Source organism: Labrus bergylta, chromosome 11, assembly GCF_963930695.1.
Source record: "Labrus bergylta chromosome 11, fLabBer1.1, whole genome shotgun sequence".
Classification (NCBI taxonomy): Eukaryota; Metazoa; Chordata; class Actinopteri; order Labriformes; family Labridae; genus Labrus; species Labrus bergylta.
Genome location: NC_089205.1, coordinates 19697347 through 19980359, shown reverse-complemented (window position 1 = coordinate 19980359; position 283013 = coordinate 19697347). Strand labels below are relative to the sequence as shown.

Sequence of the window (283013 nt, the reverse complement as noted above, 5' to 3'; positions counted from 1 at the left end):
TCCACTGGCACCGTCCCACTATCCCAAAAACTTGCTGTCACAGCCATTTTGAAAAAACCTGGACTTGATCCCGACATCCCAAACCACTACAAACCCATCTTCAACCTCCCATTTCTTTCAAAACTACTGGAAGATGCTGTCGCTTCTCAACTCAAAATTCAGCTCTCTGCCTATAACCTTTATGAATCATCCTCAAACCTCAACATCCTCATCCTACTTGACCAAAGCGCAACATTCAACACCATCAACCATTCCATAATTCTCTCCTGCTTTGAAACCACTTTTAACATCACCAGCACTGCTCTCTCCTGGCTCAAGTCATAGCTCTCTGACAGATATCAGTTCATCAGCATAAACCAATGCAAATCTCCCACTGCTCCTCTCTCCCAAGATCTTCCCCAAGGTTCAGTTCTTGGACCCCTGCTCTTCATCATGTACATGCTCCCCCTGGGTCACATAATCCACCGCCATGGACTTCAGTTTGACCGCTTTGCCAAATCCATAACTCCTGTCACTCACTCACTCAATCCTCACTGACTGCATCATAGAAATAAAATCCTGTCTTCAAACCAACTTTCTCAAACTCAACTGCGACCAAATCAGAAGTCATCATCATCTGCACCAAATGCATCACCAAATCCACCAACAACTTATCCCTTTCCAACGGTGGATCCACAGTGCTCCCTTCCCCCCACATCTGTAACCTCGGTGTCATCTTTGATCAAACCCTGTCCTTAGACCAACACATCAAACACATCACCAAAACAGCCTTTTTCCATCTCAGAAACATCTTATTTATAAAAGCGCTATAAATAAAAGTCTTAATTATTATTATTATTAATTTGTATTTAAAAAATGTGCAATGAAGAATTCATTTTGTAACTCATCTGTTTTGTTTTATCAAGGCTAAGAGTTAAACATACATTAGTATAATTCATTATTTGTGGCTGAGTTGACTGAGATGGGGGGGGTGTTTTAGTTGTTTGCCAGGTGGTTTTAGGCCCTCCTCAATTCTACCTGTTTGCCACAGCACACAATTTGTTATGTGTTTTAATGTCCTGCCCCCATATCCAACACCCAGATGACTGGTGTTATAAAGAATTGAACAATAAAGGATAGTGTGCATTGGGATTAAATGCCCTGCATATAAAGATAACTCTGTATGAAGATGGGAACCAGTTGTAAAAGGAGGAGGGCAGATATGGGAGCTTTTCTTAACACATATTATTTTATCTTGGTTTATTTGTCCCTCTTCTCCTTCCACTCTGTATCTAACTCTTTTTCTTTATCTTGTAAATTACAGAGAAAGTTTCAACTTAATGAAATGCACAAGCCTGGAGATGTGGTTCTTGGTGGGCTATTTGAGGTGCACTATTCCTCTGTTTTCCCTGAGTGGACTTACACCTCAGAGCCACAATGGCCCATCTGCAAAGGGTAGGTTTCACTAACATAGCAGACGGAAAGCATCTGTGTTAATTGTGTTGTTTGATTATTGCATCAGTATAAGGACAGTGCTGTAAAACATGTTTAAAGTATAACATTGAAATTGAAATATGTTATCATCATAGTGCTTTTTGATAAATATCCAGCTAGTTTTTGCAATATTTACTTTGAATACTCTGGTTACTATTATTCATTTATTTTCGTTTTTAATCTTTATACTGTGTGTGTTAGGTTTAAAACTCTAGGGTTCAGGCATGCAATGACCATGGCCTTTGCTATTGATGAGATCAACAGGAGCTCCGATCTGTTACCTAATGTGACTCTAGGATACAGTCTGTATGACAACTGTGGTGCACTTATCATTGGATTCAGTGGTGGATTATCACTTGCCAGTGGCAGAGAAAAGCACTATGTGTTTGAGGAGAACTGTTTAGGGACCCCTCCAGTCATGGGGATAGTTGGTGATTCTGCCTCTACATTTTCCATTGCCACTTCCAATGTGCTGGGTTTATACAAAATGCCTATTGTAAGTTTCTCTGTCTTTTTTTTTGTTGGTATTTAAGTATGTTTATTTAATGTCTAAAATCACTGCATTATTTTGAAGTGAGGTATTCTTAATATATGATTATCTTAAAAGGGTGTCAAAAATTGTATGTTCCTTTATAGGTGAGTTATTTTTCCACTTGTTCCTGCCTTAGTCATCGGCAACGGTTCCCATCCTTCTTTAGAACAATCCCAAGTGATGCTTTCCAGGTGAATCCTTTTTACCGCAATGAGAATTGCAATATTTGTCAGTTTCATTCACAGTAAGCTTGAAGAAACTGACATGACAAATAACACGAGACAATTTTTACTCAATCTTTTTTTCACATGTATGATTTTAGTGTGAAGGATATATATTCAGTTATATTAAATTGAAAATTTACTGTATGTGTATCACCAAAATTTCTGTTTATTGTGTATGTCATTTAAATGAGTTTACTGGTCTAATACAATATGTTGTATTAGGTGCGTGCAGTGATACAGATTCTGCAACACTTCAGCTGGACTTGGGTCGGCCTGCTAGTCAGTGATGGTGACTATGGACTCCATGTTGCTCGATCCTTCCAATCTGATCTGACTCAATCCAGTGGAGCTTGTCTGGCCTACTTAGAAGTTTTGCCCTGGGACAGTGACCCAGCTAAACTTAGTAGGATTGTTGATGTGATGAAGACATCCACAGCCCGTGTGGTTATGGTTTTTGCACAGGAGTTTCACATGATACATCTTATGGCAGAGGTTAGAATAAAAATACTTTATATACTATTTAAAATGCTAAGTGTTCGAAAAAATAAAAGGATTAAAAAATTTGTTTAACATTTTTGTGCAATTATGAGAGGACTAATTTCATGCAGTTGAAAGAATTATAAAAAAAACTTGAACAATTAGAATAAATGAAATCAGGTTATATAGGAAAGTTACAAAAAACTATGGAAGCCAGTTGTGAATTTCACAACGTTGAGCACTTTTAGAAAGCAAAAAAACAAAACGTTACGCATGAAAAGTAAGATATGATATGACATGTTTGATAAGTGACTGCTCCTTTACATTTCAATAGACTCTTTTAATATCTGTGCTAATGTCTCTAAACTCTAAATAATGCTACACACAGGTGCTTAGGCAGAATGTGACAGGCCTACAGTGGATAGCAAGTGAAGCCTGGACAGCATCTACTGTGCTTCAGACACCCGAACTCATGCCGTACCTGAAGGGCACGCTCGGCATTGCCATCCGTCGAGGGGAAATACCAGGACTGAAGGAGTTTTTAATACAAATACATCCTGACAAAGTAAACAATGACAGCTCTGGAACAAGCATGGTGGGAGTTCACGAACAATTTGTTTTAAAATGAATAGTTACTGATTGACTTTTATTTGCGTTATATCTGTTAATACCAATTAATTTTATGATATACTGCATTTCAGGTGAGGCAGTTTTGGGAATCCACATTTCGGTGTAAATTTGCTTCACCGGGTTGGCTGAAAGCTGGGGAAACACTCTGCAATGGAGAAGAAGACATACAAAATGTTGAGAGCGATTTTTTAGATGTTTCAAACCTCAGGCCTGAGTACAATATTTACAAAGCTGTGTATTCTCTAGCGTATGCCCTTGATGATGTGATGAAGTGTGAGCCAGGGAGAGGGCCTTTCAGTGGGCACAGCTGTGCCAATTTTCAAACTTTGGAGCCATGGCAGGTGTGATATCACTTTAAACTCTACCTTTGTTTTCATTGATAGATGCTCAATCATTTGTTACTATGTTTTGTGTTTTGTTTTATTTATTTATTTTGTATACAAATATAGAGATAGAATAAAAGGATAAAAATAAATGACAAGTTGTACATCACTGAATAGTGGGATAAACCTTGGTTTAGTTTGAGTCCTTAATACTCCCTTTGTTTCTGTTTTTCATTTGTAGCTTGTTCATTATTTACAAAAGGTTAACTTCACCACATCATTTGGTGATCAAGTTTCATTTGATGAGAATGGAGATGTGCTACCAATCTATGATGTCATCAACTGGCTGTGGCTCCCCGATGGAAAAATTAAAGTTCAAAATGTGGGTGATGTTAAGAGGTCTGATTTCAAAGGTGAAGTTCTTAAAATTGATGAAGACAAAATCTTCTGGAACTTTATTACTAAAAAGGTAATTTCTGATTATACAGATAACATTGACTGCAAATATAAGCCAGATTGAGTAATATATATTTACAAATGTATTTTTTCCACACAGCCACCTCAGTCAGTATGTAGTGAGAGCTGTCCTCCAGGTACCCGCATGGCCAGAAAGAAAGGGGAACCTGAATGCTGTTTCGACTGTGTCCCTTGTTCTGAGGGGAAAATCAGCAATACAACTGGTGGGTTTTCATGCTTAATATATTTCTGTATTGTCTTTTAGAAAATTGTTCTTTTTACAAAACAATAAGCCTCACTAACTTCACCTTTTTTCAGACTCCATAGAGTGCACAAGTTGTCCAGAGGACTTCTGGTCCAGCCCAAAGCATGACATCTGTGTGCCTAAGAAGACCGAGTTTCTCTCTTTTCATGAGCCGTTGGGTATCTGCTTGACAACTGCCTCATTGCTGGGCACATTTCTCTGTTCTGTCGTCCTGGTAATCTTCATCCATCATCGCAGCACACCCATGGTACGAGCCAACAATGCAGAACTGAGTTTCCTCCTCCTAGTGTCACTTAAACTATGTTTCCTGTGTTCACTTCTGTTTATCGGCCACCCCAGATTATGGACGTGCAAGTTGAGACATGCAGCATTTGGTATAATCTTTGTGCTTTGTGTCTCATGTATTCTGGTGAAAACTATGGTGGTTCTTGCTGTGTTCAAAGCCTCTAAGCCAGGAGGTGGAGCTGTTCTCAAGTGGTTTGGTGCCATGCAACAGAGAGGGACAGTCCTGGTTCTTACTTCTATTCAGGCAGTAATTTGCACCATCTGGATTGTCATCTCCTCACCATCTCCACATAAGAACACCAAATACTACAATGACAAGATAGTGTATGAATGTGTTGTTGGGTCCACCATTGGCTTTGTTGTCTTATTGGGTTACATTGGCTTTCTGGCAATCCTCAGCTTCCTACTTGCATTTCTGGCAAGGAATCTTCCTGACAACTTCAATGAGGCCAAACTCATCACTTTCAGTATGCTTATTTTCTGTGCTGTGTGGGTGGCCTTTGTCCCTGCTTATGTCAACTCACCAGGCAAATATGCAGATGCAGTGGAAATATTTGCCATCCTAGCCTCCAGTTTTGGCCTGTTGGTGGCACTGTTTGGACCCAAATGTTACATAATCCTGCTGAGACCAGAGAGGAACACAAAAAAAGCAATAATCGGGAGAGGAACCACCAATTTGTCAAAGTAGCAACTGTTAAACTTTCATGTGGTCTTAACCAGTTTGTATGTTGCATTTGTTCAGTAGAAATCTCCCTGAAGTCAGTTTTGCTGCTTACAACTGTGTCCTTTGTCTAATCAGAAATAAAGCATATTTGTGTGTTATTCAGATCTATGACTTGTAAATATATGCATGAAAGAAAGATCATCACGAGTTCCTTGTAGAAAGCTTACATTTTTACATTTTTCACTCATGCACTCTTGAAAATTTCCTGAAAATTTCCAGACAGCCTGAAAACAAACAAGACTTAGTTACAGTAATAATGTTACTCACCCACTCTGCTTCTTGGTTCACTTTAATTGGATAGACTACACAACAAAACAGCACCCACCATACACCCCCAAGCCTACAAAGACCACCTCCAACAACACAAAGATGCCCTCTTCCACACCTGATCCATCTACTACTCTCAACTCATACAGTCTGGCTCCAGAAGACCCAAAGCATTATTCTCCACAATGAACAAACTCCTCAACCATCTGGACTGTTCCTATTCCTTCACAGCAACAAATACACCTCCTTCCTGTCATTCTTCCAAACAGCAAAATAGACCATCTACAACAACCTGGCCCCTCCTTTCAGCTTCCCCCCCTTAACCTCTAAGGCCCTGTCTCAGTTGTCCCCTGTCTCCCCTACAGAGCTTTCAGACCTCATGGTGGGATTGAAAACTTCCACCTGCCTTCTGGACCCTGTCCCCTTGTCAAGGCCTGCCTTCCCAGCCTATCCCCACTCATTATCTCAACAGTAAACTCATCCTTTTCCACTGGCACCGTCCCACTATCCCAAAAACTTGCTGTCACAGCCATTTTGAAAAAACCTGGACTTGATCCCGACATCCCAAACCACTACAAACCCATCTTCAACCTCCCATTTCTTTCAAAACTACTGGAAGATGCTGTCGCTTCTCAACTCAAAATTCAGCTCTCTGCCTATAACCTTTATGAATCATCCTCAAACCTCAACATCCTCATCCTACTTGACCAAAGCGCAACATTCAACACCATCAACCATTCCATAATTCTCTCCTGCTTTGAAACCACTTTTAACATCACCAGCACTGCTCTCTCCTGGCTCAAGTCATAGCTCTCTGACAGATATCAGTTCATCAGCATAAACCAATGCAAATCTCCCACTGCTCCTCTCTCCCAAGATCTTCCCCAAGGTTCAGTTCTTGGACCCCTGCTCTTCATCATGTACATGCTCCCCCTGGGTCACATAATCCACCGCCATGGACTTCAGTTTGACCGCTTTGCCAAATCCATAACTCCTGTCACTCACTCACTCAATCCTCACTGACTGCATCATAGAAATAAAATCCTGTCTTCAAACCAACTTTCTCAAACTCAACTGCGACCAAATCAGAAGTCATCATCATCTGCACCAAATGCATCACCAAATCCACCAACAACTTATCCCTTTCCAACGGTGGATCCACAGTGCTCCCTTCCCCCCACATCTGTAACCTCGGTGTCATCTTTGATCAAACCCTGTCCTTAGACCAACACATCAAACACATCACCAAAACAGCCTTTTTCCATCTCAGAAACATCTTATTTATAAAAGCGCTATAAATAAAAGTCTTAATTATTATTATTATTAATTTGTATTTAAAAAATGTGCAATGAAGAATTCATTTTGTAACTCATCTGTTTTGTTTTATCAAGGCTAAGAGTTAAACATACATTAGCATAATTCATTATTTGTGGCTGAGTTGACTGAGATGGGGGGGGTGTTTTAGTTGTTTGCCAGGTGGTTTTAGGCCCTCCTCAATTCTACCTGTTTGCCACAGCACACAATTTGTTATGTGTTTTAATGTCCTGCCCCCATATCCAACACCCAGATGACTGGTGTTATAAAGAATTGAACAATAAAGGATAGTGTGCATTGGGATTAAATGCCCTGCATATAAAGATAACTCTGTATGAAGATGGGAACCAGTTGTAAAAGGAGGAGGGCAGATATGGGAGCTTTTCTTAACACATATTATTTTATCTTGGTTTATTTGTCCCTCTTCTCCTTCCACTCTGTATCTAACTCTTTTTCTTTATCTTGTAAATTACAGAGAAAGTTTCAACTTAATGAAATGCACAAGCCTGGAGATGTGGTTCTTGGTGGGCTATTTGAGGTGCACTATTCCTCTGTTTTCCCTGAGTGGACTTACACCTCAGAGCCACAATGGCCCATCTGCAAAGGGTAGGTTTCACTAACATAGCAGACGGAAAGCATCTGTGTTAATTGTGTTGTTTGATTATTGCATCAGTATAAGGACAGTGCTGTAAAACATGTTTAAAGTATAACATTGAAATTGAAATATGTTATCATCATAGTGCTTTTTGATAAATATCCAGCTAGTTTTTGCAATATTTACTTTGAATACTCTGGTTACTATTATTCATTTATTTTCGTTTTTAATCTTTATACTGTGTGTGTTAGGTTTAAAACTCTAGGGTTCAGGCATGCAATGACCATGGCCTTTGCTATTGATGAGATCAACAGGAGCTCCGATCTGTTACCTAATGTGACTCTAGGATACAGTCTGTATGACAACTGTGGTGCACTTATCATTGGATTCAGTGGTGGATTATCACTTGCCAGTGGCAGAGAAAAGCACTATGTGTTTGAGGAGAACTGTTTAGGGACCCCTCCAGTCATGGGGATAGTTGGTGATTCTGCCTCTACATTTTCCATTGCCACTTCCAATGTGCTGGGTTTATACAAAATGCCTATTGTAAGTTTCTCTGTCTTTTTTTTTGTTGGTATTTAAGTATGTTTATTTAATGTCTAAAATCACTGCATTATTTTGAAGTGAGGTATTCTTAATATATGATTATCTTAAAAGGGTGTCAAAAATTGTATGTTCCTTTATAGGTGAGTTATTTTTCCACTTGTTCCTGCCTTAGTCATCGGCAACGGTTCCCATCCTTCTTTAGAACAATCCCAAGTGATGCTTTCCAGGTGAATCCTTTTTACCGCAATGAGAATTGCAATATTTGTCAGTTTCATTCACAGTAAGCTTGAAGAAACTGACATGACAAATAACACGAGACAATTTTTACTCAATCTTTTTTTCACATGTATGATTTTAGTGTGAAGGATATATATTCAGTTATATTAAATTGAAAATTTACTGTATGTGTATCACCAAAATTACTGTTTATTGTGTATGTCATTTAAATGAGTTTACTGGTCTAATACAATATGTTGTATTAGGTGCGTGCAGTGATACAGATTCTGCAACACTTCAGCTGGACTTGGGTCGGCCTGCTAGTCAGTGATGGTGACTATGGACTCCATGTTGCTCGATCCTTCCAATCTGATCTGACTCAATCCAGTGGAGCTTGTCTGGCCTACTTAGAAGTTTTGCCCTGGGACAGTGACCCAGCTAAACTTAGTAGGATTGTTGATGTGATGAAGACATCCACAGCCCGTGTGGTTATGGTTTTTGCACAGGAGTTTCACATGATACATCTTATGGCAGAGGTTAGAATAAAAATACTTTATATACTATTTAAAATGCTAAGTGTTCGAAAAAATAAAAGGATTAAAAAATTTGTTTAACATTTTTGTGCAATTATGAGAGGACTAATTTCATGCAGTTGAAAGAATTATAAAAAAACTTGAACAATTAGAATAAATGAAATCAGGTTATATAGGAAAGTTACAAAAAACTATGGAAGCCAGTTGTGAATTTCACAACGTTGAGCACTTTTAGAAAGCAAAAAAACAAAACGTTACGCATGAAAAGTAAGATATGATATGACATGTTTGATAAGTGACTGCTCCTTTACATTTCAATAGACTCTTTTAATATCTGTGCTAATGTCTCTAAACTCTAAATAATGCTACACACAGGTGCTTAGGCAGAATGTGACAGGCCTACAGTGGATAGCAAGTGAAGCCTGGACAGCATCTACTGTGCTTCAGACACCCGAACTCATGCCGTACCTGAAGGGCACGCTCGGCATTGCCATCCGTCGAGGGGAAATACCAGGACTGAAGGAGTTTTTAATACAAATACATCCTGACAAAGTAAACAATGACAGCTCTGGAACAAGCATGGTGGGAGTTCACGAACAATTTGTTTTAAAATGAATAGTTACTGATTGACTTTTATTTGCGTTATATCTGTTAATACCAATTAATTTTATGATATACTGCATTTCAGGTGAGGCAGTTTTGGGAATCCACATTTCGGTGTAAATTTGCTTCACCGAGTTGGCTGAAAGCTGGGGAAACACTCTGCAATGGAGAAGAAGACATACAAAATGTTGAGAGCGATTTTTTAGATGTTTCAAACCTCAGGCCTGAGTACAATATTTACAAAGCTGTGTATTCTCTAGCGTATGCCCTTGATGATGTGATGAAGTGTGAGCCAGGGAGAGGGCCTTTCAGTGGGCACAGCTGTGCCAATTTTCAAACTTTGGAGCCATGGCAGGTGTGATATCACTTTAAACTCTACCTTTGTTTTCATTGATAGATGCTCAATCATTTGTTACTATGTTTTGTGTTTTGTTTTATTTATTTATTTTGTATACAAATATAGAGATAGAATAAAAGGATAAAAATAAATGACAAGTTGTACATCACTGAATAGTGGGATAAACCTTGGTTTAGTTTGAGTCCTTAATACTCCCTTTGTTTCTGTTTTTCATTTGTAGCTTGTTCATTATTTACAAAAGGTTAACTTCACCACATCATTTGGTGATCAAGTTTCATTTGATGAGAATGGAGATGTGCTACCAATCTATGATGTCATCAACTGGCTGTGGCTCCCCGATGGAAAAATTAAAGTTCAAAATGTGGGTGATGTTAAGAGGTCTGATTTCAAAGGTGAAGTTCTTAAAATTGATGAAGACAAAATCTTCTGGAACTTTATTACTAAAAAGGTAATTTCTGATTATACAGATAACATTGACTGCAAATATAAGCCAGATTGAGTAATATATATTTACAAATGTATTTTTTCCACACAGCCACCTCAGTCAGTATGTAGTGAGAGCTGTCCTCCAGGTACCCGCATGGCCAGAAAGAAAGGGGAACCTGAATGCTGTTTCGACTGTGTCCCTTGTTCTGAGGGGAAAATCAGCAATACAACTGGTGGGTTTTCATGCTTAATATATTTCTGTATTGTCTTTTAGAAAATTGTTCTTTTTACAAAACAATAAGCCTCACTAACTTCCCCTTTTTTCAGACTCCATAGAGTGCACAAGTTGTCCAGAGGACTTCTGGTCCAGCCCAAAGCATGACATCTGTGTGCCTAAGAAGACCGAGTTTCTCTCTTTTCATGAGCCGTTGGGTATCTGCTTGACAACTGCCTCATTGCTGGGCACATTTCTCTGTTCTGTCGTCCTGGTAATCTTCATCCATCATCGCAGCACACCCATGGTACGAGCCAACAATGCAGAACTGAGTTTCCTCCTCCTAGTGTCACTTAAACTATGTTTCCTGTGTTCACTTCTGTTTATCGGCCACCCCAGATTATGGACGTGCAAGTTGAGACATGCAGCATTTGGTATAATCTTTGTGCTTTGTGTCTCATGTATTCTGGTGAAAACTATGGTGGTTCTTGCTGTGTTCAAAGCCTCTAAGCCAGGAGGTGGAGCTGTTCTCAAGTGGTTTGGTGCCATGCAACAGAGAGGGACAGTCCTGGTTCTTACTTCTATTCAGGCAGTAATTTGCACCATCTGGATTGTCATCTCCTCACCATCTCCACATAAGAACACCAAATACTACAATGACAAGATAGTGTATGAATGTGTTGTTGGGTCCACCATTGGCTTTGTTGTCTTATTGGGTTACATTGGCTTTCTGGCAATCCTCAGCTTCCTACTTGCATTTCTGGCAAGGAATCTTCCTGACAACTTCAATGAGGCCAAACTCATCACTTTCAGTATGCTTATTTTCTGTGCTGTGTGGGTGGCCTTTGTCCCTGCTTATGTCAACTCACCAGGCAAATATGCAGATGCAGTGGAAATATTTGCCATCCTAGCCTCCAGTTTTGGCCTGTTGGTGGCACTGTTTGGACCCAAATGTTACATAATCCTGCTGAGACCAGAGAGGAACACAAAAAAAGCAATAATCGGGAGAGGAACCACCAATTTGTCAAAGTAGCAACTGTTAAACTTTCATGTGGTCTTAACCAGTTTGTATGTTGCATTTGTTCAGTAGAAATCTCCCTGAAGTCAGTTTTGCTGCTTACAACTGTGTCCTTTGTCTAATCAGAAATAAAGCATATTTGTGTGTTATTCAGATCTATGACTTGTAAATATATGCATGAAAGAAAGATCATCACGAGTTCCTTGTAGAAAGCTTACATTTTTACATTTTTCACTCATGCACTCTTGAAAATTTCCTGAAAATTTCCAGACAGCCTGAAAACAAACAAGACTTAGTTACAGTAATAATGTTACTCACCCACTCTGCTTCTTGGTTCACTTTAATTGGATAGACTACACAACAAAACAGCACCCACCATACACCCCCAAGCCTACAAAGACCACCTCCAACAACACAAAGATGCCCTCTTCCACACCTGATCCATCTACTACTCTCAACTCATACAGTCTGGCTCCAGAAGACCCAAAGCATTATTCTCCACAATGAACAAACTCCTCAACCATCTGGACTGTTCCTATTCCTTCACAGCAACAAATACACCTCCTTCCTGTCATTCTTCCAAACAGCAAAATAGACCATCTACAACAACCTGGCCCCTCCTTTCAGCTTCCCCCCCTTAACCTCTAAGGCCCTGTCTCAGTTGTCCCCTGTCTCCCCTACAGAGCTTTCAGACCTCATGGTGGGATTGAAAACTTCCACCTGCCTTCTGGACCCTGTCCCCTTGTCAAGGCCTGCCTTCCCAGCCTATCCCCACTCATTATCTCAACAGTAAACTCATCCTTTTCCACTGGCACCGTCCCACTATCCCAAAAACTTGCTGTCACAGCCATTTTGAAAAAACCTGGACTTGATCCCGACATCCCAAACCACTACAAACCCATCTTCAACCTCCCATTTCTTTCAAAACTACTGGAAGATGCTGTCGCTTCTCAACTCAAAATTCAGCTCTCTGCCTATAACCTTTATGAATCATCCTCAAACCTCAACATCCTCATCCTACTTGACCAAAGCGCAACATTCAACACCATCAACCATTCCATAATTCTCTCCTGCTTTGAAACCACTTTTAACATCACCAGCACTGCTCTCTCCTGGCTCAAGTCATAGCTCTCTGACAGATATCAGTTCATCAGCATAAACCAATGCAAATCTCCCACTGCTCCTCTCTCCCAAGATCTTCCCCAAGGTTCAGTTCTTGGACCCCTGCTCTTCATCATGTACATGCTCCCCCTGGGTCACATAATCCACCGCCATGGACTTCAGTTTGACCGCTTTGCCAAATCCATAACTCCTGTCACTCACTCACTCAATCCTCACTGACTGCATCATAGAAATAAAATCCTGTCTTCAAACCAACTTTCTCAAACTCAACTGCGACCAAATCAGAAGTCATCATCATCTGCACCAAATGCATCACCAAATCCACCAACAACTTATCCCTTTCCAACGGTGGATCCACAGTGCTCCCTTCCCCCCACATCTGTAACCTCGGTGTCATCTTTGATCAAACCCTGTCCTTAGACCAACACATCAAACACATCACCAAAACAGCCTTTTTCCATCTCAGAAACATCTTATTTATAAAAGCGCTATAAATAAAAGTCTTAATTATTATTATTATTAATTTGTATTTAAAAAATGTGCAATGAAGAATTCATTTTGTAACTCATCTGTTTTGTTTTATCAAGGCTAAGAGTTAAACATACATTAGCATAATTCATTATTTGTGGCTGAGTTGACTGAGATGGGGGGGGTGTTTTAGTTGTTTGCCAGGTGGTTTTAGGCCCTCCTCAATTCTACCTGTTTGCCACAGCACACAATTTGTTATGTGTTTTAATGTCCTGCCCCCATATCCAACACCCAGATGACTGGTGTTATAAAGAATTGAACAATAAAGGATAGTGTGCATTGGGATTAAATGCCCTGCATATAAAGATAACTCTGTATGAAGATGGGAACCAGTTGTAAAAGGAGGAGGGCAGATATGGGAGCTTTTCTTAACACATATTATTTTATCTTGGTTTATTTGTCCCTCTTCTCCTTCCACTCTGTATCTAACTCTTTTTCTTTATCTTGTAAATTACAGAGAAAGTTTCAACTTAATGAAATGCACAAGCCTGGAGATGTGGTTCTTGGTGGGCTATTTGAGGTGCACTATTCCTCTGTTTTCCCTGAGTGGACTTACACCTCAGAGCCACAATGGCCCATCTGCAAAGGGTAGGTTTCACTAACATAGCAGACGGAAAGCATCTGTGTTAATTGTGTTGTTTGATTATTGCATCAGTATAAGGACAGTGCTGTAAAACATGTTTAAAGTATAACATTGAAATTGAAATATGTTATCATCATAGTGCTTTTTGATAAATATCCAGCTAGTTTTTGCAATATTTACTTTGAATACTCTGGTTACTATTATTCATTTATTTTCGTTTTTAATCTTTATACTGTGTGTGTTAGGTTTAAAACTCTAGGGTTCAGGCATGCAATGACCATGGCCTTTGCTATTGATGAGATCAACAGGAGCTCCGATCTGTTACCTAATGTGACTCTAGGATACAGTCTGTATGACAACTGTGGTGCACTTATCATTGGATTCAGTGGTGGATTATCACTTGCCAGTGGCAGAGAAAAGCACTATGTGTTTGAGGAGAACTGTTTAGGGACCCCTCCAGTCATGGGGATAGTTGGTGATTCTGCCTCTACATTTTCCATTGCCACTTCCAATGTGCTGGGTTTATACAAAATGCCTATTGTAAGTTTCTCTGTCTTTTTTTTTGTTGGTATTTAAGTATGTTTATTTAATGTCTAAAATCACTGCATTATTTTGAAGTGAGGTATTCTTAATATATGATTATCTTAAAAGGGTGTCAAAAATTGTATGTTCCTTTATAGGTGAGTTATTTTTCCACTTGTTCCTGCCTTAGTCATCGGCAACGGTTCCCATCCTTCTTTAGAACAATCCCAAGTGATGCTTTCCAGGTGAATCCTTTTTACCGCAATGAGAATTGCAATATTTGTCAGTTTCATTCACAGTAAGCTTGAAGAAACTGACATGACAAATAACACGAGACAATTTTTACTCAATCTTTTTTTCACATGTATGATTTTAGTGTGAAGGATATATATTCAGTTATATTAAATTGAAAATTTACTGTATGTGTATCACCAAAATTACTGTTTATTGTGTATGTCATTTAAATGAGTTTACTGGTCTAATACAATATGTTGTATTAGGTGCGTGCAGTGATACAGATTCTGCAACACTTCAGCTGGACTTGGGTCGGCCTGCTAGTCAGTGATGGTGACTATGGACTCCATGTTGCTCGATCCTTCCAATCTGATCTGACTCAATCCAGTGGAGCTTGTCTGGCCTACTTAGAAGTTTTGCCCTGGGACAGTGACCCAGCTAAACTTAGTAGGATTGTTGATGTGATGAAGACATCCACAGCCCGTGTGGTTATGGTTTTTGCACAGGAGTTTCACATGATACATCTTATGGCAGAGGTTAGAATAAAAATACTTTATATACTATTTAAAATGCTAAGTGTTCGAAAAAATAAAAGGATTAAAAAATTTGTTTAACATTTTTGTGCAATTATGAGAGGACTAATTTCATGCAGTTGAAAGAATTATAAAAAAACTTGAACAATTAGAATAAATGAAATCAGGTTATATAGGAAAGTTACAAAAAACTATGGAAGCCAGTTGTGAATTTCACAACGTTGAGCACTTTTAGAAAGCAAAAAAACAAAACGTTACGCATGAAAAGTAAGATATGATATGACATGTTTGATAAGTGACTGCTCCTTTACATTTCAATAGACTCTTTTAATATCTGTGCTAATGTCTCTAAACTCTAAATAATGCTACACACAGGTGCTTAGGCAGAATGTGACAGGCCTACAGTGGATAGCAAGTGAAGCCTGGACAGCATCTACTGTGCTTCAGACACCCGAACTCATGCCGTACCTGAAGGGCACGCTCGGCATTGCCATCCGTCGAGGGGAAATACCAGGACTGAAGGAGTTTTTAATACAAATACATCCTGACAAAGTAAACAATGACAGCTCTGGAACAAGCATGGTGGGAGTTCACGAACAATTTGTTTTAAAATGAATAGTTACTGATTGACTTTTATTTGCGTTATATCTGTTAATACCAATTAATTTTATGATATACTGCATTTCAGGTGAGGCAGTTTTGGGAATCCACATTTCGGTGTAAATTTGCTTCACCGAGTTGGCTGAAAGCTGGGGAAACACTCTGCAATGGAGAAGAAGACATACAAAATGTTGAGAGCGATTTTTTAGATGTTTCAAACCTCAGGCCTGAGTACAATATTTACAAAGCTGTGTATTCTCTAGCGTATGCCCTTGATGATGTGATGAAGTGTGAGCCAGGGAGAGGGCCTTTCAGTGGGCACAGCTGTGCCAATTTTCAAACTTTGGAGCCATGGCAGGTGTGATATCACTTTAAACTCTACCTTTGTTTTCATTGATAGATGCTCAATCATTTGTTACTATGTTTTGTGTTTTGTTTTATTTATTTATTTTGTATACAAATATAGAGATAGAATAAAAGGATAAAAATAAATGACAAGTTGTACATCACTGAATAGTGGGATAAACCTTGGTTTAGTTTGAGTCCTTAATACTCCCTTTGTTTCTGTTTTTCATTTGTAGCTTGTTCATTATTTACAAAAGGTTAACTTCACCACATCATTTGGTGATCAAGTTTCATTTGATGAGAATGGAGATGTGCTACCAATCTATGATGTCATCAACTGGCTGTGGCTCCCCGATGGAAAAATTAAAGTTCAAAATGTGGGTGATGTTAAGAGGTCTGATTTCAAAGGTGAAGTTCTTAAAATTGATGAAGACAAAATCTTCTGGAACTTTATTACTAAAAAGGTAATTTCTGATTATACAGATAACATTGACTGCAAATATAAGCCAGATTGAGTAATATATATTTACAAATGTATTTTTTCCACACAGCCACCTCAGTCAGTATGTAGTGAGAGCTGTCCTCCAGGTACCCGCATGGCCAGAAAGAAAGGGGAACCTGAATGCTGTTTCGACTGTGTCCCTTGTTCTGAGGGGAAAATCAGCAATACAACTGGTGGGTTTTCATGCTTAATATATTTCTGTATTGTCTTTTAGAAAATTGTTCTTTTTACAAAACAATAAGCCTCACTAACTTCCCCTTTTTTCAGACTCCATAGAGTGCACAAGTTGTCCAGAGGACTTCTGGTCCAGCCCAAAGCATGACATCTGTGTGCCTAAGAAGACCGAGTTTCTCTCTTTTCATGAGCCGTTGGGTATCTGCTTGACAACTGCCTCATTGCTGGGCACATTTCTCTGTTCTGTCGTCCTGGTAATCTTCATCCATCATCGCAGCACACCCATGGTACGAGCCAACAATGCAGAACTGAGTTTCCTCCTCCTAGTGTCACTTAAACTATGTTTCCTGTGTTCACTTCTGTTTATCGGCCACCCCAGATTATGGACGTGCAAGTTGAGACATGCAGCATTTGGTATAATCTTTGTGCTTTGTGTCTCATGTATTCTGGTGAAAACTATGGTGGTTCTTGCTGTGTTCAAAGCCTCTAAGCCAGGAGGTGGAGCTGTTCTCAAGTGGTTTGGTGCCATGCAACAGAGAGGGACAGTCCTGGTTCTTACTTCTATTCAGGCAGTAATTTGCACCATCTGGATTGTCATCTCCTCACCATCTCCACATAAGAACACCAAATACTACAATGACAAGATAGTGTATGAATGTGTTGTTGGGTCCACCATTGGCTTTGTTGTCTTATTGGGTTACATTGGCTTTCTGGCAATCCTCAGCTTCCTGCTTGCATTTCTGGCAAGGAATCTTCCTGACAACTTCAATGAGGCCAAACTCATCACTTTCAGTATGCTTATTTTCTGTGCTGTGTGGGTGGCCTTTGTCCCTGCTTATGTCAACTCACCAGGCAAATATGCAGATGCAGTGGAAATATTTGCCATCCTAGCCTCCAGTTTTGGCCTGTTGGTGGCACTGTTTGGACCCAAATGTTACATAATCCTGCTGAGACCAGAGAGGAACACAAAAAAAGCAATAATCGGGAGAGGAACCACCAATTTGTCAAAGTAGCAACTGTTAAACTTTCATGTGGTCTTAACCAGTTTGTATGTTGCATTTGTTCAGTAGAAATCTCCCTGAAGTCAGTTTTGCTGCTTACAACTGTGTCCTTTGTCTAATCAGAAATAAAGCATATTTGTGTGTTATTCAGATCTATGATTTGTAAATATATGCATGAAAGAAAGATCATCACGAGTTCCTTGTAGAAAGCTTACATTTTTACATTTTTCACTCATGCACTCTTGAAAATTTCCTGAAAATTTCCAGACAGCCTGAAAACAAACAAGACTTAGTTACAGTAATAATGTTACTCACCCACTCTGCTTCTTGGTTCACTTTAATTGGATAGACTACACAACAAAACAGCACCCACCATACACCCCCAAGCCTACAAAGACCACCTCCAACAACACAAAGATGCCCTCTTCCACACCTGATCCATCTACTACTCTCAACTCATACAGTCTGGCTCCAGAAGACCCAAAGCATTATTCTCCACAATGAACAAACTCCTCAACCATCTGGACTGTTCCTATTCCTTCACAGCAACAAATACACCTCCTTCCTGTCATTCTTCCAAACAGCAAAATAGACCATCTACAACAACCTGGCCCCTCCTTTCAGCTTCCCCCCCTTAACCTCTAAGGCCCTGTCTCAGTTGTCCCCTGTCTCCCCTACAGAGCTTTCAGACCTCATGGTGGGATTGAAAACTTCCACCTGCCTTCTGGACCCTGTCCCCTTGTCAAGGCCTGCCTTCCCAGCCTATCCCCACTCATTATCTCAACAGTAAACTCATCCTTTTCCACTGGCACCGTCCCACTATCCCAAAAACTTGCTGTCACAGCCATTTTGAAAAAACCTGGACTTGATCCCGACATCCCAAACCACTACAAACCCATCTTCAACCTCCCATTTCTTTCAAAACTACTGGAAGATGCTGTCGCTTCTCAACTCAAAATTCAGCTCTCTGCCTATAACCTTTATGAATCATCCTCAAACCTCAACATCCTCATCCTACTTGACCAAAGCGCAACATTCAACACCATCAACCATTCCATAATTCTCTCCTGCTTTGAAACCACTTTTAACATCACCAGCACTGCTCTCTCCTGGCTCAAGTCATAGCTCTCTGACAGATATCAGTTCATCAGCATAAACCAATGCAAATCTCCCACTGCTGCTCTCTCCCAAGATCTTCCCCAAGGTTCAGTTCTTGGACCCCTGCTCTTCATCATGTACATGCTCCCCCTGGGTCACATAATCCACCGCCATGGACTTCAGTTTGACCGCTTTGCCAAATCCATAACTCCTGTCACTCACTCACTCAATCCTCACTGACTGCATCATAGAAATAAAATCCTGTCTTCAAACCAACTTTCTCAAACTCAACTGCGACCAAATCAGAAGTCATCATCATCTGCACCAAATGCATCACCAAATCCACCAACAACTTATCCCTTTCCAACGGTGGATCCACAGTGCTCCCTTCCCCCCACATCTGTAACCTCGGTGTCATCTTTGATCAAACCCTGTCCTTAGACCAACACATCAAACACATCACCAAAACAGCCTTTTTCCATCTCAGAAACATCTTATTTATAAAAGCGCTATAAATAAAAGTCTTAATTATTATTATTATTAATTTGTATTTAAAAAATGTGCAATGAAGAATTCATTTTGTAACTCATCTGTTTTGTTTTATCAAGGCTAAGAGTTAAACATACATTAGCATAATTCATTATTTGTGGCTGAGTTGACTGAGATGGGGGGGGTGTTTTAGTTGTTTGCCAGGTGGTTTTAGGCCCTCCTCAATTCTACCTGTTTGCCACAGCACACAATTTGTTATGTGTTTTAATGTCCTGCCCCCATATCCAACACCCAGATGACTGGTGTTATAAAGAATTGAACAATAAAGGATAGTGTGCATTGGGATTAAATGCCCTGCATATAAAGATAACTCTGTATGAAGATGGGAACCAGTTGTAAAAGGAGGAGGGCAGATATGGGAGCTTTTCTTAACACATATTATTTTATCTTGGTTTATTTGTCCCTCTTCTCCTTCCACTCTGTATCTAACTCTTTTTCTTTATCTTGTAAATTACAGAGAAAGTTTCAACTTAATGAAATGCACAAGCCTGGAGATGTGGTTCTTGGTGGGCTATTTGAGGTGCACTATTCCTCTGTTTTCCCTGAGTGGACTTACACCTCAGAGCCACAATGGCCCATCTGCAAAGGGTAGGTTTCACTAACATAGCAGACGGAAAGCATCTGTGTTAATTGTGTTGTTTGATTATTGCATCAGTATAAGGACAGTGCTGTAAAACATGTTTAAAGTATAACATTGAAATTGAAATATGTTATCATCATAGTGCTTTTTGATAAATATCCAGCTAGTTTTTGCAATATTTACTTTGAATACTCTGGTTACTATTATTCATTTATTTTCGTTTTTAATCTTTATACTGTGTGTGTTAGGTTTAAAACTCTAGGGTTCAGGCATGCAATGACCATGGCCTTTGCTATTGATGAGATCAACAGGAGCTCCGATCTGTTACCTAATGTGACTCTAGGATACAGTCTGTATGACAACTGTGGTGCACTTATCATTGGATTCAGTGGTGGATTATCACTTGCCAGTGGCAGAGAAAAGCACTATGTGTTTGAGGAGAACTGTTTAGGGACCCCTCCAGTCATGGGGATAGTTGGTGATTCTGCCTCTACATTTTCCATTGCCACTTCCAATGTGCTGGGTTTATACAAAATGCCTATTGTAAGTTTCTCTGTCTTTTTTTTTGTTGGTATTTAAGTATGTTTATTTAATGTCTAAAATCACTGCATTATTTTGAAGTGAGGTATTCTTAATATATGATTATCTTAAAAGGGTGTCAAAAATTGTATGTTCCTTTATAGGTGAGTTATTTTTCCACTTGTTCCTGCCTTAGTCATCGGCAACGGTTCCCATCCTTCTTTAGAACAATCCCAAGTGATGCTTTCCAGGTGAATCCTTTTTACCGCAATGAGAATTGCAATATTTGTCAGTTTCATTCACAGTAAGCTTGAAGAAACTGACATGACAAATAACACGAGACAATTTTTACTCAATCTTTTTTTCACATGTATGATTTTAGTGTGAAGGATATATATTCAGTTATATTAAATTGAAAATTTACTGTATGTGTATCACCAAAATTTCTGTTTATTGTGTATGTCATTTAAATGAGTTTACTGGTCTAATACAATATGTTGTATTAGGTGCGTGCAGTGATACAGATTCTGCAACACTTCAGCTGGACTTGGGTCGGCCTGCTAGTCAGTGATGGTGACTATGGACTCCATGTTGCTCGATCCTTCCAATCTGATCTGACTCAATCCAGTGGAGCTTGTCTGGCCTACTTAGAAGTTTTGCCCTGGGACAGTGACCCAGCTAAACTTAGTAGGATTGTTGATGTGATGAAGACATCCACAGCCCGTGTGGTTATGGTTTTTGCACAGGAGTTTCACATGATACATCTTATGGCAGAGGTTAGAATAAAAATACTTTATATACTATTTAAAATGCTAAGTGTTCGAAAAATAAAAGGATTAAAAAATTTGTTTAACATTTTTGTGCAATTATGAGAGGACTAATTTCATGCAGTTGAAAGAATTATAAAAAAAACTTGAACAATTAGAATAAATGAAATCAGATTATATAGGAAAGTTACAAAAAACTATGGAAGCCAGTTGTGAATTTCACAACGTTGAGCACTTTTAGAAAGCAAAAAAACAAAACGTTACGCATGAAAAGTAAGATATGATATGACATGTTTGATAAGTGACTGCTCCTTTACATTTCAATAGACTCTTTTAATATCTGTGCTAATGTCTCTAAACTCTAAATAATGCTACACACAGGTGCTTAGGCAGAATGTGACAGGCTTACAGTGGATAGCAAGTGAAGCCTGGACAGCATCTACTGTGCTTCAGACACCCGAACTCATGCCGTACCTGAAGGGCACGCTCGGCATTGCCATCCGTCGAGGGGAAATACCAGGACTGAAGGAGTTTTTAATACAAATACATCCTGACAAAGTAAACAATGACAGCTCTGGAACAAGCATGGTGGGAGTTCACGAACAATTTGTTTTAAAATGAATAGTTACTGATTGACTTTTATTTGCGTTATATCTGTTAATACAAATTAATTTTATGATATACTGCATTTCAGGTGAGGCAGTTTTGGGAATCCACATTTCGGTGTAAATTTGCTTCACCGGGTTGGCTGAAAGCTGGGGAAACACTCTGCAATGGAGAAGAAGACATACAAAATGTTGAGAGCGATTTTTTAGATGTTTCAAACCTCAGGCCTGAGTACAATATTTACAAAGCTGTGTATTCTCTAGCGTATGCCCTTGATGATGTGATGAAGTGTGAGCCAGGGAGAGGGCCTTTCAGTGGGCACAGCTGTGCCAATTTTCAAACTTTGGAGCCATGGCAGGTGTGATATCACTTTAAACTCTACCTTTGTTTTCATTGATAGATGCTCAATCATTTGTTACTATGTTTTGTGTTTTGTTTTATTTATTTATTTTGTATACAAATATAGAGATAGAATAAAAGGATAAAAATAAATGACAAGTTGTACATCACTGAATAGTGGGATAAACCTTTGTTTAGTTTGAGTCCTTAATACTCCCTTTGTTTCTGTTTTTCATTTGTAGCTTGTTCATTATTTACAAAAGGTTAACTTCACCACATCATTTGGTGATCAAGTTTCATTTGATGAGAATGGAGATGTGCTACCAATCTATGATGTCATCAACTGGCTGTGGCTCCCCGATGGAAAAATTAAAGTTCAAAATGTGGGTGATGTTAAGAGGTCTGATTTCAAAGGTGAAGTTCTTAAAATTGATGAAGACAAAATCTTCTGGAACTTTATTACTAAAAAGGTAATTTCTGATTATACAGATAACATTGACTGCAAATATAAGCCAGATTGAGTAATATATATTCACAAATGTATTTTTTCCACACAGCCACCTCAGTCAGTATGTAGTGAGAGCTGTCCTCCAGGTACCCGCATGGCCAGAAAGAAAGGGGAACCTGAATGCTGTTTCGACTGTGTCCCTTGTTCTGAGGGGAAAATCAGCAATACAACTGGTGGGTTTTCATGCTTAATATATTTCTGTATTGTCTTTTAGAAAATTGTTCTTTTTACAAAACAATAAGCCTCACTAACTTCCCCTTTTTTCAGACTCCATAGAGTGCACAAGTTGTCCAGAGGACTTCTGGTCCAGCCCAAAGCATGACATCTGTGTGCCTAAGAAGACCGAGTTTCTCTCTTTTCATGAGCCGTTGGGTATCTGCTTGACAACTGCCTCATTGCTGGGCACATTTCTCTGTTCTGTCGTCCTGGTAATCTTCATCCATCATCGCAGCACACCCATGGTACGAGCCAACAATGCAGAACTGAGTTTCCTCCTCCTAGTGTCACTTAAACTATGTTTCCTGTGTTCACTTCTGTTTATCGGCCACCCCAGATTATGGACGTGCAAGTTGAGACATGCAGCATTTGGTATAATCTTTGTGCTTTGTGTCTCATGTATTCTGGTGAAAACTATGGTGGTTCTTGCTGTGTTCAAAGCCTCTAAGCCAGGAGGTGGAGCTGTTCTCAAGTGGTTTGGTGCCATGCAACAGAGAGGGACAGTCCTGGTTCTTACTTCTATTCAGGCAGTAATTTGCACCATCTGGATTGTCATCTCCTCACCATCTCCACATAAGAACACCAAATACTACAATGACAAGATAGTGTATGAATGTGTTGTTGGGTCCACCATTGGCTTTGTTGTCTTATTGGGTTACATTGGCTTTCTGGCAATCCTCAGCTTCCTGCTTGCATTTCTGGCAAGGAATCTTCCTGACAACTTCAATGAGGCCAAACTCATCACTTTCAGTATGCTTATTTTCTGTGCTGTGTGGGTGGCCTTTGTCCCTGCTTATGTCAACTCACCAGGCAAATATGCAGATGCAGTGGAAATATTTGCCATCCTAGCCTCCAGTTTTGGCCTGTTGGTGGCACTGTTTGGACCCAAATGTTACATAATCCTGCTGAGACCAGAGAGGAACACAAAAAAAGCAATAATCGGGAGAGGAACCACCAATTTGTCAAAGTAGCAACTGTTAAACTTTCATGTGGTCTTAACCAGTTTGTATGTTGCGTTTGTTCAGTAGAAATCTCCCTGAAGTCAGTTTTCCTGCTTACAACTGTGTGCTTTGTCTAATCAGAAATAAAGCATATTCGTGTGTTATTCAGATTAATGACTTGTAAATATATGCATGAAAGAAAGATCATCACATGAGTTCCTTGTGGAGGGCTCACTTTTTTTTTTTTTTTTACATTTTTCTCCTGAAATAACAAAACAAATAGTGACACAAAGGACAAAACGGGGAGGACAATTTTACAGGCACACAGAGAGAAAAAATAAATGAAAACAAAACAACAACAACAACAACAACAACAACAAAAAACTGGGGGAAAAAACAAACAAACAAAGAAAAGAAAAGGGGGGGGGCACAAAAAATAATTAAATAAATAAAAACCTAAAACTCAAGTTTATATTAATGAGGGAAGAAACAAAAACAGAAAAGAACACTCGAGAAGTTGTTTAAAAATTAACAGATACAAAGTAGTAGTGGTAACAGATATGGTGTTTATTGTTATGATGGTAGTGAGAACAGAAGTTTTTTGTAGTTGATTGATTAATTGGGTTGAGAGCTCTGGCTTACAGGTGGAGGTGTTTGTAAATGTAATGCCCAAATAAGAGGGGTCCAGGTTGCTTCAAAGTAATGAGTTTGGTCTTGGAGCGAGGCTGAGAGCTTTTCCATTGATATGTATTGTGATAGGATGTTTAACCAGTGTGATATGTTAAGTTTGTGTCTAGTTTTCCAGTTCATCAATATGGTATTTTTGGCAGTGCTAAGGGCAATGAGTATAGGTCTGGGGCTATTGGTTGCTGGGTTGATTACTGACAAGTCTCCCAGTAAGCACAGTAAAGGTGATAATGGAAGGCTGCACCCCAAAAGATTGGACAATCTGTCAATGACCCCCTCCCAGAAGGTACGTACAGGGGGGCAATCCCACATCGCATGATAATAGTTGTCTGTTGAGTTGAGTGTGCAGGATGATCAAATGTCTGAACCTATAAGTCCCATTTTGTATATTTTATGTTGGGTGAGATGAGCTCTTTGTAATACCTTGTATTAAATTAATTGTAAGTTAGTATTTTTGGACATTGTGAAAGTGTTCTGACAGATATGAGACCAGTATTCGGCATTAGGGTTGATCAACAGGTCGTTCTCCCATTTTTGAATAGGAAGTGATGTTGTTGTATCCAATTTTAATAAAAGTTTATATAGTTTAGATAATACTTTTTTGTGCCTTTGATCTTGTGTATTTCTTCTACCAGTGCTGGAGGTCGTAGGTAATTGCTTGTGGTATTGATTTTGGATTTGAGAACAGATTTTAACTGTAGATATTGAAGGTACTGGTCAGTACTAATGCCATAATTTCTTACAAGGTTTTCAAATGAGATGAGGTTGTTATCATAAAAGATGTGATCTAGGTTCTTTTCTTTTCTTTCCAAGTGACAAAGTTGAGAGGTGAATTGTTTAATGTAAAATCAGAGTTGGGCTGGGGTTACATTTACAGGGAGCCAGTGTAGATTTGGTAATTTTGATGATTCTCTACCAAGCTGTCAAAGTTGTAGAAATGGCATTCATTTTGAAGCAATTGTGACGTTTAAGGCTTGTGTTCAGGAATGGTAAGTCTGATAATGATATAGTATCTTTACATTGGGTTTGTTCTATTTCTGTCCATGAATAGTTTTGTGTTTTATAGTTAATCCATTTGGTGATGTACTGTAATTGGTTTGCGAGGAAGTAGAACTGAAAATTAGGTGCCTCTAGTCCTCCTGTGTCTTTACTTTTTTGCAGTGTATTGAGTTTAATCCTTGTTTTTTTTATTTTTCCAATAGAACTTGTTGGGATCATTGAAAAGAGATAATTTATTTTTGGTAATATTATCATTTTGACTGCAGCTATTCTACCTGTAACAGAGAGTGGCAGCTTCATCCAGCGGGTTAGGTCTTCCTTTATGTTTTTAAGCAGAGGGGTGAAATTTAATTTGAACTACTCTGACAGGTTAGCTGATATGTGTATGCCTAAATATTTAATGGTATCAACAGATAATGGAGTTGGTATATTTTGGATTAAAGCCATCCAGTCTTGTCCACATAGTGGGAGAATTGCAGATTTTGTCCAATTTATTGCATAGTCTGATATCTTTGCAAACTTGTTAATGAGCTTGTTGGATTCTTGTAGTGAGTTGGATGTGGATTGGAGGTACAGTAGAATATCATCTGCATAAAGACTTATCTTGTGATGGGTGTTGGAGATGTGGATACTTTGGATATTATCATTCTGGCGGATAGCTGCAGCAAGAGGTTCAATGAATATAACGAAGAGTGATGGGGAAAGTGGGCATCCCTGTCTTGTTCCCCTATGCAAAGCAAATGGAGCTGAGGTTATGCCATTGGTTATGACTGTAGCCATGGCTGAAGTGTATAGTGTCTTGATCCAGTTGATAAACAGTTCTTCAAAACCAAATTTTTTAAGTGTTGCGAATAAGAATGTGCGGTTTACTCTGTCAAATTCTTTTTCAGCATCAAGTGAGGCAATGATGGTCTTTAAATTGTTTAATTTTGAGATATTTATTAGATTAAAAAGTCTGCACATGTTGTCAGAGGAATGCCTACCTTTAATGAAATCAGTTTGATCAGGGTGTATTATGAGAGGGATTTTATTTTCAATGTGAATGGATAGAGCTTTACTTATTATTTTAATATCTGTGTTAATAAGTGATATTGGACGATAGTTAGAGCATTGTGTTGGGTCTTTATCTGGCTTTGGTAACAATGAGAGGATGGCTGTGTTCATGTTTTGCAGAATTTTAGATGTATGCTGAGTTTCTTGACACACTTTAATGAATAGTGTCGAGATTGTGCTCCAAAAATGTTTATAAAATTCAGCAGGGAAGCCATCTGGACCTGGTGATTTATTGTTTGGCATTTGATTTAGTGCTATAAAATATTCATTTTGTGTGAATGGTTTTTCTAAGTCATTTGCTTGATCCTTTGTTAATTTGGGAAGGTTAAGGCTTTCTAGAAAGGAGTCAATGTCTGATGGTTACAGTTCCTTGTCACAGGAGTATCATTTGCCATAGAATTATCTGAAAATATTGTTAATGTCTTCAGTTGTTAACATTGGCCTCCCTTCTAAATCCATTACTGTAGAGATTAATGATTTGTCTTTATTGTGCTTGCGTTGGTTTTCTAAGTATTTCCTGGATTTATTGTTGCGTTTGAATTTCTCACATTTTTACACTTTTCACTCATGCACTCTTGAAAATTTCCTGAAAATTTCCAGTCAGCCTGAAAACAAACTTCAAAAGACTTAGTTACAGTAATAATGTTACTCGCCCACTCTGCTTCTTGGTTAACTTTAATTGGATAGACTACAAAACAAAAGCCCCAAAGCATTATTCTCCACAATGAACAAACTCCTCAACCATCTGGACTGTTCCTATTCCTTCACAGCAACAAATACACCTCCTTTCTGTCATTCTTCCAAACAGAAATATAGACCATCTACAACAACCTGGCCCCTTCCTTTCAGCTGCCCCCCTTAACCTGTAAGGCCCTGAAACCACTTTCAACATCACCGGCACTGCTCTCTCCTGGCTCAAGTCATAGCTCTCTGACAGATATCAGTTCATCAGCATAAACCAATGCAAATCTCCCACTGCTCCTCTCTCCCAAGATCTTCCCCAAGGTTCAGTTCTTGGACCCCTCCTCTTCATCATGTACATGCTCCCCCTGGGTCACATAATCCACCGCCATGGACTTCAGTTTAACCGCTTTGCCAAATCCATAACTCCTGTCACTCACTCAATCCTCACTGACTGCATCATAGAAATAAAATCCTGTCTTCAAACCAACTTTCTCAAACTCAACTGTGACCAAATCAGAAGTCATCATCATCTGCACCAAATGCATCACCAAATCCACCAACAACTTATCCCTCTCCATCGATGGATCCACAGTGCTCCCTTCCCCCCACATCTGTAACCTCGGTGTCATCTTTGATCAAACCCTGTCCTGAGGCCAACACATCAAACACATCACCAAAACAACTTTGTTCCATCTCAGAAACATCGTATTTATAAAAGCGCTATAAATAAAAGTCTAAATTATTATTATTATTAATTTGTATTAAAAAGAAAGGTGCAATAAACTTTAGCATCATCCAGGGCGCTCTGGTGGCGCAATGGTTAGGGCGCGCGTCCCATGTATTGAGGCTGTTGTCTCAAGTGGGCGGCCCAGGTTCTGCCCGTGGCCCTCTCCCCGCATTTCAGTCCCCACTCTCTCTCCCTGGCCTCCAACTCTATCCACTGTCCTATCTCTCTACATAAAGGCACAAAAGCCCAAAAACAAATCTTTAAAAAAAAAAAAACATTAGCATAATTCAATATTTGTGGGTGAGTTGACTGAGATGGGGGGTGTGTTTTAGTTGTTTGCCAGGTGGTTTTAGGCCCTCCTCAATTCTACCTGTTTGCCACAGCACACAATTTGTTATGTGTTTTAATGTCCTGCCCCCATATCCAAAACCCAGATGGCTGGTGTTATAAAGAATTGAACAATAAAGGATAGTGTGCATTGGGATTAAATGCCCTGCATATAAAGATAACTCTGTATGAAGAAGGGAACCAGTTGTAAAGGGAGGAGGGCAGATATGGGAGCTTTTCTTAACACATATTTTTTTATCTTGGTTTATTTGTACCTCTTCTCCTTCCACTCTGTATCTAACTCTTTTTCTTTATCTTGTAAATTACAGAGAAAGTTTCAACTTAATGAAATGCACATGCCTGGAGATGTGGTTCTTGGTGGGCTGTTTGAGGTGCACTATTCCTCTGTTTTCCCTGAGTGGACTTACACCTCAGAGCCACAATGGCCCATCTGCAAAAGGTAGGTTTCACAAATGTAGCAGACAGAAAGCATCTGTGTTAATTGTTTTGTTTGATTATTGTATCAATATAAGGACAGTGCTGTAAAACATGTTTAAAGTATAACATTGAAATTGTAATATGTTATCATCATAGTGCTTTTTGATAAATATCCAGCTAGTTCTTGCAATATTTACTTTGAATACTCTGCTTATTATTTATTATTTTCGTTTTTTAATCTTTATACTGTGTGTGTTAGGTTTGACACTATAGGGTTCAGGTATGCAATGACCATGGCCTTTGCTATTGATGAGATCAACAGGAGCTCCGATCTGTTACCTAATGTGACTCTAGGATACAGTCTGTATGACAACTGTGGTGCACTTATCATTGGATTCAGTGGTGGATTATCACTTGCCAGTGGCAGAGAAAAGCACTATGTGTTTGAGGAGAACTGCTTAGGGACCCCTCCAGTCATGGGGATAGTTGGTGATTCTGCCTCTACATTTTCCATTGCCACTTCCAATGTGCTGGGTTTATACAAAATGCCTATTGTAAGTTTCTCTGTCTTTTTTTTTTTGGTTTTTAAGTATGTTTATTTAATGTTTATTAATGTAATGTCTGAAGTGAGGTATTCTTAATATATGATTATCTTAAAAGGGTGTCAAAAACTGTATGTTCCTTTATAGGTGAGTTATTTTTCCACTTGTTCCTGCCTTAGTCATCGGCAACGGTTCCCATCCTTCTTTAGAACAATCCCAAGTGATGCTTTCCAGGTGAATCCTTTTTATCGCAATGAGAATAGCAATATTTGTCAGTTTCATTCACAGTAAGCTTGAAGAAACTGACATGACAAATAACACAAGACAATTTTTACTCAATCTTTTTTTCACATGTATGATTTTAGTGTGAAGGATATGTATTCAGTTATATTAAATTGAAAATTTACTGTATGTGTATCACCAAAATTTCTGTTTATTGTGTATGTCATTTAAATGAGTTTACTGGTCTAATACAATATGTTGTATTAGGTGCGTGCAATGATACAGATTCTGCAACACTTCAGCTGGACTTGGGTCGGCCTGCTAGTCAGTGATGATGACTATGGTCTCCATGTTGCTCGATCCTTCCAATCTGATCTGACTCAATCCAGTGGAGGTTGTCTGGCCTACTTAGAAGTTTTGCCCTGGGACAGTGACCCAACTAAACTTAGTAGGATTGTTGATGTGATGAAGACATCCACAGCCCGTGTGGTTATGGTTTTTGCACAGGAGTTTCACATGATACATCTTATGGCAGAGGTTAGAATAAAAATACTTTATATACTATTTAAAATGCTAAGTGTTCGAAAAATAAAAGGATTAACAATTTAGTTTAACATTTTTCTGCAATTATGACAGGACTAATCTCATGCAGTTGAAATAATTATAACAAACTCGAATAATTAGAATAAATGAAATCAGGTTATCAAGGAAAGTTACAAAAAAACTATGGAAGCCAGTTGTGAATTTCACAATGTTGAGCACTTTTAGAAAGCAAAACAAAAACCAATACGCATGAAAAGTAAGATATGATATGACATGTATTATCAGTGACTGCTCCTTTACATTTCAATAGACTCTTTTAATATCTGTGCTAATGTCGCTAAACTCTAAATAATGCTACACACAGGTGCTTAGGCAGAATGTGACAGGCCTACAGTGGATAGCAAGTGAAGCCTGGACAGCATCTACTGTGCTTCAAACACCCGAACTCATGCCGTACCTGAAGGGCACGCTCGGCATTGGCATCCGTCGAGGGGAAATACCAGGACTGAAGGAGTTTTTAATACAAATACATCCTGACAAAGTTAACAATGACAGCTCTGGAACAAGCATGGTGGGAGTTCACGAACAATTTGTTTTAAAATAAATAGTTATTGATTGACTTTTATTTGCGTTATATCTGTTAATACAAATTAATTTTATGATATACTGCATTTCAGGTGAGGCAGTTTTGGGAATCCACATTTCGGTGTAAATTTGCTTCACCGGGTTGGCTGAAAGCTGGGGAAACACTCTGCAATGGAGAAGAAGACATACAAAATGTTGAGAGCGATTTTTTAGATGTGTCAAACCTCAGGCCTGAGTACAATATTTACAAAGCTGTGTATTCTCTAGCGTATGCCCTTGATGATGTGATGAAGTGTGAGCCAGGGAGAGGGCCTTTCAGTGGGCACAGCTGTGCCAATTTTCAAACTTTGGAGCCATGGCAGGTGTGATATCACTTTAAACTCTACCTTTGTTTTCATTGATAGATGCTCAATCATTAGTTACTATATTTTGTGTTTTGTTTTAATTATTTATTTTGTATAGAAATATAGAGATAGAATGAAAAGATAAAAATGAATGACAAGTTGAACATCACTGAATAGTGGGATAAACCTTTGTTTAGTTTGAGTCCTTAATACTCCCTTTGTTTCTGTTTTTCATTTGTAGCTTGTTCATTATTTACAAAAGGTTAACTTCACCACATCATTTGGTGATCAAGTTTCATTTGATGAGAATGGAGATGTGCTACCAATCTATGATGTCATCAACTGGCTGTGGCTCCCTGATGGAAAAGTTAAAGTTCAAAATGTGGGTGATGTTAAGAGGTCTGATTTCAAAGGTGAAGTTCTTAAAATTGATGAAGAAAAAATCTTTTGGAACTTTATTACAAAAAAGGTAATTTCTGATTATACAGATAACATTGACTGCAAATATAAGCCAGATTGAGTAATATATATTCACAAATGTATTTTTTCCACACAGCCACCTCAGTCAGTATGTACTGAGAGCTGTCCTCCAGGTACCCGCATGGCCAGAAAGAAAGGGGAACCTGAATGCTGTTTCGACTGTGTCCCTTGTTCTGAGGGGAAAATCAGCAATACAACTGGTGGGTTTTCATGCTTAATATATTTCTGTATTGTCTTTTAGAAAATTGTTCTTTTTACAAAACAATTAACCTCACTTACTTCCCCTTTTTTCAGACTCCATAGAGTGCACAAGTTGTCCAGAGGACTTCTGGTCCAGCCCAAAGCATGACATCTGTGTGCCTAAGAAGACCGAGTTTCTCTCTTTTCATGAGCCGTTGGGTATCTGCTTGACAACTGCCTCATTGCTGGGCACATTTCTCTGTTCTGTCGTCCTGGTAATCTTCATCCATCATCGCAGCACACCCATGGTACGAGCCAACAATACAGAACTGAGTTTCCTCCTCCTAGTGTCACTTAAACTATGTTTCCTGTGTTCACTTCTGTTTATCGGCCACCCCAGATTATGGACGTGCAAGTTCAGACATGCAGCATTTGGCATAATCTTTGTGCTTTGTGTCTCATGTATTCTGGTGAAAACTATGGTGGTTCTTGCTGTGTTCAAGGCCTCCAAGCCAGGAGGTGGAGCTGTTCTCAAGTGGTTTGGTGCCATGCAACAGAGAGGGACAGTCCTGGTTCTTACTTTTATTCAGGCAGTAATTTGCACTGTCTGGATTGTCATCTCCTCACCATCTCCACATAAGAACACCAAATACTATAATGACAAGATAGTGTATGAATGTGTTGTTGGGTCCACCATTGGCTTTGTTGTCTTATTGGGTTACATTGGCTTTCTGGCAATCCTCAGCTTCCTGCTTGCATTTCTGGCAAGGAATCTTCCTGACAACTTCAATGAGGCCAAACTCATCACTTTCAGTATGCTTATTTTCTGTGCTGTGTGGGTGGCCTTTGTCCCTGCTTATGTCAACTCACCAGGAAAATATGCAGATGCAGTGGAAATATTTGCCATTCTAGCCTCCAGTTTTGGCCTGTTGGTGGCACTGTTTGGACCCAAATGTTACATAATCCTGCTGAGACCAGAGAGGAACACAAAAAAAGCCATCATGGGGAGAGGAAACACCAATTCGTAAAAGTAATAAATACTGAAATGTTATATTAGACAAAAACAAGATGTTTTTTTAGAAAGGCACTTCTTTAGACAATCATTCAAGTTAGATCAGGTGAAACTTATGTTTATGTATGGATTTCCAGATGTTTCATGTCATAAATTGGACGAATTCAAACTTTTATTTTCTAATTTGAACCAAACCATTGATTAAAAAAAATGAAAGCAACAATTGGAATGTCATCAATGTGTTGGATATTTTTTTATTTTTTTATTTTTGTTAATGTTCTAGTCGTTTGTGAGGATTACCAACTGGTATGATACCTTCTGGTATCGGGCTGCCTTCATATCAAACACTAATTGTCATCTTACCCATTCATTTGACCACCAACCACTTTTTACTTTGAGATAACACAGTTGTGAAATAATGAAGTAAATCACCCAGTTTAAATGATAATTTTCAAAATGTATTGTGGGTGTTCAGCTGCAACTTGTGATATGAGTGTTCATTTTTGGATCTGTGAAAAACAATAAAATATAATTTGCAGGTAATATGATTCAATATCTTTTCTAGCCACTGTTGGTTTTTAATTTGCATGATCAAACAGTAATGCAGAGATGGATTAACCGTGATGTGTTGAACTTCTCAAATTTGGCAATCACTGCAAATCAGTACCTTCTTGCAGTATTACAACAGATCATTTTCACAGCGTGAAGCCCATGAACTGTGGCTGGACAGCACAGTTCAAACAGACTGTGTGGCTACTTCAACCTGTTAACATGCATACCAAAATTAACAGCAGGAGGTTTTTGCACATGCACTGATCAGGTGTACTCTATTGAGCCAGTGAGTCAGAATCAGAAGAAGAAGCAGAGGCCAAGAATTATTATTTATTTGTGTTGGTTGTTCACTACATGTTGAGTAACAAATTGCTTTGCCAAACATATCATACTGTAGTTACCTATTAGCTTACATGTTTTCAGAGATTCCTTTTTGTTTTACATATATGCAATGCTAAATTCTGGCTATGTGGCATTAGCTAGTGCCATATCATAATAGAACGAAACCACTTCGATCAAAGAAGCTATAACTCTCCTGGAGCTCTTTGGAAAACGCAGACTATCTTTTCAGGATGACAGCAAGCTCACCTGTTGTTATGAAGGTCCTGTTTGAATGATAAGGTAGGCTAGCTTAACAACAGCCACAACCCCGAGATTGATTGACACATGTACAGAAAAATCCGTTTTGGACCTAGACTTGTTGTGCATTAGGGATGTTTCTCTATTGGTTAAAACAGCAACAGCCTTGGCAACGACACTGATTGACATAAAGACAGATCAGTGTAGCAAGCACCATGTATTGTTTTGGTTGGTTAAAACCAGAACAGGGACTGTTCAAAATCAGGACATGCATTTGCCATGCCACTCATTGGTAAAGTGTAGAACTGGGATGGCACCAGTGCATGGGAAGCAGCTAAAACAATCTATATGTACAGTAATGGGCTAAAACAGCACTATAAGGTTTGTACAGGTGTCATCTGAAAAAAAATTCAAAGCAGTGACAATGCAACAAATTGGAAAGCAGTCCAAAGTATTCATCAAGGAAAAGAGTCTTGTGTTTCCTTCAAAATAAGCTAAAAAGTTTGCTTTGAGAGAACAGATAGAGCCTTCTGGCAATTAATAGCAGATATCCTTTTAGCAATTAGTAACTTAGTTATTGTTTATTTCTATAATAATTAATAATTATAATATAATTCTATTAATATTTTTATATTCAATTGAATGACGTATGATCGTTAAATATTCAAAGACGAGGATCACTAATAGGACCCATAAAAGTTACAGTAAAGTGTATTTGTAGCATTTTATTAGCTTAGTTAAGAACATGGATAATGTATATGTGCTACCTGGTCATTAGGTTTTTCTTGGTGTTTTTCTCTGGCCTAAAAACTATGATGAAACACTTTGGAGTAAAAATACATAAAAGTAAACCATAGCTAGAAGCCAAAATTGCAAATATCTCAACAGCAACAGTGTATTTTCCAGAAGAGCTTACATACGCAGGAACAAAAGCTACCCACACGGCACAGAATATCAGCATACTGAAGGTGATCAGTTTGGCCTCATTGAAGTTGTCAGGGAGTTTACGAGCGAGAAAAGCCAAGAGGAGGCAGGTGCAGGCCAGCAGGCCAATGTAGCCAAGAACCAGAGAGAATCCCACCACAGAGGCCATGGCACACTCTAGCGTGACCTTTGATCCTTGGAAACCCAGATCACGTCGAGGCACTGGAGGACTGATGGACAACCATGTGGTACAGATGATAATCTAAATATAAACAGAGAGTAATTTATTTGATGTAACATGTACTATACTGGGCTTAATTTAAAGATTGAATAAACAGTTTAAGTTGAATTACTTGTATACAAGTAAGAAGGCAGACACTGCCTCTTTGTTGGCTCGGACCAAACCACCGAATCAAGGCTCCAGCACCAGGCCGAGCTGAGCGGAATGCAGCCAAAACAACAATGGTCTTGACTTGGAGGCAGGAAACACAAAGAACAAAGCTGATCCCAAATGCTGCCTGCCCGAACCGACAGGACCAGATTGATGGACGACCAATGAACACCAGTGAGCACAGGAAGCAGAGCTTCAGGGACAGAAGAAGCAGGAAGCTGAGTTCTGAATTGTTGGCTCGCACCTAAAAAAGAGAGTTGAGATTAATTTGTAACAACTAAGGATATTGAAAATACAAAGTATTCTCCATTACATGAAGTTGTGATCTTACCATGGGTGTTTTGTGGTAGCAAAGAAATACCACAAACACAGCTGTTGTCACCACAACACCGGATGCAGCTACTGTTGTCAGAGTAATGCCCAATGTTTCATTAAAGGAAAGGAAGTCCAGCTGACGAAGGATGCAGGCAGTTCGTTCGTCATTGGACCAGAACTCAGATGGACATCGCTCACAATGAAGAGAACCTGTAAAAGAAAAAAGAAGAGAGAGGGGACAAGACAGTAGTAACACCAAGAGGGAGAAAGTGCAAGTGAGCTTAAGCAGTTTTACTGCATTTTGGAGGCTATTTGACACAGGTATCTGATATTTGATATTTAAATTTCCTTACCAGTTTCATTGCTTATTTCCCCATCAGCACATGGGATACAGTCAAAGCAGCAGAGAGGCTCACCTTTCCTGTTGGCCTTTCGGGTACCTGGGGGGCAGCTCTCATTGCACACTGAAATAGGCACCTGAACAATATGGCAACTAATGTTCTCAATGAACTAATATACGTTTTCTAAAGCAACAATTTATTGAATTGAAATTTGTAAAAAATCTGAATGGAAATTATTTTCACGTTAAACCTGATTAGATCCTGTGCTCCACTGAATAGCTGAGTCGTCAAGATGGAGGTCAAACCCATCCACACCACCAATTAAGACAAGTTTTTGTGACCCCCCAGTGGTTTTCTGCCAGTTGACAAGGTCATACTTGGGTGGAATATCTGCTCCTTCGAAATAAAATAGTTCACCCTGTGGTGTGGTGAAATTTACATTCTCCAGGTGCTGCAAAACCTAGGAGATGATCAAATTATTATTATACAAATGGTAATACAGTCTTCTTTAAATAATGCATTTACATTTTTAGTCATCATTTTCATGAAAATTGGTCATCTCATTTTAAAAGCATTAATTGTTAAAGGGTAACGACCCTTTCTCAGAGGAAGGCTATAGCGTTGCTTACCTCTATGGATTTAATGGGTTTCATGAGTTTTAAAGAAGAGCAGGTGGAGGTGTTAGTTTTTATTAAGCTGTCCATATCAGGGCATGAGAGAAGGCTATGAAGGGCATGCGCTGCAGCATAAACAGCAAGGTAGACATTATAAGTCACCCTCAGCTGAGAGATGTCAGTAAAAGGATGGCGTATCCTCTCCAGGGACTCTGTACCACTGCAGGGTGGAAGAGAATACTTTACTAGCAACCTGTTTGCTTGAGACTCTGATTGATCTGCTGCTTCAAGACTACAACCAAACTCCTTTTCCCAGAATTCTCTTAAGAAGTCATCCCCAGGACGACTTATTGGGTTCAATCTCGAAAGATATTGTTGAAATCCAGGCATAGTTGAACTTCGAATGGCAACGCCAAGAACACCATTTGCCACTTTTCTTGTGACCATATCTTGAAGAAGATCATTACTGGTGCTCCAAGCTTCACTGGCCAAAAACTGTCTGTCAGTCACCTGGAAATAAAAAAGGAAAGTCACAATCTCTCACGCTCTTTCACTGGCATTATACAGTATATATATTTCCCACTTATGCATTTTTTATTCAGTATACTTTAGTTAATGTCACTCACATTAATCTTGGCTAGTTGCAGGAATAGTTCCCTCACGTCTGTATACCAGGAAAAGACTACAATCACTCTGGCAGTTGAGGCCTGAATCGTGAGTGCTGCTCGTCTGGCATCAATCACAATTTTGTCTCTTTGGAGAGTTTCTACAAATGCCAGACACACCTCTTTCCCCCGAGTCTCCTCCTGAAATACCTGACAGAGACAAGTATAATAAGCATGTAACTTATTCAAATAACTTAAAATAACAAGAAAGTGAATTATTGATGTATACTGTATATATATTTGAAACGCTGACATGCTAAGAATATCTATGAAACAAAACACCTTTACTGCCATGTGTCCGTAATCGTTGTTTGCTACCACTGCCCCAATCCAATTCCAGTTGAAGCGAATGGCAAGCTGTGCTATAGCTCTTGCTTGGTAAATGTCAGAAGGGATGGTCCGGAAGAAATTAGGAAACTGAAGTCTATCACTCAGACAGGGGCAACTTGCCAAGTAGCTTATCTGAAAGTAAAAAAAGTTGAATCATAGTTATATTTAAAGAGCCTGTTAGGAGTTTTTTAGCTGATAAGGAAACAAATCCCAATTGATATTGATGCTGCTTCAAGAGCTAAAAAGAAAATAAACCGATCTGTATAAAGACTGACTATTTCTATAAGCTACAGTTTTGTTAAATGAATGAAACCACAGCTGTATGAGACGAGGCATTTAACAGCAGTCTTGCATGAACTGACTATTTCTCACATTTTCCACAGCTGACAAACATGCTGAGTGATACTTTGACTATTAAAATACAGTCAAAGTAAATAAAAATAAAAATGTTATGCATGTCCAGAACAAGATAAGTAAAGAGATAAGATATACCACCTTGTGCACAGGGGTTGCCAAAGATACACAAATGAAAAGATCCTCAAAGGGCCTTTTATGAAACATTGAATCAAAGATATTCTGATTAGAATTTCCAGTCTGTCATTTTCCTTCATCTCGTAAAGCTGTTGAGTTTATTTCCTGCCTAGGAGGAAACTTTCAATATAGAGTAAATCAAGCTTTCAGAGAGAGAGAGAGTGAGAGAGTGTAACACCAAACAGTGCCTTGTCTCAAGATATTAAAAGAGGGCACAAGTAACCAGAAAATAAAGAGATCAGATAACAGTGTTAATGCAGTATCCAAACCAAAATTTACTAAAGGTGCAGACAGTGGCCCAAGCATTCTGGAGAGTATCTGGCCTGTTACAGATGAAGCACCCCCAATGATCAAGGGAACAGGATGATCACCTGTTGACGTCATTAAAAGGCAAAATTAGAGGTTTGTAAAGCGACAACTAGAGAACCACAATATGTTGCCATTCTTTAAAAAAAGCTTTGTGTTTTCATCATTTGATTTAGTTGTTACAGGAAGAGATATGTAAACACAACAAGCTACCTCTTCTTTCTCCATATCCCTCTCTGTACATTGCAGAGTAATCTGAAGTATCATTTAAAATGCAGCTTGTGCTGTCTCCTCCAGTCTGTGAAAGTGCTGCCTGTAGAGCCCATGGTGGTCTGCCACAGCTATCAAAAATGCTGTATCCCAGCTTTACACCTTGTAGCAGTGTTGTGCTATTATTGATTTCCTCCACTGCAAACACCATAGCATATATGTACTGCAATGGAACATGCTCTAAACTGAGATAACAGACGAGAAGGGGTAACATAAGCATCAGTCATGGAGATTCTTTTTAGTAAGTCACGATTGCTCAGTCAATTTTAAAGACAAATTATGCAAGCATACAGTATATACAGTATACTCTAATAAATCCTCATACCACAGTTTTCACAGTAAATAATACAGTTGAGAGTTTTACCCAGTGCAAGGTCTGTAGTGTGGCAGTTGAGTGAAATCATTTTCTATAGTTGGAGGTTGGTAATGGAGACTGAAGAGCCCACCGATGACTACATCTCCATCCTGGAACAGACCCTGATTGCTGGGTGTACCCCACCGAGAACAAGTCAGTGTCTGAACAACCTGCAGACCAACCCTGAGCCCCAGCTGTCTGCCCCCAAGCCACATAAGCAGCAGGAATGGGGATGAGGAGGGCCACAGAGTAAAGAGGCAAGAGAACCAAGACATGGATGCAGCTGGTCTGGACACTTTGCATAAAGGAAGGAAATATATTGAAAGTTGCTGCAATAAAAAAGTCAAATAAAAAAAAAAACTCAATGTAGCACTTAAAGGTGAAATGTTTTCACCTTTTTTCCACCTGTTGAGAAAAGAAACACATTGAAATTCCAGGCATATATATTCAAACACCAGATAACCAAGACAAATTGCAACAACAGGATGTCTAACCAGTTAAGCAATCCCCTCCTCCTTTGAACAGTTGAACTGTTAATGTGAGTTTTTATAATAAACCTAAGCCGCTGTGCACACGAGTAAACACCATGGCACTGGCACATAAGCCCAAATCACTCCTCTCAAGAGTGAGAGAAAAACATCAACAGCATTATTGCAAATGATTTTGATTTATGTAGGAAGCTAGTATATGTGTGTGAATTAGAAGTTGCTAACCAATATATTATTATTCATTATCATTCATGATCTATAGCATTTGTCCTGTTCAGGTTATATATTACTTCATACTTTTTAATATGTAATTCTTTAATCACTGTTATACAGTTCCTGCTAACTGTAACTGTAGTCTCTACATGTTAGACATCATCAGACAAAAATGTAGCACAAATGCAATCCACAGTTGCAAGACTTACAGTGTACATCAACATTATGTCATTACTTTACTAGAGCAATTAACTATTGCTTTTTCATTGGGATAATACATAGACAGTCAATGTAGAGAACATGAAGAAGTAATGTAGGGGGGGAGGGGGGGAGTTAGTGGTTGTAGGCAGTGATGAATAATGACCTTTAATAAGCAGCTCATCTGTGCTTTTTTGATTAGATGATTATGCCAGTGAAATAATGATGTCAGTTTGCACAAGATTTTTTTTCTTTTTGCTGGGACTTCAGGGGCGTAAATAGCAGCCAGAGGGAAGACCAAAACATCATTTTTATATAAAATATTAATTAGTCAGAAATCAGTAAATACAGTACTGAGCTTCATTATTGTACAACTTATGAAGTTCTGTGCAATCACAGTTGTCTGTGACAGTGATTCTTGGCCCATAAAAACACTCCACTCTGAAGGCATTTCTCTATTTTAACCCTCTGTGGTCGGAGCATGTCGTATATGACACAATGGAGTTGTGTTTACATCTTCAGCTCCAAAAATAGAAACGTACGATTAGCAATTTACTTTACAATCCACTCTCTTTATTAGCTCGGCAGCTTTCCGATGACGAACTCAGTGTGTTTTTGCGACATCCATGGGCTTTTCTATCCCACTGAGAAGATCAGCGTATATTTAGTGACTATATGGATCAAATCCTCCCAAAAATGAATGTCATCTGTGATGATTTATATATTCATTTAAGTAAAATAGCTCACTCAGCTAAAACAGACGCTGCCACCTTGTTTTGGTCTGTCGACCATTCAGAGGCTGTATCTGCGATTAGCTGATATAAGTGCAGCATGAAACAGACTTCCCAGCATGCTCTCAGCACATAAATACAAAAGATAGAACTGATTTGAATTGATTCATCCTATTCAGATGATTCTAGGATCAGTAGATCTGTGCTCTTTTTTACAAAACAGCTCAACAATTTTTTTTTTTTTCTTTTTGTTATTTTTTTGGGCCTTTTTTGCCTTTATTGGATGGAATAGCTGAAGAGAGAGAGGAATTGCTGGGAGGAAAGAGTGGGGAACGACATGCAGCAAACGTCCGAGTTTGGACCCGAACCCACAGCCGCTACAAAGAGGACTCTAGCCTCTGCACATGTGGCGCACAACATACCGCTAGGCTATTGGCACACCCACAAAACAGCTCTAAATAATGTGTAGATTCTCCTTTTTCTTGAATAAATGCTTCTTTTTTTTTTGGGGGGGGGGGGGGCTTTTTGTGCCTTTATTGGAGAGATAGGACAGTGGATAGAGTCAGAAATCAGGGAGAGAGAGAGTGGGGAATGACATGTGAGAAAGGAGCCACAGGCTGGATTTGAAGCCAGGCCGCCCGCTTGGAAGACTACAGCCTCCATACATGGGGCGCGCACACTAACCACTGCGCCACCAGCGCCCTGAATAAATGCTTTTTGCACACTTCCTGACTTCCCAGAGGGACTTCACAAGGTCAAGGAGTGTGGCATGACCCTCTGGGTCACTACAGACACTAATCTTCACTAAAAAGATATACTGTACATTATCACGATAGTTTGACAATAAGTGTTTCCTATTTAGTATCATACTACTTCCAAATGTGAATACAAATTGCAACCTCTCTATCTGCCCCTGAGTTTCAGATGGCCAGAACTATATGATGTTACAGTAAATTAGCCTTTTTTGCTATGACCTAAAAAGATCATGACACAGCATCATCAGATCATTCAAAAATGTTTTCCACCTTCCAACTCAGGAAGCCTTCTCTCCCAATACCACTGCCAAAAACATTATTCATGTAAACATTCACAGATTGAGTTTGCTGCTTGAGAGCTGGGTGGCTTTTTCTTTGTCATCATTTCTTGGCCATACAAGTCTGGGGTTTCAGGAGATAATGAAACGCTACTGTTACTGTATCTATACTGCTAACTTTTCCATCCATCCATACCATCCCTACTTCAGCAACAATTTTACTTACTTTTCTTAACATTATTCTCAAATGCAACAAGATATAACCCCCTCTCACATCTCTGGCTCTTTCAAATTGCAAAAGCAACTTTCATGACTGATGAGTTAATGAGAGAAAAAAACCCAACAACTTAAGAAATTCATTTAGAAATATTTATTGTTGCTATTTTTCTAAAGCTGAACATGGTTGCATCAGTAAAAGTTTGACATCTATTTCACTACCTTATGTGTTTAAATATACATATTACATTAAAACTTATCGCAGCTAGCAGATAGTAACAGGAATTTATCCTAACATTTTACACAGTTGAAAAAAGGAACATTAAGACTGATGAGTACATTTTGATAATAACATTATTTTTTTGTATTTATAGTGGCTCTCATACTTTAGGTGAAGCATGTATTACTTTTGTATTTTCTGAGTTATCTGGACATCAAATGTTTCTTTGTGTTTTTCTCTGGCCTCAAAAGAATGATGAAACACTTTGGAGCAAAAATACAGAAAAGTAAACCAAAGCTGGAAGCAAGAATCGCAAATATCTCTACAGCCACAGTGTATTTTCCAGGAGAGCTAACATAAGCAGGAACAAAAGCTATCCATACTACACAGAATATCAACATGCTGAAGGTGATCAGTTTGGCCTCATTGAAGTTGTCAGGAAGTTTCCGAGCAAGAAAAGCCAAGAGGAGGCAGGTGCAGGCTAGAAGACCGATGTAGCCAAGAACCAGAGGGAAGCCCACCACGGAGCCCATGGCACATTTCAGGGTGACAGTTAACCCTGGGCTTTTTAGGTCAGCATAAGGAACTGGAGGGTTGAGGGATAGCCAAAGTATACAGATGATAACCTTGAAGGAAAAGGAGCACAGATACAGATTACAATTTATAAAGTCCATCAGTAAATTATAATTCCATTTTAAAATGCATTCAAACTCTGACCTGTATGCTTGTAAATATGCAGACACTCCCTCTCTGTTGACTGGGACCAAACCACTTCATCAAGGCTCCAGCACCAGGCCGAGCTGAGCGAAATGCAGCCAAAACAACTATGGTCTTGACTTGGAGGCAGGAAACACAAAGTACAAAGCTGATCCCAAAGGCTGCCTGCTGGAACTGACAGGACCAGATTGATGGACGACCAATGAACACCAGTGAGCACAGGAAGCAGAGCTTCAAAGACATAAGAAGCAGGAAGCTAAGTTCTGAATTGTTGGCTCGCACCTGCAAAAGGAGAGTTGGACTTGGTATCAAACAAATTGCACACTATAATATTCCAGATTGCAGTTCCATTTTGTAATAGTAGATATATTATCCCAAACAACTACAAGCAGAAGGATGTGGAAAATAGGAAGTGATCTTACCATGGGTGTTTGACGGTAGCAAAGAAATACCACAAACACAGCTGTTGTCACCACAGCACCTGATGCAGCTACTGTAGTCAGAGTAATGCCCAATGTTTCATTAAAGGAAAGGAAGTCCAGCTGACGAGGAATGCAGGCAGTTCGTTCAACATTGGACCAGAACTCAGATGGACATCGCTCACAATGAAGAGAAGCTGGAGGAAGATGACACAAGAAAGGAAAGTCTGGGAAAAACTTAAAAGGGACAGTTGTTGATGAGGTAAAGCATTGTAGAAAGTCAGGGGCACTGCTTATCAAGGGTTTAGCTGTTACTGCACCGCTGTGTTTTAGGAAAAAATCTGATGAAGTATTTCCCTCACCAGTTGTATTGCTTATCTCCCCATCAGCACATGGGATACAGTCAAAGCAGCAGAGGGGCTCTCCTTTCCTGTTGGCCTTTCGGGTACCTGGGGGGCAGCTCTCACTGCACACTGAAACAGGCACCTAAATGAGCAAAATTAAATAGCAATAATGTTTTGAGAATAAGATCAAACATTTAAAAACAATATAAATATTGTAACTGACCCGATCAAAGTTTTTAAAAATATTTAAATCACCTGTTGTGATCCTGTGCTCCAATGAATAGCTGACTCATCAAGGTGAAGGTTAAATCCATCAACACGGCCAATCAGGACAAGTTTGAGTGCCCCATCAGGGGTTTTCTGCCAGTTGACGAGGTCATACTTTGCTGGAACGTCGCCCCCTTGAAAATATAACAGTTCACCCTGTGGTGTGGTGAAGTTCACTTTGCTCATCTGCTGCATCAGCTGAAAGTAGGTTTACAAGCAGATTAAAAGTAGAAATGCATCTCTTATGCAACATGTGCAATTAAAAAAAATCTTTTTAAAGTGGTGTAATATACATAGCCTGAATCTGTTTACCTCTATGGGTTTGATGTGTTTTGGGAGGAAGCAAGTGGAGCTGTTGTTTTCAGAATGGCTCTTGCTGTTTGGGCACGAGAGAAGGCTATGAAGGGCATGGGCTGTGGCATAAACAGCAAGGTAGACATTATAAGTCACTCTCAGCTGAGAGGTGTCAGTCAAGTGATTCTGCACGTTCTCCAGGGACTCTGTACCACTGCAGGGTGGAAGAGAAGACTTTACAAGCCACCTGTTTGCTCGAGAAGCAGACAGATTAGTGGCTTCGGGACTACAACCAAACTCCTTTTCCCAGAATTCTCTTAAGAACTTATCGTCAGGGCGATAAGATGGGTTTAAACTTTGTAGATAATTTTCAAACCCAGGTATGGATGAACTTTTAATGGCAACACCAAGAACACCACTAGCCACTTTGGAAGTGATAGGATTTTGGAGGAGATTACTACTGGTGCTCCAAGCCTCACTGGCCAGAAACTGTCTGTCAGTCACCTATTCACAGAAATAAGAAAATATAACAATTAAGTTAATAATGATTTTAAAAAGCCATACAACTTAAAAAAAAATGTCTGTGTTGCATTCACAATGCACACTTTAATTTCAGTCTCTTACATTAATCTTGGCTAGTTGCAGGAATAGTTCCCTCACGTCTGTATACCAGGAAAAGACCAGAATCACTCTGGCAGTTGAGGCCTGAATTGTGAGTGCTGCTTGTCTGGCATCACTCACAATTTTGTCTCTTTGGAGAGTTTCCACAAATGCCAAACACACCTCTTTCCCCTTAGTCTCCTCCTGAAATACCTGGTATAACGAGTTGAATAGAGAAAATGTAAAAAAAAAGAAAAGAAACAAAAAAATAAATATTCATATATGGTTTTTAAGAAGCCTTTCTTTTACATATGCCTTAACATTTATCCTACAAAAAATACCTTTACTGCCATGTGTCCATAATCGTTGTTTGCTACCACTGCCCCAATCCAAGTCCAGTTGAAGCGAATGGCAAGCTGTGCCATTGCTCTTGCTTGGTAAATGTCACTGGGCATGGTCCTGAAGAAGTTTGGATACTGAGCTCTTTCACTTAAACAGGAGCAGCTGGCTGTGTAGCTCATCTGAAAGAAAGAAAAACATACAAGCATACATATCCTGAAAACTGATTTTTTGAAATATCATACCCTTTTTAACGTCATTAGCCACTGCATTATGTTATCTACATCACTTAGACTGTGTGACACAGGTTAAAGTAAATTGGTTCATTTTGCCAAGAGGGCAGCAGAAAGGCCCCAATGCTTTCAATAGTAGGAGATATAAAGATTTAAAAAAACATTTTAATGTAAGGATTTTAATAGAACTCACTAAAGGTACAGAAAGTGGCTCCAGGACTTTTGCAAGTGTCTTGGCTGCTACAGATGAAGAACCACCAATGATAAGAGGAACGAGCTGATCACCTTTTCACATTGTGAGGTAAAATAAAAGGAACTTGTTATACTAAAGTAGAGGTTGGCTCTATTTTAAACACAATATTGCAGTTTTACTGTAATGCTGTCACCATTTTAACTGCTTCTTATAAGCAATACATTCACCAAAGCCATATTCACTACCACTACTTGTGCTGATCTCCTCTTTATTCCGAGCAGAATAGTTTGTTGGTGCTGCTGAATTACAGCTGCTGCTGTCTCCTCCAACTAGTGACAGTGCTGCCTGTGTTGCCCAAGGGTGTATGCCACAGCTATCACGAATGTCGTAGCCCAACTTCACCCCTGGAAGCAAGGTTGCACTATGGTTGATTTCATCCAGAGCAAAAACCATAGCATACATGTACTGCAATGGAAGGTTTTCCAAACTGAGACAAAAGAGACAAGCAAAGACAGACAAAAACAGTCATCACTTGAAGTGATTATTGAACTATCATCTGTAGACATAAACATTTAGTAAATAACTAAAATCATCAAAACAATTTATACAACAAATGTACTTGCAAACATAAAAAAACAATAACAAATTGTTAATTGTATAATATGGTAAATGTACAGCTTACAAAGTACACAGTTCAGTATTTTACCCAGTGCAGGATTGGTAGTATGGCAGCTGAGTAAAGTCCTGGTATGTAGCCGAAGGATTATAGCGGAGACTGAAGAGCCCACCAATTACAACATTTCCCTCCTGGAACAGACCTTGGTCGCTTGGTGAACCCCACCGAGAACACGTCAGTGTCTGAACAACCTGCAGACCAACCCTGAGCCCCAGCTGTCTGCCAACAAGCCCCACAAGCAGCAGGAAGGGGGATGGCCACAGAATAAAGAGGCAGGAGAACCAAGACATGGATGCAGCAGCTCTGGACACTTCAACTGTACACAATATACTTGGTCAAGTTCACAAAGCTTAAACAGATGAGGGATGAAATAAACAGTTCCTAAAATAGAAAAGGTCAAGTTAAGTTTATACATTCATATTTTAACATCCACATATAAAGCAAAAGAACTTTGATGACAAAATGCATACTACAACAGACACACTGACATCTCAGATGACATACCCCTCCTGCTCTGCACATGAAACTCTTGTTCAGAGTTTTATAACAGCTGTAAAGCCTGTGACTGAATAATCATAAACAGGGTGACACAGCATAATTTCACAACTCTCAAAGGTGGGGCCAAACAATAAAGAACTGCTATGCAAAACCTAAAAACTTACCTGGAGGGCAGTGATCACTTATATCTAATAGAGTTGGTGTTTCATTTTAATAAATTAACAATTACTAAAAGGTAATTAAAAAGGGGTAATATCTTTTGAATATTATTTTTTTAATGTTGAGGTAAAAGAGAAAGGAAGTTTATCCAAACCCCAAAAAACATTCAAAAAGTGATTCCAATTGAAGTTTTCAACATTATATGCAAAAATCAATGCTGGTACACGTACAAGGCCCTAGTTTGCACAGCAGTGATTACACACTCTTTTCTTGTATACTGTCCTCATAAGAGTCAAAAGGTACGGCACAATAACTGTAATGAGACTCTACCAGACCTAAGGGTTACTGTTTCAGGCCTCAGATTATGAGAAAGGAAGCAGCAGCCCATCTCATGTGCTATGATAAAGTATATAAAATATAAACAATATTTCATATACTAAATTATGTGGTGTCTGATTTATTTCTGCTCAAATAGTTACTGCTGACCTCATTACAGCAGTAATGAGTGATGAGTGATGCCTCCAGCATCAATCCCAATCCAATGATGAAATAGGTGGCTCTCTACAGCAGCAAGTAGCATGAGCCTTGCAACAGGTGAGTAATGAGGTCACAAGATAACTGTAGTTTCCAAATCAGCCCAAAGTACCCAGAGTGCAAAGGCAGGCATATTTGGCCTGCTGGAGTATGTTCCATGCATCTGGCTTATACCTGGCAGCTACCAAGACGGCCTGTAAAGCAAACACACATACAGGCTGTCATGTCCTTAAGCCTGGGACTGGTAATATTAAACATGGCTCCTCTTAAACCAGAAAGAGGCAATGGCCTTGCCAGTCAACAACAACTGCTCTTCTAGATAGAAGCAAGAAAATCACAAGTTTGAACAAAAAATAAATTGGAGACTCCTTGATCCTGCAACTAATGTAGTTCACAAATCAGAGAGTAAGTCTGAATTTATAGCCTGGGACAACCTTGGTTCAAGAGGTCATATGGTCATCTCAGAAGACTTACTTGCAAATATATATATTCATTTATGATTTCTCTTTCTTTTTTATGGGTGGGGGTTGGGGTGGAGGTGTGGCATGAAAAATGTGCACAAGCTTCAGGTGTGCAACTCCTCACCTCAATCATTAAAAAAAAAAAATTAGATACCACTACAGCGCAACTGAGGGGTGGCAAGGAGAGGAAAAGAGAGGTGGCAGTGTAGCAGTGGAGCTGTTTGTTTTCACTTTTGTAGATAGATTGTAGCTGGTACACTGCAATCATTTTAATTAAAATACACTTATAATGTTTATAAGCAATACTGTTATATCCTATTTAAGCCATTGTATGCAATTCACAATAGAGAAAAGCAAACAGGCTAAGAATTGCATAATCCCAGAGCAGTCGTTATTGATCCAGGAAGTGGATCCAGGAATTATCTATTTCATATCTGGAATCAGTCACTGTGTAGAATCCCTCCTCTCATAAAGGAGTATATGTGAATGTACAATTTATTCAGTGTAGAATCACAAGTAATGAAATTGGACATGATATGCGCTTGGGTTAAATAATATTAACATATCTCAAACCTCCAACTGATGGAAAGTGATGGCTTTTAATTGTTTTTCCCAAATACGTATTAATGACAATCTTTCAGAACTACCTTATTCAATCATTCAGATTGAGTGAAAGATTTGGAAGGGAAAGATGAAGTTGTATGGCTTTCTCAGTGAATTCAGTCAGTTTTTTAAAAACAGATAAAGCGTGGTATTGTTACATTGGTAAATGGTTGTACTTATACAGAGCTTTTCTAGTCTTTTGACCACTCAAAGCGCTTACACTTTATTCTATATTCATCCTCTGATGGCATAGGGTGTTATGTAAAGTGACCATCTAAATGTACTAATACTTTCCCCACGCCACTGGCCATATGGCTCGAGAGCAATGTGGAGTTCAGTGCCCCAAGACACTTCAACATGAAGACTGCAGGACTATACCATTGAGGCACAACCACCCAATAAATGTATTAAATTATATCAAGAATGCAGTTGACCAAAATCACTTTTGTGATGCACTTTTTTTTGGAGTGTTGAACATTGTTTGTTGTTATTCTCTGCAGAGTTTAGCTAAGGTCGGATTTTCTTTCTTAAGATTGATGTGAAAAATCTAACCGGAAAGAAGCTCACCTTACTTCTTATCCTCTGAGATGAGACATGTTTTGGCACAATTTAATGGTATAATACTTCCATCTGGTGGTTGTTATTCAGAACACACTCAAATCAAAATTGTCCTTGTCAGCAGTAGGCTTATACTATTTGTTATCTAAAGAGGTATATCATCAAGAAGTAGTTGAAGTAATATGTCATTGATGTGATTTACTTTGATGCTCAATTATTGAAAACATTTCGAAGAACATTTTTTTCTAAGAGCAATAATATTTAATTTAATTGTGTAAAGAGGAACATGTGACTGACATTGCTGTGAAACAAATGGGAGTTTCATGTTTTTTTAATGATGGCGATAAAAAGGCAGTGTTGAACGTTAAATTATAAAATCTGCTTAATTAAACATGTAAACAGGGACAATTTGGGGATGCCCCACAGAGTGCATATGCATTATCTCAACATACATTTATTTCTGATAGAAAACATTGGCAGTGATAGACTTGAACACAAACAATATTACAGCAAACAGTAACAGAAAAATCCAGACTCACCAGTTAAATCTAGAAAACTAATAGACGAAATCTCTTAAATTTGGACCTAACATGCACGGTTTGATTACTAACTATTATTGCATTCTATTCAGTTTGTTACTAATGATACATTTCTGTCTGATCTGTTCTTGGAATCAGGACATTACCGTAGGATTGGAAGACCAATGGACTCTCACCACAGAGAAACATCTAACTTCCAATTAAGGGTCTATGTTTACATTTAAGCCAGATCAACTATCTTGCCATTAGCTGTTTCTTTGTGTTTTTCTCTGGCCTCAAAAGAATAATGAAACATTTGGGGGCAAATATGCAAAGCAGTAAACCATAGCTGGAGGCCAAGATGGAAAATATTTCTACAGCGACAACATATTTTCCAGGAGAGCTAATATAAGCAGGAACAAAAGCTACCCATACTGCACAGAATATCAGCATGCTGAAGGTGATCAGTTTGGCCTCATTGAAGTTGTCAGGAAGATTCCGAGCGAGAAAAGCCAAGAGGAGGCAGGTGCAGGCCAGCAGGCCAATGTAGCCAAGAACCAGAGAGAAGCCCACCAGGGAACCCATGGCACACTCTAGTGTGACCTTTGATCCTTGGAAACCCAGATCACGTCGAGGCACTGGAGGACTGATGGACAACCATGTGGCACAGATAATAACCTGAAAGAAAGGACACACATTTCAGTGTTATACATCTATACTTAAAAAGTAAGTAATTTCTAATGCATATTATTTAAATTGTTATATTCATTTAATTAAGAAAATGCTACCAAACCACACCTGTATACAGGTGAAGAGAAAGACACTCCCTCTCTGTTGAACAGGACCAAACCACTTCATCAAGGTGTCAGCACCAGGCCGAGCTGAGCGGAAAACAGCAAGCACTACGAGCGTTTTTACCAGAAGGCAGGAAACACAAAGTACAAAGCTGATCCCAAAGGCTGCCTGCTGAAACCGACAGGACCAGACTGATGGACGACCAATGAACACCAGTGAGCACAGGAAGCAGAGCTTCAGGGACAGAAGAAGCAGGAAGCTGAGTTCTGAATTGTTGGCTCGTACCTAATAGAAGAGTTGAGATGTATTTGTAACAACTAAGGATGTTGAAAATACAAAGTATTCTCCATTACATGAAACTGTGATTTTACCATGGGTGTTTGGCGATTGCAAAAAAATAGAACAAACACAGCTGTTGTCACCACAACACCGGATGCAGCCACTGTTGTCAGAGTGATGCCCAATGTTTCGTTAAAGGAAAGGAAGTCCAACTGACGAGGGACGCAGGCAGTTTGCATAACATTGGACCAGAACTCAGATGGACATCGCTGACAATTTAGAGAACCTGGAAGAAAAAAAAGCTAATGAAACACAAAGAATCAAAGAAAGTTTACAACACAAGTTTGTGTCAAATTTAGGGCAGATTTCCTCACCAGTTTCATTGCTTACTTCCCCCTCAGTGCATGGGATACAGTCAAAGCAGCAGAGAGGCTCTCCTTTCCTGTTGGCCTTTCGGGTACCTGGAGGGCAGCTCTCACTGCACACTGAAAAAGGAACCTTGACAAAAAAAATAATATTCTCAATGGCACAAATGTATAAACTGACTATTAGATTCATTTCAACAGAAAATTTGAAAGTAGGCTTTAGACCACTTGTTGCTTCGTAACAACCTGACTGGATCCTGAGCTCCACTGCACAGCTGACTCATTAAGATGGAGATTAAACCCATCTACACGACCAACCAAGACAAGTTTGAGTTGCCCCTCTGGTTGTTTCTGCCAATTGACGAGGTCATACATTGCTGGAATGTCAGCACCTTGGAAGTAAAACCTTTCCCCATGTGGTGTGGTGATGTTCACTTTGTTCAATTGCTGTAACAGCTGAAAATATCAAGTGTTGAAGAAACGGTTAAAAACGTTGTGAATTATAAGGTGAATTATAAGATGGTACATTGATAGAAGTTTTCACCTCTATGTGTTTGATGTTTTTCTGAAAGGTGCATGTATGGGTATTACAGGAGAGAAGGCTATGAAGGGCATGGGCAGCAGCATAAATGGCAAGGTAGACATTATATGCCACCCTTAGCTGAGAGGTATCAGTAAAGTGATTTTCCACGTTCTCCAGGGACTCTGTTCCACTGCAGAGTGGTGGTGAAATTTTCTGAGGAGGAACGTTATCAGTTGAGGAAGCAGAAACATTTGAGAGGTAGTCAGACCTTGGAATGAGGGATGAAGAGAAATAGGAAGAAAGAGGACTGCATCCAAATTCCTTTTGCCAGAATTCTCTTAAGAAAACATCATTAGGACGACGAATTGGATGCAAACTTCTGAGATAATTTTCAAATCCAGGTATAGTTGAACTACGAATGGCCACACCAAGAACACCATTTGCTACTTTAGAGATGGTTTGATCTTGGAGAAGATCATCACTGGTACTCCAAGCCTCACTTGCCAGGAACTGTCTGTCAGTCACCTATGAATGACATTATTTTTATATTATATATATGTATATATATACATATATATATTTGTTTTTATAATAAACCTTTTCAAAAAACACATTTCCATGCTGTTTGCCCACATTTCTCTTGGCCAGTTCGTGAAGCAGTTTTTTTACTTCAGTATACCAGCAGAAGATCAGAATCACCCTCGCAGTCGAAGCTTGAATTGTAAGTGCTGCACGTTTTGCATCAGTCACAATAGTTTCTTTCTTGAGGGTCTCAATGAATTCCAAACACACTCCTTTCCCAAAAATCTCTTTCTGGAATACCTGAAATATAAATATTCCAAATATGTTTTTACATACTGTGTATGCCAACTGTGCTTTAAATAACATACATGATATAGTATTTATAGCAATGCATATTGCAATAACACAAAGACATACTGGGCACCTGTATTGCAAGCTGACCATAATCATTGTTTTCCACCACTGCTCCTATCCATGTCCAGTGGAAGCGAATGGCCAATTGTGCCATGGCCCAAGCTTGGTAAATATCACTGGGAATTGTTCTGAAGAAAGTAGGATATTTAAGCCTGTCACTAAGGCAGGGGCAGCTTGCCAGGTAGCTGATCTAAACAAAAAGACACACAAATGTTGATTTTTTTCTTTTTACAAGAAAGATTCCATTTTATTTTTCTATCAGAATCTTTATGTAGATTGTGCAAACATATGATTATGAAGAGGTTTATTTTTGAGGTAATGAAACTTACAACTGGTACATAGAGAGGCCCCAGGGTGCTGGACATCATTATGCCTGTTGTAGAGGATTCAGCACCAATGATCATCGGTACAGGCAGACCACCTTAATGTATTTGGGCTCATGATTACATAGGGAAGCATTTTTTACCACATTTAATCATCTTTTGGTTTTGTGGAGGTAAGATATTTCAACTGAATACTAAATGATATCACGTACCTGCTCTCACTACAGGTTGTTCATTAGATTCAATAGGACCTGCAAAGGCTGTCAAGTTGCAGCTGTGTGTGTCTCCTCCAACCAATGACATTGTACCTTGCAGAGCCCACGGGTACAGGGAACAGCTATCAAGTATTCGGTAACCCAGCTTCACTCCTGGTAGTAGGGTGTTGTTTCGATTGATTTCCTCCACAGCAAACACCATGGCATAAGAGTATTTTAACGGCTCCAGTTCTAAGCTGAGACCATAAGAGAGAGAGTAGAGCAGAATGTATTAACTTCAACAACAATCAGGACACAAGGCTGTCTAAAAACATGAACAAGCAACATGAATTAACTAGGATAAAATCTATTAAAGTAATTGTAAAATAATTAAAGTGAGCTCTTCAACTATTGTAACAGGTGATAAAACTTTTAAAGTATCACAAACATTGCAATAATTCCTGGATCTGCAGAATTAAATTTGTCTGCAGACTAAAATAAGACTCCGGGAAAAAATATAAAGAAAAACAATGTGCAGTCACATGATGAATACTCAGTAACCCGCCAAACATTTAACAAAACTATATGTAGTTATTAAGCTCACCCAGTACAAGGTTCATAATGTGGTTTCTTTGTGTAGTCCTCATCTTTAGTTGAAGGTATGTGATACAGGTTAAAAAGTCCACCTATAATCACATCTCCATCCTGGATTAGACTCTTATCAGTCGGTGCACCCCAGTGGGAGCATACTGTGGCCTGAACCACATTCAGTCCTGTCTGTTGGCCCACTGCACCGAGAAGAAGAAGGCTGGAAAAACAAAAAATTCTGGACATCAAACACATTCAAAGATTTTTAACAAATGTCAAAATATGCATAAACTGGAAATGCAATTAGTGAATCAAACAATCAGTGAATGCAAAAGTACTAACAGCCAACATGGTTCATCAAAAATAAAGATGTAGTGCATTTTAGGGTTTTTTAAATGGCAAGAAATGTCACAGATCCAATTTTACTTCACTGTCATATCATTTTAATTTCAGATTCCTGCACAGAGAAAGGACACTACATACAAAAGCATGTTTTACTAGTCTAAAATCTCATATTAAAAGATTAATAGCCAACTCAAAATTTGATCTCGACTTTAACATACCCCCCCCCCCTCCAAATCTAAACTAGGGATGTCTTGATGTGCATATTTATAATATGTACAACGCCTCTTGCAAGTAAGTAAACTATGACACAAGCAGCACACCACAAAGGAGGATTCCTCTCCAGAGTGGTGGTGAGGGAAAAAACACTGCTAACAAGTGATTAGCAGATATGATGCAGTAGGGAAAAGCCTCCAGGCAGCCCAAACTGTAAATAAATCTGCTTGAACATGTTCAGATAACACACAGCTTGTAGCTACCCAAAAACCTTTCAATCTAGCCTGTTTTTAATTCCTTGAACACTTTGAGTGAAAAAGCATATTAATGCATATTAAGTATATTAATGGCACTATCTCTGTCCATGTTTTGGATCTCCTCAAAACTTCTAGCTAAATGTAAGTAAGTTCGAGTAATTTCAGGATACTTAAAAACAAGTGTGTGCAGTACATGTTTACATTAAAATATACCATGTTCTTCATGTAAAAAATACATTTCTTATTTATTTGATTTGTAACAGGAATTATTTAAGACTCCAAACAACAACAACATTCACACGTTCTGAATTATTGGCTCGCACCTCTTGAGATCAGCCATGTGTTGGACAGACCCAGGCCCGTATCCCCATAAGGATGCCTGAATTGAGTACATTAGGAGGGAAACAAAAAAGGACATGCAAAAACAGTGATTCCCCACATGCCCTGTAGCAACTCACACCTAAGGTGTAAAGTGTGGGGTAACCTGGAACCTGTTAAAATCGGTTGATCAACCTTCAACAAATTGAACAGCAGATTAAACTTTGCATCAATCACCAGGAGAGTGATCCCAAGTAAGAGGCTTTTTTCTTGGCAGAAATAGCTTGAGGAAATATTTCTTCAATAACAGTTGATAATTGTACTTTATCATCTGTTGTAAGCTGCTGCATTTGTTTTATTGTTGCTGAACCATCATGTTCACCTGTGTGTTTATTCAATCTGCTGTCTCAGCTCACTATCAGTAAACTGCCTTCAAAATCAGAAAGACCGCTGTACCTGCTGGTAAATCAAAGTTCGACCACTGCCTTTCTGGTGTTTAAATTATAGTTACTGAACTGATCACAGGGAGTTCAAGCTGCTACAGGCCAAGCCACACGGCTCCCTCTCTCTCTATCTGTCTCTCTTCTTCCCCCAATTTTCTCTCTCTCTCTCTATCACACACACAAGCACTTATGCCACGTATGTTCATTTGTTTGTAGATATACTCTTTTTGCTGTAGTTTAGTTTATAATAGTTATTTTTTTAATTGAGTTTCATTGATTGCAGTTGATGTTGCCTTGTTAAATAAATTATATTATCATTTCTATTTAAAAGGCAGTTGTCTTTGATTACTGGTGTATGTGCATTGTGATAACAGATGGGTGCAAGGGCTAGTATACGGATTCACGCCTTCCATTTATTTGAATACAGATACTTGTTAAATATTAATAATGTAGATTTTTAACTAATTACAATTAAGTATGATTTGTGTTATCTGGCTGTTATTCCCTGATTCCAGGAGGGTGCTCCATTGTTATTAATTGAAAATCATAATTTTATTAAATTATGTTAATATTGGATTAATCCTCATTATTCATATTAATAATTAAATTATGGCCAAAATTACTTCATAATACCCCAACATAATTGGTGCCCCACGTGAGGCCCGCTATAAACCAGCCTCATCGCATTGTTTGTGCTAGGTAAAGTACTTATTTATTTATTTTTGAGAATGTACTTTCAAGCAAAGTATACATTATGTTGTGGTTTAGTTTGTGTTGTGTGTTGTTGATGAGTTGGGTAGTATAATTACTTTGTGTTGTCCTTTTGTTGTTTAAGACAACAATTTAGCCATTTGTACAGTTGAGATAGTAACCAATGCACAGAGTAGCCAGCTGTCTGAGAGGTGCGAGTTTCCCAAATCATCAAAGGTCTTGAGGTGTTTCCAGGATAGAGTGTAGTGACAAGTTTAAAACTTAGACCAGATTTGCTCTCCTGTGGATTTTAGATTTTTTTTTAGCTAAGCAGCTTCACTAAAAGTCATTATGAGCCACTGGGGTTCCATTTCACCAGGTACAATTTGTGCCAAGACCCTAGGTGAGCCAGAAGCTAAGACTCCCTTTGAACAAGACCACGCAGCATTGCAAGAAACAGTTGCTGGTGTGATCCATCTATCCTTAGAGGAGATTAACAACCTTAATAGCTATTCAATTAGCATTTGTGATAAATAAAAATAAAGGAGCCAGTTGATCATATCAACCATCAAACTAGGAAACCCAAAGCATGATCCTGGATGTTGTTGGGAAGCTCCTCCTTCTTGCTCAACACATGTCCTTTCTGCAGCTAAGCCAGCTGCAAGTAGAAAAAGGAACTCTGCAGGAAAAGAACAAAAGCCTGGAGAACGGTTCAAACCCTGCAGGATGAGGTCTGATCCCTACAGACAGAAAATAAAGTTGATCATCAGCACACTTCCAATCTTTGATCTTGAACCAAGCTCCTTTAAAGATATACTGTTATATACTATTTTAGCCATTGTATGCAATTCACAATGAAGAACAGCAAAGAGGCTATAAAATGTAAAATCCCAAAGAAGTTCTTATTGATCCAGTAAGTGATCTATTATCTATTACATATCTGGAATCAGTCACTGTGTAGAATCCCTCCTCTGATAAAGGAAGATGCCTATGCCAATGTACATTTTAATCAGTGTATCACAAGAAATGAAATTGGACATGACAGGCTTGGGTTAAAAAATATTAACCTATCTCAAACTAACATCAATAGGCCTATATTATTTATGATCTAAAGAGGTATATAAACAAGGAGTAGTTAAAGTAATCTGTCATTGATGTGATTTAAATGTTATGCTTTATTATTGAAACAATTCAGAAGAAAACTTTTTCTAAGAGCAATTATATTTAGTGTATTTGTGTAAATAGGAACATGTGACAGTAAATGCTGTGAAACAAATGGGTGTTTCTTGTTACGTTTACAATGATGGGATTGAAAAAAGTCAGTATATAATGTTAGATTATCAAATCTGTTTAATTAAACAAGTAAACAGTGACAATTGGGGGATGCCCTGCAACATACATTTATTTCTGAAATAAAACATTGGCAATGGTATAAGATTTGATCAAATCTAAGACTTGAACACATAAAATATTACAGCAAACAGTAACAGAAAAATCCAGACTCACCAGTTAAATCTAGAAAACTAAAAGAGAGGAAATTACTTAAATTTTGACTGAACATGCATGGGTTGATTACAAACTATTATTGCATTCTATTCAGTTTGTTACTAATGATATATTTCTGTCTGATCTGTTCTTGGAATCAGGACATTACCGTAGGATTGGAAGACCAATGGACTCTCACCACAGAGAATACTTCTAACTTCCAAATAAGGGTCTATGTTTACATTTAAGCCAGATCAACTATCTTGCCATTAGCTTTTTCTTTGTGTTTTTCTCTGGCCTCAAAATAATAATGAAACATTTGGGGGCAAATATGCAAAGCAGTAAACCATAGCTGGAGGCCAAGATGGAAAATATTTCTACAGCAACAACATATTTTCCAGGAGAGCTAACATAAGCAGGAACAAAAGCTACCCATACTGCACAGAATATCAGCATGCTGAAGGTGATCAGTTTGGCCTCATTGAAGTTGTCAGGAAGATTCCGAGCGAGAAAAGCCAAGAGGAGGCAGGTGCAGGCCAGCAGGCCAATGTAGCCAAGAACCAGAGAGAAGCCCACCAGGGAACCCATGGCACACTCTAGTGTGACCTTTGATCCTTGGAAACCTAGATCACGTCGAGGCACTGGAGGACTGATGGACAACCATGTGGCACAGATAATAACCTGAAAGAAAGGACACACATTTCAGTGTTATACATCTATACTTAAAAAGTAAGTAATTTCTAATGCATATTAATTAAATTGTTATATTCATTTAATTAAGAAAATGCTACCAAACCACACCTGTATACAGGTGAAGAGAAAGACACTCCCTCTCTGTTGAACAGGACCAAACCACTTCATCAAGATTTCAGCACCAGGCCGAGCTGAGCGGAAAACAGCAAGCACTACGAGGGTTTTAACCAGAAGGCAGGAAACACAAAGTACAAAGCTGATCCCAAAGGCTGCCTGCTGAAACCGACAGGACCAGACTGATGGACGACCAATGAACACCAGTGAGCAAAGGAAGCAGAGCTTCAGGGACAGAAGAAGCAGGAAGCTGAGTTCTGAATTGTTGGCTCGTACCTAATAAAGAGTTGAGATGTATTTGTAACAACTAAGGATGTTGAAAATACAAAGTATTTTCTATTACATGAAACTGTGATCTTACCATGGGTGTTTGGCGGTTGCAAAAAAATAGAACAAACACAGCTGTTGTCACCACAACACCGGATGCAGCCACTGTTGTCAGAGTGATGCCCAATGTTTCGTTAAAGGAAAGGAAGTCCAACTGACGAGGGACGCAGGCAGTTTGCTCAACATTGGACCAGAACTCAGATGGACATCGCTCACAATTAAGAGAACCTGGAAGAGAAAAAAGCTAATGAAACACAAAGAATCAAAGAAAGTTTGCAACACAAGTTTTTGTCAAATTTAGGGCAGATTTCCTCACCAGTTTCATTGCTTATTTCCCCCTCAGTGCATGGGATACAGTCAAAGCAGCAGAGAGGCTCTCCTTTCCTGTTGGCCTTTCGGGAACCTGGAGGGCAGCTCTCACTGCACACTGAAAAAGGAACCTTGACAAAAAACTTAAATTAAAAAAAATAATATTCTCAATTGTACAAAAGTATAAACTGACTATTAGATTCATTTCAACAGAGAATTTGAAAGTAGACTTTAGACCACTTGCTGCTTCGTAACAACCTGACTGGATCCTGAGCTCCACTGCACAGCTGACTCATTAAGATGGAGATTAAACCCATCCACACGACCAACCAAGACAAGTTTGAGTTGCCCATCTGGCTGTTTACGCCAATTGACGAGGTCATACATTGCTGGAATGTCAGCACCTTGGAAGTAAAACCTTTCCCCATGTGGTGTGGTGATGTTCACTTTGTTCAATTGCTGTAACAGCTGAAAATATCAAGTGTTGAAGAAACGGTTAAAAATGTTGTGAATTATAAGGTGAATTATAAGATGGTACATTGATAGAAGTTTTCACCTCTATGTGTTTGATGTTTTTCTGAAAGGTGCATGTATGGGTATTACAGGAGAGAAGGCTATGAAGGGCATGGGCAGCAGCATAAACGGCAAGGTAGACATTATATGCCACCCTTAGCTGAGAGGTATCAGTAAAGTGATTTTCCACGTTCTCCAGGGACTCTGTTCCACTGCAGAGTGGTGGTGAAATTTTCTGAGGAGGAACATTATCAGTTGAGGAAGCAGAAACATTTGAGAGGTAGTCAGACCTTGGAATGAGGGGTGAAGAGAAATAGGAAGAAAGAGGACTGCATCCAAATTCCTTTTGCCAGAATTCTCTTAAGAAAACATCATTAGGACGACGAATTGGATGCAAACTTCTGAGATAATTTTCAAATCCAGGTATAGTTGAACTACGAATGGCCACACCAAGAACACCATTTGCTACTTTAGAGATGGTTTGATCTTGGAGAAGATCATCACTGGTACTCCAAGCCTCACTTGCCAGGAACTGTCTGTCAGTCACCTACGAATGACATTATTTTTATAATATATATGTATATATATATCGTTGTTTTTATAATAAACCTTTTCAAAAAACACATTTCCATGCTGTTTGCCCACATTTCTCTTGACCAGTTCCAGAAGCAGTTTCTTTACTTCAGTATACCAGCAGAAGATCAGAATCACCCTCGCAGTCGAAGCTTGAATTGTAAGTGCTGCACGTTTCACATCAGTCACAATAGTTTCTGGCATGAGGGTCTCAATGAATTCCAAACACACTCCTTTCCCAAAAATCTCTTTCTTGAATACCTGAAATATAAATATTCCAAATATGTTTTTACATACTGTGTATGCCAACTGTGCTTTAAATAACATACATGATATAGTATTTATAGCAATGTATAGTGCAATAACACAAAGACATACTGGGCACCTGTATTGCAAGCTGACCATAATCATTGTTTTCCACCACTGCTCCTATCCATGTCCAGTGGAAGCGAATGGCCAATTGTGCCATGGCCCAAGCTTGGTAAATATCACTGGGAATTGTTCTGAAGAAAGTAGGATATTTAAGCCTGTCACTAAGGCAGGGGCAGCTTGCCAGGTAGCTGATCTAAACAAAAAGACACACAAATGTTGATTTTTTTCTTTTTACAAGAAAGATTCCATTTTATTTTTCTATCAGAATCTTTATGTAGATTGTGCAAACATACGATTATGAAGAGGTTTATTTTTGAGGTAATGAAACTTACAACTGGTACATAGAGAGGCCCCAGGGTGCTGGACATCATTATGCCTGTTGTAGAGGATTCAGCACCAATGATCATCGGTACAGGCAGACCACCTTAATGTATTTGGGCTCATGATTACATAGGGAAGCATTTTTTACCACATTTAATCATCTTTTGGTTTTGTGGAGGTAAGATATTTCAACTGAATACTAAATGATATCACGTACCTGCTCTCACTACAGGTTGTTCATTAGATTCAATAGGACCTGCAAAGGCTGTCAAGTTGCAGCTGTGTGTGTCTCCTCCAACCAATGACATTGTACGTCGCAGAGCCCACGGGTACAGGGAACAGCTATCAAGTATTCGGTAACCCAGCTTCACTCCTGGTAGTAGGGTGTTGTTTCGATTGATTTCCTCCACAGCAAACACCATGGCATAAGAGTATTTTAACGGCTCCAGTTCTAAGCTGAGACCATAAGAGAGAGAGTAGAGCAGAATGTATTAACTTCAACAACAATCAGGACACAAGGCTGTCTAAAAACATGAACAAGCAACATGAATTAACTAGGATAAAATCTATTAAAGTAATTGTAAAATAATTAAAGTGAGCTCTTCAACTATTGTAACAGGTGATAAAACTTTTAAAGTATCACAAACATTGCAATAATTCCTGGATCTGCAGAATTAAATTTGTCTGCAGACTAAAATAAGACTCCGGGAAAAAATATAAAAAAATACAATGTGCAGTCACATGATGAATACTCAGTAACCCGCCAAACATTTAACAAAACTATATGTAGTTATTAAGCTCACCCAGTACAAGGTTCATAATGTGGTTTCTTTGTGTAGTCCTCATCTTTAGTTGAAGGTATGTGATACAGGTTAAAAAGTCCACCTATAATCACATCTCCATCCTGGATTAGACTCTTATCAGTCGGTGCACCCCAGTGGGAGCATACTGTGGCCTGAACCACATTCAGTCCTGTCTGTTGGCCCACTGCACTGAGAAGAAGAAGGCTGGAAATCAAACACATTCAAAGATTTTTAACCAATGTCAAAATATGCATAAACTGGAAGTGCAATTAGTGAATCAAACAATCAGTGAATGCAAAAGTACTAACATCCAACATGGTTCATCAAAAATAAAGATATAACGCATTTTAGGGTTTTTTAAATGGCAAGAAATGTCACAGATCCAATTTTACTTCACTGTCATATCAGTTAAATTTCAGATTCCTGCACAGAGAAAGGACACTACATACAAAAGCATGTTTTACTTGTCTAAAAGCTTGTATCAGAAGATTAATAGCCAACTCAAATTTTGATCCCGACTTTAACATACCCCCTCTCCAAATCTAAACTAGGGATGTCTTGATGTGCATATTTATAATATGTACAAAGCCTCTTGCAAAAAGGAAAGTATGACACAAGCAGAACACCACAAAGGAGGATTCCTCTCCAGAGTGATGGTGGGGAAAAAACACTGCTAACAAGTGATTAGCAGATATGATGCAATAGGGAAAAGCCTCCAGGCAGCCTAAACTGTAAGTAAATCTGCTTGAACATGTTACAGATGGTACATAGAGAGAACATGAACAGATAACACGCAGCATGTAGCTACCCAAAAACCTTTCAATCTAACCTATTTTTAATTCCTTGAACATTTTGAGTGAAAAAGCATATTAATGCATATTAAGCATATTAATGGCATTATATCTGTCCATGTTTTGGATCTCCTCAAAACTTCTAGCTAAATGTAAGTAAGTTCGAGTAATTTCAGGATACTTAAAAACAAGTGTGTGCAGTACATGTTTACATTAAAATATACCATGGTCTTCATCTAAAAATAGGTTTCTTATTCATTTGATTTGTAACATGAATTATTTAAGACTCCAAACAACAACAACATTCACATGTTCTGAATTATTGGCTCGCACCTGTTGAGACCAGCCATGTGTTGGACAGACCCAGGCCCGTATCCCCATAAGGATGCCTGAATTGAGTACATTAGGAGGAAAACAAAAAAGGACATGCAAAAACAGTGATTCCCCACATCCCCTGTAGCAACTCACACCTAAGGTGTAAAGTGTGGCGGAACCTGGAACCTGTTAAAATCGGTTGATCAACCTTCAACAAATTGAACAGCAGATTAAACTTTGCATCAATCACCAGGAGAGTGATCCCAAGTAAGAGGATTTTTTTGGCAGAAATAGCTTGAGAAAATATTTCTTCAATAACAATTGATAATTGTACTTTATCATCTGTTGTAAGCTGCTGCATTTGTTTTATTGTTGCTGAACCATCATGTTCACCTGTGTGTTTATTCAATCTGCTGTCTCAGCTCACTATCAGTAAACTGCCTTCAAAATCAGAAAGACCGCTGTACCTGCTGGTAAATCAAAGTTCGACCACTGCCTTTCTGGTGTTTAAATTATAGTTACTGAACTGATCACAGGGAGTTCAAGCTGCTACAGGCCATGCCACATGGCTCCCTCTCTCTCTATCTGTCTCTCTTCTTCCCCCAATTTTCTCTCTCTCTCTCTATCACACACACAAGCACTTATGCCACGTATGTTCATTTGTTTGTAGATATACTCTTTTTGCTGTAGTTTAGTTTATAATAGTTATTTTTTTAATTGAGGTTCATTGATTGCAGTTGATGTTGCCTTGTTAAATAAATTATATTATCATTTATATTTAAAAGGCAGTTGTCTTTGATTACTGGTGTATGTGCATTGTGATAACAGATGGGTGCAAGGGCTAGTATACGGATTCACGCCTTCCATTTATTTGAATACAGATACTTGTTAAATATTAATAATGTAGATTTTTAACTAATTACAATTAAGTATGATTTGTGTTATCTGGCTGTTATTCCCTGATTCCAGGAGGGTGCCCCATTGTTATTAATTGAAAATCATAATTTTATTAATTTATGTTAATAATGGATTAATCCTCATTATTCATATTAATAATTAAATTATGGCCAAAATTACTTCATAATACCCCAACATAATTGGTGCCCCACGTGAGGCCCGCTATAAACCAGCCTCATCGCATTGTTTGTGCTAGGTAAAGTACTTATTTATTTATTTTTGAGAATGTACTTTCAAGCAAAGTATACATTACATTGTGGTTTAGTTTGTGTTGTGTGTTGTTGGTGAGTTGGGTAGTATAATTACTTTGTGTTGTCCTTTTGTTGTTTAAGACAACAATTTAGCCATTTGTACAGTTGAGATAGTAACCAATGCACAGAGTAGCCAGCTGTCTGAGAGGTGTGAGTTTCCCAAATCATCAGAGGTCTTGAGGTGTTTCCAGGATAGAGTGCAGTGACAAGTTTAAAACTTAGACCAGATTTGCTCTCCTGTGGATTTTAGATTTTTTTTTTTAGCTAAGCAGCTTCACTAAAAGTCATTATGAGCCACTGGGGTTCCATTTCACCAGGTACAATTTGTGCCAAGACCCTAGGTGAGCCAGAAGCTGAGACTCCCTTTGAAAAAGACCATGCAGCACTGCAAGAAACAGTTGCTGGTGTGATCCATCTATCCTTAGAGGAGATTAACAACCTTAATAGCTATTCAATTAGCATTTGTGATAAATAAAAATAAAGGAGCCAGTTGATCATATCAACCATCAAACTAGGAAACCCAAAGCATGATCCTGGATGTTGTTGGGAAGCTCCTCCTTCTTGCTCAACACATGTCCTTTCTGCAGCTAAGCCAGCTGCAAGTAGAAAAAGGAACTCTGCAGGAAAAGAACAAAAGCCTGGAGAACAGTTCAAACCCTGCAGGATGAGGTCCGATACTTACAGACAGAAAATAAAGTCGATGATCAGCACACTTCAAATCTGCCAGGCAAAAGTGCTGAACTTGTTGGAATTGATTCAGGGGGCAGAGGTTAGCATAGAGCAATATATGTCATCAGGATATGGCTTTGATCTTGAACCAAGCCCCTTTAAAGATATACTGTTATATACTATTTTAGCCATTGTATGCAATTCACAATGAAGAACAGCAAAGAGGCTATAAAATGTAAAATCCCAAAGAAGTTCTTATTGATCCAGTAAGTGATCTATTATCTATTACATATCTGGAATCAATCACTGTGTAGAATCCCTCCTCTGATAAAGGAAGCTGCCTATGTCAATGTACATTTTAATCAGTGTATCACAAGAAATGAAATTGGACATGATAAGCTTGGGTTAAATAATATTAACATATCTCAAACTAACATCAGTAGGCCTATATTATTTATGATCTAAAGAGGTATATAAACAAGGAGTAGTTAAAGTAATCTGTCATTGATGTGATTTAAATGTTATGCTTTATTATTGAAACAATTCAGAAGAAAACTTTTTCTAAGAGCAATTATATTTAGTGTATTTGTGTAAATAGGAACATGTGACAGTAAATGCTGTGAAACAAATGGGTGTTTCTTGTTATGTTTACAATGGTGGGATTGAAAAGAGTCAGTATATAATGTTAGATTATCAAATCTGTTTAATTAAACAAGTAAACAGTGACAATTGGGGGATGCCCTGCAACATACATTTATTTCTGAAATAAAACATTGGCAATGGTATAAGATTTGATCAAATCTAAGACTTGAACACATAAAATATTACAGCAAACAGTAACAGAATAATCCAGACTCACCAGTTAAATCTAGAAAACTAAAAGAGAGGAAATCACTTAAATTTTGACTGAACATGCATGGGTTGATTACAAACTATTATTGCATTCTATTCAGTTTGTTACTAATGATATATTTCTGTCTGATCTGTTCTTGGAATCAGGACATTACCGTAGGATTGGAAGACCAATGGACTCTCACCACAGAGAAACATCTAACTTCCAATTAAGGGTCTGTGTTTACATTTAAGCCAGATCAACTATCTTGCCATTAGCTCTTTCTTTGTGTTTTTCTCTGGCCTCAAAAGAATAATGAAACATTTGGGGGCAAATATGCAAAGCAGTAAACCATAGCTGGAGGCCAAGATGGAAAATATTTCTACAGCAACAACATATTTTCCAGGAGAGCTAACATAAGCAGGAACAAAAGCTACCCATACTGCACAGAATATCAGCATGCTGAAGGTGATCAGTTTGGCCTCATTGAAGTTGTCAGGAAGATTCCGAGCGAGAAAAGCCAAGAGGAGGCAGGTGCAGGCCAGCAGGCCAATGTAGCCAAGAACCAGAGAGAAGCCCACCAGGGAACCCATGGCACACTCTAGTGTGACCTTTGATCCTTGGAAACCCAGATCACGTCGAGGCACTGGAGGACTGATGGACAACCATGTGGCACAGATAATAACCTGAAAGAAAGGACACACATTTCAGTGTTATACATCTATACTTAAAAAGTAAGTAATTACTAATGCAAATTATTTAACTTGTTTTATTCATTTCATTAAGAAAATGCTACCAAACCACACCTGTATACAGGTGAAGAGAAAGACACTCCCTCTCTGTTGAACAGGACCAAACCACTTCATCAAGGTTTCAGCACCAGGCCGAGCTGAGCGGAAAACAGCAAGCACTACGAGGGTTTTAACCAGAAGGCAGGAAACACAAAGTACAAAGCTGATCCCAAAGGCTGCCTGCTGAAACCGACAGGACCAGACTGATGGACGACCAATGAACACCAGTGAGCACAGGAAGCAGAGCTTCAGGGACAGAAGAAGCAGGAAGCTGAGTTCTGAATTGTTGGCTCGTACCTAATAAAGAGTTGAGATGTATTTGTAACAACTAAGGATGTTGAAAATACAAAGTATTTTCTATTACATGAAACTGTGATCTTACCATGGGTGTTTGGCGGTTGCAAAAAAATAGAACAAACACAGCTGTTGTCACCACAACACCGGATGCAGCCACTGTTGTCAGAGTGATGCCCAATGTTTCGTTAAAGGAAAGGAAGTCCAACTGACGAGGGACGCAGGCAGTTTGCTCAACATTGGACCAGAACTCAGATGGACATCCCTCACAATTAAGAGAACCTGGAAGAGAAAAAAGCTAATGAAACACAAAGAATCAAAGAAAGTTTGCAACACAAGTTTGTGTCAAATTTAGGGCAGATTTCCTCACCAGTTTCATTGCTTATTTCCCCCTCAGTGCATGGGATACAGTCAAAGCAGCAGAGAGGCTCTCCTTTCCTGTTGGCCTTTCGGGTACCTGGAGGGCAGCTCTCACTGCACACTGAAAAAGGAACCTTGACAAAAAACTTAAATTTAAAAAAATTATATTCTCAATTGTACAAAAGTATAAACTGACTATTAGATTCATTTCAACAGAGAATTTGAAAGTAGACTTTAGACCACTTGCTGCTTCGTAACAACCTGACTGGATCCTGAGCTCCACTGCACAGCTGACTCATTAAGATGGAGATTAAACCCATCCACACGACCAACCAAGACAAGTTTGAGTTGCCCATCTGGTTGTTTCCGCCAATTGACGAGGTCATACATTGCTGGAATGTCAGCACCTTGGAAGTAAAACCTTTCCCCATGTGGTGTGGTGATGTTCACTTTGTTCAATTGCTGTAACAGCTGAAAATATCAAGTGTTGAAGAAACGGTTAAAAACGTTGTGAATTATAAGGTGAATTATAAGATGGTACATTGATAGAAGTTTTCACCTCTATGTGTTTGATGTTTTTCTGAAAGGTGCATGTATGGGTATTACAGGAGAGAAGGCTATGAAGGGCATGGGCAGCAGCATAAATGGCAAGGTAGACATTATATGCCACCCTTAGCTGAGAGGTATCAGTAAAGTGATTTTCCACGTTCTCCAGGGACTCTGTTCCACTGCAGGGTGGTGGTGAAATTTTCTGAGGAGGAACATTATCAGTTGAGGAAGCAGAAACATTTGAGAGGTAGTCAGACCTTGGAATGAGGGATGAAGAGAAATAGGAAGAAAGAGGACTGCATCCAAATTCCTTTTGCCAGAATTCTCTTAAGAAAACATCATTAGGACGACGAATTGGATGCAAACTTCTGAGATAATTTTCAAATCCAGGTATAGTTGAACTACGAATGGCCACACCAAGAACACCATTTGTTACTTTAGAGATGGTTTGATCTTGGAGAAGATCATCACTGGTACTCCAAGCCTCACTTGCCAGGAACTGTCTGTCAGTCACCTACGAATGACATTATTTTTATAATATATATTTATATATATATCTTTGTATATATATCGTTGTTTTTATAATAAACCTTTTCAAAAAACACATTTCCATGCTGTTTGCCCACATTTCTCTTGACCAGTTCCAGAAGCAGTTTCTTTACTTCAGTATACCAGCAGAAGATCAGAATCACCCTCGCAGTCGAAGCTTGAATTGTGAGTGCTGCACGTTTTACATCAGTCACAATAGTTTCTGGCATGAGGGTCTCAATGAATTCCAAACACACTCCTTTCCCAAAAATCTCTTTCTGGAATACCTGAAATATAAATATTCCAAATATGTTTTTACATACTGTTTATGCCAACTGTGCTTTAAATAACATACATGATATCGTATTTATAGCGATGCATAGTGCAATAACACAAAGACATACTGGGCACCTGTATTGCAAGCTGACCATAATCATTGTTTTCCACCACTGCTCCTATCCATGTCCAGTGGAAGCGAATGGCCAATTGTGCCATGGCCCAAGCTTGGTAAATATCACTGGGAATTGTTCTGAAGAAAGTAGGATATTTAAGCCTGTCACTAAGGCAGGGGCAGCTTGCCAGGTAGCTGATCTAAACAAAAAGACACACAAATGTTGATTTTTTCTTTTTACAAGAAAGATTCCATTTTATTTTTCTATAAGAATCTTTATGGAGATTGTGTAAACATAGGATTATGAAGAGGTTTATTTTTGAGGTAATGAAACTTACAACTGGTACATAGAGAGGCCCCAGGGTGCTGGACATCATTATGCCTGTTGTAGAGGAATCAGCACCAATGATCATCGGTACAGGCAGACCACCTTAATGCATTTGGGCTCATGATTACATAGGGAAGCATTTTTTACCACATTTAATCATCTTTTGGTTTTGTGGAGGTAAGATATTTCAACTGAATATTAAATTATATCACGTACCTGCTCTCTCTACAGGTTGTTCATTAGATTCAATAGGACCTGCAAAGGCTGTCAAGTTGCAGCTGTGTGTGTCTCCTCCAACCAATGACATTGCACCTTGCAGAGCCCACGGGTACAGGGAACAGCTATCAAGTATTCGGTAACCCAGCTTCACTCCTGGTAGTAGGGTGTTGTTTCGATTGATTTCCTCCACAGCAAACACCATGGCATAAGAGTATTTTAACGGCTCCAGTTCTAAGCTGAGACCATAGGAGAGAGAGGAGAGCAGAATGTATTAATTTCAACAACAATCAGGACACAAGTCTGTCTAAAAACGTGAACAAGTAACATGAATTACCTAGGATAAAATCTATTAAAGTAATTGTAAAATAATTAAAGTGAGCTCTTCAACTATTGTAACAGGTGATAAAACTTTTAAAGTATCACAAACATTGCATTAATTCCTGGATCTGCAGAATTAAATTTGTCTGCAGACTAAAATAAGACTCCGGGAAAAAATGTAAAAAATACAATGTGCAGTCATATAATGAATACTCAATAACCCGTCAAACATTTAACAAAACTATATGTAGTTATTAAGCTCACCCAGTACAAGGTTCATAATGTGGTTTCTTTGTGTAGTCCTCATCTTTAGTTGAAGGTATGTGATACAGGTTAAAAAGTCCACCGATAATCACATCCCCATCCTGCATTAGACTCTTATCAGTCGGTGCACCCCAGTGGGAGCATACTGTGGCCTGAACCACATTCAGTCCTGTCTGTTGGCCCACTGCACTGAGAAGAAGAAGGCTGGAAATCAAACACATTCAAAGATTTTTAACCAATGTCAAAATATGCATAAACTGGAAGTGCAATTAGTGAATCAAACAATCAGTGAATGCAAAAGTACTAACATCCAACATGGTTCATCAAAAATAAAGATATAACGCATTTTAGGGTTTTTTAAATGGCAAGAAATGTCACAGATCCAATTTTACTTCACTGTCATATCAGTTTAATTTCAGTTTCCTGCACAGAGAAAGGACACTACATACAAAAGCATGTTTTACTTGTCTAAAAGCTTGAATCAAAAGATTAATAGCCAACTCAAATTTTGATCCCGACTTTAACATACCCCCTCTCCAGATCTAAACTAGGGATGTCTTGATGTGCATATTTATAATATGTACAAAGCCTCTTGCAAAAAGGAAAGTATGACACAAGCAGAACACCACAAAGGAGGATTCCTCTCCAGAGTGATGGTGGGGAAAAAACACTGCTAACAAGTGATTAGCAGATATGATGCAATAGGGAAAAGCCTCCAGGCAGCCTAAACTGTAAATAAATCTGCTTGAACATGTTCAGATAACACGCAGCATGTAGCTACCCAAAAACCTTTCAATCTAACCTATTTTTAATTCCTTGAACATTTTGAGTGAAAAAGCATATTAATGCATATTAAGCATATTAATGGCATTATATCTGTCCATGTTTTGGATCTCCTCAAAACTTCTAGCTAAATGTAAGTAAGTTCGAGTAATTTCAGGATACTTAAAAACAAGTGTGTGCAGTACATGTTTACATTAAAATATACCATGGTCTTCATCTAAAAATAGGTTTCTTATTCATTTGATTTGTAACATGAATTATTTAAGACTCCAAACAACAACAACATTCACATGTTCTGAATTATTGGCTCGCACCTGTTGAGACCAGCCATGTGTTGGACAGACCCAGGCCCGTATCCCCATAAGGATGCCTGAATTGAGTACATTAGGAGGGAAACAAAAAAGGACATGCAAAAACAGTGATTCCCCACATCCCCTGTAGCAACTCACACCTAAGGTGTAAAGTGTGGGGGAACCTGGAACCTGTTAAAATCGGTTGATCAACCTTCAACAAATTGAACAGCAGATTAAACTTTGTATCAATCACCAGGAGAGTTATCCCAAGTAAGAGGCTTTTTTCTTGGCAGAAATAGCTTAAGGAAATGTTTCTTCAATAACAATTGATAATTGTGCTTTATCATCTGTTGTAAGCTGCTGCATTTGTTTTATTGTCTCTGAACCATCATGTTCACTTGTGTGTTTATTCAATCTGCTGTCTCAGCTCACTATCAGTAAACTGCCTTCAAAATCAGAAAGACTGCTGTACCTGCTGGTAAATCAAAGTTCGACCACTGCCTTTCTGGTGTTTAAATTATAGTTACTGAACTGATCACAGGGAGTTCAAGCTGCTACAGGCCACGCCACATGGCTCCCTCTCTCTCTATCTGTCTCTCTTCTTCCCCCAATTTTCTCTCTCTCTCTCTCTCTCTCTCTCACACACACAAGCACGTATGCCACGTATGTTCATTTGTTTATAGATATACTTTTTTTGCTGTAGTTTAGTTTATAATAGTTTTTTTTTTATTGAGTTTCATTGATTGCAGTTGATGTTGCCTTGTTAAATAAATTATATTATAATTTATATTTAAAAGGCAGTTGTCTTTGATTACTGGTGTATGTGCATTGTGATAACAGATGGGTGCAAGGGCTAGTATACGGATTCATGCCTTCCATTTATTTGAAAAAGGATACTTGTTAAATATTAATAAAGTAGATATTTAACTAATTACAATTAAGTATGATTTGTGTTATCTGGCTGTTATTCCCTGATTCCAGGAGGGTGCCCCATTGTTGTTAATTGAAAATCATGATTTTATTAATTTATATTAATAATGGATTAATCCTCATTATTCATATTAATAATTAAATTATGGCCAAAATCACTTCATAATACCCCAACATAATTGGTGCCCCATGTGAGGCCCGCTATAAACCAGCCTCATCGCATTGTTTGTGCTAGGTAAAGTACTTATTTATTTATTTTTGAGAATGTACTTTCAAGCAAAGTATACATTACCTTGTGGTTTAGTTTGTGTTGTGTGTTGTTGGTGAGTTGGGTAATATAATTACTTTGTGTTGTCCTTTTGTTGTTTAAGACAACAATTTAGCCATTTGTACAGTTGAGATAGTAACCAATGCACGGAGTAGCCAGCTGTCTGAGAGGTGCGAGTTTCCCAAATCATCAGAGGTCTTGAGGTGTTTCCAGGATAGAGTGCAGTGACAAGTTTAAAACTTAGACCAGATTTGCTCTCCTGTGGATTTTAGATTTTTTTTTTAGCTAAGCAGCTTCACTAAAAGTCATTATGAGCCACTGGGGTTCCATTTCACCAGGTACAATTTGTGCCAAGACCCTAGGTGAGCCAGAAGCTGAGACTCCCTTTGAAAAAGACCATGCAGCACTGCAAGAAACAGTTGCTGGTGTGATCCATCTATCCTTAGAGGAGATTAACAACCTTAATAGCTATTCAATTAGCATTTGTGATAAATAAAAATAAAGGAGCCAGTTGATCATATCAACCATCAAACTAGGAAACCCAAAGCATGATCCTGGATGTTGTTGGGAAGCTCCTCCTTCTTGCTCAACACATGTCCTTTCTGCAGCTAAGCCAGCTGCAAGTAGAAAAAGGAACTCTGCAGGAAAAGAACAAAAGCCTGGAGAACAGTTCAAACCCTGCAGGATGAGGTCCGACACTTACAGACAGAAAATAAAGTCGATGATCAGCACACTTCAAATCTGCCAGGCAGAAAGTGCTGAACTTGTTGGAATTGATTCAGGGGGCAGAGGTTAGCATAGAGCAATATATGTCATCAGGATATGGCTTCGATCTTGAACCAAGCCCCTTTAAAGATATACTGTTATATACTATTTTAGCCATTGTATGCAATTCACAATGAAGAACAGCAAAGAGGCTATAAAATGTAAAATCCCAAAGAAGTTCTTATTGATCCAGTAAGTGATCTATTATCTATTACATATCTGGAATCAGTCACTGTGTAGAATCCCTCCTCTGATAAAGGAAGATGCCTATGCCAATGTACATTTTAATCAGTGTATCACAAGAAATGAAATTGGACATGACAGGCTTGGGTTAAATAATATTAACATATCTCAAACTAACATCAGTAGGCCTATATTATTTATGATCTAAAGAGGTATATAAACAAGCAGTAGTTAAAGTAATCTGTTATTGATGTGATTTTAATGTTATGCTTTATTATTGAAACAATTCAGAAGAAAACTTTTTCTAAGAGCAATTATATTTAGTGTATTTGTGTAAATAGGAACATGTGACAGTAAATGCTGTGAAACAAATGGGTGTTTCTTGTTACGTTTACAATGATGGGATTGAAAAAAGTCAGTATATAATGTTAGATTATCAAATCTGTTTAATTAAACAAGTAAACAGTGACAATTGGGGGATGCCCTGCAACATACATTTATTTCTGAAATAAAACATTGGCAATGGTATAAGATTTGATCAAATCTAAGACTTGAACACACAAAATATTACAGCAAACAGTAACAGAAAAATCCAGACTCACCAGTTAAATCTAGAAAACTAAAAGAGAGGAAATCACTTAAATTTTGACTGAACATGCATGGGTTGATTACAAACTATTATTGCATTCTATTCAGTTTGTTACTAATGATATATTTCTGTCTGATCTGTTCTTGGAATCAGGACATTGCCCTAGGATTGGAAGACCAATGGGCTCTCCCCACAGAGAAACATCTAACTTCCAGTTAAGGAAGTTTACATTTAAGCCAGATCAACTATCTTGCCATTAGCTGTTTCTTTGTGTTTTTCTCTGGCCTCAAAAGAATAATGAAACATTTGGGGGCAAATATGCAAAGCAGTAAACCATAGCTGGAGGCCAAGATGGCAAAGACTTCTACAGCCACAACATATTTTCCAGGAGAGCTAACATAAGCAGGAACAAAAGCTACCCATACTGCACAGAATATCAGCATGCTGAAGGTGATCAGTTTGGCCTCATTGAAGTTGTCAGGAAGATTCCGAGCGAGAAAAGCCAAGAGGAGGCAGGTGCAGGCCAGCAGGCCAATGTAGCCAAGAACCAGAGAGAAGCCCACCAGGGAACCCATGGCACACTCTAGTGTGACCTTTGATCCTTGGAAACCCAGATCACGTCGAGGCACTGGAGGACTGATGGACAACCATGTGGCACAGATAATAACCTGAAAGAAAGGAAACACATTTCAGTGTTATACATCTATACTTAAAAAGTAAGTAATTACTAATGCATATTAATTAAATTGTTATATTCATTTAATTAAGAAAATGCTACCAAACCACACCTGTATACAGGTGAAGAGAAAGACACTCCCTCTCTGTTGAACAGGACCAAACCACTTCATCAAGGTTTCAGCACCAGGCCGAGCTGAGTGGAAAACAGCAAGCACTACGAGGGTTTTAACCAGAAGGCAGGAAACACAAAGTACAAAGCTGATCCCAAAGGCTGCCTGCTGAAACCGACAGGACCAGACTGATGGACGACCAACGAACACCAGTGAGCACAGGAAGCAGAGCTTCAGGGACAGAAGAAGCAGGAAGCTGAGTTCTGAATTGTTGGCTCGTACCTAATAGAAGAGTTGAGATGTATTTGTAACAACTAAGGATGTTGAAAATACAAAGTATTCTCCATTACATGAAACTGTGATCTTACCATGGGTGTTTGGCGGTTGCAAAAAAATAGAACAAACACAGCTGTTGTCACCACAACACCGGATGCAGCCACTGTTGTCAGAGTGATGCCCAATGTTTCGTTAAAGGAAAGGAAGTCCAACTGACGAGGGACGCAGGCAGTTCGTTCAACATTGGACCAGAACTCAGATGGACATCCCTCACAATTAAGAGAACCTGGAAGAGAAAAAAGCTAATGAAACACAAAGAATCAAAGAAAGTTTACAACACAAGTTTGTGTCAAATTTAGGGCAGATTTCCTCACCAGTTTCATTGCTTATTTCCCCCTCAGTGCATGGGATACAGTCAAAGCAGCAGAGAGGCTCTCCTTTCCTGTTGGCCTTTCGGGTACCTGGAGGGCAGCTCTCACTGCACACTGAAAAAGGAACCTTGACAAAAAACTTTAATTTAAAAAAATAATATTCTTAATGGTACAAATGTATAAACTGACTATGAGATTCATTTCAACAGAGAATTTGAAAGTAAACTTTAGACCACTTGTTGCTTCGTAACAACCTGACTGGATCCTGAGCTCCACTGCACAGCTGACTCATTAAGATGGAGATTAAACCCATCCACACGACCAACCAAGACAAGTTTGAGTTGCCCCTCTGGTTGTTTCTGCCAATTGACGAGGTCATACATTGCTGGAATGTCAGCACCTTGGAAGTAAAACCTTTCCCCATGTGGTGTGGTGATGTTCACTTTGTTCAATTGCTGTAACAGCTGAAAATATCAAGTGTTGAAGAAACGGTTAAAAATGTTGTGAATTATAAGGTGAATTATAAGATGGTACATTGATAGAAGTTTTCACCTCTATGTGTTTGATGTTTTTCTGAAAGGTGCATGTATGGGTATTACAGGAGAGAAGGCTATGAAGGGCATGGGCAGCAGCATAAATGGCAAGGTAGACATTATATGCCACCCTTAGCTGAGAGGTATCAGTAAAGTGATTTTCCACGTTCTCCAGGGACTCTGTTCCACTGCAGAGTGGTGGTGAAATTTTCTGAGGAGGAACGTTATCAGTTGAGGAAGCAGAAACATTTGTGAGGTAGTCAGACCTTGGAATGAGGGATGAAGAGAAATAGGAAGAAAGAGGACTGCATCCAAATTCCTTTTGCCAGAATTCTCTTAAGAAAATATCATTAGGACGACGAATTGGATGCAAACTTCTGAGATAATTTTCAAATCCAGGTATAGTTGAACTACGAATGGCCACACCAAGAACACCATTTGTTACTTTAGAGATGGTTTGATCTTGGAGAAGATCATCACTGGTACTCCAAGCCTCACTTGCCAGGAACTGTCTGTCAGTCACCTATGAATGACATTATTTTTATAATACAAATATGTATATATATATCTTTGTATTTATAATAAACCTTTTCAAAAAACACATTTCCATGCTGTTTGCCCACATTTCTCTTGGCCAGTTCCAGAAGCAGTTTCTTTACTTCAGTATACCAGCAGAAGATCAGAATCACCCTCGCAGTCGAAGCTTGAATTGTAAGTGCTGCACGTTTTGCATCAGTCACAATAGTTTCTGTCTTGAGGGTCTCAATGAATTCCAAACACACTCCTTTCCCAAAAATCTCTTTCTGGAATACCTGAAATATAAATATTCCAAATATGTTTTTACATACTGTGTATGCCAACTGTGCATTAAATAAGATACATGATATAGTATTTATAGCAATGCATAGTGCAATAACACAAAGACATACTGTGCACCTGTATTGCAAGCTGACCATAATCATTGTTTTCCACCACTGCTCCTATCCATGTCCAGTGGAAGCGAATGGCCAATTGTGCCATGGCCCATGCTTGGTAAACATCACTGGGAATTGTTCTGAAGAAAGTAGGATATTTAAGCCTGTCACTAAGGCAGGGGCAGCTTGCCAGGTAGCTGATCTAAACAAAAAGACACACAAATGTTGATTTTTTCCTTTTTACAAGAAAGATTCCATTTTATGTTTCTATCAGAATCTTTATGTAGATTTTGTAAACATACGATTATGTAGAGGTTTATTTTTGAGGTAATGAAACTTACAACTGGTACATAGAGAGGCCCCAGGGTGCTGGACATCATTATGCCTGTTGTAGAGGATGCAGCACCAATGATCATCGGTACAGGCAGACCACCTTAATGCATTTGGGCTCATGATTACATAGGGAAGCATTTTTTACCACATTTAATCATCTTTTGGTTTTGTGGAGGTAAGATATTTCAACTGAATACTAAATGATATCACGTACCTGCTCTCACTACAGGTTGTTCATTAGATTCAATAGGACCTGCAAAGGCTGTCAAGTTGCAGCTGTGTGTGTCTCCTCCAACCAATGACATTGCACCTTGCAGAGCCCACGGGTACAGGGAACAGCTATCACGTATACGGTAACCCAGCTTCACTCCTGGTAGTAGGGTGTTGTTTCGATTGATTTCCTCCACAGCAAACACCATAGCATAAGAGTATTTTAACGGCTCCAGTTCTAAGCTGAGACCATAGGAGAGAGAGGAGAGCAGAATGTATTAACTTCAACAACAATCAGGACACAAGTCTGTCTAAAAACGTGAACAAGCAACATGAATTACCTAGGATAAAATCTATTAAAGTAATTGTAAAATAATTCAAGTGGGCTCTTCAACTATTGTAACAGGTGATAAAACTTTTAAAGTATCACAAACATTGCATTAATTCCTGGATCTGCAGAATTAAATATGTCTGCAGACTAAAATAAGACTCCGGGAAAAAATGTAAAAAATACAATGTGCAGTCACATAATGAATACTCAGTCACACACCAAACATTTAACAAAACTATATGTAGTTATTAAGCTCACCCAGTACAAGGTTCATAATGTGGTTTCTTTGTGTAGTCCTCATCTACAGTTGAAGGTATGTGATACAGGTTAAAAAGTCCACCGATAATCACATCTCCATCCTGGATTAGACTCTTATCAGTCGGTGCACCCCAGTGGGAGCATACTGTGGCCTGAACCACATTCAGTCCTGTCTGTTGGCCCACTGCACTGAGAAGAAGAAGGCTGGAAATCAAACACATTCAAAGATTTTTAACCAATGTCAAAATATGCATAAACTGGAAGTGCAATTAGTGAATCAAACAATCAGTGAATGCAAAAGTACTAACATCCAACATGGTTCATCAAAAATAAAGATATAACGCATTTTAGGGTTTTTTAAATGGCAAGAAATGTCATAGATCCAATTTTACTTCACTGTCATATCAGTTAAATTTCAGTTTCCTGTACAGAGAAAGGACACTACATACAAAAGCATGTTTTACTTGTCTAAAAGCTTGTATCAAAAGATTAATAGCCAACTTAAATTTTGATCCCGACTTTAACATACCCCCTCTCCAAATCTAAACTAGGAATGTCTTGATGTGCATATTTATAATATGTACAAAGCCTCTTGCAAGTAAGTAAACTATGACACAAGTAGCACACCACAAAGGAGGATTCCTCTCCAGAGTGGTGGTGAGGGAAAAAACACTGCTAACAAGTGATTAGCAGATATGATGCAATAGGGAAAAGCCTCCAGGCAGCCTAAACTGTAAATAAATCTGCTTGAACATGTTCAGATAACACGCAGCATGTAGCTACCCAAAAACCTTTCAATCTAACCTATTTTTAAATCCTTGAACATTTTGAGTGAAAAAGCATATTAATGGCATTATATCTGTCCATGTTTTGGATCTCCTCAAAACTTCTAGCTAAATGTAAGTAAGTTCGAGTAATTTCAGGATACTTAAAAACAAGTGTGTGCAGTACATGTTTACATTAAAATATACCATGGTCTTCATTTAAAAATAGGTTTCTTATTTATTTGATTTGTAACATGAATTATTTAAGACTCCAAACAACAACAACATTCACATGTTCTGAATTATTGGCTCGCACCTGTTGAGACCAACTATGTGTTGGACAGACCCAGGCCCGTATCCCCATAAAGATGCCTGAATTGAGTACATTAGGAGGGAAACAAAAAAGGACATGCAAAAACAGTGATTCCCCACATCCCCTGTAGCAACTCACACCTAAGGTGTAAAGTGTGGCGGAACCTGGAACCTGTTAAAATCGGTTGATCAACCTTCAACAAATTGAACAGCAGATTAAACTTTGTATCAATCACCAGGAGAGTGATCCCAAGTAAGAGGCTTTTTTCTTGGCAGAAATAGCTTGAGGAAATATTTCTTCAATAACAATTAATAATTGTGTTTTATCACCTGTTGTAAGCTGCTGCATTTGTTTTTTTGTTACTTAATCATCATGTTCACCTGTGTGTTTATTCAATCTGCTGTCTCAGCTCACTATCAGTAAACTGCCTTCAAAATCAGAAAGACCACTGTACCTGCTGGCAAATCAAAGTTCGACCACTGCCTTTCTGGTGTTTAAATTATAGTTACTGAACTGATCACAGAGAGTTCAAGCTGCTATAGGCCAAGCCACAGGGCTCTCCCTCTCTCTCTATCTGTCTCTCTTTTTCCGCCAATTTTCTCTCTCTCTCTCTATCACACACACAAGCACGTATGCCACATATGTTCATTTGTTTGTCGATAAACTCTTTTTGCTGTAGTTTAGTTTATGATAGTTATTTTTTTAATTGAGTTTCATTGATTGCAGTTGATGTTGCCTTGTTAAATAAATTATATTATAATTTATATTTAAAAGGCAGTTGTCTTTGATTACTGGTGTATGTGCATTGTGATAACAGATGGGTGCAAGGGCTAGTATACGGATTCACGCCTTCCATTTATTTGAATAAGGATACTTGTTAAATATTAATAATGTAGATATTTAACTAATTACAATTAAGTATGATTTGTGTTATCTGGCTGTTATTCCCTGATTCCAGGAGGGTGCCCCATTGTTGTTAATTGAAAATCATAATTTTGGTAATTTATATTCATAATGGATTAATCCTCATTATTCATATTAATAATTAAATTATAGCCAAAATTACTTCATAAAACCCCAACATAATTGGTGCCCCATGTGAGGCCCGCTATAAACCAGCCTCATCGCATTGTTTGTGCTAGGTAAAGTACTTATTTATTTATTTTTGAGAATGTACTTTCAAGCAAAGTATACATTACGTTGTGGTTTAGTTTTTGTTGTGTGTTGTTGGTGAGTTGGGTAGTATAATTACTTTGTGTTGTCCTTTTGTTGTTTAAGACAACAATTTAGCCATTTGTACAGTTGAGATAGTAACCAATGCACAGAGTAGCCAGCTGTCTGAGAGGTGCGAGTTTCCCAAATCATCAGAGGTCTTGAGGTGTTTCCAGGATAGAGTGCAGTGACAAGTTTAAAACTTAGACCAGATTTGCTCTCCTGTGGATTTTAGATTTTTTTTTTAGCTAAGCAGCTTCACTAAAAGTCATTATGAGCCACTGGGGTTCCATTTCACCAGGTAAAATTTGTGCCAAGACCCTAGGTGAGCCAGAAGCTGAGACTCCCTTTGAACAAGACCATGCAGCACTGCAAGAAACAGTTGCTGGTGTGATCCATCTATCCTTAGAGAAGATTAACAACCTCAATAGCTATTCAATTAGCATTTGTGATAGATAAAAAATAAAGGAGCTAGTTGATCATATCAAACTAGGAAACCCAAAGCATGATCCTGGATGTTGTTGGGAAGCTCCTCCTTCTTGCTCAACACATGTCCTTTCTGCAGCTAAGCCAGCTACAACTGGAAATAGGAACTCTGCAGGAAAAGAACAAAAGCCTGGAGAACAGTTCAATCCCTGCAGGATGAGGTCCGATCCGTACAGACAGAAAATAAAGTCGGTCATAAGCACACTTCCAATCTGCCAGGCAGAAAGTGCTGGACATGTTGGAATTGATTCAGGGGGCAGAGGTTAGCATAGAGCAATATATGTCATCAGGATATGGCTTTGATCTTGAACCAAGCCCCTTTAAAGATATACTGTTATATACTATTTTAGCCATTGTATGCAATTCACAATGAAGAACAGCAAAGAGGCTATAAAATGTAAAATCCCAAAGAAGTTCTTATTGATCCAGTAAGTGATCTATTATCTATTACATATCTGGAATCAGTCATTGTGTAGAATCCCTCCTCTGATAAAGGAAGCTGCCTATGTCAATGTACATTTTAATCAGTGTATCACAAGAAATTAAATTGGACATGACAGGCTTGGGTTAAATAATATTAACATATCTCAAACTAACATCAGTAGGCCTATATTATTTATGATCTAACGAGGTATATAAACAAGCAGTAGTTAAAGTAATCTGTCATTGATGTGATTTTAATGTTATGCTTAATTATTGAAACAATTCAGAAGAAAACTTTTTCTAAGAGCAATTATATTTAGTGTATTTGTGTAAATAGGAACATGTGACAGTAAATGCTGTGAAACAAATGGGTGTTTCTTGTTATGTTTACAATGATGGGATTCAACAAAATCAGTATATAATGTTAAATTATCAAATCTATTTAATTAAACAAGTAAACAGTGACAATTGGGGGATGCCCTGCAACATACATTTATTTCTGAAATAAAACATTGCCAATGGTATAAGATTTAATCAAATCTAAGAGTTGAACACAAAACATATTACAGCAAACAGTAACAGAAAAATTCGGACTCACCAGTTAAATCTAGAAAACTAAAAGAGAGGAAATCACTTAAATTTTGACTGAACATGTACGGGTTGATTACTAACTATTATTGCATTCTATTCAGTTTGTTACTAATGATATATTTCTGTCTGATCTGTTCTTGGAATCAGGACATTACCGTAGGATTGGAAGACCAATGGACTCTCACCACAGAGAAACATCTAACTTCTAATTAAGGGTCTATGTTTACATTTAAGCCAGATCAACTATCTGGCCATTAGCTGTTTCTTTGTGTTTTTCTCTGGCCTCAAAAGAATAATGAAACATTTGGGGGCAAATATGCAAAGCAGTAAACCATAGCTGGAGGCCAAGATGGAAAAGATTTCTACAGCCACAACATATTTTCCAGGAGAGCTAATATAAGCAGGAACAAAAGCTACCCATACTGCACAGAATATCAGCATGCTGAAGGTGATCAGTTTGGCCTCATTGAAGTTGTCAGGAAGATTCCGAGCGAGAAAAGCCAAGAGGAGGCAGGTGCAGGCCAGCAGGCCAATGTAGCCAAGAACCAGAGAGAAGCCCACCAGGGAACCCATGGCACACTCTAGTCTGACCTTTGATCCTTGGAAACCCAGATCACGTCGAGGCACTGGAGGACTGATGGACAACCATGTGGCACAGATAATAACCTGAAAGAAAGGAAACACATTTCAATGTTATAAATAAATACTTAAAAAGTAAGTAATTACTAATGCATATTAATTAAATTGTTATATTCATTTAATTAAGAAAATGCTACCAAACCACACCTGTATACAGGTGAAGAGAAAGACACTCCCTCTCTGTTGAACAGGTCCAAACCACTTCATCAAGGTTTCAGCACCAGGCCGAGCTGAGCGGAAAACAGCAAGCACTACGAGGGTTTTAACCAGAAGGCAGGAAACACAAAGTGCAAAGCTGATCCCAAAGGCTGCCTGCTGAAACCGACAGGACCAGACAGATGGACGACCAATGAACACGAGTGAGCACAGAAAGCAGAGCTTCAGGGACAGAAGAAGCAGGAAGCTGAGTTCTGAGTTGTTGGCTCGTACCTAAAAAAGAGTTGAGATGTATTTGTAAAAACTAAGGATATTGAAAATACAAAGTATTCTCCATTACATGAAACTGTGATCTTACCATGGGTGTTTGGCGGTTGCAAAAAAATAGAACAAACACAGCTGTTGTCACCACAACACCGGATGCAGCCACTGTTGTCAGAGTGATGCCCAATGTTTCGTTAAAGGAAAGGAAGTCCAACTGACGAGGGACGCAGGCAGTTCGTTCAACATTGGACCAGAACTCAGATGGACATCCCTCACAATTAAGAGAACCTGGAAGAGAAAAAAGCTAATGAAACACAAAGAATCAAAGAAAGTTTACAACACAAGTTTGTGTCAAATTTAGGGCAGATTTCCTCACCAGTTTCATTGCTTATTTCACCCTCTATGCATGGGATACAGTCAAAGCAGCAGAGAGGCTCTCCTTTCCTGTTGGCCTTTCGGGTACCTGGAGGGCAGCTCTCACTGCACACTGAAAAAGGAACCTTGACAAAAAACTTTAATTTAAAAATATATATATTCTCATTGGTAAAAATCTAGAAACTGACTATTAGATTCATTTCAACAGAAAATTTGAAAGTAGACTTTAGACCACTTGTTGCTTCGTAACAACCTGACTGGATCCTGAGCTCCACTGCACAGCTGACTCATTAAGATGGATGTTAAACCCATCCACACGACCAACCAAGACAAGTTCAAGTTGCCCCTCTGGTTGTTTCTGCCAATTGACGAGGTCATACATTGCTGGAATGTCAGCACCTTGGAAGGAAAACCTTTCCCCATGTGGTGTGGTGATGTTCACTTTGTTCAATTGCTGTAATAGCTGAAAATATCAAGTGTTGAAGAAACGGTTAAAAACGTTGTGAATTATAAGGTGAATTATAAGATGGTACATTGATAGAAGTTTTCACCTCTATGTGTTTGATGTTTTTCTGAAAGGTGCATGTATGGGTATTACAGGAGAGAAGGCTATGAAGGGCATGGGCAGCAGCATAAACGGCAAGGTAGACATTATATGCCACCCTTAGCTGAGAGGTATCAGTAAAGTGATTTTCCACGTTCTCCAGGGACTCTGTTCCACTGCAGAGTGATGGTGAAATTTTCTGAGGAGGAATGTTATCAGTTGAGGAAGCAGAAACATTTGTGAGGTAGTCAGACCTTGGAATGAGGGATGAAGAGAAATAGGAAGAAAGAGGACTGCATCCAAATTCCTTTTGCCAGAATTCTCTTAAGAAAACATCATTAGGACGACGAATTGGATGCAAACTTCTGAGATAATTTTCAAATCCAGGTATAGTTGAACTACGAATGGCCACACCAAGAACACCATTTGCGACTTTAGAGATGGTTTGATCTTGGAGAAGATCATCACTGGTACTCCAAGCCTCACTTGCCAGGAACTGTCTGTCAGTCACCTACGAATGACATTATTTTTATAATATATATTTATATATATATCTTTGTATATATATCTTTGTTTTTAAAATAAACCTTTTCAAAAAACACATTTCCATGCTGTCTGCCCACATTTCTCTTGACCAGTTCCAGAAGCAGTTTCTTTACTTCAGTATACCAGCAGAAGATCAGAATCACCCTCGCAGTCGAAGCTTGAATTGTGAGTGCTGCACGTTTTGCATCAGTCACAATAGTTTCTCTCTTGATGGTCTCAATGAATTCCAAACACACTCCTTTCCCAAAAATCTCTTTCTGGAATACCTGAAATATAAATATTCCAAATATGTTTTTACATACTGTGTATGCCAACTGTGCTTTAAATGAGATACATGAGAGAGTATTTATAGCAATGCATAGTAAAATAACACAAAGACATACTGGGCACCTGTATTGCAAGCTGACCATAATCATTGTTTGCCACCACTGCTCCTATCCATGTCCAGTGGAAGCGAATGGCCAATTGTGCCATGGCCCAAGCTTGGTAAACATCACTGGGAATTGTTCTGAAGAAATTAGGATATTTAAGCCTGTCACTAAGGCAGGGGCAGCTTGCCAGGTAGCTGATCTAAATGAAAGACACACAAATGTTGATTTTTTCTTTTTACAAGAAAGATTCTATTTTATTTTTCTATCAGAATCTTTATGGAGATTGTGTAAATATGGGATCATGAAGAGGTTTATTTTTGAAGTAATGAAACTTACAACTGGTACATAGAGAGGCCCCAGGGTGCTGGACATCATTATGCTTGTTGTAGAGGATGCAGCACCAATGATCATCGGTACAGGCAGACCACCTTAATGCATTTGGGCTCATGATTACATAGGGAAGCATTTTTTACCACATTTAATCATCTTTTGGTTTTGTGGAGGTAAGATATTTCAACTGAATACTAAATGATATCACGTACCTGCTCTCACTACAGGTTGTTCATTAGATTCAATAGGACCTGCAAAGGCTGTCAAGTTACAGCTGTGTGTGTCTCCCCCAACCAATGACATTGCACCTTGCAGAGCCCACGGGTACAGGAAACAGCTATCAAGTATACGGTAACCCAGCTTCACTCCTGGTAGAAGGGTGTTGTTTCGATTGATTTCCTCCACAGCAAACACCATGGCATAAGAGTATTTTAACGGCTCCAGTTCTAAGCTGAGACCATAAGAGAGAGAGGAGAGCAGAATGTATTAACTTCAACAACAATCAGGACACAAGGCTGTCTAAAAACATGAACAAGCAACATGAATTAACTAGGGTAAAATCTATTAAAGTAATTGTAAAATAATTAAAGTGAGCTCTTCAACTATTGTAACAGGTGATAAAACATTTAAAGTATCACAAACATTGCATTAATTCCTGGATCTGCAGAATTAAATATGTCTGCAGACTAAAATAAGACTTTAGGAAAAAATTTAAAAATACAATGTGCAGTCACATAATGAATACTCAATAACCCGCCAAACATTTAACAAAACTATATGTAGTTATTAAGCTCACCCAGTACAAGGTTCATAATGTGGTTTCTTTGTGTAATCCTCATCTTTAGTTGAAGGTATGTGATACAGGTTAAAAAGTCCACCGATAATCACATCTCCATCCTGCATTAGACTCTTATCAGTCGGTGCACCCCAGTGGGAGCATACTGTGGCCTGAACCACATTCAGTCCTGTCTGTTGGCCCACTGCACTGAGAAGAAGAAGGCTGGAAATCAAACACATTCAAAGATTTTTAACCAATGTCAAAATATGCATAAACTGGAAGTGCAATTAGTGAATCAAACAATCAATGAATGCAAAAGTACTAACAGCCAACATGGTTCATCAAAAATAAAGATATAGTGCATTTTAGGGTTTTTTAAATGGCAAGAAATATCATAGATCCAATTTTACTTCACTGTCATATCAGCTTAATTTCAGTTTCCTGCACAGAGAAAGGACACTACATACAAAAGCATGTTTTACTTGTCTAAAAGCTTGTATCAAAAGATTAATAGCCAACTTAAATTTTGATCCCAACTTTTACCCCCCCTCCAAATCTAAACTAGGGATGTCTTGATGTGCATATTTATAATATGCACAAAGCCTCTTGCAAGTAAGTAAACTATGACACAAGCAGCACACCACAAAGGAGGATTCCTCTCGAGAGTGATAGTGGGGGGGGGGGGGAACACTGCTAACAAGTGATTACCTGATATGATGCAGTAGGGAAAAGCCTCCAGGCAGCTTAAACTGTAAATAAATCTGCTTGAACATGTTCAGATAACACGCAGCTTGTAGCTACCCAAAAACCTTTCAATCTAGCCTATTTTTTAATTCCTTGAACATTTTGAGTTAAAAAGCATATTAATGGCATTATCTCTGTCCATTGCCAATTATGATTTGGATCTCCTCAAAACTTTTAGCTAAGTGTTGGTAAGTTCGAGTAATTTCAGGATACTTATAAATAATTCAGAACATTCACATGTTCTGAATCATTGGCTCGCACCTGTTGAGACCAGCCATGAGTTGGACAGACCCAGGCCCGTGAGCATAAAGATGCCTGAATTGAGTACATTAGGAGGGAAACAAAAAAGGACATGCAAAAACAATGATTCCCCACATCCCCTGTAGCAACTCACACCTAAGGTGTAAAGTGTGGGGGAACCTGGAACCTGTTAAAATTGGTTGATCAACCTTCAACAAATTGAACAGCAGATTAAACTTTGTATCAATCACCAGGAGAGTGATCCCAAGTAAGAGGCTTTTTTCTTGGCAAAAATAGCTTAAGGAAATGTTTCTTCAATAACAATTGATAATTGTGCTTTATCATCTGTTGTAAGCTGCTGCATTTGTTTTATTGTTGCTGAACCATCATGTTCACCTGTGTGTTTATTCAATCTGCTGTCTCAGCTCACTATCAGTAAACTGCCTTCAAAATCAGAAAGACCACTGTACCTGCGGGCAAATCAAAGTTCGACCATTGCCTTTCTGGTGTTTAAATTATAGTCACTGAACTGATCACAGAGAGTTCAAGCTGCTACAGGCCACGCCACATGGCTCCCTCTCTCTCTATCTGTCTCTCTTCTTCCCCCAATTTTCTCTCTCTCTCTCTCTCACACACACACAAGCACGTATGCCACGTATGTTCATTTGTTTATAGATATATTTTTTTGCTGTAGTTTAGTTTATAATAGTTATTTTTTTAATTGAGTTTCATTGATTGCAGTTGATGTTGCCTTGTTAAATAAATTATATTATAATTTATATTTAAAAGGCAGTTGTCTTTGATTACTGGTGTATGTGCACTGTGATAACAGATGGGTGCAAGGGCTAGTATACGGATTCATGCCTTCCATTTATTTGAATAAGGATACTTGTTAAATATTAATAATGTAGATATTTAACTAATTACAATTAAGTATGATTTGTGTTATCTGGCTGTTATTCCCTGATTCCAGGAGGGTGCCCCATTGTTGTTAATTGAAAATCATAATTTTATTAATTTATATTAATAATGAATTAATTCTCATTATTCATATTAATAATTAAATTATGGCCAAAATTACTTCATAATACCCCAACATAATTGGTGCCCCGCATGAGGCCCGCTATAAACCAGCCTCATCGCATTGTTTGTGCTAGGTTAAGTACTTATTTATTTATTTTTGAGAATGTACTTTCAAGCAAAGTATACATTACGTTGTGGTTTAGTTTGTGTTGTGTGTTGTTGGTGAGTTGGGTAGTATAATTACTTTGTGTTGTCCTTTTGTTGTTTAAGACATCAATTTAGCCATTTGTACAGTTGAGATAGTAACCAATGCACAGAGTAGCCAGCTGTCTGAGAGGTGTGAGTTTCCCAAATCATCAGAGGTCTTGAGGTGTTTCCAGGATAGAGTGCAGTGACAAGTTTAAAACTTAGACCAGATTTGCTCTCCTGTGGATTTTAGATTTTTTTTAGCGAAGCAGCTTCACTAAAAGCCATTATGAGCCACTGGGGTTCCATTTCACCAGGTACAATTTGTGCCAAGACCCGAGGTGAGCCAGAAGCTGAGACTACCTTTGAAAAAGACCATGCAGCACTGCAAGAAACAGTTGCTGGTGTGATCCATCTATCCTTAGATGAGATTAACAACCTCAATAGCTATTCAATTAGGATTTGTGATTAATAAAATTAAAGGAGCTAGTTGATCATATCAACTATCAAACTAGGAAACCCAAAGCATGATCCTGGATGTTGTTGGGAAGCTCCTCCTACTTGCTTAACATATGTCCTAACATATGTCCTTTCTGCAGCTAAGCCAGCTGCAAGTAGAAAAAAGGAACTCTGCAGGAAAAGAACAAAAGCCTGGAGAACAGTTCAAACCCTGCAGGATGAGGTCCGATCCCTACAGACAGAAAATAAAGTTGGTCATCAGCACACTTCCAATCTGCCAGGCAGAAAGTGCTGGACGTGTTGGAATTGATTCAGGGAGCAGAGGTTAGCATAGAGCAATATATGTCATCAGCATATGGCTTTGATCTTGAACCAAGCCCCTTTAAAGATATACTGTTATATACTATTTTAGCCATTGTATGCAATTCACAATGAAGAACAGTAAAGAGGCTATAAAATGTAAAATCCCAAAGAAGTTTCTATTGATCCAGTAAATTTTCTATTATCTATTACATATCTGGAATCAGTCACTGTGTAGAATCCCTCCTCTGATAAAGGAAGCTGCCTATGTCAATGTACATTTTAATCAGTGTATCACAAGAAATGAAATTGGACATGACAGTCTTGGGTTAAATAATATTAACATATCTCAAACTAACATCAGTAGGCCTATATTATTTATGATCTAACGAGGTATATAAACAAGCAGTAGTTAAAGTAATCTGTCATTGATGTGATTTTAATGTTATGCTTAATTATTGAAACAATTCAGAAGAAAACTTTTTCTAAGAGCAATTATATTTAGTGTAATTGTGTAAATAGGAACATGTGACAGTAAATGCTGTGAAACAAATGGGTGTTTCTTGTTATGTTTACAATGATGGGATTCAACAAAATCAGTATATAATGTTAAATTATCAAATCTATTTAATTAAACAAGTAAACAGTGACAATTGGGGGATGCCCTGCAACATACATTTATTTCTGAAATAAAACATTGCCAATGGTATAAGATTTAATCAAATCTAAGACTTGAACACAAAAAATATTACAGCAAACAGTAACAGAAAAATCCGGACTCACCAGTTAAATCTAGAAAACTTAAAGAGAGGAAATCACTTAAATTTTGACTGAACATGCACGGGTTGATTACTAACTATTATTGCATTCTATTCAGTTTGTTACTAATTATATATTTCTGTCTGATCTGTTCTTGGAATCAGGACATTACCCTAGGATTGGAAGACCAATGGGCTCTCCCCACAGAGAAACATCTAACTTCCAATTCAGGGTCTATGTTTACATTTAAACAGATCAATTATCTGGCCATTAGCTGTTTCTTTGTGTTTTTCTCTGGCCTCAAAAGAATAATGAAACATTTGGGGGCAAATATGCAAAGCAGTAAACCATAGCTGGAGGCCAAGATGGCAAAGACTTCTACAGCCACAACATATTTTCCAGGAGAGCTAACATAAGCAGGAACAAAAGCTACCCATACTGCACAGAATATCAGCATGCTGAAGGTGATCAGTTTGGCCTCATTGAAGTTGTCAGGAAGATTCCGAGCAAGAAAAGCCAAGAGGAGGCAGGTGCAGGCCAGCAGGCCAATGTAGCCAAGAACCAGAGAGAAGCCCACCAGAGAATCCATGGCACACTCTAGTGTGACCTTTGATCCTTGGAAACCCAGATCACGTCGAGGCGCTGGAGGACTGATGGACAACCATGTGGCACAGATAATAACCTGAAAGAAAGGAAACACATTTCAGTGTTATACATATATACTTAAAAAGTAAGTAATTACTAATGCATATTAATTAAATTGTTATATTCATTTAATTAAGAAAATGCTACCAAACCACACCTGTATACAGGTGAAGAGAAAGACACTCCCTCTCTGTTGAACAGGACCAAACCACTTCATCAAGGTTTCAGCACCAGGCCGAGCTGAGCGGAAAACAGCAAGCACTACGAGGGTTTTAACCAGAAGGCAGGAAACACAAAGTACAAAGCTGATCCCAAAGGCTGCCTGCTGAAACCGACAGGACCAGACTGATGGACGACCAATGAACACCAGTGAGCACAGGAAGCAGAGCTTCAGGGATAGAAGAAGCAGGAAGCTGAGTTCTGAATTGTTGGCTCGTACCTAAAAAAGAGTTGAGATGTATTTGTAACAACTAAGGATGTTGAAAATACAAAGTATTCTCCATTACATGAAACTGTGATCTTACCATGGGTGTTTGGCGGTTGCAAAAAAATAGAACAAACACAGCTGTTGTCACCACAACACCGGATGCAGCCACTGTTGTCAGAGTGATGCCCAATGTTTCGTTAAAGGAAAGGAAGTCCAACTGACGAGGGACGCAGGCAGTTTGCATAACATTGGACCAGAACTCAGATGGACATCGCTGACAATTTAGAGAACCTGGAAGAAAAAAAAGCTAATGAAACACAAAGAATCAAAGAAAGTTTACAACACAAGTTTGTGTCAAATTTAGGGCAGATTTCCTCACCAGTTTCATTGCTTATTTCCCCCTCAGTGCATGGGATACAGTCAAAGCAGCAGAGAGGCTCTCCTTTCCTGTTGGCCTTTCGGGTACCTGGAGGGCAGCTCTCACTGCACACTGAAAAAGGAACCTTGACAAAAAACTTTAATTTAAAAATATATATATTCTCATTGGTACAAATCTAGAAACTGACTATTAGATTCATTTCAACAGAAAATTTGGAAGTAAACTTTAGACCACTTGTTGCTTCGTAACAACCTGACTGGATCCTGAGCTCCACTGCACAGCTGACTCATTAAGATGGAGGTTAAACCCATCCACACGACCAACCAAGACAAGTTTGAGTTGCCCCTCTGGTTGTTTCTGCCAGTTAACGAGGTCATACATTGCTGCAATGTCAGCACCTTGGAAGTAAAACCTTTCCCCATGTGGTGTGGTGATGTTCACTTTGTTCAATTGCTGTAATAGCTGAAAATATCAAGTGTTGAAGAAACGGTTAAAAAAGTTGTGAGTTATAAGGTGAATTATAAGATGGTACATTGATAGAAGTTTTCACCTCTATGTGTTTGATGTTTTTCTGAAAGGTGCATGTATGGGTATTACAGGAGAGAAGGCTATGAAGGGCATGGGCAGCAGCATAAACGGCAAGGTAGACATTATATGCCACCCTTAGCTGAGAGGTATCAGTAAAGTGATTTTCCACGTTCTCCAGGGACTCTGTTCCACTGCAGAGTGGTGGTGAAATTTTCTGAGGAGGAACGTTATCAGTTGAGGAAGCAGAAACATTTGTGAGGTACTCAGACCTTGGAATGAGGGATGAAGAGAAATAGGAAGAAAGAGGACTGCATCCAAATTCCTTTTGCCAGAATTCTCTTAAGAAAACATCATTAGGACGACGAATTGGATGCAAACTTCTGAGATAATTTTCAAATCCAGGTATAGTTGAACTACGAATGGCCACACCAAGAACACCATTTGTTACTTTAGAGATGGTTTGATCTTGGAGAAGATCATCACTGGTACTCCAAGCCTCACTTGCCAGGAACTGTCTGTCAGTCACCTACGAATGACATTATTTTTATAATATATATATATATATATATATATGTATATATATATCTTTGTTTTTAAAATAAACCTTTTCAAAAAACACATTTCCATGCTGTCTGCCCACATTTCTCTTGGCCAGTTCCAGAAGCAGTTTCTTTACTTCAGTATACCAGCAGAAGATCAGAATCACCCTCGCAGTCGAAGCTTGAATTGTGAGTGCTGCACGTTTTGCATCAGTCACAATAGTTTCTGTCTTGAGGGTCTCAATGAATTCCAAACACACTCCTTTCCCAAAAATCTCTTTCTGGAATACCTGAAATATAAATATTCCAAATATTTTTTTACATTCTTTGTATGTCAACTGTGCTTTAAATGAGATACATGATATAGTATTTATAACAATGCATAGTGCAAAAAACACAAAGACATACTGTGCACCTGTATTGCAAGCTGACCATAATCATTGTTTGACACCACTGCTCCTATCCATGTCCAGTGGAAGCGAATGGCCAATTGTGCCATGGCCCAAGCTTGGTAAACATCACTGGGAATTGTTCTGAAGAAATTAGGATATTTAAGCCTGTCACTAAGGCAGGGGCAGCTTGACAGGTAGCTGATCTAAAAGAAGGACACACAAATATTGATCATTTCTTTTTACAAGAAAGATTCCATTTTATTTTTCTATCAGAATCTTTATGTAGATTGTGTAAACATACGATTATGAAGAGGTTTATTTTTGAGGTAATGAAACTTACAACTGGTACATAGAGAGGCCCCAGGGTGCTGGACATCATTATGCCTGTTGTAGAGGATGCAGCACCAATGATCATCGGTACAGGCAGACCACCTTAATGCATTTGGGCTCATGATTACATAGGGAAGCATTTTTTACCACATTTAATCATCTTTTGGTTTTGTGGAGGTAAGATATTTCAACTGAATACTAAATGATATCACGTACCTGCTCTCACTACAGGTTGTTCATTAGATTCAATAGGACCTGCAAAGGCTGTCAAGTTACAGCTGTGTGTGTCTCCTCCAACCAATGACATTGCACCTTGCAGAGCCCACGGGTACAGGGTACAGCTATCAAGTATACGGTAACCCAGCTTCACTCCTGGTAGCAGGGTGTTGTTTCGATTGATTTCCTCCACAGCAAACACCATGGCATAAGAGTATTTTAACGGCTCCAGTTCTAAGCTGAGACCATAAGAGAGAGAGGAGAGCAGAATGTATTAACTTCAACAACAATCAGGACACAAGGCTGTCTAAAAACATTAACAAGCAACATGAATTAACTAGGGTAAAATCTATTAAAGTAATTGTAAAATAATTAAAGTGAGCTCTTCAACTATTTTAACAGGTGATAAAACTTTTAAAGTATCACAAAAATTGAGTTAATTCCTGGATCTGCAGAATTAAATTTGTCTGCAGACTAAAATAAGACTTTAGGAAAAAATTTAAAAAATACAATGTGCAATCACATAATGAATACTCAGTAACCCGCCAAACATTTAACAAAACTATATGTAGTTATTAAGCTCACCCAGTACAAGGTTCATAATGTGGTTTCTTTGTGTAGTCCTCATCTACAGTTGAAGGTATGTGATACAGGTTAAAAAGTCCACCGATAATCACATCCCCATCCTGGATTAGACTCTTATCAGTCGGTGCACCCCAGTGGGAGCATACTGTGGCCTGAACCACATTCAGTCCTGTCTGTTGGCCCACTGCACTGAGAAGAAGAAGGCTGGAAATCAAACACATTCAAAGATTTTTAACCAATGTCAAAATATGCATAAACTGGAAGTGCAATTAGTGAATCAAACAATCAGTGAATGCAAAAGTACTAACAGCCAACATGGTTCATCAAAAATAAAGATATAGTGCATTTTAGGGTTTTTTAAATGGCAAGAAATATCATAGATCCAATTTTACTTCACTGTCATATCAGTTTAATTTCAGTTTCCTGCACAGAGAAAGGACACTACATACAAAAGCATGTTTTACTTGTCTAAAAGCTTGTATCAAAAGATTAATAGCCAACTTAAATTTTGATCCCGACTTTAACATACCCCCCCTCCAAATCTAAACTAGGAATGTCTTGATGTGCAAATTTATAATAAGTACAAAGCCTCTTGCAAGTAAGTAAACTATGACACAAGCAGCACACCACAAAGGAGGATTCCTCTCCAGAGTGATGGTGGGGAAAAAACACTGCTAACAAGTGATTAGCAGATATGATGCAGTAGGGAAAAGCCTCCAGGCACCCTAAACTGTAAATAAATCTGCTTGAACATGTTCAGATAACACACAGCTTGTAGCTACCCAAAAACCTTTCAATCTAGCTTGTTTTTAATTCCTTGAAAATTTTGAGTGAAAAAGCATATTAATGGCATTGTCTCTGTCCATTGCCAATTATGTTTTAGATCTCCTCAAAACTTTTAGCTAAGTGTAAGTAAGTTCGAGTAATTTCAGGATACTTAAAAACAAGTGTGTGCAGTACATGTTTACATTAAAAAATACCATGTTCTTCATACAAAAATAGGTTTCTTATTTATTTGATTTGTAACAGGAATTATTTGAGACTCCAAACAACAACAATATTCACATGTTCTGAATTATTGGCTCGCACCTGTTGGGACCAGCTATGTGTTGGACAGACCCAGGCCCGTATCCCCATAAAGATGCCTGAATTGAGTACATTAGGAGGGAAACAAAAAAGGACATGCAAAAACAATGATTCCCCACATCCCCTGTAGCAACTCACACCTAAGGTGTAAAGTGTGTGGGAACCTGGAACCTGTTAAAATCGGTTGATCAACCTTCAACAAATTGAACAGCAGATTAAACTTTGCATCAATCACCAGGAGAGTGATCCCAAGTAATAGGCTTTTTCTTGGCAGAAATAGCTTTAGGAAATGTTTCTTCAATAACAATTGATAATTGTGCTTTATCATCTGTTGTAAACTGCTGCATTTGTTTTATTGTTGCTTAACCATCATGTTCACCTGTGTGTTTATTCAATCTGCTGTCTCAGCTTACTATCAGTAAACTGCCTTCAAAATCAGAAAGACCACTGTACCTGCTGGTAAATCAATAACCGGAACTGATCAGAGAGTTGAAGCTGCTACAGGCCAAACCACACGGCTCCCTCTCTCTATCTGTCTCTCTTCCTCCGCCAATTTTCTCTCTCTCTCTCTCTCTCTCTCACACACACGCACGTATGCCACGTATGTTCATTTGTTTATAGATATATTTTTTTGCTGTAGTTTAGTTTATAATAATTATTTTTTTTATTGAGTTTCATTGATTACAGTTGATGTTGCCTTGTTAAATAAATTATATTATAATTTATATTTAAAAGGCAGTTGTCTTTGATTACTGGTGTATGTGCATTGTGATAACAGATGGGTGCAAGGGCTAGTATACAGATTCACGCCTTCCATTTATTTGAATACAGATACTTGTTAAATATTAATAATGTAGATATTTAACTAATTACAATTAAGTATGATTTGTGTTATCTGGCTGTTATTTCCTGATTCCAGGAGGGTGCCCCATTGTTATTAATTGAAAATCATAATTTTATGAATTTGTATTAATAATGGATTAATCCTCATTATTCATATTAATAATTAAATTATAGCCAAAATTACTTCATAATACCCCAACATAATTGGTGCCCCGCATGAGGCCCGCTATAAACCAGCCTCATCGCATTATTTGTGCTAAGTAAAGTACTTATTTATTTATTTTTGAGAATATACTTTCAAGCAAAGTATACATTACGTTGTGGTTTAGTTTGTGTCGTGTGTTGTTGGTGAGTTGGGTAGTATAATTACTTTGTGTTGTCCTTTTGTTGTTGAAGACAACAATTTGGCCATTTGTACAGTTGAGATGGTAACCAATGCACAGAGTAGCCAGCTGTCTGAGAGGTGTAAGTTTCCCAAATCATCAGAGGTCTTGAGGTGTTTCCAGGATAGAGTGCAGTGACAAGTTTAAAACTTAGACCAGATTTGCTCTCCTGTGGATTTTAGATTTTTTTTAGCTAAGCAGCTTCACTAAAAGTCATTATGAGCCACTGGGGTTCCATTTCACCAGGTACAATTTGTGCCAAGACCCTAGGTGAGCCAGAAGCTGAGACTCCCTTTGAAAAAGACCATGCAGCACTGCAAAAAACAGTTGCCGGTGTGATAAATAAAAATAAGTTGATCATATCAACTATCAAACTAGGAAACCCAAAGCATGATCCTGGATGTTGTTGGGAAGCTCCTCCTACTTGCTTAACATATGTCCTAACATATGTCCTTTCTGCAGCTAAGCCAGCTGCAAGTAGAAAAAGGAACTCTGCAGGAAAAGAACAAAAGCCTGGAGAACAGTTCAAACCCTGCAGGATGAGGTCCGATCCCTACAGACAGAAAATAAAGTTGGTCATCAGCACACTTCCAATCTGCCAGGCAGAAAGTGCTGGACGTGTTGGAATTGATTCAGGGAGCAGAGGTTAGCATAGAGCAATATATGTCATCAGCATATGGCTTTGATCTTGAACCAAGCCCCTTTAAAGATATACTGTTATATACTATTTTAGCCATTGTATGCAATTCACAATGAAGAACAGTAAAGAGGCTATAAAATGTAAAATCCCAAAGAAGTTTCTATTGATCCAGTAAATTTTCTATTATCTATTACATATCTGGAATCAGTCACTGTGTAGAATCCCTCCTCTGATAAAGGAAGCTGTCTATGTCAATGTACATTTTAATCAGTGTGTCACAAGAAATGAAATTGGACATGACAGTCTTGGGTTAAATAATATCAACATATCTCAAACTAACATCAGTAGGCCTATATTATTTATGATCTAAAGAGGTATATAAAGAAGGAGTAGTTAAAGTAATCTGTCATTGATGTGATTTTAATGTTATGCTTTATTATTGAAACAATTCAGAAGAAAACTTTTTCTAAGAGCAATTATATTTAGTGTAATTGTGTAAATAGGAACATGTGACAGTAAATGCTGTGAAACAAATGGGTGTTTCTTGTTATGTTTACAATGATGGGATTGAAAAAAGTCAGTATATATTGTTAAATTATCAAATCTGTTTAATTAAACAAGTAAACAGTGACAATTGGGGGATGCCCTGCAACATACATTTATTTCTGAAATAAAACATTGCCAATGGTATAAGATTTGATCAAATCTAAGACTTGAACACAAAACATATTACAGCAAACAGTAACAGAAAAATTCGGACTCACCAGTTAAATCTAGAAAACTAAAAGAGAGGAAATCACTTAAATTTTGACTGAACATGCACGGGTTGATTACAAACTATTATTGCATTCTATTCAGTTTGTTACGAATGATATATTTCTGTCTGATCAGTTCTTGGAATCAAAACATTACCCTAGGATTGGAAGACCAAGGGGCTCTCACCACAGAGAAACATCTAACTTCCAATTAAGGGTCTATGTTTACATTTAAGCCAGATCAACTATCTGGCCATTAGCTGTTTCTTTGTGTTTTTCTCTGGCCTCAAAAGAATAATGAAACATTTGGGGGCAAATATGCAAAGCAGTAAACCATAGCTGGAGGCCAAGATGGAAAAGATTTCTACAGCCACAACATATTTTCCAGGAGAGCTAATATAAGCAGGAACAAAAGCTACCCATACTGCACAGAATATCAGCATGCTGAAGGTGATCAGTTTGGCCTCATTGAAGTTGTCAGGAAGATTCCGAGCGAGAAAAGCCAAGAGGAGGCAGGTGCAGGCCAGCAGGCCAATGTAGCCAAGAACCAGAGAGAAGCCCACCAGGGAACCCATGGCACACTCTAGTGTGACCTTTGATCCTTGGAAACCCAGATCACGTCGAGGCACTGGAGGACTGATGGACAACCATGTGGTACAGATGATAACCTGAAAGAAAGGACACACATTTCAGTGTTATACATATATAATTAAAAAGTAAGTAATTACTAATGCATATTAATTCAATTGTTATATTCATTTAATTAAGAAAATGCTACCAAACCACACCTGTATACAGGTGAAGAGAAAGACACTCCCTCTCTGTTGAACAGGACCAAACCACTTCATCAAGGTTTCAGCACCAGGCCGAGCTGAGCGGAAAACAACAAGCACTACGAGGGTTTTAACCAGAAGGCAGGAAACACAAAGTGCAAAGCTGATCCCAAAGGCTGCCTGCTGAAACCGACAGGACCAGACTGATGGACGACCAATGAACACCAGTGAGCACAGGAAGCAGAGCTTCAGGGACAGAAGAAGCAGGAAGCTGAGTTCTGAATTGTTGGCTCGTACCTAAAAAAGAGTTGAGATGTATTTGTAACAATTAAGGATGTTGAAAATACAAAGTATTCTCCATTACATGAAACTGTGATCTTACCATGGGTGTTTGGCGGTTGCAAAAAAATAGAACAAACACAGCTGTTGTCACCACAACACCGGATGCAGCCACTGTTGTCAGAGTGATGCCCAATGTTTCGTTAAAGGAAAGGAAGTCCAACTGACGAGGGACGCAGGCAGTTCGTTCAACATTGGACCAGAACTCAGATGGACATCCCTCACAATTAAGAGAACCTGGAAGAGAAAAAAGCTAATGAAACACAAAGAATCAAAGAAAGTTTGCAACACAAGTTTGTGTCAAATTTAGGGCAGATTTCCTCACCAGTTTCATTGCTTATTTCACCCTCTATGCATGGGATACAGTCAAAGCAGCAGAGAGGCTCTCCTTTCCTGTTGGCCTTTCGGGTACCTGGAGGGCAGCTCTCACTGCACACTGAAAAAGGAACCTTGACAAAAAACTTTAATTTCAAAATATATATATTCTCATTGGTACAAATGTATAAACTGACTATGAGATTCATTTCAACAGAAAATTTGTAAGTAGACTTTAGACCACTTGTTGCTCCGTGACAACCTGACTGGATCCTGAGCTCCACTGCACAGCTGACTCATTAAGATGGATATTAAACCCATCCACACGACCAACCAAGACAAGTTTGAGTTGCCCCTCTGGTTGTTTCTGCCAATTGACAAGGTCATACATTGCTGGAATGTCAGCACCTTGGAAGTAAAACCTTTCCCCATGTGGTGTGGTGATGTTCACTTTGTTCAATTGCTGTAACAGCTGAAAATATCAAGTGTTGAAGAAACGGTTAAAAACGTTGTGAATTATAAGGTGAATTAGAAGATGGTACATTGATAGAAGTTTTCACCTCTATGTGTTTGATGTTTTTCTGAAAGGTGCATGTATGGGTATTACAGGAGAGAAGGCTATGAAGGGCATGGGCAGCAGCATAAACGGCAAGGTAGACATTATATGCCACCCTTAGCTGAGAGGTATCAGTAAAGTGATTTTCCACGTTCTCCAGGGACTCTGTTCCACTGCAGAGTGGTGGTGAAATTTTCTGAGGAGGAACGTTATCAGTTGAGGAAGCAGAAACATTTGTGAGGTACTCAGACCTTGGAATGAGGGATGAAGAGAAATAGGAAGAAAGAGGACTGCATCCAAATTCCTTTTGCCAGAATTCTCTTAAGAAAACATCATTAGGACGACGAATTGGATGCAAACTTCTGAGATAATTTTCAAATCCAGGTATAGTTGAACTACGAATGGCCACACCAAGAACACCATTTGTTACTTTAGAGATGGTTTGATCTTGGAGAAGATCATCACTGGTACTCCAAGCCTCACTTGCCAGGAACTGTCTGTCAGTCACCTACGAATGACATTATTTTTATAATATATATATATATATATATATATGTATATATATATCTTTGTTTTTAAAATAAACCTTTTCAAAAAACACATTTCCATGCTGTCTGCCCACATTTCTCTTGGCCAGTTCCAGAAGCAGTTTCTTTACTTCAGTATACCAGCAGAAGATCAGAATCACCCTCGCAGTCGAAGCTTGAATTGTGAGTGCTGCACGTTTTGCATCAGTCACAATAGTTTCTGTCTTGAGGGTCTCAATGAATTCCAAACACACTCCTTTCCCAAAAATCTCTTTCTGGAATACCTGAAATATAAATATTCCAAATATGTTTTTACATACTGTGTATGCCAACTGTGCTTTAAATGAGATACATGAGAGAGTATTTATAGCAATGCATAGTAAAATAACACAAAGACATGCTGTGCACCTGTATTGCAAGCTGACCATAATCATTGTTTGCCACCACTGCTCCTATCCATGTCCAGTGGAAGCGAATGGCCAATTGTGCCATGGCCCAAGCTTGGTAAACATCACTGGGAATTGTTCTGAAGAAATTAGGATATTTAAGCCTGTCACTAAGGCAGGGGCAGCTTGACAGGTAGCTGATCTAAACGAAAGACACCAAGAAAGATTCTATTTTATTTTTCTATCAGAATCTTTATGGAGATTGTGTAAATATAGGATTATGAAGAGGTTTATTTTTGAGGTAATGAAACTTACAACTGGTACATAGAGAGGCCCCAGGGTGCTGGACATCATTATGCTTGTTGTAGAGGATGCAGCACCAATGATCATCGGTACAGGCAGACCACCTTAATGCATTTGGGCTCATGATTACATAGGGAAGCATATTTTACCACATTTAATCATGTTTTGGTTTTGTGGAGGTAAGATATTTCAACTGAATACTAAATGATATCACGTACCTGCTCTCACTACAGGTTGTTCATTAGATTCAATAGGACCTGCAAAGGCTGTCAAGTTACAGCTGTGTGTGTCTCCTCCAACCAATGACATTGCACCTTGCAGAGCCCACGGGTACAGGAAACAGCTATCAAGTATACGGTAACCCAGCTTCACTCCTGGTAGCAGGGTGTTGTTTCGATTGATTTCCTCCACAGCAAACACCATGGCATAAGAGTATTTTAACGGCTCCAGTTCTAAGCTGAGACCATAAGAGAGAGAGGAGAGCAGAATGTATTAACTTCAATAACAATCAGGACACAATGCTGTCTAAAAACATGAACAAGCAACATGAATCAACTAGGGCAAAATCTATTGAAGTAATTGTAAAATAATTAAAGTGAGTTCATCAACTATTGTAACAGGTGATAAAACTGTTTAAGTATCACAAACATTGCCTGGATCTGCAGAATTAAATTTGTCTGCAGACTAAAACAAGACTCCTGGAAACAATGTAAAAAATACAATGTGCAGTCACATAATGAATACTCAATTACCCGCCAAACATTTAACAAAACTATATGTAGTTATTAAGCTCACCCAGTACAAGGTTCATAGTGTGGTTTCTTTGTGTAGTCCTCATCTACAGTTGAAGGTATGTGATACAGGTTAAAAAGTCCACCGATAATCACATCTCCATCCTGGATTAGACTCTTATCAGTCGGTGCACCCCAGTGGGAGCATACCGTGGCCTGAACCACATTCGGTCCTGTCTGTTGGCCCACTGCACTGAGAAGAAGAAGGCTGGAAAAACAAAAAAATCTGGACATCAAACACATTCAAAGATTTTTAACCAATGTCAAAATTTGCATAAACCTGAAGTGCAATTAGTGACTCAAACAATCAGTGAATGCAAAAGTACTAACATCCAACATGGTTCATCAAAAATAAAGATATAACGCATTTTAGGGTTTTTTAAATGGCAAGAAATGTCATAGATCCAATTTTACTTCACTGTCATATCAGTTAAATTTCAGTTTCCCACACAGAGAAAGGACACTACATACAAAAGCATGTTTTACTTGTCTAAAATATCAAAAGATTAATAGCCAACTTAAATTTTGATCCCGACTTTAACATACCCCCTCTCCAAATCTAAACTAGGGATGTCTTGATGAGCATATTTATAATATGTACAAAGCCTCTTGCAAGTAAGTAAACTATGACACAAGCAGCACACCACAAAGGAGGATTCCTCTCAAGAGTGATGGTGGGGAAAAAACACTGCTAACAAGTGATTAGCAGATATGATGCAATAGGGAAAAGCCTCCAGACACCCTAAACTGTAAATAAATCTGCTTGAACATGTTCAAATAACACGCAGCTTGTAGCTACCCAAAAACTTTTCAATGTAGCCTATTTTTAATTCCTTGAAAATTTTGAGTGAAAAAGCATATTAATGGCATTATCTCTGTCCATTGCCAATTATGTTTTGGATCTCCTCAAAACTTTTAGCTAAGTGTAAGTAAGTTTGAGTAATTTCAGGATACTTAAAAAGAAGTGTTTGATGTACATTTTTTAAAATTAAAATATAGTATGTTCTTCATGTGGAAATATCTGTGAATCTACTAGAAATTATAAAGCAATCTGTTAGCAGAATTTTCATCCGCCTTAAAAAAAACAATTTTCTTATATTTTACTTTTTTTTTTAAATCAGGAATAATTTTGGACTCCAAACAACCACAACATTCCTCTTCAGAGAATTCATATATATATATATATATATATATATGTATGTATGTATGTATGTATGTATGTATGTATGTATGTATAGATAGATAGATAGATAGATAGATAGATAGATAGATAGATTAAAAAAATGTCGCCATTATGTCCATTAAAAAATCCCAAAAACTCATGCTGAATTTCTTAAAATTTCCCTTTAAAATGATCAAAAGTTTCCCAAAACTTCCAATGAAAATGTACAAGAAAATTACCATTGAACATTTTGGAAATTATTGTAGGTTTCCGAAAAAATTACCATTAAATGTTTCTGAAATAAAAAAAAACTGAAGACTCCAAATTGTCCCTTAAAAGTTAAGTTCCTTGTCCTGAGCATTTCCATAAGTGTACAAAAAATGGAAAATATCTGAGAATTTCCATAGATTTTTCCTGAAAATTCTTGGATGTTTCAAAAAATATCAATTTAAAACATCTTAAAACATTCATTGAAAATTTCTGAAATTTACGAAATTTAAAATTAATAACAAAACTTAGAAACACAAGAACTAACTAACGGATGACAGCCCCACCCCCCGAGTTGAAAGGGCTGTTCAAGCTTTATATAGATAGCTTCTTTAACATCTCTCTTTAACAATCCGTCTTCCCTGGCCATCTTTCCTTTCCCTGCCAGAGCAGCCAATATTACTGTCAACACCATTGCCTATTTATGCCTGGGTTTGTTTTGGGTGGACACACTTATGTCTGAGAATGTCTTATTGTTTAAAATGTACTAGAATATTGAGTTTTATGGATTCTCCAGACAAGTATGGAATCACAATAATGTTTCTGTTGTTCTCTTCTCCTCCATTGGATCTGTGATTCTTAGCAGTATTGAAAAAGGCCCAGTTAGAGTAGCCGCACAGCTTATAAATCTGTGGTTTCATCAGAATGTGGTTTTACATCCCAACTATGGAGGCAGTGAAGACCAGTAGACAACATTTGCTACAGGACAACAACCTACCTAACTGAACTATTTTGTGCTTGACCGGCTTAAATAATCATGTTACTATGAATAATTGAAAACCAATGATTTTGTTTAAATCAAATTTTCATTTTTTTTATTGCATTGGTAGGAAAATGCTCACAGTCATAGACAACAATACATTTAAAAAAGGAACACTGAAGAAAAAAAAGGTCCTTTGCCACCCTGCCTTCCTTAGCTTCACCCTCTATAGTTGTCAAAGTTTACCTTTTATTCTATTAAGTTATACAAAATAAAATAACCATGACCAACAAAACATTTTGGATTATTTTTGCTGTCTGTATCAAAGCAATTATAAAAATAAAAACCATTAAACTAAAAATCTTTAAAATTTGCAATAATGTTTAGTCTACAGATCATATTGAGTAACTTGTCCTAGCATGGAAGTTTGTGTATTGTAATGCACTCAATACAAACAATTATTTCTCCCCCGTTGTATCCAATGCAACTATTTGTTCTGTGCAAATGTTTTTGGGCAATGCAACATCCATTGTAAAAATTGGTGCATAGTCATGCCTGACATGTTCACAGGTAACATGCACAAATATTTATGTACAGTTGGAACTGGTTCTCAACTAAGAGCCAATCTCAGATCAAGAAGAGAGACAAATATATGTACATGTTACACAAATAAAATAATTAACACTGAAAAGAGCAGGAAGACTTTCATTTGATCTTTAAAGATTAATCAAATCTGTTAGAAGTGGCTGTTTCGTTACACTGCACATTCAAATGCTACAAAGAAAAACATTCCCTCTTTGCTTAAAGCCCAATTATTCATATTTGCTTCATAGTCAATGTTTGCAGTTTGGACAAGACATCAATCGGACAAAGATAACAAGAATCTGTACAATCAGTCTATGAAGCCAGTAGGAGGGAATCAACGTTCCAAGGTACATTTACACATTTAGCAGAATATACACAATACATTTCCAGACTAAAAAGACCATTCACTATTGAATAGTGCACATTTCATACAGGAAATTCATGCTGTCAGATTCAACCATGGAATTAGTTTGAAGATTCACCAACATTTTGTGGACTATGTCCTTCTCTATTAAAAGCCAAATATTATGGAGACCTAATGGTCTGTGAATATGAGAAGTGTTTCTTTTCTGATCTCGCTTTTGGTGTTTAGGAACATCAGCAGGATTGCCTGCTTGTTCATTTATATTATAATAGGTTATGGACATAGCTAGAGTCTGAGCAGAAAGTAGACTTCAGGCTCCGACACAGATCTGTTGGAGTCAGCAGCTGGAAGAGAGTCATCAGTATAGTAGTGATCTCCATAGTGATCCCCTTTTCCATAATGTAATGATGTACAAGCCCCTTCAGGAAGTCCCCTGTCCTCCAGCTGACCAAGGTAGCCTGCTATGTAAGAACCAGTAGAGTGTCTGTTAACTGGTGGATTCTGTGAGGCTGGTTTGTTCCTCAATACCACCCCACCCATGCTGGTGGTGCTATTGATCAAGGCACCTGCCCGAGGCTTTAGAGCCTCTTGCTGTCTTTCACGGGCACGACTGTTGATGTGACGCACTCTGCTTTGGCTCCGAGAGGAGAGGCGGCGGGTAAGGAGTGGAGGGGAATCATCTACATTTTTGGGTAAGACTGGAGCTGTACTTGTTGCCTGAGGCTGTGACGATGCAAGTTTAGTGCCCAGGCACAGTTGAGGCGTCTGAGGTCTTTCTCTGTCACTATCATCCCCCTCCAGACTGACCAGTTTACGTAGCTGTTCTGTGAGGGGATCACAAGACTGGGACTGGAAATGTACTTCCCCCATGGTGCCAAACCGTTTTTGCTTCCTCATTTGGGGAGTTATGAAACTGCGACTAATAATGTGGTATTTGCCCTGGAAGTTGCATGATATGTCTTCAGAAGTCAGGTCTCCCAGGGACTTGGACTTACATGGACTGGGGCCTGTTGACTCTATGGTGCTAGACTTGGGTTTTGTTGACAATGGGCCTAAATTAGAATTCAGGGAAACTCTGGATTCAAGCTGTGTCTGGTGCCTACTATTGGTCAAGGAAGTATTTTGATTCCATGACTGCTTTGGGGTGTATGATCCGGTTGGACTTTGGCAGTGTGGTTGTGTGTTTTGAGGAGCTGAAGGCTCTGACGGGGGAGTAAAGCAATCATAGTCTGGTAAACTGTACACTGCTTCACTGTCTGTAGAAGGGGAGTATAGGCCTCTGTCCATACAGATATTTACAGCAGATTGGACAGGGGGACTGTCAGAAGAGGACAAACCATTGTGGAAGCACCTTTTTTCTTGCTCCCTCTCCATCTGTTTATACCCAAGCCTGTCTTGAAACGACTTGCTTAGGATTTGGCTGCTACTATAGCAATTGTGTTGTCTGTAAGAACTGTTGAAGTCTCTGCTGTTGTTGCCCACCTCGGAATTGCTATGAGGAACAGGGTAGCTGTTCTTATGCAGGGAACTAGGTTTTGAGGGTCTTGAGTGGACATGTTTGTGGAAGGGAGAAGGATGGGAGTTGCTCTGTTGTTGGTGGTTATTGGACTGGTGATAGGATGGTTGATGCATTGGGGAGGGACATGGTGAGAATGATGCACTAGATACTTGCAATGGGTATTGTTTTTTAGGATCATGGTATAATGAATGCTGTTGTTGTTGGGAGTAGTTAGGAGTGGACTCATGATTTTGGTAAATAGCATGGTGTTTTGTTGGACTTATACACCCCTCCCATTGGCTGCCATGTCTTGGTGAGGTCAGCATCTTATCCAATGGATCTTCATCAACATTTATCTCCACTTCATTCAAATAATTTCCAGCTGGGCGATAATTAAACTGGTTACCAGAAGAGTTTGTGTACCTTTTAGAATTGTCTTGCTTCATTTCTGTTTTTGGTGCTGGGAGATCATAAACCTCCTCATAAATACTCTCCTCAATTTCTTCACATTGGTCCCTCCTCCTGTGGATATCATCCCAGCCCACGTTGACATTGTGTCCTTTCCCTGAACCCTTAATCACCTTTGCTGGAGAGGACCCCAAGCTGCTTGAGGGTGTGTTATCTACAGTGTCTGCCTGAACATGGACTGTCTGTTTCCTCAGGTTGTAGACTGATACTGGCAAAAGCACCTCTTCATCCAGTATGGTGTATACCTCCTCAATCTCAGATGTTTCTGGGCTGGAAAACAGGGTTGATGCAGGTGCCTCTGCCAGAGAAATCTTGTGGGGTGAATTGGTCTCACAAGTTGCATGATTCATTTTTTTAGCCACTTTCCGGGGACTTATTAATTGTTTCTTTGTTGGAGATGCAGTGTTGGTCTTCAGAGGAGATTTTAAATCATCTGGCAAAGGGAAAGGAACATGAGTTGAAGTTGTGAGTTCGTTTTGGTCAACTGTGCTTTCAAACTCACCAATCAGAGCAGATATAGAGCCACCTGTGTCTTGCTCATTGCCTAAGGACACTTCATCAATGAGCCTTGAGATAGTGCTCTCATGCAAAGAGCTGGGACTCCTCAGATCACAATTAAAACAGACTGGGGACAACGGGGCTACTGAGGATAGGGCAGAGGAGGAGGAGGAGGAGACTGAGGCTGCAACTGTGAATGTTGTGCTGCTTGATGATGTTTCTGGTTTATCTGATCGCAAATGGCTGTTGGTGCAAGGTGATATGAAACAGTTTTTCTCTGTTTCTGTGGAGATGATCATGCATTTCTGGACTCCATTGTCTTTCGATTGGTAATTGGCATAATCCTCTTCCCTTTTCACTTCTCCTCCACCAATAACCAGATATGAAGTCTCCTCTGATGGGTCAAATTCTTTATTTCTGTTGGTGTATGTCTTTGAAGGGGAAGACATGCTTGGGTCAATAAAGACGGATGATTCGATGAAAGGGTCCAAAGAGGAAGACCTTGGCCGGTTGAAGGGAAAACCTCCTGTTGAAATAGATGATTGAAAAAAAAGATTAGTCAAGAAAGTATTAGATAGCTTACTACCGTTTAATGTCGAACACCAAGCCAACCAACAATAAAATGACAACAATTAACAATCCAGCCAATACAATGCAATAGCAATACATAGACAAATGGATCACCAAGTACAACTGTGAAGGGGAAGCTGGAAAATGAGGCTGTGAAGGTTAAAACAAAGGTAAAGTCCATGTTTGCGTACATCAGATTAGGAAAAAGATGGTCAAATGGGATTGGTTTGGTCAAATGGGATCAAATGACACAAATACATTTCTCAGACCACTTTGGAACAGAATACACTGGGTGAACGCAATACTGGTATGTTTTTGAACGATGCAACCTTCAGACAATAGGTATTTTGGATTACCTGAGGGGAATATCCTAGTCAGTTCTCTACTATAGAGAAGCACAACAAATGAAGATGGGACAGAAAAGGCATGTTAAGGTATCATGGTGAGCAGGCTGTAGTCTTTTGGTTCACATGGTTATATGTTTTAGATTACTGAAGCAGGATAAGTAAAACTAAAAAGACAAATCTGAAAAGCAAATTCTGCTTTCAGATGTGTTTTTTCTATGCATTTTACCCCTAAAGTAGCACTTCTGTTACATAGTTTTAGTTAAATTACTTGAAAACAAAACAGAAGACACCATAACAATTATGATGGTTCGTAATGCCACAATAATATTCTGGTTTAGCGAGTGTTAGTATTAGTAAATTAATCTCAATCATTCAAACTTTTTATGAAGATTTAAAATCAAAGCAATTGATATGTATTTTGCATTATTACAAGATATATGTATTTCTTTTGTTAGGATGAAATAAAAGGTACCCACCGATGACAGTGTCTGCACCCATACCCTGCTGCTCCTTGTCTGGGGAGCAGAGAGATAGCTGCCCTTGAAGAAGCCTGTCTAAGGGCATGGAGATAGGTCTGTGGGTGAGGGGGGCTCTGGTCTGTGGACGCTTTTCCACCCCTTCCTCCTTTCCCGACATGCCCTCTCCTAATTCTTCTGCACCTGTGCCATTCTTTTGGTCTGATATCGAAGCCACTGACTCTGAAAGTGCCATCTTGGTCTTCTTGCGTCCCTTTGCTGGGGCACTGGCTGTACGCCGCAGGAGGTGATCACTTATGGAGCGCTTCCGCATGCCATCAGAGTTTGCATCCACAGAGGTCTTGGAAGAACGGTTAAAGAAACCCCGGATACCTCGCAGCTGATTACTCTGATGGCCAAAACAAAAGAACAGGAAGTGAATATGCATGCTAAAAGAGGCTATAAACAAAGCGGAGAAACCAAATGATATTCTGATAAAGATGGAACAAAACTTTTTCAGACATGACAGTGGAAGAAAGAGGTGAATTGCTTAATTAATGTTTGATATGTTGTTATGTTGTGTTTGATGATCAGATATTCCATATACTGAGCTTAGTATACAGTTCATATAACAACAGCATGCTTTTACACATTTAACCCATAGAGGGCATGCTTACTCCTTAAATTTCTAGAATCATCTGTCTTCAAGGATTATGCATACATGCTTCTATAGGAAATTGTTCTTTCTTTGATTAAGTTAAACAACAGCAGAAGAGTACAATAGTTATGATTAAATATGACTTACAAAACAAACTCTATGAGTCATGACTTTAATTTCACACATAACAACTTCATTGTGGATGCGTCAGAACACACACTGCACTTTTGCAACATGCATTGCTTTTCATGCAGCACCACAAAGAGCCAACAGGATACCTTGTTAGATCCTAGAAAGTGCATTATGGTAAAGCTGGGGTTCAGGACTAGAGGGCTCCACTAGAAAGACAGAGGGTTGAAGGAGCTCAGCTTGGATGCTTTGATATGTTGAGAAGACACACTTTTCTTGGTTTACCTCCATCATTAAGTCTTAGGGCCTGATTTGCTAAAGGTTTGCGTGTCTTAAAACGTGTGCAAACTTGATACCACCAGCAAAAAATGTGCTATCTGATCTACTAATGGCGCGCAGTGAGGATTGTGTCTTTCATATGAGCAAAACAACACGCATTGTCCATTTAGTATGTTTGCCTTAATGAATATGCAATATGGGGCGTTTCTGCCCTAGCATGCAAAATACTGGGAGGAGAAAATGCAAAGAACTTAAGTTAGTACACGCATTGCGATTTACCAAGCCTGACAAAATTTGTGGTGATTGTGACTTTGTCTGTATTTAACACCTTTGAAAAGAACGTGCTAACCCAGGATACCAGTGTTACGCACAACAGGCTGCTGTTATTGAAGTTAGGAGGAGAGATAAACACAATCCAAGAAGGCATACAGATTGCGTTATTCCCCAAGCATTTTAATATGTTTGGAATGACAGCAGGAAACACACTGTCCCTGTCAAAATAAACAAATAAATAAATAAACACCATGATTAAACTATATTGTTACATATTTTTAGCTAACAAAACTGAACACAGCCTCTGCATTCTAAAGAATTTCAATATTGACATTTATTTCTTCCTATTTCCCTCATTTCGCAAACATTATATTTTAAACTGGGGATTTCCTTTTTCTCAAGTTTTTTTCTCAGGTCCCCCAGATCTCCCCCTCCGGTGCGCTCCTCTCCATAATGCGCATGTCTCCTCCCTCTACAGCCCGCTGCTGCTGCGCTTGGATGGGGGGACCTCACCACTGCTTGTACCCCCATCTTCGATACCTCTTGCCAGAGCATTTATATCCAATCAGACACAGCACTGGCCTGCTGTCTTGTGCGCAACAATGTGCCGAGTATCGCGCCTGAGCGCCACAAAGGAGACAGCTCGCACCTTCTGCGCAATGTATGACAATTCATCTTCAAAAGATGGAAGGAAGAAAATGCCGAGGTTTTCTTATAGCCAAATTTTCTTTTTGTAATATTCAGTTTTATCTGCTATAATTCGAAAATACTGTACGTTTAATGCCTCTTCCACTGATACCTATTTTGCGCTTGCAGTCCTCCTGCTTTCCGTCCAAACTCTCCATGACTTAAACCAGTAGAACACGCAAAAACCTAACTTAAATAGTGTCGCCTCCACAAAGTTTGCACCTGGTGTCATTCACGCAAATTTTCTTAGTAAATGCCCACTAACCAAACGTGCAATTTGTTGAAACGAACAGTACTCTTTAATTGGGATCTTAGTAAATCAGGCCCTTAGACAACAACAAAAGATACCTGCTGGGGAAATGCTAGAACAAATAACAGGCTATAAACCACTTACCTTCCCATAGACATCATGCACTGACACATGCACAAAGATGGAAGCCTCAGTCAGTCCCTCCAAGTAAACATGTCTGTAACCTGTTGTTAGGAATGCAGGAAAAAACCATGTGAGTTACAGAATGGGTGATTGAGTGAATCAAACAAAGATAGAAGCTTTCATCAGACTAGTGATTGTGTAGCAGTTGCACATTGCACAAGAAGTTAAGATACAACTCTGATGGATGTGGACATTAAAAGCAACAAATCTTATTCTAAACAAATCAAACAAAACATGGTTCACTGGACACAAAAAATATGCCCCAGAGCCAAAGCACCAGCCAACCTATGAGTAATATTATGTATTTAAGGTCAAGTTTGTCTATTTAGTTCATAAAGATTCTAACTGATATATATTTCCCATCTGAAATCATCTGAAATTAATGAAACATACACACAAGTTTTGTTTTTGTGTTTTTTGTAGACAAAGCTGAAAAGAATTTCTCTACAGACCAGGCATTAAGCTGCTGAAGGCAACTGTCCGTTGACCAATGAAGTCCCTTCCAATGGGGTCGTGGTCCCAGACAAGGAAACGCACCAGCGCTACTTCAGCCATGTGAAGTGTGAATGACAGAGTCTCCTCCCATACGGGATTAAAACCTGAAGAAAATTCAAACAAATGTAAATTATAACTGAAATGTTTCATCAATATGTCAATGAAGCAAATATAGAAATACTATCTTAATAATTTAACAAACAAAAAAAAAAACAGGAAAACGAGAGTTGGAAGTTTTGATGAGTCAAATGAAGTATTTCATGGTTAAATGCCCGGCACACTCATCTGATAATACTATTGAGCTCCCAGTGCTTAATAACCTTTCCTGAAGGGGACTTTTCCCCTCCCCCTGCTGCATGCCCTCATCAGTAAATACATGTAAAAGGTGACATAATCCTACCCCTTTGTTCTGTTTCCTTTATGCCTCTACTTAATTAATCTCACCGTTGAGCCAGGCACTGCTCCGCAGACCAAATTGAAAAAAGCTGTATCTGTGGCTCTGGCACAGCAACTTAATCCAGTTTTATTTTGGTCCAACTGAGTTCTCTGTTCTTTAGTTTATGTTATAAACATGAAATATGCATGTGTTATAAAGAGAGGGAAATGCACATGAACACTCCACAAACCATCATCATCAAGCTAAAATCAGTAATCTCTTCAAATTATCTATCGATATTGTCATTTTTAAATCTGCAATAACTGATCGTCACTGGCCACTTGGAGGCAGCAGAAACAAGTTATGAACACTAATTTGACATATCTGACATTTAGTAGTCAACTTTTTATTTTACCACATAGGCAACAGAAGTCTAACAATCATTCTATTATGATTTATTTTAGGTCTTGGTGAGTTTCTGAGTTCAATGTCTGGCTCTTTGGCCTTTTTTAAGTGTGAATGTTAACCAAAATCATTCAATTGCAAGCCAGACAGCAGAAAATTGAGCTAATAATTTATAATAAGTAATTTCCTTCAGTGGTTCAGTGTCTTCACAGATAAAGATATGGTTCAAAATTGAATTGTGTGTATCTGACCGTTGTCATCCACAACTCTTGTCTGTTCTTTGCAGCAATCAACTGGCAGGCCGATGATCTCCACTTCAACAAATGGATCAATAATCTGACAGAGGAGATAGAGCAAAAAAAAATCCTTATTATAATAATAATAATTTTGACAGTTGTACTTGAGAAATCAAAAAATCTGGGAGTGCTTTAGAGTGACAGTGCATGTCAGTGTGTGTGCAGGAGAGGAAAAGACAGATGGAGAATGTGAGCACACAGTTAAGTGTTTGGGTACCTCTCCTCGGTCCCCCAGCATGGAGTCTGGTGGTTTGGGCAGCTGCTGTCCACTAATGATCTTGAGAATGAGTTGCTTCTTGGGGTAAGCTGGAAGCGGGTCATCACAGAATGGGTTGAATGAGCCTGGAGGGAATGAAAGACAGCAGAGCAAGAACCTTGATTTATGTCATCACCCAATCCTTTAATCCAATCCTCTCTAAATGCTCTGTATGTTCCATGTATATTTATTTGCAACGGGTTGGATATCACAAATATACACGCATTTCTCTAACTGATAAGGCAACAATGATATGTGTAGCTGTAGTTGGAATTCACATCTACCAGAGGGTATCATGTTGTCTATGCTCTCAATTAGAATTACATCTCAAAAAGAAACATTATAAGCTACATGCCAGTACAACTATGAAAAATATTAAGATACCGCATGTCCACTCACCACAAGCAAACACCGATTTAATCATCAATTTGTATTTATAAGAAAAAAAAACATAGTTCGGATGCATGTACGTATATTTGTTTTTGTGCATGCATTCGGTCTGTTGCAGTACCTTTACACATGGGAGGGGGCTTGAGGACGTAGCCAATACCTCCATTCACCATGAACTTGGATCTGTTGAGCTGCATCATCCTGCCCTCTGTCTGGTAATTCAGAGCAACTAAAAGAGAAAAAATACATTGGAACAGTTATTTAATTGCCAGATATTAAAAAACCGCTAACCACATATGACCTTTATAATTTTACATCAGAAATGTGGTGTATTATAAATACACTGTGTTGCAGGATGATAAATAGTATGAGGCAAAAAACATATACAGGGGTTGCTTCGTTGCCCAATTTATCATTGTTTTTCTAATTTATCAAACGTTCCTCTTTTGATTTACTTTCATTTATTCATCAATCCAGTGTGTCCACACAACTTTGAAACCTTCATTAGGAAACAAATGAACAAGGAAACAAAAAACAGCGAAAAATATTGAGCTGCTTCAAAGTAAATCAAGTACAGAGATTGGCAATTGCCTGTGTTTTTCCTTTTTCCTTACTTATTTTCTTTATTTCTGTACCTTTTTTGACGGTTATTTAAGGGAAGCATTACACTGTATAGAACATGAAAGACAAAAGATGGGGCGGGTAGGGTTTTGTTGGATGAACTGATTTTCTGTACAGAAATATAAAAATTAGTTACAACTCTTTTTCGCTTCCTTTGTTTAATTAGACATTCATGTGTGCATCAGTAATCCTCACAAAGTCAGCTAAGGCTGTATAGTAGCCCTATTTGTGGACACTCATCTTGCCTCTGCACAGATCACCACAAACAACCTACACAAGGCGTAATGTGTAAATGAACTGTGCTGAAATCACCTACTTTATACTATAGGCAAACATGTGGTAAATATGTCAATTAATTTGTAGTGACAGTTATGTGGCTAAGGGCAGGGAACCTGGTTTTTGTCATTATAAGACAACCGTCGTGCAGGTCAAAAGCTCAGAGTGACAGACAGCCATCTTACCCAGCTGGCAGCCCACATTCCAGTAGAACTGGGGGTTGAAATTGGACGAATCGATGCGGTAGGCTGAGGGATAAATCCGTGACAGTTGCCTCTGGTTAAAAGCGAGGAACTGTTCTGCTTTGTGATTGACCAGGGATTGTGCTCTGGTCTCGCTGAATGACAAAACATCACCTGGAGTACCTGAAGAGAAACGTGGGTTAGGCATAAGAAATGTCTCAGGGGTAAAGAACGCCATGTGCCTTTTAGTTTGTGTGTGTTGGCGATTTTAAGCTTTTGTGTTTTACCTTCATTCAGACACTCCTGTGAGGCGACAGAGTTGGTGAACACCACCAGATTTGAAAGATCTCGACTCAGCTTCATCGTCTTCCTCTTCCTGCCACCCCTAAAACAAAGAAGGTCATTGAATTTACAAGGGGAGTAAAGAATAAAGAGAATAAAGAACACACATACTCGTATATCTTTTAAATATTTTTGAATGAAAGAAAGAAGGTAAGAGAGGAAAATCCATCAGCAGGTCAGCTTGCAAACTGAAGGGAAAAAATAAGGCAGAGCGCACATACATCTACAATCACACAGCCATGCATGCACAGTCTTGCACAAAAACAGTCACTCACATAGCTCAGAATTATGCTTATAGGAGTCTGCGCTGTGACACTTCCCAAAGACAACCATATGAATATGCAACCAGGAAGACAGTAGACTGGGAGAACAAAGGCACACAAATGCTTTGTATACAGAGAGTGACTTAAGGGAGGAAAACAACTGAATTTCTATCATTCTAGCTCAATGCTCACTCTCTAAAAAGAGGAGAAATGAGACATAGGCTGACAAGGAATATATGTAAGAAATAATAGTGAGAAATGCATCTGAGGGAAAAAAAATTCAATTAGATTGTGTTCCTCTTTATTGGTGATCCAGGTCAATGTCATTATAAAAGTGTGAACAGGGAAAAGCACATTGATTTGCAATAAGATGCCCTTTTATTTCTGACACTATTATGAGATGTTATGTGGAAATGATGTTAATCTAACTCCCAGAACTGCTGCAGTTGAGGCTTGCAATAAAGGACATTGAGGTGGAATTTTACCTTGCAGCTCATGAGGACATTTTTGTCAAGTACTTGATTTGAATATTTCCTACTTCTTGCTCTGATTCCTCAGCATAAATTAGCACTCTAATTCTACTAAAATTAGATCAACTATGTTTACTATGTTTTAAGTTACTTTTTTGATACGTATTGGATACACAAAACATATATCTCTATAATAACTGGGGATATTTAAACCGTCCCATAGAATAAAGATTTTTAATAAAACGGAAGAAGTCAAAAACTATCATACGTCCCATTTCTTGCTGTCAGAGCAGTTATTGGAAAGTCATTATTATTTTTTCTCACACATTAACATTTATGCATTCTGAAGAGGCTTTAGAAATGTGCATAGTGCTAGTCTTACACTGAACTGTTGAATAGCCTACTCTCAGTGGACACTATGAAATCTCTCAGTTGTAAGGGGTTGGCAATGTTGTGATGAAGCAGGTCAAAGGTCACCTGTTAAACTGTCCTCCAGCCTCCCTCCCGGACCGCTCCTGACCGTCCTCCTCCTTCTCTACGCTTTGACATGTCAGCCTGGATTTGGAGTGCCTCTGGACACACACATACACAGATAAACAGGAATATGTTAACACACCCATTTAAAATCACAATGAGGATTTCCATACAAGTTGAGAAGTCTGTTAAGTATTCGGCTTGGGTCTTTGTATTCAGTTAAAGTCCTGATAGATGTTATAAATACTCATCATACATGATACCGCCTACACACAAACCGAAGTTCTATTGGGCAATGGTGTTTGATAATGTTTCTATAGCACTGCAAGTGACACAGTATTGTTATTGTAGTAGCAGTTTGTGTGTGTGTGTGTGTGTGTGTGTGTGTGTGCATGTTGGTGGGTGTTCTAGCTGTCACATATATAATTATATTTAGTGCGCGTTTTTTCCCCCCAACATCTCTATCAGTGCTAAAGTGGAGTAACGAAGAGGATGAGGGTCACAGTAATTATAGGGTTTAGACTGCTTGCCAAGAGATTAAATGCACCCATGCATTCACACTTATATCCACACACACACACACACACACACACACACATACACACACGTGGGAGGCTGCACAATATGCAAAGAGGGACGCATAAAAGAATGCAGAGAAGATGTGAGCTGGTAAACAGAGAAGAGGTTGGAGGGAGTTAAAAAAAAGCTTGTGGATAGAGGACGACATTTAGAGCGGAAGATAATATATGTATGTAAAAACAAACACACACACACACACACACACACACACACACACACGCGCGCGCGCGCACACACACACAACATTGATACCCAAACCTATAATTCGGTTAAATTCGCTCTCTGAAGGAAAAACTCAGGGCTTAAAAAGTATCAAACTTAAGATCTGCATATCAGAGATATTCAAAATGCATACATTCACTGATCTGCATTTTCAAATAAGAAGATAAGCATAGCTATCTTAATTATGATTCTGCGGCCCACCAGGCTGAAAAGAAATGCAACGGCTGCTTTTTGAATGCATTTTTGATGTGTCACTTCATAGAAGATTTATCTATAAGAAGGGCTGTAAGGAGGCACATTTTCAACTTCCCAAGATGATGCTCATAAGTTAAACAGAAACAGAAACACTTGTGTTTCAACAAAACACTCAGTGACATGTTTAATGGCCTCCATAAGTACATGGTGATGCTCCTGGTCCTGTTTAACGCTCTCTAAATAGAAGGAATTCCAGCAAAATTCAAAGGTGACATGACCCTTTAAGTCGGTCAGGTGATCAGTCAATTATTCAGATTTCTGTGACATGCATGTATGGGATGTTGATATCCTCATCTGGTATCTGTCACATACATGTCATGGGCATCCTTACAACGATAGTCAGCTGAGCTTAGCATAAACACTAGAAACAACAGGAAAACGTTCGCCTTGCTTTCCAAAAGGAAAAAAATGTAACATATTTTTTGAAGTTGTATAATAAACAAAGTTTGAGCATGACAATCTGAGCTTATATCTGAGTTACTGTATGTACCTGACCATTTATTGGGCACCTATGGCTGCTTGTTTTTTGGATTTAATACAGTCCATCTCTGCATGTTACTGTTAAGGATGAAAACTCAACAATTAGCTCTTGTTGGATTCAGCTCAGATCATTATAAGATAATGATTTTGTCCTCAGTGTATACAGCCCACAAAATGAGTGATTTTCCCATTCAGTTTGACCTGCTGTTTTCTCTACAAGTGAAACACAGTGTTTTCTCTCTCAGGTTTTGTTGCACCATTGCTCGAAGTGATCAGTTAAAAGTGACAGGTAAATATATTGAAAAAAGACAATTAAATACTGTCTAATACACTTTTGTGTCGACAGAAGCTAACTTCTTGGGGTATTAAAGTTTTTCTATTCCATCCTGAATTTGAAATAACCAGTTTTTACAATTTTAGACCTCACACAAATAGAACTGGCATTGGGGGAAAATGCTGCCACCCACCTTCTGTTTGAGTGTTGTGATGAAGGATCTGCTCTGGGATTTCTTCAAAACTCCTTTTGAGCTCTAGAGACAAGGACAACACATTTAGAGAATCTTTATACACCTGTTTTTGTGTGCTCGAGTACATGCATTATTTGCGTAATGTGATCTAAATAACAACCACATTAGTACCCAGGAAGACACCCAGACCCTCAGGCTCAGTAGCCGGAGAGGCTGCAACTAGACATGAGCCAAAAAAGCACATCACACTCAAGATGAGAGAGGATGTTGGAAACAAAAAAAAATGAAGAAATTGAAAAAAAAGAGAATTAAAGTAAAAAAAACTCAGAGTGAATCAAAAAAGCTTTTGAAATAGAATGAGGTGAAGCAGAACAAAGCTGGAGCACAATAAAGAGACCGGGGAACCCTGCTGAAAAACACCCACTCCATTAAAATGGCTGTCAGGAAACAGAAGTTTCTATTAATAGCGCAAGAGGCATGCAGGGAAATTAAATATTAAGTAACACTGCAGACTTTTAGTTTCTCATCACTTTCCGTCTGTTTTGACATGCTCTCCATGAAACAACACCTTGCTGGGAACATTGCAGTCCCTTCAGAGTTGCCTGAGGAGGTGCTGGTTGACTGTGCATCTGTGTGGGTGTGTTTGACCTGCGGGGTGGTGCAGTAAAGTCTACTCCTTTATGTCCTCCATTTCTCTCCGTGACTAATACCATGGCCTAGTTTTCTTCCCGCCTGTTATGTCTTTGCTCTCCATTACTCAGCTCTGTATGCCGCTCTACACATTCCTTAAATACCCTACCTGTCGCAGGTTCTTCTGAAGGCCCTGGTGCGTAGCTCGGAGAAGCGCTCGGATGCTGAAGCTGTCCGTGTCTTCCTTATCTCCGATCCGAGACTCCTTTAACAGTGAGTCCAGTTTCTTCCTGATGTGAGACTCCACCTGGGGATTACCGTTGCCCTGCCAAAGGAGGAGTCATTAAGAAAGGGAAGGATAATATGAAGAGAGAATTCAAAGTAAAGTTGAAAGGCAGATTTTTTTTTTATATATATAATTATTTGTATTACCTTCATGCTTTCTATCAGTCATACTTACAAGTTTTTATCAACCAAAATAATACCATAACATTTAACTTAGTTACACTTTTCAAGAGTGAAATCAGGATCACATGAGATATTTACCTTTATATCCCAAGACACAACAGAGAAAACATAAAATAAAACAAAAAATATATATAATTAAAAAAATATAGAAACATGTACATTAATGTCCCATTCATACATGTCACACAAATCCCGTCCCTCGCATCCCACCCCCACCCTCACACACACACACACACACACACACACACACACACACGTCCTTGTTTTGTGTTCTCTACCGCCTTCCCCACCTCTCCTGCCAGCCATGTCACAGATTGTTTCATAGATTTTATAATGCTTCTTTGATACACTTCCATACGACATTGAATTGTTTAACCTTGTTGTCATCTTCAGATAAAGCCTTTTCTATAGTCAAATAATATCTCATCAATTCTTTCCAAGTATGAAGAGAAGGGGCCTCTTTGTTCTTCCAGTGTTTTAAAATCAGCTATTTATAAATGAGGGCAGAGAACAGAATCTGCCAGCCCAAAGGATAATGTATTTTTTTTGGCATTCTGGAAAATACACACTTCAGCCAAAATTGTTATTTTTGTTTGACATATAACAGACATCCATTCTTGAATCTCACTCCACACTTTGTTTACTTTAGTAGAAGACCAAAATGAGTGCATAAGGGTGTCAGGAGATCCACACTTCACACACTGATCAGAGGAGTTAGGATAAAACTTGTGGATTTTATCTCGGGTGTAATATATTCTTGTCATCAGTTTATATTGTATTAATCGCAGGTTTTCAGACCTTGACCTGTAGTCCAACCACTGTCACATTTTGGCACAATAGCAAGAACAGCAACCAAGGCAACATTTAAATATGTGCCATTTACAGGTAGGGGAAAATAAGTGTGGCTGCAGTTTTGTCAGCCCCCTTGCAAGCAATGAGAGGTAAAAAAAGAGTCCCCATTGCTATCGGAAAAAATGTTATATGTATACTCAATATGTACAAGACTACAAATTGCTTTTCTCTCTGGGTGTTTTAGCTGACGAAAATAATCAAGCAGTAGGTGGTAAGATAAACATTTAATGTGATCACATTGTCCAAAGGTAATTCATTCCATTCACTACTTTTTCTTTTCCTTAAATCTTCCAGTCGTTTATCAGTACAATGCTGAGGTATACTTTTAAATTTGATGTAGCATTACAACTTGTAAAACTGTATCTTTTGCTACAAAGGGGAAAATATATACATTTTCCACATCTTGTATAGTAAGGGTTATATCACACTATAACAGCATTGTTAGTGATGACTGCTGTGAAAGCACACTGCTTTAATGAGCTCAAAACAAAACCTCTCATCAGTGGAAACCTGCCACCACCCGTTTTAAAACAGCAATGATCATCCAAATTGGCATCTGCGTCTCCGTGCCTCCGGCTAAATGTAGGAGAATGATGCCATATTCGGTTACACAACGGAACCATCTGGAAAATAACGCAGTGTTTTCCCGGCTTTAAATGTGGGGAGAAGGACCCTGGCACTAGTCTATCACGACATAAATAAACAGGATTAAAATCGATTTGAAATATGAACAGGAGACAGTTCAGCAGTGATCTGCATAAACAAGCATTGACTAAAGATTTATATCTGCACCATTAAGCATTGAGTGCTCCTAAACATTACTGCAATGATGATCAGTAAAACTTTACAAGCAGCAACATTACCCCCCAATTAGTGCAGTCATTACTTTGAGCACAACGTCATTAAGATCCCATTATACAACTTCTGTTTGTGGTGCCTGTATGTGGAGGAGGAGGTTTGATTCGCCAACATGAATACATTTTTGTCTTATATAATATTCTTGCGACCTTGTTTTTTTTTCAGCTGATTGTTTATGAAATATTTTCATTCTAGCAAGAAATTGTTTTGATTGATTGGATGAGTCCTAAAATCAATCATCATCACCGTTGTCGGCCAGGTTCTCTTCTGGTTTTAATGGCATGATCCTTTAAAGACTGTTCTAGCTCTAAAAATCTGTATTACTTGCCTTGCCTTGCCTTGCCTTAAATGTTGATATTAATCCATATTTTAATTGTGTTCTACAAGTTATTTGTTGTGTCTTTCTGCGTTTTGAAAATCTGCTCTTGATTCATTTTTCACAGAAGGTTTCATGAATAGTTTGTCAGATTGATTGATTGGATGATTGATCTTACACATCATGTTTATAGCTACAGCACTCTGCTCTGTCTTACATTACTGCTCTTCAGCTTGAAGTCGTCCTCAATTTCATCGGCGCTGTCATCATCAGACACCTCTCCCTCCTCAGCGTCCGCAGAAAGATATGCAGGCAGACGCTTCCCCTGGAAAGTGAGAGGACAGACAGAGAGACGGGAGGGGAGTGACAATCAGAACTTTGACCCATGCATATGTCTTTACTTTAGCACAAATCCTCGCTCATTTATTTGAACGCCCACACAGGTTGCACCTCTAAGAATCTGTTTTTACTCTGGCATTCACGAACAAACACACACACACACACACAAAAATGCACACGTTAAGAGTACTCTCTTTCAAAATCTGTTATGTTTCTCCAACTGGTATTTATAGCCAGAGGGAAAGCCATTAATGTCACATAACAGGGAACAAAACACACATTCCTGCACGCACAAGTACACACACATAAATAGTACAATCAGCTGCTCTGAGAAGCTCCCTGAGCAGCTCTTTCTGCAGAGTGGAAGCCCATTAGTGAGCCATTCCGAAGGTGCGAGTGGGAGTCAAGATTCTTCCGAGCATCTTCTTCCAAAGACTCTCATCACTGGCTGATATCACCGCCCTTGTTTTAGCCACTGCCACAAGGAGCCTTTTCTCTCTCTGCCTCGTATCTGTAACTGCCACAAAATTCCTTTTTCTTTATTGTCTTATGACTCATTGCTCTCACTTTCCATGGGGTGGGGGGTGGGGGGGGGGGGGGGGGATTGAGAGAGGTGAAAGGTTCTCCAATAAGGGCAGGAGAGGAGGTCGGGGAGAGATGGAGGAAAATAGTTAGATAGGACTAAAGGGCTTTACAGAAAATCAATAATGCTTGGTCACTTTTCAGACCTGTGGCTGGAGATGGACAAAGCCACAGCTCGTTTTTTGCAGGGAACAAAAGAGGCTTTCTTCACAAAACAGATAAAGTCCATTTTATCTGGTTCCTATAAAAAGAATCCAATAAATGCTGAAAGCTTTTGCTCGTCCAGATGCTCTCTCTGTGTCTGTGAGAATGGCCCCGCCCGGGCTGTTGGGTAAAGATCTTTGGGGACTGAGGCTGTCACAGTCAGGGCCGATATTTCATAATCAAAGAGAAGATGTTAAGTTTCCATTCTTTCTAGGATGATCATATCAGTCATGTTTCAAAAGTACGTGTCTCTGGACACATTTTCCTACAGTAAGAACTGTAAAGAGATGAGTAGAGGCCAGACAAGTTGTACATTTTAAAAGGTAATTAACTGTAAAGGGGGCCTTTGTGTTATTGGTCACCTCTGTGGCTACATTTTGGTAAACTCTTAATTAAGGTCAGAAAAGCTCAATTTATAGGTTGACCTTTTTGTTTGGTCGAAATAGGATTAAAAATGTCACCCTTTTGCCTTGAGGTTGTGTTTAACTTGCCAATTTGCCATAAATGGAGCATTGGTCTGAGTCACAATAAGCACTGTTAGAGTTACAGTACAGACAGAAGAAGAGCTTATTAAAAACTAAAAAAACAGAATATAATATGATAATAGGATATTTGGGGTTTAAGGAGTTGTTTTCCTTAAACCAAACAGAGAGCATATGGGAACAGATGGCGTCTCAAAGACTCCAACCAGCTTCAACTTTCTTAAGATCATTTCTAAAATATGTTACCAATTCAAGGGATTCTCCTAAAAATAGGAAAAGTTATAAAATATCAAGCTTCAACTATTAATAATGTAGTTTAGGGCTGTTAAATACTGACATCAAGTGGAATATTAAAACATTAGCAGGAGGAGAGCTCCAGTCTCGCATCCAGTAACTTTGGAGCAACTCATCGGTCTGAATGTTGGCCCAGGGAGTTCTGAGGACAGAACATGCGCACCGTCAGGAGACACTCCATTTCAAGTGAATGAAAAGTTGAATTATTTATTATCAATCATCCACAGAAGAGTGTCACAGTGAGCCTCTCTGTTTAAAGATTCGAATTAGAATCAGAAGGACCATGATAATGGTGATGGAACATGTTTCAGACTGAGATATTAAAAGTGAATGATACATAGTTTTTATTTGAATCTGATTTTACTGTTGATGTTGATCTTGTTTTTGTTGTCTTCTGTGTGTCCCTGCTGCAAAATAAATTTCCACTTGTGGGACAATGAAGAGAATCTGAATCCGAACATATGATGCAGATGCTTGTATTTAAAACCGCCCTAATGCACTGGGGATATTCCAATATTTTTTTTTATATATATATGAACCGTGTTAAAAGATTTCCTTACTTTGATGAGAATCTTGCCCTGCAGGCTGTGAGGACTGGGTAAGGTTTTGGATTCTCTGCTCAGTACGTCTCCCACATTCAGTTTGTCTCCGAAGATTTCTCTCAGGTACTGAGCAATCTTCTTCTGCTGCTGGATGCTGCAGTGGTTCTCTATGGACAGGATTACTGGGTACCTGGAGACAGAAAACAGGGAAAAAACATTCTCAGCATTTGATATTTTTCTTCAAAATCTGTCAATATTTAGAAAATGTGTCCTGGAGCAGTAAATCATCTCCATTTTTAACCAAACACCCACAAGAACGGTAAAAAGGTAAAGGATAAAAAACACACTTTGTTGGATAGGTGTGTGACGTGATTGTTTGTGTATGTTTTCATTTAGAAAAGGTGAAATAACTTGTGGCCACACAGCAGCACAGCTCAAAGGTCAGGTTTGTCTGACTGACAGCTCTCCCTCAAGGGAAGCAGCCACGCTCTCAGCTCCACCTCTGATCCCCAGAAATACACACATGTACAAAAAAAAAGACTCGCAAACACACACTCACACAAGTGGCTCTTCTGCCAAAGACAAAAAGAGACAAGAGACAGAGAAACATCCAGAGCCGTTTTATTTCGACACACAGACTGTGACGAGCAGGAGCCTCTCTCAGGTGAAACTGTGTGGCAGCTCAATGAGCTGTGAAATGTGTGTCTTTAATGAGTCAATTTGTGTGTGTGTGTTCTCTGTGTGTTTATGTGTGAGAAAGCAGAGATTTCCTTGCAATACAAACCAGGGCCCATAAATCATATTAACAGGTGGCACTGATGATAAAATATCAAGTAAATGGAAAAGGTGAAACAGCAGAGTGAATGAAGAGAGAGAGAGAGAGAGAGAGAGAGAGAGAGAGAGAGAGAGAGAGACAGAGAGAACACTGGATGTTAAATGTATTCATCTGTACTCACTGTCAGCTGTTAGGGGGGTTAATTAATTATAACTGTGGTATGAGTTCATTTGAAATATAACAGTATTCCTTCATTAGTTTATAGAGAGGAGCTTCTAGCCATTACTCTTCAGTAAATGTGCACATTGTCATTGGTGTATTAATTTAAGAAATATGTTTTTTTATTTAACTCACAGAGAAATTCAAATGACTTAAACTCTTGGTTGACTTAATTATTGAGAAAAACTATTGAAAAACAAAACCTTTTATAAAGGAGAACTATTGTGAAAAATCCACTTTTACAGTGTTTTTGAACACATATTTGGGTAACCTGAGTGGCAACTGACCCACAAAATGTGAAATAAATCCATCCAGTCCTTTGTTTGTGGTCTGCACAAGTCTTACAACACCGAGAAAAGTGCTCCTTTTTAAATTTGCTCAGTTTGTGATGTCACAAGCTAGATTCTGGTAAAAAAAAAATACTCTACCCTCCCCTGATACCTGTCGAGGTGCCCTTGAGCAAGGCACCGAACCCCAACTGCTCTGGTGTGCTCTCTGCTTACGTAGCAGCTTGTGGCAGCCCCACTCTGACATCTCTCCACCATTGCATGTCCACAGGTCCTGTTTGTGCATGCATGTGATTCGGGCCTATGTGTGTGAGAAGCATGTCCCTATATATAACAGTGTAAACCCGAATTTCCCTCAGGGATTAATAAAGGATATCAAAAAATATATATATATATTTGGGACTACGGGGCTCATGCTAAAATAAGATTAGCACTGCAGATTCTAGCCGTACCTTGTTATGGGCAGAAATAAATTGTGTCATTCTGATCACATAACTCTTTGCATGAAAGAAATGTTATTCAGATACAACAGCAGTCAGAGATTACGTGCTCTGTATTGAAAGAATTAACTAGCAGTTGGTGAATGGAAAATAAGTTACATAAGAGATGGACCACCTTAATCATTTAGTGAAATTGCTAACAAGCCAATGCCTTATGTAGTCACGCTTCTAATTACTTACATATGTTGAATCTTCTCCTCCAATACAGTCTTCTACCTCTAAGTAAAGAAATGGTTTTATAAAACAGACCGTAATCGTGAGGAGCTGCAATCGATGTCAAAGCAAGTAACCGTACCAGCAGGAAGCTGCATCTTTCCGCACTTTGTTTTGGTATTGCTGGACCCAGCAGAGACAAACAGTTGCTCCTCAGGGAGCCAGAGGAAACGCTGCTAAACAGATGGCCCAGTAATAGGTGCTAATTACTGCCAGCAATCTCTATGCTCCGTGATAAACACAAACCTGGCTGTCTAAATGTTGCAACTTCCTTGTCAAACCTTGTGGAGGAAACCTTCCATCAAATTCATTTATAGGCATTTCATGATAGCAGCTTGAGTTTCAGGCTTAATTTTATGAGAAAAGATGTTTAAAAGGGAGCTAACACTTCATCAAAGTGGTCCAAAAAGACATCTACACATAAGAGGACAATAAACAATCGGTATTACAATCCTGTTTCAGTCACATTTTTATGTGTGAGTAAACCGAAAGAGAAATAAATAAAATGTCATTTCTGTTTGGCATTCTGGGCCATTTTCTCACCACACAATTCCTTTGGGATAATGGAAGTGTCTTGTTTCCATAAAATGTCACAAACAATCGCATGAAATCCCCCACCCCCCAAACACACACACACACACACACACACACACGCGTGCGCTATGGAGAGCATCGACTCACTGGTTATTTATGAAGGCATATTTATTGATGGTCTCGATGACAAACTTGAAAGGGATCTTGGAGGTCAGAGTGTAGCCGTGTTGGACCATCGGCTCCCCTTCAGGACCGTCCCAGCAGTCCACTGCAGGGAAACACAGAGGAGATATGGCATGAATAAAACACTGCACGCTGTTCCTGCTCTGACAGACATTTCTCACTGTTAGCCTCTAATCTTTAAAAATATAGCAGAGTTTTAATTTACTCTTATGTATGATGAGCTATTTCCCACTTATAATAATAATAATAGATTTTATTTATAAGCGCTTTTCAAAAACTCAAAGACACTGTACAATAGAAAAAAAAATCACACAAATCATAAAGATAACAACAATAAAGATAAACTACAGAAAACAGAAAATAGAACACAATCATACATTAAAGGCTTGTTAAAACTTGTTATAAAGCTTGTTGTAAACCCATCTTTACAGAGCTGCTTTTAAGTGCTAATGTCGCTGTTTTTACCATTGTTTTAATGTGCTTTGCCTTTTAAATTGACTTTGTCATCTTTTACTGTGACTCTGCTAAGTGTCTGAGTATTTTGAAAAGCACAATATAAACAAAATGCATGATTTTGACTTATTATTATTCAAAATTGTCTTAAAAATGTCCTACTGGTATTAAAGTATTCTGGGACACAATAAAGTGTTAATAAAAGCCATGTGTTAGAAAGATTATGCTTCATTGTTGTATCTGTTAGTGTTGCTGCTGCTGTGGTGCTGTTTTAATTTCATTCTCAAACAAGCAGAATTAGTTTGGGATATTATACAAAAAGAAAAGGATTTATTTTATTCAAGCAGTCGACATCCATGAAGTTGTGGTTTAATATCAAAGCGATATCATTGAATATATGGACTTGAGCTTGTATAAATGGACTTGAGCTTGTATCGCGCTTTTCTAGCTCTCTAGCTTTTAAACTGCAGGTCACACACACACACACACACACACACACACACTGCTATGTTAAGGAGCCCTTTATTATCAGCCAATCCCATTCATGCACATTTATACACCGCAGACAAAGCAGCGGGAGCAACTTGGGGTTAAGTGTCTTGACCAAGGACACATCAGACATGGCTGCAGCAGCGGGGGATTGAACCCCCGACCGGTTGAGAGATGATTGACTCTACCACTGAGCCACAGCCGCCCCATATATACATATACTGTATGACGAAAGAGAGATTCCTTGAAATGTGAAGAAATTATCAAATAAAGCTTGTCCAGTTAAAACAGGCTTCTCACAGCACACATTATTGCTTATCTTAATATGAAAAGCAAAGGTGTTTCTAATTATAATAATGAGGGCTCAGTTTAATTGTCACAGTCCCCAGTGAGCCTTGACGGTGTGACAGTACACAGCATGCACCAACTGCAGGATACTCGAACTAAAGCAGCTGAATGCTACTCACTTGTAATTGATTTGATTATTTACACCTGTGTGTTTCCTGCTCTGCAATGTCAGTCTTTTTGTGGATACAAAGTAGATGAAAGTAGATGCACCCTTACCTTCGACACAGCGGCATCCAGACTGCAGCACCCAGGCGTACATGTCAGTCTTCGAGTGGGAGAGGAGCTGGTCTCCCGTCAGATACGTGTTGTGAGAGGAGGCGATGAAGTAGTTCGACAGAGGCTGATCCATATCCTGATTCACCTCATGGTGCAGGGGGTTGAAGATGTCACATGTTGGACTGCGCATGAAACTTGTAAAACCTGCACATTAAAAGAAAATTTAAAAAATAAAACCCTGAAGGCGTTACAGGAGTATGTGAACATGATTGAATGGTAGAACCCTTTAATGGTTTATGTGAAAACAGCACAGAAGGTTGACCTTTTGGTTGGATTGCCTTGAATCCCATCAACTTTGATTAAGCCCTATCTGCTTATGAGTAGGATATCTGAGTATTTAATGGAAGGTCTTGCAATACAAATACAGAAATTCTATTAAGCTGTATATACATTAATGGTGCAGAGAGGATGGATTTTAATCACACTGGGTATCTGCTGACCAGTTTGTTTTTGAGCACCTACAGCGAGTCAAATGTGTCTCATCCTTGTAAATTCACAACATCCTGTACATGTATAGTTCTTTAAGTAAATCCTGCTGACTTTGATGATTCTCATACTATTGCAGATTCTGACATTGAAGATTTTTTTTTTTTTTTAAAAGGCCTTCTTTTTTATGGCAAGTAGGCTTCTTTCAAAACTAATAACATTAGCCCATTAGCCTCAGCTGAACATTGGGCTCAATGCAAAATAGCTTTTAAAAGCAAGCTAACAACTAAAGTAAGATGGTGAAATCAGTAATCTACCTTGCTTGATATCAGCATGTTAGCATTTCTATAGTGAGCATGTTAGCAGGTGGCTTAACCCGCAGTTGTGCTTTAGTACAAACAGTGCAAGTTCATTAGCACATAGAATGATATTAAATTGGACAATTCAATGCAAAATAAATTGTGAAACACAAACTAGTACAATAAGTATTTCATGCCTGCTCCAGATTTAAAGCAACCAATGTTGCTTTGGAACAAAAAAACAAAAGGTTTCCATTTGCAGCAACTAGATCATATTGTGCCCCTTATAACAGCTTCTAACAGTGACATCCACAAAATCTCTCTTTTTGAGTGGGTTGATCTCCAGGAAGAAAAAGGCAAAGGAGGACAGACAGGAATACTCAAGCCAGAGTCAAGAGGTTTGAAACCACCCTACTGGTGGATACACTTCACACAGCCAACTTTATTTCGGTGCGACAGCATGAAGGGGGACTGAGGGGGACGAAAAGCATCCTTTCATCCAGAGGAGGGGGCGAAAATGAGACAGGAATACGGAGAGCGGGAGATAAGCCAAAGAGGAATAGGAAGCAGGCAGTGAATTTTGAAAGGGAGACTGTGAAGGCAAAATGGAAAAATGTGATGTAAATATTGGAAAGATTTCTTGTCATGGGAAGTAGGTAATGATATTGGACATGCAATCTCATCTTGGTGCTATACCACCTGAATCCAGATTTCTACAGTATGCTGTGTGAAATGAATCTTTGTAAGAATTAGACTGGATACCTTATAAAGTCACACATGCATAAAATACCAAATACTGAAGGAAACTGTGCATCACACTATAAAACCATTTCTTTATGTGACTATTTTTACATTCTCATCCGGTTGAATGTATGTTTCAACGCCCACATTTAATGCGTGCAGGGTTAGACATCAGACATACTGGTGTGATCAGTCAGACCTTCATGCTTCCAACAACAAGATTAGTCTCACCCCTCCTCCTCTCCCTCTCCTCTCCTCTCCCCATACTCATTTTGCTCTTTTTCCAACCCTCATTCTGACTTTCCAGTGTTTTTCCCTATGGCTATTCCCCTCCATCCTAAATGCTTTCGATTGGTTAATCTCACAGTTACTCTTCATAACATTTGGTATAATCTAATAAAACACTCCATCATAAACATTTCTCAATGCAATCGGTCTGAAATGTTCAACGTCATTATTCTGTCTTTTCAGTCAGACATTCAGGACGGGCTTTCACAGTAAAACAGAGTTGATATAAATGCCAATTAAATCCGAAAATTCTGTATTAAATCTGAAAAGAATGCAGATAGAATCGTTATAACTTGCCCTTTAAATAACAGATATTCCTGGATCTTCCCTAAATTGTGAGATTTGGGAAATTGGTGGAAGACTCCTCCTTTTCTTTTATACTTGCACAGCCCGACAAAACCCAAAAAGATAATGAACAGATTGTCAAAATTGACGTTTGTTTGTATCTTTTTTTTTTGTGTTTTGCAAGTGTTCCAAAAACCCAGGCTAAAACGGTTGAACTTCTTTACAAAAACAACCCTACTTTTGATAAACAGCCTAACAGATCATCCAATTCCACACAGCAATTATCATTCAGTGCTAAACAGGATGAAAATAAAGCATGTGTTATGTGCACAAGCTTATGTCCCACAACCATAAGCCTCCCAAAAAAATCATTATGACATAAATTCTATTCATCTAGATTTTAGAGGCAAAGTCAAAAATTAACCTACTTAAAAATTAATTAGTTAAGCTGAAAAGAGAAAAGAAATAGGAGAAAATTACCTTCTATCCCCATGACACCTCTCTGTTTATATTCATCAGACATCTCAAACTTGTCGATGATCTCTACGACATATTCTGGAGTCGCATTGGACATCTGTAAAGAAAAAGATGAGCAGAGTACATTAGCAGAGTGCATTATTCCCATCATGAATGCTAATTAAGTCACAATAATTTCCCATTACTGTAACACATTTGTGTTGCTATTTAATTAATAGTCAACCATGTCGAACAGGCATGTCCCAGAACAGTATAAATGATTAGCATGGCAGGCTTGAGACAGTAAACACAGCATGGTAAAAAAAAAAAAAAAGAAATGACAGCATTGTTGTGTGGGAGAGAAAAGAGTGTCAGAAACACAAAGAAAGATGCTGCAAGAAAAATAGTAGCAAAGAAAAAACTGTAAAGAACAAGAAAGGGGCTCCCAGAAGGAAAACCAATTTCAGGAGTGATAGATTGTCTTAGTGGAGCAGATTCCTCTGGAGAAACGGAGGAGGCAGACAGAGTTGCATGATGTTAGACTAAAGAGAATAAAATCAATCTCTGTACAGAGGCTGCATCTCAAATTGAAACGGTCGATTTCAAACTAAGTATTTTTGACAGCTCCTCATAAAAAGTTCCAGCTACGAATGTTAAGAGAAAAAACATTTTTATGAAATCTACCCTGAGACCAGTGTGACATCTGACCTTCTGCTCGTTGCGCAGCAAGTTGGCCAGCTCCTCGGCTGTGAGATGGTCCTTCCTGTCGCTGTACGCCATCATCAACAGAAACAGGTCTCGTCTCATCGACATCATCCTGTAGAAGACGGAGAACTCCTCATATGTCAGCGTGCCCTGCTGGTCGTCTGTATCTGCCTCCTGTGAGGGCAAGGGAGTCACATGTCAACCATGGATACATCTTACACTAGTATATTTGGAGGGTAAGACAGCATTAGTGAATTCTATACAAACTCGGTTTGCAGTGTCATGTACTGGTATGTTATCTGACACAGAAAACAGAAAGTGCTGAAGTAGCTTAAATTACTTATAAGGACTTCTCTAAGGTGTACTTTTTGGGGTTTGTATGCCTTTATTATTTAGAGATTGAAAGAGGATAGAGTCAGAAACTGGGGAGAGCCTATGTTGATGTGTGTGCGCACTAACTGCCAGGCTACCGGCGCCCCTAAAATTGGTCTTGAAACTATTTTTCATATGTAGAATACATGATATGAATACTGACTATAAGTGGACTTTTAATAATTATAAAGATTCCTCGACGAATATTTTCGATGAACAAATATTTGTGTATAAGTGTGCTTGATGAATGATCTGACACAGTAAAAAATAACACTATCAATGACAACAGTAACTTTATAAAAATACAAATAAATAGAAATAATGTATTTTGAAAAGACTACCAGATATAAATATACGGTAAATTATAACCAGCAATTCCAACAAAGAACTTTAAATAACGCACATGAATAAAAAAAAATAACCCGACATGCAACATGCTTTGTTCAGGAGCACAATGTGTAAGCAAAGGATTGGCTGATGGCATGGGTGCTGTTACTGTTTAAGCTGGAGTTTAAGGTGACTAGTTGACACTTTGCTGAATTCTCCCTTACCTGGAGATCATTTACACCTCCTCACTCAAAAGATGATATAAAAAAAGAAAACATATCAAACAAAGTGTCCAGTTCAGACTTTTGTATTGCCACCAAAATCTCAGGAAAACAATTTTAAGCCGGAAGAATGAACTGATGCTTGATGGCAATTCGCTCTGATAATCTGGTTACAATGTACTGCCCCAAACTAATGATTACTGTGATGTGACAATGTGTGTGTGATGTGACAGTATCAGCCCTTCCTATCTATCAGTCACTGCAAACAGCCTACAATCAGAAGATGTATAATGAGTCATGAATGTGTTCACAGGAGAAACAGCTGTGCACGTGTTTCTGCAAACTGTCTTTTCTTTTTATCTCCATCTCCTGTCGTGTTACTTTCACACTGATACAAAAAAAGAAATCACACCAGCAAGCACACACACTGTCCTAACACAGAAAAACACTACCTGATTTTTTCCTGTCCTAACCTCTTATCTGACTTCAAGTTGCCTGAGGATACACGCAGCGAGGCTCAATGTGTTTTCTCCCCCCCCTCTGTCTGTTCGCTGGGATCCCTCATCTCATATTACCTGAATCTCACGGGGGCCCATTCCACTCCACACTGAATCTAATAATACCAGCTAATGCTTCCATCACAGTCCCGTAATGAGCCCGCTGTGTTCAACAGGAACGTGCTCAAAGACAGAATGTACACACAACCAGCCGAGTAAATCACTGTGATGGACTTGATCAGAAACGCATGGACATAAAACAAAGATATTCAGGACAAGCTGTTCAGGCTCCCACACTGCTGTCTGCCAATGCTTCAATGGAAAAAGATGAATTACTGAAGTTTCCTTCTTATCTGAACCTAAAGAGTAGATTATGTTGCAAAAGTTCAGGTCATCCCATTTGGGAAAGACACACTTTGAAATCAACTACTTTGTTTGGATAGTTTCTGAAATAGAAGGAACATACTTAGAAGGAGTTTAAGGAATAGATTTCTGTGTCTGAGAAAACATGATTGGAGGAGAGTGTGGGACAAACCTGATGCCTCTGTATATGCATCGCCTGCTCTACCAACTGAGGTAAATCGGCAACCCAAGGAGCATGTTCTAAAAGGCAAAAGTAGTATTTCATCAAAGCTATATTATATTACGTTTTCTCTATGACTTGTAATTGTCGAACGTCTCCTGTGTTACATTGAACAAATACATTTTGTTCATGAAAACCAAACAAAGAATTGTATAATATCTCTTCCTCTCCTTCTTTCAGGAGTGAATTTGTATTTCATAGGTTACATATGTTTTCATAAAACCTTTCAATCACGAGGAAAACTGGTCCACTTTGGAATATTGGAACAATTGTTTTTAGTATTATTGTAAGGATTTAACAACGCAAAATGTGATGCTAGACGCCTCTTTCTCCCAACCCTTCAAATACAAATCAATTTAGGAAAATGCATTCTAGTTCAAACTTCAGCTTCAATTATACATTTTTTAACTCGACTTTACCCAGCATAAACCACAATCACACTAAAGTTTTAAATACTTTTGGAACTCTCATTGATACTGCCTTTGTCTACAGTTTCTGAGCCATTTCCTCCCCTGCCCACCAACCCATATTACCCAACCAGACAAATTTCTTTCCACACCTGCTACCCATAAGCCCTTTCTGCACTGTCCACATACTCTGAGGTGAGTATTTACCCTTTCCAAGATTGTTTTTGCAGCCTTGTTGCAGAGGTTTTGCAGCTGTGGTTTGCTCTGCTTTTCTTACATGACCTTGTCCATTTAGGATTGGCTATCAGACTTCCTTACCGAAATTTAACTCATTATTTTGGATGTTTGTAGTGAAAACATAATAGAAGAAAGCAAATATGTGGGATAATGATATCAGCGTTTTAAAAAGTATTTTGTTACTGTACATTATAACACACATTTAAAAAGTTTTGGCATTACTCAAAAAGACTTCTGTTTTAAATATTGACGCAGTCCTCTCCTTACACGACTTCATCTTTTCCTAAAAGTGTCTCTCTCACGTAATAGCATGAAATATTCCTCGCACACTAATCAATGCACATAGAAATAAAAAATGCAACATTAATATGACATCATTGATGTTTAATATTTATGCAAATGAAGTGTTTGGTTAAAGGGAAATCAAACCAATGAGAGCAATCTGTTGTACATGGAAATGTATAACATGAATGTGTTCTCACCTGAAACATCTGCTTGACCTTCCTGCGCGGTAGATTGACATTCAGTTTGTGGAGAAGTTGGTAGATCTCTTCAATGTTCAGGAGACCATCTCCATTCTTGTCAGCCTCCTCAAATGTCTGCTTCAGCCACGTCGCACACACGTTAAGGAGAATGAGATTGTTTATTCCACTGCTTTCTCTCCAGTATTCCACCTCCATAAAGTATTAAATTAAGATAAGTGCTTTGATTTTAGCCTATGAGTTGACATAAACCCTTTAGAATCTCTAAAAGCACTGGTCTGATGGTGGATGGTGTAGACCTTCAGTACTACCGCATATTGTTTGGAAAGCGCTTTTGATTGGCTGTAAGGTTTTTTAGAGGAAAAAAAACATCCAACTCATATTTAACGAAGCACTCCTAAGTTATAGAAAATTATACAGAAACACAAAATGGTCTTCTTTCTATGAAATTTTGTTTGATCAGGATGAGGCATGCGTTTCACCCGTCAGCGACGATTAATGTGAGGCTTTGTCTTTCCCCTTGAAAGGATATTGGTCGTGTGTTCGCTGCCGTTTGGCCAGCGAGTCCTCATCACTGATCCCGGCCATCAGATAGCGCAGGCCAGTGATCCAGGTTCTGGCTTCTTCAGCATTTGTTGTCACCAGGTCGAGGGACTCCATGTGGTTTCCATGGTAAATGGTGAAACAGCAGGCCGGGTCAAAGCTGCCGTCGGCATGCCGGTGGAAGATGTCTGATTGGCCGCCCTCTGTCACTTTGTACAGCGAATCAATGGTGACTGACGAGGGGAGGTAAGGGAGAGGAAAAGAACAGTTTAGGTTTTTTGGGGTGAAATGACTAATTTTACCAAAGATGCTAAACTGTTACACTTTTATGTACAGTTTTTCATATAATGAATACTCATAGAAACACAGGCTTATATGTAAGAAGTGGACTCAGCTATTGTGACGTCACCCAGCGTGGTCACACTTTTTTTTTTAAAGTCTCAAGTTTAGCTTGTTTTTTTTTTTTTGTTTTTTTTTTAAGGTTTATCTATTTTTTGCCAGAAGTGAAGGTGATCAAGTCTTCAGCCAGGACCAATGGTTTGGGGCTGAGTGCTATAGTGAGGGTAAAGAAGATGGAAAGTATTGAGAATCTCACTTTTAAAAAGTTGGTATTGGTATTTTCCCACAATTTGCTGACAAACATTAAAACAAATCTGTTCTCCCCTTTAATACATCACCAATGTGCATATTGATTTTTCTATTCACTATTGTGCTCGAGCCGACTTATCGACAAGGCACTTAACATTAAAACTGGAATAACAAGCAATCAAAACCAATAATACAAGCCAAAATACCAAACAAGCACACAGCTTTTGAAAAATAACCAACACCAAGTTAGTTTTCTTTGTTAGTAGGGAGAAACAGTGCATAGTAAACTGAATGGTCCGCCTATATTTTTACAAATATACTCAAATGATATAATAATAAGACTAGTGCCCATTATAAATGGATGTTTTCCCTAGAACACCCTTTATTATATGAAGTGTTTAAACAATTCATTAAATTATTGTTTTATTCAATGAATTACCTTCATAACAAAGATTACTTGACCATAATCCATTCCAAACATATTTTTCTAAATAACACTCAGTTCTCACATCCCTTTACATAATCTCATCTCTGGAATTCTGCTTCAACAGAGAGAAAACATTACGGGGGTCTTATTTGGATCCTGCTGTTCAGACAGATAACACACACCACACAAGCACCGATCACATGCACATGCACACACACACATTGTAAGAAAGAATTGGGCAGCTGCTGTGTTTCTCTTAATCATTTCAATGGAGCGGATCAAAAAGGCTTATCTAATGCACACACACATACACACATACAAACACAAACACACAAGCTGCCATATTTACATATGCAGGAGCAGGACCACCAACCTACTGAGGCACAGATGTATGCCGCAGTAGGTTGATATATTAAGCCAGAACAGAAAAAAAAAAAAAAAAAAAAAGTGACACTGATGGTTGAGTGGGCCCTGAAATATTTTGCTTATAATCCCCTCAGAGACAGAGCAATGAGGCTGCCTACAATTTTAGAAATTCAAGAGTCTTTCCAGTTAAAATAAGCAAATAGACCAAAAGGCTATCTACAAAGTGCTTTTTAACATGAGACCCAATACAAAAATAAAAAGGAACATTTGTATATTATAATTCCAGCTTTTTCTTAATTTTGTTTCTTTTTTGCCGCTGTTTCTAGTAGTTGTGATTGCTCTGCACTTGCACACATCATTGTATATTTATACCATCTTTATTTCTTTATATGCTGGTAGTCAGAAATTCAGGTGTACAAAGCTGCGGGCTTTTTCAAAGACCAGGCAATGGAGCCTTTTCTTTTATAGACAGCAAAAGTATAGGTTAATGATAAAACTGTTTCTATTTTTGGTAAAATGTTAATTAACAAGTCAATGTGGACTGCATGTTCAACCATCTTAATTATATCTGAAATCAGTGGAGGGCCCACTCATCATAGATGCTGCAGTTTATAATGATTTAAAATGATTATAAAAACCCCTCTTAGGGTTATTTTGTTTAAAAGCAAAGGAGTAGCATACCAGAGGCTGCAGGAGTGGCAGTGATAAAGAAGAGTGCTTGCATGCAGCTGTAAGTGTATGTGTGTGTGTGTCCATGCATACTCACTCTTCGCCTTCTCACTCTTGCGTGAAGGCTTCCAGCGGATGCAGGAGCGATGCTCATCCAGGTAGAAGAGTCTCACCAACCCTTTGGATCCCGCCTTCAGCTTCACCATCTGTGTCCCCGACTGCATCACACTCATGCATCGCTCCACTACAGAACAAAAATCCCACAAAGACAAACACCGGGGTCAGTAAAGCACTTTATTAAGACACAAAGGGAACAGGTGTCTGGCTAGATGTGTCCTCTTTCAGGAAGGAGTGAGGCAAAGTGTCACAGTGTCGGTCAATTAGCAGTGGAGCCAGCAGTCGATGTGGGTCAGAGTCCAAACTACAACAGAGATGCTACTGTGGGAACACACAAGGCGGCTTTTCTGTAACACACTGACCTGCTGCGGAGACGAAACAGAGAGAAGGAAGAAGGAGAGACATCCCAAAGAGAGAGAGACAGAGCTAATGTGTGTCTCTGTGTTAAAATATTCACTGGGCTCAAACTGTAGTGTGTTCTAAATGAAATCTCCATATCATGCTGGCAGCCCAAAACAAAGTTTAACCTCTTTTAGAGATTAAGAGATTTAGAGATCTTTGTTTCTGTAGTTTTTTCCAGTACAACAGAGGTAAAAACAAATTAGTTTGCATTAAAAACTATATTTGAAGAAACTTTGTTCTCTATTATCATTTTTCTTTCTACTTTGGATAATTCACAAACTTTCCAGCCGAAAGTTTTGACGGCAGGAATATTTCAGACAGTGGGGGGAAATAAGTTGTTGAATCATGATGAGGGTGAAACTGATACTGCATTGTATCATGAGTTATCTTGTGATTCCCACCCAGTGGTGGTGTGGTTCATTAAGGAAAAATAATAATGCAAATTTTAAAAAGGTGGAAACTATTCATTTCAAACCGTCTGCATGGCAGGGGAGCGACCAAGGTGGGTGATTTGAACCTTTACACAGGCATAAATGAATGTCTGCGTGCAAGTTGGTGCATCATGGCTGTTTTATATACTTGATTGATGGTATAGTCTTATTTTTATCTTGTTTTTATTCATCCTATTCTTACTATAGGTTATTTTAACTTGTTTTTACTGAGGGCCTTTCTCTTTAGTATTGAGCATTGCTGTCACTTTATCGTGTTTTGTACTGTCATTTGTGTGTAAAAGTAGGCTGAGTAACTCACTGCAAACCAAATCAACCTACAGGTATCAATAAAGTTACCTTACCTTACTTTACCTTACCTTAGTACACCAATAAACTTACATGCTACAGGTGTTTTAAAGTTTCACAGTGTGCAAAGGCAGATGATAGCTCTGCAGCTTTTCTAGAAATGCACTAAACTACAGTTTATACAGTAAGAAAAGAAGAAAACTTAATCTTATACTTAATTATCGGCAAATGTTTAATTAAAGGCGCTTGAAATAGAAGAAGGAAAAGTAAAGAAGTGGAGAGGGCTGAAGCCAAGAACAGAGGGACAGAATGATGGAGAGAAGTAACTTTGTGTTTGATTGCTTCACTGCCTGAAACTGTCCTGCACTGAGAAGGATAAAAGAAAAACTTCAAACCTTTGACTTTTTTTTGTGGCAGCTGGTGGCAGCAATACAGACGTGGATGACAGCAAAGAGACGGCGAGATTTCTAGCCTCATTAGTGGAGTGTGTGCATGCCTGTGCGTGTCTGTGTGTGCTAATATATGTGTGTACATGAATGCATGAGTGTATTGTTGGTTGTTGCATGAGTGTGGATGTAGCAGCATTTTTCCAGGCATAAGTAAACATAAATATATCCAATACTTTATCTTTTAATTAAATATTTTGTTAACATTGTTTTTTTTATGTTAATATTTCATCATCAGACTTTACTGGTAACAACCTTGGATGTAAGATATTACAGGCTGCATTGATGCTTGCACAGAGAGAGGGAAGTCCCACTCTGTTTACAACACTCTATATCTCTCAACAGATTGATTAAAAAATGATGAACTTCTGACCACATGGATATAATGGAAAACAAATGATGGCCTTTGGTTGAAACCTGAAACCTGTCATTTTTTAAACGATGAGACCTCATAACAAAATCAACATATGTAGACTGAAATTAACACTTGCCACGATGCATCTTAAAAGAATCTTTTCAGTAAATAATCCATCTTTTATATAAATACATGTACTCTAAACATGTTAAAACATCTATTCACCCAGATTATGATTGCAGAGATTGCTGCACTGATCTGTTATATAATACTTGGCCAATCCACCGCTTGCACCTAAGGGGGTTTGAAGATTCAATGAGTTCTCTCCTAGACTGCTTAGAGGATAGCGAGTACATGAATTTTACACCTCTTTGAGTTCCTCAACATGACGAGATTGCTCTAGTATCACAGTTTTAAGATGTCAGGAATGAAGACAACAGACACACACCATATGAGCACATTTGTTCTCTACAAGCTTCTACAACTGCTTCGACACTGGACACAAGTCAGTTGCATCATGAAACGTGGCTTTATTTTTACACTAAACCATCAAACTCCAAGTAGTATTTTCTGCTTAGGGTTGTGACAGCACATTTCCAATTGCTTAAGAAAAATAAGTTCTGCATCAAAACCACATAGATAATGATCAAATTAACAAATCAAAATATGTTTAACTGAATTAAACAACACATAAGTTACATACCAAAAAATGCATGCTCATCACAGACATAAAGGTAAATATGTTTGGGGTTTTTTTTGGGGGGGGGGAGAGGGTTGGGCCTTTTTGCCTTTATCAGAAAGGATAATTAAAGAGAGACAGGAAATGATAGGAGTAGAGATTGAGGGATGACATTTTGGCAAAGAGCCAAAGTCGGATTCGAACCCATGGCCGCAGTGATGAGGACTAAAATATCAGTACACGGGGCGTGCAACATAACCACTTAGCTGTCTGGTGCCCTAAGTCTTTAGGATTTTAAACTCCAAACTAGAACAGTATATTAGCCCTTTGGAAAGATAAGAAATTACAACATGTTTCAAGTTGTAGGATATTCATCATCTTTCCTTTCCTAGACAACATGGATGATTATCTTTTAAAAAAAAATAGGTCAGACCTCTCATAGAATAACACACTGTATTTAAGAACACTTAAGGGCTCCCACTGAGCAGAGTCCTTGTTAACAGGCTCTCTGTCTTGACAAAAGGATGACAAAATAAATAGCTGTTCTCACTTTTGTCTGAGTCGTTGATACTCACTATAGGGACAGTATTATACACTCACACACACACACAAGCATAAGCACAAGCACATGAGCCTGAATCTGTGTTTCATTTCCCAAGACAAATCATGAATGCGCTGATGGCCACACAACCTGCTGTGTTGGTAGCACCATCCAGGATGTGGGAAGAGAAACATGCAGCCATGTAAATAAAACAGTATCCTTGAGTTCTAATATCCTTCGGGATCTTCTCTTCATTACACATCACTGTTGGTTTACTGAGACGACTTTCCACCTGGGCCTGAGAAGAACCAGCACAAGGTCAAGGTAAACAAAAGCCAAGAAAGTTGGCGAGTTTTGGGTTTTTTTTTTTTTCTCCAGAAATTCACTCGTAAACTGAATTTGACTTTTCTATTGTGATGGATAAATCTGGTAATATGAGGTTTTATCCAAGGTTCGTGTCATCATCAAAAGCACAACACAGCTGCTTTACTCAAATGTGTGTAAGTACAAAGGATTAGTCATGTGAACATCTGATATGAAGTATGATGAACATGAACAAAGCCACTCAATGAGACATTTACAAAGAGCCGATGTAAATAAAATTAATAAATGTTTTACTTCAAAAATGTATGTCAATAAAAAAAAATGTATATACTGATCCCACTTTAGCTTATATTTATTTTGGTAAGAGTCATTTTTTTAAAGACTATTTTTGGGGCACAGGTGCGCGAGTAACGAAATGCTACGCGAATAATGGGGTCAACCGCGAGTACTCGTACCCATCCCAAACACAAACAAGCAGAGAATGTGGCGGAACTGGAAACAGGCGATACACAGTAACTAGCATAGAAATGGCAACTGCCAACCAGCATATGTTAGGTGGAGTATTGCAGAATGCAGCAAACCACTGCACACGTAGGCAGTGCTCACATTGGCGTAGTTTGCTATGGCATAGATTCTACGCAGAAGTATAGATCAAGCTTGAAAAGACGAGGAATTTGACAGCAGGAAAAAAAAGACGACGACGACAGATGATAATAACAGATGAGGAATGAATACAAACACATACTTTCTAATAATATATGAGCATGTGCGTATAGTGTTGATAGAACTCTTCAAAGCTGCAGAAAATAATGGGACAATGAAGACATGGGTAGACTAAGAAAGAGGAATTAATTAGAAACAAGAACATAGGCCTTGCTGCATTATTTATCTCGTATAGCGCACTTGTGAAATTCTCAGCTTCATTAGGGACAGAATTTATCAGCAGTCAAATGTGATTTTATTTCTGTATTGATCACATCCCCACTCCCTGCTGCAGCTATGGCCACCTCGTTCTGAAGCTTTCAGGGTAGAAAAAAAAGCTTCCAGCAACTCTTCTTCAGTGCTTAGAAATGTAACATAATAAATCGGGTCCAAAGTGAATTATGCGGTTCACCAGCATCACTAGAGCATACATGCCCATTATCCCACAATTCCCTGCAGTATAAATATGTCAAATTGTTTTTTTCAAAAAGGAAGTCAGATATATTTCATAGAAGAAGCCTAAAAGCGAATACAGAAGTTGGATTATTTTATTCATCCAGGCGGCTCTCCAAAAATACTGACATGGACTGACACATAAGGCTGCCACTGTATGTGTTAAAACACATCTTAAAAAGAGGCAACATGCTCTCTGATGTTGGTGCCCTCTCTGGATTTTATTTTCCATATTTGTCTGAATGTCTTTCCATCCATGAAAGCCCTGACATTTCTTCAGGCTTTCTCCAGTCTCTTGACTCTCAAACTGCTCTGATAAGGATCATTAAGAGCTGAATCACAAACCAGTAGGGGGGAGATTGGGAAGCTAAAGAACGAAGGAGAGGTGGTTGAAGAAAGCTGCCTCGTAATCAAAATTGAGAACTGATGGAAATGGCTCTCAAAAGGCCAGATAAATCAAAGGATCACACCCTTCACACCTTCAAACCAATCTAATGCCTGACTTTCACTTCAGCATCAAAGCTCACACAATCAGTGTGAGGATTTAGATGTATTTCTAGTTTTACTTGCAATTATATAATCTACCCTGCAGAAAATGTGAATCTAGTGTCCTCCTAACCCCTTTCTGGCATTTGAGTGCAGAATATCTGCAGGTGACATGGCCAAGTTATCCATGAGGGTTCTCTCTTGCAACCATGCAGAAAAGGATTAAAAAAGAAAGTCATACACGGCAACTGCAGCCAAGCGTAAAAAGGGTGGATTTCCATCGAGGAAAGACACTAAAATAAAGATGTAAAGCATCTTTTTTTTATTTGTTCATACTCTACCTTTTGCTCCCTTTATCTGAGTCAAATAAAGTCTGCTTCTGTGCATTCACAGATGTGTTTGTTGCTTGCCTTTCTTGCATGTGTGCATGTTAAAAAACTCATCATCTCTGTCGGCACAGAGCAGAGACAGCAGATCAAAGCTTCGTCTCGTCACAGAGGCCCAGGCAAATCAAACATATTTTAATGGGGTGGGCAATAGAGACGCCTCTGTGATAACCTAATGAACAAAGACTGACCTCACTTAGATCCACACAACACAGGTCAGGCCGGAACGACAAACAATGCCATCAACAGCAGTTGTCATTCATCAATTTTCTATCTGAACTGTCATTTTTGATCTCCACATGATGCAAGAATCCTCTCATCCTGCCTTGCAACCTAATTTTTTATGAGTCTATCATCATTTATTTTAGCTGTTACTGTTAGGCCCTCGTTAAGATCGTATTGAGGGTGCTGACTGAAACGGACAACAGCCCGAGTTTTAGCATAATTTATTCATGACAACATAAATTCATATTCAGCAACATCTGCCGGATCCTTCATGCACTATTCATGTGACATAAGGCACCACTGCCTGAACCTTCCACACCAGTTTGACTGTTGATGTGACACAACAATCAAACTGAAATAAAAACCGTCTAAATGGAGGCGTGGTATCTAATTTTTCACTTACTGCTCTGTTTGTTCTGTTGGCTCTCATGTGTGCTGAAGTTTAATCAAGATGTGATTCAGTTTTTAGTTGACTTGCTGTCCACAGGACAAAATGAAGACCATCTACACAGAATTACAGCTAAAACACAAACAAGATGAATTTTCTCTTGCATGTAATGAGTAACAACTCATTAAGACGGCTGCAGGTTCAAAGTCATTTGCAGAAAGTGAGCAATTCAATCATCCTTTGGATACTTTGATACATAAACATGAGCTCCTGCTCTTTTTCTGTGCTGCAAATAGCCACAGCAAGCAATCCAATATGCAAAAGGTTTGTACGCACACATGTTCTGTAAGCAGAAAACACCACGCACAGTAGGAAAAACATCAGAATAAGATATTTTTTGATTGAATATTTAAGTATTGAAAAGAAGGAAAATGCAGTGAACAAGAGGCTCACATTAGTTAAATTGGTTTCTTTCTGTTAGTCATACTGTACTAATAAAAGTGTAGAGTCAACACAGGCAGACATAAACTCACCTATTTGTGTTAGCCTACATTTCTGTGGCACCGCCAAAGAGCCACTAATGTGGTAGACGTTATGTGCCAGGAGAGTCGCGACAGTTATCACCGCCGATTTTTTCGCAGGACCATATAAAAAGGGAGAAGGTACTTTATGAGCTGGACCAAAAAGAGAAGAACGTATTCCATCCATTCTCTCTGCAGAAAATAAGAACCAATAGGATTCTTCTTGAGTTCAGTCCAAGTATACAACACACTCAGCTCCACCTGTGGCTTCACAGTCCAAAAAAACTCTTGGATTTCTTCACATCAGACTACAGTCCAGACTTTCTTCAGACAGAAAGCCTCCACACGCTGAAAAATGAAGCGGGCAACTCAAATCTCCTGCTGTTCGTCCTCTTCTGATCTGTCCTCTGATCAGTGGCAGCACCTTCGCTTCACACACTTCTCTCTGGAAAAACACACACACGTTTCCACCTGTCTGCAGGTCATGTGCTCTACAGGTCATCTGCTCTGCCTGCTGCATCCACCTCTCTTTAATGTTCAGGGGTCTCTCAGAACATGTTCTGCTGTGACGCTGTCGCTGCCAACATGCTACCTCGCTGCTCTGATTCATGTTCTGCATATATGAGCTCCAGTATTGTTGTTTAGTTCATGAAGTGATTATAAAGATGAGGGGTTGAGGAGAGTGCAGCAGATGTGCGTCTCTGCATATATCATCTGGGTTCCATTAGGGTCAGCCATGGGGCTATGAGGATAAGAATGATGACATAACATACACGGTAACGCACTATAAAAGGCAGATTTAATGGGTTAGCGTGTGGGATATGTTTGTCTGGGTGTGTTTGTGTGTGCTACAGGAGTCACTGACAGCACATCTGTCCATCTTGTTCTTAATGCACCTCCATTTAACACAGGCTTCACTCCCCCCGAGGGAGGAGTCCTCTAAAAGCTTAATCAACTGTCTGTACTAAAAATTTAGTGTACTGGTTCATACAAACACAAACACATTAAAGACCCCTTTCATTATGAGCAACATAATACTATAATAAAAGGATAGATTCACATAACCAAATACCCATGGGGCTTTTCCTGACACATAGCGCACACATTGATGTGCATGTCCAGAGAAGGTTTGCGGTTTTGGTGATTGCAGGCGTATCCAGGTTCGGCTTGGTGCAAAGAAGAAGAGAAAATGTACAGCGTTTAGGTTGGAAAGAACCATGAGATGGAGATAGAGTGACTTAAAGATTTAAAGAGAGAGAGAAAGAAAGGCAAAATGTTCAAAAAAAGTATACCATCAGTGGTGGAATAAACAGGCAGATCATGTTTATTGGTGTTAAAGAGCTGCTTGAATATCTGCAGCTGGTCACTGTTGTATCAAAAGAATGAATAAAATGTAAAGACTAAAGCATTGAAACTTATAAAGTAAACCTATACTGCTCTGCATATTTGAAGATAAAAATTTCAATTTAATTTGTGTTTAAATATTTAACACTTAATCATCTCATGTTAAAGCCCCAATGAGGAACTTTTGGTTTGTTTCTATTTTGGCACCCCCTGTTGACCTCAAAGAAGTTGTGAATTAAGTAATGTTATATCACTTTGCCAGTCTTGTGCTGTACATGCGTAAACAGTTTTTTTTTTTTTTTTTGGTATTGCATCGCCTCTCGGGCAGCGGTTTCAGGCATAACAAATAACTACTGTATACAGACATAATCAATCTTGATAGTTTTGGGGTTTTTTAGCTCATAAGAAGACATGAACATTCATTTTATTTGGCTTCATAAGTTAAAACTCTTGAAATGTAAAATATATTGAATTTTATTAGAATGTTAAACACCAAAATGTCTTAATAAGTTAAAAGTTGACTTAACCTGTTACGTATGTGACAGATACAACATGTTTATCGTTGCCATGGAAACACTGGATTTTATGTCAAAGAATGTACATGAGGAAGCGGGAGCTGATACTGAAAGCTGCCATATTGTTGCTGATTGTGCTGCTGTGATAAAAACATAATGTGTAAATTATAGTTGGATGCATCGTCGGTAAACATATTCTCTTCCTCAGGTCTGTTTCACCTGTTCGTATTGACAACGGTCAACTCTGAGTTTGTTTAAATCGGGTGTGCGGGGGAGTAGCAGAGATAACCATCACCATGATTCCCCACCAGCCTTGACGTCATCTTTTGTTATTGTTTTGAATGAGAGCCCCCTGGTGGCAGAATTTAAATTACTGCGCGTTAAACCGTTAAAATAAAGCTTATTTCATTGAAAGATTTGGTTTAGGGACTTTTGAGTAAGTCACTAAACTTTAACTAACACAAATACATTAGATTATTTCAACCAAAGATGGTAGCCAAAGCAGTAGTAAATAAAAATAAGCAGGATTTCACAGGAAGAGTGTCCCTCTGTCAGTGAGTTGGTTATGATAACACAAGAAGTGTTGCACTACAGTGGGCATTAATGTAGGTTCAGCAAAAAGCCTGCTTCCATAAAAGAGGAGCAAGAAGGCATAATGTTACACATTTTGGGGAAAATGGCGACACTTATTCTGGCAAAGTGTTATTTCCTTGCTTATATAGTAGGGAGGTTTTTCAGTCCTGGAAGTAAGATTTTCCCACTTTTACCTCAACAAACCATGTAGGCAGAGTCTCCCAAAAAAAATATCACCGCTTGAAACTGCATTACAGGAGTGATGTAACTAAAATACATCTAATATGGGAGACTAATGTGACAACAAAATGAATGAATTTAGGGTGATGTCATCCACTCTGCATCACTGTTTTCTCAAGGGACATTCAACAGAATATTAATTAAATGAGTCAGGCGCACAGCTCTGTGACCAATGACTCCAGGACAAATGTGAAATCAGGCTGCAACATGGTGGGCCAAGTAGTGCTAGCACATTTGTGACAACTTTTAGTCCAATCAAGATGTTTTATTTTGTCTACTGGCTTGTTTCTGTTCAGAGTCATGCAGGCCTGAAACCTTTTCTAGTTTGTCTTCGAAGGTGGAGGGCACAGAAACTGTCTGAATCAGATGTCAGTCTGAAGTGATGCAGATAGACAGACATTCTCATCCATCCCTGTGGGACTGCTGGAGTCTCTGATCCACCTGATGTTTGTCACTGAAGGGAAACATGGGGGAAACCATCATGAATAACATGTTGACTGCAGAAGGAGGGGAGCTAGCCAAGCAGCCGTGATGCAAGTCATTTGTTGTTGATTGTTGAAAGAAAAATAATATATTTCATCTTTAATTGTGTAGTTTGTTTGAAGCAGGTATGTTTGGTTAAGATAAAGTCATTTAAACACCAGCCAACAACCCCACATCTCTGATAATGTATTTATCAGATAAAGTGAAACTGCAACGCTTGAAAAAGTCCAAAATCACTTAAAAACTGCAAAAAGAGCGCACACAAAACACATATATACAAATCTTACTTGTCATTTCAAGTGTTGTTCTTTAACTTTGGCTCCTACAGTAACAGTGCTCATAAAAGAGCCAGGAAAAAGAAAAAGCCAACAATTGGACTCAAAATACAGTTTGTATCTGCCAAGGATCCATTTGAGCATTTTCAAACTCAGCAGGTAATTGTTTGACAGAGACTTTCTACCACTTAAACTACAAAAAAGGGTTTATAAAGTGCCTTTCATGGTTGTTAACACGGTTATGTTGAATCCACTACTTGGATAATTGTAAGAAAAAAAAACACTCTCATTCAAAAAAGAAACTGCTACTGTAGCCTGGTGGGAGTAGAAGATGGATTTGTGCAACCAAGGTTGAGAATAGTTATCTCTATATTGCAGCCTTTTCTTTTGACAGAAAAAAACACATCATTCACTCAACCTCAAGAGGCCACTTGTACAAAAAAAATAAAGCTGTGGGTTAGAGGTTAGAATTTTGACCTTTAACTGCAACATCCCTCCGGCTTCAGAGAGATGTATCTCTCTCTCCATTATTTCATGCCATTTGTACTATTTTATAACAGCCATTCATGGTTCCTTTATAGATGATGAATTCTTATAACTTCCATACTGACGTTTTATAAACCCCCAATATGCGGTGAAAATGTCTCTTTTTTAACACAGAAAAAACCTACATAACTATAACATCAGTTGACAATCAAGCCACAATCTTGCTGTTGAAAAATGCAAACGTGCACAAAAACTGCATTTCCTCAAATGTCCACTTGAGGCTGGCTTCAAAAACTAAGGAAACTCAATTTGGTCCCATGTTTAAATTTTCATTGTTACAGTAGAAATAAAAATGTTACACCCTGGTTCAAAAAATGATTTAGGTCAAGACAGATCGTTTCTTTATTGGTAAATTATGTACAGGAATTCTTTTTTTTTTTTTTAAATCTTGATTTTTGAGTTAGGCAAACATTTGTATCATTAGTAGTGTCTCTGAGTTAAGTGGCACATTGTAGCCATTTGCAAGGAGGCCCATTTCAACTCCACTTCTTTACCCGTTGCTAGAGTGACAAAAATAAGGATGAGATACAATATCCAACATGGCAACCAACATTGTTCGGCCTCATAATACCTCTTCAGAAACCAATTGATGATGTCACTGAACATACGTCTATGTTTTATACAATCTATGGTGACAGTATTATATACTCGTGTTTACAGTGGAATTTGGAGCCTGGTTCAAAAAAAAAAATAGGTCTGATTAGCTCATGTCTTGATAAGCACACACTATACAGGGGGTGATTTTTTTGACAGCCATCGATGGGACTCCAAAGCCCCCTGCAGTAACAGATGGGTGACATCGCTCAGGCAATGTCCGTTAATATTTACAGTCTATGGTTGAAGAGCACATCTTTTTAAGGAAACATAATGCATTATTGGCTAAAGGTTAACGTGCTAACATGTTGTGCAAGTATGTCAGCATTCTGTTCAATGAAAGCATAGAGCTCAGATAAAGCCTGTCAAACTGCTTGCATGGCTGTGGATTTTCTAATGTGAAAAGCCTTATATTTGTACATACAGGACATCCTTAGTGACACTGATAAGCAGCTGCTACAGACTAACAACACTAAATTCTTATGAAATTTGAAGCCTACCAGTGGCAGTGTTTCCTCACTATAATAGCTTCAGTACTTCACACTCTACGTAGCAGAATTCTGTACGCTACGCTCACCTCAGGGGACAAACTCCAATATAAAAGGTAATTAGACAAAACCTGTGCGTAAGAAGTCAAAAATATGTTGGTATATCCACTCATTAGCGACATGAAAGGTTGGGAAAACACACACTCTTATCTCACAGTCAGCCACCTCGCCTAATTAAGAACGCTCAAGGCAGCAGCGATGCTACAAACGGGTTCCCGGGTCTCCTCGGGGAGCAGGGTGTGAAGCAGCACCGGAATAAAAATAAACACATGACAACTGCAGCATGATAATGCATTCACCAAAATATGCTACAGGGGGCTCCCTGAGTGGAGGAGTTCACTGCATAGACATCAAAGAAGGGAACTGAAGCCTGTGTGAGTGTGTGGGAGTCTATATGTGAGGGGGGGGGTTTAAGTATTGATGTTGACGGTTACTGCAATGTTAAGGCATATTCTTTCTTCCAAACTCAGGCTGGATGACTGTGAGGAGATGGAGATACAGTATCTTTGGCAACAGAGCCAGACTGCTATGAAAACTGTCTGATCTACTGCTTCAAATGAAATATAACTGCCTCACTGGTGCTACATTTAAGGACACAAAAAATGGCTAAAAGTAGCGCTGAGTATATTAAGTTGACCGAGCTCCTGGGTAGCTTATCAACTGCAGAGGGGATGGAAGAAAATGAAATAAAAGCAAGTATAATTGGGTTTATATTTCTCACTGAGTAACAGCTATAGAGAGCACATTTAAAATGCCTTTAAAAACTCTCCAGCTGCAGCTTGATATCGATGATAGCCTTAAGAATCCCAGTGAGTTTATATAACCAGTTGTTATACATTCACATCCTGTATGCTTGATGTGAGAAACAGCTAAGTCAACAGGCATGAAGGTACTGTAACGCCTCATCAGTGAAAAATGCAATGTAAATGCAAATTAGACTTCTTCTGAATCAAGAAAAAAAGACAAAGAAGCATGTTAATGAACCTGGATATGAACAAGAGCTAGTTGATGAAAATGTTTAAATGTGACATATTTAAGCTTAACTGGAAAATACAGGTGTAAATACAGAATAGTAAAGGAGATTATGGAAGGGTATTCTTTGATTTATTTTAATTTAACCTAAGTTTAAGCTCAAATATCTAAGAGAATAAAACAGGACGTGATCAAACATTCAGTACCAGCTTTCCGCTCTTAGATGTCTTTAATACTTGGTGCTACAGAAATATAACCTGAATGGAGCTGAGAAAAGAGAGGAGAGGCGATGCTTGAAATCTTTCAATACTTGTTGAGTTTAGGTGTTGAGTCCAAACTGTTACGTACTTGTGAATAATTTGCATTAATTGACATCAACATCAATTGTATCAGACCATCAATGTCGGCTTTTAGTACTTGTCTGATTTCTGTCTTCATAATTCCAGACACATTTCAGAAGGTACGAATTGGCTGTTAGAGGGGAGGAGAGGAGAGGAGAGGAGGGGAGGGGAGGGGAGGGGAGGGGAGGAGAGGAAGAGGAAGAGGAGAGGAGAGGAGAGGAAGAGGAAGAGGAGAGGAGAGGAGAGGAAGAGGAGAGGAGAGGAGAGGAGAGGAGGAGAGGAGAGGAGAGGGGAGGAGAGGAGAGGAGAGGAAGAGGAGAGGAGAGGAAGAGGAGAGGAAGAGGAGAGGAGAGGAAGAGGAGAGAAGAGGATTGATAATAACCGCAACTCCAGTAAAAAGAGGAAAATAGCTGAAAGGATGATTGTGTGTTCCTGTGGTGGCTGTTGGCTGTTTCTCTGCCCTGGAGCAACAGAAATAAAAGGGAAATGACAAAGGGGGATGGGGGCATGCTGAGATTCATCATAATCATCAGAACAGGAGAGACACATGAGGAAAAACACATTTTACATGGAAAAGCCATTTCCTCCATGTGGAGATTATTAGCAGCCATGCATACTCCTCCAAACCTCTCTTCCTCCATCATCTCTTTCTCCTTTCTGTCTCTGTAAAGGGGCCAGTGTTGGCATGCAACTCCTCTGAGCACTAGGGTTGCCAAAATGAATAAAGAGGTAGCCCATTTGTCCAAAGCAGCAGACAGGAGCCATCGTCTCTCAACACAACTCTCACAAAGATAAAGACACACCGAGACTTGGGATGAAGACTGACAGCTTGACACATCCTGCCAGTGATGCAACACATTTTTGACAGCACACGGCAGAGAGCAAAAGGGTTTCACTAATAGCCCTGGGACTGCTCGGGTTTCAATTTTGCCATCAAAGCTCGGCCCAAATCTCTGTCACAATTGTGTGGCGCAAACATGCCCTGCCCGGCTTTCAAGGGATTCCTATTTCTCTCCGATGCAGCGCTGTCACTGAGCTGCATGGCATATGATAAAGCTATGTGGTGGTCATTTCCTCAGGCAACTTCTCACCAAAGGATTCGATAAAGATCTCCATAGGTCGTAAAATTTCTGTAAATGGTGCAGAAGATGCAGGGTTGTAAAGGATGTGGCAAATCCACACCTATGTGCCATGTGGACTGAGGCCAAAGCAGGTCCTGTCAGATCACATTCAGAGGCTTTTCTGCCCCCTGGTGACGATCACAAAGGGGTATTTTCAGCACCAGGGACAGTTTCCTGCTGCTGCTCCACTGCTGCTCTACATCATGAGCTCTCATTAAAACTGACAAAATTTGCAGCAAGTTTTCTAACTCGAACTGAAATTAAAAACCGATTTCAAATATAAAATATTTGTTATGTGTTGTACCCAAAATGTCGATGAACATTAATTGTGCACGGTGACTGTATCCTGCAAATTGACAATCTCTAATTAGTGACTGTTGCAGTTTGAGTTATGCAATTTCTCAAAAAGAAAAAAGCGCAATGGAGAAATTACGCATGGGCATCTTGCAATAGGCTACTCAAAGGAATACCAAAGGAATGCATGCAGCACACACAATATTCCCCCCGCATTTATGAGGGACAGACACATCAGCAAAACGTCAGTACAAATTAAGAATGATCCCTTACCCTTTTCCAAACTCAGATTCCTGCAAACTTCAAGTTCTGCCATTAAGGACTGGAGTTGTTGCTCTCACAAGCTCCCGCCATGCGTTTTAGAAGTATTTTTTTTGTATCCTGGTTATAGCGGTGTGAAAATCCGTGAAAATATACCTGATAAAACAGTTTCTCTAATTAACAAAAAAAGCGCGCCATGCTGATGAAATGTCACTTTCTTTTTTTTTTTTGAATCCAAAAAAAAAATAACAAGCTCTCAAACCAACTGCTCCCCAGCATCTACCTCAGAGTGTTCTGCCAACCTCTCACCACCCAGCATCCACTCGCACATCCTATCCTCTCACCATGCAAGCGCTACACAGAGGCAAAAAGGATAATCCGATTTCTCACTCGCTCGATGGACAGACTGGAGAGTGGATGTTAATGAGAAAGAGCGCGAGACTGGCGCGGATTGGGTTAGAGTGAGTGATGGCGCGCAGAGCGATGTCTGAACCGGCTGAGTTGTCCATTTGGACTTTTCATCAGCTTTGCCAGCCATTCTGGTCAGGCTGTTTGGCGACAGTTTTGACATTTTTCACCAAATTGGGATCTTGGTAGCAATTCCCGTTTATATCCGTGAGAGAATAGAGTCACCGTCGCGCAGGCATGTCAGCGCTTTGACCCAAGCTTTTTCAGTGTGCCCCAGTGTCTCTCTGTCCATGTCTCGTAGCTCTCAGAAAACCAGCAGGAAAACATGATTCCTGGAGTATATGACTGTGCACGTGCCATCATATACACGCGCACATGAAAGTCCCAAGAGAGTCAAAGGAGAATCTCAGAGAGCGCAGATTTTTGAACATTAATTAAGGGGTAGTTCTAAATGTGTGTGTGTGTGTGTGTGTGTGTGTGTGTGTGTGTGTGTGTGTGTGTGTGTGTGCGTGTGCGTGTGTGTGTGTGTGTCATGCGCGCACGCCAGCCTCGAGTGTCTCATCCTAGGTGAGTTAATTCCCTGATGAAAGTTTGGTTCAATGAGGAGCTCCCAGATTAGTGCTGCTCATTGGTCCACGTGAAAGCTATTTAATTAAGATTTGCAGGAGACAATTACAGAACCACTACATGTTTGAGCACTAAGAGCCAGAGGCCAGTGTTACTAAATCGATTAGTGCTGTCTGGAGGAACAACAAGACATGTCTGAACACCAGTGTCATCCTGAGCTCAAGATAGCATGTAGGGGTGTGTGTGTGTGTGTGAGAGAGAGAGAAAGAGAGAGAGAGAGCACTCCATGTATACTTGAACATATTTGTGTGCTTCCTTGATTTAATTGTAAATCTCTCTTCATCCACACCTGTCTGATCTCAGACAGTTTCCCTTCCGCTCACACTGATTTATGAACCATGTCCAAACTAAAAACATCTGCAACTCTGTCTTCAAGACAATACAGGAAACAACTTGGAGAGGGGAACGAGCCTGAAGGAATCAAGGTCAAGTAGAAATAAAGGAAAGAAAAATAAGATAAGCAGCTTCTGTAAGAGTTCATATACCAATGGGAATACCTACTGTCGAGGTCATGATCAGAAACATAGACAGAGATCAAATGAATCTGATAGTTTTCTTGCCAATAGAACAGACAAATTATTTCCAGTTTCCTTCGTTTTCACTCTACTAGCTTCAATAAGGCTGCTAGATTAGAATCAGGCTATGATATCTTCAATGGACTGTAAAGACGTCTCAATCTCAATTTTAAAAAATGTCTTCTCATTTCATGCTCGGTTGGCATTTCATTTTCATTTTTTTTAAAGAAAAAACAGCTTTGGATTGAAGGGGTTGTATTCCAAATGAAGAACAAATGAGTGACATTCCCATAAATGTGATAAGACCCTTAGTACAAAGCATGACAGAGGGGGAAACTGAGACTCGTGTTCACTCTCTGCATCAGTCAGGTCAATCCATCATCCACAGCAGAGAGCCGAAGCAATCAAGTTTGATTTCTGCTACAGAACAATCTGAAAGCACAAACTCAGTGTGCCATGGTTTGATGCTTGCTGTTAAGTGGTCTGTGTGCTGTAGATGTGTCAAAGATATGTCTTTGAGTTATCTGGCGGATCAGTCTCAAAACTCATATATCCCCATCAAATTGACTATTTTAAGTATCTTTCAAGGAGGAAGAAAAGAGGAAAATTGCATTATTTGCTATAGGTTATCATCAAATCATGTACTCATGTGTACTCGTGTATGAATCAGCCATAGAGAGAAATGTGAAGAAATGCAGTTGTTGCAGCCTATTTCTGCACAATTGTTTACAGTATATATACTGCAAAAAAAACACAGTTATCAATCCATGTAAAGTCCAATGCACCATCTTCATTCTTATCGCACATTAAAGTGCTTTGAATGAGGTTTTCTGAACACATAAACTATAAAAGGGTTTATATCACAAAACTGAATCTCAGCTGAGCAGTCTGCAGTAAAAGCCTGTACGCACAGCAGTCTCCCTCTGCTGTTCATTTCAATGTCTTACAGTTGTGAACATGAATTAAATTACATTATTCTGTTGTGCCTGAATGATGTTTACCGTGAAAGGTGCTGTTGTCTTTGAGGAAGTGCCGGCGGTATTGGGGCTCTCCTTTCCTGTTCACCACCCAGGAGCTCATGGTGAGAGGAGGAGGGACGTTGAAGGACGATGAAATAGGGACCTACAACGAAGAAGAGAATTCAGCTGTTACATTCAAACAGTAGGATTATAGAAATCTGGAAAAAAAATGAACTTAAATATATAAAGATATCTTGTGTAATGAGTCAGCTATTTGCTTCCTGGCTATGGATAGTGTTACTAAACGGAAGGTTAGGCACTTTGCAGGGTTGGTATTTCAAGGTAAATGAGAACAGACACCTTCTGCAGTAATCACTTTAATTACATCAGGAGCTGAAAAGGCTCACTGTTAGAGTTACAGACAACTTTATTTTTAATAATGAGCAGGGTACAAATATTACATTTCTGACATCTTCAAAATTGTGTTAGCATGACGATGTGGTAGTAAACAGCAGTAAACTTTAGTTGAAGTGATTTTACTGTTAGTTAGATTATAATAGGTTAAAGAAAACTGCATTTAGTGCAGTTAAAGACTCAATACAAGAAGAAGAAAAAAATACTTTACTTTACTGGTTTAATTTGTTCATATTCTTAAATTGCTGCTAAAAGTTTTAGTGGTCGCATAACTACTACTACTCCCCTGCATGGTGTGAGGTTTTCTTCAAAAATATCATTGTCAATGTGATCAGAGTCAACACATAGAATAAAATTAATGACAATGACAGCTTTTAGCTATTTACACTATACCTATTTATAAGCCTTATAGACTCTATTCTGTCTTTATCTGCAATGAAAACATTCTCTGGTTTTCCACTTTGCCACAGTAAACGGTCATCCAACCACGTCTAATGCCACTCTCTTTTTTTTTTTTTCACCTTATCCCCTTTTGATAAAAAAAACATCTATCTCTCTCCATGTGTGCTCATCTGTCTTCTTTCTGTTTCTCCTTGCCATCATTTCCACTTCTCCTTCCTGATCACTTTTCATTGCTACCCCTTCTACTGCCAGTTTCACTGCTTAGTGTTTCCACACCTGTTGCTAATCCATCTTGCTGTGATTTACTGCCTCTCACTACAAACACACACTCTCTCACACACTCACTAACACACACAGGAGATGTACAGACATGGGAGGGCCTGGAGCCTCTGGGACAGTTATTGGCGTCTGGTTGCCGGATGACCTGAGTGGAGCTGACTCTCTGTTTGAACACGTACAGCTCAGGGGTCGAGTATCTTTGAGGTGAAAGTACTTTCCTCTGACCCCCGCGACCACCCCACTTTAGAACACAGAAGCCTGGATTAGCAACTTTTTATATCTGTTCCCTTAAATAATGTAAGGATATCCTTTTTCTATCATGAGTAATATTTTATCACTATTGATTAAATATTAAGCTGTACTCTGGTGACTCAAAAGTTGATGCTGGTGTAAAAAGTTAACTTTCCAATAACCTAAAATGGGATCCTGCAAAAGCTTAGCAAAAAATAGGAAACTTGTATGAAAAAGATTACCGTTGAGACTTAAAGAAAAAATCCCAACAAAGAAATAGCACAAAAAGCAGGAACGAGAAATAGACACCTTTATAACCACAGTTCTCCAATTCCTTAAAAGAGATTAAAAAGAAAAGAGTTTGAAATGATTTAACACAAGGCAGGTTTGAAAACTTTTTGTTGCCTTTATGTTTTAAGTTATGTTTTTTTTTAGACTTTTATTCCGAGTTCACCTTGTGCTTGCATTGCCTCAAAACTGCTCTGCACTGACGGTGGAGCTTGGCCCCTTGTGGCTTTCTGCTTTAATTATAGCATAATATCTCTAAATGATTGTTTGTTTTCATAACAGAGTCCCAATTAGAGATGGGAGCAGAGCAAAGGAACAACACTGGAGACATTGTTTGAGCAGATTTAGCGGTGAGTCAGTCTGAAATACTGCTGGGTTTTATGAATCCACCATTGAAGTCATATATGGCAAGAAGAAGTAATAAGCAAGGTAGTGAGCTTAACCAATGATGCACAAAGACATATAGTTTGAGAGTTTTTGATAGTGTCTCATTAAGTTTTGTGATACTGCCACAAACGTAACACACAAAGAATACAGATCGTGTTTATATATTGAGCTTGTGTTGACCCGTATAAGCCATGCATGAGTGTCACTAAATTAAAGGTAGACCTACATCTTCTGGGGAATTGTATTATATCTCTTTTTTGATACTAGTTTGTTGTTTATACACAAAACTATAGCAGCCCTGTTTGTATTTGTGTGAGTGAATCAGTAAAATGACTCTGCTTCTCCTCTTCTTACTGCGTGTAACACTATAGTAACCTTCTCAGCTATAGGAGGGCCCAAACCTCATGGGACTACAGTCTGTTCTACTCAGTCCATCAGGCTACAGAAGAAGCTTCAAAATAAATGTTTCACTGCCACAAAGACTGGTGAGTCACTCCATCGCAGGCTTTCACAGGAAGTAGGTCAAGGATGCCCCTAAGTTAAAAAAAAATCTAATGAGAGAAATACAATCTGAAACATGTGGATGCAGCATTTAAGTGCTTCCACTATTTCAGTCTGTCATAAATGTAAAACACACATTTTATCATCTCTGTTTTATACAGGTAATGCTGGGTAACCATTGGCTGTATATCATGGGGGCACTATGGAAGAAATATGCCTTTTATAATAACATTTAAATCCAATCACAAGAAGCAAAGAAAGCACAGCTCAGCAGCCTTTTTTCCCTAAAAGTGTAGCCTGTTGCCCGTGCTGTAATAACAAATTTTACAGCACTATTTCATTAGATCAACAGTAAGTAAGTTCGAAAAGTGCCATAAGCTTAATATATCCAGGGAAACTTCACCTTTTGATTTTATTTACAAATGGAATTATCTGCTGATCTGCTAAACTGTTGATGGCAATCTATTTATCAGCCAAATTTCTATTTTTTTTTGCTGACAACAGACTCTAATGTAGCAAGGTCTCATTGTGTCCAGTTCTCAACAATTTAGTTGGTCAATAAAGTGTTGCCATAACTGATTGAAATCAGCCATATAAACATCAGCTATGAAGTAAACAATCAAATATAAGTCAACTGTCTGTTTAGTCTGCATGACACAACTTTGATATTCACCACTATCTGTAACAATGGCCCTCTCATGACACACAAAGACATCTGTCATCCTGCACTGACTCATGTCATCCAGCTCTCTGTTAAGACATGATTAATGAGAGATACAATGGTTGTTCTATTTTATGATACCAGCTGCCATAAATGCTAAGTGATTATGTTTACTATTCAGAAATTCCGTTACCCCTCTTTGTATTGTCATGCTTAAATCCTGCATTATTCTGCTCTCTTTGTATTTCCCTTCACTAAAGGTCTGGATGTCCATCCTGTTGGCATTCGGCCTTTAAACCACCTTGAAGTTGAAAACAGTCAATGAGTAGCCTGTAATTGCTTGTTCAACAGTTTTCAGAACACCGAGTAAACAGTCTTGGTATGCTGATGGCTAGACTGATGGTTTCATGATACGTTCTGAGAGCCCTTAAAGGTTTCATGCTACAATTTGAGTACTCCTTGACCCATTAACCCATATGCTGTAAAGGCAACAGGAGGGATGGAAGAAAATGGCTTTTCGATTTATTCAAAATATTGCCCATTTTCAAATGGAAATTATATATATATTATATGTGTCTGTATGTGTGCAGTTTACTCTTTAGGAGTTTAGGGATGGTTAGACATTTTATGACTTGTTTGGTGCAGCACTGCAATTTTAATTTCTGCTCATAATCAAACATATTTATCTTTTAACTTTCTATTTCTATTTAAAATATCTCTATTACATGTAGATTTTATTATTATCCTACAAATGTGCAATTTTTATTCAGATTCCCCAAAAAATCTAGCTGCTTAACAAACAGAACTAACTAGTTATTTTTTTTATAATGAATCCCTGTTCTTGTTTATTTATAGTGATTCATAGTTTGGTTAATAAAACATCCAAAGCACCACAGTGCCCCCTCTGTTGACTCTTTACGTGTCTCCTAAAAACATACATTTATATCATGGCGTTTGAATCCTCTGGACCTGAATGTATTTTTTCTCTTCCTTGTCTCTATATTCCTATAACTGCTGTGATTCTATTTTTTCATTTCATGCATTGTATTTCAATCAGCTGCTGCTTTTCAAAAGTGTTTTATGAGATCATTTGATTTGATATTAATGTCAAATACAACTCAAACGTAGAGTAAATTCTCACATCTGAGAAGCTCAATTCTACTCACTTACTGGTGCAGACTGAATAAGTCAACAAACCATTTCAGCCCCCACAGAATGTCTGTGATGTGTTTTCACCATGCAGGTTAGGGGAAAGAAGGAGGAAGTTGTAACATGTAAAATATCCGGCCTGTGCTGCTTCAGTGAGCTTTTGACCTGATAAGGAGACAGTGTGAACCCTGCAGGCAGAAAGGTTACTGAGGGGTCAGAGGTTTTTTTTTACACAGGGGCAAGCCGGTCAGGTTATCAGAGCTTGTCAACAGACCATGAAATAATGATTCAAACTGTGGAATCTCCTCTGATGTGAGTCATAAACTGATTACCTGGATTTTAAGTTGTTTGAGAGACTGCCTATGTTAGAAAAAAGAATCTTAAGCTGGATGTTTAGTACAGAGCGTGATAAAGTGGTGAACTATCTGACCTTAAATTATTCATTTAATCTAAAAGAAGAGATTCAACTATATGATTTATGTAGAGTATTTATTTTGTAAACCTTGAGAGTTCAATAAAGATTCAACTTTCATGTGCTGCTGAGTGCATGTGTGTGTGTGTGTGGCAGAACATGTGTGTGGAGGGGTCATCTTGCTTTACCGTGGAATTGATGGGTGGGTAAGGTCAGGAGTCAAACCGCCAGATCTATTTGAAGCAGAGACACCCCTCAAAATCCTTACCTCCTGTTCCTATCCTCAACGTTTACCTTCAGGTTCTGGAAAGCTCAAACTTTCTGCTTCACGTCAGCAACAAACAACTGCTCATTTATAAAACAAGAGCTTGTTCCAGTAGAGTCCAGTTTATACACATGTGCCATTTCACAGAGCAAGCGCCTTACTTGCCTCCCACACACAGCAGTAGTTTCATTCATTCATTTCATCCAATACCAAAGTGTTCTCCTCCTTTCCTTTCCACTGAGAAACTTCAATTATTCATGAGGGATCACAGCACCCACAATGACTCATGTTTCCACTCCTACAACCCAACACCAGCAAGCTGATACACAGTTCACAATACTTCAAGTCACAGAATAACAAGGGAGTCACTTTTCAGCTCATGCATTCCTACACACACACATGCATAGACACACAAACACTACAGTACATGTGGGAATGTGATTGAATTGACACCTCATAATACGTTTTTTGCAACTTAGTGTTTGTTGTGACAGCAGGTGGAAGCAAGTATCTGCATCATGCAGAGAAATTAACAATTAACAATATCACTTTCTCATTAAAAGTTAGTGAAAAAGATCCAGAGGCCTGTATCAGTTTACATATAAGCCTCACCAGCTCAGCCTGACAAAGACCCTCCTTGTGTCTTGCATGAGATGTTGACAACAGTGTGTCAGGTTTATCAGGCAGCAGTAAAGAAAGAAACTAAACCTTTGTGTTTTTTGGGGAACATTTCAGTCACACCAGCTCTCTGTCTCTTTAAATCTCTTTGTCTTTCACACCCGGGCCCAGCTACACACAGCCACTCAAATCAAATCAAAAAAAATCCCCAAGGACCCTTCTCTCGGACGGGGGAGTGCCCCATCTCTTTCTCTCTGGGACGGCTACCGGCTGAGTGTAATAAAGGCCTTTGTTAAGCTGCCCTGCTGCAAATCTCTGTTGTTGGAGCACAATGGGAAGGAGCACCAAAATGTGAAATACAGGTAGCAGAAAATACATTATCAAATCACAAAGATGAGATATTGATTCTAGTATGAGCAAAAACTAAGTGACAAAAAGATAGAAGTGATGACATGAGCTCAGGCAGTGTGTGGTTGTCAAAATGCTCCACGAAAAGGAAGATGTTTGGAGCATGTTTGCCCTCAGCTTACCTGGAGTGGTACAATAAAGATAAAGATTCAAATGTCATGAGTTTTTATTGTACAGAGCCGTTGTCCAGTCACACTGGTAAAACAAGTGCACATCTGCTTGGATACTGTATACAGTGTCCTAACAACAGTACATTTAAAGTGACAGCTAACTTTGTTCAGTTAGCTATCATCAGAGAAGTGCAGTTAAGTTTCAACAAACTTGATTTGAAGTGAGTAAAAGACTCCTTTATTGATAGAATGTCATACTGGTTTTGGTAAGAAAACAATGTCAGTCCTTATTGAATCATATCACTTACTTCTGTCACTTTGAAACCACGTTGTAAGCTCCCTCACAAAATCTTGCCACTTTCATCAGAAAAGTAGTCCCTCAGGCACAAAATGTCCATGGCGCAGGGAGGGCACGTGGAAGTAAGAGACAGTCCCAGTAGTGCTGTTTCAGGCAAAGACCATGTCCCCAACAACTTCATTGGTGTGGGCAAGTACCCACCACTACATCAAGCAGGGTGCCTATTCAAATGACTACTACAAATGTGGATCCAGTGGAGTCTGGAAAACCTGGTATGGATTTTCAGACTGGACTACTTTTCCACAGTAGAGTCAAAGCGATGGTTTTCTTAATCAATCCACCTTCTTTATTCAAAATGCAGGAACAAAAAGAGAACATAAACTGACATTTTTGAAAATACATTTGTTTTGAATAGCGACAAAACTCCCATAAGCTGCAATTTACCTCCCTTATGATAAGGTATCATAATATCCTGATTTTTGTCTTTATTAAGATTCATTTTAGATTAGATAACAGTCTGCAGCCATCAATTTGAACAGTAGACTTTTTAAATCAAACTAAAATGAAGAGGTCCCAAATTCCTCTCCTGACGTTCCATCAAATTTCAGATAAGAACTCTTGAAGCTTTTGTTTTAAAGGCTTCTTCTTCTCATTTTCTCAGTAGGTTTCAATCACAGGAAGCCACATCAAAATGTAAATTTGAATAGTTGAAAATAATGTAAAAAGGTTAACTTCCAAGCTGCTGCTCTTTATATCTCCAGTCGAACACTGTTCACTGATTATCCTTGATGGACTTGACATTTGCAAAAATACTACATTATCATCTGCATAGGTATATATTTATTTAAAGACATGATTAACCTCTTCAACAACATAATTGATTCTGTGATCTCCTACTTCACAGACTTTACTTTTCCTCCCCCTGCTCTCCGTCTCAGCCGTGGTTTCCCTCCCACCCCTCCTCTCAGTGACAGTTCAAAGTCTGGCAGCAACAGCCATCAGGCTGAAATGCACCTTACAGTTTAAACCAGCCCACCAATCACGAGGCTCCTCGGCCGTAACAGTCGCTAGTAACATTTGCACAACAAAAGAAGGGCTAGCTGATTCATCAACCACTCCTCCCCCCCCCCCCCCCTTTCCTTCACTCCCTTTCCCTTCCACTTTGACTCCTCCTCTCCTCCCTTTGTGCTTGCATCCAAAATCCCCTTCTACCCCTGTGACCTCCTCCTCATTTGCACTAATCTCCTTGCACCCACTCGATTCACTGCCTCAGTTCTACCTCTAGCTGCACCGAGACCCCCTTACCCTGCACCCCACAGGACACTCATTCGCAGATCCTCCTTCTCCTCCTCCTCTGTCTTGCATGGATAAAAATCACAGCACATGAAGCACAAGGTGTAATTCTAGCTGTGGACTTATGCTGCAAAACAATAACAACTATCACATGAGCATTATCTTGGATACACATGAAATGTACTTCTTCAGCGGGCTTGGTAATGCACCCATTTGATAAAAATTAACAACAAAAATCATGCTTTTTTTCTCTCTTGTTCTGTGTTTTTACTCATTTAAACAATAAAGATGTACTCTTTATAAAACATAGGCCAGTTCCAAGGCTTTGCCCCTTTTCGGCTCTATTTAAGTGCTCAGATAGTCTAATAACCTGGTCAAATTACGACTAAGAGGGCCCTTTTTATTGGTACTTACAAACCCCCATACATGTAAGGCTCCCATGGGGTTTGTGGGCAGTCAATATAGGGTTTAGGTTTTGCTTTGTATTTCACAATTGCTGTTTCTATAGCAACAGGGAGAGGGACAAGTGGTCCCCCCCACCCATTTGGAACACAATTAACATACCCCACCCCATCTTGTGTTTAGTGGGATGTCCCATAGACACATGCATATACCAACAGAGGAGGTATATAAAGGCCAAAGGATTAGTCAGGGTTTTAGGTGGACTTTTTAATCATTTTAAACTTCTCGACAGCTAAATACAGTAAAAAATAAACAATAAACCCAATGCAACAACAGTAACGAGGAATGTGAAGGAAATATGACTTCTCTTTGTATGTGCTATCAGGATCATTTAAGTGTTTTCACAGCATCAAATACCACATCTTTAACAAGAAACTGAGTGATGGATGGCACTTTTTAAAACTGTAAAAAGACATTTGAACTCTTTTGTTGAAAATAACACCTAAAAAAGGTTAAAGAAATTACAAAATGCGATGTCATTCAACAATTGTCTTTGTCTTTCATCAAGTTCTCTTAAAGATTCTCCCCATCAGTCTGAAGAAAGAGCCGTCCCTGATGGCCTTGGAGAGCCTCTCCCATAGGCTTTCCTGCTTCCACAGGCCCCGCCCCCTCCTCTCAGCTTTGACCTCTGCTCTGTGCAGCCGTTTGTGGAGACGCCAATAGAGGCGAGAGTCCGGCAAGACTCCGACAACTGGCGCAGTGCGAGCCAGGCCGAGTCTGAGGACCTCTTCATTCATGCAGCAGCTCCTCATCAACCCCTGCTGGAGAGAGGTGGGAAGACAAGGAAGAAATACACACTCATATACTGTATACATATACAAACTATTTTCAAGTATATCATTTTAAGACTTCTTACAAAAAACTATTGTTGTCTAGAACTATCTTATGGCTGTCTTTGTCTGAGTTATCAGATGCTCACCCTGCTTTGAGACACCAAACAGTGCAGTGTCTCATTCTCTCTGCTGATAAGTTTTAGCCAGACTGTTTGTGTAGGAGTCAGGTTTTTCTGCAGCCATGCCCTGCCTTCTGGAGTCAGCTCCACTCCTGCAAGATGCACAAGTATCGGAGACTTGCACACACCTGACGAGGATGAAAATAATGTACATTATTCACTAGCAGTGAAGGTTGATGCTGACCGCTGGAGTTTCTTCGTCACCTGAATAACACGAGCATCAATACACAAACTCTGCTGAACACTGATAATGATGAGAAGTGGGTTTGATTAAATATGATTATCTGTTGTATTTTATTCAAAGTGAATAAAAGGAGCAACATTTTTCAGGTGTTAATTGCTGTTGCTGTGAAAAAGTGTGTTCTTCCTAAAAGAGTCTGGAGTTTATTTCAAATCAGGGATAGTCACAGACTTCAAACATTCTAATAAATAATATATTAATTTACAAAGCTCATACAAGCTTATCCCATCTATGAAAATTATGCTTGTAATTCATGTTTGTGAAACAGATAAACTCCTGAGAAATGGGTCTGACCTGGCTGAAAATGTTGGAGGTCAAGACTAAAGTAATATTTGCAATTGCTTGACAAGAAACTAATCTGTTCACTCTTGACCTTCATACGAGAGGTGCTGATGGAGCACTCTATACAAAGCACAGGCATGAATACCATAATTGATAACACAGCTAAAAAGATTACATGTCACTCTCACTTATGAGAAGATGATCAAATAAAAAACAGTCTGACTGTACAAAATAAAAATGAAACTGAGGATAATAAGATTTAAAAAATAAAAATAGAGTCAGGAGGGATTTGTGTTACTAACGCTCAGGAGGTCATTCTCAACAAGCTGCTTTTTCATAAATGTTTATTTGAATGTGTGTGTTTGTGAATGTGTGCATGCCCTCATGATTTCTCCCCAGATTACCTTTGTGTTTCGAAAGTAACGGAGAGAGGATCGGGAGATGAATTGGGACGTGTTCCACTTCGAGCCCTTTCTCTGAGACTGAATGAACTTTTCCACGAAGGCTGACGTTCCTCTCAATAAAACGAGCAGGGATCTCGGATGCAACTTGGAATTTAGTGATCTAAACAAGTGGAATGAGAAAAACAACTGACTTATTACTCATTATTCTGTGTTGTACTGGGGTAAAATAGTATTCATGTTTTTTATTCAAATCCTGAAAGTCTATCGTACGAGAAAACAAGATTTGGAATTAACATAGTCCATATGGGGTCAAGGTTTAGGCCTGCAGGAATGGATTAATGTGCCAATCTGCCCATGAGAGTGCAGGAATAGAACAGAAACTAACTGGGGAAGCTGTTACTCTATGCATGGACTTGGAAACATAAAATACAAACAGTTTTTTTTAGATGTTAGCAGACACTGTTACATATCACAACCTCAGAGTGTCACTGTGAGTCATTGTGTATTTTTCTCCCTTACCAGTTTGATACTCCTCGCTATTACAATGACACCAATGACTGCCAGTCCAGTGCTTATATTCTGTATAAGAGACAAGAAAGCAATGAGGGGTTAAGGATATCATCATTCATTTCCATCTATAAATGACCATAATCACAGCAAAAGTTTTATATACAATTTTACACATCTATATAAACTCGACTTATTTTTTTCTTTTCTTTTTTTCAGATACCCGACATTAATCTTTGCAACTGACTGAGCTGAATTCTTGTGTTGAAGAGGGAAATTTAGAAAGACTTTACCAAAAGGTTATAATGACACAAATTTTAAAACTTGTAAGGGATACCTCACAGGATTTTTTTTTTTTTAATGATACAAGATGGTAGAGATGAACGAGCCAGGATAATAAAAGCCAGGATTGTTGATTATTTTTTCTTAAATGCTGATGTTCAACCCTAAGGGTACTTTGTTTAATTAAATTGTAAAATATTGATAAAGTTTGCTGTTCAAGCTGCAAAAGAGAAAAAAAAATGATGAATGAAATTAATGTTGAATAACACAAACTAAAGATGTTCACCCACTTTGATAGCCTTTATTTATGTCTGAAGTCAAAGAAACTCTCTTTCCCTAAATCTAAGGGCCTCAGTTTCAGAGTAAAACATTTGGCAGGCTAGAAACGGGTATTTCAACATTTGAGCCAGGGAAACATTTGATGAATATTTTACGTGGGAAAATAAGTTTTAAGAATACAAACCCTTATTGAAATGTTTGCTTAATGTCTCATATTAATTTAGAGGTGGCACATGGGCCCAGATAAGCTCCCCTGCCTGCTATCGACCAAAATTGGAGGTGCAGATGTCTCTCCTATACTGTGGCAGGGAAGTGACCATATTTGCTTCCATATTGCCATATGCACCACAGGATTTTCACACAAAGGAGTCTCCTACCCGCACAAGTGTTAAATTATCATCTGCAATCTGTGATATTAATGACACGATGTTTTGAGACGACGGGCTTCCTTGATCTCTTTGTTGTCTGTCTTTCGTTCCCTCTTCCGTTTCTGTGTCTCTGGAAGACTCCGGCATGTTGTTGACATTTTCTCTCGACGCAATCTGACGCTCCGCCTGTTAGGGAGGGACGCACACTGGTGTGAAGTCTCCGCCCTGTGGCTTGCTGTGGAAATGACAGGATGGCGTTGATGTGTGCCTGAAAACGTAAAGTTTACGTGAGTTATAAAACCACTACAAACATGCCATAATTTGCGTTAAAACACCTTAAATAAAAAGTTATGATCCATTTTTTAGCCCTCGAGAACAAATTTTTATTCATGCACATTGCAGCAGATTCACAGGTTCAATTTGACAGCTGGAAACATCTTTGTCTGCATAACTTGGCCTAAATAAATTTATAAATAAATAAGACAACACAAAAAGAAATTGACTCAGTCAGAAAACAGAGTTGTCTTAAAATGTATAAGTGGGACTGCTGACTAAATTTAGGCTTATATTAATTTTTTTAAAGATCCATAATTTCATAAATAGGCTTATATAATTTTTTTTAAAGATCCATAATTTCATAAACAGGCTTATATTCATTTTTTTAAAGATTCATAATTTCATAAATAGGCTTATATTATTTTTTTAAAGATCCATAATTTCATAAATAGGCTTATATTCATTTTTTTAAATGTCCATAATTTCATAAATAAGATTATATACATTTTTTTAAATATCCATAATTTCATAAATAGGCTTATATTATTTTTTTAAGAGACATAATTTCATAAATAAGATTATATTATTTTTTTTAAATGTCCATAATTTCATAAATAGGCTTATATACTTTTTTTAAATATCCATAATTTCATAAATAAGCTTATATTTTTTTTTTAAAATATCCATAATTTTATAAATAAGCTTATATTATTTTTTTTAAAGAGCCATAATTTCATAAATAAGCCCTATATTATTCACCCAGTGCAATGCAGCAGATGTTGCACAGTGAAACATGTTTAGAAACAGACCTCACTGAAAGCACCGACCGCTGACTGACTGTATGACAGATGCACTGGAGGAGCTCTCATCTTGTAAACTGTGAAGTCATGGAGCTTACTTGAAGACGGATGACGCCCCCATTACCGCCAAATTGGCCAATAGGAGTCGAGAGGCAGAGTTGTCCTCCTGGCCGCCATTAAAGAATTCAATCCATGAACTGAAATAATGGAAATCTGCTGGACCCATGGACCAGGCAGAGGGAAAAGTAGCCGATGAGTAGCCTCGGTTTTTGTTTCGGCTTTTCAGTGAAGAGTGGATGTTAGTATGACGGAGCTCTGCGGGAGTTTTAGCGGAAGTGAGGGCGGTGTAGCTAATTGTTTTATTTAGGTAGCTTGTAGCGTTGGAGCTCTGGTATGTTAGCTTTTGTGCTAGCAGGCTAGGAGAGACCAGGGGGAGGGGAGAGAGTTCCTTTGCTTTGAAATTGTTTCAGATCAGCTAGCTTGCATTAGCATTAGCATACCAGGGGGACTAAGCTTTTTTTTTTTTTTTTTTTTTTTAAGGGGGGTGAAGTTTGTTTTTTTTTTATTTTTTTTTAGTTATCCAGCTCGTATTTTATTATATTTTTTTTATTGCGCATATAACTTTTCTTTTGTTTGGTGTTCGTTGCTCCAATCCAGGTGATATTAATTAACGGGCAGAGTGTTTTTTTTTTTTTTTTCTTAACAATGTTCAGGTTGTGAAGCCAGCCAAGCTTTTGCTGCTAGGCTAAGCCACATCAGACAATACAATTACAAAAAAAAAAAAAAAAAATTGATGAATTTGCTAGAAAAGCTTAACCCAGTTGACGCTTTCTTGACTCCCCCCCTGTCTGAGGTTAGCTTAGCTTATAAGCTAGTGGTGGCTAAGCGCCGGCTGGAAGTTGTCTTGTTTGACTAGCGGTAGCTTGTTGTAGCTTTTTAACGGGATACTACAACTCAACAAGGCTTTAAGAAGATCAGCTCCCCCCCTCTCCTCTCGATGGTGATTGAGACAATGGACTTTAACGTGACAACAACGCAGTGAAAAAGGATGAGTTCGTGCTTTGTACCAAACGGGGCCAGTTTGGAGGATTGCCACTCCAACCTTTTCTGCCTGGTGAGTTGCTCCCTGCGCTAGTTAGCGTTAGCTCCGATACTGAGAGAGGCCAGAAAGCCATTTTGGCTAATCAGGGCAACAAGCTTTGTAACGTCAGTTTGCAGACTGGCGTGAAGGCATCGGGCCTGCAACTTGCTAAAAAAAAAAAAATCGTAATCAAGCGAAGTGCCACAACTAAACACATAATGCGGGGTTAAACAGCTGTTAAATAAATCATGATTGTGACACTGTGTTAGTCTCATTGGTGTCTTGAGTAGTCTTAATGTGAGGTACTAGATGGTAACAGGGCAGCAGCATTATTGCAAACTCATCAAAACAGCTTTTAATTCTAACATTAGAAGTGTTTTAATAAGAAGTCAGGTTGCAGAGTTGGTGTCATATTTTTTTTTTTTTTTAAATAACTAACCCCAGACTGCTGACTGAGTAAAGCTGTGGTGCTTCACTGGTTGATACAAAAAAAAGAAAGTGCTGAGTGAATTAACTTGGTGACAGTTTGCTTTTCAGTCGTGCTTGTGGTGACACATCTTCCAAGATGTTTTCTCAACTTTCATGTCAGAGAGAATATCACTTTTCAACTTTTTTTTTCTTTCATTGAGACTTATTTTTTCTGTGTGACAGAGCGGAGCAGCCTTTCAGTTTCACTTTGGTGTGTTTTGCATGTAGAGAGAGAGAGAGAGGAGTAAGCACCACACTGAGTTATGCAGTCAACAACAGTGGATTGGCTTAGTGTTGTGCAGCTATGGTGTGTGTAAAGTCTCACCTTGTTTTTCTCTTCTTTGTTTTTTATTTTTAGGCTGATTTGACTGGAATAAAATGGCGACGATTTGTGTGGCAAGGACCCACCTCTTCGCCCATCCTTTTCCCTGTGACCGAGGAGGACCCTATCTTGTGTAGTTTCAGCCGATGCTTGGCGGCAGATGTGCTGAGCGTGTGGAGAAGGCACCACACCCCGGGTCGCAGAGAGCTCTGGCTTTTCTGGTGGGGCGACGACCCCAGTTTTGCTGAGCTTATCCACAATGAGCTCTCGAGTAAGTGATTCTCATAAAATCCAAATCTGATTACTTAGTGTGAACAACAACTTTAGGGGCACCCCACACGTAAATGATTCATGTATAATTCAGCACTTTTGATTTGCACAACTATTTAGGTGTTCAAATTTCAAGCCTGTGATGGTTTTTCATAATAGCAGATTCTATCCAGAGCTACTGAGCTGACAGAACGTTGCAGGCGAAACTGGCTCATTTGTGGAGACTCTGTTCATGTTTCAACTTGTTTAGCGTTTGATCACAATTCCAGCAACTGAACTGTGAACTGTGGCAAATAAAAAAACTCTAATGCAGTTTTAATGATCCAAAGTCTGATGATAATATGTTGTGATAGCCGAACCAAATTGTGGCCAACATATCTTTTAAAGCCTCTAAAGCCTTTTGGAATCCATTGGCCGTCAGCCACGAAGGCATTGGATTGTTTGGTAGCAGAAGAGCAAGCAGTTGTGCATCACACTAACCTCGTACAGTCTTGATTTTCCACTTTGTTTATTGTAAAACCTGTGGTATCAATGCCTCTTCATAGCTACCACACTGTGTCTCCTGTCTCAGGGAGGGTCAAGTGTTTCAAGGAGGCAACACAGATTTGTAATTACAAAGGCAGAGAGCAATTTTTCACAGATCTTAGCCAGAGTGTAAAGAGAGTATCTATGTTTGGAATTGGAAATGTACATTGACTTGACCATTCATCAAAAAGTTAAACAGCATTAATAATCAGAAAAGGGCCAGGTTTGTCTGTCATAAGTATTTGACACTTCTGCCTTGTTTCAGGTGAGGAGGACGGTGAGTGGGAGAGCGGACTATCCTACGAGTGTCGAACGCTCCTGTTTAAGGCCATCCACAACCTGCTGGAACGCTGTCTCATGAACCGCGGCTTTGTTCGCATCGGCAAGTGGTTTGTCAAGCCATACCAGAAGGAAGAGAAGACCATAAATAAAAGGTATGTCCTGCTCCTAACAGGCAACAGAAAGGGAAGGGACATGGCAATATGTCTTACCTATCTGGTCACAAGTAACAGCTGATGTGGATTCTGTCTGAGTACATGGGAAATACCTCCACAGCCACTGGTTGTGTAGTTACAGCAACATGTGCATGCTGTAAGCTACTAGCTGTTTCTCTGCTTTTGTTTTTTAAAACAGTCTTTTACTCACACTAGACGTATTGTTCTTTTGTCAGCTTCTGTGAATGAATCCCCAGCACTTCCTGTAGTGGTGGTCAGTAAACAGGTTTCAATACCATCACCGGTATCATGCTATGCCACAACATGGATTTTTGCAGAACTGTTGTTACCGGTATAAACACGTGCATTTGATTGTCGATCATACACGAGCCGACACTGAAGCTATTGGTAGCTCAACCTACCAGCCACGGTAGCCGAGTGATTTATGACAGATAACAGCTCAGATTGAGACACAGTCACGGCATGTTTCACTTTTGACACTTAGCAGAGCCAGGCAGACCTACACACTCATTGACCAAACAGCACCGCCTCCACGTTGTGTCAGACGGGTTTCAGTGTTAACTGCATCTCCACTACAACAGGTCTGCCTGCTTAAAGGTGTGTTTTAACTTATGACTCGTTTGTCATAAGTCCAAGATGATTCAAAGAAATGTGGTGAGGCTGTGATTTTTGCTCAAAGCGGCGGCTGTGAATTCACTGTTAACTCTCTACAGTGTTATTGATAATCTCTGAGTGTATCTCTGCTTAAGCTTGGTTAATTCGATGATAAACACAGTTCATTTCCTAAATGGACTTGAGCTTGTATAGTGCTTTTACACCGCAGGTCACTCCTACCCATTCACACACTGATGGCAGAGGTTGTCAAGTGACCATCAAAAGTAACTAATCCCATTCATACACATTCATACGCCACCTACGAAGCAGAGGGAGCAGCTTGGGGTTAAGTGTCTTGACCAAGGACACATCAGACATGTTGCTAGGGATCGAACCCTCGTCCTTCCAGTTGAGAGACGACAACTCTGCCAACTAAGCCACAGCCGCCTGTTTCCTACAAACCACAATAAAATGCCATGCTTATTATGCAGTTGAAAATATTTTGAATGAGTCATATCATGAAATGTTGGCATTAATAAGCAGCTTAACACACCTCTGCAGGAGAAAACAAAACTTAATACCTCAGTCACAAGCTACAACTTAACTGAAGACACTGACCTAGAAAATATATTTCTCAGATCTCATGCACACAAATCTGTTGAATAGGGCCTCACAGGCTTGTTTGAGCGGGAGAAGGCAGGTCTTAGTGCATTCATATGTCTATTCCCTTTTAATTTTGTAATACAGTGATAAATTACTGTTACAGCAAAAGGCCAAAAATATACTGTGATATAAATTTCAAGTCGTATCGCCCACCTCTAACATCCTGCAGACACTTAACAGTGAAAGCCTTTAAGTAAAGGAGAGTTACAGAAAAAAAAGTCAGAGGTCAGAAAAGTGTCATTTAGCTAAGTTTTGGAAAAACATCGAAGCTATGGACCAACTTCAGGTTACATATATATGTTGGGGTGACTTCTTTCAACACTGAAGAAGAAGCACATCTGCTGTAGATAAATGTAGCAGCAGAGAAAATTGTGTATTTTGCATTGATCCGTTCATCATATCAGCATGTGTTGCTTAAGTGTTGGTTAAAAGGCAGCAAGTCAGACAGATTAACTGTTCAACATGATATGCATGAGTGCATATGATTGTTGCCATATTGGGTAGATACCCTTGTTATTTGACTTTTCTTAAAACTTCCCATTAGAATTCCCTTACAGCCTCTGATAGTTTAGTTTGCATCTGAGATTTTGCTGAAATATTGCTTGCAGCTGTGATGTCTCATTTGTGTTCTAATCTGGGTTGTTGAAATGTTTGTTACTTTGACTTTTTCAGGTGCTTTTGAAGTGATACATACTCCTCTGCTTTGATCGATAGTAATAAAAGCATCAAAGCCTGAACATTATTACAGATCTCCAGTCATACTTTTTAACAAAAAGCTGCTGCGAGCAAAAACAGAGACCAGTGTCTAAATTGCACAGATAAGTTGTAATTTACATCATTGGTGTAGTAAAGAAAAAACAAATTACCCAATACTGGGTGCCTACGTCTTGTATTTTTGTTGCCATGGTTTCAAAAGAGGTGTTGCTATTGTTTGATTTTTACTAGACACGTCCCAAGTTTAAATATCTGGTATTGTGTCAGGCCTAGTTGTAATATGTGTTATCCTAAAGAGACACCTTTTTTTCTGGGAGTATCATCTTCTTAATAATCAAATAAAGCCCAGATTTCTTTAAATAGCTTAGCATGACACACGGCTGTTTTCTATGGTACCTGCTGTAGTTGAACTCGTGAATTCTCTTTGCTTTTCTTTGCTTTGCTTGGTGTATTATGGCATCCTTAATCCAGTTTCATAATTGCTTCATTGGCACGACACATTTAAAACTGGTTTGACACATGCAAAGCATGACATACAAGTCGGCAGACTTTGTAATTTCAACATCAATTCAGCGTCATCAAAGAAACAGAGCAACACATCCAGGGTATTGTAAAGTGCCCACAGCTCCCCTTTCCCAACTGCATGTTGTAATCCAGTCTGTGTTGTTGTTGGTAAAAACACAAACTTGAGGGGAGCCAGCAGCTACACATAAATAGCTTTCTGCTTTACAGCGACCTACTGCACAGCTGTATTTCTTCACCTTTGCACAAAAAGGCGGTGACATACATTTAGCTCACCCCTTGAATGAAGCGGGCTGGTGTATCCTGGTGTTTTCTAACAAGCTAATTTGAGCCTCTGCTTTTTTGGCTGACTTGTCTTTGATGCACAGCTCCCTTCTGGCTCAGCTCACTCTGGCAGCTCTGTCAATGCTTTCGCAGGGTTGGAGCAGCTTTTATGACGGAGTTGTTGCATAGAACAGGAGGTGATTCCTTGCTCGCTGGTGTTTAGCTTCTGTTTTTTCCATAAAGATGTCTACAAGTGTGAGCTCGAGGCAACAGTGCAGCACCTCTAACAGAAGCGTCTGGCAGCCTCGCTGTCGCCTGCCCTCTTTGGCTGGTAAACAGGGCAGTCTTTGGAAAATGCTGAGTGTGCACTGTGGTTTTACAGCAACCATGTCAACAAGTACTATTTAAGTGCATTTAGCCGACTGGCTTTCCAGAAGTAGTTAAGTAATAAATCAGAATATTTGTTTAACATTTTAGGACTATAATAATCTCTGTTAGGTATTTTTGACTCTACGTTGGGAGTAGGTTTGATGAAGATTGTAACTGTGTGTGTGTGTTATGTGGGGCATCAGATTGGAGACATTCAGCTTTGTCATGTGTCTACTCCATATCAGTGGGGGCAACAGTCAAAGTCTCCACCCTGTTGAATGTCAGTCTTTAAAAATGATGGTGAGGGCACTGATAACCTAAATAGCCTGCAAAGATTAAAGTAGAATTTTGGATGCTGGAAGCTTTAGTCAAGTGTGTTTCCTAACCCGCCCCCAATCTTTTAACCCCTTTGCAGTGAGCACCTGTCTTGCACGTTTACCTTCTTCGTACACGGCGACAGCAACGTGTGCACGAGCGTGGAGATCGCCCAGCATCAGCCTCTTCAGCGACTAAGCGAGGAGCATCTCAGTCTCGCCCAGCAAGGCTCCAGCCCTCTGCAAGGTAGGAACCCACCAGCTGTGCACAATCTAAAATATATAATTTGGCACTTTCAGAGTAGATGAACAGTAGATGTCACTGGTTTAGCACCAGTCTCTCAGGCCAAATCTTCTCAGTCCCTCAGTGCATCACCTCCCCACCTTCCACACCCCTCCCTTAGTGTGCCAACCTCATATTGGCTGTTTGTATGACTTATTTCCATTGTGATATGGAGCCCAAAGATAATTCAGTTCTTGTTTCTTTGAAGTGTTTTAGTCCAAACAGATTATTTTCTTTGGGTCTGTCTGTTCTGCGTCAGTTATACTTCTGAGAAGGTTATTCACCTTTATGCCTCTACAAACTGCATCCCTGAGTCTTTCTTCCTCTATATGGTGGCAGGGCTAACAGTTGAAGAGGGAGAGTTCACACAAGAAAAAACTTGTTTTAAACATGTTTTGTTTTTGGAAGCACTGTCCTGTCGGTGAGAACAGAGCTGAGAACTCCTGGAGGGAGTTAGACTTCACTCTCTTCTTAGAAAAGCACTATTCAGTAACACAATAAATCAGGATATATTTGATATAGGCTATATTAATAATATTTAAAATGTCAAATATTATACATTTTAATGTGTCTTTAAATGTTTTATATTAATTTTCCCCTCCTGTATTACTTGTGGAGTTAATATGTTTCTGTGACTCCTTTCTGCACTCCAGTCATCCTGAGCCCGTATGGCCTGAATGGGACCCTCACCGGTCAGGCTTTTAAGATGTCAGACCACCCCACGCAGAAGCTCATCGAAGAGTGGAGGCAGTTTTACCCCATCAGCCCAAATCCCAAGGAGGTCCCAGAGGACAAAGCTGAGGATTCAGACTGGGAGGATGACTCACTAGCGGCTGTGGAGGTCCTTGTCGGTAAGGCGTTATCAGCTTGAAATAAATAGTTCATAGTTGAACTTCAAGTGATTTAAATCACTTTAGTCGCTATAATGAAATGATTCTAAGCACAGACAAGTTTTTTTTTTTTTAAATGAACAATTGTTTTTCCATTTGCAGCGGGAGTAAGGATGGTTTACCCGTCCTGCCTGGTGCTTCTTCCCCTGTCCGACCTCCCCACTCTGGTCCCTCAGGGCTCCGTCAACACCTCAGGGAGTCTTTGTGGTGCTCAGCAGGGTCAGTCCTCTCACAGAGACCCCGCCATGTCCTCTGTCACCCTGACTCCTCCAACGTCACCAGAGGAGGCTCAGACTGGTAAGACTTTGATCTGCACCGAGAATCCAACACTCTTTATCAGTCTTATTTCTGTAAGATTCTGTTTACTAACACTTTCTTGTCTTTCCTTCTCTTGTAGATTATCAGCCTACCCAGAGGTGGCTCAAGCTGTCCTCTGCGTCCGATGGCTTCAGCTCCAACAACACCCTTCATGGGGGTAAAATCCCTCGCAGGCTGGCCAACCAGATGGTGGAGTCTGTGTGGCAGGAGTATAACACAAACCGTACAGGGCACAAGTATGTTTCACTTCATCTCTTCTTACAATCAGGATGTCAATTCAAATGAGTGCCTCAGTGCTAACTGAAATTAATGTTTTATTTCCTTATTTTAACAGGAGGAAGTTTACTACATTGACCAACGGCTCCTGTGAGGAGGAGCCGGACACATCTGGAATTTGGGATTTTGTGGAGCCGACTCACAGGCCACACTGTTACTGCTCGAGGTTTGTTGACAGCATTATGACTCTAGATTTTTGTTTTGTATTTTAAAGAACATCTCCTGTAAGCTTTGGTTTTATTTCTTAATAGACATAAGAATCAGAAACAGCGATCCAGCAGCACCTCAGGACACCCACCTTCATCAGGCCAGCCCGCTCAGCTGACCCCCAAACACAAGCTGGGCGAGAAGCTGGAGAAAGGGGATAAGCAACAAAAGAGGCCGCAAACGCCTTTCCACCACCGGAACTCTGTAAGCGAGGAGCAGACCCTGGAGCCGCAGACCCAGAGGCTTTGTCTCAGACCTCAGGAGGAGGGCTCGTATCCCAGCCTGCACCACATCGACACGGTGCCCTCTAAAGCACCCACGCTGCACACACACGGACCCCCTGCAGACCTTGTTGGATCCCCGCCCCCGCCTCCTCTCAGCCCACATCCCTGCGATCACGTAGAAGGCAACATGACTCCAGGTGGCATGAAGAGCTCGTCTACGCCCATCCACCAACCGTTCTACCCTCCATCAGTGGAGCCCTGCCTTCTGCCACAGAAGGGCTCGTCTGAGGAGCCTCAGCTGGAGAACATGCCCCTGCCTCTGCCCTTCCCTCCCAACTACAATGAAACATTTGAACCCACTGTCTTTGTTGGCTCAGCCATCAACCCCAACGAAGACTCCACCCACAACCCCTGGAAGTATTTCAACCTGCCCAGAAAGAAGGCGTCCAACTTCCAGACGCCGCTGCTCCCTGTGGATAAAATGCGGGATGACTCTGGGGGAGGCGCAGGAACAGAAAGTGTTGTGTCTATCACTGAGTGAGTATTTAATTGATCAGGGTCACCTGCATTAAAACAAAATATAACTATTTGGTAACAGCAAGGCTTCATCTTCACCGTTTCTTCCCTATCAGGTTGATGTCGGGCTCCCAGCACCCTCTTAAAGTGTCCGAGGAGCTGGTGAAGACTTACGCCCAGCGGAGAAACAGCCATCTTGCATCTGCCATAGGTGACGGAGATCACAGTGAGGAGCCAGACCCGTACGCCTTTGTGGAGGGAGATGATGAGTTCACCTTCACTGATAAAAAAGACAAACCCGGATCTGAGAGAGAGGGCAACAAAAAACACAAGGTGGGTTCCTGACTAGGACTGATGTTCCAGCATGAGATCTCAGTATAACACAGGAATGTTTTGTTGCTTCCGGATTGCAAAGTGCCTACACAATCTGACAGTACACAGTAGACAGTGCCTTCTATCTGTGCTGTATACTGTTAGGACCTACTGTTCAGCTGGCCGATAGTTGTTCCTACTTCTTTTGATTCATTCAGTGTGGAAGTGACGTCATTAGCCTGCCTCACGTTATTGACACTCCAACTCAGATGTGATATGCACGATGGCTCAGTAAATAATACAAAACTTCACATTACATGTTAAAAACGTACCAACCTAAAACTTGAAAAGGCGCGCTACCCGAACTGGCCGCATCCATCCACGCGTGTTTTGATTCGGAGGCTCACGTGAAGTAACGTTTCACATTTCATTTCACACAACATTGTGGACTGCACTGTTAAAATACAAATCATTTCCTGAAAGGACGCATCCAAACCATGCTGCACAAAACCCAGAAAGAAGCATCCATGCTGAAATGTTCAGTCTACTAAGGGAGCCAAAAAATGTCCACTGAATGACTACGAGGGTTCAGTTGACTAAAAAGTCCACTCTCCACATTAAACTGTGGCTTTTAGGAAGGGGCCCTTGTTTGAATTGGATTCTGTTTCCTGTGAATTATCTGACAGGAAGCTCAGTTTGTGGTGTTGTAAAAGACAACTATATCCTTTTTAATTGGGGTTTAATTTTTATCATGCATTGACATTGGACACATTATACCACCACGATAAACTACGAGTTATAATATCCCTTCCAGTGTATTTCTTGTGCCTTCAACATCAATCTCCATATATGGATATCATTTTACAGGGCAGGCATAGTGTATCACATCAGCTAATGAATGTGTTAATAACTATCATCACTGATAGGTTGGCCTTGAAGTCATCTTGTAAACAAATCAACATGTGCATATTTAGTGTAAGAGCAAGCTCCATATCACTGCTGCTGGTTCAACTTTACGTCTTACCTTTTCATGTGTCAAGATTTTCTGAATTCGTTTTAAAACAGCCTTGTAATACATTTCAAATAGAAGCAATTTATATAAATATTTTAAGTAATGCCAAATGATTTCATCTGTGTCCCTTGAATGTAACAATGAATGATGTGACTGTTGTCTTATTTTGTTTCAGGGGGATGAAGGAACTGGAAGCTCAGGAGAGGGTAAGAAAGCCTTATTTAAATCAGCTTAACCCCTGTGTTTGACATTAACTGACATGAAAAGTCATTGTTTGCGGTGTGCTGTCATATTTCATGCTCTCCTGTCCAATACGTTTTTGCATTGCAGACGGTCAGGGTTCTTCTGGTAACAAACCTTCCGCCTCGACCAGCCTCATTCATGAGAACGACTTGGCCGTGTCCTACAGCGACCTGGATAAAATCTTCAATTCCGATGAGGATGAGCTAGCAGTAAGTGCATCAGCTGCGGATGTTGGCCTGTAGAGCCTGTTGAAATGGAAGTCGGATTGAGTGTAAAGTTTTGCTCTCTCTTGTCTCCACAGCCTGGCTTTAAAAGAGCTGGAGTTGGCACAGATGACAAGTTTGGCTGTAAAGAGGCGAAAGCAGCCACGTTGGACCCCCTGTCTTGCATAAGTAAGTAGCTGTGGCATTATTAAATCAATGTGCATTGTAATTTTTATAACCATGTTCCAAGAGAAGCTATAATGTATTATTTCTTTAGGCTCAGCAGACCTGCACCAGATGTTTCCCACACCTCCCTCCCTGGAGCAGCAGGGTTACTCCCCTATGAACTCCGGGAGCAAGGATAGCCTTGAAGCAGGGGCGGGCCTCACCCTGTTGGACGGCAGCCAGCTCAACAACCACTTCAAGATGGAGGTGGAGGAGGGATTCTGTAGCCCGAAGCCATCTGAAGTAAAGGTACAGCAAGTAACACACCTGCCATCTGTGGAGCTAGTGAAAAATGAAGCATAATCAGAGTTTTTTTTTTTAACTACTTCTTCTTTGCCTGTAGGACTTCTCCTTTGTGTACAAGCCGGAGACGAGTCAGGTTTTCATCGGCTGTTCCATGTACGCCCCCCTGAAGGCACTACCCAGCCAGTGTCTGCTGCCTATCAAACTGCCAGAGGACTGTTTGTACACGCCCAGCTGGACCATGGGCAAGATGGAACTCATACCCCCAGTGACGAATGTCAATCTCCTCACCAAAGACAGGTTAGTGCTTTTAAGACTGGAATCATCTGTGTTTTTAAGTCTCCTGCTGAGCGGGAGCTCTCCTGTTAGTAATCCACAACCGTGAAAAAACAGTCTCTGAAATGTACATAAACGGGAGAATTATTCTTTTAAATCTATTTTATAACTTAAAATATTTAGAAGAAAGATAAAAATTTTGATTCTTGGTCTGTATCGGGACTTGAACCAGGGACCCTTGGGTTTCCCGCCCTAGTCCCTACAGACTGGTGCTATTTTATTCTAAACTGTGCTGATATCTATTTATATTTCAAACATGCTGATTTAATGACATGTCTGTTTTATTTTGCTTCCTTTGTAAAGCATTTTGGTATTTTTGAAAATGCTCTATAAATAAAGGTTATAATAATGTTTATCCTTAAAGCCAATGATGAGAAGCCTGAAAAGATTCCTTTTTTTAGAAAAAAAAAAAAAAAGTTTGGTTTTCATCACTTTTCCTCTCTTTGACAGTAATGTCCCCAGTGTGGAGCCAGACTACAGTCAGACCTACACCCCTCAGACTCACACACCCTTCATGTCCAGCAGCGCCCCTCCCAGCAACAGCGGAACGGGCATCCTGCCCTCCCCAGCCACACCACGCTTCTCTGTGCCAACACCTCGCACCCCACGCACTCCACGGACGCCCCGCGGTCCATCCAGCGTCCAGGGTTCTCTCAAGTACGACAACTCTGACCTTTACTCGCCCGCCTCCACTCCCTCCACCTGCAGACCGCTCAGCTCCGTTGAGCCAGCCACTGTACCCTCCATCCCCGAGGCTCACAGCCTCTACGTCACCCTCATACTGTCCGAGTCAGTCATGAACCTTTTCAAAGACTGTAACTTCGACAGCTGCTGCGTGTGTGTTTGCAACATGAACATCAGAGGAGCTGACGTAGGCGTGTACCTTAAGGACAACGGCGAGGCGCAGTACCCGTGCACCTGTGGCTTCAGTGCTGTCACCAATCGACGCTTCGGGCAATCTGCTGGGCTGTTTCTGGAGGACGAGCTGGACGTGGTGGGACGGGGCTCTGACTCCAGCCGGGACACGGAGCGGTGTTTTGAGGAGCTGCGAGCTTCAGCGTCACACAAAGCTGGCAGCTTGGCTGAGAAACCTCCAGACGAGCTGATCCTGCTTCTGCAGGACCAGTGCACTAACCCCTTCTCACCAATGGCAGGCGTGGAGTACCCCAAGCTAAGCTCCGCCCCCAGTTCTTTTCTGAGGGTGGAAGAGAGAGACTGTTACAATGACTGCTACATGGCATTGGAGCATGGCAGGCAGTTCATGGACAATATGTCTGGAGGCAAAGTGGATGAAGCACTAGTGAAAAGCACATGTCTTCATCAGTGGCCAAAATGCAAATGTATGCATATCTTATTCTTATTTTCCCTTTAAAGATTTAAGACTTGAGATGTTTACTTTTTCTTTTCCACAAATTCTGGCTAAGACTTTTCTCTCTGTCTGTTTTCCCTCATGTAGCAGCAGATATGAACAAGCTTTTCTCTCAGGACGTCCTGCGGGTGTTGTTGTCCCTTCAGCCAGTGCTGCAGGACACCATCCAGAAGAAGAGGAGTGTGCGCTCATGGGGTGTTCAGGGACCGCTCACCTGGCAGCAGTTCCACAAGATGGCTGGGAGGGGATCATATGGTATGTGAAAGGAGTTTGGCACCAAACCTTTCTCTAACAAGAGTTCCATTTTGGAGTACTGTGCTGGTTCATTACTTGTGCAAACAGCTAAAAAAGCGACCTTTTACTTTTTTTCAATACAGGTACAGATGAGTCTCCTGAGCCTCTGCCCATTCCCACTTTTTTGGTGGGATATGAGTATGATTTTGTGGTGCTGTCTCCTTTTGGGTTGCCCTACTGGGAGAAGCTTCTTCTGGATCCTTTCGGCTCCCAGAGAGATGTGGGATATGTTGTCATCTGCCCAGAGAATGAAGCTCTCCTTGGGAGAGCAAAGACCTTCTTCAAAGATCTGAGTGCGATGTATGAGGTACGCACCTGGTGGCATAAAACTCACCCTCCTTGTACCAACATGCCTACAAAAACAGTTCCATGCTCTGATAACATGAATAACTCAATGTTGTTTTTGCATTGACTCCTTTTTCTTAACAGGCATGCCAGCTTGGACAACACAGGCCCATCTGTAAGAGTCACCCCGAGGGTGTATTGAAGGTCGGCACCAAAGACGGAAGGAGCATGATGGAGCAGCCCCTTAGTGACTGGTTCCTTAAGATGGCTGCCAGAGATGGAAACAATGAAGCCTTTAATAAGCTCAAACTCTTTGCTCAAGTGTGCCGCTATGATCTAGGTAACATCTTCACTCCATCATCTGAGAAATCAAAGTGAGCAAGGTTGCATTTTAATAAAAGCTGTATCTGATTACTTTCCTTTTGACCTTTTAGCTCCGTACCTGTCAGAGCAATCTTTGGACAGCTCTCTATTATCCCAGCGCCCCTTCGTGGCCTCCTCCTCCTCCCAGACCTCCAGCTCTTCCACCTCCTCCTCAGGACCCCAGAGCACCAACACTACCAGCTCCAGCACCAGCTCTGCCCAGGTCAACAGCACCCCTCCCTCCTCCACCTCTTCCTCCTCATCAGGCTCCCAGACTATTGGAGGCATGACCTCAGCTAAGCCAAGCTCCTACACACCATTTGGGACGGCAGGCTTGCAGGGCAGTGCGTCTCAGAACGGACCCCAGTCAAACTCACAGGGGGCAGCGGAAAACGGACCCTCTGCCAGCCAGCCTCAACAGCCTACCGAGCCACCTGAGAGGTAAGAGCCCACTAGCAGAGTACAACTTTCATCCAGATGGTATATTTCTGGCTAATTACTCCTGAAAAAACATGTTTGGTTGCCTCTTTCTGACAAAACTTACACTCGCTGCACCATTTAGAAGTTGAGTTTGTGAAACTGATGTGCTTTGCTGATTTCCATTTGCCCGTTTTTCTTTTGATCGTCTTTCTGTCCTGTTTGTATCATATTGATTTGCACTTTATTAAAAACATGATCTTCTTTTCTCAACAGCACAATGGAGAGGGATAAAGTGGGGAAGCCGACAGACGGAGAGTCTCACGCCGTGTCCTTCCCGCCCGCCATCGTGGTTTACATTGTTGACCCCTTCAGCTACGAAGACGCGGACAGAGAGGTCCACTCCAGCGCCTACACGCTGGGCCTGCTGCGCTGCTATATGGAGATGCTGCAGTTCCTCCCGGCTCGCATCAGAAACGCTGTCTCAGTACAGGTACGGGAAAACAAAACAGTCTTTTTCATGTTACTCTTGCTTCATAAATGAGTGTGTTTATGATTTGTGAGTTTTAATGTCCTTATACTGAAAAAGGATTAATGGTAGAGGGTAAATTTCACTCAAGGGGTTTAGGAAACAGCATATCAGTCATCTTTGTTTATTTAGTTAGAACTGAGCGGGTAACCAACAGGCACAAAGGGAGGTGAGGAGGAGCAGGGGACTCGTTAGCAAACACTAATAGAGGTGATATAGTAACACAAGGTTGCATCAACATGCCAGAGGGAATGTAAAAAAAAACACATGAGGTGTGAATGTGCTAATGGAGTAGGTAATAGCTTAATTACAATATTAGCACAAAAAAGGCAGCTTTAATATTCTTTGTTATATAGCTTGTTTCTATTTGCCTTTTTTCATATCAGATATTAGTAAATCTCCCAGGTCTTATATTTGATTTCACAAAAAAAAAAAAAAAAATGCACACTTACTATGATGGGGCGGCTGTGCCTCAGTGGTAGAGTCAGTCGTCTCTCAACCAGAAAGTTTGGGGTTCCATCCCGAGCTCCTACAGGTACATGATCGATGTGTCCTTGAGCAAGACACTTAACCTCAAGCTGCTCCCGCTGCGGCGTGTGAATGTGTATGAATGGATTATTTACTTGTGATGGTCACTTGACATAGCAACCTCTGCCATCAGTGTGTGAATGGGTAGGTGTGACATGCGGTGTAAAACCAGTCAGAAGACTAGAAAAGTGTTATACAAGCTGAAGTCCATTTACATTTGAATTAAAATGGTGCTGTCAATCGATTAACATTTTTTTTTTTAATTGTGATTGGTCACAACTTTTTGCAATACCGTCGTCACCAGTTTAAACAAGCGCATTTGATTGTAGATCATACACGAGCCACCACTGAAGCCACCGGTAGCTCTACCTACCATCCACTGTAGCGGGTAAAAAGTTGTAGTAGCAGAGTGATTTATGACAGATAACAGCTCAGATTGAGACACGGTCACGGCATGTTTCACTCTTGACACTTAGCAGAGCCAGGCAGACCTACACACTCATTGACCAAACAGCACCGCCTCCACGTTGTGTCAGACGGGTTTCAGTGTTAACTGCATCTCCACTACAACAGGTCTGCCTGCTTAAAGGTGTGTTTTAACTTATGACTCGCTTGTCATAAGTCCAAGATGATTCAAAGAAGTGTGGTGAGGCTGTGATTTTTTTTCTCAAAGCAGCGGCTGTAAATACTACACTGTTATTGATAATCTCTGCTAAGTGTAGCTCCACTTAAACTCTGATAATTAATTGATAGACATGTCATGTCCTACAAACCCTTCACAATAAAAGTCAGATCTTATAATTTTGTTGAAAAGCTTTTATTATGACGGGCCTCTATAAGGAATTGTGTTTTTGGCTGCAGCGAAACACACCTCTGCAGGAGAAAACTAAAGTAAAAACCACACCGATTGAGTCACAAGCTACAACGTGCCTGAAGACATAAAATAAAAACGCTTTCTCTGATCTCATGCACACAAATTAATTGAATAAGGCATCAAAGGCTTGTTTGAGGGGGAGAAGGAGGGTAGTGGTGTGTGAACATGTGTTCATATGTGCGTATCACTTTAAATTTTGTAATACCTTGATATAATACCATTACAGCAAAAATACATTTCAAGTCATATCATCCCACTCTACAATATAGGGACACTTGAGTCTGCAGTGCACTTAGATTTTACTGATAATTCCCAGAACAATATCCGAACATGAGGCTCATGTTGAACGTTTTATATCACATACTGGTTTCAGTCTGTTATGGCCAGATGTGCACGTCTCCCTTTCTCTGCTGAGTCTGCATCACAGTTTGTTATCATTCAATATCTTAGAGTTAAGGTGAATGAGGCTCTGTGCTAATATGTATAAGAAGAGTGAAATATGAATTTGCATTAAAAACAATTCACCCTTTCACGTCTCTAGATTGTCCACATCGGTCAAATAATTAACATTGACTGCTCTGAATGAATAGCATTTATTTAAAGTTTTGACCCAAAAAAAATCTTTGTTTTTTTCTTTATAAAAGAGTTCCTTCCTTAGAAAGTCTTTCTGCTGAGATGAAGTTGAATATTCCCAACCAACTGCCATATAGCATCCAACCTCACATCTATTAATGCATTCCAGTTAACAATATCAAAGTGAAAGGCTAATATTTATAGGATTAAGAACTGAATGTCAATATCACGATCCTGGTATTTGTTTCCTCTCAGATTGTTCCCTGTCAGTACCTGCTGCAGCCGGTTCACAGCGGGGAGCGTCACCTCTACGGTCAGCACCTCAAGTCTCTGGCCTTCTCCGTGTTCACTCAGTGTCGTCGGCCTCTGCCTAACTCCACCAACTTCAAAGCTCTGACGGGCTTCGGCCCCGGCCTTGCCATTGACATGGCGCTCAAGAGCCCTGAGGTAACTTTTGTTCTGTTCGCTTTACAAATCAAAGTCGGACTCTGTCGTTTCTACTTAAACTAACTAACTAAGTATTCCTGTCATGCAGAGGCCTGAGTGTCTGCGCCTGTACACGCCGCCCTTCATCCTGGCTCCTGTCAAAGACAAGCAGACTGAGCTCGGGGAGACATTTGGAGAGGCATCACAGAAGTACAACGTCCTGTTTGTCGGCTACTGCCTGTCACATGACCAGCGCTGGCTGCTGGCCTCCTGTACCGACCAGCACGGAGAGCTGCTGGAGACCTGCATCATCAGTATTGATGTGCCCAACAGGTACTTTCGCTCATGTATAGTTGATGTAGAGAAACTATGCATCAGTCTCATATGGTCATCTGATTAGTTATAGATCTAACTGTTCTTATTTTAAGTAACGTTGGTGCGTTTGTTTCAGGGCGCGCAGGAAAAAGGGCTCAGCCAGGCGGGTGGGTTTGCAGAAGCTGTGGGAGTGGTGTCTCGGCCTGGTGCAGGTGACATCGCTGCCATGGAGGGTGGTCATTGGGCGGCTCGGTAGAATGGGCCACGGCGAGCTGAGAGGTACACACTTACATGTGCTTACACACACATACACACACACACACACACACACTTTCAGTATTTGTAGAGAATGCAGCTCAGATTAACACACACTGATATGCTCTTCATTATTTTCTTCCAGACTGGAGTATTCTGCTGAGCAGGAGGAACTTGCAATCTCTCAGTAAACGTCTGAAGGAGACGTGCAGGTTGTGTGGCATCTCTGCTGCAGACACTCCCAGCATCCTCAGCGCCTGTCTAGTTGCTATGGAGCCCCAGGGTTCTTTTGTCATCATGCCAGGTAAAAGCAAACGGAACTATTGTTGTTCAAACTTATTTGGACCATTTAGAAGTTGACTCAAGGTCTGATTGTGTTTTCCTCCATCTCGTCTCTGCAGACTCAGTGTCGACGGGCTCTGTGTTTGGTCGCAGCACCACGCTCAACATGCAGACGTCACAGCTAAGTACCCCTCAGGACACATCCTGCACACACATCCTGGTGTTCCCAACGTCAGCCATGGTGCAGGTCAACACCAACACTACAGAGCCCATTGACATCAACTTCAACCCCATAAATCCTGGTATGTTAAGCAGCTAACGAGGCGTCACTTTAATAGAGGACACGTGCTGGTGATGAGTTTAACCCTAGGCGCTCTGTGTACCTTTATTTCTGCAGATGGATCTGATGGCATGGGCATCTTTGACCTGTTCGACAACGACATGGTGGATCCAGACCTCATCAACATCCTGCCCAACTCCCCCACGACCTCCCCCGTTCACTCTCCCGGGTCCCACTATCACCAGGGGGGAGACGGAAGCAAGGTTGGTCACCTTCTTTTTCTTTTTACTTCAATGATACAAAAAAAAATCTGTGTTACATGTCTATTACAGACCAAAAGCACTTCTTAACCAGCATGCCCTCCAATACAGAAAGAGTAACAGTTAACAAGGTAACACTGGTGAACACTTGTTTTTGGATTCATCCTCCACGTGATGAAGTTTGGTTTTGTATCAAGTGTCACATTGCCTCCATTCACTCATCGTCAACTCAGATAAAGCCCCTTCAAAGTTTTGATGTGAGCCTCAGTGGAAGCTCAATATAACAACATTTCATACTATTTAGCGGAAGCCTCCAGTTTGAAACAAAGGGAAAGCAGACATCAAATAAATTCAGTGACACTTGATGGATAATAGAATGATAAAGTGACCTTTTTGGCGTTGTCTTGCAGGGTCAGAGTGCAGACCGCATGGAGTCCCACGAGGAGGCTCTGAACATCTTACAGCAGCCGATGGCTTTGGGCTACTTTGTCTCCACAGCCAAAGCTGGACCACTGCCTGACTGGTTCTGGTCCGCCTGCCCTCAAGCCCAGAACCAGTGCCCACTCTTCCTCAAGGTACTTCAGTTATGAAATGTTTTCTTTATTCAGCCTGTTAGAGAAGGTCAAACTCACACAGCTAACTCTTATTTACATCATAGATTAATTATTTCTTCTTTTTTGTTCAATAAATTGTGAAATTCTAAGACTTGATGCATTGTTCTTTCAAGGTTAATGTTTCAGAATCATGTAAACATTTGAGTATTGACCAGAAGATCTTCAGTATTTTATAAAAATAAAAGGGATTGCATTTTTCCTTTTGCATGAGTGAATACTTAAAATAATTTCAAAACTATCTCGACCCTTCAACATCACTGTTTTCCACACACAGAAGGTGATAGTGATAGTCATTTTTCCATCTCTCTCTTTCCCAAGGCCTCTCTGCACCTGCACGTGTCTTCTGTCCAATCAGACGAGCTTCTCCACAGTAAGCACTCCCACCCGCTGGATTCCAACCACACCTCTGATGTGCTCAGGTAAGCTGCTCGGATCAGCTTTAAACATTTGCACCTTCATTAACGTTCCTGCTGGTATTAACAGTGCTGTGTGTTCCTTCCACATGGTAGATTTGTTTTGGAGCAGTACAACGCCCTCTCCTGGCTGACGTGCGACCCTGCCACCCAGGACCGTCGCTCTTGTCTGCCTGTTCACTTCGTGGTGCTCACACAGATGTACAACTTTATCATGAACATGCTCTGAACTGAAACAGGATCAAACTGAAGAGATTTGAATGGATGAAATGTGGGATTCCTGCCACCAAGTAGAATCCCTGACACTCAAAAAGGACCTCACACTCCATCAGGGCAAACATGGAGGGAGCGCCCCTTTGCCTCCCCCCCTCCTCCCTGATCTATCTCACACAACACTGACTGACTGACTGGAAGTTTCCAATCAAACAATCAATCAACCAGATGCCAAGAATCCACTTTGGAAGATCAAGGGACGTTTCATAAAGGAGAATAAAATGTCTTTTTAATGACTGTAGATTGCAATCTATGAAATTTTATCTTAATGAAATGCCTGCATATATTATTTATTGTAAGTTTTTAAATGTGGAATTTTTAATGCTTAATATCTTTTATATATTACAAATCCTAGCGGGTGTGTACATCTCACTGTAAAGGAATTGGTTTCAAAAGTGTAATTTTCTTGATTACAACACGGAACAAAAGCTGTCCGAGTGAATTTGCTGTAGATTGCTTTTAGAATATTATTTTTTCAAAGGGTACAGACCTTTTTATCGCCACGCTGTAAAAATGAAGTAAAAGCTGGCCTGGGCATTTGTGTCCCACCCGACAAGTGGATGAGACTTACCTCTCTGTCTGCTGCGGCTCCAGAGTCTCTCGCACAGTAACTCAATGAGCTCTGAAGAGGAATTAAAAGGTACATTGTCAGATTATATATTTTATATAACAGATTTAGGTAATTGTGTGTGTATATGTGTACATATAATTGTGTGCCGCTACTGATGGTGCAGCTTCTGTTTTAGGAATAAAGTGCGTCTACCTTACCCCTCGTTGCTTCTGGCTCCTTCTTCAATTGGTTTTACAACTTCTGTCCAACTCCAGAGTTTGTAGTTACACTTACACGCCCATGAAGATGTTTGAATAGATTTAAGAGATGTTCAAGATCAGCACATGAAAACATGAGAGCTCCTAAGCTTTATGGCATGAAATTCAACTACACCTTTTATATTGCACCTCCCAATGTAACACCACAAGTCCCATCGCACAAGGTGTTGCATGTTAAAGGAAATATGTAACCAAGAAAAAGGACAAAATGTTTCACTCAGTTTAAGATCTAATATGCCACTGGTGTAACAGCTAGCCACATATTTAATACAAAAACAGTTTTTATTTTTCCCAATGGACATGATGCAACATACAGTGTCTGATGTCGTCATCTTTAAAAACATTAAAATGAAAATGATTAATTCTTTTTACTTTTCTGTCAGAATTGACTTCTTATTTCTTTCAGCGCTGAATAGCGCCATCTTGTGCTGTGAGTGTTGCATTGATCTGAAATATCAGAAAGAGCCTAAACAGTACATCTTTTTTCTCATTAATGCTGAAGTTTTCTTTTTGTGTATTCAAAGTTATTTATGAATTATAAACACTTAAGTCAAACCAGTGCACAGATAGTGTGTTTGGGCAGAAGAGAAACAGAGTTCATATCTTCAAGATTCATCACCGTGCTAACACAGATATTCAGTTATTTTATTTTGTATTTTATCCTGTCTTAGTGTGAGCGTGTGCGTGTGCAGGTGTGTAAGTGTGTGTGTGTGTGCGTGTGTGTGCGTGTGTGTGCGTGTGTGCGTGTGTGTGTGTGTGCGTGCCTGCATGTGTGTGTGTGTGTGTGTCAGTAATGATATTAAATTAGCTTATTTCCTCAGGCTTTGTTCCAGCCTTTGATCTAAAAGCTACAGCTAATGAAAGTCACTGATTAAAACAATAGTAGCTGTGTTTAAGACATGAGATGCAAAACATAGATCTGAAATATATTGATAGACAGTGGATATATTATTATTATTATTATTATTATTATTATTACATTAACAGCTCCAGTAATATATTAATTTTATAAACCAGCTATTATTGCAATATGCAGTAAATAATATTGTATCTTATTATGTTATGCACATGAAAACATGATGATTTTGTTTTTGAAATGTTATTACGTGTACTTTTTTAATGAATACTCATTTTAAATCTCAGGAGCATTGTTTCAGCATACAGTGACGCTAAGATGCTGAATGTCCTCATAGTCGTCATAATGAAGCCAAACAGACAACAGATACAAAACTGCAGGGACAACTTTTGCAACTTGCAAGTTATGCATTTTTTGAAGAGGCAAATTAATTTAATTTATAATTATTATTATTCCAGTGCTTGGGTATCTGCTTATTTTTTTTTACTTTAAAATGTAATTGTTCCCCAATGTCTTAATTTTTTAGTTTGGAATTTAAATGATTTCAATAATACAGCTACCTGGCACTTTGAAAAAAAGTTTTTTTTTCTGTAAATTTCATAAAAATCATTATTTCTGAAATTGTAGCTTCTTCAAAGAGTTGTAGGAACATTTCAGTCCACATGAACATTTCTGTTGAATAAGACATTTACGGCTGAAAAAGAAGCTGCTGTGAGTGTTTGATCAATCTTGGCACTCAGGTGGATTGTGACTTGTAGAGAGTAATGGTTCGGGCCGGGTGAGACCTGTTCGTTGACGGAGTAGCAGCTTTAACGCTACCCATACTAACTGGATTTGGATGATTAGTGAGAATGGAATTAGCTAATCAAGGAGAACACGTCTTCCCAAAACCAAATCCAATCACCATCTTATGTTTTGCTTAATGGGATCCAATTGAAGGGTAGCCTAATTTGTCTGGGGCCACTCAGGACAAAAAGCCTGAGCCAGATTGTGCAATTTAAAGAGCTTCTTACTTCTGTAATAACATGGAAATGGTGATAGAAAATTATAGAAAACTAAATATGAACATAACTCTTCATAACAACATGTCACTTTATGTTTGTGAGGTTTTATTTCTAGTGAAAAGTGATTTTTCAGTTTTGGATTTTTTACATTATTTTTACATTATTACTTGTTGGTTTCAGGTAAATAAACTGCAACAACAATCTAGTAAATACCACAGCAGATATTATGTCCCATGAACTGGGTCATAGCTTTAGTATTGTTGGTTTAACTTTAACACGAAATAATAAGACAGTATTTTAAAAAATGAAAGCAAAAAGATTAACTGGTATCTCTTCATTAAACTATTCTAAAGAAAAGCGCATAGCATGAACAGCTTAACAGTTCTTTCAATGTTTTTGGTACCAGAGCTGTTGAATGATGCAACATTTTCAGGATTGTGAATTGTGATTGTAAAGATGCTTTTGTGTCAGACTCTGTGGACGAAGCCGTGACTCATCTCTTTTCTGATCATGTACATGTGGAAGTATACAGCATCAAACACGTCCCTCACTGTGAATCTTTGCTGTGAAAAATGTATTTAAAGGCAGTTCTGATCTGCAGGACAACCAGGTAGCAACAGCTTCAGGCATTAAAAATGACTCTATAGAAGAGTCATATTGCTGCTGGTTGTGAAGTCATCAGAAGAAATGTTTGTCAAACTCTTGATCAAACTCTTGAAATTCCCTGTCTAAGTTGAAATCATAATTACTACTTATAAACATCTTTTTAAACTGAAACTTTGAATTATGACGTTTTTGAGTTAACTCAACTGCAACACACGCAGGAAAACTTTGCTTGGTGTTTTCATGGCGCAGTATGACAGAGAGTATAAAACAAAAAATTCACTCTAAAACACCAATATAACTCTTACTTGTAGAATTAAGAGCATTGAACAACAAATAAAATAACTGCCAATGACACCACGGTGCAAAAATTGTGATTAAAAAACTTGCAATTTGAAATGCAATGGGGGTCTACTTGTGTATTTTTTTCATGCAATAATAAAGAGTTGCAATAGATACAACACAGCAGCTATTAGTAGCATTAGTATGCATCGTCCGTACCTGATCCTCTGAAATCTGATGCCACAGAGCAAAAAATATCCTGGTTAATTCATTCAAACTGTTTTGTTTTGAATGGACGCTCCATTGAATTTAGTTTTGTTTTTGTTGTGCTATGTTTCATAAACACTACTTCTATCAGATAGCTGCTTTCATTGTGTTAAAGTATACAGTGTCTTAATAAAGCACGACTGAATGATTAAATGGCTAGAGCATCTCTTTAAGACGGGCCGTCCTGTTTTCACATAAGCTGTCTCTTTAAACTGAATCAGAAGGGTTTAGGGGGCTGATGGGATAAGGTTAAGCCATTAGGAGTAGTTAATGGTCTTTTCTGGTGTTGGTAAGTAACACTGACTAATTGTCCATGGGCAGCAGACAGCTGACGTTGGCTCACTGCGACAAGTGCTCCTGCTGCACTGAAGTCGCCACTGCTTTTTGTTTCTTTGTCTTTTAAGAGAGGATCCATTCTCTCATTGGCAGACCTCTACTGAGTTCCATGTGGTGATATAGAAAAGGACAATTTACAAGTCATTATCTCGTCTTTATTGGCTTTTTAAAAAAAAAAAACCTGTAGGAGCGGGGTCATCCCAACAGGAAATCAGGATTTGACATTCTCTTCACTGCATCACACAGGTAAGAAACACATTAGACTGGGGAGTTAGGAAACACTGGGACATGGAATGTGTGTGATTGTTTTTATGTTTAATGCTCAATTTGATCTTTTGGAATAGCTTTGATGAGGTAACAGTTATTTGCATTCGTCAATGGATCACTTCTTCTCTATCAAATGGTCAAATAAATGGTTTTGTCTACACTAAATAATTCTCATTTTCAACTAGCAGTGCTTGATTAAACTAAAGGTCTCTTTGTCAATCCAACAATTAGCTTTGATGATTAAAACTAAGAAAAATCAGCATGAGAGAAACTGGCACATTTCTAGCTTAAGCTGTGTGAAGTTCTAAAGTACTGAGACTCATGACTGATGGAGAGTGTTTTTGTGTTGGAGGTAAGGAGCAGCAGCAGTGGTCTCAGTGTCCTCAGGTGACACAGCGAGCTGCTCATTCACTCTGTTTGCGCTCCCAACAGCTCCTTTATGAGATTAAGAGATTTCTGCAGCACGCTGACATGGACAAAATTTTAAGAATGTAGGATGTGTAACCTCCAGTTAATCTCGTCTTTATGAGAAGGGAGGGATGAGGTGATTGGATTGCTGTGGCCCAGAGAGGTTTAAGGACACAAACAGGAGGATGGAGGAGAAACTCCTGGCACAGGAGGGAGATCGTTTGGAGGAAAATGTGGTGTGTCATTGAAACGAATTACCTATGCTCTTTTACTTCGATGTAGGGAAGAAGGATTTCAGATGAATCTTTTTCTCACAAAAATAAAGCAGCAGGTGTCCATTGAATAACAAGAGGCTTTTAATCAATATCATCTTTGGGAAACTTCTAAAAAAAGCAGATTCAACAAACTGGTGTAATATAAGTTTTAGACTTAGTTGCAGACTAGATAAGTGTTGTCTTGGATTCTAATGAATTGTAAATCATCTCTGCCATGTTACACGTTATGCTTTATGAAAGAGGAACAACACGACGACAGAAGCATCAGGTCCGCTCTTATCGCTCTGCTCAATAGATACAATGTAAAGGAAAGAATTTCAAAAAGAGCAGAGTACGATGGTTTGTATTATCTAACTTACAACCTAGAAATAAAATGTGTCAAATTTACAGTCAAATAATAACAGAAAAGTAGCAAATACTAACATGACTCGTGGAAAATTAGCTCAAATGAAGGTGAAACACACTTAAGGCTTAACTCAGGCTTTGACATGAAAATAGGTTCCAATTGATTATCTGATGATTAACTCAGTAGGTACTTCTGACACTCAAATTGTAAAGACTTCTGAGGTGTTTTATTGATTTTTAAACATCAGAAGTTTTAATACGTTTGAATTCATTTAGATGCAAGCAATATTCTTCAAAATGAACAAACTGCCATGTACCCTCACTGCGACTTGAGTCTTTTTTCTCATAGATTCTCATATTTAGTTTTTGAAAGGCATCCTAGTTATTTCCCTACTGTTGCCTCTTCTTCCATACTTTATATTCAATACAGATAGGCTGCATATAGCAGTGCTCTCATTCACTAACAGCATTACTAATCATGTGTTCTTGGAAAATTAATTAAACGGATTGGCAAACTGAAGGCCTCAATTGGCTTACCGTCTGTAATGCATTGTAGCAGGATGATGTCATTTGCTCATGGATTTTCAGTGTGAATGTATAATGTATATATATGTACTATTTGAAGTCATTAAAAAATCATTATCATCAAAAAAAATAATATATATATATATATTTATTTTTTGGCTTTTTGTGCCTTTATAGGAGAGTAAGGACAGTTGATAGTGCCAGAAATCAGGGAGAGAGAGATCTGGGAATAACATGCAGGAAAGGAGCTGCAGGTTGGATTTGAACCCAGGCAGCCCGTGTGCTTTCATTTTGGCCAAAATATAAACTAATGTAGGCTAAAATAGAACAGGGCTAATCAGTTGTAGCCTCAGGAGCTAATCTTGTCACACTGTGAGAAACGTCTTCCCTGTGAGTTTATCATCTCCCCTGCTCAGGAACTAAAACTGCATTCTCCTCACACATCTCCTCTCAGCAGTGCTCTCCCTATACGCTCCTCCTGCTTCTTCAACATCTTCAAATGCTTCAGCACGCTCACCAGCATGCCTTCACTCCCTTCCTGTACCAATCAGCGACCATACCAGCCCCTCCAATGGGAACTCGGGACAGTAATGTAAGCAGATGTTTCACAATACTGTGTAAATCACATTGAAAGTGATCTCATTCAGAACTTTTACCACCTGAAGCCCCCCCCCCCCATGTTTAATGTTGTAAAATGTTTAACCTTCTCTCACCATACAGTTTCTGGCACGCCCTCCCAGAGACACGAGGCCTTGGTTTGCTCCCGTCACGGCCTTTCACAAAGAAACACACAAATTATTCAGCTCAAAGGTGAGTCCACGATGCATCGGTCAAAACATGATGAGACAAGTTGGGTTCTTCTCGTGCTTCCTTTTTGAAAGTCCAAAAGATTTGTTTTATTATAAGATTTGATTAAGATGCAATCTGAGAATAATCACTCACGTTATGTGTTTTTTAATATCTTTTCTTTCAGAAACCAGGGAGATGGGGTGCAATGCATGCCTGCATTGCATGGAGGATTTATCACCACCAACGACTGAAGGTAAAAAAAGAATATGTATCAAATATTTTATTACTTAAAACAACTACAGTGAGAAAGTTGAATGTTTTTCTTTCTTTAAATTCTGTGCCATACTGTGTGAAAACACAGTTAAAGTGGACTTGGGGCTTTTTTATTTGTTCAAATGTAAAGATTTAAACTGACAAATAAATCTTAATTCAGTCGTATATTTGTGAGATAATATTTTATATTAATAACCAAACTATGTTGACTTATCTATATTACTTTTAGTTGACAGAATCGACTAACTCTGTTTTGAAGCAGCAACACAAATGGGAAAAAGTTTGATTTATATGATTTGAAATATGATCTTTTTTTAAGTATAAAAAAGCTGTTTTGTCTGTTTTTTTGTTCAGCCATGTTTTTACTAAAGGTTTTCTACTTCTGTAACACATTCCACTCACAATTTGTTCTTTAAAAATTCTATTTGATGCATCATTGAACAGAAAATGCAGCAAAAACCAGACAATCTCTGCGGTGAATGGACACCTGATCATCCAGCCGCTGTCTTACCTGATAAAGTGCAACACAAAGAATCAGACTGGTCCTCCTGCAGACACTCAAATCACGGTGATTCAATGTACCAGAAATGTTGTTTCTAAACGGGAGAATTCTGCCATAATATCAAGCCTGACCTGCTTCTCCTGTTATAGACTCTCCATGTGGATACTTCAGAAAAGCAGCAGAAGATGTCAGCTCCTTCAACAGAAGACCCCACTCCGACCTTCACACATCTTCACCAGCAACTTGCCAAAGCGGTAATAGGGAGGAGCTGGAACATCACTGGCATCTGCTCTGGAAGGAGAAACTTGATGAGAAGGAGAAACGCAGGAGCCAACAAATTAACCAAACAAAGGATTTAACTCCTCGAGACAAATCTCGGGATCAGACGGTGACTGCTGGACTTGGTGAAAGGCTTGGCAGCTCGGCTGTCAGGAAGCGGCAGCTCGAGTGCGACAGCTTCCTTGAAGTGAAGAGGCTGAAGCAGGAAACTGTGGAGGACAACTTTGGTTCTTCACACATCAAACCAGTTAAACATACGAGTGATTTTGCTGTCTTGTACCCTTCCAGTAATATATGTGATGTGAGCAGAACTCTTACTGGACACATTCCTTATCCAAGGGCTGAATTACATTCCTACCAAAATATGTGGGACTCAGACAAAAGGATGGATCTCTACTGGAGACAACATTTCTTAAAAGAGCTCACCTTAAATAACTGCAGAGTGATGGGGATACCTCCTGTAGCACAGAGGCAGACAGATGTTTCTCATGGTTACTCTTCAACACCTCTTTATTTCCCTCTCGCCCTCAGGCAGTAGGAGACCGTTTACCACAGTGAGGGAGTTTCTGCACCCACACAAGCAGAAGTGTCATTTCCTCTGCTGCAGATATCAGCTCCCCTAGCCCGACTTTCTGCAGACATTGAACCCCGAGCACTGAGTCTCCAGGATCCGTCCCACAAAACAGGAGAGCTAATCCAAGAACAACAATTTCACTGGACAAGTTGATCCGTGCATGAATTCAGGGGAGCTCCTCACTGTCCAAGAAATGAAAACAAGTTAGAGAGAAATACTTTTTTTAACCTTGTTAATGCTTCCCTTCATTTTATTCATTTCTTATTGAAGATTCATCTGCCAGCTCGCTTGCTGGTTTGATTTAGTCATAGACAGGTTCACATGAACTCTGTGGAAGAAGACTTAGTCAAGCTGTTTCAATGCTCATATTGGAGGGGTGGGGGGGGGGGGGTTCAAAAATCAAAACGGTGAAGAAAAAAACAAGGCGCTCTTCTGGGGAAAAAAAAGTTGAAAGCATTGAATAAATTGGCTATTTCATCATCGAAATTGTTGAAGTCATCAAAAAGCTTGACAACAAACCACGTGTAGAGGCACATACAGCCTTCTTCAGGGCTTAGTCCTCAGCACACAATCAGCTACTTCAATACATAACCATACATACTAGACAATAATGGCTTTTCACCTTTTTCAGAAGAGTGCCTTGGTTCTTCCATCTTTTGGAATTTTTGTTTCCCACCAAAAAGCACCTTCGCAAAACTTAGTTTGAACTTAGGAACACTCTAGACGTCTGCTCTTTGTGTCAAGGTTTCAAAATTATTGTAAAACTGAAAAATGTAGAAATAAAGGGGTAATGGATTGTTTCTACCTTTGCTTGTTCTGGGTCTGCAGAAATGCTTGGAGCTCTATAAAGCCATATTTGGGAGACTTTCTACTAGTGTTGTTGGTCAAGACCACACTAACCGAGATCAAGACATACCCAAGACCAGGGCGCTCCGAGACCGAGACAAGGGCCAAGACATTTAGGGATCGAGACCGAGTCAAAACCTAGACCAAGGCAGGGCGAGTCTGCGTTTACCTTCTAATCACAGCAATGACGTGGAAAAGAAGCCTGTCAGTGATGGTCTTGATTCAAAATCTGGAGTCTGGGCTGTCTGAGACCGAGACAAGACTGAGTAAAAATGCTTTCCATTAGGAGGCGAGACCAAGACCTTCAAAAAGTGGTGTTGAGACCAAGACAGTGACAACGCTCAGGTGCAGAGGTTTAGCAGGGAGGCTACACTGAATGTCTACCATGTTCACGAGTGAAGTGTGTGTTAGCATGCTTACGTGTGCTGAATCCCTCTGAAAAGAAAGTACAGCTGAGGCTTCTGGGAATGACATGTGCAGGTTTCTGGTCAATAACTAAATTATTGGACATAATAACATCCTGATATGTCAAAGTTTTCACTGAAAGACCAATCCATGTTTCCATTCAGCCACAGCAGACGTGACAAACAAACACAAACAAGAGAAGCTTTTGTATCAAAAATGTATTTAAAATTTGAATCAATAAAATTACACTACATCATACACGTCTTCTGAAATTCGTCATCACTGAAACATGACAGAAAAAAATGAACATGTGTAAAAGTACACGTTAAGAGCAATATTATAGAATGGTTTAGTAGTGCGTTTAAACTCAGACATATTGGGTTATCTTCAACAGATGATTTGGTTAACAGGAGCCGTCACATAGTTAAGCTGAGGAATAAGAGCTGCAGTAAGAGGTCTCTAAAACCAGTTCAGAGATGACTGTCTCAATGTATCGGCACTTTTAAAACACAGGACACCACGAGTGGGTGCCGGCTGAAAAACAAAAACACCAGCAGTGTATCCACTGAAGCTTCACAGTAAAATAAACAAGAGGCTGTTCATTTGCACAAGAGTCACCAGAAGGTGCCGCTCAGCTTACACCACGTCCATACCAAGGCCTCTTGCCACCTCGGTTAGGGCCTGGACTGCTCCAGATGTCCCACCACCATCACAGTCCTCCTGGGACAGTCCTCCAGGCTCCTCCTCGATGTGAGGGATGGTGCTCATGACGCAGTAGACCGGGGAGTCGCTGCCTCTGGGGCTGGGCTGAGAAGAAACGTCTTCACCTCCGGAGAGCTCAGAAGAGTACGAGGAGGAGGAGCTGGAGGAGGGCGAGGAGGATCCTGCAGGAGAGCTGCGTCCGCTCTCCAGCGTGACCTCCGCCCTCTTGTTCCGGCTGCTGGTTCTCTGACTTTTCCGAAGGCTCTGCGGCTTCTTGGCCATGTTCTTCATGATCTCCTTCGTCACTTCGACTGTCTCGAAGCGCACCATGTTTACTTTTAGGAAGCCGTCCACATCCTTTCTGTATCTGCAGCGGAAAAAAACACATGGAACAAATACTCATCTCATTTTCATTTTAGTCTTTACTTGTCTTCTAATTTCTTAAATTTGGGGCAATAACTGGGGAAAAGCATGAATTTTAGAAATCCCTTTTGTCAGTGACCTACCTGAAGCGGGAATGTCCAGAAGGCCATTTCAGCTCGTGCTTCTTGCGAAGGTGTAGAGTGAGAGTGTAACACCAGGAGAAGACCTTATCACAGATATGGCACTTATACTTGGACATGCCTCCAACCTGATAGTAAACATGAAGCAAGTTGAATAATGCATGTAACAGTTTATCACTGCAACTATTAATCAGACTGATGTTTTCACTGATGAGGATGAAGGAACCTTTTCCGCTTACAAACCTCATGCACTCTCTTGAAATGGTGGCTCATGGTTGGGAATGTGTGACAAGAATAATCGCATCCCTCCACCGTACAGTGATACACTGTGCCCTCATTGTGAACCTCTGTGTGCTTCTGTAGATCGCGCTGGTTCTTAAATCTATTTATAAAAAAATAAAAAGAGTAGGACAACTTCATTGCAAAGAGCTAATATAAGTCCAAGTTTACAGTCCACAGATACATAATAACTCATTAGATTAATATTTAAATTAAATTCCCAAACAAATAAAGTCAACTGTAATATTTCTAACAGGAATGTTTTAATATGTGGTTTCAGTTAAAGTCTTAAAATTGAGATGTTTGGATAACATTAAAGAAAATGTCAGGGGATTTTCTGCGACTTAAATGAATTAAGACATTATCAAAAAATATGCTGAGGTGGTGTTTTCCATATGCTAAAGATCAAGAGGGGAGTATTCGGTAAGTTGCTGAGTGTTTCTGCTTTGAAACTGCATTGTGCCCCCAAAAATTCTGAAAATATAGAATCAGACAGGAATGAGTTCATAAGTGTAATGTGTAGCCACTTCTTTGCCAAACAACAGAGGTGCAGACAACAAATAAGCTGATCTGAAGGTCTACCTCTTGTCACAGAAGTCACACGGATAGGGTCGCTCGTCGCAGTGACGGAACCGGATGTGGATCTTCAGAGCTGCCAGAGTGGTGCAGGTCATGTCACAGAAGGGACACTTCACCTGATTCACTAAGAGCAAAAAGAACAAAGCAGGAAAATGACACATCTAAAAAAAAAAAAAAGAACCTGAAATGGATTACACATCTGATGTCGGTTAATCAAATAGTTGCTGTGACCTCACCCAATCTAATCCTGAAGACCAGATTTAACACGACTAACTCGATGACAACATAATAATGACGAGCCTCCAAACCTGAGCTGACTTACTGGTGTATGACTAGTGAATAAACAAATGCAATCTTTAATAATAACAGGTTCATATTATAAAACAGCCTTAATATGATTCTGATCAAGACAGAAACAAAAATATCTGGATGTATAATGATTGGAAAACATCTGAAGATCACACTGTGCCAAATACAAAGTTTATTAATTGAATTATTAGATGTGACTGAAGTAATCCTAGAAATCTAATTTAGTTCAATCTGACAGCATTTGAAGATAAGAGTTATGGAAAATGATCTTTACCATGCTGACGAACATGATCCCTCAAAAGCCTCTCGCTGGAAAAAGCTTTGCCACAATGTTCACAAACCAGCGACTCTGTTTGAAAGAGACATTTGCAAAGCCACAAAGTCAGCATTTATTCATTAATGTACATGTAACACATCAGCATAGAATAAAGTGTCCCCCTCACCTATAGGTTCGGCCTGCCTGTGAAGGTGGTCGAACAGCTTGGTGTTACTGGAGAACATGCTGCCACATGTTGGACAGGCTACGAGTCGCTCCTGAGTGTGACTCCGCATGTGTTCCCTCAAACGGTATTTGATCTTGAAGTAAGCATCACAGCCTTCAATACAAACATCAGTCAGAGACGACACCACCACAGAGAAATGTACACACCAGGAACATCTCTTTAACATCTGTCTCGCTCAGTCGTACCTGTCCAGTGGCAGAAGAGAGCCTGCTGTTGCTGTGGGAGAGACTCTGGCTCAGCACTCTCAACATGATTGTCCACATGTCTGTAGAACCACTCTGGGTTGTTAAATGTGCTCTGCGTTGAAGATAAAAAATATAGAAAATAAATAATGATAGTGCTAACAGACATTTGGCGATCATTGCATAACTTGAATTATAAATCACCTACATCACAGTTCTCCCACTGGCAAACGTATCCCTCCGACCCTTCGGGAACCAGGTTGTTGCTGTGCAGGCCTTGGTTGCAGCTGGGCAGGTCAGGACGGGACTTGAGCAGCTGAGAGCCGATGAACTTGAGCTTGCCGTGGTAGTTGTGGAAGTACGCGTGGAACTCCAGCTCTGTGGGGCTACCCATGGATAGAAATTCACAACCAGTCCAGAGACAGGCGTACTCGTCTAAACGAAGAGAAGGAGAGAGTTATATCTGCAATTAAGAAACTAAAGTCATAACAGGATATAAATGTGGATATATTTAGAGTTTACTAAGCAGTGCTGGGCACCAAACTGGATACCGTGCAATAACCAAATATAAATAACATCAGCATGATCTGTGTTTATCATGTGTCTTATTGGTTATTAAATAGAGTTTTGTAATTTTTTGGTAAACCTATAAAAACCTGCCTTTTTATTCCAGGAGATACATTTTTATTCACGTTAACAGTATGAAAAAGTCCAGTCATTTCTAAATATCATCTCTCTAACGTAATACATCGTATCTCACAGATTGGATCCTGGGATTGCCTACATTTGTTCAAGCCACAGGTAAAAAAAAATAAAATGAAAAGGTAAACTTTGAGAGAAGTCAATAATTGTTTGAGATGCTCCATTAGTTACTTCATGCTCTTGAACATTATAGGGCGTTTTGATCCAAAAAAAAGACGTTCTGACTGCTTAAAGGTTTTGATGAATGAACTGTTAATGGGGCTAATCAGTTGGTAGAGTCGTCGCCTCTCAAACGGAAGGTCGAGGGTTCGATCCCCAGCTGGGCAACATGTCCGATGTGTCCTCGGGCAAGACGCTGAACCCCAAGTTGCTCCCACTGCTTCAGCGGTGGTGTATGAATGGGATTAGTTACCTGTGATGGTACCATCAGTGTGTGAACGGGTGGGTGTGACCTGCAGTGTAAAAGTGCTTTTACAAGCTCAAGTCCATTTAAACAATATTGATTTCGGTGACCTTCCCCAGCTCTGCTCCTGTATTTGTTCTCGCTCACCCAAGTCCTCTAAGGCATCGTTGTCTCCAAGGTAGTCCTTTAAATGCAGGGACATGTGATCGCTCAGCTCCTCCATGGTGTGTCCCTTGAAGTTGCATCCTCCCCACTCACACACCACCTCGAAATTATCCAGCCTCTTAGTCGTCATCATGGTGGTCAAAGAAACGACCTGCTCAGCTGCATGAGCTCAATCCTGAACACCTTCACACAAACATGACATTCAAACAGAGAGGAAGGGAAACTGTAGCCTTCAATAAGTTCAATTCTAATGCTGGCTAAATGGGCTATATTTTATATATATATGTCACACAGGTTTGCTTCTAGGTCGACTTTGTGCTAATCCCAAAGTTAATCACCATTTAACCTTTAAACATGAGACATTTGTTTAATCTTCACTTTAGTTTAATGTATAAAACACATTCATGTTTCCAAGATTTGTAATGCTACATATTTAAATGCTTCTTACGGGTGTTATTTGAAAGTTGCTGCTGCAGCTCTGTTCTTGTTCCCTCCTCTCAGCTTGTCTGCTTTTGTTTATTTCCTGTAAGCGCGAGCCTCAACCACACGGGAAATTGTTCTTCTTCGTGTACGGGACAGAAAAGTGCACAGCGCCCGCTACAGGGCCGGAGTCTTTCACCGTATTTAAATCGTAGACTGTAAAAAATTATTTGAATGTCATGTTTTTTTCTTAATAAAACTCGTATAAATCCCAGTAAATTACGCTTATGTTTTTTTTTTTTTTTATATATATATAATTTTAAATGGTAAAACAATTTTATTTTTTTTAAATATTTTACAACAGGTTGTTTTTCTACATTACAAGTTTGCAAATTTCATCATATATTTTGATTATCCTGGCACATTTATATTTATGTTGCTGTGCAGCGATGTCTTTTTTTTGTTGTTGCTTTGTTCCATGGTTTTGTTAAATCATGCAATCCATGCCAAACTTCTTGCCATCACTCTTTCTTTTGTTGAGAGAATTAACTTACATTTAACAAAATGTCTCTTTATATCTCAGACTGCTTAAGGTCTGTTTAGTACCCATTTTTTTAATTCTAAATTCCTATATGTAGTTGAGGCAGAGGACAGAGGAGAAACTTACATGCACATGTGATGGCTTGATGTTACTTTATTAGTTCAGGGCTGTCTGTAACCCTTGAATCAATGCATAATAAAATTTGACGATAACTCCACCTTCCTTTCTTGTAAATGTCCACTGGTTAAATGTTGGTTAAGTTAAATCCTCATGTTCAGTGAAATTCTTTCACACACGAGTGCAGGCCAACAAAACCCCCCACCATTGAAGTTTTAGATATGTAGTTAAAAAACCCAATCTTGGTTACAGTGTTGCATGATAATAATCACATTGTATCAAAAGGTGTTGGCAAGTAGCCTATCTAGATGTCCAAGCAGGAAGTGGGGAAATTAACGTCAGCGGGAATGAAAAATCCGATCAAGCCTGGGAACACGTGGAACAGTACCAAGAAGTGGAGGTAGCAGAGAGGAAATCTGAACTACTTTTCTTGGCCCTCAGCCACCTCACACATTATCCAGGTTCACATGATGCTTTTAAATTGTGCAATAGATACTTACCACTAGAGGTCATAATTTGCTGACAATCTGCAACCCACTACGCAATGTATTGCTGCCCAAGAAATACAATATCTTCATGAGGGAGCATGTTTTTTAATGCAAAGTTGATACAGCTCAAATAAAGTCATGCAATGCTGTACAGTAACAATGCAGATTTTTTTAGATAGACATTTATGTTGTTGTGCACATTTCATTGTAAGGTGGATTTCTTTAATTTGTGTCAGAGAATGGTCTGTATAGACTCAGACTTGTAACACCTATAGATCCTCCCACGCTGCCGATAATTGGCTGATTACGTTATCGACATTCATGTAATGGCTTTTTCACACAAAACACAAGTAGCTTAACCAAATGACCATTTTGGTTAAAATAGCTTCCCTTTTTATGGCCAGAAGTGGTTTTTAGCCTTCAGCTTCAATATGAACAAATTTGCCTCCAAAACAAATAATTCATACACAGTGAGACAAGTATAATATTTCACCCTTTCAGTGTGATAGAAGAAGCTATGTAGGTGAGACTGTTACCAGCCAGACAAGTCTTTTAAAGAAAGGGTGGAGCATAGGCAGCTCTAGTGCCATAACTGATCTGTTACTCAATATTTCATGCTGCTCTGCAAACATAAGGGCCCATAACAACTGAATTATTCATGGCGTTTTATGTCAGGATGACTGATTCACAGGAAAATGACAATCAACATCCAAAAGCTTCCAAGTGAATCAAATGAATAAAGATCACTTTGTATCTTCCCTTTTTTTTATTTAAGAGTCTTGTTGTGTTTGATGAGAATAACATTTGGCTTGTATAACGGATAGTGCAATGCATCGATGACATCTAGTATCAAGAAAAACACTCGTTAGATGGCTCCAAATGTTTGCTGAATTTTAAGTATTAAAGCATTTGAAGAACACAACATGCCTACTCTTGAAAAAAAAAAAAAACTTTCATACATTGCCTGCTTTGGCCTCTTGGTGTGCTGTTGGAGTATAATTCCGGCCTGGAAAAAGATTTTGAAGATATTCCATAAAAAATTATAGAATTGTACCAACTGAGTAGAATTTCAAGTAGTAATTCAATAATTTAATTTACTGCAGCAATTTCTCATTATGATAAGAAACATTTTCATACATATCGTAGTTTTGTGATATTATTTAAGAATATACTATATTGAGGGCATGACAATGCATTTTTAGATTTTGTAAATATTTTACTCTCAACTAAATTTCATCAAGAGTCCTCAAGCAATCCCTTAACTGTATTTGTTTCACATTGTTGTCAGTATCAGCTTTCATTCTAATATTTAATTGGTGCTAACTAACACAAGTGAAAATCAAGGTCATTTCACTAGATTGTTTTAGAAATCAACAGCAAACGTACAGTTAGGACATTAATACACGACACTATGGCGTTGCAAACTTCTCACTTTTCAGATTGCCTTCAGCATGTACTCTGCTAGTTTGCTGAGCTATTTGATTCAGGTCTTGATTTATTCTAAAGATGTAAAAAAGCTCAGATTGACGTTATGAAGGTAAAATACTATATTTCAGTTTTCAAAATAAATTACAAGACTAATTAATTCCCAACAGAGAGGAGACACAACACATGATTCTGCATCATCATTTTAATCAGAGTTCATTCAGAGCAAGCTGAGAGTACAAGCACAATATCACAACATGTCTGCAGCGGTATGACATTGTAATATCATCATTTCACTGTGGCCTGACACCACACGCAGCCCCAACCAGACAGCATATACAACAAGAGAGATATAGCACCAGGGTGTTGGAGTGCATAGCAGCACGTCTAGTCGTCGGGTCAGACTTGATGCTAGCAGGCAGCAGGCTGTAGAGGTCAGACACAAAAACTCTCTCACTCACTCACGCAGAAGCTAAAAGTGGAAGCAGACTAACGGTGGGTAACACTCTCGCACACTGCAGCAACGCTGGCCACTTAGGGCATCAAGATAGACAAATGTGTGTTAACAACCCGTGAGGGAAGGATGTAATGACATTTTAGTAAAATGACCTCATGTCATGCTCACAATGAACAGAATGTGATTTGCGCATTTTCAGACAGCAGCATTTTTGATAGCTGAACTACGAGTCCTGGCTCATTCTTTGTCCTTCAACACCTGGAGAGATCAGCCCATTCAGAGAGGGAATCACAGAGTAAATACAATAAATTCTGGGCTAATAGGTATTCTTTTTTTCATTTAGCACAGTTACAACATCACAGCTCAGATGAGAGGATGGACGTCACAAGATACTGAGTCATTGTCAAATCTGCAGAATTCCCTTTCGGACAAAGGAGATGATTTCCTCTTAGATTGCAAGAAATATGTTTGTGGGTGAAACCATATTGCTGGTGTGTTTGTGTAATAGCTTGAACAGCCATTAGACTATGATTTACTTAGTGTATGTACTTCAGTTTTTCACTGTGACCAGAATCTATTACTACACATGCATTATACTTGAAAGGGCCTTGCCCCTCTACATTGATCTTAAATGGCTCAATTTACAGGCTAAAATGTGACTGTGACTTCGAGTCTGCTTAAATGTTGCTACTCAGCCAAAAATGGGGTCCTGCATGCAAGCAATTATATTACAGATCATTTGGTTTCTAAGCAACCAAACTGATGAAACCAGATATCATCCAGACCAGCGAAATGAAAACCAGGACCATACAGCGGAGGCACTGTAACTAGGAAACACAAATCAGATTTGTACTATCTCAAAACCTCTCAGAGAAAAAAAGCGTCCACCCCTGACATTGATACAATCATTTGAATATTTATCTGAATTATCGACCATTCAGACAAAGGTAAAAATGCCCTTTCAAACAGACATTACGTGTGTACTCATGGCTCTTTTTTATAGGTCGATGCCAAACACAACTTATATAAAGAATGTGCAAATTATGTGCTCAATAATATAAAGCGTTTCTGTGCACCAAAACACAAGGAATCACATACTTTCACACATCAACATACACACACTCACATTCACCATTTACAGTGAACTTATTTGCATTATTCTAAAAGCTTAACATCAGTGCCCATTCATAAGTGAACAACAGGTCAGGGGGAAAAAAACCAAAGGGAAGAAGTTTGACTAATTTGTCAAGTGGCCTTTGATCGCGCTCGCAAAAGTGTTGAGAGATGAACTACTTTTACTGCTTTGCTTCAGCCAGTCTGTTGCTGATCTCTTTGCTCTTCTTCGTCACAACTCCCTCTGGTTTGGCTTCTGCAGCGCTCAAAGATGGTTTCTTCTTGGCTGACTGGGAACTAGCAAGCACCTTCTCTTTCGATTTTTTCACCATCTTCCCTGTTGTTGTTGTTGGTGTCTTTTTTGGTTTGGTGCGAGACACTGGTTTATCCACCTGAAAGAGAAAAGAAGTGCAAACAATGATATCGAACACCCTTTCAAAGTAAGAGTTTAAAACTTAACCTATTAAAGCAATAGTTGTAATTTTGGGATATGCACCTTTTTGCTCTTTTGTGAAGAAACAGGTTGATTCCACTCTCATGTCAGAAGTAGGATATCTTAGCTTAGTTGTGGTTAAACCACAGGTTTAAAGAAAAACAGAGATATTCCAGGTTCATGCCCTGGACTACTTCTTTAATGGGAGCAGTGAAGGCTCCCTCTAACAGCCAGACTCAAGGAAGTCTGCTGGCTGTAGCTACATATTTAGCAACACAAGTAAGCTGGTTATTAACCTTCTAATTCTTCACAAGAAAGACAATAAATGCATTTCAGATACGAGTCTAACAGTTCCTCTAAACAGGTTCCTAATTCAAGGAGACTCGAAGTCCAACTTCAGCATGCAATACATACCTTTTGCATCCTCTTACTCTATATAATGACAGCGCAAATGACACCGTATGGTACAGGTGATATTTGCATGATGTGGTAAGTGCAATGAAGATCTAAGAAAATAAATACAGCACAAAAGGTGAATTTGTGCCATAATATTAAAAACAGTGGATCGTGCAGTTTGTCATTAAAACTAACCTTAAAGGAAAAGCATAAAAACCAAAGTCTATGATTCATATTAGTTTATTTAAGCATTTAGTTGCTTGTGCTTTAAGGAATTATTTATTTTGCAAAAATTCAACCATTGACCAAAAGTGTTGGAAAACGATAGATGATTTAAGAAAACCAGGCATGTGACTAGAGGATCGCTGTTTCAACGACCAACAGGGAAGCTGTGGGTGCAGAGATTAATATGCTCTGAAGCAAGGTCAATCCTCTAATGCCTGAGCTGCAATCAACACAATACTTCTGCATAGACTCTGACAGGTTTAGTTTGTAGAAATGAGATGGGTTAACAGCAACAAAGCTGCAAACATGCTCAACTTTTGCTGTATAGAAATAAACCATTAAAATCTTTATTGTAAGAGATATGGATTGTAAAAAATGTTCCTTAAGAGTAAGATAAAGGGCTTTATTTTTGAAAATGTAAAAACATTAAGTCTTTGGACAGACAAACAAAGTGAAATTAGAAAAATGGCTGTGTTACAGGATTGCCATTTATAAACCACAAATGCCCTCTGCACCATGCAACAGAGCATTTTAACTTATAATGTAACCTTTCATTTTTGGGGAGTCATTGTAACAGAGACCCAAAATTCCTAAAAAGTGACATTATTTATTGTGGCCACACAATATGATTATCTTGAGAATCCAAGATAATAATGCGTGTGCAAAATATAATTCTCTTTTGGGAACAAGTTATTATCTTTTTTTTCTTTTTTTTTTTTTTTTACTTTTTGGGAATTCAGGGTCTCCATACATTGTTGATGCTGAAAATCATTTTGGTTAAAAATATCTTCATCTTCATCTTCAAGCTGCATCATATTCAGCTGCATATCATGGCTACTTACAAAACAGATATCAAAAGTATAACATCATCTGCATACAGTGTTAACAAAAATTCCCTAAAACACTTTCCACTGCCGTTGGCTCATCATACTGCGCCTCTTTAACCACTTCTATGAGGTTCAATTCAAAGTGAGCCAATGGTGTGCAGACTCAGAAAACCTTTAAACAAAATGGCATTTCACCAGATGTCATTTGCTAAATACATTGTCAAAAAAGTAGAGCACAATCTAATAATCGCTGTTTAACTGTTAATTTATTAGAAGACTTTAGTCACTAATGGTCAGAGTCTCTTCTAATGTTTTACTTATTATTAGTTATATCAGTACTGTTTAAGCTTCATCATATGTATCGGTCATTAATGAAACCCTCTTTAATAAGCCTGCAGAATCTGAATGAGACTCCTACGCTGCACAAAGGGTGGAGGGTGATGCAGGCTGAGAGGAGGGCAAAAAGTGAAGATGTGACTGATACTCTTTGCAGGATTGCATCTGGCAGCATGGTGATACATGTGACTGTGGCTCATACTGGCCAAGGCACATTTGAGCATGTGTGTGCATGTGTGTGTGCATGTGTGTGCGTAAGAATGCAGGTTTGCGTTTGATCAATTTGAGGTCAGCCTCCATGCCTTCTATAAGAAACAGAGAACACACCTGACTACAGCAGATTTAGAACAGAGCTGCTCTCAGTCTCTGAGAAGTCCTACAAGAATGAGAGAGGGAGTGGCCATATGAAAACACGTCTACAGACACATTGTTTACCCATTTTAACCCTGACAGTCATTAGCATGTCAAAGATACCACTCTATGTTAAGAACATTCTTTTATTAAGGCCTAATTATTATAAGATGAAGTCTCTTTTTTTTATCCAAAGTTGGAATAAAATGCAACATTTCAAACGAATGCAATACTCTGCTTTAACACCTCCCATAGCCAATATGCTTTGTATAATGGCAACATGGGTTGTCCAGCTTACATATAGCTGATACTTGGCTCTTATGTATATCTGGTCTTTTTTTTCATGGGCTAATAACACCTGAATCAACAGAAGTTTAGACTGACAGACTGATTCTTTAAATACTTTCCTCTATGAGATACATGCAATATTAGAAAACACAACAATAACAAGTGCTTATATTATCATTTTAAATATCTAAACCATCACATACAAAGCTATTTTGTTAGCGTTTAATTACACTGAGAACAAACCACCAGCCATTAGGGTACAACAAGGACTTGGATGACGAGTTTAATAAAACAACATTCATGTAAAAATGCTTCCAGTTAGTTAAATCTTAAATTAAACACAAATTCAAACGGACAGTGTGATAATCCCCAAGTACTGAGCCTACAATATGCTGGTTTTAGAAATAGCTCTATGACTTAATGTTCTTAAAGGAAACTCTAGTAAACTACAGATATCCTCTCACCTTGGCAGGTTCCTTGCCGGGCTCACTGTACAGGCTACGTATCCTCCTGCGCTCGACCACCTTGTTGTCGTTGGGCTGAGCCTTCACCTGCTCCCCCTTGTATGTGGCACTGTAGCTGGTTTCCCGACTGCTCTCCTCCACTGGGGGTTTATACTGGGATGGAGCTTTAATGGCCTTCACTGGTTTCACATCCTTATATGCTTTAAACTCAGTCCTAGGAATGATAAGAGCAAAGAAAAAAAAAAAAAAGAGGCAACAGAGAAGTTTTAGAGCAGCAACCTCTAATTATTTGGCAATTCATTAATATTTTGGGTTTTAGTCTGTTTGTTACGATGCACAAGCATTTCAGTTTGAAAATGTAAAGTAAGGGTTAATCACCTATTGAGCTATTGATGGACTAGACAATTGAAATCTGACGTGATTGATATTGAAGATTGTCTTTCTTGCCTTCATGACTAGCCAACTAAGTCGTCAGCTTAAAGTAACAACAAGCTAATTTACAACATGAGTGTTAAATGTGTAGTAGGCATTCAACTTCATTTTTGCAAGACCCCAAGTTAAATGATGAATACATGTCACCACGAGCAGCTATCTTCATGCAAATGATTACAAACTGTTTAACTCTTTAGAGAACTCACTTGTATCAGACTTTTTCTTTTTTTTTTTTAAATAGGAACATTGAATTTCTTTATGTTGGCTGACTGTTTAGCATTTATTCCAGTGAAATGTTCCTGTAAATAAAATCTGCAATTTGATATTTGGGGTCTGAATTGTAACCATTAGTCATTCTCCTTAAAATACCACCATCAAAGTTTTCCTATTTGACTAAAGAAAAGTAATTACCATCTAGTGATTAAGAATCCGTATGTGCGTTTGTGTGTAAAGGCATTTGTGTGGGGTGCTTATCTGTATATGTGCATACTGACAACCTTTTTACAACTGTCCACCAAATGTAACATAGATGAGTTATTTCTGTAAGAATGCTCTCCATATATTTTATCCAGTATGTATCATAAATGAAAGGCCTTTTCAGGGACAGGACAAATTAGAGTGAGCTATAATTTCTGTGGTGCAGTGCATTGGGAAATTGTTGTTCAGTTCTCCATGTATACTGCATCTGTCCCTGTCAAATAAACGAGAGGGGAAAACAATCTATTAAACTGACAATTTGATAAAGTGTTGTGCCAAACATATAAATTCTAGACCAAATATTTCCCGATTTTCTCTGTGTGAGTATTTTTATTTGCCTGTGTTTTGTGTCATCTCTAAAGTTTTCTTTGTTTAGTTTGGATGCACAACGTCTTCTGTTCAACTGCCTCTTATTATCTCTTTGTTATTGTTTATTCAATGAATAATCTGATAACATGGCACATTAAGTTAATTAGTCAGTTGAGTTAATGTATGCTTCTTTATAACAATAGTTCAGTGGGGCAGACTGAAGCCAGTAAATCTAGTTAGCTTGCATACATTATGCATCGTCAGTTTAATTTGGAGGAAGCCTGTGCAGATTTTTTCGCTTCTTTTTTTGTTGTTGAGACACATGATTACATTTAGACCCTTTTACTGGCTCATTGATGGGCTGCAGCATTGATTTGATAGTACTCTTAGGGAGGATAAAGCCACAAAAAAAATCAATAGTGCAACCTTTATCTCTGTCCGTATCACTTTTCTCTCTGGAAATTAGGGGAGATTGAAACAAGAGAAAGCATGCACTACCAAGTCTCCCTTGATAGTCCCTAAATGATATCAGTAGGCGTAGTAACATGGCACACGCAGACCACTGTGTAGTCAGGTGCTCTCGTGGGTGTTTTGTAAAAAAAAAAGGGAGCTTTTGAATGCACCAATCATGATAGCTTGGGAATAAACTGCAAAGTCACAGTAAAGTCACATAAAACGTCCTTTTTACTTTAATGTTGGGACAACATTTGCGTCATTCTTGGCCATATTCCTCTCTCTCTCACACACACACACTTACCTGTAGCTGCTAGAAGTCGACATGACCTCTTTTATCTGCTTGTTTAAAGCGTCTGCAGCTGCTCTGCCTTTCCTCTGCTCGGCGCTCATTGCATCTGCGGTAACTTGTCCCTCAGTCTTCTCACCAGTTTGTCTCTCCGCAGACTTTTCCCTCTTCTCGCTCTTCTTCATCATCAACTCCTTTGCTTCTTTCTCCTGAATTTTCTCCTCGATCTCGCTTTTCTCCACGCCGCTCTCGGCCTCGGCGTGCTCCATCTTACCGCTCCCTGCGCTCCGCTCTGGGACACCAGTGGTGGTGGTGGGGCTTGGTTTGGGGATCCAGGGGTGGTCGTGCTTCTTGGGTATAGGCCAGGGCTTGTAGTCCTTCTGATACTGCGTTTCGTTGTTAAACGGGGCCTGTGAGCGCTGGAACTCGTTTCTGGGTTTGCAGCTGGGTTCGGGGCGCACTCTCCACGCCTTGAAGTCTTGGCGCATGACGGATGCAGAAGAGCCATCTTTGCCTGCTGCGGCACCCGTCGCGGGCGGTGCCTTCCCAGCCTCCTGCTGCTCGCCGCCGGGATGGGGTTCGGTTTCTATGGCAATGGCGCCGGCCCTCTTCAGCCTCGGCTGCGGATGATGGGGAAAATGCTGCACGTCGGCAACATCCGAGTATTTGGTAAAAACCAAAGGCACCGCGATGTCCCCTTTGTCCAGCTCGGTCCAAAAGCGGTTGATGCAGCAAGCACGCGTGATGCAAGGCCATGCCATGATGCGAATGAATACTCGGAGGAGGCTGACAGGAAGAAGATGCACAGAGTGGGGGGAAAGAAAAGCGATTGATCAGGGATAAACGTGCCAATGAACGTCCTACTCACGAGTCGGAAGACTTTCGAGTGCTCGCTCTCTCACCCCGTACCCTGAGTTTCTGTCCAGTCAGGGGTCCTCACGCTCTATGTTGCGACTATCTCTCAGTGGCACTGAGTAAAGTGGAGCCCCCACGCCTCCCCTCCTTCTGCAGGCTGTTTGTTCTTACAGGAAGTTTGAAGTGGACTTTAAGGGGGTTTGCCGTGGAGTGCACATTGCTGTCTGGTTTGCGCATCAAAGCGACCCCACCCACATTTGTGTAATTCCCGGGGTCTGCACCGCGAGTGTTCACGGTGAACTATCACCTGAGCTCGTCATCGTCTGGCCAGCAGAGAGGGTGGAGACACGTTTAACTCCTGAGCTGCCATATCAGAACATACCATCCTCAAACAATGGATGTTAGAGGTGCTTTGTTGTAGCGTTTCAAGGAAATGGCCGATTAAGCTACAAGAGAAAGCAAGGATTTATTACTTGTGCATGACACTGCAATAATGAAACAGTAATATCAATTACAGCTTCCACATCATTTTACTTTTCTTTAATTGAATGTGACTACTAAAGCAGTTGAATCTAAAAACGTACACACACAACCAAAGACAAAATACAACTAAAAATGTCACCCAGACAAAAACATATTTTTTTGTATTTAAAAAAAACCGATTTATTAAAAAAGTGAAAGGTTTATGAATTTTGTTTTGCTAGATTAGTCAACTTTCTTGAATAATAAAAGAAAAATAGAGTTGCCCACAAATTATTACTGCAGTTTCATAAAAGTTTTATTTTCAAGAAAAGTAACTTCCAGTAAGTAATTTAACATTGTGAGGCGAAATGTGTTTTATATAATCACTGTGGCATTTTAACTACCTGCAGCACTATCTGTTTTGACTGCTTCCTGTTGTGGATGAGTTGAGGTCTGCTGATGTTGGTGTAACTGCTCCCTCTTGTGCCCCTCCTGCCTCACAGTCAGTGAAGGAGAGTCACTTTACTGTCGGCAGACTGTCACAGGGAAACCTGCCTCGGTCATGCGCTTCGTATTCAAAAGTTCATGTCTAAGGTCGGCCATTTGTGGAGAATACACCGTTCACCTCAAACATGCAACAAATAAATGACGCAGTAAAAAAAATAAAAACAGACAACATTTTTTTTCTGTAATATCGAGAGATTTTATATAAATCAGTCTAAGCTAAGAAGAACACACAAAGACTGAACTATGAATATTTACATGATGTGCCCTTCATATTGTTCTATGTGGTGGCACAATTCAATTCTTTAAACATGTTCTGACCTCCAAATATGGCTACTTATTACCAAAACTCAAAAGAGGGACCAAACATAAGGAGAATTTGTTTTTTGATGAATGACAATATGAGCTCAGTGTCTGTCACATCATTTCATCTCCACATCTTCGTCAGCTTTTTCCTCTGACTCAGCTTCAGCTTCAGCCTCAGCTTTTTCCTCTGACTCAGCTTCAGCTTCAGCTTCAGCCTCAGCCTCCGCTTCACCTTCAGCTTCACCTTCACCTTCAGCTTCTGCTTCAGCTTCAGCTTCAGCCTCAGCCTCAGCCTCTGCTTCCGCCTCCGCTTCAGCCTCAGCCTCCGCTTCACCTTCAGCTTCAGCCTCAGCCTCAGCTTCAGGATCATCCTCTGGATACAGTCTGCAATATTTGTCTACCATGACGTCCAGGTCGTGTTTGACGTGAGTGTTAATGTTTAGCATCGAGAGACTTTTGTTCCACTGCTTGGAGGGCACGTTGCTCAGATAAGTCTGCAGCCGCTTGCTCGCTGTGTCGCTTTTGTTGTCCTCTAATTTCAGCACCGGAAGGGTGGAAAGCACCTTAAGGAAGGAATTCACGTTTGGAAAGAACTTGACGTCTGGCAGCTGAAGCGTTTCGTGGATGGTGGTGGGCAGGCGCACCTCTTTGCCTCTGTGCTTCCACTTGATTCTCCAGCAGTGCAGCTCTGCAGGCAGCGTGTCGGGGTTGGGCAGGTCATTGCGGTACACCTCTGCGTAGTTCTCCTCTGTGGTGTTGAACTTCATTTGGCCCATGACGGCTGGGACGAGGGACAGGCACTTGAGAGCTTTGAGGTTGGTCTCAGAGAACATGTCCTCTACCTCCTGCATGACGCCGTGGATAACGGGCACAGTCACATACTCCTTGTAATACCCCTCTACTTGGATTTCACTCACATCGGCTGCACGCTGCTTCCGAAGAAACAGCCGAGGCACCGTCACAGGAATCTCCATTACGTTGGCCACACTCACAGCCTCCTCGAACCAGAATTCATGGTAGACATCAATATTATCATTGACCTCGTTCAGGGAATGCAGCACGGCGGTTAAACTGTTGGCGGCGAAGAACACGTCGAGTGTCTCACCTTGGAGATTTCTTCCAAAGGCTCTGGTGAACGTGAGGACATTCTTTAGGATGACGATGGTGACAATGATCTCAAAGTCAGCCAGAGTTTCTGAGATTGAATATGCATCAGCTGCAGCGGAGTTAGCAAACTTCCCTTCACCATTTTCCCGGATGGTGTCCATGCACAGCAGCAGGGGCGGCAACAGATCTAACAGGACGTCAAAGACATTGTGCTGCTCCGTCCATCCTGAGACACAGGCTTGTTTCAGCGCAGTTACCTTCTCTTCATTTTTCGGGTACTGAGTACAGATGGCTTTTTCTAGCTCATTCTGGGTAAAAGGGACACTAAAGAAAGCACCAATCCTCCTCAGAGTCTCCATGACAACTTGGACATTGGGAAAAGGCAGGTTGTTTGTCAGGTGGACGTTCAGTGCTATATGCGAGCAGGACATGTGCAGTGCCAGAGGATACTTCTCCATCAGTAGCACTGCCACGGCTTTCATCTTGGTGGTGGAGGTACCAGTCGCCTTGTGGGCCTGACCACGGCAGTCCTCCATACTGAGTCCCCAACGGTCGGTCAGCTGAGCCTCCAATCTCTCTACAAGCGTGGCCTCATCGCCATCGAAAGACATAAAGTCCAAGAATTCCTCACGAAGGACGTTCTGCTGGTTCACGAAGCGTAAAAACAACGGCAGGTGCTTCTCGTTACCAAATTCAACAAGGTCCCCCGTCACCAGGGAGAAGAAGCGACTCTCTCGCACCTCCATCAGCATCTCCTCCCTCACTGTGTTCTCACAGACGTCCAAGAGCTGGGTCCGCTGCATTGCAGAGAGGTATTCTGTGTTCACAGCAGTCGCCTCAAAACGCTTCCTCAAAGCTTCATCTCCAGCGTTCATTCGGTAATCCAGAAGGGCCTGGAAGTTGTTGGACACATGTCCAGCTTTTGATTCTTCGTCAGCCACTAAAGAAAGGCTCTGTTTTCCTAACAGGACCACAACCTCAAACAAGGATCTCAGGTATTCACGAAACTCCCTCTCCTCTGTGGACAGCTGAGGTTCATCCTCGTTTGTGCTGGCGCCATCCACAGCAGCTGCATCTTTTTTGGAAACAAGCTGATCAATAGAAGATGCCACTGGGGAAGAGAGAGACACGAGTGAAACAGTGATCGTATGAAGTATTACACTCACTTAAATGAACATTTCATTATTTTACATTCATGAGCACACATCTATTTTCTATGTATTTACTTACATCTCCTTTCTTTAATCTTCCTTAAATCTTCTTCAGTCTGAAATACAGAAAGGACATTTACGAAAAAATGGAAGGCAGGTGGTCAAACCATTATGAGCTTATGAGGTTTCTTTAAAACAACACGACAGGTGTTTCTTACAAGTTCTTTAATCCGTTTGCGATGTCTGGTGTGAGGATTTTTTAGATGGCTCGTCAGATCGAACACAGTTGGAATGGCTGTGTCTTTCAACACTGTCCTATAGGGACTCTGAAAAGACATCAACTCTAATAAGCATTTTTTGGTAGACTGACTTTTTTTTTTTTTAAACAATTGGAAACTTGCTGCCAGACTTACTGACAACAAAAGTGTGTGATACTTACTGTTTTGCAAACCATAGCTGGGTCAAAGTGTTTCGCACACAATCTGTAGTGCTTGTTCAACTGGTCTGCTGTTTTCGCCTCTAGATCTGCTCTGCGGCAGTTCTCTACCCAGATTCGGCATCTTAAAAAAAAGATAGAAAGTTTAAAAAAATATATACTATACAGTGATGTCACTGTGTATACCACTGTGTACACCACTGCGTACACCACTGCGTACACCACTGCGTACACCACTGCGTACACCACTGCGTATACCACTGCGTACACCACTGTGTATACCACTGTGTACACCACTGCGTACACCACTGCGTACACCACTGCGTACACCACTGCGTACACCACTGCGTACACCACTGCGTACACCACTGTGTACACCACTGTGTATACCACTGTGTATACCACTGTGTATACCACTGTGTATACCACTGTGTACACCACTGTGTATACCACTGTGTATACCACTGTGTACACCACTGTGTATACCACTGTGTATACCACTGTCCCACTATTGTTCTAATGCCACTCAACTGTGGAGAAAGTGTCAAACTTCAGTGGAAACAGCTCTTGCTACAGCTCAGATTACGAAAAAAAAACAATCGGAAATATTTAATGTGCATTTGTTAGTTATTAAAACAATTTTACTGTTCAATTTTTCAATTTGAATACAGGGTCAAATGTTTTATACCCTTTTTATGCCTACAATACAGAGGTAGTTGCTCTGAAATATGCCTACTACCACATGAGGTTTTAAGGTTAGTTGTGATGCTTTACCTCTCTGGATCCCTTGGAAATCGAAAAAAAGCCAAATCTGATTGTGTGCTCTTCCGTGTACAGTTCGGGGCCGCGCAAAAATTCGGCATGGTTCAAGCTAGGTAGTTAGCTTAGTTTACTTAGCCTACAATAATCATCGGCTAACTTTGCCACCTACGTTTTCTAACAATATGAGACAACGCATACAACTCCTTTGTAAAGTCTGAATGACGTTTCCGTAAACACAAAAGGATATAATTATCCAAACTGGATCTATTTACCACGAATACACAACGGTTTAATTTTGAGGAGATCGTTTTGCAAGATTAAGTCCAGCCCACAACGCACCTGATAGGACAAGCGTGAACTCAGAAGCAAGGCTATTGGTCTAGAGCGAATCCCTCAACCAATTAAAAGACAGCAAACTATTTCTTCTTCTTCTCAGATAAATATAGAGAGAGCAACGCTTCAGGTGGACGACTACCATCTGCTGGCTGACATAATAAGGACGCAAGCTGCAGGATGTCTCCATTTAGTGTCATTGAATTTAACATTTCAAAGCGGGACAGGCTAGCTACTGTGCGATGTTGATTCGCGTGTGATGTAGTTTTGTCGCCGATAAAATAAAGTGCAAGGAAACAGCCTTTTTTAAGAAATTGGTACATTAACTATTTATCGGTAGCGCTTCACAACGACCATTTTCTTGCTTATTGCGGTGAGTTTAAGCCGAAGTCCATCAGCTAAAAAACATGTTTGGACATAACCCAGTAAATGTCTTTACATGAGCCAATAAAGTCTAAAGGAATAGACAAAAGGCTCACAGTAGATACATAAGCATGATTTTATAATACAGCCTGAAGCCTTTTGTCGTCATCTGGCTCGTTGGTCTAGGGGTATGATTCTCGCTTAGGGTGCGAGAGGTCCCGGGTTCAAATCCCGGACGAGCCCAATTTTTCAGTGATGGTTCAAAAATGTGTCAGGGATTCACTAACTTACGCTTCAGCCAACAAACATCAAATTCAAAATCATTTGTGATCACTTTAGAGGAAAACATCGGAAGTCATCGTAAAAAGTCCCACGGGTTTAAACATGTTGATACAAATATCTGAAAGGGACAATCATTAAGATTGCTTAACCACATATAGTGTTGCAGTAATTTGTTCCTTTGGATGAACTGTATCAACTCGGTTTTTTTTTCTGCCCCAATGTAAAAGGAAGTGGGCTCGTCCGGGATTTGAACCCGGGACCTCTCGCACCCGAAGCGAGAATCATACCCCTAGACCAACGAGCCAGAACACTAAGTCTGACTTTCCGTGAATTTATAACATGTTAAAGCCAGACACCTTGCTGCGTTTCTACCGTCATGATTTTTGTAGCATACACACTTGTAAACCCTCGAATATTCTTTCGGTAAAAGAACCTTTGGATATTTTGTTCGTGGATCGCGGGTGATCATGTAACTATGGATGAAGAATGAACTATTCCCGTAAGGAAGATAATGTAGATGGAGTTGACAAAGAGGAATAAAGACACACAGAGGAATTCAATTAACTTCTTTTTATATATCATACATAAGACTGTCTTAATATAATACAAAGGGCATTGTCATAAACACAGCAAAGTCTTGACTAGATCTTACAATCTGTGGATACATGGACTTATCCTTTCCCCCATGCTGTTCAATTCTATAGTGCATGTTGCATGTACAAAAAAAGTGAAAAAATGTGAAATCAAAAATGAAAAGGATAAATCCAAATTAAATAAGAGGATTTCAACTTCTGTTGGGTGTTCAGATATGTCAACAAGTATACGTGTTTGTGTGTAACCCACAAACTCAACAGGCTTATGAAAGATGGAACCTTTTTTTCAACCATGTGCTTCTCATATAACCAAAAAGTAAGGTTTGTGATGTACATGCACTTACAATATACCCTGTGAAAATTATTAAGGTTTGAAGATCTAGCTTTCCCTGTTTGATTCAAACCCTACCTCATAGTGTTGTCCTGATGTAGTCAAGTACCTTTGCCAAAAGGCAAGGTTTTGCCACTAAGAAAACAGGAGTTCCTGCCCACTGAATGGTCACCAAATTGACAAACATAATCAACATACCAGCAGGAGCAAGGTAGTGAGTTCTATACTTCCTTTATTAAAAAAATATAAATATATACATAAATTCTATTTCAACTATTAAAAAGGGGCTGCATTTCATGACAACTGCTCTAAATAAGAGGTCAATCAGCATGATCTGAAATAGGCGCACACTTACGAGTCACTGCAGTCAATTTTTTTTCTTTTTCAGTCTTTATTTTTGGAATGTTTAGTACCAGTATGAGTGCCAGTAATAAAACCACTGGCTATTTCTAAATGTCTCAAATTCTGCGGGGTATGAAAAATGATTGCAAATTTGCAATTAACCTTGACATCCAGATAAGACCCCAATCTCAATATAGGTAGCTTTACATTTGTGTTTGTGGAAATACCAAGCATGATCTCTTACGATGGTTTCTCCTTATAAATGGCAACAGCATGACCTGTGGCCTGCCCTTAATTTGACAGGTGGCTGTGGGCAGGTTTTTCTGTCTAATTTCAAAGCTGGTAAAATGAGCAACAGAAGAAAGAAAGCACTTCAAAATCCCTGATAGTAAAATAAAATCTGGTTATTGACTAATGTTTTGAGGACATGCATGTCTGCCTGGGCAAAGCATGTGATTGTGGGTTGACGGACACCCTTTCCCTTTGAATAGGACAACAATCATGGGGGATCTGCCCTACCAAATCAGAAAAATACCATTCATCACAAACTGATTTGCCACAATTATCCTTACCCTGCCAGGATGATGACATAGTCTTGCTTCACCGCAGAAACTAGCCAAGTTGACCAAATGATGTATGAAAGGCAGCAAAACCCTTTGAAATAGTATGATGGGGGCAAAAGAAAAACGACGACACAGAAATAGAACGCATTAGTCTCCTTTTTTTTTTTTTTAAACCATCGGCTTCTATCTTGCTACTCCGGAGCCTGCAGAGTAACTACCAAATTCTCTAACATACCAAAGTTTTAAAAGACTCCCAAAATAATCTACCAATTAATATGGAAACAGTTTTGGTAAAACGTTGCAAACAAATCTGGCCAGAATACACGATAGCCAACGGTCTCAACAACGGTCTCCAGTTTTGCTAAAGTAATATATTGCAGCTGTTTGTATTGACGTTAAAATAAGATCTTGATAAACTTTGCGTCAAAGTGGTGAACTGCTACATTATTGGTTACAGACACCTATATGCTATAAAACAACTGCTTTGGTATAAAAACATATCCAAAGGGAAAATAAATTCTTGTAAAATTCACAGCATAATTTGAGGAGAAAAAAGGCAGTCACTTAACTCATTTTTTTCTTCAGTTTCCATGTTTTGGATGGAGAGACTTGTGCAGGTGGTTCTGATGAGGAACTACATGCAAAAGGGAAAAATAACTAAACATAAAAGGGTAGACTCTGGAATAGATAGTTCTTTCCACTGCAAAATCCTTAACCAGTGAATAAGATTTTTAAGGAAGTAATGTTTAGGAGGTTGTTGTGTACAATAAGACCCTGTTATATGGGGCCCTGCTGAAGAAGAAATCTTTGTCGAGAAAGGCCTCAAATTACCATTCTTATTTACCTTTTCTAAGTTGTTTTAATTTCCTTAAAGAATTAAGGGCTGTCTAGAGAGAAAAATAGAGAAAAGCCATCTTAATTCAAATGATAATGTCCAGCTCCATCCCATTCCAAGTCCATGAGTCATAAGGCCAAAGGGTTATCTAGAACCAGCCGCTGACTGTCTTCCTCTAACTGGGCTGGATCCTTTCGTCTCCCGCGCCCATTGCTGCTCTCATCTGTGCCGGGCCCGGTTGCAGCTTGCAGGACTACAGGGGCCTCTAGGCAAGAGGGGTGGTGCCTCCCTCTCCTTTGACCCGGTTGGTGTCAGCATCCACCTGCGGGGTCTCCTCTCCACCCGGCCAGTGCACGCTATAGGGACTCCACTGCTATGTGCTCCCCTTTGACAGAGTTACACAATACCGACCAACAACAAGAAATATCACCGCAAACACTTTCCCTCATTGTCAAGCTACAGGATTTACAAGCAGCTTTTTACGAGAAATTTCACTTAAAAAAGGGCAAAATAATTAAGAACCAGTGGAACAGTAATGTCAGGCAGTCCACGGTTTGAACCGAAAGAGGACGCCGAGCATTTCATCACCAACAGCTACCTGCAAAACAGCTTCAAACTTTGCTCTGAAATGCTCCTTAGAAGATTTTGCCACATAATACCATATGGTGATTACTTGGTGGTTACATGAAACTGGTGAAATGGTAAGATGGATGTCTCAATCTCACTATGGTTATTCCGCAGTATTATTTTGTGCCTAATGATTGCAAAACAAAACTGATGAAAATTACATATATACTTTTTAACAAAGGTTTTCTCTGTAGTAGCGGTTCAGTGATATCTCCCTTCTGACGTGAGCAGCTTTTGTTCTCAACACACCTTGTAGTAAAAAACACCACCTTAAAAATGACGCACAGGGGGGAACACACAGCCAAATGTCAGTGCAGTCACGAGCTGGCCATTGAACTCTGCTGCACACACACTCCAGTCATTGGGGACTCCTCCCGGTCCATGCCCTGCCTCATGCCCAGGTGGCCCTCCGCTAGGTAGTGGGCGGGCCCTGTGTTCGTGCCCATGGAGAATGCAGGGTGCGCTGCCATGCCAGTCTCCTGCCGTGGGTTCGAGAAGGCACCTAGCCCCATGCTCAGCCCACCATTCTGACCAAAGTCAAGGGCTCCGGCGGGCAAATGGCGGAGCTGGTAGGCCTGGTTGCCATGGTTCCCAGTGGAAGAGGACGATGTAGAGGAAGAGGAGGCAGAGGAAGACAGGGAGGTCATAGACAGATGGCCATGAACCACCTCCATGGAGTCCTGGGTTGAGGAGCTGTGTGTCGGGGAGGTGTAGTGGCGTGGGCGTGGCCGTGTTGCCATCATCGGCCCATGGTGGTGATGAGTATGTGAGTGGGGATGCAGGGCCTTAGGGTGCTGAGGGGGAACATGGAAGGTGGTCTCCTGGACTGGGTGGGTCTCTCCAGTGACTGACTCTGGTCCTACGCCACCTCCCCACACCAGCGGGGGTGGGTAAGGCTGTCTGGCCTGTCAATGGCAAGGAAAAACAAAGAGTCAGATGTGATGATTAACATTGTTTAAATGTTTTGACCTTTAGTAAGATTAAACAGAAATGAGAAGTTATTCTCTAGATTGATAGAGTTCATTTTTAACTGACTTTATGAAATGATTATTTGATTTACTATAACCCCCCTAGAAGTAAACATTACACTTTTTTCTCAATGTAACTTGGCAAAAACCAAGTCAAAATAGAACTAATTAATAGCAAATCTATCACTTCTTATATATTGTTTCTGAACAGATAAAAAAATGCTTTGAAATGACAGAAACAGCCTCTGTGAACAATCTTTGAGAGGCCAAATGTACTGATATATCATGTATGGTCCATTCTGGGGGAACTTGCTGACCTGTGGGCAGAGACTGTCACCATCGATGGCAGGCAATGCCGTGCCGAAGTGTCCTCCACTGTGCAAGTGGTGATGGGTAGGGTCTGATCTCGCTCTGCCACTGGTGCTTGTTCCAGATGACCCTCCTAGGTGTTAAACAAAAGTGTCACAGATAAGGCCTTAGCAACAATATAAAAATAAACAAAATGCTGGCTTTATTTTGATCACAGAACACGGTACAGTCATCACAATGTAGAAAATTGCACATCTTTGATAGTTTAAATGTTGCACTTTCTGATTAATAAGTTGATTCAGTTCACAGACAGAAAATTAACATCCCTTTACTAGTTAAGTGGTTAAAATTGAGTGATATGATGCAAACAACTGACTAATCAATGCGTTTCAGTTTAGATTGTAGGATAGAAACACATCAGATGGGAGTTTTCAGGCAGCAGTCACCTGAACTAGAGGAGGTGCTGGATGTTGTTCCTGAAGACTGGGACTGCTCTAGCGCGGGGCTCGTAGACACGCTGCTGCTTGTATTGGTCCCCTCGTCCGCAGTCTTCTTGAAGAAGCTGTGCTGCAGGGCATAGTAGGGCTGGATGCGGCTCTTAGGGTCATAGTCCAACATCCGCAGGATCAGGTCCTTGAACTTCAAGTAGTCAGCAACAGCATGGCCAGACTCCCCCGCCCGCCGGCCACCTGGACCCCCTGTCTCCACACCCAGGATGGAGTGGAGCTTCCGCGAGGCAGGAGGCTTATACTGTTTAAGTCAAAGTACATAAAGATTAAGAGATTTACTCAGCTGTGACTTATGTTTATCAGAAGTCTTCCCTGGGTTTCCAGACAAATGTGGGTTTCATTTTACCAGAAAACTGAGCTCACCCTTTTGCCATCTTTGGTCTTCTTAACACTCCATGTACCATCTGAAAGCTTCTCAAAGAACTTCCTGGCTTTTGGGGCTAGGTCCATAATGTGATTAGGAGGGATACCGAGAACCTCCACTATTTTGTTCATCTGGTCCACCTGGGAAAGAAGTTACAAATCAAGTTATCGTAACTTTATACTGAATAATTGCTCAGAAAGGAAACTGGATACATTTTTAGTACTTATGAGTTTATGTTGCATGAATAATTATTTCCTAGACCACAGATTTCAATTCTAGACAATGGAGCATAGGGTTAGGGACAGAAAACGGTAGTGTGGTAACAGTACATGATTGGTCAGTACCAACAGTATCCTTAAACTCATAGACAAACCATGCTCCCATCTGTATTTACGTTGAAAGTCCCTCATATTTAATGCAAGGCTTTCCATAGGCACCGGCCTTATGTCCCAGCAGTTGACTAGTCATGCTGTTACAGTTGGCTTTGTTTTTCACCCTACCTTATTTAGTACATTTTTGAAACACGCCTCGGTTACAAATAAAGGATGTCTCTTTGTATCGACCCCGCCCCTCCGTGTGTGTGTACGTGTGTGTGGAGGCTCAGCTGAGAGGAGGCTTCAGTGTCTGATAAATATTATATTGAAGGACAGAAGAAAAATTGCCTTTAATTGCACAGAAGGCTCATCATGACTGCTTCAGAAAACACCAGATGCAGCTACATGACATCTGCATAGTTAGCATTTTCCAAATACCTTAAGCAGTCGTGTATGTGCGTGATGTATCGACAAATCAGTGAATTACCGTACCATTACACATAACATTGCATCGTTTCGGTTCAAATTTTAAGGTGATGATCCTCATCAAAGAATTATTTTCTACGCTTAATAATACAGGGGATCAACGGGTGCATCTTCAACCTGCAGAGGATCGTTCATACGAGATAGCCGTCACTGTTTGGCACTACTAACAGAGAGTTGTTCTTTAACTTCAGTGTTATACCTGAAGGTTATTACGGGAAAAAAATGTCATTTGGTGTCTCACATTCATTTCCGTCTCTCGGCCCCCTCGGAGAGATGTGTTTTTATAACCCATTATTAAGTTAGTATTCAGCGCGCTGACATCTGTGGTGTCAGTGAAATGACGATCTCACTTTAACACATCAGTGTTTTACTGTGATGAAAAATATCTTATGTACCGTGAGATACATCACAGAGCACATTGAAGACTATTACATTTTAATAGCCTGATTAAACGGTAAAATCAAAGTATAACAATAAGAGTTTGTATGCTGTCAGAGTTTGTAAGTTTATTTAAAAGAGTCTGAAAAAGTAATTTTTAAATCAGAAATGTTTCTTTCAGAGGTCAACATGGAATTAATTATTTTATTGTGGGGAAATTTCAAGTAAAATTTACCCAAACCCTATGTAAGGTTTGTGAATTATGTTTGATTCTCTGGAAAGTAATAACTTCAGGTGTTAAAGCAGTAAGCAGAATTCTAAGAGTTGCCTCTTACATTATCATTCATGTCTTTTTTTTCTTACAAAATAATGAAGAGTAATACTGATAAGAGTATTGATAGGTGTCTGTATTGATACCAGTAATGATAAAATCCTAACTATACCCATCTCTAACTGGGCATTGAGTGAAGTCTTTTAGGGCTGTGATCACCCCATGAGTTCAATGTTTTTAATTCGACAATCCCATGATTATTCCAGACATCAGGTTAGAGATGTAAACAACTGCTGTCATTCAACCATTTTCATTCTCAGTTCCAGTAAAAGACACGACACAGGACAAAGCTTATTAGTGTTTCATTTCCTTATACCTCATTTGCGCCACTGAAGAGAGGTTCTCCAGTGTGCATCTCTACCAAGATACAACCCAAGGACCACATGTCGATGGCCAGGTCATAGGGCATTCCCAGCAGCACCTCTGGGGAACGGTAGAAGCGACTCTGGATATATTGGTATATCTACAAAGAGAGAGGGTACAAATGGTCAGACTGATATTTGCCTCTAATGCCTTGTGTATAATGCACATAATATATATTGGCAACAACTATCACAGACTTCTCCAGAACAGTCTTGCATACAGTCATTTTATTGCTGATAAGGAAAAACTGCAGCTAGATACCCTTTGTCCCAGTTGGCATGAGCTGCCAAAGTCCACTATTTTGATGGCACTCCTCTTGGGGTTACAGAGGAGGATGTTCTCAGGCTTCAGGTCACAGTGGATGATGCTGAGCTCAGGCGTGGCAAGGAAGAGCAGCGCCGTGCATAGCTGCTGGGCAAACTTCCGAGTGAGGTTGAGAGAGACGCCACGGAAGTTGGTGTTTCGGAGTAGGTCATACAGGTTATATGAAAGCATCTCAAACACGAGGCAGAGGTGGTTCCGGAACATGAAGTGGCGCTTGAGGTGAACTGTAGAAAATTAAAAATAAATAAATAAATCATACCCATGTAAGTAAAAGGCAATTTGATTTATTTTAAATGTCTTGTCAGATTAGAGGCAAACTTCAAGATTTGATTACCGATGTAGTATTTCATCTCGGTATCATGTTTGTTCATGAGCTCTAGGAGGCGCACTTCAATCTGGGCTTGATTGAGGAAGGCTTTCTTGTTCTTGATGATCTTAATGGCAACCCATTCCTGCTCAGCACGGTCGTATGCTTTCACAACCTAAAAATGCAAAAGAAAAAAAAGAAAGGAGTTAATTTAATGCCTCTCATTGATGAATCCAAGATGTCTTGTTTCTTAACAACGATAAGCACATGAAGATTTTTCTGTAGGTGGCATCAAATATCTCGCTTAGCCACCCAGAGCCACAGATAAAATTATAACTTGTTTCTCCAAAATCAGGACGATTTTCTCTAACTAAGAGTATGTGCAGGTGTAATTTGTGACAAAATACCTGTCCAAACGATCCTTTTCCTATCAAGGAATCAATCTCATAGCGGTCCATCCATTTCTCCCCATTCTTGACGATGTAGTCATAGTTATCATCGTCATAGCCATCATTAAAGACCTTCCTCTCTTTTTTGTGACTGGAGTCTTCACCCTGACCCTGTTGGTGCCGCCGCTTCTTTTTTGCATAATACACCTAGAAAGTAACAATGAAACAACTTTATGTCATCACACTGGAAGTAATATAGCACTCTCCTTAAATATTTGAAGTGTCACAATGTTTACATTGTAATGTAACAGATGAAATGGATGGATGCATTCAAAACCAACCTCATTGATGTGTTTGTATGTTTTGATAAGGTCAATGGAGAGCTTCCTCAGGGGAGCTGAAGTTGGGTCACGAAAGCACTGGGGCATGTGCCTCTGTAGTATTGAATAGAGGGAAAAAAACACAATATTTCATGAACAAACAATATGCACAGCGCTTTTGTAAGCAACATGGACTTCCCTAAATTGCTACTACTAAATCTAAGAGGCCATTTGTACAATATATTTTGCACAATATTAAATGGATCCACTGAAAGAACATTTGACAAGCAGCTACTCTGCCTGGTGACAGCAGCAGAAAGGGAAGTAGACTTTCATATCACATTTAAGTATTGCAATCCTTGTAACACTACATATCCAGACTAAAGGAGATCGAACATCAGAGCAGGGTAAGTGTACCTGATTGGCAGTGAGCTGTGGTGTCTGGTCGCTGTACGGTAAGACCGTAACAGATTGGTCAGTGCTTGGCTGGTGGCGGTCACTGTACTGCTGGTGCGTATGGGGCATTGGAGCAGCCATCTGAAGACCAGCAGTGTGTAAAGAAAAAGAGGGCGCAAGCCGGACGGACGAAGGTTTGCATGCTGAAGTCTCTCCTCCTGGAAGAAATTAATACTGCCATGAGCTGCATGTTACCTTGGTTCAGCATTATAGAACTAAAATACACAAAGGAGAAATAGCAGGGAATAGTTTAGATATAAAACAGCTGTAAACTATTAAATCTCACACACAAGATTTTTCCCCATAAATAAAAAAAAAGATAAAGATATTTACTGCTTATTGTAAATGTAACATGCCTTTTGCTGTTTGAACTAACAAGAGGTGATTTCTTATCATAAAGAGTCAAAATGTATTTTTGGAATAAAATATATATGCAAAATGCAAATTATGCATCTGTAATATATACAGGTACGCTTAAAATATCATGCTCATATTATGACAGACAAAAATTATAACAGGATGTTAAGGAAATGACAATGATGAATTTATTATACAGATAAATGTCTGGTTAATATAAAGGGTCTTTGTTAAACATGTAAAATAAGACAAAAAAAAGCATCAAATGATGACCAGAAATGAAAGTATAGCAGTAATATATCAACCTTTGTGAGTAAAAAGGAGCAAAACAGCAGGTTGAACAGTGAAAAGGGGTGAAAAGAAAGCATCTCCACACAATACAGTGAATCATCCTTCATTTTAAGCCAGAAGGAATCAAAAAATTATCAAATAGCATGTTCAGCTATCAGCATCTCTCACCAGACAACACAATTCACCAGTGCTACACAGTAACCACTATTCAGAATCCCAGCAACAGCACCTAATTAGCATAGCCTATCACCACAGAGATACAGCGTGATTTGGCAAGCCCATCAATGCACAGACCAATCACAACGCAGTATGCAAATAGCCTACTTTTGTTGCCAGGGCAGAGCTGCTCCCATTTTCCAATGAGAAAACAAGAAATAAACAAGAAATAAAATTGAACTTTGGCACACTTAGACGCTGCTTTCAACACAAGAGCCTGACAGCAAAATAGCTGCACAGCCCAAAACCTGCACTCCATCTAAAAGCATTAGAAAGCTGACCCAGCTTTGGAAAAGGAAAAATACACATCCACTGACAGAAGGAAGAGGAACTGTAAGATGATAGAGCACAAGCAAAGGCTTTATTTTAAGAAACGGTATTTTCACTATACTATATATATATATATATATATATATATATATATATCTATATTAAAATACTTCATTTATATATGTCATTCACACTTTAATATATATATTTTTTTTTTTTTTTACGTGTATATATATTTATTAAATATTGGTTTAATAAAACCTCATGTTGCAGGGATGTATAAACTTATATTGTTTAGAAAAAAATATTTAGCATAATTTTAATAAAATTATCCAATTATTTAAACATTTCTTTAGTTATTAGAAATGAAACATTTCAATGAAATGACTCATTTGTCAAGATGGTCAGACCTGTGTGTTCAAGTGCACCTTAAAAAAATGATGTCAAACTATTTTAAGTACTTACAATAAAATTACTGTAAAAAAATGTGAATTTAAATACTGAATTGATTAATAAAAACACAATCATATGTCATATTAATTTCAACCTAAAATTGTGCTCCTATTTGTGAGTAAGAATGACACACATTCAAAACAGTAAGTGTTAGTGAAGAGGGTCTGAGGTTCACCACTTCCCAAAGGGTTAAAGCTTTATGTATAGCTTCTAACCTGGATGCATCATCTCCAGTAAAATTTCATATCATCCTGGAAGGAGAGTCCAGCAGCATACCACAACCCACTACAAAGAATAAAAACAGACCATTATCAGTTTTGCATCTTTGGTGGGGATTCAATTTCATTGTGGTTTCATTTTTGTTATGAAAAAATGAGGGCCCCCTAAACAACAGAGGACAAGTCCAAACTTCAAAAAAGTATTCTTAGGGTAGAGATTTGAGCTTTGTATTCATTAAAAAAGAAGAAGATTCAATACAGTTAAGCTGCTTATTGATCCTTAATGAAAAGTAATTAATGCCTAGGTTATAAAACATTTTTTAAAGTACGAAGCTCTTGTAGAAGCTGTTTGAAGACATGGTCCACTATGAGAGGCCCAGATTATACCTCAGAGCACAAAACAAACCAGATAGGAATGAGCAATGTTAAGGACTTAGCACATGATATTATCCTATTCATACTGGAAAAATGTTTTTTTAATTTCTTAAATACTAAATTTGAAATAACTGTAGAGGATTATGCAAATTCAGAAAAGTTAAGTCTGAGCCTATTTCACAAATGCAATACCTGACAACAGACTTGACATATCTATAGGGGTGAATTTGCCATTTCGAAAATCTCCAACTCCTGTTAGAAAATCCAAGCTTTATTTGACCACAATGCTATTTCATTAGCGCACTTGTAGCGTTTTTTTTTCCTCCCCTAAAAAAAGGTTTGATTATCCTTCATTTTCAGTACCGACACATGAACAGTTCCTTTTCCTGGCTCTGCTCATCGCGGCATCAACGGGCCCATTTAGGTGTAAATATAACGACAGCTAGCTTGCTGTTAGCAGCCGTAACCATATCTTAGGTGATAGCTGGAGACCAAGTAACAAGTAAATGTGTCATCTTCTCACGCCCAGCTGATTACATCTACACCAGAGCTGAATCAAATGACCCCCCTCCCCATCCGAAAACAATTAAAAAGCCTAAAGGTGCGTGTATAAAGACGGTGGCTCTGTACTTACAGTCGATGGGGTAGATCTCGTCATGGTTGGGATTTAGAAAGCATATTCAGTGTAATTCGCGTCCTCTACTGCTACATTTTTACTTCGTGTTTGCCTCAAAATTTCCCTACTATAAATGGCAGACGTAGTCAGGCTTTAGCTAACGTTGTCGTCGTTAAATGTTACACCCCCCCCCCCCTGGAAAAAAAAACTGCGGGACAAGCAAGCAAGCCTATCTCTCACCAATCCAGCCTTTTTTTTTTAACGCTAGCTAGTGACGCTGTGTTCAGCCAGCGGGGTTGTGGGGGCCCATTCAGCTGGTCCGTCAACAAGTCAACGATAAACCATTAGCGAGGTTAGCAGCCAAAAGCTTTTTAGCCAGGTCAGCTAAGCGAAGTATTAAAACTCAACAAAAAAATCATAAAAATCCAGAAATGCAGTTTGCAAAATTGCAGTGACAGTAAAGTAAAGCAGCCACGGGGTTTACTGTGAAAGCTAACACGGCTACATTCGCTTTAATCGTACAATGACAGTGTCTTCTTATGTCGCCTGGGTTAGCCTTTAAGGTTTAAGCATGACTCTCTCTCTCCCCCCCCCAGTCCCGCTGCCTGCCTGCCTGCCTGCACCCCCCCACCACCACCTCTCTCCTCTCTCTCTTACCCACAACAACCTGCAGAACCGCTCCCGTGTAATCCCAACATTTAGTGGAGTTGACCTACTGACTGGCAGCAGATGTTTTTAAACGCTGGTTTCAGATGGAGAAAAATGTTAGCTTAGCCGCCACACACACACATATACACACACACACAGAGAGAGGCAACTTCTTCACTGTCGCGTCCATCATTGTGTTAACCATTCACACAATACTCCTCCACACACACACAAAAAGAAAATGCATTGTAATCTTAATGACTAGTGTGTGTTTTATGTGTTGTATGCTCACTTACCTCTGATGGCACGATCTTCATTTAAAGTCCAATAACCTGTATGATGAGGAAACTTATCCAGCTTGAGATTCTCTCCACCTCCCCTGCACGGTTAGCGATGTAATGTTAACCGATAATAAATCCACAAAATCCACCCCCCCCACCCCCCGATCGGAAAACTCTATAAAATTATTCGCCGGCCTGATTTAAAAAAAAAAAAAAAAAGCTCTTCATATCCCCCACAAATCGTCGATTAACATAAAAAAAAATCAACTTTGACAAACGCTCCTATCAGCTGATGACTAGCACCATGCTAACGTTAACTAGCACGCATACCTCACTAGCTAACCTTAGCAGGGCTAGCTAGTTGACAAAATGAACGCAGCTAGCATTAGCTACCTGCCCCCTTGGCTAGCCTCAAGCTAACGATCCTAGCTGCGGCTAAAATAAAACGTTGTGCCCCAAATTCTGATTTTTTTCTTTAGGTCGTCTTTTGCAAAACGTCGCGTCGGCCGCGTCGATTAAAAACGACAATGCAGTTGAATCCAGAGTATTTTCTGAAACATGAAACAGAATCCTTGTCCTCTGATAATTTTTTTTTTTTGGTTAGGAATTTTTGTGTCAATTTTCACAAAATGGCGCGCGGTCCAAACCTGCGCAGTGAACCGGCCCGGTGGAACCGGAGACGCGGACAACTCGGTGGAGTGCGGCGCCGCCTAATTATTTTTCAACCGTGGGGTTTAAAACGTCGGCCTCTTGATCTTCTTCATCCGATCCACTCGACGCAATTCGATATCCAGAAACATGAAATATATATCCACTGACAGCATTATTCCGGCGGGAAGGGAGAACATTTGAAAAAGACTGAGCTGGGAGGAAAAAAAAAAACCCTCCTGACAAAATGGCGATGCTCTAGCTTGTTGCCATGGCAACTGTCAATCAAAAAAAAAAAAAAAAAAAAAAGAACCCGGATGTACCAATGACGAATAAAAATCTTTTAACTGGCCAGAGTTACAGGACAAATATAACTCTGGCGGTGTCCCTGTCTGTCTTATAAACCGCGTTCGGCCTGTTGCTACCGGTGTATTTTACCAGAATGTAGCTTTCTTTACAGTTTTTAAACCTCCCTCGCCTCCCTTGGTTGTTACTTTTTTTTTTATATACCTTTATAGACAGTGAGTTTGTAAGTGGGGCACTTTTCTGTTTTCTGTGAAATATCATGTATGCTATGATATGGATAATAGCTTAATAAAATAGTATCATAGCCAGGATTTCCAGGCCCCAAATATGGTTATTTTTACAATAATAATAATAATAAAACATAATTTAGCTAGACATAGCCTATAGGCTACTCAAAAGGATTTACAAGCTCTAATTTTAAAAAGCTGCTTTTCCCTGGTTGTCTTTACAGTCCTAATGGTTGATTACAACTAGGCTACAGGCTATGGGCTAGGTCTTATTGTAAAAGACAGATTTATTTTTACCTAGGCTTTTGTTCAACAGAGTCTTTAGAAAAAGGAGGAAGATATGCACAATGCAAAACAGCAGACTGAGGGAGAAGATAGGCCCGCGCCAAAAGTTTTAATTCATCACAATCACAACATTTTGACCAGAGGTCTTCTTCAGATGAAACATTTGACCTTAAATTATCACCTGAAGACCTCTGGTTGAAACATTGTGTTTGTGATCAATGGATACTTTTTGTGGCATTTGAGGAAGTGTGTGGGCATAGGTTATATCTTCCTCCTCAACAGAACCTTAATACATGTTTCAAATCAAAAGGCGAACAAGGAATATACTTTGTTCCAGTTACCTGTATTAGGCTACCTGTATTCAGCCAAGCATATGTATTTTTCGTTAGTGTTGTAAGGTCTTAACCTTTCAGTCTTAAAAAGATAGTTTTTCAAGTCAGATCAATGCACAAACAAGAATAACACTGCTGGCACCGTTACATTTTAAAATTTAAAACTAGCCTACATCAGCCTAGTAAAAACAAAAAATGAGTGCGTTCAAAGATAAACACTTTAGTTTTAGTGTGTGAGAACTTCCACATGACTCTCAGTCAAATACTTTTCTATTGAACACAAACATTCTCAATGTAAACTTTGTTGCTTTATCAAACCCTCTATCTCAGACTGCGATGACAGTTAAAACTTCAGACAGCACTGGACTTTATTTCCATGAAATCATCCAGACGCAAAAGGATGAGATTATCTGAGTGATATTGTCAGTTTTAGACAGGATGTCGGACACTTAAAAACACACACAAACCTACAAGTAGCCTATAGTTCTTTTTCTGTGATTAATATCTGAGTGCTTTTAAGTCAAATAAAATATTTAAAAAGATAAAAGTTGAAGGTAAAAATGTCCAAACTTAAGCATATTAACATGATATAAGCAGGTCTGGTGACATGCATCACAAAGGCCATGAATAGTTTTAACTTGTAAAAAATGTCAAATTCTTGCTCGTTGGCCAGAATAACCTGAGTCATACATTTTTTAAAAGTGTAATTAGGGGGCCCTATCACAACTCATTTGATTTCACCACCATCAAATGAAATGCTCTATTTAAGATTTCTCCTCCACACTTAAGATTTTAATTTGTTACATTTAGAGTTCGTGAGAAAAGAAAGTCCTGCATTCATTTCTTTATTTCAGGTAATGCTACAAAAGTATGCTATGAAAGTACCAAAAGTTAAAGATGTCGTCATGGAGAAAGGTTCAAACCAGAACAATGTTCATCACGTAGTTGGACAATAAATATAATTTCACTAATGTGAACATCACTTTACTTTTACAGCTGGCGACGGTTAACCGAGCAGCTTTTATTCCCTCTGTATTTTTATTTTATGTACTCAATTATAAAGTGAACTGTGCACAAATACCACAGCAGTAGTCCGAGTATCAACAGGGATTTGACGTAACATAAAACAAAACTTCATGGCAGCTTTAGATATTTTGTAAGTCCTTATCTGAAACAGAACATGTCAAACATTCATTATTGTTTATGGAAACATTTTTAGAACTTTTAAAATATTTTCAAGTCAAAACATGAGTTGGTCTGTTACTTTTAACCAGTTAGCCTCTGTTTGAACCTTATTATTTATGAACCCTTTTGTTGACCATATTTGTTTGAGGGGTAAAATAATGTAATTTACCCGCGATAGAGAAAAATCACCCAACATGGTCGAATGAATTCAATAGCCTGGAGGTCATTGTACACATCGTTGAATGGCACACATGCTCTTTTCTGCTTCTTCTTTCTTCTTCTTTCCAGATTTGATGTTTCAGCCCTCCTGAGTCCAGCGGTTACCGTCATTGTGTTGTAAAGATCTGTAGGACCAGACAACAAACATCATCTGTGCACAGGGTCAGTCAAACTAAACTGAAGTAAGGTGGAAATGTTAGATGTTAAGATGTCAAGATGTCTTTTTTTTTTTACGACTTACCTTTTGCATGACTGGTTCAACAGGTTCCTGTTGAGCATGGTGTGAAAAAGATCTTAAATAAGGAGTCAGGTTTGTAAGTGAGAAGCCAGTGCAGAAAGTATGTTTAGTTTTTTTTTGCTTACTTTCTCAGATTTGTTCATCACAGCAATTGAAGGTATATTTATCAGCTCATATACAGTATAACACAATAAGGAAAACTTCACTTAAAAAAGTATATAACTCTAATCCAAAAAGCGACCGTTTCAAAATATATATTGTTATTTTGTGTCCTTAAGTCCATCCTATATCAATATGTTCATCATTGCATGTATTCTCATTCAATTTTCCAAACACTCTGCCCTTTGTAAAACTCTCCAATGCTCACTTTCTGTATCACATCTATGATCATAACTGTTTAGCTTTTACTTGCCAGCCCTCATTAACAGCGTCTTTGAGTGCTATCAGTGACCACTAATTGTTTTTGACCACAGCAGCTTTCTGCATCACATTCATCTCGCAGCCTCAACTCAAAGAGAGGAGCAGAGACAGAAATGTACATACTGTCAAACCACATCTGATGTTTGAACCACAGAAAAACAAAAGTACCAAGCAAAGAAAGTGAACGATGAGCTGCCATCCTGAGAATCGTGGAAACACATGTATTATTCAGGGGAAGAGTAAAAGTAACATTACAAAAGTTACCATTAAACGGGCCTGACTCAGTGAAAACGTGTTCCTGTTCTGCAGCACATAAAAACAAAGATCACAGCAGACAAAAGACACAACCAACAATCAGACTAAACAGAGACACAGACAATCAGAGATGGGGGGGGGGGGGGGGGGACTAAAATTAACATTGTATTAGTGACCTTGTTAAGAACACGTCTTGCCTTTGCATTGGGAAAAAATGGATCACTAAAAAGTCTGACATTGACATTTTAGTGACACTGATCAGTGATTAAGTTTGTCCATTCATCAGGTGGTATTTGCCCCTGCTAGAAATGCCTAACAGAGGTTGCTGTCCTGGTATAATGTGAGACCTCATTCTAGACTTTAGTGTGTAAAAAAATAAAGACCTCTGACCATAGCTGTCTATGTAAGCCAGAACTGGGATTAATGCTTGTGAGAGTGATCTAGAGATACGTTCCTGACTTGTGTTGGATCTTGACACTCGAGCTCTAAGTGCTGGAGACGAGATGTTGTTGTGGATCTGATAGTAAAACTTAATAAGGCATAAAGGTGACATGAGGTTGATTCCATTTCTGTGCATAAAAAGCTTGATTTTAAAATAAAATAAATAAATAAATAAAAATAGAGCAAAATATGACATCAATAAATTGGACATGTGATACATATAGCATTCATAACACAGGCTGTAAAATAAAACATGTGAAGGTGTCAGTCCACAAATATCCTTATTTTGTATCAGTCACTTTTTAAACATAAAGTCAGAGTTTAAGGCATCTAAAAAAAAGCATGTGAGTCTCATTATTGATGGTTTGTGCACAAAACTACTGCATGAGAGTTCTTATTGACAGAGACATGTACGGTTAAAAACACATAAATAATAAAAGCACAAAGACGACCATGATAAAAGAAGAGTTTGTTAAATCTTGTCATTTCTGAAGGACAGTATCACTTTAAACTTAAGCCAGAGGACTTTGGACAGAGTTGATCTGGGAAATATCCGGAAAAGTGTTTGAATTAAAGAACACTTTAATATCTCAGACTTCTGTTAAACGTGTCTGAGAAAGAAGACTTCTGTTAGATTGATTTGAAAGGAAATGTAAGTCTGGAAACGTGTTAACATTCCTTTTCTGGCCCGAAATATTCCTAAATTGGAAATGACATCAAATCCTTAAACTAGCAGACAAAAGTTATGAAATAAAATGCAACAGGCATTGATCTGCTATATTTTTTCATTCACTGTAGATCTGTAAATAAGTCAATGTGTCCATTTGAACATTCAACTTTTTATTCTTATAATCTTTAGCTTTTTATAAATAAATATGCTGAAAATAGAAATTTTAAGCTAAAGCAAACACTCAGTTAATCATTTTTAATGAGGGTGTGTTTTTGTGTGCTCTGTTTAAATGTCTTATTGAGTGTTTTGGTGCTTACTCAACTTACAGAAGTGTACTGTAAAATGTCTATAAATCTTGTACAGCAGTAAATCCTCTTTAGGCCACATGTTTCAAATGTGTTACATTGTTATAATCACAAATCATGGTAGCACATTATACATTACAAACTGTTGTTTGAGGAGTTCAAATGCTTGTGATGAGTCAAGCATACGTCTGCAACGTAATCAAATTATTGAGTCAGAATCACAGTTAAGGGGACACTTTGAAGAACTGTGGAGATTGTTGTTCTTGTTAAAACTCTACATTTTCTGCAATTTTCCTAAAATTGAATAGGCTTTTTTTCAAACTAAATACAATGCCACCATTTAATACACATTTCTACAAACTTCTGTCAGTTAAACGTTTCTTGTCTGTCAATTAGACCTCATGTGAAAACAGACTCTGATCCTTTTTATTATTATTTTTTAAGGTAAGTAGAGAATTCCCTTGGGTCTGTTTTTCGAGTAGCAGTGTATTCTTTGACCACAAGGTGGCAGCAGAAGCCCATGTTGGCTGTTATCAAGTCCTGGTGATGACGTCTACGAAATGCTGGACTTCTCCTGCCTTTTGTTTGGGGATTTAGTATCGTGAGTGCCACATCCAGAAACTATTAGACGCTGTTTAAGGATGATGGACACTGATCTGTAAAATGACTTGCATGTGATTAGCCTGTTGGACAAATTATGTTTTTTAGACTGCAAGAAAGTAATTTGTGTCAAGTTGAAGTACTTTCTACCACATTTATATTCCCAGACGGAGCCTATATTTTCTAAAATATGCAGGATAAATCAGACAAAACATTTATACTTTGTCTTGTCATGAATATGAACACAGGCCTTTGTGCCTCACTCAGTGGCTTATTTAGGCCCTATATAGGGTTTAAAGCTTATACAGGGGAATAAGAAATATTGTTTTTCAGTGGCTTATTTAGGCCCTATATAGGGTTTAAAGCTTATACAGGGGAATAAGAAATATAAAGACGTAAACTATTCCACAGTGTAAAAATGATCACACTGCATGTAAAAGTAAAAACATGAATTACTCTGAATCAAATCTTCGTTTTTATTGATGTCTCCAATAAACTGTTTTATTGGAGTTTTATTCCACATTATGCAGCATTAAAATGTTTCAACTCTTTCAAGGCGGAGCTTATTTAAACTGCATTATATCATGGAGGGTATCCACTTAATACATTACAATACACAAATCATTTCTGGTTTTTAATTATCAATAATGTATTCATTAAATCTAGCAAAAGCTTGATATTATATGATATTATTGTTGAGGAATGAAGGTTGTGTTAATATTATGTTCCTATAAAGTGATAGTCCAATGAGAAGAAAAGTACATTTAGAGTTTTTACAAAGTAAAGTGCTTCATGTGTGTAAACGCAGCCGCAGAGTTTAGGTGTCAGATGGGATGATTTACAAATTAACAAAGAAAAGTACTCTTTTAGATGTTTGTTAACTTTGCTGTGGGGTATGATAGGTGTCAGACAAAATGAGTAACAGCATGCTGCTGAAAGCCTTTGATTACACACTCGCACATTTGACTGTTTAAATAAAGCAGGATGTACGGTGGCCGGTAGGGGTCAAACGCTCAGCAACTGATGAAATGACATACATTTAGAAAAACGCGCAGCATATATAGAAACACTGCACACTCAAAAACAAATGCAAACTACCACAATAAATACAAAGGCTGAAACGCGCTGCAAAGACAGTGTCCGGGTTGAACTCGCTACTCATCTCTTTGCAACAGTTTAACATTCTCCCTGTCACCAAACACTGACACTTCACCCACGGAGGGCCCTCTGCCCCGGACCTGACAAGTTCAAAATCCTGGCAGACAGAAGTCCCGTAGCCTACTCAAGCCGGGCAACGGTGCCGGTAGCCGGGCAGCCAACTTAGCAAAGCTACCGCTCAACAAGACCTAATTTCTCAAAGTTGTGTTCCCCCCCCCCTACATGTTATAAAGTCGTGTTTGTGCACAATAGAAAGTGGGGCAGAACCCCGGTGAAACGCTGCTCCGGTGAGAGGAGTCTTGTGGCTCCGGTGGTGTTTAATTAAATTCACCTCCCCGTCTCCCTCCCGCATCTGTGAGCGACCTGAGCGGGGATTCAATGAGAGCAGCCCCGGTACGCCAGGAGAAGCCTGGCACCATGTAGCCGATGGTCCCCACCGTTTTTAAACTATAATAAAACAACAAACGTCCTGTTTGACTCCGGGGAGGACCGTACATGGTACCGGGCTTGTCTCCTAGCGTACCGGGGCTGCTCTCATTGAATCCCCCGGAGCAGCGTTCCGCCGGGGTTCTGCCCCACGTTCTATTGTGCACAAACACGACTTTATAACATGTAGGGGGGAAAACACAACTTTGAGAAATGAGGTCTTGTTGAGCGGTAGCTTTGCTAAGTTGGCTGCCCGGCTACCGGCACTGTTGCCCGGGACTTCTGTCTGCCAGGATTTTGAACTTGTCAGGCCCGGGGCAGAGGGCTCTCCGTGGGTGAAGTGTCAGTGTTTGATGACAGGGAGTAATGTTAAACTGTTGCAAAGAGATAAGTTCAACCCGGACACCGGGGATGGTGAAAGCACGAAGTGTCAGGCTGGTAAAGCGGGTGCAGAGGGATGAGTTGCATCTGGAGCTCATAGCCCCAAAGCTAGCAATAGCTCCGGGCATCCCGGTCGGACTCGCTTTATCTCTGCGTTTCAGGAACATTGAAGTTATCCTGTGTCATTCAACGATACAACTTCCCCTATCTAAACATAACTTTCTGTTCCTAGCTGTCTCTCTTATCTCTATCCCGTAAATAAACCGAAATAAACAGTTCCACAGCGCCCCTACAGGCCTGGAGCACTTCCGTTTAAGGATTAACTTGCAGCGTTTCTGTGTTTGCAGTTGTTTTCTGGTTGTGTGTGTTTTGACTTAAGTTTCGTTTCTGTACTTGCAGCGCGTTTCATGCTTATTCAGTTGTTTTGCCTATTTGCAGCGCGTTTGTGTCTTTGCATTTGTTGTAGTAGTTTGCGTTTGCTTTCTATATATGCTGTGAGTTTTTCTAAATGTATGTCGTTTCATCAGTGGCTGATCGTTTGACCCCTACCGGCCACCGTAAGGATGAGATCAGGAACAAACGTATGCATGTACAGGATAAAAAATCTGTCCACAGGGGGCGCCAAAACCGACAGAAACTGAAAGCTGAGTGAGTGACGCCTCTCCAAATCTTCTTACAATGTTGTGTTTCACCACAGTGGGCAGATCCAACAATGGAACAAACAGACATTCACACAAACAACATGCATGGATTAAACTCGGTTATTATAAATCTTTTGCATTAAGGCCTCAAGTTAGACCAGAACCACTGCACAAGACTTCAAAACTAACGGTTAAAAGAATTATGAACTTTAAAAGAAGCACTTTAAGGAGACCTGCTTTCTCCAGAGTGTAAGGTCTGAGACAAAGAAGATGATTGTGCATTTTGTAAATTACAATTTTGATGCCGGGGATGAAGTCCCAATGAGAAGAATAAAGTGGAAGGTCCAGAAAATTAAACTCATCTGAAGCTTCTCAAGCTAAGCTAATGCGTCCTGTGGATTCATTACCTAGAGGTCATTCAGTTGCCGACATCATGCTGGACATGTGGGTCTGATCAGAGGAAATACTCAGATATTAAAAACATTGAGAGTCCCTCTCTGAATGACCTCACTGAAACAAAGCATCCAGACCTGTTGCCAGAAGCCAGATCGTCCAAGCCTTTGGGATGTGCCTTAAACTGCTGAAATCCTTGAGGTCCCTGTGCTGAAAGAGAATAGGGTTTCCTCATCTGGAGGATGATGTTCCTGAAAAGTTTATCAGGCTGCTGCACATCTGCACCTTCAAGCCCAAACCCTCTGACATTCAACCTGAGATTATGTACACAATGAGTTCAAAGATACCTGGTTGCTTTCTCCAGATGAAGAAGTTGCTGAACTGTTTATGCTTTCAGTTTCCGGCTTTCACATTCAGGCAACCCTAAAGATGCTCACTCTTCACATGAGAAAGACCTGCATGATTTGGTGCATCCCACATCGGATGGTTGAGAATCCAGTACCCAGTCCCCTGAACAACTTTCAATAAAAAAATGTGAAAAATAAACTTGAAGAGAGTGAATGATCCTGCAGTAAAGAAAGATTACAAGGAGGAGGAGGAGGAAAAAGGAGGAGACACCTTCCTGTATGAGCACCTCTGCACCTGCTGTCTCCAGCTGCCTTTGAGCAAAGTGTCAGTTTTAAAAGAGCGTCCCTCTCCTTCTGGGCTGAATTCATCCATAACAAAAACAAACTGAAGACAATGCTATTAATATCATTGTTATACACCTCTATTAAACCACATATAAAAAAGTATACGATGCCAAAAACATGCACATCAAATATTTAAAATAACATTAATCCTCATACAACTCGTGATTGCAAACTAAACAGCTCCAAACTAACCTATCTGCACACTATAAGCATCATGTAATCCTTTTTCCTGCACACACAGAAACACACACACACTACACAGCTTGTCCAAAGATATGGCAGCACTAGGGCTGTGAATCTTTGGGTGTCTCTCGGTTGGATTGGATTTTGATTCTTGGGCTCACGATTCGACTCAGAATCGATGTTCCATTCAAATCGATTATGTATTCATTGCCCCATGGATTCAAAGTCTATTTATGACTTAATACATACTCCAGTCATCTGTGAGACTGGCTGAATTTCTTGCTGCTCTATTTGGCATTCTACTGAGTTAAAAGAGCTAGCCTTAGCACGTAGCAGGGAGCGACTGAATAGCCACCTCTAGGCAGCACACATTTTAACTGGCTATTTATGTAAAGATCAAAGTTAGGTTTTTAGTAAGTTTTTAATGGTCCATCCATCCAACCATTACCAGATCTGGTAAACTGCTGATCCTGAAACATTTCCCTCTAACTCAAATATTAGGTCTTAAAAAATATAATTACTGATCTTTTCATGATTTACTCTTGTTTAGTTTGTTTATTCCTTGTTGTTGTTGTGAGTTCCTGTTTCATTTTGTCATTTGTATGCTTGTGTTTTTGTTTCCTGTTGATAATCCTGATTTGTTTTCAGTGTTCTCGCCCACAAGTGTGCCTGTAACTACTTCAGAGACCACTTCACTACCAAACAGAGGTTAAGCTCGTCCGCCTTGTTTTTTCTATAATTTGTTCATATTACAGCGCACCCTTTACCCGACACACTGTGAGCACGTCAGATTCAATTCAAAGTTTTAGTTTTCCAATGTTTCCTGTTTTATTTTGTAGCCCTTGTGGCGCTTGTTTTTTTCCCCCTCCTGTGGGATTTTTAGTTGGACTTTTGAAGGAACTTGAAAAGGTAAGCCTTAGTTTTTGCATTTTGTCTTCTTTTTTTTTTCTTAATACATCTTTTCTCTTCAGTTTAGCACTTGGGTGCTGTTCCTTGCTATTTAAACCTGCTGGCAGACATGACACAGGTGAAACTAATCACTGCAGTCAAAGTGGAGGGAAAACAGACAAAGGGAGACAAAGGGAGGACACACATGATACACAGGGTCAACAACCACAAAATAAAACAGGAAACACTCTAGACTAAACTTGGAAATAATACAGTTTTTTTAAAAAAAAACAGTGAAATAAACAAATAATAAAAAATCATGACCTTTTATATAGCGAAGTGACAGTTCTCTTAACATTGATTTAAGTCTTTTTGAAATGAAAACACCTCTTAAATGTGATTTTCTATATTGTGATAAAAAAAAAAATCAGTACACTGACAGCTCACTGTGTCTTCAAACCTTCTCTTCATCAATGACAAACTTTTCTTTGTCTTTACTCTTTAAGATGAAACCTGTCAGACAACATAATGAATCTTCAGGGGCCATGTCTTTTCCAAATGTACACTTTATTTTAAACAAAAGTACAAAAACAAACATCAGGTATTTACAATACTTGCATGGCAATGTTCACGTTCTTTGGTCATTCTTCCAATTTGATGGTTTTCAACAATGTAGGCAACAAACAGCAGCTTGGAGGTCTGAAATGATCACATGCTGAATCTATATTCAACCAGACGCCGAGCAACCTACTCATGACTCACAACTTATTTCTAGTTTGCAAAGTCTGCAAGCAATTAACCAACAATTTAAATCCAAGTTATGATGATAGAATTTTGCCTACCAGGATGTTTTTTTTTTTTTTTTTTTATCTTGCACAATATAAATAGCTAAAAGAGAAAAATAAAATCACAAACTTCACAATGACATCCTGGTATTGATCCATTTTTCCAAATGTTGTAAATGCTCCTGAAGGACCAACAATGTGACATGTACAGCTGCTTGTATTCCATTGTATTCTACACAAACCTGACATGAAAACATGAATGCTAGTGCACATCAAAAAAACGAAAGTCCAGGTAGATTTTCAAAAGAAGGCAAACATAACGGCTACTTAGAGACGGGACACCTCGCCCTCTCTTTGAGTTGTATTACAAAAAAGAAATGTATTCACAATAAACTTCACATTAAACAATCATACCTCAACACTGGTGGAGAATTCACGATAAAAAAAAAAGAATCCTTAAGCATTTAAAAGAAGCATGAGAAAGAATGTCTTTATGTCAGACAGTAAAATGAGCTATGCTTTACATTCTCTTAATAATCTACCTGCTTGTGTTATACAGTGGTTATGTTGAATGTACAGTACATTTGAAAACAGAATTCTCCTCTCCTCGTTACTTTGAAGAAAAGGACGCACACATGATGAACGAAAAACAAAAAAAACAAAAATCATGTAACACCAAAGAACTCTGTGGCACATCAGCTACTTCCTGCAATGCATCATGTAAATCATACAACCGTCTATCAACTAACGCTGAGTATCACAATATACCCTTAGCCCTTTCAGGAATTTCATCTCAATATCAACGTGATTTTTACACCTAAATGAACAATATGACAAAATGAACAGGTTCAGTACAGTGATGTTGAAGGCAGAGGTTGTTTAGACTAAAATGTAAAAGTGGGGATGTTAAAGAGTCAAGCACAGACTAATGGCAGCCTACACGTCCTTACAGCAAAGGCAACTGGTCTAGTAGTATTTACTTTCATCAACTAATTAAATCAACAAAAGCCAGCAGTTTCCCAAATTCCATTATAACAAACATGAATCCTAATAGTTGACAGGTTTACACATGTATCAGTAGTGCAGACAAATTATGTATTTAACGTACAGTATCCATTCAGTTTTCTTTTTTAAGGAATGGTGGGTTTAAGGGGTTCGGGGGGTTTGTTTGGATATGCTTTTTTTTAGTAAAATTCTCCCTGAAACCAAATCCAAACCGTCTTCATCCCAATGTACACTCGATTTTTTTTCCCCCCCTAAAGACAGAGGTGAAGAGAAATGTGCAAAAGTTCCATGTTTTCACTGGAAAGAGAGAATCAAAAGAACATGTTAGTCAAGAAGATTGGCTTTTTCTAACTGTGTTTTAGCATAACACGGGAATGCTTTATTTTTTTGTATACCTTTCACATTCCCTAAGGATGGTTGCTGTTTCTTTACACCTCAGCTTTTTGGTTATTTTCTTCAACTTTCTCCTCCAGTTTTTTCTCCTCCTCGGAAGACCCGTCCTCCTTTTCACCGGTCTTCCAGCTTCCTTGCCTGTTTGGAAAACGATAGTCTTTACTTTCAGAGTCATTGTGTGCCAACTACATGTATGCAGAATGCTTGATAACGAGGCCTTAAATAGTAGGTTGTGTGTTAATGACTTGGTCACAAAAATGACCAAGAAGCATTCCCTAAATGGGCCAAATTCCCTTACTTGGTTGTTGCACTGATTACAAAACTCCCAAGTGGCCATGAAGCCCAGTGCACTACCTGAATCATGTTTCAGTTTACTGTGCACATAAAATAAAACTAGCTTGTAGTATCTACTTTACTGAGGCTTATGGAGGAGTTTAAAAATGGTTGTTGAGTCTAAATAAAAGCTGTGTTACTGATAATGTACTGTGGAAAAGAACAAGTGGACGTCTCTATTGCAGGAGGTTGTATAAATGAAGGCCTGTCAACAGTGACAGTAAAAAGACCCTACAAGAATTTAGTGTTTCAACTTTACATGTGAGGGAGCTATTGACTATTGTGGCCATGTGAACTCATCAAGGCCACATAGAATTATTGAATTTACGACTCCTGGTCGCTGTGATTTTACAGTGCTATGATTTTTATTAAAGGCTAAGTGTTGACTTCTTACTTGGATTTCTTGGTGTAGACCCAGTACGCCAGGCCTAAAACAATGGCGGCAACCAGAAGACCAACTACAACTCCAACCACCAGCTTTGTTTGGTCGCCGTCGTCTGAAGAGTCTGTGAAAAACATAAAAAGAGAGCGTCAGTCCCCTGGGTTGCATGTTCCAGTATCGTATCACTCCAGCCTGAATGCATGTGCAGACAGAGAAGCAGAAGTCACTATGTGCAATAAATGCATTTGATGAGTGGACACATCCACACTGTACATGGTTATGACCCACTGAGTCCAACGACAAATCTGTTCTCGTTTGTGACTTGTTTCATCAGCCAATGAGGTTATGAACAATGTTGACATTTAGTCAGGATGCTGGTAGCTCCACTCCTCTTATATCTGCCTTGTACTAATAAAAAACACACTGTCTAAAGATTGATTTCCAAGTTGTAGAGTCCAAGGTGATGTCAAAGGAAAATGTTTGATCCTTCGTCAGTATCCAACATTGTACTCACCCCCCCCTCCCACCGTTTCTTATGAGCAAAAAGACCACTAGAACTTACCTTGTTTATCCATTCTCACCTCCTCATTTACTGAAATCAGATATAAAATCAAAATTAACGTCCAAACAAAACTAAAAACAAAAACCAGTTACTGCTCTATTTCTATTCTACTGAGGCATGCAAGAAGTTCAGAGAGGAAACCGATTTAAACCCAGCATCCCAACATACATACACACGCCAAAAGAAGGGGGGAAAAGAGAGGTGAAATGCCGTCCCAAACGCACAGGAATGAGTTAGCGCAGAGCAGAGAATGAATGTTTGCACTGCATGCATGTGGACACCATGTGCACAAAGAGTTAAGTGCATGCATCAGTAACATTTTGACAAGGATTTTAGGATAGCTCACGGTTAGACCTTTACTCACCGCCACCATAAAAAACAGATCTATCCATACCCATACCTGCTTTAATTATAACTTAAAGTTTATCTAATATTCTTTTTATGCCTTTCTTTTAAAGCACGTCTTTTTCTGGTACTACATTATGAGTTAAAGTTTTCTTTTGGCCTCAAAGATCCTTTTTCTTTTCATCGCTTGATAAAAAAAATATCCTTGAGCTTAACCTCAAGTATGCAGTTGCTACGTTATTATTTTATAGAAGCACCTTTACATTATGTCGAGTGAACATGCAGACAGAAAGAGTTAGTGGGCGCAGGAGGAAAAACATCCACAAAGGCAGATTAAGGAGTTCGGCTCCAGGAAGAAAATAATGAAGCAGAGAGACGATAGAACAATACTGATGAGATAGCTGATCTCTACAGCGCCATATGAGCTGATTAAATAAGATTCTTTTAATATTAGTTAGTTCTACTCTTGCTTTTTTATTATCATTTTCTAATTTCTGAGTCTTGGCGTTTTATCTTTTGTTAATCTCTTTGTTTATTTCAAGTTGAAAGGAATCAATGAATCAATACCACCACTTTGTACTTACAGGATGACACATTTATAGCTTTGGTATCCACGCCAAACTCGTTGGATACAGTGCAAGAAACAGTCAGGTTTGCATGGGGCACCACTTGGATCGTGTGTGTGATCTTTCCGTTGACATAGTCACTCTCACTGGGCTGAACCACAAGAGGGAAAAAAAAAAACATTAGTATTTTTGGATACATCTGATTTATACACCTGTCATGACACCAAAAGAAGGTGTATATTTAGCTCCACTAGGGGGCGACATTGGATTGTTGTGTGGCTCAGCCTTTCCATGACAAAGCGTGTGCGCCTGTGGGATGTAGACAGTTTGGGTCTCGGAGGAAAACCTCAGACACAAAGACAAACTGCCAACACCCTTTTCACATCCTCTATAGGGGGGGATGAGGCATTTTTGTAAATACCCATTAGTGAGCAACGAATTATTCTCTCTGAATAAGCTTTAAAGGACAAAGTGAGGGGTGAATAAATACACTTGGAGTGAAATGTACAAATGTGCTTTATCTCCATAATTCATTGTCCTGAGGTGAAAGAGTTCAGTGCACCTTTTGGAGCTGATTAAATATTGCTCACAGGTTCAGGTTTAGAGGTTCTTTTTGAGGTGAGATACTGACTGAAAAAGCTGAAAAGAATCTAACCATCCCACACACAGCCTCAGGTGCATATGTAATTCAAACTGTTTCACTGAATGGATATGAAACCAGTGTGCACACAGGTAAACCACGGAAACAAAGGAGGGGGGAAAAAAGGTCTGTTAAAATGACAGTTTTGTCGTGAAATACTGTTTGAGCCGTGGGGAAAATAAAGACGACTGATCTTTCCAAACACTGAGCACGACCACCTGGAAATGTTGGACGAGATAAGTTCAGGAGTGCGACAGCTCGGGGAAATACTTAAGAGTGCAAACAGCTATGTACATAACAGGGAGTGTTCACTCACTCTGCAGTGCAGGCTGAGTGGCAAAAAGCAAAACATGAACTGTCTTAGAATCAATACACTGACAACCCTCAGATTGTTTGGTTTCTTCAGAATCCAGAGGGAAACCGACTTTCTTTGTTCAGCCACACCTTTGCTGCTGATCTTACTCACAGACAAAACACGACATCATATTAAAAGTAGATCAGTGAATAAAAAAATAATTGCGAGCCTATTTAGCATTAAAATACAACGTGAGTCCTAATGTCAGCACAAAAGAAGCTAAAATCAATCATCCAACCATCTGCTGCAGGAAGAAGTAAACAACATTATATCTCTGGCTACTTTGTTTCCAACATTAAGATGATGTTCCCCTTCAAGTGTCACTGCAGCTGATACATCAGGATGAACCTTTTACCTGCTAACATCTGAAGACCATCATCATAAAATGAAATTTCTGACAACCGGCACTGATTTGATAAAAAAAACAATGTCTGCTTCACAGAAACATTTCAAATCATCTGAAAGACTTAATTTTAGCTTTAAATGTGAAGGAGGGGGATGTTAAGAAAGATGTGTGGTCACTTTTAAGCTGACAACCACCTTGTTTTTGTTTTTGTTTTTTTTTAATCATTCAACGATGTCAGAAAACACAACTTAACAAGGACATGGGCCAAACTCTCCCGTCATCACATGTGATAGAGAAACTGCTTGATTGGGTGAAACTAACCTTGGCGATCCTGTCCAAATATTCTGTGGATAAGATCTTAAAAACTAAACATGAGGCAAGTAGTGTAAACCTTCACATTCCACTTGCTATATTATCCAGCTTGTGCAACTGCTGAAGTACAAACTTAAATAAGCAGCCTTAGCAACAATTCTGCCATTTTTGTTGTAGTGCAAGGCGTCAAAAGGAGAGATACAGATTTCATTTTTAACCGTACTGTACTTGAAGGTCCACGTTAACAAATACCCGAGATTCAATTTCTGGTCTGCCGTATTTTGAGCAAAAGCGGATTTTCAATGTTTCCATTCACTTCTTTATTCTGCATACATTCATTATGATTGTTAGTGGTTGAGTCTGTCATACCAACAAGGGATTCAAACCGCCTGTCTCTGCTCAAGGGATTCACAGGACACAATGCAGCATGAAATCCAGCTTTACTCTAACTTGATGACTCCAAAACCTCTCAACTTGTTCATCAAATCACAAGTTTTCTATGTGGCACTGAAAACACACGCGCCAGCTGCTCTTCTGTTGTGTTTGTGACTGAGCTGCTCACCAAGTGTTTGCTATAGTCTTAAACCTAACTTACTGTTACTACGGTAACCACGAGTCACTAAATCCACCAGGAGTGGACTCTTAAGGATTCAAACTTCAAAATGTTTGTCCACGTACCACTTCCAAACAACGGGGAATTATGGGGACTTTTTTCCCCCAGCAGCAGTGTATGCCTAACATGCATTCAAATTCAGCCACCACAGGATGTGACTATAAACTAAATCTTAAGAAGCTTATTCAATGAGTGAAACATTTAACCATCCTGCCAAATCCAAAGTGTCCTAACTTAAACATCATGGCGGACAAAACTTGTCATCATAATGATTGTTTCTGAGTGTTCATACCGAGGTGCCGTTGATGCTCCAGGAAACAGCTGGCTTTGGTGAACCTTCAGCCTCACACATCAGGACTTTGTATTTGCCATCATCCCTGCGCCGTTTGGTCAGATGTTTGATAACTGGAGCACCTGTAACAGGACGGAACTCTTCAGATACATCTGAATGAGAAAATGATGTTGTCATGGTTGCTTTTTATTCATTGAGGGTTTTTTTTTTTTTGCTGACGGTCAGCTTAGAAGACTGTACAGTATGAACTCACTCGTTCACTCCATTTTTAATAGATCAATGCCTGTTTCATTTAGCTGATAGAGGGTTAACATTCTCAGTCTTTCTATTGTATGTATGTGTCTAAGTGTGTGTGTATGAATGCATGTATAGGTTACTGTATATGTGTTTATATTTAATTTTGTTATTTTGTTTTGAAATTGTGTAATTCGATTTGTTTAGTTGATTTATTTGTCTCTTAAGAGGTGAGGTCCCGTGTATAAGCCTGATGGCTTCTTGACCTCTCCTGACACAACTTTTATGTTTTTGTTAATCCTATTCTGATGTATTCTTATATGTGTACTAATAAATAAATAAATAAAATAAATAATAAATAAGAGTGTTGGCTTAGCTTAGCATGATGAACAATAACAAAGGGAAATGGCTAGCTTTAAGATATTAAAGTCCACCCACCAGCACTTCATTCATACTAATTAACAAGCCGTGTATCCTGTTTGTTTGTTCTGTTTTCCGGTCTTTTAAGCTATGCTAAGCTAACCAGCTGTGGTTCACATTGGTCTTAAAAGGTAAAACATCTGTGTAAACATTCAGATTTTCTTTTTCTTTTCCTTACCTTCAACAGCCAGCTCAAAAGAAGCCTTTCGGCTGAGCAGACCCAATGTCACCTCACACTCGTAACGACCAGAGTGTGCGTAATTCACCTTGCTAAACTTTGGCTCTTTGTCAAGTTTCACATTGTCCTGGAATTAAACACACAAAAAAAAAAAAAATATCAGCAATGTCAATAACAGCCACCATTTTTCTTCTCCAATGATTTTAGCCTTGTTGAACTTGAGGTTGCTTTTACCTTTGTCCAGGAGACCTTTGTGTCTCCAGAAGCATCAATCTTAAGATTAAGATCCAAGGTCCCACCAGCACTCCTGACGATATCTCCAGAGGGGCTTAAATTGATGTCCAGGTCTAAAAAGAGACGAGACGATGGTGAAAGGGTGGCTCAGAGACTTGACAAAGGTCGAAACTTTCCTGTTGTTAACCATAAAACCCTGCTCTTGGCTCCCAGCACTGCAGAAGCAGCTTATTAAAGGCGGTGCGGTTGACACAACACTTTTCTACACAAAGCACAGCACGACAGGAAATGCTGGCAAAGAGAGACATTGGGACTTTTCTTTTCTCAAGCGTCATTTTTCTCTTTAAACTAACAAATAAGATTACAGGGGTGTGACAATCACAATGCTGCTGGCGTGCGGCAAAATGATTGTCAGTTAAATTCTTTAAAGAAATAATACTTGTTTTTGCCACTTACATTGTACTGTGATGTCCACAGTTGCTTCCATTGTTGGGTCGTCAACAAGAGAGCATTTATATTCACCAGAGGAGTTGCGTGAGACTTTCATGATGGTGTAACTGTCTGTGTTTTCCACTTTCACCGCTTCGCCCTTCAAAAATGATAAATCAAACAGGTGATTAGCATATAATGTCTTATTGATGGAAAAAAAAAAAAAAAAACAGAACACTTTTTTAATGTTTACACTGAAGAATTTGACTAGCTGATCTGACACCTTCTGTTCTATTTACTCTGGCATGTGTGTGTGTGTCTGGTCCTCCTCTAAGTCAGACAGATTTCCACCTCAAATGATTTAGGTCAGGCCAGTCAAAACTGTTCATCTAAAGCGATGCACTGTGCACACAAGTGCTGTGAGGACATTTGTCTTTAAGAACAAGATGGCTGCTATTGATAGGGAACATCTAAACCTGCTATTGTGTCGGTGTTAAACAAACAGGAGGTTGGCTAGTTCAATAACTCATGCCAAATGTGTGATGTGGAACAAGATGATGTTTTAAATAGCTTGTTGGAACTAGCTAACCAGCCTAGCATCTAGCTGTATCATGCTCTTAAGATAAAACGGGGTCGCTCCAGACTAGCTTGCATTTTACATTTTTCAAGTGATAACAAGCTGGCAATGAGCATGGACAGAAGGGAGAGCTGAGTGTTTGTTGAGATATTGACGAGTACCTTAAGATGGAAGTTAAAGCTGGTAGGCGCTGGGTTACCGTCAGCCTCACACTTCAGAGTCACATTGTCTCCTTCCACCAAAGGGTCCTGAGCAATGACCTTAAGTGCGATGTTCTCTGTGGAGACTGAGGAGAATGGGAGATTAAAAAAAAGTCAGAGATGGGGTGTATGTTTTGGTGAATTAAGTGGAGCGTGTTCCCCTTACAGCTCGCTGCAGGGGACCGACTGTGCTATAAGCTACAGAGAGCGGAAAAGTTTGTGCATCACTGTCCGATATAACCAACTTCAAAACGCAGCTGAGGAGATGTTTAAATTGCAGTCATAATCTCAGGCAATCGACCAAGCAATTCTTTCGAAGCTCAATGTTTCTGCTCCATGTGAGGCAAACTTTTTTTCCCACATTTCTTGTATGAAAGTGTTCCACAACCGATAAAGCTTCGGTGAGCAGGTACCCTCAATATTTTATGCTGCGTTTGATGTGGATCCCACAAAAAAAATCCAACCCCCTTTTTTCCCTCACATACCACTACTAAGGGTGAAGTTACTGTTGCCTTTTTTGTCATTATAGTCAAATATATATAACACAGGTGGAAGTTTGTCTCCATTAGCTACAGCTGAGATGATTTAAAGAGGGTTTTTTTGTGTTTGTTAAAGGTTTAGGGGTGAGGAGTTGCAGATGATACAGTCCTGGAAAAGCCAGATTGGTGTTACTTGTTAGTTAAATTCTGATGTCAACATTGTCATACCGTTAATTTGAATGAGTTCTGTCGACATTCACTATGAAATATTCTCCACATTAAAGGATTAATAGAAAGAATATATATTTTTCTGACTTATAGCAGTTTGCTTGTTTCAACATGAATTACTTCTATGATGTGTTAACATGTATTTCAAATATCAGGTTAACAAAAAAGAGGAAAAGACAGACATCAGAGGGATTATTATAACACTGAGTATTAACTTGTCATATGCTCTAGCTTATCAACCAGACTTGTGTCTTCGTGTGTGCAGAAGTTCCAGCTGGTCTGCAGATAACATCTTTCAGTTTCTTAAAGTTTGTCCAGTGACTGTTGTTAGTGTGGTTTGGTGACTTACAGGTTATACTGAAGGTCACGGGAGAGGACACCAGCTCTGTGCCCGCAATTTGCTGAGTGCTGCAGCTGAACTGGGCGTCCGTGTCCTCCTTTTTAGCCGAGTACTCCAGAATGGAGGTGGTAGTCACAAGGCCAGTAGCAGGGTCTATAAGCAACGAGGCCTGGATGGAAACCCCTGAACAGAAAAACAAACAACTCAGTCTGAAACTCTCACAGGGAAGAAGTAAAAAAAAAACATTGGTGTAATGACCGATACACTGTTTTCATACTGTCGAAAGAATAATTTACAGGGAAGAGCCCAGGCACAGAGAATGAACACAAAATGTAAATGTCAGGGTCAGAGGAAAAACACAACAGCTGCTGCTGTTGTATTTGTAATTATGCATGAGAAGGAGGAATACACACCTTCCTCATCAGCCACCAGGGGTTTGTTGTTCTTTAACCATGTGATATTTACTGCTGGGTTTGCATCTTTTGCAACACAAGTGCCCAGCTGTGAAACAAAAAGCATAACAAAAAACAATCATTAAAATGGCAAAAACAGACACAAAATCACAATTTAATGTTTTCAGAATAAAATCTGCATCTTTTTAAATGACTACTCATAAGAGGAAATTCACTTTTGACCACCTGTCCAATAGTGGAGGACTGAGCACTTTTCTACCCAACAGACCATGAAATGCCCAAAGCATTTCTAAGGCTCCTCAGATCCTTTGGGTATTTTAATTGAAGCAGGGGGAGATTCTGCTCTTTACTAATTCATGAGAGTCACTTCAAAGAACTCATTACCGTAGTGACATGGTCGCTGTTATGCCTCAAGATACCTAAGCCCAAGTGAGGGCTTTCCCTTGATGGTTTACTGCCTAAAATACTGTAGGTACAAGCAATGTTTATCATTAAAAACCCACCTTAGTAAGTTTTCCAATCTCAAGCTCCTCTGCTTTGTCATGAATCTCCACTTCTGTCGGCATCTCTGCAATACATCAAAAACGTGTTAATGATTGGGATGTTCCTTTAGGTGATTTGTGCTGCTCATTTTCAGGAGAAGTTATTTCAGACTCACTGTTGATCACCACAGTAACAGGGTACTCTGAGATGTCTGCAGAAGCGACCACCATGCAGGTGAAAGTGCGCTGGTCACTCAGCGTGGCTGCAGAGAGCAGCAGGCTGGAGCTTGCAGCCAGGCTCACACGGCCCTTATATTCATCAGTGGCGCTGATTGAGACATTCTGGTTTTTCTGTTTGACCAGCAGGTCTCCTGAAACTCCCTGTCCTTTGTCCTGAAAGCAGAGCAGAGTGCACCAGTTACTTTGTGTCACATATGGCACTGGCTTCCAGTTCAAATAAAAGCACCCTCTGTTCATGCAGTGTCATATGGAGCCACAGATGCATGCTCTAATGCACGGCACATGCACTCAGACTGGGCGTGGCTCAGACATGATAAGTGGGTGTCAGACAGACATCACCATTTTGAATCCATTGACCTCCATTGTGACTTACATATTTCCATTTAAGGAGCAGGACGTCTTCATCTTTTACGGCTCCATTGTTGCATGGGATCTCAAGTGTCTCCCCGTACAGGCCGATAACAGTCTCAAAACCGCTGACTGCGAAAGAGAAAAGCAGAGACACATTTTCAATTATTTTTTCAGAGGCGGGCTAATCTGGTCAGCCCCAGCACAGCTTGAAATGTTCTGACTGAAGATTGAAGTCCTTTATTATTCTGAATGCTTCAAAGTCCAACTTCTTTGTGCATTTTTGACAGGCATTTATTGACCACTAAGTGGCAACCCACATACACTGAGAACCACCGTTTCTATAGACTTCTGATAATTTTACAGCTCCTGTTGAAGGGAGAACAACCTTTCCTGCCCTAAATTTCATTCAAAACATCGCCATGGAGACAAAGTGCTAAAGAGGGGGATGGGATGAGAGTGCCAGCAGAAGTGTCTCAATGAAGCAATGAAGGGTTACAGCTAGAGGGCCATGGCCCGACTGAAAATGAGGTGTTGCTGGTGTTTTTTTCTTTTTCGTATTCAGATTCACATTTCAGACCTCTACGAGTTCAGGCTAAGGTAAACCCATGGGTGGGTGCATAAATCCGACAGTAAATCTCAAAAGCTCATCAGCAGTTCAGCAAAGTGTTGTCGAGAACAAAGTGGTGGGCGACCAGCTTCTATCTGTAGGATCAGTCACAAACAATGTATTTAGAATTCACAGGAAAAGCACAAAACAATTAAGATGCTCAAATAATCTGTGTGCGTTCAACCCTGACATTTTCTGATTATGCTCATGCACAAAAACAAAACAATTAAATCTGCAATGTTAACCTCAAAGTTTTATTCACTTTCATCTTAACTCAGACTTTAAAGGTTTGCTCCGAGTCGTGCAAAGACAGGGCGGAAAATTCATTGGCTGTGTGCGTGATACTCATTTGAATCCCATTTGAATGAAAGTAAATACTTTTACTATGGTTACCATTGCCTGCATTAGAACAGACTAACAACTGGGACACTGAAGGCATATTTACACAGTTGCTTGTGATGTCGCAATGAGCACGCAAGTTTGGAGGTGCACTACTGTCTGCTCTCCTCTCTGTGTCATTTCCCTCAATGAAACTCCATTTTCCAGTCGTATTTTTACATCAAGACACCCACAGAAGTTCAGAAAAGTATTGTTGACTCTTGTGGTGCATTAGTTCATTAGAAGCACACAACAGCAGCTAATAGTTTGCCTCAAGTCAACAAAAAACAGCTTTTATTGGCGTCCTCCTGACACTCAGCTGAACAAAGTTCACACTCAAGACACCTGTCACTCATCTTTATGAACTGTCAGCTCCAAAACAACCTCCAGTCGGAGGCTGACAGTTGTAAAGCCCGTCAGTGAAGCTGCTACAGCAAGCAGATGACAAGCAGCAGACAATTCAATAATCTGATTTTTAGAAGGGCATGTTTTGCCTCATGTTAAGTTCTGCTGTACTTCATTTTAAGTTGTTTCCTGCTGTTCCTGCTGGCACTGATAAGATTGGCCTTCCTGTGGCCACTGCTTCCACTTCACAAATGAATAAATTGACATTTAAGAAATACATTTATTTCTTATGGGGGAAGTGAGATAAGAGAATTGATCCTAATCTTGTGCCTGTTAAGTATGAGGCTTCATTTACTGGCCGATAGCTTAGCCCAGCTTAAAACAGCGGGATGTAAAAATTGTTCTACTTGCCCTTAATAATGGAAACATTTCTCCTACCATTACATCTAACGTTTACAAATGAACTTCATAGACCTACATTGTTTAATCTTTGAAAAATGTAATATGTGATAACCCATGTTTGTGATTAACAACCAGAACCATGCTAGTTGCTTCCTAGTTTTTAGTCTTTATGCTAAGCTAGGCTAACCGCCTCCTGGTGTAGCTACACATTAGCTACATATGGGAATTTGTGATCTATGGTGTCTTTCAATGCACATCTAAACAGTGAGTACTGTAGTTGTATTTTCCAAAACGTCATAACCACAGTCGATAACAAGTTTTCCTTGTTCCATATCCATGTTTATGTGCTAGAATGACAATAAAAGTGATTTCCAACACTGACAGCAGAAACAAAGGGCTTAAAAAAAAAAAAGAGTGTGGTTTATGTGTGTTGATGGTAATAATCAGCACTCAGAGCTCTATCTGTGAAGCATCAGATGTGAGCATCAAAGCTACCCCCAATAACTACTGGAGGAATGCCGATACCACAGCCTGTCACCTGAATAGATTCAGCTCCTGCATTTAAATAAGGCTAGGCGACATTTAAATGTGACAGCACACGACAGAACAAACCTCAACTCATTTCAACGGCTGACAGTCTAACCAGGAATTCTTCTCCAGACACTGGGATAAGCACCGTCACTTGTCCATTACAGCAGCAGAATTTAAACTAAGTTCTGTAACAATTCCACAAATTGACCAAATTTGCCTCACATCTAATCTGTTGCCCTTCATATCAAATCATCTGTTGATCCAAGTCGTTTTGCTGCATCATACAACGCTAGGTATCCGCCCATTTGAATTCCTGTATTCATGAATATGCTTGACTAGTTCCTTTCTTAAGCATTTGAAAAGGTATTTCATTGTCTCTGTGCAGAAAATGGGAAGTTTTCTGAGCTGTAAATTTTGAGGCTGCATTTCACAGACATTTGCTCACACCTTGATTTTGGCAACAGGGTGCACATCAGCCCGTTACACCTGAAATGGTAATGCCGATTGCTGGTGTGAACGCAGCGTGCTCATGTAGCCGCCCCACACTCCCTTGTTTTTGTCTTTCTGATGTAAATCCAATGAAACCGACTCTCATGCTTGAACAAGCTTCGGCTACAAGTGCACGTTTCTGGTCGAGACAGAGAAGCTTGTACATGCGTGGCGGAAAAAGGAGACATGGTGAATCTATCAGGATGAGGTATTTAATGAGCTGCCAGTGCAAGACATGGGGACATGTTTTACTTATGTGCCAACTATTATAACATCCTGCTACATTTCATTTTGGAAAGGTAAGTAGGGTGCCAAAAAGAATCTGTCAGGATCTAGATAATGTGCTACATCCTCAGCGTGTTGGAGCCAGGAGTGGTCTCATGGCCGAGGAAACTTATAAATGTTTTTTTCAGAATCTAGTAGGCCGGGCAGGTCCAACATATGTTCTCCTTGTGTTTCGTCCTTGGAGAGATCTCTGCACAACCTGTACTGCTGAATCTCACAAATGATAAACAACAACAGTCCATTAAATTCAGATTTCACTGCAAGCACCGCCGTGTTGGAGAGGTTATCGCACTCCCTGTATAATAAACTCCTTACATTTCAAATTCAAATAGAGCATTTTGAATATTCAAATAAAGCCGTGTTCAGCTTCTCTGAGAACTTCTCTGAGAAGAGTCTGTATTAAGGAAGCGGCTTTATCTGCGCAGATTACACTGTAACACAATGAGAACTAATCGCACATGTTGGGTTGGAGAAGACAAAGCTCCTGCTGCTCACAGAGATAAGGTAATCCTTTGCAACAAAAGTAGGTGTGAAGTATGACTTCACGTTGATAAACACACGCCATGCATGCATAAAGCTATCACCTCCAGCAGCTGTCTATAGGATGAGGGAGGAGCAGGAAGTGGTGACCTGTGTTTTGTTGCAACGGACCTGCAGACCCATCTGCTGTATGTGGAGAACTAGTAACTATGACAACGATTTCTCTTACTATACTTTTAGAGAAGAATGAAAAGGTAACCCTTTTATTCGCCACAAACTGGGCTGACACATCTGTTGAAAGAGACAAAATACTATATATAATGTAAAAAAAAACAAAGCCAATCACACAAAGTCTATGAAAATCCATAAAACTCCAAACTGTCTGATGTCTGAGCTTGTCATCCTTTCAAAATCAAGGTTGATTTTGAAGCAATCCTTTTTTCTTAATGTTTTGTTTTTTCAAATTAAGAGTCAGGAAATATCAAGCTGAAGAGATAAAAAAAAAAAAAAAAAAAAGAAGTGTAATCAGGGTCACCAGGATGCCAAAAAGAAGATCAAAGTGCTGAATAAGACTTTGTTCCAATGTGGAACATCTGTCTCTTTACACGTCTTTTTTTTGTGTGTGCCATTTTAGTCATCTGAACTTGAAAATATCTTTGCTTGCCGGGTTTGATGTGAATTTCTTTGCACTTTAAAAAAAAGCAGAGCCTTCATTATGGCCACACACACACAAAAAAAAAAATTAGCTAATACTCAGTCTATACCAAGTAATAGACAGGCGAGTGACAGAGACAGGAGGCAGCACCACAGGAGACACTTTCATGTTCATGATTAAGGCTCCTCTTTCCCGGAGAAGAGACAGGTGACGACAGCTCAGATATAAGCTCACCAGGGAAATCAGCTACCATCCCACACTACTTTCTATATCCCTATTTTGCTACCTTACGCCCTCCTGTTTCTGTGTGTGTGCGTGTGTGCGTATACGTCTTTTGGCTCCAACATCAACAAGAGAGTGAAAGCCTAAACTTAATAAGTGTTCAAGATGAGGATTGTGCGGTGAATGGAGATCCCATGGCGCATGTCCTCAAAGACTTGATGGCAAATAGCCTCGCTTCAGCAGTGAGGAGGGCAGACAGATTCACTTCAGCTAGATCAATAATACTTGAGCAAAGGCTGGATTCTTATACTGAACAGTGCTTGCCTAAAGAGAAAGAATTAAAGGAAAACCTAACCTTCCGTGACTTTCTGCTTCTTGTCCTTGTCTTTTCTTAAATAATTAAACAACGGCCAAATTTTGATGAGCCTTATCGAGTGTCTGAGATTGGCGGAGATTAAATTTGATAAACTCAATCTGTCATTACTTGCCCGAAAAGAACAATAGAGGGTTTGCTGTCCTAAAGAGAGTGCAGGAAGGTTCAAGGAAAATTGTACCTTTCTACCACCACGTTCCTCAAAGCAATCTGTGGCAATGTGATAATAAATGTGTTTAATTGACCATTTACACTAGGGATGTGCACTAGCTGAAATGATTTAACACTGCCACTCTCACCAGTCGGCACCAGAATTAGTTGTAAGTTAAACTATTCGATTATTTCAGGCCCACAATGCTGGTCAATGCTGTGTGTAGCAGCCACCTGTCTCTAGCTGGGGCTGAAGCTGTAATAGTAACAGAATTTTAACCTCTGACCCCGAATGTGAGCTCAGAGAAAAAAAATGGCCGGCACTTTAATATGGTAAATAGGCTGCTGCTTTGTCAACTCTTTCACTCTGCGAACAGCCTTAGCTCATTTTTACTTACTTCAACAAGCACACGACTATATTAAAACTACAGTAACAGTTCATGCTAGGACAGTGTTCCAGACCAGTTGAAGAGGGATTTTTCTTTAAAAATACACAGCTAAGTCCTCACTATTCCTGTCTGTCTCTCTAGAGAGAAGGGTGTAATCATGTTACTGATGGATAACCGACAGCACACTCGCACAACATTCCCCTCACACATGCTTCTCTTTTAGTTGCTGGAGGCACCATTCCAAGCGTCAACATTGTGTGCTCTATAATTTTGTCTTTTCCTACCAACTGAAATTGCCTGTCAGTGTCTTTACAGCATTAAACTAAGGGCATCAAGCTTCTTCTTTTTTTCTCCCCACAAAGCATGTTGAGAGCTGGTCTTCAAAAAAGCCCACAGCTGAGAGAATCATTTTCCAAACTGGTAATGAGGAAGCATGCACAACAAACTCTCTAGTAAGTTCTGCTCCTTGTAAGGGAGTGAAAGAAAGGTGGTGGTGGTAAAAAAAAACAAAAAAAAACACCTTTTCACGTTTATGGGAATGCTTCAAACTGCGTATCCATGCTGGGGCAATGGCCCTTACGATGGCAATTGTGGTCAGTCAGAAAATGGCCTCTATGGTTTAAACCGTAAATCTTGACAAATGATGGATTGCTGGCCTTGACATTATGTACAGGAAATAGGCGCTTTCCGACCAGGAGAAGTGTTTCATAATTCTTAGAACAGTTTAAGGATGCTGCCCATCTTACTTGTGTTTGCACTGAACTGGGAACCAATGCATTGTAGTTGGAAATGTTTCAGCTCCAAATTAAGAATGACCATTCCAGGGTTGTTTCCATTACTTCATCCTTCGAGTCCGTTTTTCAAATGAGCTATCCAATGTGATGTATTTGAATAGTTCTTAGTGTTCCCTTCTCTTGAAATGTCACCAGAACATGTGGGGTTCTTCTGAGGGAGTCCCAAGAACATTTTGGTCCCAAAATTCCTATTCATGGTCCCCAGCGGATACACCCTACTGGCATTGAAGAGGAACACCTGACTTCCATCAACATCTCCATGAAGTTGATGATTTTTGTTTTCAATAGGTGTAGGTAACAATCGGATGTCATAAAATGTGTTTAAGACATTCATGTTCCCCTCAGGATGAGCTGTAATCATTTTGGTGTTTATAGATCTTTCAGCAACATGCATCCAACTTTTAAATCCTAATTTTAAACAAGATCCACAGTCAAAAACCCAAACACAGTTTGCCTCCAAACAGCAGCTTCCTAGTTAAATATGACAAAGAAAAGCTGCTAAATCATCACTATTGAGAAGCTACAACCAGAAATAATTTGGTATTTTGGCTTGATAAACTATTTCTTAATAGTTGATGAAAAACTGTTCTGGTCCAGTGCTGATGTTGACAATCCTCCTGGTCTAGTCTATTTTACAGTAATAAGCAGCAGGCATGAGTTCGTTCAGTACTTCAGGTTTGACAAAAGCCACATTATGTGGAAAGAGCTGCACTCACGTGTCAATTTAAAGTCATTTCCAAAGCACAATTTTCACAGCACACCATCTGTTTCAGGAAGCGCCACAAAACACCCAAAATGTTGCCCTGCGTCTCATTGACCTTCAGAAGGGTGCAAAGGTCTGGAAGAGAGCTCCAATGTGCAAATATGGTCCATTTATGGACAGAAAGCCTTTGGACAAAGGTTTCATTTTCTGAAAGTGTTCCCACAGGCTCTTTTTTGTCGTCCAGCTGAAGAAGGGCTGTCTACCCTTTTTTTCTTTTTAATAAGTGATCCACTCTCTGTGGACTCTTATCTACCAGTTACACAAGAAATATTGTCCAAAGTCTAACACATTTATTAGTTTATGACGGGAGGCAGAGTGTGATCTTTTCCGACATGGAAATAGAATGCTTTGCATTTTTATTTCGATGCAAAAATATTACAATTTTGGAATGGATTATTAGTTTCAAGAACAACAGACCACTTCATTTTCATTCTAATGAAATTATTTTTGTCTTTAAACATAAAGGAAAGTTACAGTCTCTTTTCAAAGGTTCTGCTTGTTTACTTCTGAACGGTTGGATTTATATACATTTTAAAACTTTAAAATGATTCATTTCTGTAAATTGGTTAAATAATTTTCCAAGTAAACACTTGTTTGTTCTACTTTAGGACTCAATTGTGAAGAGCAGCTGTTTTTTTTTTTTTAAAGTAATTCCTATCTTTGGGTCTGGGTCTGTTGCATAGTGAAAAGCATGCAGCATACATGTGTCAGCGTAGGCTCCGGGAAATGTTTTCAGACATCTGACAAAAGACATGTCTATTGATCTTGACAATAAGCAGTAGTTAATCTACTAAATAAACAAATAATTGTTTCATGTTTAGCGGTACTGACATGAACCCCCTGCAGGGCATGTGCAATGACTCCTCACGCTTCCTCAAACACACACTACAAACACTGACGTCATCAGGGACACATCCTTTGATTTGTGTGTAGAAGTGTGGTCCTTGTTTGTGTGGTCCTGCAGTTTGAAACCAACAGTCATTCTCAGTATATATTTACTTATAATATGATCTCTATAAGTCGGCTGTTAAGATTACAAAACATGAAAACAAACAAAGCTGATGTGTTGGCCATGTTTTTGCAGATCATCACCACTAAACCAAACATTTACAACGTACAATGAATTTAGTCCAATAAAAGGCAGAAACTGTCACATATGAGCAGCAGATACGAGAGAGGATGAAGCTTCTGCTTTAAAGTGACCGACGATGTTTCAGCTGTTATATAATATAAGTACATCTTTTGTCAAGCTTTTAATCTCTTCATTTTGAACGTAACTCTCGCTCCATTGATTTCCTTTGTCAAAAAAGAGACAACTTCAAAAGCACAATGCACTCCAGTAAAAGAAATAACCCCCCCTTCTGATTTCCAGCGCCTACACTGAGCAGAGCAATGTTTGTCACCTCAGGGCAAAGCAAACCTGTGTTCTGCTGAGGAGGAGGAGGAGGAGGAGGATGGACAGCAAATGGCGAATAATGTAGAGTATCCAACACACAGTATTACTACTAGTCTGAGTCTATTGGGCATAATGGCTCCCCTCCTTCACCCGCGCAGCATGAGCACATTTTTAGACCACTGTGCAACCAAAAACCAACAATAGCCTTCATGCTTGACAAACAAAATCCCGTATCACTCTACTCATGTTAGTACTCTGTCATTCGGAAATAAGGCAAAAAAACTCTAATCTGCATGAAAGAGGTTTTACGAATAAAAGTGCAAAGGCACGGAGGGGTAAAATAACGAAAATAGCCCTCGCCAGAGCTCTCCATGCATCTTTATACCTCCATGTACCTAAAAAAACAAGGAGACTAACCTGCTTTACACAGCCCTCTAGCTAGAAAGAAAATGCAGTTTCCAGTGGGACTTTTATAGGGAAGCATATAGAGAGCGATCTCCACCTTAGGCAAAAGCCAACAACGTTCATTTGCTGCATCATGTGTGGTCAACAGACACCGGCAGACAACAGCAGGCGGGACCAGGGCTAATGCATCGCCTGCAGTCCCACCTGTCAGGCTCCCATTGTTGCCATGTGACTGAAAATGTTGGCTCCATTTCCTCTGGATTCAGACTCATCCCGAGGAGGGCTTGGTACCTGTGCAGACCTGCTGAGGAGGGATCAGGTTGCAGCTTCTGCCCCTCGTCTGAGATTGAGAAGAGAGGACAAAGAACACAGAGCAGGACTCAAGAAGGAGGAAAAATGTTTCTTTTGCCTGCAGGTGTTTTTCTAGCCACTTGTGTAACAAATGGTTGGTCTGCAAAAGAAATGTAGGAAAAGAAAGAATCTTTCAAATCATAAATGTGTTATGAACGCAGGATTGAAAGGCCCCCAAAACTTGTTCTTTTGTTCAAATCGGCTTCTTATTATCACTTCTGGGGTCTAACGTTAAAGAAATATTTCTCTTGTCCTAGTTAGATAAGTTTAGCTATTTTCAACATGAGATTTCTTTTTATTTAAATTTATTCCATTGGACTGACTCAAAGTGGGCAGGGCTTATCCCTACACTTAAAATCAAGTTTTCTTATAGTTTACTTTTATCTTTTCCCCAGAGACTTCCTGCATGCACAATTAATGTCTTTACTTAAGTCATATACCTTGTTTGCTTCTGACCTGTGATGTCCTACAATTCCCAGCATACCCGTCGACAATTCCCCGAGAACAGGTGCAAACACTTTGCGTCAGCTGTGGGTTTTTCAGGTAGGTGAGGAGAATAATAGCATGTGCACTAGAATAATAAGCCCAAAGGAAGCAGTGAGTCCTTTTCCACAGCTCAGAACACAGGATGCCTCTTGTGACCATGTTGCATTCTGGTCCATTAGGGACACCGTCAGGGCAATTTATCTCTTTTGCTGCCTACCTTTCCTCATTGAAATGAGGGAAAGTGTGTCATCAAAAAGTTCCTGTTTAAGATTTATATTTTAAAGTGTTCCATTAAAAATCTAATGAGGCTGCGGTGGAAACGTCTCAACATGGAGTCAGGTTGTTGATGGTTGAGAAAGTATCTGAGGTAATACGAAAAAACACAGCACCAAACAGGAAAACAGACCTCACACTGTCAGGTAGATTGCCAAAACCTTGTCTCATTAGCTCTTCCTGCACAGCAATCCTCTCATATAGCTAACAATATGCCGAATATAAGAGTAATGTGAAACTCTGCATCATTATTTGATAATAAAAAAGAGAAGGTTTTCAGCTGTAGGAAGCGGGGCATATCTTAAAATACACAGAATAAAGTGAAAACTGGAACAGATTCAATAACCTCTTGCATTTTTCTTTTTGATTAGCGAGTGAGTGTAATATGAGATTTTTTTTTTATAAAAGAAAACTATTGTCAAGCGCTTTCAATAAATGATGACAAAGTTCTTTTATTTAACTAAATCCCTCTAAAGATGCTGAAAACCCAATCAAAGCTGAAAACTCAGCTTTGATTTAACTCGAACTCTCGTCTGAAGCTCCAGCAGAGCACTTAGAGAAAATTAACATCCGGAGAGGAAAAGTTAGTGCTTGATTTAATGGAAGCGCAAATAATGATAGTATAACCCTTAAGCACATACAATTAGGACGCAAGAAACAGCTTATAACTCAAAAATATATGTGGAAAAGGTATTTAAAATCATCTTTATTCCCTGCAGCATTACAGGAAGTCTTTTTGCTTCATTGTCCTCGGGGCGAGACAGATGGGAGAGATAAAAGCATTTTACAAGGGGGGCGATTATCACTCTAAATGACTTGCCATAGGGTTTCCTAGAAATTGATCTTGTGGCATGATCATTAGTCTTTCAAATGTTCTTCTCTGTACTCCCGACCACACGAGCGTCCTAAAAACCTCTTAAAAAATGTCATAAATTGAGCCGCACGAGTCCAGGGACTGCTCTTAAGACAGCCGGCCCGCAGGAGTGAGCCGGACGGTAAAGTGCACTCAGAAAATCCCGTCCATTATATTGTGAATTATGTATTTGAGGGGCGGAGGCCACGGCACCTGAGGGAAGGAGTGGTTGTGAGAGGCCTGAGGGTTAGACTTGAGGGCAGCTCATAGGAGATCGCACAGTCCTGACTCCAAACATCCACCAAGAACTCCCATTAACGACGTGCCATTAAAGGCAGCATTAGGCCATTAACTAAGCACGCTGCTTCCTACTCGTCCATTAACCCTTCCTAATGCAACATTTTGGCAAAGACTCCACTTTCCGCGAGAGCTGGCATTACGTCACCCCAGCGTCTATGAATGTCAGAGATCGATTATGAAACTTCCAGTCTGAGGCTTCTGATGGATCTTAATGCCTCGACTATGTCACAATGACCGGGTTTATTCTGGTAAAAATATATAAAGAGTGTACAAAGAGATAATAAAGCTATTAAAAGTAGCCAGAGTCTACATGTGAATCACTCGTTTACAGGGCAAAGTGGTTGTATCAAATGTTTTTTAGCTATTAAAATGGGAACTTGAATCACTGCTGCCTAGATTAGCTCATTTTAATTCAGTTTGTACAAATGATTGGACTACATAAGACTTAGTAAACTTGCTTTAAGGCGTCTAATAGGCTTTGACAGGCTAATCAGAGGATGAAAACCTTTAGACACTTTAAATAGCGATAAAACAGAGTCAAACAGGTGACCTTCAGTCTTAAGAGTACATCTTTATCTATCTTCATGGTCACCTTAATACATGTAACTCATCTATAGAACCAAATTGCTATTCAATACTCAACTTTTTTCGGCTGCCTATAAAATTAGCCCGGGAGTTTATTTAAAGTGTAGCATGTGTGCCGAGGAAAGAAAGGCAGAGGACTTATTAACTCGCCGTTCAACTCAGGAGTGTGATTAGAAGCCACTCGTTCAATCTTAATCATTTCTGAGTCATTTAAATGTGATAACTTTCTCATATGCCAAGAAGCCTTCAAACTTTAATAAAGTGGCAGATCCAAGGAGCTTTATTGAATTTGTCCTGCTCCCCGGTGCTTAATGAACAGCTCGTATGCATAGCAACAGCTCCGCTTCTTATCACAGAGCCTTTGAATTCAAGTTTGTCAATCTCGCAGTTACCGAACACCTCTCCTAAAACGTCTTTTTGAGGTTTAAGCTGTGTGTAAGCTTAATCTGAAGATTCTTTTTTTCTTCTTATCTTTGCAGATCTGTTGAGGTTCTGAGCAGCACCGAGCACACTTTGCTAATATTTACGGAAGAATAACACATTTACACCTTGTGTGTGTGAGTGTGCGTGAAAGGCGACATAGCCCTCAAAACATCTTTTTCATGCTCGTAGTGTATTTTTCGCAGGATTTCAATTATCCTCAAAGGCCTACAACACTTAAGGCCCCTGAATCTCACTCTAGCGAAGCTTCAATAACAAGTATGTGATCACATGCTTCCCTTATGCTTTTACTGGGTTTGAGATTATAAAGCGCAGCTATAAATGTACAGAGGGAACAACTTCCTGTTGAGGTCTCCTTTTTTTTTTTAGCTCGTGTAATTACAATAAAGCGTCACCTTTTTCTCCAGGAATGACAAGGAGTAAAATCAACCCAATTCAAGCTTCAAATGCAGTCACACAGATAATACAATTAATGTTTACAGCCTTGTAAAATAAATGGAGGGGTTAAAGAGGTGCAGCAGATGGTGGGATGCTCCAGATGGAGACTTTTAACGGTGAGTAATGCTTTTCACCTAAGTGCCCTTTGAATCTGTGACATGTTTGAACTGATATCCATAAATCTAAATGCAGGAAATGAATCTTGGAGTTATTATAACACTTTCATTTTTCAATCCCCCCCCCCCCCCCCCCCCACTCACCCACCTCTTCCACCCTTTGCTCAGCCAGATGTGCTAATAGGAGCCTCTCGAATATTCCTGACACATTCAAAACAACCTCCTTGACATCAAAGTGCACGGCGTTTCACCTGGTCTCCTCAAGAGGTTTCACATCAGACAGGACAGATCTTTCTTTTTTTTTTGCATACAGGCCATGAACCTGTCAGCCTTGCTCGCCTGCAGCAGACTAATTTCTGTGTGAGTGTCTGCTCTCTGGATTATAGATAGAACAGAGTTTATAACCAATTTTTATGATAAGACTGAGGGAGAGTCAAGATTACACAACCAAGATAAAAAGGAAGAGAGACACAATGGCATGGGAACAATAACTGATTAATCAATCCACAGACAATAGCCACCTTTGATAATCCATTCACCGTTTATGTCGCATATTAGTAAAACATTATCCCGGCTACAACCTCTAAGGATGTTGTGCTCTTTTCTGCTTTATTTTTTTTTCTTCTGTTTTTTAAAATAAATGTTAATTAAATAACTTTAGGCTGTTTGTAAAACAAAACAAACCATTTAAAGATGTCACCTTGGGCTCTGCAAATGGATTTGTAGCTGGGTTTTTTTTTTGGTGACATTTCTGAACTAATTAGTGAATTGAAAAAAAGGATAAACAGCAGATTATTTTGTAATTAAATTAAACCCATTACAAATCCTCATGTGTAACATTAGGGCTGCGACAAAATCACTTCCGTAGCTATTAAACTAAATAATAGTTTATTTTCCATTTGATTTTTTTTAAATTGACAATTGCGGTCTCGAACAAAAATAAAATGCCCCCAACAGGCTTTGGGAGATAACACTTTCTCCATCTCATTCTTACGTGTCACTTTGGGCTCGGGGAAACATGTGGGGGAGATTTTCCTTTTTCATTTTTGACAGGAATGCAGTTGGACAACTCATGAAAGTCAATGTTATATGAAGCCCTGGCTTAAAAAGTACAACCAAAGTCCTCATATTCTTTTACATTTGATGTACGAGAAGCAAGGAGGATCAAACTTGAAACACCCCCTCCAACTAATTGCACTGCTAGTGAATCACATGATTTCTTTTGTTTGGAGAATATAAGCCCAGCTGGCAGCTACAGACTCCACTGTTTACTCAAAGTGCAATCTGCTTTTTGTTCAAGTACCTGCCTGCCTGCCTGCCTGTCTCCACCGCAAGTGCTCTTATTTCCTGTTAAAGTGGCCCCGCCCCATCCCTGCCCCCACGCCTCCCATCAAAGGGAAATCCTTTGAACATCTGTAGCATATTGGTCCTGGGGGAGCAGTTGTGTTTACTATTATACTTTTTGTAAGACCATATTACATTTGCAGTTGGTGCTTAAGGACACCAATCGAACCTGCCGCCCTGCTGGAGGTAAAGTGATCCTTTTTCTACACAACAAACCCACATGCAGCCAAGACCAGAGCGGTGGAATAAAGTGGGAGATGAATCAGCCCAAGGCTCATAATTTCTCTAGGAGGGTAAACAAGAACAGATCCACTTATCGATCTTAAAGTGCTTCATTAGACGCTGTATGAGGCGAGGACTAATATTTTCCCCACACAAAATGGATGATAAATGGAAATATGTGCAACACTTTGACTGTGGTCTGAAAGTAATCTTTTGCTGTATTAATAATTTTTGCCTTGTTAGGCTGTAAACAGAAGATAATAATAACAGGTAGATAGTTTCATTTGTTCAGCAGATGGCCGCTGTAGCTTTCATCTTTGGTAATTGCCGCAGAGAGGCTGATACTTATACATTAGTTGAGCACTGAGTCATGTATGCTGTTGTGCAGCCATAATGACAGACCTGACCTTCTAACCCTTCACAGTGAAACAGTGCAGGAGACGCTCCCCATCCTAATAAGCGCGGCAGCCTGGTTGGTATTAAAGAGGGCATGACGATTTCAAAGTGTGTCCTGCTTTAGCTTGTGGCTCCGGGGGGGTCTTAAAGCCTCCGCTGGCTAAACAGAGCAAAGCGCTGTGGGAGGAATACATGGAATGCAGATAGTACATACAAAGGATTATGTACCTGCTCACACATCAAATCTGTGTGGCTTCACATTTAATACCCACGGACCAGCGTCTGCTTTGATGGAGAGCTGTGAAAGGTTGGAGATTAACGTGGGCTGTCATATCCCTGAGTCTTCCTACAACTTCAGGATTTTCAGATTTACGTGGCGGGAATAACTGCTAACGTGATTTGGTTCAAAGGTTTAACTAGTGCACATCACCCTTGTTCATGTGTATGATGAATGTATGCATTCTGTTCAGTTTCATTATGGGAAATAACTTCACCCTTGCCAAAAAATATCCTTTGTCTTAGCAAGGTCACAAGTCAAATCCTTCTTTTTGAACTAAAGAAAAACTGCTCTAAAAAGCACAGCTAGGTCTTTTGTTTGCTTCTGTAGGATGAGATAACCACTCTCAGATGTAACTCAGTTTATGTCACGGTCATCTAGGATGCATGGGTCCTTCAAAAGGACTAATAATTTCATTAGTTAGAGGCAGAAGAAAATAGATTTTCTCCATCCATCATGACATGAGGAGAAGCCTCGCATAAAGGTAAGTGCTTTGAACCACCCTGCCCAGCATTGCACATATTTAACCGCCTCCGTTCTGTCTCTTCTGCTGCGGTGAACTACAAGAAAATAAGAAGCTCTGCAGATCGAACTGATAGCGGAGCAGCAGAGAAAAAACACCTCACTGCACAAAAACATAACAATGAGCGATAATGTACCAACAACTCTTCTACTGCTTGGTATGTATCTACTGAATATAAAAATATCAACAGTGTGGCCAAAAGGAGTGCTGAGGAGTTAAATTCTCCACGGATAGACTACCCCCCTTCCAGCAAACTGAGTCGACACACTGTTCAGAGAGGCCTCTTGAGAAGGTTCTACTGCTGGGTCAGACACAAAGTCTAGAGCTCCGGGCTAAGACTCCCCCGAAAGACCGGAGGAGGCTAAAAATCGTAACTTAAAATAAAAAACACCCTGAAAATAATGAAAACACCATCTATGTGGTGGAAACAAAACACTATGTGTGTGTATACATGTGGATATATTTTTACTCATTCTGCTAGCGGCATGGATCTACTCATAGCAACACTGGCTATTGATTGTTACCAAGTGAAATAGCTCAACAAATACAAAATGAATTTGCAATTCAATTTAATACAGAAATGGATGGAGTACTGGTGAAGAAGTTTGTCTTCGGTTTTAAATTCCATGTCTGGACAACTTGTGGATGAATTGCAAAGACAATCAGCCCTGTTCAGAGATGATAGTCAGTTCATTATTTGTCGATAAGCTGAAAAGAGAGTTATAAAGTTGTTCTTTTCTAGACAGTGCAAATTTTTTAATTTGAAAAAATTATCTGCAAATTCTTCGGTTTAGTTATCCTCGCCCAAGGGAATCACAACTTGTTTGTTTGCTAACAAGCTAAAATGATGCGCTTAGACATTTATAAAAGATAACCTGATAAACATCAGCATGTTAGCATTGTCACTGTTGGCATGTTAGCACTGGGCTCAAAGCACTAATTCATCCGTTTAAGTTCTGCTAGAGTGTGCCTCTGAAATGTAGGAAATAGGTAAACACAAAATCAACATGGAAATATATTTCAGCTTGATAGAACATACAATCTTGTGGGTGTTATGACCTGAGATATGCATTTAACTTACAGAAAACAAAAAGAGAGAAAGTCATTCAAGCAAAGTATGAAAAGAAAGAAACACCCTCCTGAACAGAAAGTTAACAGAATTGTCCAATGATTAGAAACCCCCTGGAGCGCAATTTCACTAGAATAAATATCCTGGTAATAACTAACTGTGGCTGTGATGCTGCTTTGGTTTGGTTTGGTGTTTTTTCGGTTTGATGTGTTGGCTGTGTTTATGGGGCAACATGCAATAGCAGGCAACTTCACAATAAGATAGGTAATCCTGAGATTTCCCCAGAAAAGAGCAGACATTGATATTCATTTCTCAGTGTCAAATTATGGGCTGTGTGACCCTGCGCCTTCAAATTAAGTCGCCATCATTACACGAGGAAATGATGTGTCATCTATTCTGTATCTACTTCTTGAATGGGGGATGATGAATGGTAGCATAATGGCTTATGACATCTTCATTCTTTCAAATTAAAGAGTTTCAAGTTAATTTAAGAATGTCCTCGCTCTGTAGAACAGCCGGACAGTCTAATCGACCATCTTTTATCTAGCAAAGGCCTTAGGTAGAAAGACTGAGTTTGATCTTACTGTTTAATGTTTGTACTCTTTTTTTTTTTTTTGTTGTCGGACTATTCAGCAGTCGAATCAGAGTAAAATCAGAGTGATCAACGTAATTTCTTTGTGCTAAGAGTATAAGTAAGTGCAAAAGTCAGTATTTAAAATGCACCAGTGGGATGTGTAGTGTTTTAAAATTCCCCCCAGGAACATTATGCTTCTTGACCTCTTAAGGCATCCTATTAAAAAATTAAGTATTGCATCCAATTACCAGACAAGTATCTCTTCACCTTCCTCTTGAGGTCTGGCAATGGAACAGTTGAATACTTAACAGCAAAGCGGAGCGTCTTCACATAAACTATCCAACACATTCACCAATCGGACTTCAGCCAAAGCATTGGAGGCCGGTAATTGCCACCTAAAAAGTCCCCACTTGAATGACATTGAGTCTGAGGAAAAGAGCTCCTCTGACGCAGATGCATTTTGTTCAACAACAGGATTGTGTGAATAATAAAATATCTGTTATGAGGGTTACATTTCTTTCCACTTACCCATGGCTTCAAATAAGTTGAAGAAAGTACATGCCCCAGGGCTAAGTGTTCATGGACAGGAATGTGAGTATGTCTGGCTTTCATAACGAAACAGGAGAATTCATGTTATATGAACAGTTTAGATTAAGGCTTGCTTCGAGACCGGGTCAATAATTTTACGTAATTTTCATATGCAGTTCATGTCATCTCTAGGACATATACAAGGCACAATACAATGAATACTAATCATGGTTTACAATATGCCAGCCTATATTTCCCCATCGCATCATCTCAAGTACTGCATATTCGCCAATAGTTTCTATGCAGATGAAATTCACTATTCCATTGGCATAGATACCGGTACTTCTTCTTGGAATATAATGTAGCATTTTACCCATTAATCCACTACTTTGTGGTTATTTATGTCTAGTATTAATCTGTACCTTTTAGAACAACATTTGAGCCATTGGCTGTAAGCTAACTATGATAGCTGTTACACGTAAGCTTACTGTTTCCAGTTTTTATTGTTAGCTTACTATTTATCTCAAATGTTTACATTTCGATAGACAGTTTTAAGTGTTACTTTTAAGGAATGATTCAATTAAATATTTGCATTGTTTAATTTTTCTTCAGATGTTTTAACCTAGGCTACATTTTAGCTGATTATTTGAGCCGTTTATCGAGTTAACTGTTTTATTCAGGTTTGTATCAATAAAAAAATTGTTTAATTGGCTTCCCGTTTTTCATGTCTCTAAAATAATTGTTTCATTTACAACTAAATTCCATACTAACTAAATAAACCATATATCCATTAATGTAACAATATCAAGACACAGTGTACAGTTGTAATGTCCACACCACACTGATTGTTTTGAAGTAGTGGTGGTAATCCTAGAGTAGTTTTGCTAAATTGGAGCCATTGTTCCATGACTTTTTGAAAATGTTGCCAAACCTGTTTTAGTTTGAAACTCTGAGGTTGCATTTTGGTGTGTCCAGTACTGAAACTCTATCCTGGTGTGAGTGACTAATGCACAAATTACACAAAATGGCTGCAGTTTTTGTTAGGTTAAATTAGGTTGTGTTAGGTTTAGGAAGATCATTTTAGACCAGGTACCAAGACACACATACTTGTCAAATTGTCAACTTTGTTAAATGAAGTGAGCTTATCCACAGTCCACATACTCCCTGGTAGCTTCAGAGGTGAACCTGCATGGGAATCATGTATAAAGAGCAGCAAAGAAATCCATTAAATGAGAGCTTTACAACAAAATAACTTCCATTGTAAGAAAAAGAACCCCCAAAACCAACCATAATTTGAAATTTCATGACAGGCAGGTGCAAAGTAAGAGAGTAGGTTTGGGCTTTTCTTTCCCCTATGACTATGTAATAGACTTCCATTGTGCTCTTGTCTAGTCCCACATGTATTGAGACATTGATGACCCAGAGAAGCCGGCCAACCATTTAATCCTCTATCTTGTATCCTATTTTGATACTGACAAAATGGCAGGCTTTTAATTCCAATCAAAGAAACACTCAGGCTATCCCCCTGTGAGAAAGTGTCTCCCTGAATAAGAACTCCTGTCTCCTGCAAGTTCAACCCGAGCAGCGTGTAATCAAAGATAGCTTCAGGCAACAGAGACTGTTGCTGCTATGAAGGAAGGATGGTGGACATCAGCGCTACACAAAGAAACAGCTTTTAAAATGGCAAGAATGCGAGGTCAAATGTGGACACAAGACTGTTCTGTTGCGTCCCACTACGTAACAGAGAGCAGCGTAATGTTTCATGAATCAAAAAATGGTAAACAGTGTCTGAATGAATGGGACAGCTAGTCAGTATCACTAAAGAGCTTTGGAACCGACAGAGGATGATTCAGAAATGAACGAAAAGAGAAAAAACTTAAAAGTCATTTTATTAGTTGGGCCTGGGGCTTGAACTGGATGCTTCACCACTTGCACAAAAGCTTGACTTACTTCCATGAACCTTAGACAAAGTCAAAATAAAGGTTTAAAACAAAAGCAGCCCCCTGTCCTCCCACTTGACTCTCATAAATGAGCAGAAATAATGATTTGGGGGAGTGCAGACATAAATATCAAAGGTTCAACAGTGACCCCTCTTTGTAGGTCAGGAGGAGCCCCTGCTGCTGTGAAGAAAGGACTAATGTTACTTTTTTTTAAAATCTATAAGATACATGTTAAAGAGAAAAAGAAGTTCATTAAATGTGATTCACAAAAAACAAAGGCCTCTTAAGCACACGCCTCCGGCTTTCCATACACATGCCCCTTCATGGTATATTCCCCTAATATTCTCTGAAGTCAAATAATTACCATCACAGTTAATGGAGGCCTCTCAAAGAATTCATTAACACGCGGCAATGACTCTAATGGAGAATTTGAACAAAGATCCAGGCCCCTGTTGGAGCTGGGTGTGGCCACAGGCTTTTCATACGGAGGAGAGATGCTTCCCCCACACGCACACCCCTCCTCCCTCCCTCCGTCAGGTTGCACATGTGAGGTGCGGGGGACAGGCAGCAGCTTCTCTGTGCCCTCTCAGAGGGGTGTGTGCTGTTCCATATTAATGACAAAGAGAGGAGCGGGAGCAAGAAGTCGCAATCATACACTCATTTGTTTAAAAAGAGCCCGCCTCACAATACAGTCGGCGGGAGTCCACAGGAATCTAGTGAAAGCTGGAGACTGCTTCAATGACAAAAGACAGAAACAACTGCACTTTTTTGTCCCTGAAACAAGGCCCACCCGATTCCAGAGTGCTGCTGGTCTTTCACCAAAACCAAGGATACCTTCATGCATTTCAATGGGGGTATTCCTGCATAAAGAAGGAGGCACTACTGCATAGCACACTCATCTCTCTCCTGTTGTTAAGCCGTTCTTTATGGCTGAAACAATAGAGCTCTGGGCCTTCCCCTTGGATAACAAATAAACCATTATTTTGCATGGCAGAGCGAGAAACCTGTGTGCAGGAGGTAGAGTGAGAATATGGCGAAGAGAAAACTTCAGATGTTAGTCTGTCTGATGAAAAATTGCAATGCTTCACTTTCACTTGTAAATGTCCCCCCCTCAATATAAACAGGAAGATTGCAAAAACAACACATAAAAGTCAATATAGCCCTGTCTCCCTTAACCTGACCGGCAAATTACTCAACAACAAAAAAACTGACAGCCAAAGAGGCAATTTTAAGAGAGATTATAAGAACTGTATATATCTCACACTCTGGCTCTAGAAGTGGGGCAAGCCAATCACCAAAGTGTAATTAAGATTCACTTGCTCCTGTTTTACTGATAATCCTGTGTGTAAAACTGTCACAGGCGAACAAAAGGTCTTTTTTTCTCACTGAGTCGTTGCCTGAGAGTGATTACTTTTGCCACACAAGTCTTTTCATTTTCTCAAGGCAAAGCCTCTCATTCGTCTCCCTGCTCCCTGAGTCCAGCTGAGGGGGAATTGCTCTCTGTGACATGTAGGAAACTCAGCATGTTCATGTGGTAGCCGATATTTTTCACTGTTTGTCACTAAATCTAACTTAAAGACGAGGTTATGGGTGAGAAAGGGGGATTTGGAGATTATATTTAAGAAACTAAAACAATTTTAGAACTTTTGGTACACACTGACATCCTCTTAAAGTTATATTCAAGTCAATAAAGTAAAAACGTCTACATTATCATTTGGCGTAATGAGAGTGGTGGGAGAAAAACTGCTTTTCTTTCAACAACTGCACTAACAAACAGAGACCATAAAGAGACACTTGCCCCCTTCATGGCCCTAAAAACCAACATTAGTCCACCTGTTTAGTGTCCCTGCTGGGGATGTGTGTGTTTGTGTATGTGCACGTACATGCACATGCGTGGGTGGGTGGGTGTAAACCACTTTAACCCATGCAGGGGTGCAGGGAGAAAAAAATACAAAGAGAAAGAAATCCTTAATGCATGTCTAAATTCAGCTGTGTTACATAAGAATTACATTTTTGTGGACTGATACTGGTATTCAAAGAGCATGGATGTGCCAACATTTTCCGAAAGTCCTACTTTATACATGCAGGCCTAAAGTAAAGGTAACCATATGCATTTGTTATAAGCATCAAGTCTCTGGGAACAAGTTTGTGAGTTGACCTAATTTCTAGTAAAAACTCTGGGTTTCCAAAATGTGTCTCCTCTCACAAAAGTAGAGCAGGTAAATGATCAACTCTAATCTGAGATTTCAACATATTAGATTTGCACTAAAACCTCTTTGCTCTTTTTATTCGCTGCCTAAGAGGTTATGTAACAGCAAGGTTTTAATTTTACAAGACCTGCAGGTTACTTTTACATCGCTCAGATCTTCATTTCTATTTTCAGTTCCATGTCATTTAAAGCTCTAGTTAGAATGTGAGTAGTTCATTAAGCTTGATCCTCACATTGCAGGCTATAAAGCTGTGCTGCTAGGGGCGCTGCGAGGAATCCTGCACCCCCTGATGGGAAGTGACACAGGGCTCCCCTCCCCAATACTGCTTAAATTTACAGTATGGCCATCCCTGAAAGCAGCATCTCTGCCTTCTGCTCACATATCTTCTCATTTCTTATTCTGAGGAAGACATCACATCAAACACACCCAAACAAAGTAATTCTCATATTGAACATCTGTTTCATTCATATATCACTCGCTTGGGTGACTCATTGCAATCTGTCTGTCTACACAACACAGGCTCTTCTTCTGTAGAAACACGAGTTTAGTAAGTGTGTGATGGCACAAAAGATTCCACTTCACACTCTTCTTTTAAAAACACAGGACTCAGGACAGAGAGCCCTACAGAGCCTCTTGAGGGACATTTTGTGCTGCCAGATTTGGGTTAAGCATCCAGCAAGATAATGAGATGTGTAGATATCCCATTGGGGCTATTTTAGGCATTTCTGTTATATGAGAAGAACTTTGGATTAATGGGAGGTTTGTTTCCTTTGTTAGCGTAAGATCTTTTGCAGCCTAATGCATTCTTTTAAATCCTGCAGATTCTCTTATTCCCTCAGGTATTTGTGCATTGACCATTCAGATGGTCAAACTTGCTTTCATAATTCAGTTCGGCTCTGTTGCTAGCATGCGAGCCATTTGCAAAATTTGATCAAGAAATAACAATTTTAAGGGAGGGAGTATTAAAGTGTAAAAAGTGGGCAAGAGATGCTGCATTTTTATTCAAAGCCATGGTTCGCCTGAGTTGCCATACTTCTCATGACTGCATCTGAATTTTGCATGAAGGGATACAATACATTGCAAGTCACAAAGAAATCTCAGTTCAAAGAAGAAACACGCTCAAGCAGTCTCGAAAACATCAAGAAGAAACCGCCTATAAACAAGGCGAGCCACGCACAAGCCCACAAACACAGTAGTACACAATCTCATATGTATCACAAGTGTACTTTTCCCTGCTCATTAACATGAAAACATCCGAATGACAAGTCCGGATACAACCCCGTTAAAGATGAAAGGCTGGAGAGTGAATCCAGCTCAGGTGAAATTGGGTGACCCCCCCCCCGCACAAGATTAGTCCATTAGTGAGTGGGAGAGCCCTGCTCGCCCGACAAGTAATACCAGCTGTGACACCGAGCGCTGCCTGTCTGTTCAGGAGGAGGGGGGCTAGGGTGGTGGTGGGGGAAGGGTGGAGACAAGGGAGTGAACAAAAAAAAAAACACAGATGCATCTTTCTTTCTAGGCTGTTTGTTCTAAAAGGAACCCAGGGCTCTGTTTTTCTTCGTTTCTATCCTGCTCTGTCCCTGACTTCTTGTGGCCTTCGCCGAAGCCCTGCCAGCTGTAGCTTCTTCATCTGTTCAAACACAATAAACAAGGGCCTGTTTTATATTACCAGTATCGACGCACTTTTATTGAAAATCCCAAACTCAATAAACCCTTTCAGTTAGATTTTACCCACACTGATCAAATTGAGAACTAATCAGGAGTGCTTCTGTGTCTGTCAGGGGGAAAGTCGCAGGTTTTATCTCGGAGAAGTGACCATCTGTTGTGTAAGCAAACACACACATGTTATGGCCATCACTCCAGGCGGCACGTCTGCTAAACACACAGAACTGTGGACAGCCATAAAGTGTAACCTCATTACCAACTCAGTGCACTCTTTTCCCATCTCAAGCACACGGCACTGCAGAGGCAGGGCGCTGTAAAAACACCTTAAAAGGGCCATTCGTTTCCTCTCAAATAAACCACCTGAGCCTGACTGATAGGTGCTGTATGGTGTTAATTTACAACAACAGGCGCCACCGTAGTGTGACGGCGCTGAAAGCAGTACAGTGGGATCAACCTCTCCGCCCCTTTCTTTTTCAAGGAGGTCCTCTGAGCTCATGTACAGCTTTGCTTAATGGCCTGGCTGAGTGATGGGAACACATGGTTTTACCTGTTGGCCTGACTGAGCAGACAAGGAAACACACAGAAACAAGAATAGATGTTCTCAAAAAACACTCCTGTCCTTGTTTCATCAGTGCCAGAATAATCTGTTTTTCAACTTATATTCAATCACCACTTAAAGCAAAGTAACTGCATTCAATTTCTAACTAAAGAACCAAATTACACTGCTGAAACTCAGAGGCATTCACTTCTACAATCCATTACACATCCACGTCCAAAATGAGTCCTCTCCTATGTGTAATTACTAGAGGGAGCCTGTCAGGAGCTGTTTCCCCAAACCAAACAGGCAGACTATAATTACAATAAATCAGACAGGATGTGAAGGCAGCGTCATTATGCTCAACAGCCTGCATTAGCTGGACAGAAAACTAACAAAAAATTAGGAATCATGATGACATCATGGCAGGAGCACATGTGAAGAATGAATGGGTGATGATGACCACCTCGCTCACTGCATGCCTCTCCCATCTTCTGGGGGGTTCAGAGAGAATGGGGGTGGCACAATGGACAATATTTCATGTCACACAGGCGATTTAGACACGGAAAAGTCACTTTTATGGACATAAACAGACCTAATATGAACTATTAACTCAGTAAAGTTAAAGGAAGCTGCGTAACTAGCTTGCTTTTTTATACAAAAATTATTTTAAGGATTTGATATACAATTTAACCCACGGGGGGGAAAGTGGTTGCTGCATTATATGTGGATAATAAGCCGCTCAAAAAAGATAGACGATTAATCTGCCTGTTATTTGTAATTAATAGCCTATAGGAAGAATTCATAGATTTAAATGTAACCCAAGCCACCTGTGACGACAAAAAAAAAAAAACATCAAACAGAGCCGCCACGACTTTATAAAAGAAGAGCCGTAACTGACTAACCAACTTATATAACTACAAACCACCTCAGTCTCTTTAGCACTTCTCCCGGAAATGTGCTCGATAACCCGGGCTGAAGTTTCAGGTGGCACCTGCTGACACACTGCTGAGTACCCACACCCCCCCCCCCCCACACACACACACACACACACACACTCACACACACACACACACACACACACACACACACCCCACCCCATATGTACCTGCGGCTCCGGAGCACGAGCGCACCCCGCGTGAAACCCCGCCACGCTGGCCGGTTAATGAGACTATAGCTTACCTTGGCAGAGGAAAGCGGAGACGAGGAGGGCAGACACGCAGCTGGCGGACAACAAGTGCATCCTCGCGACTCTCAGGTCCTCAATTTGTTTCAGAGGTGCGTAATAAACCACTTGGTAGAGGTTTTTTTCTTTTTGTTAGAGGTGGTTTTGATTATTAATGGTCCTCGCGAGCCTCTGCTACCTGAAAAGACAGTTTCAGTTCAGACTTGGCTCTTCTCTCAACGTGGCATGTGCTCACTAACACGCGCTCGCATCAGTTCTGGAGGAACAGGTAATTGCGAGGGGCACACAGACGAGCGCGAGGGCGGGGAATGCTATCTGTAGCCCCGCCCCCGCCCCCCCTACCCAACCCCCACCCATCCCACCCCCTCCCTACTATCCTCCCTAGCAGAGTCACACACACACACACACACACACACACACACGCACGCACGCACACACACACACGCACACACACACACGCACACACAGGGCCTACAAACACACACACACCCCACCCCTTCACTTGAGACCCCCCCCCCTCAGCTTACCCCCTATGTCCCCCCTCTTCTCCTCCCACTCACTCTCTTTACTCTCATCTTCTCAACTCCTCTCTTTTCTCTCTCTCTCCCCCCCCCCCCCCCCCCCCACACACACACAGACACACACAGACACACACACACACACAGACACACTCACACACAAAAAGGAGGGAAACCTTCAATCAAGCAGCACCTCAGTCTTGTTTCGTGCAGGAAAAGAAAACAGCTCTAGGAAACAAAACACTAATCCTCTAACCTGTATTAAAAGCCTTATTGACATAAAAGTACATTTTAATAGCCTTTGTACTTTGTGTCACCAGCTTTCTTCTGACAATTATTTACTCCATTAAATAACAATTGCTTGGTTGACAAATAATGAAAGAAAACATTTTCAATATGCTTGAGGAGATTTTTGTCAAGTCCTTAAGCTGTTGAATGATAAATAAAATAAGCCCAAAGTTGTAGACTGGTTATCTGTCCAGCTGATTATTGGTTAATCAATGCATTGATCTATCTTAAGCATAGTCCTCATCTCAGTGTTACAATTCTGCAAATGCACTGCTAAAAGATCACCCAAACCTGAAATTCCTCATTAATACAATGTTATTCCAATGTCAAAACTGCATGCGTCATCAAGATAGACAGTCCTGATTTCTTGAGAGTACCTGAAAGATGACATTCTGATGTATTATATTTATTTATTTTGTTATTTTCGTCTGACAGCGGTGGCATTTGGTGAGCGCATCACACGAAATCTGAATCGGCAAAGTAACTTGTAATTGCACACATCACAAAGGTGCAGTGAAGTAATAGGGGGGAAAAAAAAGTTCAACGTCTACATCTGAAATGTTGTAAAAGCAGACGTCTGCCAAGATGGAGAGTGCCAGAAGCTCAATCTTGTACTTAACTACTGTGCTGGAGTAAACGTACATGTTGTTCTCCACCTCTGCTGTCTCACACATGAGCCCCCCCCCTCCTCTGCACACACACACACACACACACACACACACACACACACACACACACACACACACACACACACACACACACACACACACACACACACACACACACACACACACACACACACACACACACACACACACACTGAGGTTTTCTTTCTATCAAGACTTTTTTTTCTGACACAGTGCCTTGCAGGCAGAGGACAGAAGGTAAAGCATAGCTATAGGATGAGTGTCCAAAGTTAATTATAATGAAGAAAATTCTCTATAAATAATTTAACCATAATTAATTATTTAAATCCTCATTCATATCTCTTTACTTTTCAATTATTTTTCAAGAGCTGGGGAACAATAATTAATATCCATATAATGACTATGCTACTAATTAGAATTAATGGGGGGCTCTTTGGCACAGAGAGAGCTTGTTCTTCTTCTTTTTCTCATTTTTTTACTCTGTGTAAAACCAGGAATGGTCCATATTTACTTGAATGGCATATCATGGTTTCTTGACAGGTTTCTTGTGAGATGACAAACAGATCATGTCGTGGATGACGCCGGTATTTGTATACAGAAAGTCAAGAAAGTGGCATAGCAGTGACAGTTTCAGAAAGTCCATTCCAAGAGTCTGTAAAAATAACATCAGAGCATGTAAAATGTCATTAAAAAAAGCGCACTTGCTGCAAATAAAATAACTTACCACTGTGCTGTAACTGCGTGATCATGCTTGTCTGATCACAGAGCGTGTGTGTCTGTGTGTGTGCGCGCAGTGTGTGTTCGGGCAGAGGGAGAAATGTATCAGGGCAAAGAAGCAAGTATTCCTCACCCCGGGTGTGAAATTCATGTAGGTCTGTGATGGTTTGTGCAAATGGAGTGAGGGCACAGGCTGTGAAAAACCTAATGCAATTTGATTAGAAGTTAACCGCAAAGCAATATTTTTCTTGCCTCAGTGCACCGAGAGAGAGAAAAAGAACTCCCCCCCACACACACACACACACACACACACACCCCCTCCCCCCTCCCCGTGTGGGTGAATGAGACTGAATGATGACCAAGCCTTGAGCTCTGTGTTCAATTACTAAACAATAACATCTTGGTCATAATTGGGATTTCAGGAGAGGCTGGTCAAGGACTACATATTGCAAAACACACACAAAAAAAAAAAAAAAAAAAAAAAAAAAGCAGAAACACTCAAGTTCATACACAAGAAAACAATGCAAGCAAAATGCTAAAGCTTCATCTCATGCTTCTTCCTTTCAGAGTTATAAATGCAGCTGTAGCTCAGGTTCATTTTGTATTCACCAGAGAACATTTTCACTCAGTCCCCATGACTGCAGAAAGAGATTACACACAGACTAATGAATTACAATATATCATGTCATATTGGAGGAGCTGTACCGTGCTCTTGCTGTTTTTTATTTGATGAAAGAATGAGCGCTCTTATTTTGACATCTAGTGAGACATCTTGTGACACCGCTCCTGGCTCTGAGCACAGAAACAAACAACCCATGCACTGCTGTGGACTCGGGCAATGAAAGTGCACATTTTTTGACATTCAGGGAAGCTGCAGACAGAAAATCCCACCCACCCACCCACCTACCTACCCACCTACCCACACCCCATCTTCCCTCACTGACTCATGTTGCAGGTCTTCTCTAATTATCAAAGGTGTGTTTCAAGTATAAAAATAATTAAATTCAGCTTTGCCAAAACGAATGTGACAACAGCAATGACCAGAATTGGCAGAGCAGCTGAGCGGCTCATTTGCAGCCTTGCAGTGGTCACTTCTCCTCGCCGATTAATACGACGCAGGTTAATGCTGCTTTGTGAAAATCAAATTTCTCCCCTCCTGTCCTGCGGCGGTGTTGGCCCCTCAACTTCTCATGGGAGGCAGAGGAGTGATTAGTCTCCGACAGATTGGACTTCGGTAAACTGTGTCAAGCAGTGAACACAGTGACCCTGACATTTTCAGCATGGCCCAGGGAGAGGAAGATCCACTTAATGACCAGTCCTGTGCTGGCTAGAATCCCCACTTCGGATCGATAATTGCTTCATTAGTTAATCTGATTGAGTGTGCGAGCAGCCTGCAGTCGATGCAGAGTTACCTCTCTTTCTGCGAGGAGGCTGTGTTTTATTGATTTCATTGTTCTCTGAAGAGCCTAACTTTTCCCCGCAACTAATCCTCACATTTACACACAGAAAAGGAGAATGGATCTCTTTGTTTGAGCCGATCATGCCATCCATATGTCACTTCCATTAAAGCTGATCGATGGTTACTGCTTTTTGATAGCAACAGGGAATCAAATGAGACAGCCAGTGGGTTATTTTGCCAGGTTGTCATGTTCCTCGAGGTTTAAACAGCAACTGTGCCAACTAGGCTGTATATAGCATCAATACAAACTTTAGCTTGAGAACAACACAAATGTGAAAGTTTTTTTTTTTTTCTTTTCAGATTGGTCTGGTCCCCCTGGCATCAAGCAGATTTCCATCCAGCCTGAATCAGTTCAGTCAGTAGATCTAATATCTAATACTTTGAATGTGTAATATTCTGAATTCAATCATCTGTCAGTATCCAAATCCATAAATGGGAGCAAACCAAAACTATGGTTGTATGGTTGTGATGTCTGGAGGCATTTGGGTCTGCTCATTTAAAAATGCCCATTGGAAATTTGAGAAAAACTGAGCATTTCTAGAGATACTTCCATGTGTGAATTGGTTTGGCAATGGTCGGCTAACGTATGCATACTTCAAAACTAAAAACTGTTTGATTCAAACTTGGACAGAATTGTTAAAGCTGTGTCACCTAGTGTGTGCGTCCCATGTGCAGAGGCTGTGGTCCAAGCTTGAATCTGACCTTTTGGCATGTCATTCCCCACTCTCTCTCCCTGATGTCTGACTCTATCCACTGTCCTATCTCTAAATAAAGGCATTCCAAGCCCAAAGATAAACCTCCAAAAAAAGCTGTGTCACCTGATGTTGAACAGCCAAGTGGGAACAAAGACAAGCAAGTGATTAAAACGTTTCCCAACAGTCCCAAAAATAAATGAATTAACAGAAATATCTGTCTCCTAAGCAGCTAAACACTCAATCTTTACTTGCAAGTAGCTACCGCTGAACATTTAGCTGTTTGGTGCTATGGGTAGGTCGCTGGCAGAGGTTTTAAGCCTTTTCATTTAAATAACTTTTCTGCTGAATGTTTTAAACAAAATTGATGAGAGTGCTAGAGCTAAAGGTACTAAAAGCTCTGTGGACACAGAAAGAGAATCCACTTGTTTTTTTGTTAATATGAAAATATTGATAATATTCATTTTTATTTTTGAACACACTAAACTCTGGCTTCTAAATGTAACATCTGATGTCCTGAAAAGTTTGAACATGTTGGCTGACATGAGTTTTGCTGTCTAATTAATGCAACGCTGACAGATATTTCAATGGCAACAGCTGGTATACGCTTTCATAATGTAGTCTTCTGTCAAAGTAGGAGAGACAGGAGTTAGCGGCAGAGATAGTTAGCATATTGCATACAATTATGTCAAAATTACAAACTAAGCCATAAGGCTGTGGAAGTATATTGTTAAAATGATAAAATACAAGTGTTTCAACTGTTAATACAATAAGACATGATGTTCTTATAAACTATGAAGTGGATTATTATTCACTGTTTGTGACGTTCTTCCATGAACTGTCAAAAACGTCTCATTGCACTTAAACTGATCTTAGGCGATTCCTGTATCCCATTCTTCATTTGGTTTAATGCCATGCACACTGTGTCTATCTACCACGTGTGAAGTTTTCATTCTTCATGCAGTCGAATAATCCTTTATTGTGGAACTGTGTAGCGGCATGTCACTGCAAATCTACCAAGACAAATTCCGCGTGAAGCCATTGTGCTGGGTGAAAGAAAACGTTTCCTACAGGACTTTGACCAGCTGGAAAGAAAAAAAGTACCAGACTTTTCAGAAATTGAAGCAAAAGAAATGTTGAGTTAAACTTTGAGAAACTCTGCAGTCTTTTGTGGATGTATTTCATCTCTAGACAACAAATGAAATAGGTCTCCTTTAGCAGAAATCACATTGCATTTATAGAGAGGAATAAACGAGAAACCTTCTTAAAGATATATGATGCATTTTCTTCATCCGCACTTTTAAATCAGAGCAGTCCTAATATTTAAAACAAGACTTCAAAGACTGCAGAGTTTTGATCAACAGAATAAGATGTATTTTTTATTTGCTGTGTTGAAAAATTTGCATCTCAAATTTTAAGTATCAACTGAGAACATAAAATCATGAAACAAGCACTGTTTGAGGAATCAACATAAGAAGGCGATGAAATTAATCCAGCTGAATTTAGATAAATCTGAAAGGAAAAATCAATTTCACCCCGGGCTGATGGGGAGAAATTGAGTTCAGACGTATTATAGGTGAAATGTTCACAGCCTGTGTGTGCCTGCGCTGTGTGTCGGATGCAGCTGTTTGTGTGTGATATATGCGACCCAGTCTGGCAGGCTCTGCATCTGGTTGTGTCTGTTTTCCCAAATTACCTGGTTGTGAACGCATAAATGTAATTCATTGGCAACGTGAAAGGCTGAGAAATTATTCATGAAGATGTAGCGTGGTGTGCTACATCTCAGGCATCTGTCAGCTGTCACTATTGTTTATTTCTCACCTGAGCCTCAAACTATTTGTTGGCGTGTCAGGTAATGGCGGCTCGTTGCCGGTGCAATCGGAAGAACTTAAATGCAGACTGCTGCAGGCTGATGCTTTGAGCAACAACGAAAAAAAAAAACACAAATGGCAGATCCTTGTTATCCTTCTTTAATATGGCAGTGAATATTGTAGAAATACTTCTTCCGCCCACTTTTTTCATAATGGCGTGCAACACCCAAATGTTCCATGAAATTAACTTTTAAACAAAAGATAAGTCATGTTATGGCAATTTTGTTATTGGAATTAAAAAAAGTAATAAATCCTCGCTGCACAAGGATATCAAAGGCAAACTTTTTGGAATAATTTGTCTTGGCACTTTTTGCTACAGTTTCTCTCTCTCTCTCTCTCTCTCGCTCTCTCTCCCTCTCTCTCTCTCTCTCTCTCTCCCTCTCTCTCTCTCCCTCTCTCTCTCTCTCTTAAATACAGTGGTGAAAGCAAGATGACATTCTGTTTGCTGGATTAAAGCAGAAGAGGGGAGATACCAGCCGGAGCCAGATACTATCGCTTGATATATTGGAGTGAAAAGGGCATGTCAAGAATATCAAAAAGGAGACAAAGTTGTCAAATATAAAAGATGAACAACTTTTTCACAACAACTATATCAGGTGGTGCAATTTATGGTCTGGGAGTAAAGTCGGCTTGGATTTCATCGAAATGTAGCCTAGTTTGTGCTGTGTAGAAGAAAAAGAATGCTGAGCCATGCTTCTGAGCTTTGCCTACATTAAAATAATCCTGCTCTCTAACGGGATTCTGAAAAATGTGCTGGCAGATTAGGTTTGGGAGGTTATTTGTTGAATGAGACACAAGAAACCATATAGACTGATAATTGTGAGTGTTAACAAATTATTATTAGCTTCAACAATTTGTATAGCCTTTATTTTCTCCATGAAAATACAAATAAACCACAGACTGT

The 283013-nt window shown here is 39.6% G+C and overlaps 20 protein-coding genes and 2 non-coding genes across 36 annotated transcripts in view; 4 read left to right on the top strand and 18 right to left on the bottom strand.

Annotated features, from left to right (window-relative positions):
* The window catches only part of LOC110005070 (uncharacterized), a 50108-nt gene extending 17305 nt beyond the window's left edge, over positions 1–32803 (top strand). For 2 of the 4 annotated variants that reach the window (XM_065960228.1, XM_065960231.1), the window contains 45 exons: positions 1304–1434; positions 1675–1969; positions 2110–2196; positions 2452–2721; positions 3095–3301; positions 3408–3677; positions 3901–4128; positions 4216–4339; positions 4434–4627; positions 7446–7576; positions 7817–8111; positions 8252–8338; positions 8594–8863; positions 9236–9442; positions 9549–9818; positions 10042–10269; positions 10357–10480; positions 10575–10768; positions 13587–13717; positions 13958–14252; positions 14393–14479; positions 14735–15004; positions 15377–15583; positions 15690–15959; positions 16183–16410; positions 16498–16621; positions 16716–16909; positions 19728–19858; positions 20099–20393; positions 20534–20620; positions 20876–21145; positions 21518–21724; positions 21831–22100; positions 22324–22551; positions 22639–22762; positions 22857–23050; positions 28553–28683; positions 28921–29215; positions 29351–29437; positions 29693–29962; positions 30333–30539; positions 30646–30915; positions 31139–31366; positions 31454–31577; positions 31672–32803. In XM_065960228.1, the coding sequence (XP_065816300.1) occupies positions 1304–1434; positions 1675–1969; positions 2110–2196; positions 2452–2721; positions 3095–3301; positions 3408–3677; positions 3901–4128; positions 4216–4339; positions 4434–4627; positions 7446–7576; positions 7817–8111; positions 8252–8338; positions 8594–8863; positions 9236–9442; positions 9549–9818; positions 10042–10269; positions 10357–10480; positions 10575–10768; positions 13587–13717; positions 13958–14252; positions 14393–14479; positions 14735–15004; positions 15377–15583; positions 15690–15959; positions 16183–16410; positions 16498–16621; positions 16716–16909; positions 19728–19858; positions 20099–20393; positions 20534–20620; positions 20876–21145; positions 21518–21724; positions 21831–22100; positions 22324–22551; positions 22639–22762; positions 22857–23050; positions 28553–28683; positions 28921–29215; positions 29351–29437; positions 29693–29962; positions 30333–30539; positions 30646–30915; positions 31139–31366; positions 31454–31577; positions 31672–32585 (9750 nt within the window). In that variant the 3' untranslated portion in view covers positions 32586–32803. Of the gene's footprint in view, positions 1–1303; positions 1435–1674; positions 1970–2109; positions 2197–2451; positions 2722–3094; positions 3302–3407; positions 3678–3900; positions 4129–4215; positions 4340–4433; positions 4628–7445; positions 7577–7816; positions 8112–8251; positions 8339–8593; positions 8864–9235; positions 9443–9548; positions 9819–10041; positions 10270–10356; positions 10481–10574; positions 10769–13586; positions 13718–13957; positions 14253–14392; positions 14480–14734; positions 15005–15376; positions 15584–15689; positions 15960–16182; positions 16411–16497; positions 16622–16715; positions 16910–19727; positions 19859–20098; positions 20394–20533; positions 20621–20875; positions 21146–21517; positions 21725–21830; positions 22101–22323; positions 22552–22638; positions 22763–22856; positions 23051–23246; positions 23477–28552; positions 28684–28920; positions 29216–29350; positions 29438–29692; positions 29963–30332; positions 30540–30645; positions 30916–31138; positions 31367–31453; positions 31578–31671 lie in introns of those variants that run through there. The other 2 variants (XM_065960229.1, XM_065960230.1) reach the window with 2 other exon arrangements.
* A 652-nt stretch (positions 32804–33455) lies between these two features.
* On the bottom strand, positions 33456–39198 carry LOC109980074 (extracellular calcium-sensing receptor-like). Its single transcript, XM_065960478.1, has 10 exons — positions 38752–39198; positions 38373–38572; positions 38091–38191; positions 36912–37412; positions 36301–36795; positions 35922–36122; positions 35684–35807; positions 35347–35540; positions 34978–35259; positions 33456–34886 (listed from the first exon to the last, which is right to left on the bottom strand). The coding sequence occupies exons 1-10, from the start codon at positions 39015–39017 to the stop codon at positions 34464–34466; spliced, it is 2787 nt and encodes a 928-aa protein (XP_065816550.1). The 5' UTR covers positions 39018–39198; the 3' UTR covers positions 33456–34463.
* Positions 39199–41760: 2562 nt separating this feature from the next.
* LOC109998918 (extracellular calcium-sensing receptor-like) lies at positions 41761–46422 on the bottom strand. Its single transcript, XM_065960743.1, has 11 exons — positions 45954–46422; positions 45493–45734; positions 45248–45339; positions 44824–45003; positions 44507–44695; positions 43901–44386; positions 43577–43786; positions 43340–43463; positions 42981–43174; positions 42559–42840; positions 41761–42467 (listed from the first exon to the last, which is right to left on the bottom strand). Exons 1-11 carry the CDS (start codon positions 46211–46213, stop codon positions 42045–42047), a joined length of 2682 nt encoding a protein of 893 aa, XP_065816815.1. The 5' UTR covers positions 46214–46422; the 3' UTR covers positions 41761–42044.
* A 2645-nt stretch (positions 46423–49067) lies between these two features.
* Positions 49068–54412, bottom strand: LOC109998910 (extracellular calcium-sensing receptor-like). Its single transcript, XM_065960531.1, has 12 exons — positions 54396–54412; positions 53274–53477; positions 52727–52926; positions 52482–52573; positions 52163–52342; positions 51850–52038; positions 51238–51741; positions 50940–51149; positions 50703–50826; positions 50421–50614; positions 50053–50334; positions 49068–49932 (listed from the first exon to the last, which is right to left on the bottom strand). The coding sequence occupies exons 1-12, from the start codon at positions 54410–54412 to the stop codon at positions 49510–49512; spliced, it is 2619 nt and encodes an 872-aa protein (XP_065816603.1). The 3' UTR covers positions 49068–49509.
* A 2456-nt stretch (positions 54413–56868) lies between these two features.
* Positions 56869–62174, bottom strand: LOC109998903 (extracellular calcium-sensing receptor-like). Its single transcript, XM_065960530.1, has 12 exons — positions 62158–62174; positions 61034–61222; positions 60487–60686; positions 60242–60333; positions 59923–60102; positions 59610–59798; positions 59008–59511; positions 58710–58919; positions 58459–58582; positions 58177–58370; positions 57810–58091; positions 56869–57689 (listed from the first exon to the last, which is right to left on the bottom strand). The coding sequence occupies exons 1-12, from the start codon at positions 62172–62174 to the stop codon at positions 57267–57269; spliced, it is 2604 nt and encodes an 867-aa protein (XP_065816602.1). The 3' UTR covers positions 56869–57266.
* A 2494-nt stretch (positions 62175–64668) lies between these two features.
* LOC136176993 (extracellular calcium-sensing receptor-like) lies at positions 64669–67353 on the bottom strand (the record flags this gene model as incomplete). Its single annotated transcript, XM_065960398.1, has 6 exons — positions 64669–65534; positions 65655–65936; positions 66022–66215; positions 66304–66427; positions 66555–66764; positions 66853–67353. Coding segments are annotated over 6 exons (1734 nt in total), but the record flags the coding sequence as incomplete, so codon positions are not given.
* On the bottom strand, positions 67342–69401 carry LOC136176983 (extracellular calcium-sensing receptor-like). Its single transcript, XM_065960399.1, has 6 exons — positions 69199–69401; positions 68891–69094; positions 68306–68544; positions 68100–68191; positions 67782–67961; positions 67342–67657 (listed from the first exon to the last, which is right to left on the bottom strand). Exons 1-6 carry the CDS (start codon positions 69234–69236, stop codon positions 67388–67390), a joined length of 1023 nt encoding a protein of 340 aa, XP_065816471.1. The 5' UTR covers positions 69237–69401; the 3' UTR covers positions 67342–67387.
* A 3191-nt stretch (positions 69402–72592) lies between these two features.
* On the bottom strand, positions 72593–77061 carry LOC109977361 (extracellular calcium-sensing receptor-like). Its single transcript, XM_065960529.1, has 12 exons — positions 77024–77061; positions 76716–76919; positions 76131–76369; positions 75925–76016; positions 75606–75785; positions 75293–75481; positions 74689–75192; positions 74391–74600; positions 74140–74263; positions 73858–74051; positions 73490–73771; positions 72593–73369 (listed from the first exon to the last, which is right to left on the bottom strand). The coding sequence occupies exons 1-12, from the start codon at positions 77059–77061 to the stop codon at positions 72947–72949; spliced, it is 2679 nt and encodes an 892-aa protein (XP_065816601.1). The 3' UTR covers positions 72593–72946.
* Positions 77062–80330: 3269 nt separating this feature from the next.
* LOC109998894 (extracellular calcium-sensing receptor-like) lies at positions 80331–84159 on the bottom strand. Its single transcript, XM_065960528.1, has 9 exons — positions 83942–84159; positions 83736–83827; positions 83419–83598; positions 83085–83294; positions 82433–82993; positions 81940–82075; positions 81658–81851; positions 81291–81572; positions 80331–81170 (listed from the first exon to the last, which is right to left on the bottom strand). Exons 1-9 carry the CDS (start codon positions 84144–84146, stop codon positions 80748–80750), a joined length of 2283 nt encoding a protein of 760 aa, XP_065816600.1. The 5' UTR covers positions 84147–84159; the 3' UTR covers positions 80331–80747.
* A 3909-nt stretch (positions 84160–88068) lies between these two features.
* LOC109977764 (extracellular calcium-sensing receptor-like) lies at positions 88069–91879 on the bottom strand. Its single transcript, XM_065960526.1, has 10 exons — positions 91675–91879; positions 91469–91560; positions 91152–91331; positions 90838–91026; positions 90220–90723; positions 89922–90131; positions 89670–89793; positions 89388–89581; positions 89021–89302; positions 88069–88900 (listed from the first exon to the last, which is right to left on the bottom strand). Exons 1-10 carry the CDS (start codon positions 91877–91879, stop codon positions 88478–88480), a joined length of 2403 nt encoding a protein of 800 aa, XP_065816598.1. The 3' UTR covers positions 88069–88477.
* A 3881-nt stretch (positions 91880–95760) lies between these two features.
* On the bottom strand, positions 95761–100324 carry LOC109977765 (extracellular calcium-sensing receptor-like). Its single transcript, XM_065960525.1, has 12 exons — positions 100287–100324; positions 99961–100182; positions 99384–99622; positions 99178–99269; positions 98885–99064; positions 98572–98760; positions 97954–98457; positions 97656–97865; positions 97404–97527; positions 97122–97315; positions 96755–97036; positions 95761–96634 (listed from the first exon to the last, which is right to left on the bottom strand). Exons 1-12 carry the CDS (start codon positions 100322–100324, stop codon positions 96212–96214), a joined length of 2697 nt encoding a protein of 898 aa, XP_065816597.1. The 3' UTR covers positions 95761–96211.
* A 1848-nt stretch (positions 100325–102172) lies between these two features.
* plch1 (phospholipase C, eta 1) lies at positions 102173–152482 on the bottom strand. The gene is made up of 23 exons (XM_020654316.3): positions 152362–152482; positions 135039–135185; positions 132881–133124; positions 132349–132478; positions 129226–129396; positions 128542–128635; positions 125963–126166; positions 124421–124541; positions 121764–121935; positions 119520–119627; positions 116978–117133; positions 116179–116241; positions 114179–114273; positions 112914–113011; positions 112630–112809; positions 111669–111776; positions 111119–111243; positions 110857–110941; positions 109782–109928; positions 109291–109370; positions 107807–107866; positions 106892–107279; positions 102173–106024 (listed from the first exon to the last, which is right to left on the bottom strand). Exons 1-23 carry the CDS (start codon positions 152438–152440, stop codon positions 103320–103322), a joined length of 5760 nt encoding a protein of 1919 aa, XP_020509972.2. The 5' UTR covers positions 152441–152482; the 3' UTR covers positions 102173–103319.
* An 8201-nt stretch (positions 152483–160683) lies between these two features.
* On the bottom strand, positions 160684–170938 carry c18h3orf33 (c18h3orf33 homolog (H. sapiens)). Of its 3 annotated transcripts, none has more exons than XM_065960255.1 (6): positions 170779–170938; positions 163822–164080; positions 162896–162955; positions 162377–162536; positions 161417–161577; positions 160684–161258 (listed from the first exon to the last, which is right to left on the bottom strand). In XM_065960255.1, the coding sequence occupies exons 2-6, from the start codon at positions 163957–163959 to the stop codon at positions 161001–161003; spliced, it is 777 nt and encodes a 258-aa protein (XP_065816327.1). In that variant the 5' UTR covers positions 163960–164080; positions 170779–170938; the 3' UTR covers positions 160684–161000. The 3 variants fall into 3 exon arrangements, with proteins under 3 accessions (XP_065816327.1, XP_020510664.1, XP_020510655.1); XM_020655008.3 differs by lacking the exon at positions 170779–170938 and adding an exon at positions 164987–165124 and having other exon boundaries at positions 160684–161255; XM_020654999.3 differs by lacking the exon at positions 170779–170938 and adding an exon at positions 164987–165121.
* LOC109999415 (mediator of RNA polymerase II transcription subunit 13-like) lies at positions 165197–185854 on the top strand. The gene is made up of 30 exons (XM_020654462.3): positions 165197–166002; positions 166796–167030; positions 167820–167988; positions 171551–171696; positions 172386–172583; positions 172725–172919; positions 173020–173176; positions 173275–173382; positions 173468–174184; positions 174280–174496; positions 175663–175693; positions 175818–175939; positions 176032–176122; positions 176211–176407; positions 176502–176701; positions 177188–178077; positions 178194–178361; positions 178484–178707; positions 178830–179025; positions 179120–179489; positions 179742–179958; positions 182225–182416; positions 182505–182728; positions 182847–182989; positions 183111–183269; positions 183367–183549; positions 183645–183790; positions 184198–184362; positions 184720–184820; positions 184911–185854. The coding sequence occupies exons 1-30, from the start codon at positions 165937–165939 to the stop codon at positions 185041–185043; spliced, it is 6360 nt and encodes a 2119-aa protein (XP_020510118.1). The 5' UTR covers positions 165197–165936; the 3' UTR covers positions 185044–185854.
* Positions 185855–189254: 3400 nt separating this feature from the next.
* On the top strand, positions 189255–194800 carry LOC136180538 (uncharacterized). Of its 2 annotated transcripts, none has more exons than XM_065960650.1 (6): positions 189255–189509; positions 191541–191675; positions 191804–191893; positions 192057–192125; positions 192590–192713; positions 192797–194800. In XM_065960650.1, the coding sequence occupies exons 2-6, from the start codon at positions 191583–191585 to the stop codon at positions 193462–193464; spliced, it is 1044 nt and encodes a 347-aa protein (XP_065816722.1). In that variant the 5' UTR covers positions 189255–189509; positions 191541–191582; the 3' UTR covers positions 193465–194800. The 2 variants fall into 2 exon arrangements, with proteins under 2 accessions (XP_065816722.1, XP_065816721.1); XM_065960649.1 differs by having other exon boundaries at positions 191538–191675.
* A 151-nt stretch (positions 194801–194951) lies between these two features.
* zgc:112083 lies at positions 194952–199639 on the bottom strand. Of its 2 annotated transcripts, none has more exons than XM_020654655.3 (10): positions 199527–199639; positions 199061–199261; positions 198017–198243; positions 197812–197923; positions 197567–197719; positions 197398–197472; positions 196818–196938; positions 196200–196338; positions 195960–196084; positions 194952–195820 (listed from the first exon to the last, which is right to left on the bottom strand). In XM_020654655.3, the coding sequence occupies exons 2-10, from the start codon at positions 199209–199211 to the stop codon at positions 195388–195390; spliced, it is 1536 nt and encodes a 511-aa protein (XP_020510311.1). In that variant the 5' UTR covers positions 199212–199261; positions 199527–199639; the 3' UTR covers positions 194952–195387. The 2 variants fall into 2 exon arrangements, with proteins under 2 accessions (XP_020510311.1, XP_020510320.1); XM_020654664.3 differs by having other exon boundaries at positions 199061–199253; positions 199527–199582.
* A 2620-nt stretch (positions 199640–202259) lies between these two features.
* On the bottom strand, positions 202260–210083 carry map6b (microtubule-associated protein 6b). 2 transcript variants are annotated; one of them, XM_020654510.3, is made up of 4 exons: positions 208935–210083; positions 206960–207173; positions 206184–206232; positions 203885–204031 (listed from the first exon to the last, which is right to left on the bottom strand). In XM_020654510.3, exons 1-3 carry the CDS (start codon positions 209678–209680, stop codon positions 206188–206190), a joined length of 1005 nt encoding a protein of 334 aa, XP_020510166.2. In that variant the 5' UTR covers positions 209681–210083; the 3' UTR covers positions 203885–204031; positions 206184–206187. The 2 variants fall into 2 exon arrangements, with proteins under 2 accessions (XP_020510157.2, XP_020510166.2); XM_020654501.2 differs by lacking the exon at positions 206184–206232 and having other exon boundaries at positions 202260–204031.
* A 451-nt stretch (positions 210084–210534) lies between these two features.
* thap12b (THAP domain containing 12b) lies at positions 210535–214838 on the bottom strand. 2 transcript variants are annotated; one of them, XM_065960652.1, is made up of 6 exons: positions 214515–214838; positions 213744–213864; positions 213523–213630; positions 213384–213420; positions 211262–213264; positions 210535–211219 (listed from the first exon to the last, which is right to left on the bottom strand). In XM_065960652.1, exons 1-6 carry the CDS (start codon positions 214601–214603, stop codon positions 211163–211165), a joined length of 2415 nt encoding a protein of 804 aa, XP_065816724.1. In that variant the 5' UTR covers positions 214604–214838; the 3' UTR covers positions 210535–211162. The 2 variants fall into 2 exon arrangements, with proteins under 2 accessions (XP_065816724.1, XP_065816723.1); XM_065960651.1 differs by having other exon boundaries at positions 210535–213264.
* Positions 214839–215369: 531 nt separating this feature from the next.
* Positions 215370–215441, top strand: trnap-agg (transfer RNA proline (anticodon AGG)). The gene has a single exon. It is a non-coding gene; the product is annotated as a tRNA-Pro (tRNA).
* Positions 215442–215712: 271 nt separating this feature from the next.
* trnap-cgg (transfer RNA proline (anticodon CGG)) lies at positions 215713–215784 on the bottom strand. Its single transcript has one exon. It is a non-coding gene; the product is annotated as a tRNA-Pro (tRNA).
* A 251-nt stretch (positions 215785–216035) lies between these two features.
* dyrk1ab (dual-specificity tyrosine-(Y)-phosphorylation regulated kinase 1A, b) lies at positions 216036–229200 on the bottom strand. 5 transcript variants are annotated; one of them, XM_020654065.3, is made up of 12 exons: positions 228330–229200; positions 226392–226461; positions 224551–224747; positions 224155–224247; positions 223832–224020; positions 223452–223599; positions 223055–223341; positions 222747–222893; positions 220921–221061; positions 220495–220798; positions 220057–220181; positions 216036–219676 (listed from the first exon to the last, which is right to left on the bottom strand). In XM_020654065.3, exons 2-12 carry the CDS (start codon positions 226402–226404, stop codon positions 219089–219091), a joined length of 2232 nt encoding a protein of 743 aa, XP_020509721.1. In that variant the 5' UTR covers positions 226405–226461; positions 228330–229200; the 3' UTR covers positions 216036–219088. The 5 variants fall into 5 exon arrangements, with proteins under 5 accessions (XP_020509721.1, XP_020509728.1, XP_020509745.1 ...); XM_020654072.3 differs by lacking the exon at positions 228330–229200 and adding an exon at positions 227404–227953; XM_020654089.3 differs by lacking the exon at positions 226392–226461 and having other exon boundaries at positions 228330–229199.
* A 10555-nt stretch (positions 229201–239755) lies between these two features.
* On the bottom strand, positions 239756–276185 carry LOC109999521 (CD166 antigen homolog A). Of its 2 annotated transcripts, XM_020654590.3 has the most exons (16): positions 275914–276185; positions 250964–251070; positions 250527–250743; positions 250372–250436; positions 249869–249956; positions 249465–249638; positions 248370–248494; positions 247659–247791; positions 247203–247315; positions 246969–247095; positions 246137–246258; positions 243597–243729; positions 242668–242697; positions 242118–242229; positions 241393–241528; positions 239756–241294 (listed from the first exon to the last, which is right to left on the bottom strand). In XM_020654590.3, exons 1-15 carry the CDS (start codon positions 275972–275974, stop codon positions 241426–241428), a joined length of 1710 nt encoding a protein of 569 aa, XP_020510246.2. In that variant the 5' UTR covers positions 275975–276185; the 3' UTR covers positions 239756–241294; positions 241393–241425. The 2 variants fall into 2 exon arrangements, with proteins under 2 accessions (XP_020510246.2, XP_065816364.1); XM_065960292.1 differs by lacking the exon at positions 242668–242697.
* Positions 276186–283013: the final 6828 nt, after the last annotated feature.

Bases quoted from the DNA above. Each gene is read 5' to 3' on its own strand.
- LOC109998910 (XM_065960531.1), bottom strand. The intron at 50,335-50,420 runs GTAAAATCACAG...CTCTTCTATTAG, and splicing joins GCAATCGCCAAACACCCATG to GTACGAGCCAACAATTCAGA. The intron at 49,933-50,052 runs GTGTGGTTTGGT...CCTTTCTTTCAG, and splicing joins TTCTCTTCACCTGTATACAG to GTTATTATCTGTGCCACATG.
- LOC109999415 (XM_020654462.3), top strand. From the start codon at position 165,937: ATGAGTTCGTGCTTTGTACCAAACGGGGCCAGTTTGGAGGATTGCCAC. The intron at 175,694-175,817 runs GTAAGAAAGCCT...TTTGCATTGCAG, and splicing joins AACTGGAAGCTCAGGAGAGG to ACGGTCAGGGTTCTTCTGGT. The intron at 179,026-179,119 runs GTAACATCTTCA...TTGACCTTTTAG, and splicing joins AGTGTGCCGCTATGATCTAG to CTCCGTACCTGTCAGAGCAA.
- dyrk1ab (XM_020654065.3), bottom strand. The intron at 223,342-223,451 runs GTAATCAAATCT...AATTTTCTACAG, and splicing joins CGAGATGAAATACTACATCG to TTCACCTCAAGCGCCACTTC. The intron at 220,799-220,920 runs GTGAGCTCAGTT...TGACTTAAACAG, and splicing joins AGACCAAAGATGGCAAAAGG to TATAAGCCTCCTGCCTCGCG.
- LOC109998894 (XM_065960528.1), bottom strand. From the start codon at position 84,146: ATGGTGTTTGCTGTGGAGGAAATCAATCGAAACAACACCCTTCTACCA. The intron at 82,076-82,432 runs TAACCGTTTCTT...TTTAAATTAAAG, and splicing joins CTTATAATTCACAACGTTTT to TTTTTTGTCAAGGTTCCTTT. The intron at 81,573-81,657 runs GTAAGATCACAG...ACTCTTTTTTAG, and splicing joins GCAACCGCCAAACACCCATG to GTACGAGCCAACAACTCAGA.
- LOC136176983 (XM_065960399.1), bottom strand. From the start codon at position 69,236: ATGCGTTATATCTTTATTTTTGATGAACCATGTTGGAT. The intron at 68,545-68,890 runs GTGAGCTTAATA...CTATGGTCTCAG, and splicing joins CATTATGAACCTTGTACTGG to CTTAGAACTGGAGCCGTTAA. The intron at 68,192-68,305 runs GTACGTGATATA...AAATGCATTAAG, and splicing joins ACAACCTGTAGAGAGAGCAG to GTGGTCTGCCTGTACCGATG.
- LOC136180538 (XM_065960650.1), top strand. From the start codon at position 191,583: ATGCTTCAGCACGCTCACCAGCATGCCTTCACTCCCTTCCTGTACCAA. The intron at 191,676-191,803 runs GTAAGCAGATGT...CTCACCATACAG, and splicing joins TGGGAACTCGGGACAGTAAT to TTTCTGGCACGCCCTCCCAG. The intron at 191,894-192,056 runs GTGAGTCCACGA...CTTTTCTTTCAG, and splicing joins ACAAATTATTCAGCTCAAAG to AAACCAGGGAGATGGGGTGC.
- LOC109977361 (XM_065960529.1), bottom strand. From the start codon at position 77,061: ATGCGTTATATCTTTATTTTTGATGAACCATGTTGGAT. The intron at 75,482-75,605 runs GTGCACAGTATG...TTTATATTTCAG, and splicing joins ATGGTCAGCTTGCAATACAG to GTATTCCAGAAAGAGATTTT. The intron at 74,264-74,390 runs GTTGTTACGAAG...TTTTTTGTCAAG, and splicing joins GGAGCTCAGGATCCAGTCAG to GTTCCTTTTTCAGTGTGCAG.
- LOC109999521 (XM_020654590.3), bottom strand. From the start codon at position 275,974: ATGCACTTGTTGTCCGCCAGCTGCGTGTCTGCCCTCCTCGTCTCCGCT. The intron at 246,259-246,968 runs GTAAGGAAAAGA...GTCCTGTTACAG, and splicing joins TTTTGAGCTGGCTGTTGAAG to GTGCTCCAGTTATCAAACAT. The intron at 242,230-242,667 runs GTAAGTTCTAGT...TGTTTTTCACAG, and splicing joins GGTGAGAATGGATAAACAAG to ACTCTTCAGACGACGGCGAC.
- LOC109998903 (XM_065960530.1), bottom strand. The intron at 59,799-59,922 runs GTGCCCAGTATG...TTTATATTTCAG, and splicing joins ATGGTCAGCTTGCAATACAG to GTATTCAAGAAAGAGATTTT. The intron at 58,371-58,458 runs GTGAGGAAATCT...TTTCTCTTCCAG, and splicing joins GGAAATAAGCAATGAAACTG to GTTCTCTTAATTGTGAGCGA.
- zgc:112083 (XM_020654655.3), bottom strand. From the start codon at position 199,211: ATGATGACGACTAAGAGGCTGGATAATTTCGAGGTGGTGTGTGAGTGG. The intron at 197,473-197,566 runs GTGAGGGGGACA...TCTTTCAAACAG, and splicing joins CAGGCAGGCCGAACCTATAG to AGTCGCTGGTTTGTGAACAT. The intron at 196,085-196,199 runs GTTTGTAAGCGG...GTTTACTATCAG, and splicing joins ATTTCAAGAGAGTGCATGAG to GTTGGAGGCATGTCCAAGTA.
- map6b (XM_020654501.2), bottom strand. From the start codon at position 209,680: ATGGCATGGCCTTGCATCACGCGTGCTTGCTGCATCAACCGCTTTTGG. The intron at 207,174-208,934 runs GTAAGTGTGTGT...TATCATTCCTAG, and splicing joins TCGACTTCTAGCAGCTACAG to GACTGAGTTTAAAGCATATA. The intron at 204,032-206,959 runs GTGAGAGGATAT...TTTCTCTTTCAG, and splicing joins CCGGCAAGGAACCTGCCAAG to GTGGATAAACCAGTGTCTCG.
- LOC109977765 (XM_065960525.1), bottom strand. From the start codon at position 100,324: ATGCGTTATATCTTTATTTTTGATGAACCATGTTGGAT. The intron at 97,866-97,953 runs GTGAAAACTTCT...TGATATTTTCAG, and splicing joins AAAACATCAAACACATAGAG to CTGTTACAGCAATTGAACAA. The intron at 97,316-97,403 runs GTGAGGAAATCT...TTTCTCTTCCAG, and splicing joins TGAAATAAGCAATGAAACTG to GTTCTCTTAATTGTGAGGGA.
- plch1 (XM_020654316.3), bottom strand. From the start codon at position 152,440: ATGAGCTCCTGGGTGGTGAACAGGAAAGGAGAGCCCCAATACCGCCGG. The intron at 111,777-112,629 runs GTAAGATGGCTG...TTTCTCTTTTAG, and splicing joins GAATGTGGGCTGCCAGCTGG to TTGCTCTGAATTACCAGACA. The intron at 109,929-110,856 runs GTCAGATACACA...AATTTTCTTCAG, and splicing joins AAGAGTTGTGGATGACAACG to GTTTTAATCCCGTATGGGAG.
- c18h3orf33 (XM_065960255.1), bottom strand. From the start codon at position 163,959: ATGCCGGAGTCTTCCAGAGACACAGAAACGGAAGAGGGAACGAAAGAC. The intron at 162,956-163,821 runs GTAGGAGACTCC...TCTCTTATACAG, and splicing joins ATAATTTAACACTTGTGCGG to AATATAAGCACTGGACTGGC. The intron at 162,537-162,895 runs GTAAGGGAGAAA...CCACTTGTTTAG, and splicing joins TAGCGAGGAGTATCAAACTG to ATCACTAAATTCCAAGTTGC.
- thap12b (XM_065960651.1), bottom strand. From the start codon at position 214,603: ATGCCGAATTTTTGCGCGGCCCCGAACTGTACACGGAAGAGCACACAA. The intron at 213,865-214,514 runs GTAAAGCATCAC...CTTTTTTTTAAG, and splicing joins TTTCCAAGGGATCCAGAGAG to ATGCCGAATCTGGGTAGAGA. The intron at 213,421-213,522 runs GTAAGAAACACC...TCTGTATTTCAG, and splicing joins GCAAACGGATTAAAGAACTT to ACTGAAGAAGATTTAAGGAA.
- LOC109998918 (XM_065960743.1), bottom strand. From the start codon at position 46,213: ATGTCTTGGTTCTCCTGCCTCTTTATTCTGTGGCCATCCCCCTTCCTG. The intron at 43,787-43,900 runs GTAAACAGATTC...ACCTACTTTCAG, and splicing joins AACACATCAAACCCATAGAG to CTGATGCAGCAGATGAGCAA. The intron at 42,841-42,980 runs GTAAGATCACTT...CTCCTTTTGCAG, and splicing joins GCTACCGTCAAACACCCATG to GTGCGAGCCAACAATTCAGA.
- LOC109977764 (XM_065960526.1), bottom strand. From the start codon at position 91,879: ATGGTGTTTGCTGTGGAGGAAATCAATCGAAACAACACCCTGCTACCA. The intron at 91,027-91,151 runs GTGCACAGTATG...TTTATATTTCAG, and splicing joins ATGGTCAGCTTGCAATACAG to GTATTCCAGAAAGAGATTTT. The intron at 89,582-89,669 runs GTGAGGAAATCT...TTTTTCTTCCAG, and splicing joins GGAAATAAGCAATGAAACTG to GTTCTCTAAATTGTCAGCGA.
- LOC109980074 (XM_065960478.1), bottom strand. From the start codon at position 39,017: ATGTCTTGGTTCTCTTGCCTCTTTACTCTGTGGCCCTCCTCATCCCCA. The intron at 37,413-38,090 runs GTAAATTTTGGT...TTTTACTTTCAG, and splicing joins GGCCACTGTCTGCACCTTTA to ATAAGCTACTTGGCAAGTTG. The intron at 36,796-36,911 runs GTGAGTGACATT...TTTTATTTCCAG, and splicing joins TGCAACTAGCCAAGATTAAT to GTGACTGACAGACAGTTTTT.